The following is a 288358-nucleotide window of genomic DNA, read 5'->3' as shown; positions in this document are numbered from 1 at the left end:
GTGGCCAACAAAGCCAAAAACATTTACCATCTGGCTCTTTACAAAAAGCGTTTGTCTATCCCTGTTTTAGAAGATAAAATCCAAACTCTGCAGCAGGCATATGAGACCCTCCATGATCTGGTCCTGCTTCTGTTTCAGCCTCATCCCTCCTCCACTTTGAACACTGTTCTCATTCTTAGCTCCTGCCTTGTTTAAAGGCTCTTTTCACAGTCTTCTCCCTGCGTTTGGAGTGCCCCAGTTCTCACCTATTGCTTCTGATGAACACTTACAGGTTGCGGTGAGGATTAAGTATTGTGAGGATTAAGGGCTTAGAATAACATCTAACACACAAGGAAGCACTCAGTTAATGTACTTTATTACTGTTATTATTATTGTCTTATTTTTTGCAATATAATTTTTAAAAAGTCACCTGACTTCTACAATTTTTCATTTTGCCATCCATAAAAAAAATAAATAAATCTATTACTGTGTCCTACAGAAAGACTGGCACTCAAAAGTGTTAGCAAACTGTAAAGTGCAAAACATACAGGTTTGAATATTAAAAGATTTAGCTGTTCAGGATTTTCCCTCATTGTTTGTTCACACAACCCAAACACTGACTACCCATACAAAAAAAGGAAGATAAATCAAAAAGCTAAAACCAGAGTCTGAAGAGCTATTTAGGATTATTTTTGACACTGGTATTAACAGTCTCAAACAGAACATCAGTAAGCCCAGTAGTAGCTCAAAAGATGGTACCTGGAAACAGCAGAGCAACCTCCTTTACAAACTATTGCAGCATTTTCATTATTTATAGAATCTCTGGATTTATGAATGGTTTTTTTACCATCTTGTTTTACACTAATTCCAACTTTTCTCTCTATATTTGTGCAACTGGATACACTATTAGTCATCGAGTTTACTGATAGCAGGGAGAAAAGGACCACATGTTAAAAACACACACCACACACAACAAATGGATCTTTAATTTGAGGCTGCCATTCCTTTCACTGAGCTCTTCTCAGGGTTTCCTGCAGTGTGAATAATAACAGAGTGTCTGGCCTGCTTTTTTCTTACAGATGCATGAACTGGCACTGGAAGCATTCATCAGAAGGAAAAGGTTTTCTCAAAAGAGTTCACTGAGAAAAGGGCTATAGAAGTCTGCACAGGAAGCCATATCACACAAATGTTTATGCCAAACTGGTCTTAGGCACCAAGCACTTAATACTTAATTTTGTAGTTAATAACACTGAAACCTAAAAATGTATAGCACAACCAGAATCTAATTTTATGCTAAGCTCAACTGTCTAACTGCAAATCCATGTAGTGACCATGAGATTAACATTGTTATGGGCAGCAGTAGTGCCTAAAATTATTTTCTTTTTACAGATAACAATACAGAGATTCAGAGAAATTAGGTAATTTATTCAAATACAAAGTTGGCCAGTTTTTAAACCCAGGTCTTTTGTAAAAGAGATATGTTCTGGGATGTTAGCAGGGGCCCACTCAGAGGTATAAGACCGCCCAGCGAACCCAAAGCAGCCAACTCTTACCTTGCTTAACTTCAAAAATGTAACAGAAACTTGTCATTTATCACTTTAAAGTTTTTTTTTAATACTAACATGATTGATTTTTGACCAAATTAACATAAAGCCAATTAACATTAAAACCAAAAGAGGTTACATTCCACATCTAAAGGTCACACAGTCAAATCAGATTTTTCCAACTCAAAGCCCAGGATTCCAGTCAGAACACACACACCTATGTTACAGAGATTTCCTATTGTTTTTGACATTCAAAGACAGACTTAGGTAAATGTCTCATTTGTTTAACTGTCCTGGGTTCAACTTTTGTTTTGTTTTCCAGCTAGGTACTTTATAAATAAATCTCTCTCAAGATTTAGAGTCACTAAAATTATATAAATCTTACCAGTGAAAGTAGGGTCATCTTGCTGATTCATAATTATGAAGTTATGATCCTCCCCTCCTTTTTTTTATAATGTGACTTCTGATCTTTCAGAAAAGCCACAGCTTGAATCACATTTATAAAAAGTATCACTAAATTATACCATTTCGGCAAGAAAATCAGTTTAGTAACTTATGATCTCAGTCTCTCCAACTTTTCAGTACCCATTAATTCCATAATTTCATAATTTTTCCCTGCATTGGGAGAGATAAGGAAAGGAAAAGGAGAGAGAGAGAGAACACAAATCATACCACGATTTTCTGAGTAAACTGAACAAAATAATGTCACGAAACTGGGTTATATCCCATTAAAGAGACTATCCAGAGCAATAAAACAGTCTATGAAGAAGCTAAGAAGTTCCTCCATGGTGGTCAAAGGGGAAAGTAGGTTTGAACCTAATGGGATTTTATCTCTGAAGTGAATGCACAGTTACAAGCAGCCAAAGTGTTGGAACACTGTTAAGTGCCAAATCTGCAGTACAGGCAACATAAGAGCAGCCTTCAATTTCTGAATGGCAAACAGTATCCTTATAGCCCAGATATACATCTCTTGCCTCTTTCTCTCTCCCTCCCTCTCTCTTCCTCTCTCTCTCTCTCTCACACACACACATAAACACACACATACACAAATGGAATGCTGCATCACCAGCAACCAGAGTTATTTGGTGACTATTTTGTTGACTGCTTCATAATATTTTAAATTATGAAAAATTCATTTGGAATATCGTTTTTCTCATCCTTCATGAATAACTGAAAAGGGAATTTGGAAGGAAACAACACAACCCCTTTATCTTTTTGGTGCCCTAGGTTTCCCTCATCCCCCCCAGTCAATCTGCTTTAGTCAAGAATTGAAGTGACAATTTCTACTATCTGATCTTAAGTAGTAAAGAACACGATGAATTTTTACTGAACATCACCAGGCTACATCCTACTTCTCTACCTTAGGAAGGGGTACCAGGAGTAGGGGTGCGAAAGGGATAAGACAGAGGAGTTACGGGCCTCTCCCAATCAACAACTAAATGCGAGACATATATTGGGGTTTTTTTTCTCAGCGTGTAGCCCAGCAATGGTGCTTTTACAGCAGCACTAAGAAAGCTGCTGGCCATGGACTACCACCACTACCAATTCCCTCCACAATTTACTCACATGTGCTCTGATGTTCAGGCCACAGTTCTGAATTCTACGTCTATCAGCTATGGGTAACATCCCTTCACAGAGCTACTCTGCTTCCAGACACACACAGTTAACTAGACAAAATTCCATATGGTCCAATATTTAAAAATCACATATCATCCTATTCTGGAGAGACTGAACTTTGCATTTTCAGGAATAGTCTTAACATCTAATAAAATTGAAACAAGGGGTATTTGTATGGACTAAGTTTGGAAAAATAAGTCAAACACCAAATTAATTATTGCCTTCTTCTTAGTAGGGCCTGACTTGTTCTGTTTCAAATATAAACCCCAAGTTTCATGTTTATGGGTAGCTAGTAAGCATCAAAACTATTTCTTAACCCTCTTTGAATAAGGTCATCATTTAACTCTGGATATCCTGACAAAATTAACAAACTTTCCCTTATTTCTAACTTTCTTCCCAGAGTATACTCTAGAAAGAATTGAGCACAGGACTTTTACCTTTTTAAATTGTTTCTGAGGTTATTTCAGAGCTTGAACAAGGGGCATTATTTTAACCATGCCCAATATGGACAAATGCTAAGAAAAACACACAGATGTCTGTACTTGGATCCTTTTGGCCTCCCCCTTCAGTGCCCTTGTGGAATGAAATGCCCCATCCTTGAGGTAGAGGATCTGAAGGTAGCCTTTGGCACCTATGCCATGCCCCATTTTGTTATTATCTATCTAATAATTATCTATAAATTTTATTGGTTGATAAGGCTTCACAGCTCTCAGGAGTGTTTACATTTTAGTTTGAAGTAGAGGAATGTTGCCTCACTGAAGTAAACCACGTATGGTATGTTCTTACTGGAAAGATCTTAAGCAAAAATCCCCATGTGACAGCCATGGATTGAACAATCAACCTATCTTGTTCTATCAAGAGAAGGTCTTCCATCTTTTCCTTCTTTCTCTTTTTTCTCTCTTTTTTCCAACACGTTTATCATTCTTTTAGTGTCTACATCATGGTAGGCGTTGAAACAAAGTTGAAGAGGTCAACACTGGAGAATGTGCAGAACCATTCACTGGAGGATTGTTGTTTAAATGAGAAAGCTCCTCCTCAGGTGTCTGGTCATTCCAATATCCTTAAACCAATATTTAAAATAAATTCTTGAACTTTATCAACCAGCTTTTGAAAACAATGAACTAACAGCCACTGACTATAAAAATTGTTTACTTAGTTCTGAAAATAAACTTATTTGATACAGTTTTGGTTTTCCCCTGAAAACCAGTTTGCATGACAGGTGACAAATGTATCTTCCTAACAATCGATCAGCTTTACCAGCAGGTGTTTAATTTTCTTCATTTTTCTTAGTAAAAAAGGCAATCTGGATCATACTGTTCTTTGTGAATGAGTGACGTGGCAGCCAAGCAAAGCCTTTCAAATTTGACTCCAGCCACTGTCCCAGCCCCATCTTGCATCACTTCTTTCCCCCAGACCCACACCTTGCCACCACACTCTCAACCACGTGTTAAAGCCACTTAAGATTACCTGTGCAAACAGCTCAGGCGTTTTAATACCTTCATGATTTTGATCAAGTGAAACTTCTGCTTTAAAGGGCCTTTCCTCTCCCTTTCCTGTTTACTTTGAAAAAATCCAGCTTACTTTTTAAGTGTGATGTCAAATGTCACCTTCTCTATGAGACTTTCACTGATTCCCACACATCCTAGCAGAGTCTGTCACACAGTCAGGGTGAGGTACATGTTCTATACTGCATGGGGTCCAGCATCAGCCTAAACTAGCATCCAGAGGTATCTGAGTATTTCTGAACTTGTGGGTGAGATTGGCATGTGGGTTTTGAACTGGAGGGGTTTCTTTAATTGTTGTTGTCTGCTTTGTTGGGCTGTGCTTGTATATTTTGGTGTAGTGTTTTGTCTGAAGCTTACAACGGAAGCAAATTTGTACATACCCCTGAAAGGAGATGATGGGAAAAACAAATACAACTTGGCATCTGGGTAATTTCTCCAGTTTCATAAACAGAGCTCAAAAAAATTATTTCTGAGAGCCCATCAAAAGAGAAACTGCAGGCAAAATCCAAAGGGATAATATTAATGAGGGACACAGTGGTTAAGAGTGCTGGTTCTGGAAGTCAAGGTAATCACAGCTACCTAAATATGAATCCTACCACACATCCTCTAAGAAAACTACACATATCAACAAACACAAATAAATCCATATAATTATCACACTTTCAGCATATGTAAAAGATAAAAATCACTATAAATTTAAATTGTCTGTATTTAGAAAAATAAATACCAATTTCCAGCAAAGTTTTCTCTAAAACTCCCACCTATTCAGAAAACTGGGAGTTCGGGGGCAGCAGGAGAGAGAGAATAATATTGAGAAAAAGTATGCAGAGCACAGAAGAGCCAATTAAGCTAAAATCATCGTAAGTGATAAAATACTGATAAAGACTACTGGAAGATCACAGCCCTAACTACAGGGAAAGGACTTAAAATTGAATGCAGTGCGTAAGGAGACAATCTTGAAAAGAAACATTCTAGAAGAAAACAGAATAAAAGGGAAGGAAAGACATGCCCATTGGAGATTGACAGGGAAAAAAAAAAAATGAAGACGGTTACTTTAGGATCCTTCCAGACAATATATATATATATATATATATTTTTTTTTTTTTTTGGCGGTACACAGGCCTCTCACTGTTGTGGCCTCTCCCGTTGCGGAGCACAGGCTCCGGACGCGCAGGCTCAGTGGCCATGGCTCATGGGCCCAGCTGCTCCGCAGCATGTGGGATCTTCCCAGACCGGGGCACGAACCCGTGTCCCCTGCATCGGCAGGTGGACTCTCAACCACTGCGCCACCAGGGAAGCCCCCCAGATGATATATATATATATTTTTTTTTTTTTTTTGCGGTACGCGGGCCTCTCACTGTTGTGGCCTCTCCCGTTGCAGAGCAATATCTTAAAAGAAGAAATCTTACACACAACTCTTCACCCTTCAGCCCCTCCCAGCCATGCCCCCAAGCCACCTATTAAAGAAACTGCAATCTTCTACTCTGACAGAAGATGGCAAACTTGGACAAGAAATCTGGGAAAAAAACTAAATATAATCTGTCAAGTCAATCAAATATATAGATATGTGTGGTTTTCTTCTATACAAAGCTACTAGAAAAAGAAAACAGCAATTTAAATTTAAAATTTCAGCTGATAAAATTCTCCCAAATGATCATGAATTTGAAGAAAAGTGTAACATAACAAGCAAAACTGAATTATTTATCCTCAAACTATTGGATATACAAAAAGACACATAAAATTAAAAACCCAAAATCTAAGAACCAAAATGGAGACTAAAACAAGAAGAAATGAAGCAAGAGTTAGTTGATTTCAGGAAAGCAATAGAAAGTAACACCGTATCACGAAAGCAATAGAAGGTAATACCATATCATAAAGTAAGTTCAATTATATGGTGCCTATGTTATACTCAAAACGGATTTGAATGAAAATTTAATGAGAAGCATTAAAGAAAACTAAGAAAACAACAAAGAGAATTTGAAAGTTTTAAAAAAAAGAAGTAAAGGAGTCAGGGAGTAATTGGCTAAAGTTTAAAAATTGGCAATGAAAAGTCAACATAGGTATAAGTGGAGATCCTAAAGAAGGAAAACCATACAGTAAAACAGAACTATTACTTTTTACCATAATTCAAGAAAACCTTCCAAAAATAAAAGAAGACCTGAATTTACATATTATAAGAGCTAACTAAGTTCTGAGAAATTTGACCTAGAAAGATTAATTCTAAAATTGATCCTAGTAAAACTATTCAAATTTAGAAATTAAAAAATCCTCAGGGCCTCCAGAAAAAAATAATTTACAAGGGCAAGAGAATTTGACTAGCATCATATTTCTCAAAATCAATATGCAAAGCAAGAACAGAATAAAGTAACCTTTATAAGAAGATCAAGAAAAGAAAGTTTGAACCAATAATTTGTATTCAACTATGCTATCTTTTAAGTATCAAGACTACAGAATTAGAATTTACATTTGAAAGAACTCAGAAAATGCAATATCCATGAGCCTTTCTTACAGATGAGTTTCATCCAACCAAAAAATGCCTGAAGAAACCTAGTCCAAAGTCTCCAAATTTTTAAAGAATGAGAATAATGAATATTCTATATATATCAGACTCTGATTACATTTAAAGCAATGATCAGAGGGAAATTCATAGCCTAAAACACTTCTACAAATAAAACAATGTATATAAATTAATTACATTGGTAAAAAGACCATATAGATTTAATAGTAGATCTAATAATAAAGATCACAAGAGTGATAGAGTAATATAAATAATATATGTTCTGACAAAATAGAATTTTACAATTATTATTTTTATAAAGAGTTAAATGAAACAGGGAAAAAGGGATTTTTTAATATTTAAAAGAAGTACAAGTACAAAGATAACTAGAAATACGAAGTTTTCTAGATTTCAAATGAAACTAGAGTTAAATATCTGTTAAGTACATCTGGGAAATGTGTAGTTTAAGTCCAATGTTTCCTTATTGATTTTCTATCTGGATGATCTATCCATGGTTTAGAGTGGAGTTCTGAAGTCACCTATTATTATGTTGCTGTCCATTTCTCCCTTCAGGTCTGTTAACATTTGCTTTATATATTTAGATGCGCCTATGCTGGCTGCACAAATTTTTACAAATGTTGTCTTCTCTTGATGAATTGACCTCTTTACCATTATATAATGACCTTCTTCATTGCTTTGTACTGTCTTTGATAAAAGTCTGCTTTGTCTGACATAACTATAGCTACACCTGCTTTCTTTTGCCTTCCATTTGCCTGGTATATCTTTTTCCATCCCTGTACTTTCAGTCTATCCATTTCCTTAAAGCTGAAGCTAAAGTGAGTCTCTTGTATGCAGCATGCAGATGGGTCTTGTTTTTTGTTTTGTTTTGTTTTGTTTTTTATCCATTCAGCCACTTTGATCGCAGAATTTTGTACATTTACATTCAAAGTAATTATCGATAGATATGGACATACTATTCCCATTTTATTAACTGTTTTCTGGCAGATATGTAATTTATTTTTTCCTTTCTTCCTCTCTTGTTCTCTTTGTGATTTGATGATTTTCTGTAATGGCATGTGTAGATTTCTTTCTCTTTGTCTTTTATGTATCTACTATAGGTTTTTGCTTTGTAGTTACGATGCAGCTTATGTAAATCAACTTATATTTATAATAGTCTTATAATTTATAATAGTTAAGCTAATAACTTTAACTTTGAATGTATACAAAAGCTTTACATTTATATACTCCCATCCCTGCATATTATGTTTTTGATGTCACAATTTACATATTTTATTCACTATATCCATTAACAAATTATTGTGGTTATTTAAAATACATATATGTATATATGTCTTAGAAATAGCTTAAAATAGTCTGGTGAGATTGGTTAATATTCTAACTTTTACAGAATGATTATGAATTATGTTTTCATAACCTGGGAGAACTTTCAATGCTCACTAGTGATAGAGAAATCCACCTTGTATATGAACTACTGAAGCAGTTACAAACAGAATACTAAAACAGAATATCACCCCAAAAGGTCTGGAAGGAAAGAATAAACTAATAGTATTTTAAATCAAAACAATCCAAGTTTTCAGATAAATTTAAGCTACTTAGCCTAAATTCTACCCATAGTCCTAATGATATACAATTTACATAAAATAAATTCTCACAAATTCTCATATGAGTTCTTATAAATTTGTTGCAAGAAAACCTATGAATCTGGAATATATTTATCCACTGACAGACTATACATTGTCACATTATGATTATATCACATATTGTTGAAATTAATGTCATATACTATACATAGACATATGCTTGGAAAGTACAAGTTACATTTCAAAAAAAAAAGACCCCATTAGACATACACATACATGATATACTTCCAGGAGATTGAATGTATTGGAAAGACACAAATAAATGGCAGACTTAGCATCACTTAGGAAAGGACCATATTGAATATTTATAAACACAAATGTGGCTCTTGAATTCCAAGGTATACACCCTGGGTAAATGTGCTAAGGATCCTGCAACTGGAAATACAAGTATACTTAAGATCTAACACTTCAGCTTACTAAAAAGCCAATAGAAGTGAAAGGAGGTAGACATCTAACTCAAGAATTTGGAGATAATAAAGATGATATCAGCTGTACATTACTTCTTTCTAAGACTTTTGCAGCAAGATCCATAATAAGTCAATGGACTTACATCCAGTCTTACATTTTGTCTCTTTTTCTGACACATTGCCATGTTCTCTCCGTTGGGTTTGTTTGAGTTACTGGATTTTTAAAATGGCTAATCCTTTTTGCCCTTCTCTAGACAGACTTCCTTTCTGTCTTTTAAAACTCCTTAATTTGCCATTATCAAACAACTGAATGGATGACAATCTTTCCAACTGTTGAGTTTGCCATTTGACCCTAAGTCCCACTATTAGAATGAACCTTAATACATCAACATGCCTTAATTGGACCTGTCTCAATAATTAGCTGCTTCTATTTATTTGTCATAGAATCTCAAAGAAACTCAAAGAATGTCAGGGGTAGAAAGGGACATAGGACTAATAATACAAACTATGATCCAATTATTTTCTCATAAAATCTATATATTCAGAAACCATTACATTATGTTTATGTTTAATTATACCAAGGGTGAAACCAATTAAAATGTAATAGTGATTCCTAACCACCTCTCAGTCTGCTCAATGTGCACCCTTATGATTATTCTTCATGTGTGATCACAGAGCCTTCCCATTCTTACCCAAAGTGTGTCCTAGACTTTGACATGGTTATCCAGCCTTTTCAAGTATTCAAAATGAATTATTAAAAGTCTGATATAGTTACTCACCACAGGGATCCAAGATGCCAAATTTCATCAGTTTCTGTAAAGATTCCAACTCTACATTAAGATATATGATCTGCAATTAATCTCTCACTATGCCCCAAGTAACAAACAAAACAGTTCAAATTTTAGAGACCAAAAAAAAAAACCAACATAAATTCATGAGCTAGAATATTCCTAGACAATAAAATTGCCTTTAATTATGTAGTCATTAAGCAAAATGGAGTTTGGAAGGTAACTCATACCTGGGGAAGCACTTCAGGGAAAATGGGATAATCAGTTAGTCAACTGAGCTCTTTGGTTGACCAAACTAAACTATGAGGTTTATTCTCTTGGTTAGGTATATGGGAACTAAAGATCTGAATGCAGAGTGGATTTCAAATGTTACTTATGATCCTTGTTAATTGTGGTCTTCTTCCTGTCTTATATCTGGGTGCTTATATATTACTACACTGCCATTATCCTAAGCCAGGAGTAAAATTTCTGAGTCATAGGGCATATTTATGTTCAACATGTATGATACCAAAGACTCATCCAAAGTAATTTCACAATTTTATTTTACCTACAGTGATGAGCCTTCCAATTACTCTACATTCTTGTCAATATTTAGAAGTGACAGTCTTAAATTATAACCATTATAGTGGATAAATGATGGTATTGTGCCAGCTTTAATTCACATTTAATTCACGTTCTCATTTGTGGTTGAGCACAAAGGTTTGTTTAGTCTTTGGGTAGCCTCTTCGTAAAGTGTTGGTTCGTCTCTAAACATTTTTTTCTTCAATTACCTTTCCTTATGGATTTGTAGGAGTTTTCTATGTATTCTGATATAAACCTTTTGCACCTGTTCATATCATAAATCTCTTCTCCCAGTCTGTGACTTGCCTTTTCACTCCCTTAATGGTGTCTTTTGGTGAACAGAAGTTCTTAATTTTAATGTATCTTTCTCTTTAGTGATTTTGTTTCCTGTTTAAGAAAACTTTGTCTATCCCAAAGTAATAACAATAATCTCTTACTCTTTTTCTAAATTCGTTATTATTTTATATTTCACATTTAGATATGCCTTCCACATGGTATTAGATTTTGCCATGATGTCATGAAGGATAAAGTTTCATATTTTTTCCATGTGAATTTCAAATTGGCCTGGCACTACCCAATGGAAAGATCCTCCTCTACCCGTTCCTCTGAAGTGCCACTTTTATAGTAAATCAAGTGTCCATTACATATAGATCTCTCTTTATACCAATATACAATAATAATTACTCTAGCTTTGTAATAAGTTTTGCCATCTGTTAGAGGTGTTCTTCCAAAATTGTCATGGCTATCCATGGCCCTTTCATTTCCATAAATATTTTAGAACTAGCTTGTGAATTTCCACAAAGAAACACCTACTAGGGTTTAGACGGAACATACCTTCCAATTCACTAATCTTATCTTCTGCTGTTTCCAGTCTGTTGTTACACACATCAGACGAATTCTTAACTACAAATATTTTATTTTTCAGTTCTGGATTATTCAATTGATTCTCTTAATGGATTCCAATTCTCTATTGAAATTCTCCGTATTTTTATCTATTTTGTTCATCTTTTCCTCCATATTCTTAAACATATTACTCAGTTATTTTAACCATATCTGATACCTCCAATAACTTTATCACCCATATGTCTTTTCTGTTATCTGTTTTCCACCCCTTCCTTCCCACCTCCCCTGCCACCCGCTATTACTTTAACATGCCTTATAAATTTGTATTGGCTGTTTGACCTTGTGGATAAAATATTGTGCAGGATCTGGATGATGTTATATAATCTTCCAAAAAGGGTTAAAATTCTGCATTTATATGCTGGGTTTTTGTTCATTCACTTGTTTGCTGTTGTTTTGTTCTAGTTGGTTCTGTTTCATTTTGTTTTACAGGAAGGTAGCATAGGAGCAGATCGTTTGATCCTGCCAAACCTTTGATTTAGGTTATATTACCACTGGGCTACTTTAGTTTCCCCTTACTACTGGAGTGCAACACTCACTCCTAAAACATTCGCTTTGCTTTTGGAGTATGGCTATTACTTCTAGAGCCTCCTCTATTAAGCCCAGAAGATTTACCAAGATGTTTATCTTGAGGGACACAAGCTTGAATCTATTTTTTCCCAGTACCTAATTATTGCTCAAATCTCTACTCAGATCTTCTGACTCCTAGCTGCTATTTTCTGCTGGGTCTCTTTGAGACTCACATGTACAAGTGCACCTTAAAAGTTGGCTGACTACTTAAAGGGAAGTTGTAAACAGATTTAGGATCTCCTTTTCTATATTTCCCTCATCGCTGAGATTTTTCCCCCTCTAAGATATTGACCAGCTGTTTTGTGGGCCTGAACTCTTACCTCTGTGCCAGCAGAGCAAACTGCAACATTCTGATTCATTACCAAATAGAGGATTTGTAGATGTAATAAGTTACCATCCCCCAATCTTATAGTCTTAATGAACCAATCTATTCATAAGTAACACAACATCCCATGTATTTTTGTTCTTGAGTCACTTTGTTAACTGGAACACTGACCTAGAATCATGCAATGCTAAAACTAGAAAGGATTACATAGATTTTTTTCATCCAACACCTTCATTTCAAATATGAGAAAAATAAGCTACACCCAGAGATTAAATAATAGGTCCAAAATCTCTAATATTCTATTAAACAAATAAACTCCTACTTCCAAAGCTTTATATAGACTCTCTCATTGTGCTACATCTTATCATTTTCTTCTCTCCCTCTCATTCTTTATTATTTTTAATTTTTTTAAATTAATTAATTTATTTATTTTTGGCTGAATTGGGTCTTTGGTGCTGCACACGGGCGTTCTCTAGTTGTGGCGAGCAGGGGCTACTCTTCATTGCGGTGCGTGGGCTTCTCATTGTGGTGGCTTCTCGTTGGGGAGCACAGGCTCTCGGTGCACAGGCTCACTAGTTGTGGCTTGCGGGCTCTAGAGTGCAGGCTCACTAGTTGTGGCGCATGGGATTAGTTGCTCCAGGCATGTGGGATCTTCCTGGACCAGGGCTTGAACCCATGTCCCCTGCACTGGCAGAAGGATTCTTAACCCCTGCGCCACCAGGGAAGTCCCTCTCCCTCTCGTTAGAATAAAGCTTTTTAAATTGATCATGAATTTTTCTAGTTACTACCACAAAGTGACAATTCCACATCCTCACTGTTCAATATGGTTATTCTTGAAAAACTTATCTCCCTAAGTATGTTGGTTGCTTAAGCAAATTTTGATAATGTTATGCTCACTGCTCTCCCTATCCTTTAAGTGACAGTAATAAGGATTTCTTCTTCAGCTGAATCCAAGAAAATGTTTGCCTCATTAGCTCAGGAAACATTGTCACAAGCTAATTCATTCAGTAGCAGAGGCAAGAACAGATAGCATATGGTTTCACTCTGCAAATGTGCTCTCAATACATTAAAAAACAAAACAAAACAAAACAAAGCAACACATTTATCTATGTCTTTGCCACTGTGGAAATAATGTCCAACAAACAAAATCTATACACAGTGACTCCCACACAAAAGTAGCTTTCATTTCTTTCTGAAATAGACAACTTGGCCCACAAATTAATTCATGTTCTCATGAAAACTCAGCTACTGTTGGAATTAGAACCAGAGCCTTATGGAAGAATTGATACAGACATAGTCAGCTGGGTAAAGTTTCTATTTCTTCTGAGTGTACAGGGACAATACTTTTTTCCCCTGATATCCACAAGTAATATATCTAATAATAAAACTACCAACAGAAGTCACAGTAAAAACTGCTTTTCAGACTTCCCTGGTGGTGCAGTGGTTGAGAGTCCACCTGCCGATGCAGGGGACACGGGTTCGTGCCCCGGTCCGGGAAGATCCCACATGCTGTGGAGCAGCTGGGCCCGTGAACCATGGCCGCTGAGCCTGCGTGTCCGGACCCACAACAGGAGAAGCCACAACAGTGAGAGGCCCGCGTACCGCAAAACAAACAAACAAACAAACAAAAAAACTGTTTTTCCCTCCTGGCCAAAGAATTAGACAAAATTTACTAGTCTCCCCCTTATAATTAGATGTCATTGTGTTCTAGTCAATGGAATGTGGTCAGTTCCAGATCTGGCCCATGAAGACCTCCCACCTATGTTCTCACTCTCTCTCTTTCTCCATCTGTCAGGTTCATGCAGAGAAAGATGGGCCCTTTAAGGTGGTAGATCCTTATGATGAAAGATGCCTGAAACCCAGAGTAACTTGTAGAGAAGAGTTCCCCAAATGCTGTTACTGGCGATCTACACTGGACTATGCTATTTTTAGAATTTAAGGTACTATTTTATTTCTTTGCAATATAGAAAGTTTCCTTCCTAATCCCTACAACTTTTATTTCTTTTTCATGATTTATTTCACTAGCTATGTTCTGCGGTAAAATGTTGAATAGAGGTGGTGATATCTGGTATCTTCTTATGCTTCATATTCAAAGGAATGTTTTCAACAGCTTGCCATTATGATGTTTGCTCTAGGGCTTGTTAGGCACGCTTCATCAGATTAAAGCTTTCCCTTTATTCATACATTGCTAAGAGATTTATCATGAACAGGATTTAATTATACAGTTTTCTGCATCTATTTAATAAACTGCATGTTTTTTCTTTTATTTTATTAATACAGTGAGTTACATTGAGTTAATAATATTAAATGAACCTTGCATTCCTAGAATAAAACAAGCTTAGCTTAATGTACTATCATTTTTTATTTTATATAATATATTATCAGTTTTATATTTTTATATCATATTTGGTGTTCTCTGTGTTATTCAGGATATTTCCATCCATATTGGTGAAGTTTGCTAGTAGTTTTCCTTTCTTATAATGCCCTTACTCGGTTTTACTGATAAAGTTATGCTGGTTTCATTAAATGAGTTGGAGACTGCTTCTCTTTTTCTTTATTTCTGCTGGATTTTCTGTTAATATTTGACAGAATTCATGTTCAAAGCCATGAGTACCTAAAATATTCCTTGTAGAAACATTTTTAATTGTATATTCAATATCTTGAAGAGCTAGAAGACTTCAAATTTTCCACAGCTTCTTGTATATTTTATAAAGTTGAAATTCCCTAGGTATTTGCCCATGTGATTTAAATTTTTTAATTTACTGGCACAAATAATGTGTTATTGATCATATCTTCACATCATCATTACATCAAGATTTGTACTAACGTCCACTTTGTTATTTCTACTGTGTCCCTTCTCTCCTCTTTTTTTTAAACTCAGTCTCACCAGAAGTTTATCAATTTTATTAGTCCCATCAAACAACCAGCTTTTTGGCCTTGTTGATCATCTCTAGTGTGTATTACACATTTTAAATTTCTACTGTTACAATTTTATTTCCCTCCATCAACTTTTGTTGAGTTTATTTTCCTATATTTTCTAACTTTTTTTTAACATCTTTATTGGACTATAATTGTCTTACAATGTGTGTTAGTATCTGCTGTATAGACTTTAAATTCTTTTTTATCTGATACGAGAATTGCTACTCCAGCTTTCTTTTGATTACCTTTTGCATGGAATATCTTTTCCTTCCCCTCACTTTCAGTCTGTATGTGTCCCTAGGTCTGAGAAATGGGTCTCTTGGACACAGCATATATATGGGTCTTGTTTTTGTAACCATTCAGCCAATCTATGTCTTTTGGTTGGAGCATTTAATCCATTTACATTTAAGGTAGTTATCGATATGTATGTTCCTATTACCATTTTCTTAATTGTTTTGAGTTTGTTATTGTAGGTCTTTTCCTTCTCTTGTGTTTCCTGCCTAGAGAAGTTCCTTTAGCATTTGTTGCAAAGCTGGATTGGTGGTGCTGAATTCTCTTAGCTTTTCCTTGTCTGTAAAGGTTTTAATTTCTCTGTCAAATCTGAATGAGATCCTTACTGGGTAGAGTAATCTTGGTTGTAGGTTTTCCGCTTTCATCACTTTAAATATGTTCTGCCACTCCCTTCTGGCTTGCAGAGTTTCTGCTGAAAGATCAGCTGTTAATCTTATGGGGATTCCCTTGTTATTTTTCCCTTGCTGCTTTTAATATTTTTTCTTTGTATTTAATTTTTGATAGCTTGATTAATATGTGTCTTGGCCTGTTTCTCCTTGGATTTATCCTGTATGGGACTCTCTGTGCTTCCTGGACTTGATTAACTATTTCCTTTCCCATATTAGGGAAGTTTTCAACTATAATGTCTTCAAATATTTTCTCAGTCCCTTTCTTTTTCTCTTCTTCTTCTGGGGTCCCTATAATTCGAATGTTGGTGCATTTAATATTGTCCCAGATGTCTCTGAGACTGTCCTCAATTATTTTCATTCTTTTTCTTTATTCTGCTCTGTGGTAGTTATTTCCACTATTTTGTCTTCCAGGTCACTTATCCGTTCTTCTGCCACAGTTATTCTGCTATTGATTCCTTCTAGAGAATTTTTAATTTCACTTATTGTGTTGCTCATCATTGTTTGTTTAGTTCTTCTAGGTCCTTGTTAAATGTTTCTTGTATTTTCCCCATTCTATTTCCAAGATTTTGGATCATCTTATCATTACTCTGAATTCTTTTCCAGATAGACTACCTATTTCCTCTTCATTTGTTTGGTCTGGTGGGTTTTTACTTTGTTCCTTCATCTGCTGTGTATTTCTCTGTCTTTTCATTGTGCTTAAGTTACTGTGTCTGGGGTCTCCTTTTCGCAGACTGCTGGTTCATAGTTCTCATTGTTTTTGGTGTCTGCCCCCAGTGGGTAAGGTTGGTTCATTGGTTTGTGTAGGCTTCCTGGTGGAGGGGACTGGTGCCTGTGTTCTGATGGATGAGGCTGGATCTTGTCTTTCTGGTGGGTAAGACCATGTCCGGTGGTGTGTCTTGGGGTGTCTGTGAACTTATTATGATTTTAGGCAGCCCCTCTGCTAGTGGGTGTGGTTGTATTCCTGTCTTGCTAGTTGTTTGGCATGGGGTGTCCAGCACTGTAGTTTGCTGGTCTTTGAGTGGAGCTGGGTCTTAGCGTTGAGATGGAGATCCCTGGGAGAGCTCTCACTGAGTGATATTACATGGGGCCGGGAGGTCTCTGGTGGTCCAATGTCCTGAACTTGGGTCTCCCACATCAGACACTCAGGTCTAACACCCGGCCGGAGCACCAAGACCCTGTAGCCACATGGCTTACATATAAATGGGTTAAAATCTCCCAATCCAAAGGCAAAGATGGCCGGCCTTCTGCACTCTGCTCGGTCCTCCAGTTGCTCCTTGTCCTCCAGGCCTGGTTGATATGGAGAGCCTGCCTTGGATCCAGGTCCAGTTACATTCCCTAGCATGTAGAAGAAGCAGCCGTCGCCCCCCATCCTCCCCTATTCCCGCTGCAACTCGTTACGATCCTATTTCTAGCTTTTGAAAGAGATGCTTAGCTCTCTAATTTTAAGCCCTTTATTTTCTTAAAAAGTGTATTTATTCTTCATATATATATCTAAGAACTTCTTTAATTAGATCTCACATGTTTGATATGTAGGTTTTTAATAGTTGACTCTTCTAATGCAGGTATCTGTAAAATCACTGGGTCTGTTTCTATAGTCTATTGTGTCTGATGGATTACGTTGTCTTATCTCCTTGTATAGCTATTTATTTTTTATTGAGTGCTTGTCATTGTGATTTTAAATTTACCTGTAGAAATAACTCTGCCTTTGATAATTAGAAGGATACAAAGTTCCTCCCAAAGAAGTTTTTTATTTCCTCTTACCAGATTCCTATGGGTGTTAGCAGGCTGGGATCACCTTTATCACAATTTCAAAGATTGTGATTTTTCCTGGACCACCTATGTGACTCGAAGTTGGGTTGCAGCACATGCAAAAGCTGTTTGACCTCTGATTTTCTTTTAATCCAAGGGGCAGATCCATCAGGCTCCCACTCCAAACCATAGGGAGTTTGCCTGAATGCTCTTTGTAAGCCCTTAACTAAAAGTTACATTCTGTTAGCCCCATGAAGCTATAAAAAAGTGTTTCTCAGACTTTCAGTTAAATCTTCTGGATTAGCAAATATCCCAAGACTAAAAAGAGCCCAAAATACTAGATTCACTTCTCTTCATTTCTGTCTTCTACAAGATCTTACCTTGATATCTCTTTGGTAATCTTCCAGTGCCTTTTTAGAAGATTTTTTTTTACATATTACCTAACTTTTCTGATTGTTGTCATGAAAGCATTGTTCTGATTTACCTACTCTGCTCTAGCAAACATTGTTTACCTTCACTGATTTAAAAGAAAGTTAAAATTAAGAAGTTATTTACATATACATATATTTTAGATTGTTAAACAAGTTCTATTTTTTTCCCAGCTTAGCAATATATAAGTTGAATACTATGATCATTTGAATGAGATCTTCAAAATCAACATAAAGAAAGATTAGGCCTTGGGACTTCCCTGACCGTCCAGTGGCTAAGACTCCACACTTCCACCACAGGAGGCACGGGTTTGATCCCTGGTCAGGAAACTAAGATCCCATATGCCACGCTGCACAGCCAAAAAAAACAAGAAAAAAGAAAGGTTAGGCCTTTGGGGTTTCCCTTGTTCCTTAGGCTAGATCATAAAATTTGCCTAAGTAAGAAAAATTACACTCGGTGATCCTGCATTCCAATGTTGCATTTAAGTTAGGAGCATTTTATATGCTTGCTCTCTGTAGCATTTAAGCTGCATTATGGAGAACTTAAGATCTTGTATATCTTATTCTGTTTGAGTAATTAGAACACATGCTCTCTTACAGGCAACAAATAAGTTGATCTGACTACTCCCAGGAGTAGAGACAAAGGGGTGCTTAGCAGGTGGCTTTAATCTATACTCATAATATCTATCAACTCTTGGCTTGTTACCCTCAATCAAGAAGATCTTAGTACAAAAATGATGTGCTTCTTATGCAAATGGAACTTCAAAACAATCCCCTAGCCCTCAATTTCAACCATATTATTGTTCCAAACTCCTCCTAAAAATGAAATTCTAGAGCCATGACTATTACCAGTTCTATGGGGGAACATTTTTGTTGCCCAAATAAAGTATATGCACGTCATGAAATTTATACCTAACTCAAGCAGAGCTTTTGCATTAAAAAACAAAACTTTTATAGATCTTCTGGAATACCCAAACCTGGTTTGGATACAGTAAAGGGAATAGGGTAAGACTACAGTACTCTGACATCCTATCACCAACTTCTAGACCCCATGTTAAGAGATATTTTTGAATAAATTTCTTTTAAAAATGGGACCAGAATGATAAATGAATGTCACCTACAACCCTCAAGATAAAAATTCAGATAATGCCATCTTTGTCCAACTTGTTTGTGTCTTAGAAGAAATAAGAAACAAACACTTAATGCCAATAGCTGGAGGTGTCCGCACAGCCATTTCACACTAGGAACTCTGGTCTGAATTGCCAAGTGCAAGGTCTCTGCACACGGTACCCTATGAGCAAGTGAAGCTGGACTGAGCACACACCAAAAAAGGCAAGAGCAGGTCTCTGCAGCTTGCATCTTGTGTGGATAAAGCAAGTAGTCACCAACATGATATGGATTTAGAAGTGAATAAAGAAAAGAGAATAGAAAAAAGAAAAGAATTATTTACAATCTTTTGTTTAAAAGTGTGTGTGTGGGAGTCAAGATGGCAGAGTAGGAGGACGAGGAGTTCGCATCTCCTCACAGGCCGGGGGTCAGGCTTGAGTCCCTGTGGTGGGAACGCTGAGTCCAAGCCACTGGACTAACAGAGAACTTCAGCCCCCAAGGAATATTAATCAGTGTGAGCTCTCTGGGAGGTCTTAATCAGCTGGCACCAAGACCCGGCTCCACCCAGCCTCCTGCAAGCTCCAGTGCTAGACGCCTCAGGCCAAACAACTAATAGCTGATATTAGCACTGTACTAAACATCTTATATATGCTATTTCTAGTCTGGAAACAACCTTGCAAAGTAGCTATAATTATTCTCAGATAAGGAAACTGAAGTTCAAAAGTTCAAAGCAATGTCAAGACAGAATTCAAGCCAGTTCTCCAAGTTACTTCTCTGTGATGGAACTGCCTTCCTAAAGTCTCTGAGGTCAGAAAGTGCTCCTTCCAGGACACAACCTCCTATTTCTTCTCAACTCTATATTCCATTCATTAAAAATTACTTACTGATCATCTGCTATGGGTCTGGCATATTCTAAATGCTAGAAAAGCTGCAGAAAATGACATAGACAAGCTTCTTGTGCTCATAAACTTTACATTATAGTGTAGAAGAGAAACAATAAACAAGTTAGCAAATACAATTATTTTGATAGAGATAAATGTTATGAGGAAAATAAAATGGGAAGTGAAAGCTAGTTGAAATAAAGTAGTTAGGGAAGACATTTCTACAGGACGACTTTTAATCTGGCTCTAAAATGATGAAATAGGACCCAGCCAAGCAAAGACAAGGGGAAAGACTTCCCAGCAGGGGGAACAGGTACAAAGACCCTAAGGTAACACATCTTCTACCTCAGATGTTCACTTCCTTCCCGTTTTCTCCCTCTTTTAAAAACCTCAGGTGAAAGTAAGTAAAACGACCTGAAAATGTCACCCCTGTCAGAGACCCTGACAAATAAAATTAAAAGATTAAATATAAAGGGGGAAGAAACCTTCAAGATAGTGGAGGAGTAAGACACGGAGATCACTTTCCTCCCCAGAGATACATCAGAAATACATCTACAGGTGGAACAACTACTACAGAACACCTAATGAATACTGGAAGAAGACATCAGACTGCCCAAAAGATATATTTTGTTTTTGTCGTTCTCTTTTTGTAAGTGTGTATGTGAATGCTTCTTTGTCTCATTTTGTCTGTATAGCTTTGCTTTTACCATTTCTCCTAGGATTCTGTCTGTCCGATTTTTTTTTTTTTTAGTACAGTTTTTAGCACTTGTTGTCATTCGTGGATTTGTTTTGGGGTTTGGTTGCCCTCTTCATTCATTCTTTATTTCTTTTTTTAATTAATTTTTAATTTTTTTCCTGTTTAATTTTTTTTTTTTAATAACTTTTTTTTTTTGTTTTTTGCAGTACGCGGGCTTCTCACTGCTGTGGCCTCTCCTGTTGCGGAGCACAGTCTCCGGACACGCAGGCTCAGCGGCCATGGCTCACGGGCCCAGCCACTCTGTGGCATGTGGGATCCTCCCGGACCAGGGCACGAACCTGTGTCCCCTGCATTGGCAGGTGGACTCTCAACCACTGCACCACCAGGGAAGCCCTAATAACTTTTTAAAATTTATTTCTCTTCCCTTCCTCCCTCCCTCCCTCTCTCTTCTTTCTTTCTTTCTTTTTTTCCCCCTTTTCTTCTGAGCCGTTTGCCTGACAGGGTCTTGGTGCTCTGGCCAGGTGTCAGGCCTGTGCATCTGAGATGGGAAAGCCGAGTTCAGGACATTGGTCCACCTGACACCTCCCGGCTCCACGTAATATCAAATGGTGAAAGCTCTCCCAGATATCTCCATCTCAACACTAAGACCCAGCTCCACTCAATGACCGGCAAGCTACACTGCTGGACACCCTATGCCAAACAACTAGCAAGACAGGAACATCACCCCACCCATTAGCAGAGAGGCTGCTAAATCTTAATAAGGTCACAGACACCACAAAACACACCACCTGACACGGTCCTGCCCAAGAAAGACAAGATCCAGCCTCATCCACCAGAACACAGGCACTAGTCCCCTCCACCAGGAAGCCTACACAACCCACTGAACCAACCTTAGCCACTGGGGACAGACACCAAAAACAACGGGAACTACGAACCTGCAGCCTGCAAACAGGAGACCCCAAACACAGTAAGATAAGCAAAATGAGAAGACAGAGAAACACACAGCAGATGAAGGAGCAAGGTACAAACCCACTGGATGAAATAAATGAAGAGGAAATAGGCAGTCAACCTGAAAAAGAATTCAGAGACATCATAGTAAAGATGACCCAAAATCTTGGAAATAGAATGGAGAAAATACAAGAAACGTTTAACGAGGACCTAGAAGAACTAAAGAGCAAACAAACAATGATGAACAACACAATAAATGAAATTAACAATTCTCTAGAAGGAATCAATAGCAGAATAACTGATGCAGAAGAATGGATAAGTGACCTGGAAGATAAAATAGCGGAAATAACTACCGCAGAGAAGAATAAAGAAAAAAGAATGAAAAGAACTGAGGACAGTCTCAGAGACTTCTGGGACAACATTAAACACACCAATATTTGAATTATAGGGGTCCCAGAAGAAGAGAAAAAGAAAGGGACTGAGAAAATATTTGAAGAGATTATAGTTGAAAACTTCCCTAATATGGGAAAGGAAAACTCAGTCAGGTCCAGGAAGTGCAGAGAGTCTCACACAGGACAAATCCAAGGAGAAACAGGCCAAGACACATATTAATCAAGCTATCAAAAATTAAATACAAAGAAAAAATATTAAAAGCAGCAAGGGAAAAAGAACAAATAACAAACAAGGGAATCCCCCTAAGGTTAACAGCTGATCTTTCAGCAGAAACTCTGCAAGCCAGAAGGGAGTGGCAGGACATATTTAAAGTGATGAAAGCGGAAAACCTACAACCAAGATTACTCTACCCAGCAAGGATCTCATTCAGATTTGATGGAGAAATTAAAACCTTTACAGACAAGCAAAAGCTAAGAGGATTCAGCACCACCAAACCAGCTTTACAACAAATGCTAAAGGAACTTCTCTAGGTGGGAAACACAAAAGAAGGAAAAGACCTACAATAACAAACTCAAAACAATTAAGAAAATGGTAATAGGAACATACATATCGATAACTACCTTAAATGTAAATGGATTAAATGCTCCCACCAAAAGACATAGACTGGCTGAATGGATACAAAAACAAGACCATATATATGCTGTCTCCAAGAGACCCACTTCAGATCTAGGGACACATACAGACTGAAAGTGAGGGGAAGGAAAAAGATGTTCCATGCAAATGGAAATCAAAAGAAAGCTGGAGTAGCAATTCTCGTATCAGACAAAATAGACTTTAACATAAAGACTATTACAAGAGACAAAGAAGGACACTACATAATGATCAAGGGATCAACCCAAGAAGAAGATATAACAATTGTAAATATTTATGCACCAAACATAGGAGCACCTCAATACATACGGCAAATGCTAACACCCATAAAGGGGGAAATCGACAGTAACACAATCATACTAGGGGACTTTAACACCCCACTTTCACCAAGGGACAGATCATCCAAACTGAAAATAAACAAGGAGACACAAGCTTTAAATGACACATTAAACAAGACAGGCTTCATTGATATTTATCAGACATTTCATCCAAAAACAACAGATTACACTTTCATCTCAAGTGCTCATGGAACATTTTCCAGGACAGATCATATCTTGGGTCACAAATTAAGCCTTGGCAAATTTAAGAATACTGAAACCATATCAACTATCTTTTCTGACCACAATGCTAGGAGACTAGATATCAATTACATGAAAAAATCTGTAAAAATAAAAACATGTGGAGGCTAAACAATACACTACTAAATAACCAAAGATAAATGAAGAAGTCAAAGATGATATGAAAAAGTACCTAGAAACAAATGACAATGAAAACATGATGACCCAAAATCTATGGGATGCAGCAAAAACAGTTCTAAGAGGGAAGTTTATAGCAATACAATCCTACCTCAAGAAACAAGAAACATCTTAAATAAAAAAGCTAGGGGTTTGCCTGGTGGTTCAGTGGTTGAGAGTTAGCCTGCCAATGTAGGGGACGTGGGTTCATGCACTGGTCCAGGAAGATCCCACATGCCGTGGAGCGGCTGGGACCGTGAGCCATGGCCGCTGAGCCTGTGCGTCCGGAGCCTGTGCTCGACAACAGGAGAGGCCACAACAGTGAGAGGCCCGCGTACCGCAAAATAAAATAAAATAAAATAAAATACAACCTAACCTTACACCTAAAGCAATTAGAGGAAGAAGAACAAAAAAACCCAAACAGAGGAGAAGGAAAGAAATCATAAAGATAAGATCAGAAATAGATGAAAAAGAAATGAAGGAAACAATAGCAAAGATCAATAAAATTAAAAGCTGGTTCTTTGAGAGGATAAACAAAATTGATACACCATTAGCCGGACTCATTGAGGAAAAAAAGGGAAAAGACTCAAGTCAATAGAATTAGAAATGAAAAAGGAGAAATAACAACTGAAACTGCAGAAATACAACAGATCATGAGAGATTACTACAAGCAACTATATGCCAATAAAATGGACAACCTGGAAAAAATGGACACATTCTCAGAAAAGCGCAACCTTCCGAGACTGAACCAGGGAGAAATAGAAAATATAAACAGACCAATCACAAGCACTGAAGTTGAGACTGTGATTAAAAATCTTCCAACAAACAAAAGCCCAGGACCAGTTGGCTTCACAGGCAAATTCTATCAAACATCTAGAGAAGAGCTAACACCTATCTTTCTCAAACTCTTCCAAAATATAGCAGAGGGAGGAACACTCCCAAAATCATTCTACGAGGCCATCATCACCCTGATACCAAAACCAGACAAAGACATCACAAAGAAAGAAAACTACAGGCCAATATCACTGATAAACATAGACGCAAAACTCCTCAACAAAATACTAGCAAACAGAATCCAACAGCACATTAAAAGGATCATATACCATGATCAAGCGGGGTTTATCCCAGAAATGCAAGGATACTTCAGTATACGCAAATCAATCAATGTGATAAACCACATTAACAAATTGAAGGAGAAAAACCATATGATCATCTCAATAGATGCAGAAAAAGCTTTTGACAAAATTCAACACCCATTTAGTATGAAAACCCTCCAGAAAGTAGGCATAGAGGGAACTTACCTCAACATAATAGAGGCCATACGTGACAAACCCACAGGCAACTTCATTCTCAATGGTGAAAAACTGAAACCATTTCCTCTAAGATCAGGAACAAAACAAGGTTGTCCACTCTCACCACTCTTATTCAACACAGTTTCGGAAGTTTTAGCCACGCCAATCAGCGAAGAAAAAGAAGTTAAAGGAATCCAAATCAGAAAAGAAGAAGTAAAGCTGTCACTGTTTGCAGATGACATGATATTATACATGTCTAAAGATGCTACCAGAAAACTAAAGATCCTACCAGAAAACTACTAGAGCTAATCAATGAATTTGGTAAACTAGCAGGATACAAAATTAATGCACAGAAATCTCTTGCATTCCTATACACTAGTGATGAAAAATCTGAAAGAGAAATTAAGGAAACACTCCCATTTACCACTGCAACAAAAAGAATAAAATACCTAGGAATAAACCTACCTAAGGAGACAAAAGACCTGTATGCAGAAAAGTATAAGACACTGATGAAAGAAATTAAAGATGATACAAACAGATGGAGAGATATACCATATTCTTGGATTGCAAGAATCAATATTGCGAAAATGACTATACTACCCAAAGCAATCTAGAGATTCAATGCAATGCCTATCAAACTACCAATGGCATTTTTCACAGAACTAGAGCAAAAAATTTCACAATTTGTATGGAAACAAAAAAGACCCCAAATAGCCAAAGCAATCTTGAGAAAGCACAATGGAGCTGGAGGAATCAAACTCCCGGACTTCAGACTATATTACAAAGCTACAGTAACCAAGACAGTATGGTCCTGCACAAAAACAGAAACATCGATTAATGGAACAGGATAGAAAGCCCAGAGATAAACCCATGCACCTACGGTCAACTAATCTATGACAAAGGAGGCACGGATATACAATGGAGAAAAGACAGTCTCTTCAATAAGTGGTGCTGGGAAAACTCGAAAGCTACATGTAAAAGAATGAAAATAGAACAGTCCCTAACACCACACACAAAAATAAACTCAAAATGGATTAAAGACCTAGATGTGAGGCCTGACACTATAAAACTCTTAGAGGAAAACATATGCAGAACACTCTATAACATAAATCACAGCAAGATCCTTTTTGACCCACCTCCTCGAGAAATGGAAATAAACACAAAAATAAACAAATGGAACCTAATGAAACTTAAAAGCTTTAGCACAGCAAAGGAAACCATAAACAAGACCAAAAGACAACCCTCAGAAAGGGAGAAAATATTTGTAAATGAAGCAACTGACAAAGGATTAATCTCCAAAATTTACAAGCAGCTCATGCAGCTCAATATCAAAAAAACAAACAACCCAATCCATAGATGGGCAGACGACCTAAATAGACATGTCTCCAAAAAAGATACACAGATTGCCAATAAACACATGAAAGGATGCTCAACATCACTAATCATTAGAGAAATGCAAATCAAAACTACAATGAGGTATCACCTCACACTGGTCAGAATGGCCATCATCAAAAAGTCTGCAAACAATAAATGCTGGAGAGGGTGTGGAGAAAAGAGAACCCTCTTGCACTGTTGGTGGGAATGTAAATTGATACAGCCACTATGGAGAACAGTATGGAGGTTCCTTAAAAAACTAAAAATAGAACTACCATACGACCCAGCAATCCCACTACTGGGCATATACCCTGAGAAAACCATACTTCAAAAAGAGTCATGTACCACAATGTTCATTGCAGCTCTATTTACAATACCCAGGACATGGAAGCAACCTAAGTGTCCATCGACAGATGAATGGATAAAGAAGATGTGGCACATATACACAATGGAATCTTATTCAGCCATTAAAAGAAACGAAATTGAGTTATTTGTAGTGAGGTGGATGGACCTAGAGTCTGTCATACAGAGTGAAGGAAGTCAGAAGGAGAAAAACAAATACCGTATGCTAACACATGTACATGGAATCTAAAAAAAAAAAAAAAAAAAAAAAATGGTTCTGAAGACCCTTGGGGCAGGACAGGAGTAAAGACGCAGAGGTAGAGAATGGACTTGAGGACATGGGGAGGGGGAAGGGTAAGCTGGGACGAAGTGAGAGAGTGGCATGTACTTACATACACTATCAAATGTAGAACAGCTAGCTAGTGGGAAGCAGCCTCCTAGCACAGGGAGATCAGCTCGGTGCTTTGTGACCACCTAGAGAGGTGGGACATGGAGGGTGCAAAGGAGATGCAAGAGGGAGGAGATATGGGGATATATGCATATGTATAGCTGATTCACTGTGTTATACAGCAGAAACTAACACACCATTGTAAAGCAATTATACTCCAATAAAGATGTTAAAATATATATATATATTTATAATGTATAAAAAATATATTAATATATTAATATATATATATATTTATATATATATAATGGGGGAAACTCCAAGAGTGAAATTCCTCCAGGGGAAGGATTCAAGAATTAGTCAGCATCTCTCTGCCGCTAAGGAAAAAAATTCTGTCATAGGCTATTGCTCACCCAACTCTACCCATGCTTCCTCAAGATTCTCAGTGAAAGACTTATATTTTGGTGCCAATTTTTCATATCTGAAATAGGAACTGAAGAACTTCATAAGGCACAGTATCTCTTCCCAGCACAGGAAGTTACCAATGCACCAATCTGCCACATTCCAATGCTTTGTGAGTTGGATTTTGGAACTGAGACTACATTTCCCTGTAGTAACAATGATATTAATTGCAAATTAGACCCCTAAGCAAGTCTACAAAAGCCTGCCCAATTTAAAATGCTGCTGATACTCTGTAAACTAGCAATGGAAAACAGAATTCTGTCACACAACTAGGGAATAATTTTTTTTAAATGTTGAGTAAGAAGTAATTTATCTTGAATGGCACTGCATAAAGAAAGCAAGGTTTAAGAAGGATCATTAAGAAGGAAGATTTTGAAAAGGCTTTCTGGTAACTTTAAAAATTCTGATGGATGATAGAATAGGTAAATTAGCTTGTCTAATTTTAGTTCATAAATGTTGGCTCTTCTTATTCTTAGTACAGCTACAATACTGTTGTTGGTGGGGTTTTTTGTTTTTGTTTTGTTTTGTTTTGTATTTCCTGAGGCATAACCACCCATAGAGATGGTTGACTCGGGGCTCTTTTCAAGGTTGTGATGGTGTTGGGAACTCATACACGGTATAGAGAGAGTGTGGTGAGGGTGGTGAGTGAAAAAGAAAGAGGTCTAAATCAGAAGTTCTCAAAGTTTAGCATGCATCAGAATTCCTTGGTGGACTTGCCAAAACACAGATTTCTGCACCTCATGCCAGATCGTGTGATCAATAGGTCTGGGATTGGGCAGAGAATTTTCATTTCTAACAAGTTCCCAGGTAATGTTGATGCTGCCAATCCAGGAACAACACTTGGAAAAACAAAAAAGTCAAAACACAGAAGGTTCAAACCAGAAACAACACTAAAATCTTGCAGCAGGCACTGCTGTTGGCCGGGCTGGTTGTACATTATCATGATGCCTAAGGATGTCGTGTCACTGACCGACTGCTAATGATACGAGTGAATGGGTTGGGAAGGACCACTGTGTCAAGCCTTTTCCAGTGTTTTGAGATGTCTGAAAGCAGGTAAAAGGATTAATAGTTCTTCCCAGATTTTTACTATTCTTCTTACACTATAGGGAACAATTTCTGGGACTATCTGAGATAATTTTAGAAGCCGATTTAACCCTTTTAGACCACAAACACACTCTTTGAAAGGTGTCATTTTATAGCTTACTCAGCAAGTATGGATTAAGTGACTACTACTTGTAAGACGCTGTGATAAATAGGAGGTGTGGAGTGAGGGGTAGAAAATGATTTCATCTAAAGGCAGAGCAGTCACGTACATGAATAACTGAAGTCAAAGTATCCTAAACACATCCTAAGACTGACACAGGTAAAATGCAACAAGAATTTAAAGATGGGAAGGATGCTCTCTACCTGTAGAAACAAGTCAAGAAAAAAGCAACATTTGGGCATAAACTTCACTAAGAGATAAGGATATGGATTTAAGGAATTGGGAGTAAAAAGGGGAAATGACAGAAGAAAAATATGTGCCCAGGAAGAGATAATCATGTGAAAAAAGTTATACCAATGAGGGTAGGACATATATAGAAGAACAGCAAGAAGTTCCAGTTGGCTGGAGTTCAGGAAGACTAGAAAGGTAAGCTAGTGTTAGATCATGAGGCCCTTAAATAGCAGCAAACAAGTTTGGAATTGACTAGGTATAAGGAGAGCTCTGAAAGTTTTTGAGTATAGAAGGGATCATTTGGAATGATATTTTAGGATAATTTATTGGGCAGCATAAATTAGTTTGGAGGTGGTAAGAAACCAGAGTGGGGCAATAAGGAGAGAGCAGGTGAAAGCTGTAATGGATAATGTAAGGTAGAATCATCACTATCCAGATTTGAGGTCAAGAATGAGAGAGAGGAGAGGAGCCGGAGGAAGATGGCGGAAGAGTAAGACGCGGAGATCACCTTCCTCCCCACAGATACATCAGAAATTCATCTACACGTGGAACAACTCCAACAGAACACCTACTGAACGCTGACAGAAGACCTCAGACCCCCCAAAAGGCAAGAAACTCCCCACATACCTGGGTAGGTCAAAAGAAAAAAAGAATAAACAGAGACAATAGGATATGGACGGGACCTGCACCAGTGGGAGGGAGCCGTGAAGGAGGGAAGGTTTCTACACACTACAAGCCCCTTCGAGGGCGGAGACTGCAGGTGGCGGAGGGGGAAAGCTTCGGAGTAGCGGAGGAGAGCACAGCAACAGGGGTGTGGAGGGCAAAGCAGAGAGATTTTGGCACAGAGGATCGGTGCCCTCAGGCACACACCAGCCCGAGAGACTTGTCTGCTCGGCCGCCAGGGCGGGCGGGGCTGGGAGCTGAGGCTCGGGTATCGGCTTTCAGTCGGAGCGCAGGGAGAGGTCTGGGGCTGGCGGCAGGAAGAGACCCTGAAGGGGTTAGTGCTAGCCCGGAGGGAGTCCGGGGAAAGGGTCTGGAGCTACCGGAGAGGCAAGAGACTTTTTTCCCTTTTGTTGCCTGGTGCGCGAGGAGAGGGCATTCCCCTCCCTCCCCTCTGCCTGAGTGAGCCAGAGCCCCCGAATCAGCGGCTCCTTTAAACCCGTCCTGTCTGAGCGAAGAACGGACGCCCTCCGGCGACCTACGCGCAGAGGCGGGGCCAGGTCCAAGGCTGAGACCCGGGAGCTGTGAGAGCAGAGACAGGGAAATCTCTCTGTGCAGCCTCCGAGGCAGCGGATTAAAGCTCCACGGTCCATTTGATGTGCCCTGCGTCTGTGGAGTGCATGAATGGACAGCGAATCATCCCAAATTGAGGAAGTGGACCTTGAGGACAAGATTTAAGACTTTCCCCCCCCCTTTTTTTTTTCCTCTTTTTACAACGAATTATCTCAAATTAAGGAGGTGGACTTAGCAAGATTTCAGACTTTTCGCCCTTTTCCTCTTTTTACAACGAATTATCCCAAATCGAGGAGGTGGACTTGGAGAGCAAGATTTTTGATTTTTCCCCCTGCTCTCTTTTTGTGAATGTGTATGTGTAATCTTCTGTGTAAGATTCTCTCTGTATAGCTTTGCTTCCACCATATGTCCCAGGGTTCTTTCGGTCCGTGTTTTTTTTCAATAATTACTTTTTAATTTTAATAACGCTACTATATTTCATACTTTATTCTATTTTACTTTACCTGCTCTTTCTTTTTTTCCTCCCTTCCCTTCCTCCCTCCCTCCCTCCGCTCCTCCTTTCCTTCTTTCTTTTTCTTTCCTCCATCCCTCCCTCCCTCCCACCCTTCTTCTTTCCACTTTCTTTTTCTTTCCTTCCTCCCTCCCTCCCTCCTGTCTTTCTTTCTTTCTTTCCTTCCTCCCTCCCTCCCTCTCTTCTTCCATTCACTCTTCCTTTTGCTTTCATTCCTCCCTCCCTCCCTCCTTTCTTTCCTTTCTTTCCATCCTTCCTCCCTCCCTCCTTTCTTTCTTTCTTCCTTCCTTCCTTCCTTACTTCCCTTCTTCCTTTCTTTCAATCTCTCTTTCTTTCTTCTACTAATTATTTCTTTCTACTTTTTCTCACTGTTATTCTGAGCCGGGTGGATGAAAGGCTCTTGGTGCTGCAGCCAGGAGTTAGTGCTGTGCCTCTGAAGTGGGAGAGCTAACTTCAGGACACGGGTCCACAAGAGACCTCCCAGCTCCACATAATATCAAGCATCGAAAATCTCCCAGGGATCTCCATCTCAACACCAGCACCCAGCTTCAGTCAACGACCAGCAAGCTACAGTGCTGGTCACCCTATGCCAAGCAACTAGCAAGGCAGGAACACAACCCCACCCATTAGCAGAGAGGATACCTAAAAACATAATAAGGCCACAGGCACCCCAAAACACACCACCAGACGTGGACCTGTCCACCAGAAAGACAAGATCGAGCTTCAACCACCAGAACACAGGCATTAGTCCCCCCCACCAGGAAGCCTACACAACCTACTGAAACAACCTTAGCCACGGGGGACAGACACCAAAAACAACTACGGATGGGTGGTCTTTATTTACTTCTGCATCCCCAAGACCCTGAACAACAGATGTCACTATTCTTATTTTACTTAGGGAGATACCGAGGATGAGAAGGGTTACACAGTTTGGCTAAGTTCTCACAGCTGAACCAACAAAGCCAATGTTTGAATTCATATCTCTCTGATTCCAAAGCTATTCCTTTTTCTACTCTGTGGCCATTCCTCCGCACACCACAGTGTTTGCATCTTTGTATCTCCCGAGCCCCGTACGGGAACTACGAATCTGCAGCCTGCAAAAAGGAGACCCCAAACACAGTAACATAAGCAAAATGAGAAAGCAGAAAAACACACAGCAGGTGAAGGAGCAAGATAAAAACCTACCAGACCTAACAAATGAAGAGGTAATAGGCAGTCTACCTGAAAAAGAATTCAGAATAATGATAGTAAAGCTGATCCAAGATTCTATTTCCCAGATCCAAAATCTTGGAAATAGAATAGACAATATGCAAGAAACAGTTAACAAGGACCTAGAAGAACTAAAGATGAATCAAGCATCGATTAAAAACACAATAAATGAAATGAAAAATACTCTAGATGGGATCAATAGCAGAATAACTGAGGCAGAAGAACGGATAAGTGAGGTGGAAGATAAAATAGTGGAAATAACTGATGCAGAGAAAAATAAAGAAAAAAGAATGAAAAGAACAGAGGACAGTCTCAGAGACCTCTGGGACAACATTAAACGCACCAACATTCGAATTATAGGGGTTCCAGAAGAAGAAGAGAAAAAGAAAGGGACTGAGAAAATATTTGAAGAGATTATAGTTGAAAACTTCCCTAATATGGGAAAGGAAATAGTTAATCAAGTCCAGGAGGCACAGAGAGTCCCATACAGAATAAATCCAAGAAGAAATACGCCAAGACACATATTAATCAAACTGTCAAAAATTAAACACAAAGAAATCATATTAAAAGCAGCAAGGGAAAAACAACAAATAACACACAAGGGAATCCCCATCAGGTTAACAGCTGATCTCTCAGCAGAAACTCTACAAGCCAGAAGGGAGTGGCAGGACATAATTAAACTGATGAAGGAGAGAAACCTGCAACCAAGATTACTCTACCCAGCAAGGATCTCATTCAGATTTGATGGAGAAATTAAAACCTTTACAGACAAGCAAAAGCTGAGAGAGTTCAGCACCACCAAACCAGCTTTACAACAAATGCTAAAGGAACTTCTCTAGGCAAGAAACACAACAGAAGGACTATACCTACAATAACGAACCCAAAGCCATTAAGGAAATGGGAATAGGAACATACATATCAATAATTACCTTAAATGTAAATGGACTAAATGCTCCCACCAAAAGACACAGAGTGGCTGAATGGATACAAAAACAAGACCCATATATATGCTGTCTACAAGAGACCCACTTCAGACCTAGAGACACATACAGATTGAAAGTAAGGGGATGGAAAAAGATATTCCATGCAAATGGAAATCAAAAGAAAGCTGGAGTAGCAATTCTTATATCAGACAAAATAGACTTTAAAATAAAGACTATTAGAAGAGACAAAGAAGGACACTACATAACGATAAAGGGATCGATCCAAGAAGAAGATATAACAATTGTAAATATTTATGCACCCAACATAGGAGCACCTCAATACATAAGGCAAATACTAACAGCCATAAAAGGGGAAATCGACAGTAACACAATCATAGTAGGGGACTTTAACACCCCACTTTCACCAATGGACAGATCATCCAAAATGAAAATAAATAAGGAAACACAAGCTTTAAATGATACATTAAACAAGATGGACTTAATTGATATTTATAGGACATTCCACCCAAAAACAACAGAATACACATTTTTCTCAAGTGCTCATGGAACATTCTCCAGGATAGATCATATCTTGGGTCACAAATCAAGCCTTGGTAAATTTAAGAAAATTGAAATTGTATCAAGTATCTTTTCCGACCACAATGCTATGAGACTAGACATCAATTACAGGAAAAGATCTGTAAAAAATACAAACACATGGAGGCTAAACAATACACTACTCAATAACGAAGTGATCACTGAAGAAATCAAAGAGGAAATTAAGAAATACTTAGAAACAAATGACAATGGAGACACGACGACCCAAAACCTATGGGACGCAGCAAAAGCAGTTCTAAGGGGGAAGTTTATAGCAATACAATCCCACCTTAAGAAACAGGAAACATTTCGAGTAAACAACCTGACCCTGCACCTAAAGCAATTAGAGAAAGAAGAACAAAAAACCCCCAAAGTTAGCAGAAGGAAAGAAATCATAAAGATCAGATCAGAAATAAATGAAAAAGAAATGAAGGAAACAATAGCAAAGATCAACCAAACTAAAAGCTGGTTCTTTGAGAAGATAAACAAAATTGACAAACCATTAGCCAGACTCATCAAGAAAAGAAGGGAGAAGACTCAAATCAGTAGAATTAGAAATGAAAAAGGAGAAGTAACAACTGACACTGCAGAAATACAAAAGATCATGAGAGATTACTATAAGCAACTCTATGCCAATAAAATGGACAACCTGGAAGAAATGGACAAATTCTTAGAAATGCACAACCTACCAAGACTGACTCAGGAAGAAATAGAAAATATGAATAGACCAATCACAAGCACTGAAATTGAAACTGTGATTAAAAATCTTCCATCAAACAAAAGCCCAGGACCAGATGGCTTCACAGGCGAATTCTATCAAACATTTAGAGAAGAGCTAACACCCATCCTTCTCAAACTCTTCCAAACAATATCAGAGGAAGGAACACTCCCAAACTCATTCTACGAGGCCACCATCACCTTGATACCAAAACCAGGCAAGGATGTCACAAAGAAAGAAAACTACAGGCCAATATCACTGATGAACATAGATGCAAAAATCCTCAACAAAATACTAGCAAACAGAATCCAACAGCACATTAAAAGGATCATACACCATGATCAAGTGGGGTTTATTCCAGGAATGCAAGGATTCTTCAATATACGCAAATCAATCAATGTGATACACCATATTAACAAGTTGAAGGAGAAAAACCATATGATCATCTCAATAGATGCAGAGAAAGCTTTCGACAAAATTCAACACCCATTTATGATAAAAACCCTGCAGAAAGTAGGCATAGAGGGAACTTTCCTCAACATAATAAAGGCCATATATGACAAACCCACAGCCAACATTGTCCTCAATGGTGAAAAACTGAAACCATTTCCACTAAGATCAGGAACAAGACAAGGCTGCCCACTCTCACCACTCTTATTCAACATAGTTTTGGAAGTTTTAGCCACAGCAATCAGAGAAGAAAAGGAAATAAAAGGAATCCAAATTGGAAAAGAAGAAGTAAAGCTGTCACTGTTTGCAGATGACATGATACTATACATAGAGAATCCTAAAGATGCTACCGAAAAACTACTAGAGCTAATCAATGAATTTGGTAAAGTAGCAGGATACAAAATTATGCACAGAAATCTCTGGCATTCCTGTACACTAATGATGAAAAATCTGAAAATGAAATCAAGAAAACACTCCCATTTACCATTGCAACAAAAAGAATAAAATATCTAGGAATAAACCTACCTAAGGAGACAAAAGACCTGTATGCAGAAAATTATAAGACACTGATGAAAGAAATTAAAGATGATACAAATAGATGGAGAGATATACCATGCTCCTGGATTGGAAGAATCAATATTGTGAAAATGACTCTACTACCCAAAGCAATCTACAGATTCAATGCAATCCCTATCAAACTACCACTGGCATTTTTCACAGAAGTAGAACAAAAAATTTCAAAATTTGTTTGGAAAAACAAAAGACCCCGAATAGCCAAAGCAATCTTGAGAACGAAAAACGGAGCTGGAGGAATCAGGCTCCCTGACTTCAGACTATACTACAAAGCTACAGTAATTAAGACAGTGTGGTACTGGCATAAAAACAGAAAGATAGATCAGTGGATCAGGATAGAAAGCCCAGAGATAAACCCACGCACATATGGCCAACTTATCTTTGATAAAGGAGGCAGGAATGTACAGTGGAGAAAGGACAGCCTCTTCAATAAGTGGTGCTGGGAAAACTGGACAGGGACATGTAAAAGTATGAGATTAGATCATTCCCTAACACCATACACAAAAATAAGCTCAAAATGGATTAAAGACCTAAATGTAAGGCCAGAAACTATCAAACTCTTAGAGGAAAACATAGGTAGAACACTCTATGACATAAATCACAGAAAGATCCTTTTGGACCCACCTCCTAGAGAAATGGAAATAAAAACAAAGATAAACAAATGGGACCTAATGAAACTTCAAAGCTTTTGCACAGCAAAGGAAACCATAAACAAGACCAAAAGACAACCCTCAGAATGGGAGAAAATATTTGCAAATGAAGCAACGGACAAAGGATTAATCTCCAAAATTTATAAACAGCTCATGCAGCTCAATAGCAAAAAAACAAACAACCCAATCCAAAAATGGGCAGAAGACTTAAATAGGCATTTCTCCAAAGAAGATATACAGACTGCCAACAAACACATGAAAGAATGCTCAACATCATTAATCATTAGAGAAATGCAAATCAAAACTACAATGAGATATCATCTCACACCAGTCAGAATGGCCATCATCAAGAAATCTAGAAACAATAAATGCTGGAGAGGGTGTGGAGAAAAGGGAACACTCTTCCACTGCTGGTGGGAATGTGAATTGGTACAGCCACTATGGAGAACAGTATGGAGGTTCCTTAAAAAACTAAAAATAGAACTACCATATGACCCAGCAATCCCACTACTAGGCATATACCCTGAGAAAACCATAATTCAAAAAGAGACATGTACCAAAATGTTCATTGCAGCTCTATTCACAATAGCCCAGAGCTGGAAACAACCTAAGTGTCCATCATCGGATGAATGGATAAAGAAGATGTGGCACATATATACAATGGAATATTACTCAGCCATAAAAAGAAACGAAACTCAGCTATTTGTAATGAGGTGGATAGACCTAGAGTCTGTCATACAGAGTGAAGTAAGTCAGAAAGAGAAAGACAAATACCGTATGCTAACACATATATATGGAATTTAAAAAAAAAAAATGTCATGAAGAACCTAGGGGTAAAACGGGAATAAAGACACAGACCTACTTGAGAATGGACTTGAGGATATGGGGAAGGGGAAGGGTAAGCTGTGACAAAGGGAAAGAGAGGCATGGACATATATACACTACCAAACGTAAGGTAGATAGATAGTGGGAAGCAGCCGCAGAGCACAGGGAGATCAGCTCGGTGCTTTGTGACCGCCTGGAGGGGTGGGATGGGGAGGGTGGGAGGGAGGGAGATGCATGAGGGAGGGGATGTGGGAACAGATGTATATGTATGACTGATTCACTTTGTTATAAAGCAGAAACTAATAAAAATAAATAAATAAATAAATAAAATAAAATAAAATAAAGAGATTGGCAACTTGAAACAAACAAACAAAAAAAAAGAATGAGAGAGAGAGAGATGAGAAAAAAAGGACCCTAATGTTTTGAAACTTAGTGACTAGTCAAATGGTAGCATATTCAACAGGAATGTGGAAAGTTCTGAGAAATATTCCAATGCTAAGAAAATAGCTGTACTTTATGGGTATCACGGATTCTCACACCAAAAGTGAGATGAAAATTTTGTTATAAAATCCTAACCTTGCCTGGTTCCATTATTCAGCCCCACTTGCCTTGGACTACAACCCTGTAGTCAATGGCTATCAATTTTTTACCTCAATTCACATGTGAGAGTGTAAATACATAACTAAAGCAAAATGTCAAGAAGTACTTGTACTTAACCTTCGCACGTATAATGCACTCTGATATTTTCTATCCTGTTCCATTTCATTTTTTAAAAATAGTCCCTGTAATCACCAAATTGATTCCATGGTTCATTAATGGGTTGCATCCCAAAGTCTAAAAAACACTGTCATAAGCTGTAAGATTCAGCAATTATGTAGATGGTATTGAAAGGGAAGAGAAACTTCTACCATATATAAGGGGAAAACATACATAGATGGAATGCATTCTTCTTACTCTCCAGAATATTTTACATTACTTGCCCACAAGTGTAATATACCTATAACTATCAAGGTTTAAAATAATGGACAACTACCCCCCGTACAGAGGACTATATTCTGTGTCTAATTTAACAAGATGCTCAAAGTATTAGACACTGCTCATTTGTGTACCTTATGAAAACTTAGTACTGTATATGAAAACACATATTTATAACCTAAAAATATTGAGATGGGAGAAGCTGAGCATTACATTTCAAAGGCAACCTTCACTCTATGAAAGAATTATTTCAATAAGTTTAAATAGAAATAATTCTCCTAATGCACTTAAGTCGCTAATAAAATTAACTAACCACTTGACAGAGCCAGCTAAAGGGAAACTAGGTTAAATACCACTGTCAATTTCCTTTTAATCAGAGAAGAAAATAGAGCACTGAAACAGGAAAGATGTTCTAAGGAAAGATGTCTCCATTTATAAAACTGTTCTCTATACCCAACTTTTTAAGGCAGGGATGTTACAGCCAGTGGTGATAGAGTATGCCTTGCTCCTCAGCTAGGCCTGGTCAGAGGGTAAGAATTGTCCATGGATAAGCTGGGGGTATAGTTTGTTCACTCACTAGCTTTTATCAGCCATAATATTGGGTTGGCCAAAAAGTTCGGGTTTTTCCATAAGATGTTACGGGCAAACCCGAATGAACTTTTTGGCCAACCCAATACATCACTTTAGTGAAACAGATTCCACATATGCACTTCCCTGAAGGAAGACTGGGAAAAAAACAGACAAGTGGATTGTCTTGTCACAACCAGTTCTTACTCTATAAGGAACAGAATAAAAACTAACCCAAAGTGGGCCTTACCAATCATAGTACACACATGTTATTCTCTAAAAACACAAAGAGTTTAGTATGTTACACGCATTTTACAGGTAAACTGGAATTCCAAGAAGTTAAATACCTTGGCCAAAGCCAAATAGCTGGAAAGTGCAGAGCTGAGGTTTGAAGGTAAATTCCTTACTTTCTTACAGTCCCCAATACGAAATAAAAGGAAGCTGCACGAGAGCAAGTCAACTGATTTCTAGCGCAGTCCTTTACGGAGCTTTATTCAAAAAGATAATTGGCTTCAGAGTGGATGTTTGAATATACAGTATACGCAGTGGGATCTGCAATCAAGACCTTCAACAATAAATCTTCCCAGATGCTTGGCTGGTGAGATTGTTTTCCCTGTTTCTTCCACCCACTAATCTGTCTACTTCCCTCCACCTTTGAGTTTTCATTTCTTTCATCAGTAGCCATGGTAACACTCAAAGATAAAACACAGGCAGGAGAGTCTCACAAGCATCTTGAAAGGCGGAAGCTTGCCAGCATTTTTCATCAGGGTGATACTGTGTACCACACAAACAAAGCAGCACCCTTCACATTCTTCCCCATTCATTTCCCACCCACTTAGTGGCAGCCAAGGCCATTTGTGAAGCTTAGAAGATGACTGTCTGGTACATTTGTACTCATAAACCTGCAGATCAGTCTTTCAGTGTTTAAAAAAAATGCTTGAGCTGGAAATGGTTGGATTTGCCTCACCCTTCCCTATTAACCCTTTCCTAAGAACTAGGAATTAGCCAGAAATGAGCTTTTCTGTGAGATGGTCTGTTCATTGTTTACCTTAATCAGAGGTGATTTTAAATAGCACTCCTTCTGGCCTCCCATATAGACTGGGTATTCAATGACATTTTACCTCAAAGAGGCTCTTCTGAATTTTCTGCTAGATTGTGAATAGTGAAAGATAGGAGAGTGGAATCTGAAAACAGGCTTGGTTCAATGTGTTTTACTTAAAAACAGCCTTGATTAGACTCATGAATATCTGGTTCACCCAGACAGAATACCTAATTTTTTATTGCATTGCCATAAATCAGAGGAGATTACAAACTTATGATCCTCTGTCTGGAACACATTAATACATGGAGAGTTTGTAGGCGTGAATGCAGTGTGGATGGGCACACTGTATGTATGTTTGAGGATAGGTGTGAAAAAAATAGTCTTTTTTTTTTTAAGCTTTATTATATCTCCAGTTGCCTGATTTGGCACTGATGATTATTATTTAGAGTTCTTCATTATTTTTTATGGGCTTTCTCTACAAAATACTGATGACTTTCTAATGGACAAAATCCTTAAACAAACAGCTTATCTCTGTAGGATGCAAGACACACTGACCTCATGTTTCCTTGACCACCTCAATTCTAGCAATAGATGTTTTGTAAGAGCCTATTAAGTCACAGCCCCCATGCTTTATATACATACAATAGCTCATTCATTCTCCCCACAACCTTCTGTGGTATGGATTTTCCATCCCTGGGTCACACAGCAAAGTAGTAGCAAAGTGGGAGTGAGATGAAGACCCTGTGACTGCTGACACTCTCTTCTTCCAGCTTCAAATCAATTACCCAGAGCTGCAGCACTTCACTGGCATTTGAAGATATTCCCCTGACTGTGAGCCCTCCTTCTAACCACCATATTTCTTATCTTTACATGTCTTCCACTGAGTTCTTTGGCCCATTATCCCTTCTTCATCATAGTCCATCAACATCTTTAGCACAAAATCCTTCCTAGCTCGACCAGTTCAGCCTTTTGTTCAGCTGCACACTTGAGTCCTACAAATCTGTTTCCAATTCTTCAACTGTACTCACCTTGGCACTTATCCACCCTGAGTAAATCCTACACCTGGAGGTCACTGGCCAGCAATGGATAAAGGCAAGAACACAAGTGGACTGTTTTCACATAAAGCAATGCTAATCAACCCCAGTTTAGTTCTCATCATTCCTTGGTAAGCCTTTACTACATCTCAATTTGATCCCCAGTCACATTCCTCAAACTCTATTCCAAAACGTTCGCCCTCAAACTCCTAGCCACAGTCCCTCATATCTTTATCTTAACAATAGGTTCACATTCCATTTTACCAAAGTGATTGAAGCCCTTTAACACAAAATGCACAGCTTTCTCCTCTTCATCTCAATCATTTTTTTTTCTCTTTCTTCCACCTTAGGGGGAGAAAAATGATTCATCTCAGAATCTCAACCATCATGTATCGCCTTTCAACAAACTAAATGACACAAGAAGAAAATAATCAGTCAAATGCAGAATATGAGACACTCTACAATATAAATGGCTCCACATTTTTAAACGGCATGGGAGAAAAGGATTATGGGGGCAAGACTGTTAGAAATTGAAAGAGGCTTAAAAGAAATAATTACCAATGCAATGGATAGACCTTACATTTATGCCGATGCAAACAAGGTGTATATAAAAAGACACTTGGAGACAACTGATGACAATTAAATAGGGGCTGGGTATTAGATGACAGTGAGAAATTGATGTTAATTTTTAGGTCTGATAATAGCGTTATGGGTGTGAAAACAAAGGTCCATATTAGTTTAGAGACACATACAAAATTATTATGAATGAAATGATACATGTTACCTGGAATGTGTTTCAAAAGACTTTGGCAACTCTTTTTTTCCAGTGTGGGGAATAGATGAAACAAATTTTTGAAAATGTTGACAATTGTCAAAGCTGGGTGATGGGTACCTGGGGAATTATAGATTGACTCTACTCTTGTGTATGTTTGAGAATATATTGAAATATATATATATTGAAAATTTTGAAAAAAAACAAAGTGTAGGGGAGCAAAATTTGCCACCCCAAAATGTGTCTCTTTGGCATGAGTATTATTTTAGGCTGATTATTTTTAAGAAACAAACTACACAGAAAGTCTTTCTTTTCACAACCCCCTTAGCTGCCTAAAGAATTTAGATAAAGGGCCTGTTCCCTAAATACAGCTATCACCAGAGGTATCTGCAAAGAATATGGGCTCCGTGGGGTGGAGGAAACTCAGCAGGGCCTAAAGAGCAGAGTCCACTCTGTGTCCCATTGTCTTTGTGTGGCCCAGAAAACATTTTTTTTATCGAACATTTGCTTTTCCATCTCCATGTGAATTGCCTTCCTCCCCTCTAAAGTCCCAAACCACTACCCACAACGTCCTCTTTTGTCTTTAGCTGAAGAGGGTACTTAAGGTGAGGGCTTCAGCCATTTTGGCGAATTACTCAGTTCTCCTGGGTGTCTCCCATGTACCCACGTTATCAAACTTTTGTTTGACTTTCTCCTGTTAACCTGTCTCATGTCAATTTAATTCTTAGAATAGTCAGAAGAACCTAGAAAGGTGGAGGAAAATTTATTCCTCTCAAACAAAAGCAACTAAAAATCTTTTTTAAATCATTATTTAAAACTCATTCTTTTTTTCTAACATCTTAAATCTCCCTCTATTTGGTTGTTCACCCACCCTCCGCCTTCAAACAAGCTGGCCTCTTCTGTCCTAACCTTCTCTGAATAGTACTGTTTCCGGAAGCTATAACTATCTCCCTATCTTTCTTGAAACCCTGAAATTTTAAGAAAGGAGTCCAGATCACTTCTGCCTTTCCCGAAATTGAATTCACTCCTTATCCCCTCCATTTCCTCTCACCCCTGGCAATCTGATTTCTGCTCTCATCACCACTTTACCAATTCTAAAAATCTAAGGTGCTACAGGACTAACCTTTACACAAACAGAAGTCTGTCTCTCTGTCTCTTTCTGCAGCCAGCGTCTCTTCTCTTCTAGACCATTCTAAATGCTTTACTTACATTTATTAACTCACATAATCATCCTAACAATCCTATGAGGTAGGTACTATTATTATCCCCATTTTAGAAAAGGGAAAAATTGAGGCTGAGGAAGGTTGAATAACTTGTCCATGGTCACACAGCTAGTAACTGGTGGGGCTGACAGCCTGGGCATTCTGACCTTTTGCCCATGTGCTTGACTGTCATGCCAAATGCCTTTTATTGGAAGTTAGCATAGGACTCCTTCTTCTCCACAAGCCTGTGTGTGTGATGTACAATGAATGCCACAAGGAGATAAGTACATTCAGGACTGTAAAAAATTAATAAACAGAAACCTCAATTAAGTAGAGTCTGGAGACCAGAAGGGTGAGCTTTCATGCCCTGTGATGACAGCAGAACCCAACAGGAAGAAGAAAGGCTCCTCTTCTTTCCTGGCAAGGACTCAGCCAATGAAAAACCATGGACTCTGTTTTTTAAAACCCTCCCAACTTCCTTTGCCTCCCTATAAAAGTGTTCTCCGTCCCTTGCTGTGCAGGGACTTGCACATATCTCACCATGGCTGCAGACTCCAAACTGTAATTCTCTGCTGATCCCAAATAAACGCATACTTGCTAGAGAAATATCTGGCAGTCTATTTCAGGTCAACATTTTGGTGGCCCTTACAGGAACCAGAGAAGATCCCCGAAGGCTCCAGGGCTGGTGAGCAAACAAATGCTTTACCCACAAATTGAGTTCCTTGAGCTCACTGTTTTTCTCGCCAGCCTTGGAGGTTGAAGGTACCTCTTTCTCCTGAATCCAAGATCACACTCTCTTTGCATTTGACGCTCTCCAGGTTTTATTCCGGATCTGCTTAAAGGCTCTGTCCTTCTGAGTAAGGCCTGGTTCTGTATGTGAATACTCAATTGACACTTTGGTCTGATTTTGAGATTAGACTGTTTTAATCAAAGCTGGCTGAAAATGTCTTCAGCCCATTTTTTCAGAAACAGAGGTTGCATCTCTGAAGCTGCCAGTTTTTCAGCCTTCAGCCTATTCCTCTGGAAGGGATATTCTTGGGAAACTGGCTAAAAAAGACTTTGGTATGGCTCCTCCAGGACCAAGCTGTCTCCTTAGAACTGGCTGGGATTAGCCTACAAGCAGTTTGAATTGAGTTGCTTGAGCTATTTGTTTGAAAATTGTTCTTTTACTCCAGAGAAAAGCCTCTGAGAAATGGGACCCTGGTTATGTAAATCTTCACACACACACACACACATACAGCTAGCTGCTCTGGACAATTTTGTGTTTAAAAACCACAGTCCTTCCTCAGGCACATTTCTAACTAAATGAACAGACCTGACCAAAGGCAATTTAAAATATCAATGGCCATTATAGGGAACTTTTGAAATCCCAAATTTAATTTCCTTAAAACTGAATTAGACTACAATAGCTCAAAAATTTCCAAAATTGAGTGGAATGCTTATTACTTCAATTGGTATTTTGAGGTCTCCCTCCCAACATTATCAGCGGTATAAAATTGTGTCCCTGCCAAATAAGATTTTAAGATTAACTGAGGCAAACAAACAATTGAGGAAAGATAAAATGGCTCCCAGAGCCTCAGGCTCTTCTTCTTTGGCTACTTTGTCTTTGCGCCATCTTATCTCTCTCCTTTGGCTCCTGTGGACCAAACTCCACCTCCAGTGGCCTCTTCCTCCTTCCCTTCTGTGTTGCCTATACCTCCTCTATACCCTCAATTCCCCCACACAAACTTCCCCTTTTCACTGAAACTCTCCCCACTCTCTTTTCCTCTGAACTTGTCAGAACCTGTCCCTATAAAATGAAGCCTTCTGAGGATCCAGAGGCTAAACCCTTAATTTCTTATATTCCTTGGACTAAAGCTGAACTGCAAGCCATAGTCAAGGATTTTCCCCTAAGTAATTGAAGATTCTCACAGATTTGCTGAGGAATTCAACATAGCCATTCACACTTATCAACCTGGTTTCTCTGACATATACCAGCTAGTTTATATGCTTCTCAGTGAAGGCCAGGCCAGCACTGGGTGAAAACCACTACCTGGGAGAATCCTGAAAGATCTCTAGAATTACAGCTGAGAGACCAGCCCGCTAACTTATTGTGTGATCAGGCTCAGGCAACTGCTAGGCAACTTCATGGAGCAATTCCCAGGGCTTTTCCAAAGTCTGTTGACTGGAACCAAATTCAGCCTTGCACACAAAATTCTAATGAACCTGTTCATGACTATTACAATTGACTTCAGATTATTTTTAAAGAAAATCTTGGTCTTCCTTCAGATGTTGATTCTGCCAGGTAGTTTTTAACTCTACATTTATTAATGGACTGAACTGGGATCTTTCCCCTCTAGTACAAAGGACCAGGATGGAATTGGAAACTGTCCATTCCAGATTTAGTTAATCTGGCAAACCAGCTCTCTCACAATCTAGATAAGCCACCTAAAAGTAAGACTGCAAAGATTCTTAATCTTCACCTCCAAAAGATAAAGGCTCCTAAATGAAACCAAAATCCTCCTAGTTTCTGCTATTTTTGCAAAGATCCAGGACATTGGAAAAGAGATTGTTACAAATTTAAATACTTTTAGACCCCTTCAGTCCTCTAACCTGCCTTCCAACCGCTCCCAGTTCTCAGTGACAGGGCTCCAAGGAACTACAGGAGGTTTTCCCAATCCTCCCTCTTAATCAGCTTGGAGAAACATTTCTCCAGATTGGGGATGAATCTCTTCCAGTCCTAATGACACTGGAGCCACTCTCAGCGCTCAACCTCACTGATGTAAAACAGCCCCTCCCTCAGAGCACAAAAACTGTTCAAATAATGGGGATTTCCAATGAACCTCAAGAGGTTCCTATCTCTGAACCTGTTCCCTTTTGATTAGACCCTTTGAGAGATACACACCATTTTCTCCTTAGTCCCTCAGCTCCTACTCCTTTATTAAGCCAAGACTTCCTAGAGAAGTATCATGCCAGAATTTGTTTCTCCCAAAAAAAGGAAATAATTGTAGAATTTGACAGTAGTCATAGAAGTACCCAAGAAGGTGAATTAAATGACCCTCTGACATCTTTTATTTGTTCCATCTCTGATGGTACTAGAGCTGATTCTGGAAACACTGATCATTTGTCCTTATTGAATCAGCTACCACCTTTCTTATGGGTAAAATCACCAACTTATGTTGGCAAAATTCACAGCACACCTCTCATCAAGATTCAAATAGATCCCTCAAAACCTCTTCCCAGAGTTAACCAATACCCTATAAGTAAAGAAGCCCTTCAGGGCATAAAACCCATAACAGAGATTACAAGGCTCAAGGCCTCATTATCTCTCGTACTAGCCCCTGTAAGACTCCAATTTTACCCATAAGAAAATCTAAGGACCAAGGTTGGAGATTTGTCCTGGACCTCCCAGCAATACATGACATTGTAATCCCTCAACACCCTGCTTTTCATAACCTTCATACCTTACCAACATCCATTCCCACAGAGGTAAATTATTTACTGTAACTGATTTATGCAGTGCATTCTTTAGTATTCCAGCTAATGAAGCTAGCCAATACCTTCTTTGCCTTCACTCAGGAAGAAAAACAATTCACCTGGACAATAATGCCTCAGGGTTTTACTGAAAGTTCTTCTTATTTCTCACAAATCCTGACGGCCTATCTGGATAACATAAAGTCCCCTAGAGGTTCTATTTTGTTGCAATACGTGGATGATTTGCTTCTTTGCTCTCCTTCTCAAGCCTCCTCACAGGAAAGCAGCATCCACTTGCTAAAGCTTTTAGTCTTAAAGGAATGTAAGGTTGCCAAAGAAAACTTGCAGTTTGTCCAAACCCAGGTTCAATACTTAGGGCATCTGATATCACAGCAAGGGCTACCCCTACATCCAGATAAGACTTCATGGTGTCCTAAGTTTCCCCAAACCCAAAACTAAGTACCATTTGCAAGGTTTTCTCAGACTAGTTGGTTATTACCAAAACTGGATTCTAAATTTATCTCTTATGGCCAAACCTCTATATATGTTTTACTAAACAATAACAATCCTGACCCAATTTTATAGGAGGAACCAGAAGACACAGCCTTCAAGGCCTGAAAAGAGAGTTCGATAAATCCACCTGCCCTTCAGCATCTCAGCAGATTCCCTTTTTGCTTTTTGTATATGAAAAGGAAGGGAATGTCCTTGAGGTACTCAGCCAAAACCAAGGGCACCCCATCTACTCATGGAGTATTAGAACCAGCAACTGACCCAGTGGCACTGGGATACCCCCTTTGCCTTACAGCCATTATGGCCACTGCCTTTTTGGTTAATACCATTGAGAAAATCACTGTGGGGACCCCTATAGCCATTTTTATACCTCATGAAGTTGAGGTTCTCCTGAATTCTCCTGACACTCAACATTTCTTAGCCAGATGCCTCACCTCCTAGAAGGTCCTTTTGTTAACTGCTCCTCACATAACTCTTTTACACTGTAGGAACCTTAACCCTGCTGCTCCTCTCTCCTCCGTCACGGACAAAGTCCTTCACGACTGCTTAACAGTGATGACTGATGGACTACCTCCTAACTCCTCCTGATGATCTGCAAGAAGCTCCCTTGGGTAATGTTGACTTCTCAAGGTTCACTGATGGGTCTTATTTAAAAGGTAGCAGTGGCAAATATTGTGCTGGGTATGCTATTGCAACTCTGTTTTTTGTTTTGTTTTGTTTTGTTTGCAGTATGCGGGCCTCTCACTGTTGTGGCCTCTCCCGTTGCGGAGCACAGGCTCTGGATGCGCAGGCTCAGCAGCCATGGCTCACGGGCCCAGCTGCTCCGCGGCATGTGGGATCTTCCCGGACCAGGGCACGAACCTGTGTCCCCTGCATCGGCAGGCGGACTCTCAACCGCTGCGCCACCAGGGAAGCCCTGCAACTCTGTTTGATGTTGTTGAAGCAGCATCTTTACCTATGGCTACTTCAGCCTAACAGGCTGAATTATACACCCTTACATGGTCTTGTACTTTAGCCAAGGACAAAACTGGCAATATCTATACTAATAGTAGATATGCTTTTGAAGTAATTCATGACTTTGGAATATCGTGAAAGCAACTTGGATTCCTTAATTCCATTGGAAAAAAAATGTTAAATGGCCCCTATATTCAGAAATTATTGGATGCAATACTTTTGCCTGCTGCTTTACCTGTTATTAAGAGTCTGAGGCATTCTAAAACTTGACTCTCTGGAAACTAAAGGAAACCATCTTGTTGATATTTCCTCAAGGAATGATGGTCTTAACAGCAGCCAAACATCTGCCATGATCCAAAGAGATTTTTTCCCAAGTAATAACTTAGAAAAACTGGCTAGGGAAGCCCAACAATTGGCCTCAGAAAAGGAAAAACAAGATTGAAAATTCAACAATTTTTGGTTCAATAAAAATAGTTTGGTTTGGACCAAATAACAACCCGGTCCTACAGAAGACTCTAAAATTCCCACTCATCACCACTGTACATGCATTAAACCATTGGTCACTGACAAAATTACAACATTCATAAATCAGTACTGGTGCAGAAACATTAACAAGGCCATAAAAAGTGCCTACCTCACTTGTCCCACTTGTCCAAACTACAATCCAAGAAAGCCTGTTTGTTCTCCTCTCAGACATTTTAAACTACCTAATGGACCATTTGAGGTCTGACAAATGGATTTCATACAGTTTCCTCTATCTCATGGATATAAATATGTTTTAGTCATGGTCTGCATGTTTTCATAGTGAGCTGAAGCCTTCCCTTGAAGACAGGCTGCTGCCTGTTTTGTGGCTAAAGTCCTTTTGGAAAAGATTATGCCTACCTGGGGAACTCCTCATTTACTGGACAAGTACTTCAAAAAGTCTGTGCTGTTTGGCTGGTTTCACAACACTTTCACTGTGCTTATCACCCTCATCCTCTGATTTAATTGAACACATGACAGCATTATTAAGACTCAACTGGAAAAATTTGCAGAGGTCCTCCAAATACCTTGGTCAAAGCATTGTGATTGGTCCTTCCAAATCTCAGAGCCACCCCTTGTGAAACTCATAAACCCTCACCCTTTGAGATAGTCACAGGATGCTCAATGCACTTGGCTCCTGCTTCTTTTGACCGACTACCGATAAAAAGGAGTATTGCCAATATTGTTTTTATTAAAATAAAAATTGCCTTTAATAAAAGTAACCATGTTTTGGTAGAGCAATATTTTTACAGTGCATTCTCATGAAACAAAGGCCTTAAACATCACACCTTGCAACCTAGAGATTTTGTCTCCTGGAAAAGACATCTCCAAAAGAACTCTCGTTAATCTCACCAGAAAGCCCCCTATCAGGTACTTCTAACCAAGCTTTATGCCACCAAACTCCAAGGAATAGACTCTTGGATGCATATAACACACCTAAAGAAAGCATCAAACACTGACTGGACCCTCACATCATCTGATGACCTAAAAGTAAAGATTTCTCAGAATTGAAGCAAACAGCATCTGATGAGACATCTTTCCCAAGATATCTGGACCAGGCCTGTTGGAAGTTTGTTGCCAACCCTTGGTGATGACATAACACTTCAGATGATCGCCAATGTCTATGATCTTAATAACATATGGACTTTAGATAAAAAGTGCCTGAGAGTTCTTCCTCCTATTCCTGTGTTACTCACGTGTGATCTCAATAGGTCTGTAATCTGTACTTTACCTATGACATGAAACACTACACCTAGGAAAGGTCCTTCTTAACACTGAGGGACAAAAAGCCGCTGAAAACAGAAAATCTGACTCTTGATCAGTGATGGCTTTTAGAGAAAGATCTTGATCACAAGGGAGAAATGTAAAAAATAAATAAACTGAAACCTCAATTAAAGAGAGTCTGGGAACCAGAAAAGGGAACTCTAACACCCTGTGATGACAGCAGAGCCCAATAGGAAGAAAAAAGGCTTCTTTCCTGGCAAGCACTCAGCCAATGAAAGGCCATGGACTCTTTGGCTACTACAGTCCTCCCAACTTCCTTTTCCCCTTTATAAAAGTTTCTTTTTCCCTTGCTGTGTGGAAACTTGTACGTGGACCACCATGATGGAAAACCCCAAACTGCAATTCTCTGCTAACTCCAAATAAACCCATCTGTGCTGTAGAAATTATCTTTATTTCAGGTCAACAGCACTTGGAGATTCTTTCACAGTGTTCTGAAAAATCACACCTAGGATTTTAACCTGAAATCGGACACCTCATACATCAATCTATCTGCTCTACTGAGTTTTGACTTCTTGAAGGCATCAGTTATGACCTACTTGTCTTTGTTTCTCAATTCAGAGGAGATGTTCAACCACACAAAGATTCTGTCCACTGAATGAATAACTGTTTCACCTGAGCATATTTACTTGGCTCCAACTGGGAAACTGGGTATGAAATATGCTTGCTCTGGTTGTCTTATCTATCAAATCTTAAAAGGTCCAAATTTAATAAACTTCAACAATGTCATACCAAGATCCACCTGATGCAAATCTGTCCAAATATCAATTACAGTACCTCTTAATAATATGAAAAAAATTGTCTCATTTATTACATCCAGAAATTAACACAGAACTGCTACTTGCATTGTCAAGTTCATCTCATGCTGATTGATTCTGTTGCTCATGACAAAGGTTTCAAAAGTATTGAGTTGACCAAAAAGTTTGTTCGGGTTTTTCCGTAACATCTTGTGGAAAACCCCCGAACAAACTTTTTGGCCAGTCCAATATTACAACTCTGATTCATGATCAGAATCACAACATTTACAGTGATTATTATTTTAACTTCACTTCATTCATTATTAATGCCAGCTCATCTCAGGAATATCTGATTCTGTTTAGCCTAGTTGTTTTCAGTTGTTTGGATATTGCATATTCCAAATTGTTGGAACTTGCATACCATGCCTTTCTTCCCAGGCAATCTGCAGGGAAAGCATCGTATCAACACACCTAGAGGAAGGGTTGTGTCTTATGCCTCTTTCTCTTTCAGTATATACTATAGATCCTGTTATACACTAAGGACTCAGTATACATTTGTCAAATTGAATTGACTTACATTCTATCTTGAATGACTGATATTTGAATACTTGTCAGTATTACTTGGTCTTATTTGGAGGGGGAAGGGCTTATTTTAGGGAGCACAATCTTGTAGGGGCAGAAGATATTTTCCCGCTTTCCCTTCTCGTTTCTTTTGCTGGTCTAATAAGTAAATTGACATAAAAGAGATTAACAGAAGAAAAACACTTTAATTATGTGCGTACAGGATCCCCATAAAGACATGAGACTCAAATGCATTCAGGCAGTTGAGGCTTCTATGCCATCCTGAGTGAAGGAGAAGCGGGTAAGGGTCTGGGGCTTCAAAGGGGAAGAAGACAATTCACAGGAAGATCAGAAGAGCAAATATTTGGTAAACAAATGTTTGCCTTGCCATGCAGATAAGTCTTCCTGATATAAAAAGTTATCTCTGGTAATAGCTCTCTTCTTGGTACAGGCCCCCTATCTAAAAAACAAAAAAATTTTTAGGCAGTTAAGGGGAAGGTAAAAAGTTCTGCCTGCGTCTGCTCGGCCTTTATTGCCTTCAACTCAAAATAATCCACATGCCAAAGTGGCATATTTTGGGGTGGCATATTCTGCTCCCCCTCAATCTCTGGGTTATGACTTCCTGGTTTTTCTATTACATTTCTTCACATATATAAATTACATTAATAGAGTCTTAGCAAACCATAAGAACATTTCAGATTTTATCATCTAGTGCCACCAGTCTTGCTTTTGACAAAATTAGATACTTTTGATCACACATATTTGCAGAATATTAAGCTTTCAGAAAGTTGAAGATAATATTATTAAGTTTTATTAATCATTTGCAAACTGGTGTCCTAGGTATTCTGAAGAGATTGTTACTACTTCTTCCTTTGTTTATTAACTTTAAACCATAGAGTTTCTTTACTCACATCTGTTCTCTTTTTCATTTTAACATTCTGCCAGGTATTAAGTATCTTTTGTAAAGACTGGAAAAGGAGGGTGTTTACTTGTGTAGAATGATGGTGCATGCTTGAAAAATATGTTATAGGCACAAAAACATGGCACAAGTAATAAAAAATACTATATGAAAGTCCTCAACCAAGCCATAAGGATAGAAAGACAATTAATGCCAAGTGAACTAAGAAAAAGAGCCAATGCACAGCTTATTGCCTGTCTTACACAAGAAAAAGAAAACAAAACAAAAAATCCTGTTTCCAGCACTTTGTGAACCTGCTAAAGACTAAATGGAATCAGATATATAGGCATTTCTCTGATAGTTAAAAGAGGTTAGTACCCAAGTAGTTCGTAAAGACGTTAATTAAATCCAGTTTCAGTCTGTGCTAAGGCACTGTTCTCCTCAAGTTGTAAATATATTAGAACTGTTCTAAATAGATTAAGTACACTGCACTCCAAAGAAAAACAGGAGTTTCAGCATGTAGATAAATGCATTGTGAATTAGCTCTTTTAGGAAAAAGAAAAAGGAAAAATAGAAAAACAGAAGTGAGATATTATTAACATCACTGAAATTCACAGATCACAATGCTACCGTTGGTGGGCCTCTCATACATAAATACATATATACAAACATACAGTGCCCAAAGGCCTTCATAATCCAGTTGATTAAAAAACACATAAACATAGAAAAAAGCATTGTCATGATTGTCTACATAGAAAATCACAAGGGATATATCCCCAAAAAGCTCTAGAACTAATACATGGGGTTAGCAAGGTCACAGGATACAAGATCAACACACAAAAATCAATTACATTTCTATTCACTTATAACGACCATGCAGAAACCAAAATTTAAAAACACAATGTCAGGGGCTTCCCTGGTGGCGCAGTGGTTGAGAGTCCACCTGCCAATGCAGGGGACACAGGTTCATGCCCCGGTCCGGGAAGATTCCACATGCCGCGGAGCGTCTGGGCCCGTGAGCCATGGCCGCTGAGCCTGCACATCTGGAGCCTGTGCTCCGCAACGGGAGAGGCCACAACAGTGAGAGGCCCGCGTACAGCAAAAAAAAAAAAAAAAAACCACAATGTCATTTAAAATCTCTTCAAAGAAGATGAAATGCTTAGGTATAAACCTAACAAAACAAATACAGGATCTATATGGAGAAAATTACAAAATGCTGATGAAAGAAATCAAAGAAGGCCTACATAAAAGGAGAAATATTGTTCATGGATTGGAAGACTCAACATAGTAATGATGTCAACCCTCCCTAAATTGATCTATAGATTTAATGCAATTTCCATCTAAATCTCAGAAACATACTTTGTAGACATAGACAAGTATTCTAAAATTTATATGAAAAGACAGGCTAGAATAGCTGAAATAGTCTTGAAAAAGAGGAATAAAATAGGACGAATCATTTTATCCAATGTTAAGGCTTACTATATAGCTACAGTAATCAAGAGAGTGTGGTATTGACACAGAGATAATCACATAGATCAATGGAATAGAATAGAGAACTCAGAAATAGATCCACACAATTATGCTCAACTGATTTTTGACAAAGGTGCAAAAGCAGTTCAATGGAAAAAGTATAGTCTTTTCAACAAATGGTGCTGGAGTAATTGGATATCCATAGGCAAAAAATGAATATCAACCTAAACCTCAAACCTTATGCTAATATTAACTCAAAATCATCACAGACTTAAATGTGAAACAAAAACTATAAAATGTATTAGAAAATACATATGAGCAAATCTTTAGGACCTAGGGTTAAGCAAAGAGTTCTTACACTTGACACAACCAACAATATTCATAAAAGAAAAAATGAATTAACTAGACTTCATCAAAATTTTAAAATATTTGTTCTATGAAAGACCCTGTTAAAAGGATGAAAAGATGAGAAAATATTTGCAAACTGCATATCAGACAAAGGACTAGTACTTAAAATATATAAAGGACTCTCAAAACTTAACAACAACAAAACAAACAAGCAATCCAGTTAGAAAAAGGACAAAAGAGATAAAGCAATATTTTACTGAAGAGAGGATACAGATGGCTAGTAAGCACATGAAAAACATGTTCACTATCGCCAGCCATTAAAGAAATACAAATTAAGACCATGATGGGATATCACTACATACCCACCAGAACAGCTAAAATAGAAACTCATGATAACACCAAGTGCTGGCAAGGATGCAAAGAAAATCAATCTTTCATACATTGGTGACGGGAATATAAAATTGTACAGCCATTCTGGAATACAGTTGGGTAATTTCTTATAAACACTAAACATGCATGTAAACAACAGTGTCCTACTATATAGCACAGGGAACTATAATCAATATCTTGTAATAACCTATAATGGAAAAGAATCTGAAAAAGAATGTATATATACTGTGTTTAAATATACAGCATATACACAAATGAATATATATATCCAGATTTATGTATCTGAATCACTTTGCTGTATACCAGAAACTAACAGAACATTGTAAATCAACTATATTTCAATTTGAAAACAAAAACAAAAACACACACAAAAAAACTAAACATGCAGTGACCATATGACCCAGCAGTTGCATTCTTAGGCATCTATCCCAGAGAAATAAAAACTTCTGTTTACACAGAAACTTATTTAATAGCAGCTTAATTTATTATAGTCAAAAACTGGAGAAAACCCAAATGTCTTTCAAGAGGAGAATCATTAACCAAATTGTGAAAAAAGACAAAAGGTAAATATGTCAGATGACGGATGTGTTAACTCAATTGTGGGAATTTTCATAATGTATACGTATATCAAATCATTATATTGTACACTTTAAATATATTACAATTTTATTTATCAATTATATCTCAATAAAGCTGAAAAAAAAAACTATGGTACATCTGTACCATGGAATACTACTCAGCAGTAAGTAGGAACAAACTATTTATGTTCATAAAATCCTGAATGAATCTCAAGGGAAATTCATTGAGAGTGAAAAAAAAAGCCAAACTCAAAAGGTTACATACAGTATTCCATTTATATGTCATTCTTGAAATGAAAAAATTAGAGATGGAGAACAGATTAGTGGCTGTCAGGAGTTAGAGACAGGTAGAGGGGGAGATGAGGATGGCTGTAAGAGAGCAAGAGGAGAGATTCTTGAGGTGATGGAATTGTTCTGTAGCTTGACCATTGTGGTGATCATATGAATCTACAAATGCGGAAAAATGAATAGAATTAAATACACATACACACAGGAGGACAGGTACAACTGGTGAAATCTAAGGTGGATGGATTATATCAGTGTCAATTTCCCGGTTGTGCTATTATACTATAGTAATGCAAGATGTTATCATTGGAGGAAACTAGGTGAAGGTTACAAGGGATAAATCTGTATTATTTCTTACAACTGAACATAAATCTACAATTTTTTTCAAAATAAAAAAAAATATTTTTAAAAAAGGCATTGTCGCTTAATAATCTAGATAATACATACCATAGGAATTCATAGCAGTAGAGAAAAGTATGGTCTGGAGCTACAAGTCAAAGACAGGACTTTCCTAAGTGAGTTCATGAAGTATGGTAGGATCTGCTTAGTCATAAAGGAGAGAAGTGACAGCTTCATTCATAGAGTAAAAATAAGGAAGCAAAACTCCCCAGTTTCTGCTAGGAAGATGAGGTAAGCCAAATTTCAATAACATGGTAGGCAAGCAATGGAGTTCCTGTGCCCATTTTTTAATCAGGTTGTTTGTTTGTTTGTTTATATTGAGTTGTATGAGTCCTTTATATACTTTGTATATTAATGCCTTATCAGACATATAATTTGCAAATATCTTCTCCCATTCAGTGGGTTGCCTTTTCATTTTGTTGATAATTTCCTTCACTGTGCAGATGGTTTTATATTAATTGGACCAGAGGAAGCAAAATCAGCTCAGACTTCATTCCTTCTTCTCTTTTGAAAAAATGCATCTTTCATTTTAAAAGGGTAGAACAAACATGTTACAAAGGAACAGGGCCTAATATTCATCCATTCCTTCACTGATTCATCAAATAAAATACTAGGCTCATGCAATATGCTTGGTATTTTGCAAGAGGTACAAAAGTGACATAAACATGGTACAGAAATAAAAATGTGACAAGGGTCTAAAAGTGAGCAAAACCAGGTGGCATCTGTTTCCTCAAAAAGTTTACCAATTTAGTGTAGGAGACGTGTTAATTCAATTGTCACCCAAACAAATGTAAAATTATATTTCCAAAGTGTGATGAAGAAGAAGCTTACAGGGCCATGACAGCATATATTAGGAAGATTTGATTTAGAGGAACAAAGGATTGCATGAGGAAGTGGTTGGGAAAGGCCTCCTTAGGAACGGATGACTGAGCTGGGATCTGAAGATGCATGGGTGTTAAATTAGGAAAAAAGCATGGCAGAGAAGAGCCTGCCTGGCAGACGAATTATGAATGCAGGAGCCTCTTAATAGGGAAGCAAGGCGTGCCTGCTCAAGTGCTGTAAAGAAGAAGGCAGAGTGCAGTATAGCTGCAGAGGTAGGCAGGGCCCCCCGGACTTCACTTTCTACGCCATGGTCGAGATTTTATCCCAGAACAAAGGGCATTTGTTGATGGGATGGTATAATAAGATATATATCTCAAAAAGACCACCATGCTTATCAGGATTAGGCTCGTGGTACCCAATTAGGAAATACTGCATTAGCCCAGAGGAGAAACGATGTATTTTGAACTGGTGTGGGAGAAATGGAATTAACAAGAAGGGGAAAATGCGAAAAGTATTTTTAGAAGGTATAATTCAGTCTTCCCTGGTGGCGCAGTGGTTGAGAGTCCGTCTGCCGATGCAGGGGACACAGGTTCGTGTCCCGGTCCAGGAAGATCCCACATGCCGCAGGGCGGCTAGGCCCGTGAGCCAGGCCCGCATACCAAAAAAAAAAAAAAGAAGAAGAAGATATAATCCATTGAATTTTTTGATGGATTAGATATGGAATAAGAAGGTATCCATATGACTATTTTCTAGTGTCCCAGTTTGCAGAACTGACCAGATGGTGGTGCCCTTCAACAAGCTAAGAAACAGTGAAGACCCCAGATAGCTGGGGTCTAAGATAGTTTAAATTATGTTTGAGACATCCAAGTGGAGATACCAAATTGACATTTGGATATGTAATTCTGGCACCCAGAGGCAAGGTTTCAATCAGAGAAGAGATTCTAAGAAAGCCTTTTGCTGATTCAAAGATGTTAAATTCTCCCACATAGATATAGTTGTAGATCTAGAGATACAGAGAGATAGAGACATATATTCAGGTATTAAGAGAAATTATAGAAATAAACTTGTATTTATGGTTCCAAATACTTTAAGAATTATGCATTAAAGTATCAAATACCAAAAGAATGCAAATGGACAAATATTTTGAAGGGAGAAAGGCTGATTCCACAAACATAAACTGGTGAGTTCAAAGTTAAGCACAAAAGGATCCTAGAACAGATGAATAAGAGGATGATTTGAGAGCTCTTCAGAAAGAAAACCATAATCACTAGGTGCCAGAACAGGCCAAAGATTAGTCAAACTCATTCTAATCCTTTTGTTTAAAGAATTATCATTAAAATATGTCAGACTTAGGATCTGGATTTCAGCAAGGCATTTGACAAACACTCTTAAAATACACTTATAAACAAAGAACAAGCTAGATGATGACATTGATAGGTACTAGAGAGTTGGCTCCAAAGGTTGATTTGTGGTCCATCAAGAAGAGGGTAATGGTGATCTGCAGTGCTTTTACTATAGTGCTGTCCTTTTTCTAACATTATTACGACATTTACATTTTAACATTTGGCTGTGAGAATGATATTGATCAAATCGGCAGATGATAAGGTTAAAATTTAAAATAAACAAACCCTGAATCCTAATATTTCCAGAGAAGTCAGTAGTTTATCAACTGGTGCTGATTTTGCACCCCCTCCCAAAGATATCTGGTAATGTCTGGAGACATTTTTTGTTTTCATTACTAGGGGGAAGGGAGGAAAGGGGTGAAGTGGTGTTACTGACATCTAGTGGGTAGAGGCCAGAGATGCTGATAAACGTCTACAGGATGTAGAGGACAGCCCCACCCCTGCCCCCATCAACCAGGAAAGAATTATCCATTCCAAATATCAATAGTACCAATGTTGAGAAAACCTGATACAAATGAACAGATTAGAACAAGAATTCAAATGTAGCAAAATAAATAAAGATCCTTATAACATACTATATTTACTGCCTCCCAATATCAACTGTATAAATCATGGGCAAGGTATTAGAGTCCCTTCCTTCCACTACAGTAGGGGCTGGAACGAGTCTTCTTGCTCCAGCTATTCATTCAAAAAATATAAACCCATTTCTAGAGACTGATTTACTTTCTCAGGGCTTCTTTTTCTTTTTTTGTAGCAAAAGAGGTTGAACATGATGGTATTTATTGTAGGCTAGAAAATGCTCCCCCCCAAAGATATCCACATCCTAATCTCTGAAACCATATTTGGATAAAGGAGGTTATGTGTGAGATATGTGCATAAAGTAACAGGTTAGATAACAGGTCCCAGGGGTCCATTCAAATATGATTCTATAATTCTACTGCCATTAGGAGGAGTGGAGTAAGTCAAGTTTCTATCCTGCATTTGAAGATTTGTTCATTTAATGCTTAGCTTCTTTTCCAGACCAAAAATTGTGACTTCTTTTGCCCTTACTGATGGTATTATCATCCAACATTAAAGCACTCTTGACCTTCTCTGAATACTCCAAATTCTTTTGGACTTCACAGTTGTAGAATCTCTTATAGAAACCAGCCCTGAATCCAGGTGTGACCAATAATTATAAGCAGAACTAGATAACAGATGCCTATATTCTATTTTCCTGCTAAAGTACCTACCAACATAAACTCACATTTGCTTTTCTAAAATGGTGAACGGTTCAATCTCTCCATGTTTTCTGAGTATTTTTGAACTTCATTTTGTAAAGATCTTGCTGATCCTCCCCATACGAACAAGATAAACTTGGCAGGAATTGAACTTAGCTCTATTTGTTTCTAACCTCTAATTAAATGCTAATCCTATCTTTCAGAGGGCTGGTGTCCTCAGCCAACTTATAGTGTACTTTCTCTTCCCTTTCTCATGTTCTCCAACCAACTAGATAAATAAGAAAGGACCCAAGAGAGAACTCTGAACCCTCCTCTTTGGCTGTGCCTATAAAAGAGAAAAGCAATGTGGAAATCAAAGAGCCAGTTATTTAAGAAATATAATATCAAACTACTGTGTTTTTTTCTAACATTTTAACTGCTTCTAGACCAGCAGAGCAGTTATTATCTCCTCCCAAGCCGAAAGTGCTTCATCAATTACTATTTTCTGGGCATGACCTATTATGCCCATGACTCCAGCCTGTGATATAATGACCTAAGAGAAATCAAAACTTTGTCAGTGGTTTCTAAGTATTCCACAGAAGCCCACAGTTCTAATATGGGTTCCCCTTTTTAGAAAGAGATCCTTGAAAGGTACCATTAATATGCATTATCATTCACAATCTCCTCACTGTGATATTATAATTTATAATAAGAAATACACATTTGGCCTTCTTCCCCACTCCTGGCACAGAGCTCTAAAACTTTTGGAATTTCCTAAGTGATGAGAGCAATAAAGATGTTCTTCAGTTATGTTAATGAGATGAATTTGGAAAGCCCCTAGGTAACCTAAGGATGGGGGCTGGTTGTCAGAAGGACCAACCTTGTGATCAGAACTTTCAGTCCCACCCTCTCACACCAACCTCCAATGAAGGGAGAGGGGCTGGAAGTTGAATCAATCCCCAGTGGTCAACGATCTAATCAATCATGACTCTCTAAGGAAGCCTCCATAAAAACCAAGAAAGGACAGGGTTCAGAGAACTTCTGGGTTGGTGAATACATAGAGATTTGGGGAGAGGGGTGTACTCAGAGAGGTCATGGAAGTTCTGAGCCCTTTCCCCATTCTTGCCTTATGCATCTCTTCTATCTGGCTGTTCCTGAGCTATAACCTTTTAAAATAAACTTAATATGGTAAGTAAAATGTTTCTCTAAGTTCTGTGAGCCACGCTAGCAAATTAATGGAACCCAAGAAGCAAGCTATTGGAATCTCCAATCTATAGACAGTGGGTGATAACCTGGATTTTCAACTGGCCTCTGAAGTGGGGCGGGAATGGGGGAGTCTTACAGGACTGAGCTTTTAAACTGTGGGTTCTGAAGGTATCTCCAGGTAGATAGTGTCAGAATTGAGTTGAATTGTAGGACACCCAAGCTGGTGTCAGAGAACTGCTTGGTGTGTGTATGGGGGAAAACAACAACATACTGGAGATGGGTGCAGAATTGTACCCACCAAAAACACATAACAGTAGGTACTAAAGGGCACACTACAAAAAATTATATTCGCAGCTACTTCGACTTGTTTCCACTGAACATAAAAACCTTGTCTAACCTATTTTTGAATGCCATTTTGACTTCAATTGTCCTGTAACAAAATTCATGAAAACCAGTTTTAATCAATATGCCAATTTATTTCTGAAACGTTCAAACAAATCAGTAAAGTTTTATTTGAATCCACTGACAATAATATACAAGTGAATTCTAAAGTCAGGATCTTCAACTTAAATCTAAGCTTGCATCAAAAAATTGGAAAATGGAATGTTATATCCTAAGGTGGTTTCTGTTTTGTTTTATGGAGACAGAGCAGTTCACTCATCAACCAACACAAATTCACTGAAATCCCAAAAGGTACGTGATCATCGCTAATAAAAACGGCTGGGTTTGAGATGCATTTTATTCATATAAAAACGCCACGTAAATGCTGAATAATTATGTCATTGTTTCAAATCTGATTTGTTTGGCAAAGCCTGGTTCCTCTGCTCCTAATTACTCAGCAACCATGGAAACGACTACAAATGACTGATACCTTATTTACAAGAACGTTCATATTTTCAGGCTATAACATGTATGCTTATACTGACAGTTCTTATTTAGTCCACCTCATGGGGAGTCACAAAAGTTTAGACATGTACAGTGAATAGCAAAAATATTTTCTAGGAACTAAAACTTGGCTTCCACAAGCAATATAAATAGCATGCCTTCAAAAACATGATCAACTGGTATATTAAAGTGAGTTTACTAAGCCAATTAGCTATAAACTATTTATTAGCACAGAATGTATTAAACTCCATTCTCCCTAAAAGCTAAATGACTACATCTTTCCTTCATCCTATCAAGTATTATGGTAGTTTTCAAGCTGTGTTCAAAAGGGCCTGAGGCATCCTGCTCTAGGCCAGAATCCTAGCTGTGATCTTTCGGGCCCAACCATAGGCTTTGCCTGGCGGGCCTCATGTTGAGAAAGCTGCCATTCCCACCTTAGACTTGGTGCAGAGCCAGTGCCCTGCAGTCTCTACTGTGAGTTGCCTTCCACCCACCCCACCCATGCACTGGCCATGCTCATATTTGCATTCCTAGCCTAGGCACCTCCTTTCAGAAGCCTCTTTGTGTATGCTGCGGGGAGGGGGGGCAGTGTCTCCATTCTCCTAGGCCCCAGGTCCATAAGATGGCAAGAGCCTTTGATTTGGGGCTCCCTTAGCAATGAGACCACCCTCTCTCCTATCTGCACCAATCCATCTGATCTTTGTCCACTGCTAGACCATGGGGAAAATGGGACACTGGGGAAACAAGCACCCTTTCTTTTTGGCTTCTTGCTTACACCATCACAGTAGTGAACAAAGGCTTAATTGTTACGATCCATTTGACTTGTCCTGATTGAACACTACCATACCTGGAAGCTCCTTAATAAAAGAGTTCCATGGAGGGACCTTGAGGACGTCATGAGGGAGGTGAAGTCAGGTAACAACAGTCCTCCCAGCAACCCCCCTTCCCAAAACACACCTACTAGTTTCCACCAGAATAGCTCTGAGTCTACCTGTTTTATATGTTGAGGTTATGAGCAAGATTTCAACTGAGAAAAGAATTGTTCAAGGCTTACCATAGCGCTTGGTACATCAATAAATATTGATAAAAAAGAGATCAATAAATATTAGTTGTTATGATTACTGCGAATTTAGAAAACATTATATTAGTAGTTCTAGTTTCTAGATTCTAAATAGTCCTACCACTGTGGAAAGGAAAGAGCCCAGCGTAAGTATCAAGGTCAGCATTCATTATGGACATTCACCCTCAGACTAGGGAGGGCTCCACCATCACAGTAAAGAGGGATCTTGAGACCACAATGAAGTCGTAAAGAATATGACAAATGTTAGAGCTTATCATTACTGGAATCTTCCACTCAGAGAGAGGAAAGAGATAGAAACATGCTGTAATTGGGCTCACAGATGAACAGAGATGAGGATTCTCACCATCATCCTGGTTGTCATCATACCCTAACAGCTACTGTTCAGTGAATACTTATAAACACACACCAGACAGGAAACTTACATGTTGTCAAGACTAATCCTTTAACAAAACCCTGAAGTATAATCTCCATTTTACAGATTAAGAAACTGAAATTTGAAGGGATTGAATAACACTTCAAAGGTCACAAAGCAGATGAGGAACTCCAGCTATATTTTAACCAGTTTTATTACAAACCTCACGCTTTTATCCCCTACCAATAATGCCCCCTCCACCAACGTTCCAACTTGCATAGAGTGAAATAATATCTGTCCTATAACTTATCACTGTATTGGATGCCTTAATAACAAACAGCTAATTCTTCTAAACTACCAACAAAGAAACACTCCAAGATCATCAAAACAAACTACCCATCACTTGCTCAGACATATGCAGTTAAAGAAAAGCAAACAAACAAATTAAAAACAAAAATCTAAGAGCCTCACAAAATTTTCAACCAGTCATTGACCCAATCCATACTTGATCTCTTAACCTTTCCATGTAACCGTCTTCTCTCCTAGCGTGAATGGTGAACATGAATCTCATCAGCAAACTGCAGAGATATCTGATTGGACTTTTCCCCTAGCTCCTGAGATCACTTTCAGTTGCTCCACCCACACTCTCTCTCTTGTCCTATAATCCAAACTAGGTCTTCTGATTGTGACAATAAAATAGAAAGATGTTAAACTGGCCTGTGTGGGATGTGAACACTTTACACCATGGGTTTTATTTACCTATATTTTAATTAATTAATTCACAGTTCACAACCCCCCACTCACTCTTAGCCTACTATAAAGTACATATGTTCAAAGAGAGAATGTACATTTCAAAATGTACAACACCTTAAAATTAGCCCACTGCCCAGCTATTTCTCACTTGAATTAATTTGCATCCATGAATAATTAAGCCAACAGGGTGTATTTCTGTGTCCTCATGAATGCCCTGTCTCTCACTAGTCAGTATGACTTTATTGTTAACCACTTCCCAGAAAGGAAATTTCTCCCACAACTTCTCTATGACTTTTATGGTCCTTTAAAAGAGCCCTAACTAGCTGCTAATCGATTCACCCAAAATTCAATGAGGTGTCACTATAAGTGATATAAATGGAAAGTTTGCAATCTACTAGGACAGGTGTCACATGGTCTCCACACTCAACCAAAATATAGATGCTCAGTGCTAGTCAGGACACAGCTGACTCACTTGGTAAAGGATGCAGATGACTCACTGTGAAATCCAAAGATACCACCGATGAAAATGACTCTGTCTAGTGATGTCTTTCCAATCTGCCAACTTAGTTATAAGATTGGGAGGCTGTACTGCCCATTTCCTGTGTGGTTCTTTTTTCTGCCTGAAAATGATAAAAATATCCAAGTCACTTCTAGCCAGGCAGATCTGTGTCATTTTTTTTTTAAAAAAGACTATTGTCTGTGTTGGCCAATTATGTTCCTTTTTTATAATTTAAATTTAAATTTATTTATTTATTTATTTATTTTTGGCTGCGTTGGGTCTTTGTTGCTGCATGCGGGCTTTCTCTAGTTGCTGAGAATGGGGTCTACTCTGCCGCGGTGCCCATGCTTCTCATTGAGGTGGCTTCTCTTGTTGTGGAGCATGGGTTCTAGGCACGCAGGCTTCAGTAGATGTGGCACACAGGCTCAGTAGGGCTCTAGAGCACAGGCTAAGTAGTTGTGGCACATGGGCTTAGTTGCTCCACAGCATGTGGGATCTTCCCGGACCAGGGCTCAAGCCCGTGTCCCCTGCATTGGCAGGTGGATTCTTACCCACTGCACCACCAGGGAAGTCCTGACCTGTGTCTTTTTTTATGTTACTCCAAGACCATAAAGGGCAATGATTATAAGAAAGTGGCACTAGAACCACTAACACACTTGAAGCACAGTGACACTGTGCTCATTACTACCACCTGGTTGAGATGTGATACTGACAGAAACTGCAACTGTTTCTACGTTGTGTGCACTCATACAGAGAGGAGCTGAGGTCAGTGAGGCAAGGAATGGATTCTGGACAAGGAACGGACTCTGGACAAGGAACATTTGTATTTTAAAAGGAACCGACTAAGATGCCACTGATTCCAGGTTTCAACATGTTGGTACCTCTGTAAACCCTTCCACAAAATAATAATAGCAATGATTATTATTTGTGGAGCCCTTACTATGTGTTAGGCATTACACTAAATGTTTTAATCACATCATCTCATTTAATCCTTGCAGCCCCAGGAAGCAGGTAAGAATGACCCTCTATTCTTACCTGTGAGGCAGCTGAGCAAAGTGGTGATGGAATCTAGAGCCAATTGCTTAGGTTCATATCTGGCTCTGCCACCCATTAGCTGTATCATCTTGTTCCTACCCCATGGAGTGGTCTGGATGACTCAAGGAATTGACTTATGGAAAATACTCAATGTGAAGGCTAGCTATGATGATTTCCATACCACCAATGGTTAGCTGGAAGCCACAGAGCTGGGAAGGGCACGTGAGGTGTGATACAATAGCTCCCTGGAGATCCAGCTCAAAGCAGCACTGCTAGCGAGGATGGTTGACACTTAGGGGCAGCCCTCATCAGGGATTTTAACAAACATCTTCATCCTTCCATCTGCTGCTTGTTTATCCATCTACGTACCAGGAAAAGGCAAGAAGATGCTATTTCTGTTATCACTAAAATCAGATCCCTGTTTCTAGGAAAAGAATGCACCCACAGTTCTAGTCCTTAAGTACAAATTCTGACCCAGTGGCAGTTGTCTATTCAGGATGAATCTCCCTCAGACTAAAGTAAGTATAGTTCTTGTTTTAAGTGGGGTTCCCTAGAAGCAGAGCCTGAGACAGGGATTTAGTGAACGTGATTTATTGAGGGGGTGCTCCTCAGGAAAAATCTGAAAGGGAAAGAGAGAATCAGGATAGGGAAAGGAAAAGAATTAAGCAAGGATGTGGTCTCAGGTAAACTGTAGCCTTAGCCTGATCTATGGAGGACTCTAGAACACAAATCACACCAGAAAGTTATTCCCACCTTGAGGCAAGGAATCTGGCACCTTTTTTGTTTTTTTCTGTTGTTTTTTTGGTATCCTCCTATTAGTGAGTCATTGGCCATGAGATGCTTCCAGGGTGAAGCAGCTGCAATCAGCCAAGGGCAACTCCAGGAGAGGCAGAGGATGCAGGTGGTGAGCCCAGAGGAGCCAATCCCCACGTGACCTGGAGGATTGGGGCAGACCATCAACAGCATCTACTGCAGCCCCATCAGGCAGGAGGACTATAAAAACCAAGTTATGGCCCCTCACACCCTTTATACAGGCACATGACTCCATAAAGAGCTTAATCCAGTAGATTAAGTGACCAATTTGCCTTCTTACTTTAAAAAAAAATCAAAATAAAATCTCTGCATCCTAAAGATCTACCCAAGCCAGGCAGATTCTCCAAGACTCTTTGTTTTAGGAGGGGATGAAATAGGCTGGGGCTCCAACGAGAAGTTCCAGTTAACGGACCTCTTGCCCAGCCCCTGAATAAATCTGTTCCTCTGACTTAGTTTTGCCAAAATGGACCCAGGCAAATGGAAATCATTTCTGACGCTTATTGGCAGGCTACCATATTTCCTACCTCAGAGAAAGGGCAGGGGAGGGTGTTCCCAACCTCCTTTCTCTAAGGAAATTACAAGAGTGAGACAGTTCAGTTACAGGAGTGTGATTAATGTCATTAAACCACTGTTGGGGAATGATTATGCCTTAAATGTAGAGGTCACCTCCCTGTAGGGATTCACAAAGGAAAAATCCTCACCCTTACATTGTCTTACTCATCCTGACAGCACCTCCTGTGAGACAGGCAGACAATCTGCTTTGCTCTATGAGGCCTCTCTGGGCAAGAACACACATTTAATTTAGCATCCTCTGGTACTTCCCCTGGAGGTCTTGTCTTCCATATCCCTTCCTGGGATGTACGCAGGTCCAGTGCCCTGGACAGTGGCACAGGGCACCACGCTTAGAACGGCCCCATGTTTGGTTTAATATTCTGATGTCATTCTCTTAGAACTCTTAATAATTTCTGAAGGAAGGGCCACATATTTTCATTTTACACTGGGTCCCACAAATCACGTAGCCATCCCTGGATGTATGTTTTGAGCCGAACCTGGGATATGAGGAAATAGTGCAGCACCCTGTAACCTCTACAGGGACTGTGTATCCCATGGGTGTGCTAGTCATTAGTTACTGTCGACCAAATATTTTGGGTTCTCCTTCCAGACACAGGTAGGATTGAACCAAAACTTGTTGTTGATGAAATGTGAGGAGGAAATGATGATGTCACATCTGGGCAAAAGGTGCAGAGGCCAGTGCTCCATTCACCACATTGGCTTTCTCCTGCCTGGGTCATCAAGATGGAGCTTCCCTCAACCAGTCCCCAAGAAAGACAAAGAGCCCCCAGAAAACCTGTAGTAAACACATTGTTCTGTGAACAGAATAAACCTTTGTGGTTTTAAGCCACTGAGATTGTGGGATTATTTTCTCCCATAACTTAGCCTATCCTGATGGATGCAGAGGGTCATAAACAGATTCTCAAAGCATCCTTTGCAGTACTTAGAGACAGCCTGGGAGAAGAAGCAACGTGAATGGTGACAATGTCTGATAGTGGGGAAGAAGACTCCCACACAAAGATATGATGGGTTAGAGGAAACCCACAGAGTATTGTTTAGTACTGATTTAGTCCAATTATTCACCCCTGAACCTCAGAAAATATATACCATTAGCAGGGCTCACTTGTAATGGTCTCAACAGCAAATACATTTGAATCAGAGGAAAAAAGGTTTGATTAAATTTGTATGTCCTTCCATCGCCACCATTTTGCTCCTCAAATACTCAGCAAATGCAAATTGCTTCTTTCTTAGGATGAGGAAAATAAGGAAAGATAAAATGACCCTAAAAGACCCCAAAAGTTTCCTGGGGTTGACTAGTGAAGCTCAGCAAATAAACAGTATTTTAATAAAATGTTTGATGAGCTTGGGAGATGCAGCAGCTTAAAATAAAATCACCCTATTTGATATTTGTCTCTCTCGCAAGCAAGCAACCGAGGTCAATGTGAATTTACAGTAGCCCCTGGAACAGCTCTGTAAAGAAGGGTCTTGTCCTGCCTACAAGTTAGAACATATGCAGTGTTCTTTTATTCATGACCAAATGTTTCCAGAGTGATTAAACTGGCATTGTAAATGTGCAGTCTATATCAACTGAGTGACAAGGATTAAGTGAGATTCAGATTAAAATGCTAAGGGAGTTTGTACCAAGATCAAGCCAGATATATAGTTAACACTAAGAAAATACGTGCTGAAGAAGAAGTGTAAAAACAACCACCTAGAGAAAACTTCAGAATAACAAACTGCACCAGAGAAAGTGTCTTGAATGGCAAGTCAGTCAGTGGTGGCTGAAATTACCTTTTTGAAAGTACAACTGCTCAGCAGTATTTAGAAAAAAAATATGCAGCCAAATAAACAACAGGTATATATTCACAGTGGATTTGGTTCAAAAAGAAGGTACAATAATAAAGTCCATTTTATTGATACAATAAATGTTGATAAACAAATTTCAGAACAAAATATAAGTTGGAAACCAAAAATTAAGAACTGCTAGATTTATTACTTCAAAAGAATAAAAATGCTTTGAGTCTTACAGAGCTTTTCTCTCCCAGAATCCACAATTGAAAGCCAAAATGAATGGCAATTTATTATTTACTAAATATTATTGTAATAGATAGAATAAAAAAAGAAAACACCATTAGAAAAAATCTGTAACCACTATATGAACAATGTCTTAAATTTTTGTTGTGTAACGAATACAGAAATAAAATTACAAATCCCTTGCCAGTGACATTTAAAGGGACCTGAGACACTGATTAATTAACACACAGTCAGCCCTCCATATATGCAGGTTCTGCATCCTTGGATTCAACCAACTATAGATCAAAAATATATATTTTTTTAATTCTGAAAAGTTCCAAAAAGCAAAACTGGATATTGCTGTGCACCCGCAACTATTTAAATAGCATTTACATTGTATCTACATCTATTTATATAGCATTTACATGGTATTAGGTGTTATAAGTAATGAGATGATTTAAAGTATACAGAAGGATATATGTAGGTTACATGCACATACTCTGCCATTTTATATAAGGGACTTGAGCATGTGTATTTTTTGGTATCCACGGGGGTCCTCCCCCTCAGATATCCAGCGACGACTGTAAGTATGATGTTTGAACTGATCCCCCTCCAACCTCCCTGCCTATGGATTTCTAACCTTCTCTATATCAGCTCACATTCCATGGGATTTCTACCCCATTGATCTGCAGGCCTTTGCTACAACCTGAACTTTTGGATCTTCAAGAGAACAATACGGGCAGCAACAGACTGGCATCTGTATAAATTCCAGGCAGCAGACGGAGGGGAGCAAACTTTGGCACCCCAAAATGTGTCCCTCTGGCATATAGATTATTTTGAGCTAAAAACAATCAAGGCCCAAAAGACTCAGGAAGAAACCTTGACCTTCCCCCTAACTGCCTAAAAGTATTTTGATAGAGGGCCTGTTCCTGGAAGACAGCTATCACCAGAGCTTTCTGCAAACAATATGGGCCAAGTGTGGTGGGGGAAACGGCATAGCCCAGAGAGCAGAGTCCGCTCTGTGTCCCACTGTCTGTGCGTGGCCCAGGAAACATTTATTTACCAAACATTTGCTCTTCCATCTCCATGTGAATTGCCTTCCTCCTCCCCTGTGAAGTCCCAAACCACTACCCGCAACACGTTCTCTCTTGTTTTCAGCTGAAGATAGTATTTAAGGTGAGGGTTACTGCCATTTTGGTGAGTTACTCTTTTTTTGGGGGGGAGGGCAGGGGGGTATCTCTCCCATGTATACATGGTAATAAACTTTTGTTTAATTTTCTCCTGTTAATCTGTCTCATGGCAATTTAATTCTTAGACCAGCCAAAAGAACCTAGAAGGGGAGAGGAAAATTTCTTCTTCCCCAACATGGCCTTCTGCCTGAGAAATTTCCCAAGTTGGCTTCATGGAAACACTCCTTCCCAGACATACACCCTCCTGATCCTGAAGCACTGAATGGGAACAGTGGAATGGTGATTCCCTGTGCATCCTCAGTGCCCAATGAGAATGAGGAAGAGGCCAGGATAACCTAAGTTAGAGGCCAAAGCACAGCACACTGGTTAAGAACAGGGCCTCTCACAGGGAGATCAGCTTGGTGCTTTGTGACCGCCTGGAGGGGTGGGATAGGGAGGGTGGGAGGGAGGGAGACGCGGGAGGGAGGGGATGTGGGAGCAGGTGTGTGTGTGTAGCTGATTCACTTTGTTATAAAGCAGAAACTAATAAAGAAAAAAAAAAAAAGAACAGGGCCTCTGAGTCCATCCAGCCTACGTGCAGACAACATATCTGTTATTGCTCTAGTTTCCACATCTGTAGCATAGGGATGGTAATAGTACAAAACAGACCATAAACCAAATAATCTTTATACAGAACTTACAGGTTATCATGCACACACAAGTCAGCAATATATGGTTGTCATTATGATTATAGTGAATTCTCTCTCTTCTGGGAAAAATTTAGAGACACTCTGAGCCTCTTGGCTCCTTCCATCCTCTTAGAAGAATCACATATCTCTACTTGTGTGTTACAGATGCTGATTCTACCAAGGAGGTGAACAGATGTGGCTGTCCCAAAATTGGACAGAAAGATAAAATACAGACTGTTGAAGAAAGGTCAGGAGGAGGCAGCTGCACAGGAAGAGTAAGTCTAAAACAACATTCAAGGTCCAACCCCTGACGAGGTGTTAAATGACGGGTGGGAGCAGTCCCTGCTGTAATCCAGTTAACATTTAGCACCTAATTATCACTTCTCAGTGGAGTCCAGACTAGATTATTGTGAACTGCAACCTCCAAGCTACACAGGAAATGTTTGATGCTACTAAGCAACAGATTCAATCATTTAACAGGCACTGGCTATCCAGAAGCAAGTAGCAAGAGATGCAGAGTATTACTCTAGTTAATCAGTGAAACGTCATCCCTTTTCCGGATCAGCCTGCAGTTCAGCAGATTCTAGCCAAACAAGATGTGGATGATTTAATCCAAGATTTCCTTCTAAAATGCCTTTTATAACCAGCAATCATGAATATAGCAGAAAATACTGTCTGAGATTCCAAACCTAGATTTTCCTTCACATCGGGTACAAAGCAATGCTAGTGATTCACCATCTTTGCTTTTGGGGGGTGGGATGATAAATTTCCTTATCCTTTCAGTATTCAAAAAAACCATTTTCTCAGTATGTAAGTGGGATAACTTCTAGGGATAGAATGATGACTAAAACACAGGTCCTACCCTTGAGAAGCTCTGATACGAAAGTCTAATATGGAACACTGAGAGAGGGGGCAAAGGTTTTCAAAACAGTAATAAGTATAACAAAATCATTTGAAAAAAAAAAAAAGATGGTGGGAACCTACAAGACAGAGCACTTAATCTGCCTAGGAAAGGCTTGGAAGGCTTTCCACATAAGCAATGATATTTATGTTACATCCTGTATTAACAGTACAGGCATTGTTCTTACTGACAATTCCCTGGCCAGGATATTTGAGTACCTGCATTCCTCTGCTGGAACTGCCAAATTAGACCTCAAAGTCCATATACCCAAGCTGCTAGATACTATCACTTTTCCATGACACTCCACCAACCTGTGATCAAACAGTGCATATGCACCCTCCAAGAAACACACTAATTTTTATTCTATAAAACTGAGATCAATATTTCTGCTACTGAATTACACGAACCCTCAGGAAAGTTGAAGAAGGACTCACACACAATATATAACACACATACACACAAACACAAATTTATTTTGTAGGTATTTTAGAGAAAGACAGGACTTCAGTGCTTTTAAAATAAAGGCAAAAGATTTAACTCTACATTGTAAAATTTTTCAGGTCATATTAGGGTACCTGAAGAGAGAGGAGAAATTAGGGTAGTATATAAGGAGAAAGGATGAAAAAGAGGGGAATATAAAAACACCCTATTTCCTCATTCCTAAGACATTCCTTCACAGACCATTCTCTGAAATCAGAATGCATCATACAATTGATAAAGTTTTATGATCATGAGGTAAATGTAATGCCAAAGTTTTGTGAAAATCTTCCCGTGACAATTTCTGAAAAGATCAAAAAAGCAGCATCAGAGCACACTAGAATTGGTGAAATGTAACAAGAAATGAGGGAGACACTTGGGGCAGTTCCATAGGCTTCAGACAAGCACTTTTGTAGAAGATGAATTGCTCTTTTCACATTGTAGAGGTCCCTCGAATTTGAGGGACAGCAAACTATGCCTTGGTCATCCTGCTCAACATAGAAACGGTCTTTTGTACCCTAGAAAACACGTTCTATTTGTCAACCATTGCAATGTCAACCAAAAGCAACCATTGTGGTTTTTTTTTTCAGTAAGCACCTTTTGGGGGGAAACTTTACAGTTTTTCAAAGTATGAAGAAATGACTTAGAGTATTAAAATTGAAAAATGAAGGGTATTTAAGTGTTAAATTCTTGGTTTTACAGACTTAGAAAATTGAAAGACAAAAAAATTAAGTGATCTGTGCAAGATTGTATTTAAAGTATATTGAGAACTCAATATTCTAGATAGCATGTAGCTTTTTCTATTATGCCATGCTGCCTGTTCTTAGGTTTTAGTGAGTCCTTCGGAAAGACAAATGTAAATTTACTACCTATGCCAAAAAGCTGTTACATCATCTTATCCTAATCTTTAGGACTTATGGCTGCTTCAATTGGTAATACCTGAAAGTTACACTGAACCTTTCAAATCAAATCCAGACTTCTGATCTAACTGGATCTTAGTTTGTACAATATATACTGTGTTTTCATTGCAAAAAAAGTGCCGATTATTAGAACATTTGCCTCAGGGACACTGCATACGACGCTTGTTTAGTATATGACAAACTCAAATAAAAATGAAATAGAACTCCTTCTGATATAACTGTACAAGAAGTAATATCCATAGATCTTCAAATACTCTTACAAAGTATTAAGAAGTTCTTCTCTAATTACTGTGGCCAACAGCAATCCAGTGCTCAGCCGTAGAAATATCACTCTATCTTCTACTGCAGGGTCTCCTACCTAGGGTTCACTTCACCTCTTTCAGGCTCTCTCATCTCTTTCTTCCATTCTTGTTTCTGGTGTTATTTCTTGGGCTTAATTTATTAAGCTTTCAAGAATACCAATCAAACACATACTTTCCCAGTCCCATTCCCACTTTAAGCTTTTCAATTCCCTTCATTATAATAGGTTCTGAGAGTCTCTCTGGAAAATATTCCCAACTTATTCCTTGTTTTAGACTTAAGCACTGATGACCTATATTAATGCACATGTAAAATGGCAAGGGAAATTTATGAATTGTGCATTATCAGCCATTACTACTGGAGCTTTAATTTGTTTATCAGGTTGAGCTGCCAGTAACCTAACAGGGCACCAAGGGAGGGACATAGGAGGGATAAATTTTTTTTTTTTTTTTTAGGTACGCGGGCCTCTCACTGTTGTGGCCTCTCCCGTTGCGGAGCACAGGCTCTGGACGCGCAGGCTCAGCGGCCATGGCTCACGGGCCCAGCTGCTCCGCGGCATGTGGGATGTTCCCGGACCGGGGCATTAACCCGTGTCCCCTGCATCGGCAGGCGGACTCTCAACCACTGCGCCACCAGGGAAGCCCCCCAGAAGGATATTCTTAATGTGTGTAAAATATAATTTAGTTTATAAATATTAACTTTATACAGCTTCCCAGGCACATTTATTTCACTTAGCAAAGTGTACCAGAAGTCTAGTAATTGAGACAACACATTCCCCTTGCATTTCTAGATTTTAAAAACTGATCTCAAAACAAATCATTAGAAACATCATAAAACCTAATCACTCTATTATTTAATATTCAAATCAATGATGACTTACAAATGGTGAAGGAAACCAGACTGTACTATGTGCCTCTCACATGCTAGGTTCATTACATAAGTTTCACTAGGCAGCTTTAATCATAAGGGCCTCAAACACTACACTCTTGATAATTCCAGACCCTGGGATCACGTCAGTCATCCAAACTCCCAAAGGAACAATCAGTCTAACTACAGAGACTTCTCTCATCTGTAATTATAGTGACTTCAAATATTCTCTTATCATCAGACTATGTCTCCCAATTTTGAGTTTGAAAAATGTGTTCATGGTATCTTTAATTTAGAGCCAAGTTAAAGCATGGATTTTTCAGGAAGGAAGGAACGGAGGGAGGGAGGAAGGAAGGAAGAGGGAAAAAAAAGAGAGAAAGAAAGAGAGAAAGAGAAAAAGAAAGAAAGAAAGAGAGAAAGAGGGAGGAATGAAGGAAGGAAGGAAGGAAGGAACCTTTCCCTTCGCCCACACATGGACCACATTAGGCACACAGCACACTCATTTATCCAGGAGAATGACGTGATAGCTACAAGGGATTCATTTACAAGGGGAAACTACAACCCTCAAAGAGGCAAAACGTATGAGTACATCAGGCTTAGCAGTAAAGCCTCGTGCATTTGCAGGTCTATCTGTCCTACCATCCCCCACCCCAACCTCCCCGCACCTTTTTATGTATTTCATGGTCTTTTGTAGAACTAATCAACTGCTGGATGAGGTGTGAATTTGGGCTTCTTTGCTTGTCTTTGGCAAGACTGCTTCCCCTACCCTGACAAATTAATTACCTGTGAATACCTCCTAGCAGCCCCTTTCTCTCTTAGATGAAAGAACAGTGGGTACCCGTCCGTGCTCACCATTTCAAAACAAGAGCATAATAAATGAAGTGATCAAAACACAAGGCTCTGACCTGGAGCCAAGGACAGAGAGCCTGCTGAGGGTTCTTTTCGACATTGTTTTCCTCAGCATCAAGTACCACAGAGCACAAGTCCGAGGAATGCCAGCAGAATAGATTTAATATTGCCACGTGGGAGGAAGGAAAAGCCACAGGGGCAAAGGAGCTTTTAGAAGGAGAGAGGCCCCTAGTAACTGGGAGGCTCAGCCTGGAAAGTTCTCCCGGAGAGGGAGAGCTTTTAAAAGATGGAGGAGAAAGAGAAGGTGAAGCAGGAGAAGCTGCCTACCCTAATCGGATACAGAACAAGGGGAGGCCCCGCCTGCACAGGGTGTCAGGGCTGGTTCTGCGAACACCAGCTGCCTGTGTTACATTAGCACTTAGGGCTACATTTTCATTATATTTGCAGGAGCTTGCTTCCAAGTTACCTTGCAATTTCTCCTTAATTGTTCCACCTAGATCTGAGCCTCCAGCTGGTTTTAAATGTCTCAAGGGCAGGAACCAAGGTGGCCATTTCATTTATAACTTTCTACAGGGCTGGGCAGCAAAAGAACATTTGTATAATGCTTTCTAGCTTACAGATGGCTTCTTGTACATCAGCCCATTTGTTCTTCATCATAACCCTGAGAGGTGGGACCTATTATTATCCTTATTTTATGTGGTCAGTGCACACATGAATGCTGCTTTATGTATGAATGATTAGTCCATTTTGTTAAGAGGCTAATATATATATATATATATATATATATATATATATATACACACACACACACTTTATATACTGGGTATCTATAACATATATAGAGAGAAGAGGAAAACATGCACAATTTTGTGAAAGACGAACTATATACAAGTTAAAGGCTTGGAGAATTTTAAATATAGGCTTTAGTTTCGAATACCTCCCAGGAGTATAAAAGGATGTGACAAAAAAATTAGATTACATAAGATAGGCCTTGGTCTTCAAATACATCCAGCTAAGAGGCTTGCAGAATTCCCTGGAAGAGAAGTTCCTTATCTGTCAGCACAAGGGGTTCTCCAAACCTTGTGGACACCAAGCACCATCTACAGCTGAATAAGTAATATGTCTTATACATACATATCCATTTTATAAGTGATGCAATCATACTCAAGAATTATTTCACCCACAGTAGCCTTTTATCATATATGTATTCTCAAACAACAATTCCTAGAAGAATAACTGCTTTCACATGACAGCCATCATATGGGGTCTTCACACAGTAGATGGTCTTATTGCCCAAGAGCCGGTGTAATATCTTGGAATGGACCCTGGGTTCCTGAGCCCCAGATGACCCTCGGGATATGTATGAACAGGTAAGATGCCAGACTGGAGAACACACCATAAGCATCAGCTAGCTACTCCTGAATGATGCTTGACCTCCTTAATCAAAGGTCTCTTCAGATCTCATCTGTGCTTTGTTTTAAAGAGACTTCAATCAGGGAAAAAGGCTCATCTAAGGAGAGAAACAGTAAAGAGAGACGATGGCTCATCACCATCATGATCATCTTCACTTGTCCCAGCTGATCCTATCTGGAAATCCAGGAAACGCTCTGACAGAAATCAGAAATCCACCTTTGTCTTCCTCATTAACAGTATCATCATCATCATCACTTCCCCCAGGATAAAGCTATGCATTCAATATGATTTCAGTCAGAGCCCAGTCAATTTCTTCATGAAACATTCAAACTGATTCTCGAATTCATTTGGAAGAGCAAATGGGCAAGAAGAGCCAAGACAATTTTATAAAAGGGCAGAATTGGAACCAGCCCTCCCACATGTCAAGACATTAAACACTATAGCAATTATATAGTCTTGGTGTCTGAATAAATGGATTATTTGAAGAGAATCAAAAATAAAAGAGCTCTGTATATGTAGGAATTTATTTGATAAAGATGACACTGTAAATCTATGAAGAAAAAGATTAGTCAATAAGTGATGTTGGGAATAATGGCCTTTTTTTGAAACAAAAAATATTTGTTCATATGGAGATTCTATATGAATTAAAGACTTAAATATAAAAAATATACATATAGCTATAAAAGTGCTAAAAAATTAGGGAATATCTCTGTGACTTTGAGGATAGGGAAAGTTCTTAAACAAGATGCAAAAAAAGTGTAAAAATATCACAAAATCACAAAAAGAATGATAAATATAGGCACATCAAAATTTAAACTCCTATTTATCAAATGACATCATAGACTAATTGAAACATATGGAAAAATTGGAAGAAAATATTTGCAACATAGAGGACAAAGGATCAGTATCCCCTATGAATAGTAGAAAAATGGGCAACATATATTACCAGGCAGTTCACAGAAAAGGAAATATAAATGTTCAATAAAGATGTGAAAGGCTACTCAATCCCACCGGTCATTAGCACATTAAAACCACAAATGATATATCTCTTCTTTTTTTATCCATAAGATTAGCAAAACTGTTAAAAGTGTTGACAAGTTTGACAAGAGGATAGGGAAAAGAACTACTCTTGTGTGTTGTGGTTTGAAATTTAAACTGGTAGAGTCACTTTGCTGGTCACTGTGCAGAAGTGGTTGAAGCTAAAAATGTGTGCACCTTATGATCCTACATATCTAATTCCTGCTGGCTTCCCCTAGAGAAATACTTGCACAAGAGAGCTGGAAAGGTATTTATTGCAACATTGCTTTCGTAGTGAAACACTAGAATTTATCTAGATATCCATCAATAGGGAAATGGCTTTAAAACATATCATGCACACTTAATAAGGGACTCTGCAGTAGTTAAAAATAATAAGGTTATTTTACATCTATTAACTTGGATAGATTTTGAAAACATAGTGAGTAGAAAAAAAAGCTGTAGAATAATACTATTGATATGTACTTTCTCTGGGGCAAAAAAAGAAATTTTATATATTTCAATACACAGCAAAAGACCAGGAAAGATACACCAAAAAATGGCAAGAGTAATTACCTCTCAATAGAGGGGTAGAAGGCTAAGAATGAAATATTTTTAAATAATTTTTAATAGATTTATTTATTTTTATTTATTTCTTTTGGCTGTGTTGGGTCTTCATTGCTGCACACAGGCTTTCTCTAGTTGCGGTGAGCTGGGGCTACTCTTGGTTGTGATGGGCGGGCTTCTCATTGCGGTGGCTTTTCTTGTTGCGGAGCACGGGCTCTAGGTGTGCAGGCTTCAGTAGTTGTGGCACATGGGCTCAGTAGTTGTGGCTCATGGGCTCTAGAGCACAGGCTCTGTAGTTGTGGTGCACGGGCTTAGTTGCTCTGAGACATGTGGGATCTTCCCAGACCAGGGCTTAGAACCTGTGACCCCTGCATTGGCAGGCAGATTCTTAACCACTGCGCAACCAGGGAAGCCGAGAGTTACGTATTAAAACAGCTCTCTACATAGTACCCCTCCCTCCAAGGGACCTCCCATCCAAATCTATCCTGTACCAATTCACAAATCTTGATACAATTCCATTTGACTGATGTTGTCCCTGTCCTTCACTAACCCAGGAAATAAGGATAAAGTCCCTCAGTCTGGCACTCCAATCTCATTCTGCTGTTTCCCCCCTTTCTGGTCTTTGCCTTTATTCTCCCATAGAAACAGGATGTGGCTAAATCTCTGAGCTTCACAAATGTCTTCTTCTTTTTCTAATTGAGGTAACATTGGTTTATAACAATGTTTCAGGTGCACAATATTATATTTGACTTCTATATACACTACAGCATGCACACCATGAAGAGTTCAGTTCCATCCGTTGACCCTCTTTATCTATCCTGACCTCCCCTCATCCCCCTTCCCCTCTGGTAACCACTACTGTGTTCTCTGTATCTATGTGGAATACAAAATAAATACATAAGTAAATAAGCCAAACAAAATAAACACGAGTGTCTCTGTAAAGAGCCTATCCCCCAATTTCTGTCAGAGCATTTCCTGGATTTCCAAATAGGTTCTAAGCACCCCCTTACCTCTGCACAGAGGAGACCTGACTCGGGAAACTTAGACCCGGTTTGTCCTCACACCAACAACAAGGCAGACCTGTCCAAATCTAAAATCCCAGCTCATTCTCTAAAGATTTCAACTAAGCTTGACAGCAGATTCAATCACAAGCATGTGTGATAAAGAGGAAAACGCCACAACTTACAGCAACCATTTCTGCCAGCAATGGGAACAAAAAGATGTTTCTCCACAAAGTATGCTTTTTGAAGAGGCAGTCTGCCGCTAAAATGGCTCTCCAAAAGAACACAAAAACAAACCAAAACCACAACAACAAGTTTGTAGCATTTACCAATGTCTATGGTGTAAACACTCCTGCTCTGGCCAATTTCAAACTATCCGTGGGCCCTAAATTCTTGAATATTTAACGATCACCTCTTTCAAGCCAGCACTGGCAGACTCCATCACACAGAAGACTCTGATTGGATTCTTTTCATAGGTAAGGTAAGCCCAAAGGCAGAAAAACAAATAGCAACTGACTTATCTATCTGTTCACTGAAGCTGGCAGTTGACTCAAGCAACTAAAGCAGTAAAAGGAGGAGTTTGAGGAGGAGAGGAAGCCAATGAGAAACCTGTGATGATCTCCTCTGAGGACTTTTAAATCAGGCAGGTTATGTTCATTTGATTTAAGTGATTTGCAATGTTGTAATATAAATTCCTTCTGTAACTCTGAAGCTCTTGGTACGAACAGGCTCCCTCTCAACCCTGTGGAGATAGTATTCTTGGGAGCAAAAGCACACCAGAGGGTTTCTAGCATGGAATAATATTCATTAATTCAACAGGGTGCTGAAGCTGAGACAATCCCAATAAACTGGATGAATTCAGTAGAAGCAAGTAAATAGAGTTAATGAAGGAAAACAATCCATCTCATCCTGTTCATTCAAAAGCCCCCCAGAGAGGTTGGGAGCATCCCACTGCCAGAAGAATAAAGGTTCAAGTGAATTCCATTTGACTTTCAAAAGCCAGTGTGACCCCAGTGAACATCTGTATTACAGAGTGAAATTAAATTGCTTTCTTTCATGTTTTGCCTTTATGTATCATGTCTTAGACACCAAAAAATAAAATAAAATGAAATAAAAATAGGGCAGACTGGAAGAGTCAGTCCCAGTGTCAGCTGATGTGAGCCTAGCAGTTGGTTATGAGCAAAGTATGTGGCCAAGAAATCGTAAGTAGAACGACAGATCTGAACCGAAGTCCAGAGGCAAGCATGGGTGAGGGAGGAATAGGAGGGAAGGGTTTTCCAAACGGGCAAGTAAGGTTCTGTGTCTAGAAAGTCAATACAGTTGAGTAGGACAAACACTGAGTGAGCCAAAGACAAATGAGCAGCACCTCCAGGACCAGGGACTCAGCAGAAGCAGAAGGGAGAGGCCAGCATCCCAATAGATGGCTCAGAAGCTAAAGGGGCAGCTTTCCCCAGGTGGCTGGACACTGATCATCAGAACAGCAGCAGAGGGCTTCCCTGGTGGCGCAGTGGTTGAGAGTCCGCCTGCCGATGCAGGGGACACGGGTTCATGCCCCGGTCCGGGAAGATCCCATGTGCTGCAGAGCGGCTGGGCCTGTGAGCCATGGCCGCTGAGCCTGCGCGTCCGGAGCCTGTGCTCCGCGACGGGAGAGGCCACAGCAGTGAGAGGCCCACGTACCGCAAAAAAAAAAAAAAAAAAAAACAGCAGCAGATGCTCTGTGACCGGGCATGGGGTCCCCTCCTCCACGTGGGTGAGCCAGGTTGTGGCTGAGGTCTGCTAGAAAGAGGCGGGATCACAGCCTGAGGCTACCTACAGCTGACAGTCTCCTCTGGTGGTTTTAATGATCTCTCAGCTCTGCTCACAGGGCACGTGGCAACACTGTAGGCCACAACTTCTTTGATTCAACTACAGGCGGACGACCAGTCGTCATCTTTTGCCGTTTTCTTCCCTCTCTGTGCGAAGCCAATTCTTAAGGAGAGGCTCCTGCCAGTTGAAGTTTAGTTCATCCCTTGTAATGAGCCTGCTGACTCTAACTGGGCAACTATCTTTCACCTTTGGAAACCATAAAGGAAAACACAATATAACAGCTTTGGTGAGAGGAGGGGAATATTTTAATGGAAAACTTGACCATCAACAAAATAAAAACCAGGAAGCATTAGTGAACACCAAATACCCCAGGAGCCCCATAGCAGCTGGAATATAGACCAGGAATGTCACGTCTGGCTACGTGCAGTCCTTTTTGTCCCCCTTTGCACAGAGAACAATGAACTAAAGGAGCAACAGACCTATGAGAGGGCTGATTATTTTGAAACGTTTGCATTTTTTGTCCATAGGAATAAATTCTTTTGGTCTTTAGCCCCATGCAGCTCAGGAGAGAAGGAGTTTGGCAATTAGCATGCCACTTGCACACTCAGAAAATCTCACACAGTCAGATACACCCTGGAATTCATCTTGGTGATTTTATTAAGTCTCACTCAGCTCTAAATTACTGATTCTGAGCTCAGAAATGGCACCACAGGGGGCTGAAAGAGGTTATTTGGATTCCCAGCGTTTCCACGTCCTCCTGAGTCTTCTGGCCAACACACCATTGCTGAAGAAATTAGGCAAGAATCTAAGGATCTAACCATTTCTCAAAGCCCTCACTTCTCCCCAGCCCCCTGACACCCACCAGCTCTGACCCCTGTCCTTTCCTGGAGGTCTTCCCACATCCAATCTCACCCCTTCCCAACTTCCACGTAGCAACGCAGAGTGATCATTCTAAAGGACAAATCTGATTGTATGATTGCTCCGTTTAAAAGCAGGTTAAGGCCTGCTTAACATGATCTGGCCTCCACTTTCATCTGTAGCTTTATCCTTCACCACTGTCCTCACCACATGTCCCCATGCTCCAGAGACATTAAATTTCAGGTCCTGGAGCACCCTTCCTCTCTTCAGTCTCTGGACCTTCCTACTTGCTGTGCCCTTGGGCTGAAACAATGACCCTCTTGCATCTTTGCCTAATTAAGTCTGATTCACTCCTTCCAGGTTGGATGCAGTTTACTCTGGGAAGCGTGTCCTGATCCCAAGGCCTGAGTGAGGAGGGACTCAGCAGTGCTGGCCAGCATCTGCCGCAGCCCTTATCACACACTCCTTTGTAATACGCTCTGATCGCTTGTCTGGTCGTCACAGCCACACTGTCAGCCAGAATTCTGCAAAGCCACAGGATATGTACATTACTGCACAGAGTACATGTACAATCAATACCTACTGACTATATAAATGAAAACAAGAAGCACTGAGTAAGTATAATACACTGCATCCGCATTATCTCAAGTAAATTAAAGAAAGATAGTAACACTTGCATAAAACCTTAACATTTTTTTTTCTGATTTTGTGTGTGTGCAAATCTCTGAGCCCATCACAAGTGTTAGATTAGGGGGCTGACAGGCAAGTGTTAGTTTGCAACCTCAGGAATTACCCCAGGTGAAGTCTGGCTCCCGTGCAGAGAGGCAAGGAGAGACAGAAGAGACAGGCCATCCAGACTGGTAGGTGGTGGGTTTAATAAGCAAGGGGACTCACCTGCGAGGCTTATCTGGGTGGCTGCAAGACCAGGAGATCTCCGCACCCCGCTCCCCACCAGAATCTTAAAAGCTTACATAGAGCCCTTAACTGGGTTCAGTCACATATTCAGTCCAGATGTTGATTCAGTCAACAGCACACTCTCTCTAGGCTGTGTCCTTGAAAACAGCTCCCACTGTGGGAACAGTGGGCAGAGTGTATATTCCAAGGATGGAGGAGGGGGCGTGATTGCCTGGCTCCAGCTCAAGGGTCAACTGGCAGGCACATCCTCTCGATGGCCTCCTCCAACAACAAGCCATGAAAGTTGGGAGATTTGCACCTTGCCTAAAGTCCTCGTGAAAGGCAAGGTCTTCCTAAAACCTGCACTAGATGCCCTCCACTGCACAGGCAACCCATTACTGCACATGGGGGAAAAAAATCTGACTTCTGGCAAAGAGAAGAGCCTCAATGGGTTCTTGCATGCAACATTTAGAGAGCAAAAGAAGTCACCATGCAATCTATGATTATCTTCAGAGAATTTTTAGGTTGTCAACTGTTTTCCATTTTCTTCAAATTCTTGGAAGAAAAATAATCACATTGCAGACAATTTCATTTGTCCATTTCATTTTTAATGGTAATATATTAAGGTGAGAGGAGAAAAAAATCTAAGAATCAAAGAAAGAACCATCTTCATGACACTATCTAGCATCAATCAAAGGGCAAATGCAGGGAGGAGGCCAGCTGAGGTAGGAGACGGAAGATGGCCAATAAGAGAGCCCAGTTCGTCTGTTTCTCTGCTCTCTTGAACTTGTTATTGCTGAACAGACCTTGACTGGAGAAAGTGCCACCCACACCCAGCAGCTGCTAAGAAGCCCTGACTAATTACCTAACTGTCAGAGAGACAGAATGAGAGAGAGAGAGAGAGAGAGAGAGAGAGAGAGAGAGAGAACCACAGCCAGTCGTTCCTAACTGCCTCCAAGGGAACAGCGCAGTTGTAAGGGTTTGAAAGCATTTGGTGGTAACAGCCCCTCCTCATCTGTCCTCCTTACAAAACAGTCTACAAAAGTTTCTTAGCAGCAAGAAATCAACAGCAAGACATTAAGCACCCACTATGTTCCTGGCCTTGTGTTTGGTGTAGTCCAGTATTTAAGGAAAGTATAATAGGCAGAGAGCCTCTGCCCTCACAGAATTTCAAATCTCACTGGAGAGCAAACGCACATGGAAAAGAGAAAGGTACACCATGGACAGAGAGCTTTGTTGAAAACAAAAACACTGAAGTCCAACTTGCCAAACCACAATGAAATACCATTTCACGACCACTAGAAGGACTAAAATCAAAAAGGCTCAGAACACCCAGTTGGTACTCTCTTACACTGCTGGTGGGACTGTAAAATGGTGCAACCACTTTGGAAATCTGTTTGGTGGTTTCTGATAAAACTAAACATATACTTAACCCAAAGATCCCACTGTGGTACACAAAACACATGAAAATACATGTCCACCAAAAGGCTTGTACGAGAATGTTTATAGTGTTCTTACTCATAAGCAGTCAAAGCTGGAAACAACCTCAAATGCCCACTAACAGGAGAATGGATAAATCGTGGTATATCTTTACAATGGAATGCAACCCAGTGATTAAAAATAGTTATCTACTGACATATGAATGAATCTCAAAATATTATGTTGAATGAAAGAAACCAAACACAAATGAGTATATACTGTATGATTCCATTTATATGAAACCCAAATACAGGAAAAATGAATACATTGTGAGAGAAATCAGAAAGCTGTGGAGAGTACAAGTTACCAAAAAGATGCAGAGAACTTTCTGAGGGGGATGGAAATTTTACATATCTTATTTTGGGTGGTAACTATATAAGTGTATGTAACTGTCAATATTCATCAAATTTGTCTTAAATCCATGTTTTATTTTATGTTAATTATTTCTCAATTGAAAAAAGCCTAATTTGCCAATTTGGCAAAAGGAGCCCTATTCAGAGTTGACAGATCTTCCTGGTCTGTGTAACTTTACTACCAAGTCCTTCCTTCTTAAACCTTTTATATCCCCCAAACCTCCCAGAAGAGGGACTTGTCAACATCTCCAGGTTTTGAGAATAGATACGGTCTTTGGGGAAGGCAGATATTATTATTCCATTTTACAATAGGAAACAGAAGCTCAGAGAAGTTAAGCAACTCTCCCAGTGTCACCCAGCTGGTGAATGACAGAACCAACATTCAATATCAGACTACCTGTCTTTAAAGTTGATGTCCTTTTCAATACCCCTATGACACCATTCTATAGGGTAGATACTTCCCAAAAATTCAGTACCAAGATTCTGCAACTGGTGTTCCAAAAGAAGGAGGAAATTTTATGACCCATGGAGTTTCTCAGGGAAGGTGAGATTAATACCCATTAACAAGGAATAAGAGGAGATTTACTCAAGAACAAGGAAAAGCAAACCCTTGCAATGTATCTAACAAACAAATCTTAACCTCCAAAAGACATAAAGACCTCCTACAACTCAGTGAAGAAAAGCTATTGAAGAATGGCTGAAAGATCTGAAATAGCAATTTACAGAAGAAATAAAAAAGCCAAAAAACATGCTCAATCTTTTTAACAATTAAAGAACCACAAGGTAAATAATGAAATATGAATTTTGTCCATAAGTTTGTCAAATGTTTTTAATCATTGGTAACATCCTATGTTGGCAAGAATTTGGAATATTCACATATGTAGTGTAATAGAGTTAAATTGGTACAGCCTTCTGGGAAGACAACTTGGCAGTATCTATCAAAATATAAAACATAAATTCTCCCCAACTCACAATCCCACTTTCATTATACAGAAATACTAACACAGATCCACAAAGACATATGTCCAAGGATTTTCATTAAAGCATTGTTTGCAATGAGAATAATTAGAAGCAATATAAATGCCCATGAAGAAGGAACTGATTCAATATATGACACTAAACCATGGTAAAATACTATTCAACTGTTAAAAAGAATCAAGTGGTCTTAAAGTAGCAAAGAAAGGGTTATACTTGTAAAGTTGTCTATGATAAATAACTAAGTGGAAAAAGCAAGCTGCACAGAATGTTAAGTAAAATGTTGCCATTTTTATTTTAGAGCAAAGTAGGCAGGAGCTAAACTATGCCCTGAGCAATGATTCCTCATTCACTAGACTTTCAGGTATTGAATACAATTATGTATTTGAGCATAGTAGGAACTCAAATACGATTTGAAATTTAATTTCAAGAATGCTAATTTAAGTAACCAGCACAGAGGACAGATGCTGATTCTTGGCAGGAATCCTAGGAGTTGAGGCAAGGTCCCATCTTGATAATCCACTAAAATACAAATGACAGCAGTGTTTTTTGTTTCTTCAGTACATCAGAGTTTATGAAGTGCTTTCACGTGTATTCTCTCATTTAATTTAATACTCTCATCAATTTCTTGAGGTTGGCATTGTCATCCTCATGCTGTGACAAGGAAATCTTCCAGTAGGTTAAATGAATAACACATGTCAACTCTAGAAAGCCAGAGATCAAATCTGATCAATTCCCCCACAGGATCCCAGGCTCCTATCACAGTACATCACAAAAAGGGTAAAGGGGCACTCAAAAATGTATCTGATGAATGTGTGAATGAGTGAGTGAAAGTGAGCAAATTTGCCCCCAGGTCTTCGGTTGTTGATTGAACCTCTTTCTGTTACCGACTCAGGTCCTTGGACTCTTTAACCAATAGAAATTGAGCAGAGGCCAGAAGAGGAATTCAGGCAAGGCTTTACTGGGTCTCATGCTGCAGCACAAGGGAGCGAAAACAAGTAACAGGTGCCCTTGCTCGCTCCCCGAAGAGCGCGACCTAGTCCCTTTAATGGGGTGAGGGTGGGGGCAGATCGCTGGGTTGGGCAGGTGGGATGGGGTGGCTTAGGTGCTCTACTGACCCCTTTGGTGGTGCTGTGTGTGGGGATCACGTGCAGTACCCTGCTTTTGCTCCCAGCACCTCAGACGTGGCTGTTGGGTTTTGGCCTTTTTGTATCTTATTGTTCATAATGTGCATGCAATTATTTTTAGTCCCTTGTAGTTTTTTTGTATTCTGTTGCTCGAGGGAACGCTTGTCTAGGTGTAAGTGCTCCAGTAAAGGGCCCAGGTCCCGGACTGTCTCATTTCCACTTGATGCCATCAAGGCCAGGAGGTAGGCAGGCAGGAGGTGATCATTATGAGACAAGAAGGTGTCAAGAACAGAAACCAAAATGTCCAGCAGCCTCATCCCCATCTACTATAGCAGAGAGAGCCAAACTCTCTAGGGCAGAAGCAATGGCACCTAGTTCTGAGCGCCTCTGCGGCACAGACTTGGCAATGCCAACAGATGCCAGCAGGGCAGTCTCTGGGGCTCTCCCGTTACTGTGAGTTCCAGCTCCCACAAACTCCCTGATGTCTCTTGCATCAAAACAAGGTGGAGTGCGGCAGAGACGTGACTTCACATCTCTCCTCTACCCCTCACTACCTTCATGGACTGAGGCAAATCATGTAACTTCTCTGAGCCTGTTTGTTCATCTGCAAAAGAGAGATGCTAACAGTTGTTACCCAGCAGGTATATGAAGGATTAATGGGATCATGAACAGCATCTGATACCTGGCAAACACTCAATAGTTTGCTATTCGTTTCTAATTATGACATGGTAGGAAAAACATCAAAAGTATGGCCACAGAAAATCTGCAGAGAGCACAGGAAGCCAAGATGTATGTGTACAAATGTGTGTGTGCATGTGTATACATTCGTGTGTGTATGTGTGTGTTTAAGGAGAGTGGGGAGTCTGGGTCCTGAGCAGAGGCGGTTTAGTGTTTTGATAACAGAGAAAGGGCTATTTCGAATAAGCTCTCTGAAAAGTGAGGTTCTCAAACTGTGTTAATGCCCTTTTGGAAAACCATTAAGACAGTTCTCAGGCCCAGACTAAAGGTTGGAGTCACCCCAGGCATCTCTCCCCTGCCTGTGTGGCCTCTCTAACATCCTTTCACACACACGGGTACCATCGGGGCTCCTGGAGAAAGAAGGCATTCTAATTGGAAGCTTGCTGTTCCATCATTCAGCCCCCCAAGTAGTAACGTTTCGTTACCTGATTATTGTAAAGAATGGAAGTGATGCCACAATTTGCTGAGCTTTTGTGATCCAATCGCATTTGTTAATCAAGAGTCTCTATTCCAACATGGTACCAAAGTGTTAGTCCTTCAAATTGAAGATGCCTCCATTAGCAATTTTTTTCAGAGTCTATAAACACTCGGGAAATGAAAAGAAAGAGCTTTCCTGTTATCACTCCCATCTCCCACCAGAGATTCTTCATACTCCCGTTATTAATAGAGCAGTGCCCATCACAGGGACTCAGCCGTGTTTTTCCCACTGGCAATGTTGCCACGATACTCTGAGCAGGCTCCACCAGAGGGGCAGAGCCCGGGCTAGGCTGTCTCTCTCACTAAAACCCTCTAATACAAGATCTTAAGAAATGTCATGGAGTGGCACAGGCAGCAAAGAGGAAGGGAAGACTTTTCAGAACAATCATGCAGCTCCCCACACCACACCAGCCCGTGCTCAAAAACTGAGCATCTCCCCAGCAAAACTGCCTCTGCTTTCTGTTTCTATCCAAAAAAGAAAAAAAGAGCAGCTGTGGTATACTCCTCACCAGCCTGCGAGAATTCTAATGAGCTCACATGGGGATAGCCTACAAGGATTGGTGGAGGCCGCCCATGGCACTTAGATACATAGTAATGCAGAAAGCCATAGGGTTGCAGGGGGCAGTGAGGAGGGAGGGAGAGCTGGCTGAGTATTGCTAAGGTAAAAGGAAACCGGGTGGCCCCTTCCAGTAGTCTCTACATGAGCTGTCTGCTAGAATCTCCAAGTAATATCCCTAAAAAGGCCAACACAGAAGTTTCTGTTTTGGGACACCAACACGTGTAGATCATTGTCCTAATGCTGAGTATATAAAAATGAGCATAGCACAGGTCTGGCCCTTGAGGAACTCGCAAGCTAATATTAAAAGGTCCTTGGAATTCCCTGGCAGTCCAGTGGTTAGGACTCCACGCTTCCACCACAGGGGGCATGGGTTTGATCCCTGCTGGTGGTCGGGGAACTAAGATCCCGAATGCCATGTGGCACAGCCAAGAAAAAAAAAAAAAAGGTCCACCTGCTTACCTGTTGCTCAGATTTTAAAAAAACAATGACAGAATATGATACTGTTACAGCTTGAACTGTGTTCCAGAAAAAGATATGTTCTAAGCCCCCAGTACCTGTGAATGTGACCTTGTGTGAAAATAAGGTCACTGCAGATGTAATCAAGTTGAGATCAGATCAATTAAGGTGGGCTCCAGTCATTATAAGTGTCTTTATAAGAAGAAGAAAATACCAGCGAAGACACAGACACACAGGGACAATGTTATATGATGAGAGAGGCAGAGATCAGACTGATATAGCTGCAAGCCAAGGACTGCCAGCCATCACCAGAAACTGGAAAGAGCCAAGGAAGGATTCTATCCAGAGTCACAGAGGGAGCATGGCCCTGCTGACACCTTGATTTTGGATTTACAGCCTACAAAACTGTAGAAGAATAAATTTCTATTGCTTTATGCTATCCAGTTTATGGTACTTTGTTACAGCAGCCCTAGGAAACTAATAAACTCACCATATACTGTTAAATGAAAAAAAAAAGTAGAAAACACAAAACTTTTATTCTCTAACTAGTGAGTTAGTAGTTTTCACTATATGTTTACTGGCCCTCTTAGTTTCTTATGTGACTTATCTGTTCACACACTTCCAGGAAAAGTAATTCTTTTTTTAAATTTTATTTATTTATTTATTTATTTGTTTATTTATTTATGGCTGTGTTGGGTCTTCGTTTCTGTGCGAGGGCTTTCTCTAGTTGCAGCAAGTGAGGGCCACTCTTCATCGTGGTGCGCGGGCCTCTCACTATCACAGCCTCTATTGTTGCGGAGCACAGGCTCCAGATGCGCAGGCTCAGTAATTGTGGCTCACGGGCCTAGTTGCTCCGCGGCATGTGGGATCTTCCCAGACCAGGGCTCGAACCCATGTTCACTGCATTGGCAGGCAGATTCTCAACCACTGCGCCACCAGGGAAGCCCCAGGAAAGGTAATTCTTGAGGCTGAGAATTAGTCAGCTCTGGGTGCTCCAGGACTGACCCCTTGGCCAGTCCCCTTGAATCTCCTTTGCTCTACTCAGAGCAGGAACTCAATGCTCTGAGGGTTAAAAATCTCCCCTCCATTGCCCCTTAGTTCCCTTCCAACAGTTGGTCTGGCCACTGACCTGAGCTTCTTCTTTGGCACAGAACAGATTTAATGCAAAATTATTTAGCTTCAATTACTCCCAGTGTTTCAAACACATTTCCTGTTCCAGGACTACAGAATTAGTACAAGTACAATAGCTTAGCAACATTAAACATTGCATAAATTGCCTGATCGGACTCTTATTGTTGTCAAGCTTTTGGCTGACCTTCCTTGGAATTTAAGATGGGTCCAACTGGGCAAGATGCATATTCCCTCCTGTCCCTTTCCTTCCTCACCCCAGCCCTCCACTCTCAAAACCCAACACTGTGAGGTGGGAATTCACAGGCATGAGAATCTGCAGACTTGCCCTCCTCCCTCCATGCCTCCCCCCATCTACAGCAAGCCTCAGACTCTCTCCCTCTCCAGAGGAGGCTGGCCACAGGGCAAGGCTGTTGATAGGGGGGCAGGGCATGATCATTTTACAGGACACACTTTATGGCGTCAGTTGCTTACTGAGTAGCTTCAAACTATTCATCTTGCTAATATGTAGAGATTTCTAAATATAATCTGCAGTCATTACTGTATAATTTTTCAAAAGTAACCTATTATCTTTTTTAATCCTAAAATAATGAGTCTCAAATTGGGACTACTCAAAGTAGCTATCGAGTATAAACCCTGATTCTCTTATAGCCTTTATGTGTGGTTTTATGTACACGCATGGTTTTATGTACATGTATGGGTTTCCATACCAGACTATGAGCTCTTAAGTTCAGGGTCATGATTTATTTAATTGTGTATCTTCCTAGCTTGTACCTTGTATGATACATGCTCAATATAGTCAATGTTTTTTTTTGTTTTTGTTTTTGAAAGATTGTCAAAAGCTTAATCTGAACGTCTTCAGCCCCAAATTGGCACAGGATGGAGGGACATGTAGAGAGAGGTACAGAAATAATCAGGATACCCTTATGGAGTAGTAGTTGGAGCAGTTTAGACAAGGTCTCTCGTATGAAGTGACCTTTTAATTGAGCCTTGAAAGGTGACTATAATTTCATCAAATGGGAAGGGGAAATGATTCAGGAACCAGCACAAGATGGTGCACAAGCAAGTGTTTGGAAAACTGTAATTAGCCTGGTATGGCTGGAGCATAAGATGGAGAGAGGACCCAATGGAAACTTGCAAAAAGTTGCAAAGCATTTTTCCAAATTAGCCCTTCACCAATAATGAGCACAATCATTGTACTGTGGTTTCTTCCTTACTTTCAATCCAACCAGTCTTTCTCTCATTCAGCAAACACACTGAGTATCTACAGAATTCGGGGCACTTTGTTAAGATTCAGTATCTGCATTAATCCCACCCCTACAGTAGATCATCCATTGCTTCAGAAATGTTATATGGATGTTTAATGTAGTTTGCCTTAGCTCTGATCTTATAGGATAAGCTAGAGATTGCATCTTTAATTCCTTAATATCTTTCCACACAATCTGCATAAATGATTTATAGACACTGTTGTTTAATAAATGCTTTCAAATTGAGTTAAGCTAACCTTGAGTGGAAGGATAGTAGGAGGGTTAATAGGCAGAAAGAATCAATGTGAAAAGGAAGACCTAGAAAGGAAAATATTAGTGCAAGGAAAGAAAATTAGAACTGAGAATAAAGGAGAATTAATTAAAAGATGTTAAAGAGCACAGAATCTTAGGTCTAGAAGGGATGAATCTGAGGTTTAGATGGATTTCTAGAAGCCACCACTTAAGGATACCTAAATTTTGTAGAAGGATAAACAGGCCTCTAACATTCACTCTAATGTCAAGGTTCTAGGCAGCATACAGCAATATTACTTTGACTCATACCTGACTAGGCAACTGTAAGACTATTTAAATACCCCTCCCAAAGATGTGGCCCTTAAGCCCACATTCTGAGCCATCTGGCAAAAGGTGGAACGGTAGTTACAGCAGCTGAAATAACTCCTCAGTACTGGGAAAATTAGGCTGATAGAATTTCAAAGCGTTTTTTAAAAATCACTTCTTTCTTCGTTATTTCAAAACTAGAGTGTTCAAGTTCTCAGCCTGTGAAATCAGAGGACCCTGTCTGGATTGCATTATGTATCCACATGCATTATTTCTGACAGGCCAAGTTAACAACACTGTTTCTAACTTGTGCGAATCACACTGCTCTTCAAATTTGCTGCTTCCTGATAGAAGAAACATTCCTCCAAAGTCCTATCTCTCCATTATGGTCTTCGTGGGCATATGGGCATCATAATAGTGACACATAACTCTCCTGTACTGTTGTTATTACATCAGGTTCAAGGGGACCTTGGGCAAAAGATGACTAATGACACCCCCTCCTCCTTCAGTGTGGCATAAATGAATCAGACACCACACCAGGAAGCAGTGGAAATAGAAGAAGACTATGAATCAGGAGGCGTGGGTCTTAGTTAAAGTTTTGTCTCTAGCTAGTGATGAACTCTTACAAAAGTCCCTCTTGGCATCATTGATGACCTCCTCTTTAAAATGTGTCCCCATTAAACTTTTTTTTTTGGTGGTATGCAGGCCTCTCACTGATGTGGCCTCTCCCGTTGCGGAGCACAGGCTCCAGACGCGCAAGTCTAGCGGCCATGGCTCATGGGCCTATCCGCTCCGCGGCATGTGGGATCTTCCCGGACTGGGACACAAACCCGTGTCCCCTGCATCGGCAGGCGGATTCTCAACCACTGTGCCACCAGGGAAGCCCCCCATTAAACTTTAATATTATTGACTCTTGACTAGTCCCCTCAATCTAACTGAATTGCTATTTATTGTGAAATAGGTTTTATATTTTCATTGTCTGAATATTTTGGAGAACGAAGTACTCTACCCAGGTACTTGGATACCTGCTGAGAAAAACCCAGCTTATGCTTCTTTGTCTCCATGACAGCAATTTAAAACAGAGAAAGGCTTTGGCACTAATTCCTCTGGAACTTATAGAGAAGCTACTTCATACGAGGTCTGCCATTTAGTTAGATGCAATTTTTTAGGGCTTGTGCATGCAACCAGCAAAGCTGGAGCCAAGGTAAGCTAGGAGAAAGAAGCTATTGCACACACTTAGTCATTTTACATTATAAAATCATGCTTCCATTTCTTCAAGAATTCAAAGCATTCATTAGACTACCAGGTTATACTATTAGACAGAACCCAGAATGGAAGAAATCCGTTGTCACTTACTCCACAAGAGGCAGGGACATCATCAAGTTCTTTGATCTACTCCATTCATCTTACAAAATAGTATAAATACACTAGTATTGTTACTGATGTTATTTATATTTTCCATGACAACAAAGAGGGAAGTCATCCAGCTTTAACCTGGAGAACATAAAACTTCAGAAGGCAGCTATCATGATTGCCAAGCATTTATTGAGCATGTGCTAGGAACAGGAATTATAAAAATTTGAGAAGCTTCAAATCAAATTGGAAGAGGTAGGACATACGCAGAAAAAGAAAAAAAAAAAAGAACCCAGAAGTAAAAACACTTAGATTTCTAGAGCTATGAGCCTCCACAGTGGGCATCTTACCAGTCTCATCTCTGAATTTCCTCCCTATAGTCACGAGTTTAAAAATCTCACTTATGTTTCAAGATCCAGGTCATTCACAGACGTAGAGAATGGACTTGAGGACACGGGGACGGGGAAGGGTAAGCTGGGATGAAGTGAGAGAGTGGCATGGACATATATACACTATCAAATGTAAAACAGCTAGTGGGAAGCAGCCGCATAGCACAGGGAGATCAGCTCGGTGCTTTGTGACCACCTAGAGGGGTGGGATAGGGAGGGTGGGAGGGAGACGCAAGAGGGAGGAGATATGGGGATATATGTATATGTATAGCAGATTCACTTTGTTATAAAGCAGAAACTATCACACCATTGTAAAGCAATTATACTCCATGTTAAAAAAAAAAAAAAAAGATCCAGGTCATTGACCATTGGCCATACTTTTCTCAAAGGCTTCCCAGATCTATCCCATTTATCCACATATCAGAAGTAATTTCTCAGCTCTTTTAACTCCAATAGCAGCTTATCTCTTTCTCTCCTAGGGTGCCTTCTACCTTGCATCATAATTATTTATGTACATGTCTTATTTCCAGGGCCTGATTAGATTAGAAACCTCTGGGAGACAGAATCTTACGTATCTGTGAACCTCAACATAACCTAGTACGGAGCACTGGCCGTAATAGGTAATATATATTTGAGGAGTGAATCATCCATTGTAACCTGCTCATTTGACAGTTTAAAGAAGTAAGAACTAGAGAAACTATTAAATATCTTGTCCAGGGTCACACTATCAGGGCTGATGTTCAACTGGAAAGCTCCAGTACGACCTTACAGGATGCCAGAATATTGAAACACATCTGTGTCAGTTCGTAAGTAGCTACTGATCCCAAGTGGCCTCCTGCTGTTCCAGCTGTTCCAGAATATCCCTTGGAATCTCTTGGGTCCCTCATCCAGCATCTACAAAAGCGATCACCAGCAGAGCAGGGGACTTCCAAGACACTGCTAGTTCTGCCACTGACATCCATCTGGATTGTTCCATGCTCCTGCTGAACCAGTTATTAATGTTTTGAATATCACCACGAGCATAAAATAGTGACTTACAGGGCTCTGACAAGAAACAAATGCCTTACTGCTCTCCCCAATACATTGATGCTAATTTAGCATATGATAAAGTGAGTTCTACAGAACAGAATTCACAGCAATGAGTTCTCAGTGACTGGACTTTTTAAAAGAAGTTGAACCAGACCTCAATGTTGAAAAAATAAGAAGTAGCTGAATAAGCAGAGTTTGGGGAGGTCACTCTGAGCATGAAAATGAAATCACAGAATGGCTTAGGAGCAGATCTTTGGTATGTTCTGTGTTGGCTACATAATTTGCAGAACCTGGTATAAAATAAAAGTGAAGAGCCTCTGGTCCAAAAAGCAGGAAAAAGTCTTCTTCCTTTCTTGTGGGATTTCTCTCCCAACCTGTCATGTGTTCTTTATTTGCTATTTAATGTTGTGCTCCCTTGAGCACAAGACAATCACAGAGCAAGTACATACCCTTGTAGGAGTCCAAGGCCCCAGTTATATACATATGACCTCAATTCTCCCAGTGTCCCCACCAAGCCCAGGCCAGAGAGAGCTGCATGAGTGGCTGGGAATCTGTCCTGGGAAGGTGGGTGGGGAAGCAGCAGGAGGTGGCACCACATGTAAACCAAGGCTCCAAACCCCCAGCACTTGCTCCATTTTCCCCTGAGACTTCACTTACAAAACACAAATCAAGATATAAAATTATTAAGAAGTTCAAGATGGCAACCACAGAGCAGCTTTCAAGCACAGAGCCCTGTGTAATTGCACTGGCTGCATGCCCATGAAAGTGGAGCTGGATGTGTCCAGAAGGCAGCGAACAACAGAGTTAGGTGGGAGTGTGGGGCCAGTGTAGGGGAGGAGTAGGACGAGGTGCGGCAGGGGAGGTGTAATCTGTAGGGAAGGCCCACAAGTCACGCATTGCAACACACAGCTTTATTTCTATGTCCCACAAATCAGTTACTTTGGGGACCCAAATAAAAGTAAGCAATAACAAAGGTTCTGGCTACCCATTTAAGATCCTCCCCTTGACTTGCTTCTCCAAAACACTAAAAAAAAACGTAGTCTCGAAGGAGAGAGAGGAGAGGAAGGAGGGGGCAGAAAGCACACCTGAAGAATAGTTGAGAACCTCCCAAATCTGGGGACAGATTTGGATATCCAAATTCATGAAGCTCAAAGCTCACCAAATAAAATCAACTTACAGAGATCCTCTCCAAGACACATTATAATAGAACTATCAAAAATCAAAGACAAAGAGAGAATCTTAAAAGCAGCAAGAGAAATAAAGCTTACAGGGGAACCCCCATAAGGCTATCAGGAAATTTTTCAGCAGAAATCTTACAGGACAAGAGAGATGGGATAATATAGTCAAAGTGTTGAAAGAAATTGCCAACCAAGAATACCTTACCTGGTAAAGCTGTCCTTCAGAAACATTAAAGCGATTAACGAGATTAAAAACATTCCCAGACAAACAAAACCTGGAAAAATTTGTCACCCGCAGACCTACTTTACAAGAAATGCTGAAGGAGCTCTTCAAGCTGAAATGGAAGGACACTAATTGATAACATGAAAATATAAAACACACTGGTAAAGGTAAGTATATAGTCGGAAAACTATAATAATATAGTATGGTGGAGTGTTAACCACTTAACTCTAGTACAAAGGTTAACAGATAAAAGTGTTACAAATAACTATAGCTATACTAAGTTGTTAATGAATACACAATACAAAAAAAGAGGTAAATTGTGACATGAAATAAGAGGGGAAATAGGACATACAAGGAGAGGAGGCAAAGGATAGATTTCGTGTGTAATCAGAATTAAGTTATCAGCATGTAATAGACTATTATATCTATAAAATGTTTTATGTAAGCCTCATGACAACCACAAAGCAAAAATGTATAGTAGATTCACAAAAATAAAGAGAAGGGAATCAAAGCACACCACTCTGGAAAATTATCAATTCACAAAGGAATGCAGCATGAAAGCAAGAAGTAAATGAGGGAATATAAAACAGCCAGAAAATAATAAGATGGCATTAGTTAGTCCTTACTTTCCAATAATTACTCTAAATGTAAACAGACTGAACTGTCTCTCAAAGGACAGCAAGTGGCTGGATGCATTCAAAAACAAGATCCAACTCTATGATGCCTGCAAGAGACTCACTTCAGCTTTAAGGACACACATAGGCTCAAAGTGAAGGGATGGTAAAAGATATTCCATACAAGTAGAAACCAAAAGAAAGCAGGAGTAGCTATACTTTTATTAGACTAAATAGCTGTTAAGTCAAGAACTGTAACAAGAGACAAAGAAGGTCATTATACGTTGACAAGGGATCAATTCATAAAAAGATACAAGAACCTTAAGTATACACGCACCCAACATCAGAGCACCTAAATATTTTAAGCAAATGGTAACAGATCTGAAAGGAGTATAAACAACAATACAATAATAGTAGGGGACTTCAATATCCCACTTTCATCAATGGATAGATCATCCAGAGCAAAAGCAATAAGGAAACAATAGACTTAAACTATACTTTAGACCAGATAAACCTAACAGACATGTACAGAACATTCTACCAAACAACAGCAGACTACACATTCTTTTCAAGCACACATGGAACATTCTCCAGGATAGATCATATGTTAGACCACAAAAAAAGTCCTGGAAATTTAGGAAGACTTAAATCATACCAAGTATCTTTTCTGACTGAAATGGTATAAAACTAGAAATAATAATTTAATATTATTATTAAATTATTAATAATAATATGAAACTAGAAATCAAGAGAAAAGCTTGAAAATGCACAAGTATATGGAAATTAAGTATCACACTTCTGAAAATACGAGTCAAAGAAGAAAACAAAAAGGAAAATAAAAAAATACCTTGAAACAAACAAAACTGGAAACAACATAAGAACTGTGGAATGCAGCAAAAGCAGTTCTAAAAACGAATGTTATAGTGATAAATGCTTACATTAAGAAAAAAGAAAGATCTCATATAAACAACTTAATTATCTCAAAGAATAGAAAAAGAATGACAAAATAAGACCGAAGTTAGCAGAAGGAAGGAAATAAAGATCATAGCAGAATAAATAAAATAGGAACAACAACAACAAAAAAAACCCAGAAAAGATCAACAAAACTAAGAGGTGGTTTTTGAAAAGATAAACAAAATTGACAAAACTTTACCTAGAATAATCAAGAAAAAAAAAAGAGAAGACTCAAATAAATAAGATCAAAAGTTAAAGAGGAGGGCTTCCCTGGTGGTGCAGTGGTTGAGAGTCCGCCTGCCGATGCAGGGGACACGGGTTCGTGCCCCAGTCTGGGAAGATCCCACATGCCGCAGAGCGGCTAGGCCCGTGAGCCATGGTCGCTGAGCCTGCGCGTCCGGAGCCTGTGCTCCGCAATGGGAGAGGTCACAGCAGTGACAGGCCCGCATACCACAAAAAAAAAAAAAAAGTTAAAGAGGAGACATTACAACTAATACAGCAGAAATACAAAGGATCTTAAGAGACTACTGTGAACAATTATAAGCCAACAAATTGGACAACCCGGAATAAATGGATAAATTCCTAGAAACATAAAACTTACCAAGACTGGGGCTTCCCTGGTGGCGCAGTGGTTGAGAATCTGCCTGCACAATGCAGGGGACACGGGTTCGAGCCCTGGTCTGGGAAGATCCCACATGCCGTGGAGCAACTGGGCCCATGAGCCACAATTACTGAGCCTGCGCGTCTGGAGCCTGTGCTCCGCAACAAGAGAGGCCACGATAGTGAGACCGTGCACCGCGATGAAGAGTGACCCCCGCTTGCCACAACTAGAGAAAGCCCTCGCACAGAAACAAAGACCCAACACAGCCATAAATAAATTAATTAATTTTAAAAAAAAAACTTACCAAGACTGAATCATGAAGAAATAGAAAACCTGAACAGACCAATATGAGTAAGATTGAATTAGTGTTCAAAAACTTCCCAACAAAGAAAAGTCCATGACCAGATGGTTCCACTGGTGAATTATACCAAACTTTTAAAGAATTAACACCAATCCTTCTCAAACAGTTCAAAAAATTGAAGAGAACACTCCCAAACTCATTCTATGAGGCCAGCATTACCCTGATTCCAAAGCACAGACCAATATCTCTGATGCATAGAGATGCAAAAATTCTCAATAAAATATTACCAAACTAAATTCAACAGCACATTAAAAGGATCATGCAAATTGATCAAGTGGGATTGTTAGCACTGGGACTCAAGAATGGTTCAACAAATGCAAATCAATAAATGTGATGTACAACATCAACAGAATAAAAGAAAAAATCATATGATCATCTCAATAGATGCAGAAAAAGCTTTTGACAAAATTCAACATCATTTCATGATAAAAATTTCAACAAATTAGATACAGAAGGAATGTACCTCAGCATGATAAAGGCCATACATGACAAGCCCAAAGCTAACATCATACTCAATGGTGAAAGGTTGAAAGCTTTTCTTCTAAGATCAGGAATAAGACAAGGGTGCCCACTCACCACTTCTAATCTACATAGTACTGGAAGTCTTAGCCAAAATAATCAGGGAAGGAAGGGAGGGAGGGAGGGAGGGAGGGAGGGAGGGAGGGAGAAAGGGTATCCAGAGTGGAAAGGAAGAAGTAAAGTTCACTTCTTCCTTTCCAATCTGGATACCCTTTCTCCGTCTTTGTTTCTGAATGATATGATCTTATATAAAGTCCTAAATACTCCATCAAAAAAAGAAAAGGTAGAACTAATCAGTAAATTCAGTAAAGTTTTAGGAGACAAAATTAACACACACAAGTTAGTTGTGTTTGTATACAGGTATACCTCTCATTTTGTTGTACTTTGCTTTATTGCGCTTCACAGACATTACATTTTTTACAAACTGAAGGTCTGTGGCCACCCTGCATCAAGCAAGTCTATCAGCACCATTTTCAAACAACATTTGCTCACTTGGTGTCTCTGTGTCACATTTTGGTAATTCTTGCAATATTTCAAACTTTTTCATTATTATTATATGTGTTATGGTGATCTGTTGTCAGTGATCTCTGATGTTACTATTACAAAAAGCTTATAACTTGCTGAAGGCTCAAATGATGGCTAGAATTTTTCAGAAATAAAGCATTTTTAAATTAAGGTATTTTAGATATAATGATATTGCACACTTAATACATTACAGTATAAGGTATTTAATAAATTACAGTAACTTTTATATGCACAGAGAAATCAAAGAATTCATATGATTCCCACTATTGCAATATTCGCTTTGTTGTGGCACGCTGGAACCAAATCCACAGTATCTCCAGTGTGGCTGTGTGCTAACAGTGTAATATCTGAAGGAGAAAAAAGGACTCCCTCCAGTCGCCTGCTCCACCCGACCAAGGCTAAGTGCCGCTGCCACTCCTGCCCACAGCACCCTCTGTCCACACTAATCTGCAAAGCAAAGATTTCCTGCAAAGAGGGAGGCTGGGCCTCAGAACTGACCAAACAGAGTTTCTCAGCCCAGGATTTCAGAAAATGTGAAATTGGATCTTGATCATTGGGAACCTGCCACCATCATGAAGCAGAAAAAAGCAGACAGACATCTGTTCTGTCCAGGAACACAGAGCTCATACTAATCACAAGCTACTGCCTGGTACAGAACACTGTGGCCTTGGCATGGCAAGCTCACAGCCAGGCAGGCAGAGGCTGACCAGGCTGCAGCAATCCCAGGAGCCGTCGAGGCCACCACCAAAGTGTCCAGTGCCTGAAGGCTCTGCCTCTCAACAGTGAGTAAATGAACAACATGGAGTCCCTTCTCCATCCTCCTCTTAGGGACCCTAAATTCCAGGAACAAACCTGAGAACTGAGCCTGCAAGCTGAATCTTGTGCTTTTTTATTCCCTAAGCCTGTCATAATACTCTCTTCTCTCTTCCTTTTATCCAAAACTTATCCACCGGTCTCTCCAGATCCCATCATCCATTTACTAATTTATTCATTTACCATAAATGAGCACTTAATTATTACAAAGTGATGTACTAGTCATTGTATAGATTACACAGTGAATTGTAGGTAAATCCTTCCTTCACCATGTTTACAAGCCTAACAAGGGAGAGTAAAGAGATATATAAATAATGCCAATACAAGGCAAAAATAAAAGTGGCAGTACAAGACACGTAAGGATAGATATATTCATATATATGTATATGTACATATATATATTCACAATAAAGAACAATGAATCATATTCAAGCATATCCAAGAAGGCTTTATGGAAAAGATACTCGCCATGCTAGGACCAAACGGCCAGCACTCGGAGACACAGATATGAGGGAAGAAGCATAGAGAACCACTGAAGTAAATAAAGGGAAGGAAGAAAGTACAAGCTGTGTTTGAAAAACACAGAATATGTTCAGTGCGATGAGAAATGAACTTGGAAGGGGAACAGCATCCCTCTGGAAAACAACTCAGGAATTGGCAATCCCTCCTGACCTCTCTTCTCTGTGACTTTCCAAAATGCTTCTGTTTGTATCTCACCCTTTGTGCTCTAAATGGCAGACTCTAAATAAATGTGTTGAATAATGAATTAATAAGACATTTGCTGGTAAATATTTCTATGTAATATAACTCAGGGAAAATGTGCAGTGTGTTTGAAGTGAAAACTTAACTGCTTCAAAGTGATCTTCTCTGTTCCCTAATGTTTGCGAAACTCATAAATAAAAACTATGGTTTGTAAAATGAAAGATAATAGTGATAACTCACATTTTAAGGGCATCTTGGGGTGTGTAACTGATATCTTACTTTATCTCACTAATTCATGTTACTTCACATAGAAAGAAAACCAAAGGCAGATGCACTAGTGAATTTGGAAGACCCGTATTGCCCCCAGGTTCGTGGATAGGTATGTCCATCCCTGTGTTACTTCATCAGAAACTTACAGAAAGGCCAGAGATGCCACAGGTTGGAAACAGATCTGGTAAAAGGAGATGAAGCAAGTGGATAGTGCCTAGGAAACTTAGAAGGCTTGAGACTCCAAGCTGAAAATATTCATAGGCTCCCAAAGGGTTTAACTAAATCATCAACATCATCATCATCACATCATCATCATCATCATCACCACAGCTATCATTTATTAATTTCTAAGAACCAAGCATTGTGATAAATGCTTTATAAATATAATTTTATTTAATTCTCATAACTACCATATGAAGTAGATATTACTATAACCATTTTTTAGATGGAGAAAATGGGGTCTACAGTGGTGAAGCAACTTGACCAGGTTAAACAGTAGGAGGCTGTAGAAGCCAGGATTAAACCCACGTCTGTCTGATTCTAAGCCCTATTTAGACTAACTCTCTGGATTAATGGATGATAGATTCTTCGTGCATTGTCAAAAGAGACCATCACACTTAGCAGAAACCAACAAGAAGTCAGCCACGCCCTTCCCAAAGACTAACCTCTGACAGATGTACAACTCTGAGCCCCTGAATATTTCCACATGTGCTGATTCTTTTGGGTTTTCAAGGATAGGAAAACACAGTAGCCATGTCACAATCTAAGAATAAATAAATCTTCACCAGATCCACACACTGAATATGGAAAAAAAGCAAGCTAACAAGCCACATGTCAAAACTCCTGAAAGATGCACTTTCATGAAGACTGGGAAGGGAGTAAGAAATAAGTGGCACCTACAGGCTTAAGTGGTGTTGAAACTGGGACATGAGTTGCGAACCAGAGGAACATGGAAGACACAGCCATCTTTTGGTTCTCCTTGAAGCATCTGCTCGACATTTGCTTTGATATATCCACTGTTTAATAAAAATAGAGTTGTTTCTTAGTTTTTTTAAGCAAAGTATCACTTATACCCTAAATCCTCTCCAGGAGATAACCTTGTAGATTCCAGTGCCCCTCCACCATTTAGCAGCTGTGTGACCCATGACGAGCAATTGTGAGGCTGTATCACCATGGGGGCAGGTCACTTCTCTCTATGCCTCAGCCCCCTCATTTGTAAAATTGGAATAATAAAGAATAACCCCCACACATAGGGCTGATGTGAGGACTTAATGATTTAATATGCATATAATGAATATATATATGTACAATACTGAAAGCAACGCCTGGGACACAGTAAACACCACGTAAATATTGGATGCTATTATGTGTAGAATGGCTGTGCAAATATTAATTATTTTAGTAATCATTTTCAGCATTATGCCACTTACCAGGGGTCTGCAGAAAGTCTCCTGAAGCAGGGGTCGTTGTATTTATATGCTAACCTGCCCACACCTACACACACTTTTCTGAGGTGTTCACAGGTAATTTTCTAGTATGTTCTTGCCTTCGTGCATTTGTGTGTTTTCTTGAATATCATCATTTAATTCATTTTCTCCATCATTCTTCCATCTCACCCATGTAAGTCTTAATGACCTTGGGATCGGGGATGAGGGGAGACACTGAAAGTGCCCAACGCTGACAGAAGTGAAAAGGTTCTTTCAGTTGGGCACCGCTCTGCCAGGAAAGTTCCTCACCTCGGGTCTCGTCAAGGACAAAAAACAGGGTCCGGATAAGCCTTTACAAATGGGGGGCTGGACCGGGGTGGGGGGTGTGGAAGAAACACACAGCAGGTCCGTCTGCCTTCTCCATCCATCTAAAAAATACGTGTATGGAGCCTGCTACGGCCAGATACTGTGCTGGGCAGAAGAAGAAAACTGGACACGGCAGAAGGCAGAGAAGATGCCCGTCCCCGTGGAGCTTCCGCAAAGTAACCAGCCTCCCAGAAGGCCAGCCACCCTCCTATACGGACGACCAGTCTCCGGGCGCCGGAAGCGGGGCTGGCCAATCCGGGCCCCGCCCACTCGCCTCACGTCCGCGCAGCGCCGACCCGGCCCCTTCGGCGGCGGCTGCGCGGGCCTCGGATGCGCGGGCACGCGGGACGCCCAGCTGTCAATCACGCGCAGGTTGAGCTCGCCTAGGCTGGAGCGGCGGCGGCGGCGGCGGCGGCGGCGGCGGCGGCGGCGGCGGCGGCGGCGGCGGCGGCGGCGGCGGCGGCGGCGGTGGTGGCGGCGATGGGACCCCAGCGAGAGATCTGCGGCTAGCTGGCTGCATTTGCTCCACGGGTCAGGGGATCGCAGGGGGCAGGTAAAGCCTTGCGGAGCCCAGGGGTGAGGTTTTCTAGGTTCGATGTGCCCTTCTCCCGCTCCTCCTTTTTCTTTCCTTCCTCTCTCCACACGCACAAATATTCATATTTTCTCTCTCTCTCAGTCACACACACACACACACACACACACACACACACCACACCCCTAACTCGTTCACGTTTATTATATGGACACAAATCTCTACAAAACCCATGCGTATTAAAATCCACGAACACGTACAAATTAGGAGTAGCCAACTCCATGCTTTGGCGGTTTGTGGTTTGTGTTATGTAAGAATTTGGGAGGTATACAGGGAAAACTCAGGAGTTTCTTTCCTGTGAGACGAGAAAAGTTGGAATATTAGATAAGAGTAAAAATGTATGTATTTGGAGTTTGCAAAACTGATTTGATTTCTTTTCCAGGCTGAATTTACCCCCTCCTTGTCTTCTCCACTCCTCTGCCGTGTATCTAAAGACGTTTGAGTTTTTGATATGATCTCAGCACCTACTTCTTTGTGTTGTTAGAAAGGGGGCTTGGGTGGGGGTCCTACCAAAGCTCATGACCTCAAAGAAAACAGAGCTGGAGGTGACCAGCTTATGTTTACTTAATTGGTTCCTGGCTCTGTAGCAGAAATGTTTTCAGCACCTTGAAGAGTTCCTTTGGCTCCAGACCAAGCCAGCCTTTGGTGAAGGGCCATGTGTGGAGTCAATTCCCTCAAAGGAAAGGGGGAAGGCGACAGATAAAAAGAAGGGACATTTAATGAGAGAGACAGGCACAGATGAGAGACAGACAGACAGACTTGTTTTCTTTTACTTATCCAGACCCAGAATCCTAATATAATTTGCTTCTTTGCCCAAATCTGCTCACATACCACCCAAAAAATAAAATTTCAGGACAAAAAAAAATGAGTCTTGAAGAAGGTTGGCTTGGCCATGGTACATACAGACTGAACCTGGAAAATACTGAAAACAGTTTTTCAGGGCTCAACTAGGCTTACACACCTCAAGTCTTCGAGATTCTCCTGCATATGGATGGGGGACTGTTCATCAGAAAGAATTCTTAATGCCTCTTGAAAAATATAGCCCCAGTTATTTTATTTCACATGACTACAGTAATGTAGGAAACCAATAGCTCTATAGCTGGCAATGGCTTTTTAATTAAATCTTGCATGGGCACCTGCTTTTCTTAGGCAGATGGAAAGTAAAATGATCGTGATAGGAAGAAAATGGATATAGGAGTAAAAATCAACCTAATGAGTAAATCATCCAAAGAGCCTTAGTAAGTCTAAAATGCATGTAAATGGATCAGAAAATACAATAGCTATAAGATTAATTTATTTTACACTATAATGGGACAGGCACCAAAGAGATCAAGTCTGGAGTACCTGGGAAGCAAGTCATCTTTTTCTTTACAATTTGTAAAACACAAATTGGTCAGTCTAGTTGGTATTATTGACTACATGGAATAGAATTATATCAAAATGAGAATATATTTGTATAATGTGTTATAGTTTACATAGCCCTTTTCATTTATATTGTCTTATTGACTCTATAAACTCTCATGAGAGCCCATTAAAAAGTTATAAAATATGTTATACTTTTGTAAAAAAGAAAAAACTATCTTTGCTCTTGAACAGGAAGTCCTTTGTCAATGTTTTTGTCGATATTAAATTATTCTTTACAAGTTATAAAAATGACTTATGAAGTTTAGACTTTTATCTGGATCACATTCTGCAGAGATTTTTGTTCTTAAATAGGTTTGAAGAATGAGCCATTAAAAGGAAAGGTCAAAGAGTAAACAACAAGAAGAGGAAGAGGAGGATTTCAAAGGTAAGACTCAAACCTTGTCACATGTAAATTCATAAGCACCTTCTGGTCTGCACATCGATAAAGAAGAGGTTTAAAGAGAATATGGGTTCTTTTTCTCTTCTCATTGCGGTTTTGGACTTTATTTTACCTTACTTAAAAGTACATCTCAAAGGGGCAAAGTAATAAGATAACTGCGTATCATTACCCCCTTTTTTAAAAATTATAAAAGTGGCTGCATAGCCACTGACTTAGAGGAAATAAAAACTCACAGTGCAGAGCCACAATCTCTACCACTATTCCAGGACAATAAAATATCTCTGAAATGGTTCACTGGCAGAAATACATTTTCAGGTTTTAAGGTTATGCTTATATAATTCCAGAATGCCTGATTTAAATATGAAAAAGCTGTTAGCAGGCTTTCATGCCTTCCTGCATCCACTCTTGAGTCTAACTGATTCTTTTAAGCGAATTGACCTTTTGGTGTAGTGTTGGATAAATGGTCTAAATCAGCTATGCGCCTATACCTTGCAGCACTGGCCCTGTGGAAAAGTGTCTCTAATGGGAACTTCACTCTCATTATCTCAGAATGATTTTATGGGAGAGAAAAGCAGTATGAAAACTTGAGTGATCTTTCAAAGAGAATAAATAGAACAGGGCCTGTGCCTGGCTTCACAACTGACTCACACACAGAGCCATGGGAAAACACTCATCCTTTTTGTGCCTCAGTTTTCTGCCTCTCTTCTCTCAAGGAGACCATGAAGACAAATACTGTAAAATCTCTGGTATTCTTAAGGTTTCATGAGGCATAAAGCCTAATTTCTATTTCCATGGCTATGAACATTTTTCAAGTAAAATAAAGAGTAACTGCTTCTATTAGACTGAAATTCAAATTTCCAACAAACTGATACTGTAGTGTAGTAGCACACATACAGATCATGGTAACACACACATGGGTTTGTTTGCTGAATAGAGTAATCATTCAAGGGATTCTCAGCATTTATACTTCTTCCTGCTGCAAATACCTCATTTTGGTGCCCATTTTGTTGCACTTACTGCTTCAGAAGTGCTTCTTCTTCTAACCCAAGAGTCAACTGAGAGCAAAATGTGTGCCCCACTCATCTTTGTAAGCACCGTGTCACGTAATCTGGCATATAACCAGTGGTTTAAAAACACCGAAGGAAGGGAGGAATGAAAAATCAAGGACCACTCAGGCCATCATCCACACCAACCCATCTGGAACTCTGTGCCAAGAAATTTCAAAGTGGTAAACAGGACAGAGAATGTCCCTGCCCTGGTGAAGTTTACAGTTTATCGTGTACAAGGTCTATCAGACCATCAAATAAACCACATAACAGAGGATCAGGTAATAACAAGTTCTATGAAGGGTAACAAATCTAGACAAGGGGATAGAGAGTGATAGAGGGCTGATATTTATTATGCTCATTGTAGAAAGCCTCTCAGAAGAGTTTGGGGGTTTGAATATCCATTTAATGTATAACTGTGCATGCGGTTGAAATAGATACCATAAACAAATAATAAAAAGAAGAAACCATGGATGGATCCTCACTTATCAGCACCCATAAGGTCCTTCAGGAAAAATGAAAACAATTCCCCCTTCATAGATGACCAAGTAACCAGACACTTATGCTGCTTGTGCTCCATCACCATGGCCATGCTGGCAGTGAAGATGCAACAGGCTCCACCAGAATGTTTATAAAATGAAAACTCACAAGGACTCATTTAAATACAATACTGGAGAATATTTTCACTCACCTCCCCCCCCATGCATGTACTTCCTAGGATGTTAAGTCTTTCTCTCAAGAAAGGAGCCCCTTCAGGATCCATCACTAACAGCAGCCATAGATTTAACATTACTATTTTTGCTGCCACTACTACACCTATTGAAACACAAACGCCACAATTCTCAAGAAACCTTACTCATTAAATAAATGCTGAGGCAAGCTGAAACGCCTTTGCACATACCTCCCCTTTCTTCTCAACCCTAGTTTATCGTATACTCATTGCTCAGCTTTTAAAGTGACTTTATGAAATGACCTCATGTATCCTCTTTATGATACTGGAGGTGTCAATCAACCAAGTAGATTCCAAATAACTGTAACGTTTTCTATATTGGGACAAAAAGTTACCTATGAGGAATGTAACTCTCTGTTGAGATTTCGCAAGTGCAAAATTTCTACTCTAAAATGTTATATTTTAAAATACATGTTCTACCACGTGATCCGTCTCCTCTAACAGTGAATTCCAACAAATTATATGTTTGGAAAGATGTATGAAACCTCTAAGACCCCCCCATGGACTACTATTTTCGGCAATGTACACTACACTAAAATAACTTATTGAACAAATAAACAATACACAACCATTCAGTCTACTGAATACCAAGTAACTAACCTAACTAGTAGCTTATATACTCTTTTAAACTAAAGCTTCATGCACACTATAATAAAGCAATCTGACAATCAATCATTGAGACCATGGGAGGAGATGGGAAATCCCTAAGCCCAGTTGTTTATCAGACAAAAATAATAGACTCATTCTGTAAATTCATGGCCAAAGACTCTTGAAAAATCTATGTCTAGAAAGAATTAGAGGTTATCTGGTCCAGCCATCTTATTTTAAGGATGATGCAACCATAGCCCAGAGAGGTTACTGAGCTTACCTGAGATGTCAAAACCAGTAAGTTGTAGATCAAGAACTAGCATTAGAGCCCATTCTCTGCTCTGTGTGGTTATCACAGCGCAGGCCGTGTTCTTGTACTTTGTATGCCTGGAGGAGAGAGTAAGATGTGTTGGGATTTCTCTTCTGGAATGTGTCTAACATCACTAAAAATCCATTCTGACTTAGAGTAGAGCCATCTATCACTCAGGCTCAAAAGCATTTGTTTTATGACATTTTCTATCTCTTTTATGATTTTACCTATATTGTGTTTAACCAAGTTGGACTACTGAGTCTCATCCTATAAAGCAGAAACATTTAACCTAGTGTGCTGGAAACAAGCAGTGCAGGGAATGACTACAATATGTCACAAGGTCCTGCTCTGCACTAAAGCTAAATCCTGAGGAAGAATGATTTTAGCATCTAAGGAAGATAACTCTTACTGTTGCTATGAGGGATTGTTTTTATTCCTATCATATCTATTTTTGTCCTTTTTTCATGTTAAAGTCTCCAATGCTTTATTGAAAACCTGAACATATATATTTGTATGAGTTGGTTCTGATTATGCAAATATATGATTCAATCTATACTCCTGTTTACTGTATTGTCATCTTTCATCTGCTCCTGGACTCATGATATAACCTTTAGCAGATGATTTTTCTTTGCCTCAGTTTCTTCAGTGACAAAGCAGACTTAGTAATACTAATCCCATTTCCCCTTGACTGAAAGTTTATTAGAATGTCTTAAAAGAAAGTGCCTTTAAAATTATTCTACTTGGATATCACTAGTAATGGGCCCTTATTAATCATCTTCTTTGTGTAAGCATTAAATAAAAGGTACTGAAGAGATCATCCTAGCATTTAAAATATGAAAACTAGGTTAACAAAAGAATTTGGTCCATCAGACACTGCAGCTCTAATCAGGCAAAGTCCCTTCTGAAATCTTGATTTTTTTAATGAAATAATATCCTTCTGAAATGTTAAAAAGCAAAAAAACAAAAAAAAAATTCCTTCCCTGATCTCTCCTCGTGGGTGATTTCTTTAGATGGTAGCTGGACCTGAGACAGGAAGAAGTCACTAGGAGGTAGGCACTAAATGTAACACTGACCAACACTTTAAAAGATGAGGTTATCAGTCACCATCAGTTATACCAGTTTGCATCATTTTTCTAAGGTCAGGGCCCTATTTTCCTGAATTTGACCACATGTTCTAACCAAAACCCACTTGTGGCTGAGGGCACACATTTACAAGATATTCTTAAGGGTTCACTTTGTGGCCATGGGACAGTGAGTCCCTGGGTTCAACTTTGACTTTAGCCCCATGATTCTATACAACCAAACTAAGTGGCCACACAGGAACATCTGCTAGAATTTTAGGTTAAGTTTTTCTTGTAGGTAAACATTACTACTTGATTTCTTGGCAAGTAATTGGAAACATTTAATATGTCTTCTTATTGCCTGGATTATAGCACAGGTCCTGAGAACCTGGGTCAGTGGGAAAATTATTCTCCTTCTATATTGTTCCTTGCTTTGTCATGTTGAGACAGGGAAAACTGTCTAGAGTCTAAAACTATGTCCACACAGGGAAAACCATCTAGAGGATAATTGAACAATCTAAAAAAGTATTTCACATTTCTAGCTACCTATTTATCTGCTTATATGGAGATCAGAAAACCAAAGAACAAACAGAATAACTGAGAATTCTCTTACTCACCAAAATTTCTGTCCTTCAGTAATTCCTTTTTTTTTTTTACCATGAATTATTAACCACATGCCTCTAAGGTCAAATTAGATCAGATCAAGTTGAAATTTCCATCTGAAGAAGGCAGAGTCCCAAACAACCCACCCAGAGCTTAGTTTCGTTAAACAATTCTCTGCATTTTTATTTATAGTAGACACTTAATGGGAAATAGTAAAAGGTAGGTCTACCCTCTACATTATGCTCTAGCATCCCACGTGGACAGATGTATCCATAAATAATGCCTGAAATATCTGGAGTTAGAGTCAGTGTCAGTGAGGTATCAATTATTGGCCAAGCCATTTGTGATAAAGCATGAAGCGTAAGTTGCTCAGCAACTTTTTAATAAAGCTTCTGTACAACTTGACAATTGTTACAGCAAGATACATGAGATCCGAAGGCAAAATTTCAAATAGCTACGTAACACCATGTAGTTTCCACAAGGGAACATGGTTAAGCATTTAAGAGGACAGTCCAGGACAAATTCCATCTGTACCAAGTGAGAGTGCCTTCCTAATCCTTTAACATGGAAGTGTAAAGACTACTGGATTCTAAGAGATTAAAGATTTCTTGTCAAGACACTGAAAATCTCAGCTGGTTTGTTGCCATTTCTCATGTGCTTCCTGCTTAAATTTTTGCATCATCTAAGTGAGCTGTGTCTCGTTTCATTTATGGAAAACCAGTTCTAGTTATTGAGTGTTTGGGATAATTTTGCATTCAGTAGAGAAGAGCAGCTTGGGTCAGAAAGGCAGGTCTTTAAACGTGTCTTTTCTTGACAGAAAAGAGCATTGTTCAAACAGGCTGACATTATTCAGCCTGGTTCTTACCTTTAATTTGCCTTTTGATACTGAGGCCAGAACTCATGTGGTTGATGCCTGTGGGTGCTGTCATTCCAGCTGGGAAGGATGAGTTCTTGCAGCAACGTCTGTGGGTCCAAGCAGGCACAGGCTGCTACCGAGGGCGGGTGCCAGCGCTATGGAGTCCGGTCGTACCTGCACCAGTTTTATGAGGACTGTACCACCTCCATCTGGGAGTATGAGGATGATTTCCAGATCCAGAGATCACCTAACAGGTGGAGCTCAGTATTCTGGAAGGTAAGTAAAGAGCATGTGTTTAACTCAGGAAGTGGAGAAGTCATTTGATACGGGAAATAATTCAGCAATAGAGAACTGAGAAGTCTGGGACTCTGTGTGTGCATCCCTCTCAGTGACAGTAAGTGCAGTTTTCTTCCTTAGGAAAGGAGACTATAACCCTTGGGCTGAAGAAAGCCTCTACACACAGCACAATTGTTGATTTGCAGGTTAAACATAAATAGATATAATTGCCATCGTTAATTATTACTTTTGCTATTGTTATTAATGTGCCACTAAATTCACCAACTATGACAGCCATCCAAAGGCAAAACATGCTTTCAGCCTCCCTTAAGGTTTGGTTAAGTATCAGTTGACAAATTACAATAATTATTAGAAAAAACAGTTGGATACTAGAAAGAGTTAATACTGAGACATAATACAGTGGTCAGTCTGCCAGCTTGCCTCTCCTGGATATGTGGTCATGAGGCTTTATGAGCTTCAGCTTCCTCAGGTGGAAGGAGCCTCACCGGACAATAAGTTCAGTCATTCAGCATATAATTAGTGAGCACCTACTCTGTGCCAAGTTGCAAAGTACCAGAAATTAAAGTGGTAAATGGGAGAAGAAAAAGTCCCTGCCCTCAAGGAACTTACAATCTATCGTGGGAAACAGACCATAAACGAATAAACCACACAACAGAAGGGTAGTGGCAAGTGCTATGAAGAGAAATAAATCAGAATAAGAGGATAGGGAAGGATGGAGAACTGGTGTTTAGTTATGCTGATCACAGCCTTTCAGAGGAGATGACCTTTGAGCAAATACCAGGGAGGAAACCATAAAATTACCTGGCTGAAGGTCATTGCAGGCTGGGAAAATAGCAAGTCCAAAAGCTCTGAAATGGGAACACTGGTGTGTTTGAAAAATAGCAAGAGATCCAACCTGGTTGGAGAGGAATGAGAGAGGGGAAAGAACAGGTGATGGATTCAGAAAAATAACAGGACACAGATGATTTGTGTGGAGCCTTGTAGGTGACAGTGAGGACTTTGGCTTTTACCTTGAGATCCATGGGAAGCCACCTGAACATTTCAAGCAGATGAGTGACATGACCCGACCAGTATTTTAACAAGATCATTCTGGCTACAGTACGGAAAATAAATTATAGGAAGGCAAGGATAGAAGCAGCTAGATTACTTAAGAGGCTGTTAAAGTATCCAGGCAAGAATAATGGTGGCTTAGATTACGGTGGTGTTAATGGAGATGGCGAGAAGTAGTCAGATTTAGCATAAAGCTTGAAGGCCAAGCTGTCAGGACATGTTGGCAAATTAGAAACGAAAGAAAGAAGAGTCAAGTATGACTTAGAGACTTGCAGCCTGAGCTCTTTAGTGGATGATGTTATAATTCACTGGGATGGAGAACACCAGGAGAGCAGTGGGATGGGTGGGGAGTCAAGAGTTTGACTTTGGCATGGCTACATTGGAGGTGCCTATTAAACATGCAAGTGGAGATCTCTAGTAGCAATTTAAATATACTTCAGCTCATGAATTGGGAGTCGCTGATATATACAGTGTATATAAGGTACCAGACTAGACAAGATCACCTAGGAAGAGAGTGTAGACATAAGAGAGAAGAGGGCATTGAATGTTCCAACATTTAGAAATCAAGAAAAGGACAAGGATGTAGGAAGGGCTACTGAGAAGGCACAGCTTTAGATGACGCCTTGAATTCCCTCCAGGTCTAATATTCTGTGTTTTGGAGGTTTCTGATCATCCCCAAAAGATCCCAGAAACTTTGACGTTGATACTGACATAAATTTACAATGTACTGGCAATAGAGTTTAACAAGAGGCAACGTAACATAGTGATGGTTACAAGCACAGACTCTGTCCTCAGATTACATGGGTTCAAATCTCAGCTCTGTAACTTTGGGTAATTTAATTGACCTTAAATGAGCCTCTAACGGTGATACTTATAGTACCTGCCACATAAGTTGTGAGAATTAAATAAGATAACAGATGCAAAGAGCTTAGAACAATGTCCGGGAGGCACTTGATAAGTGCTTAATATATTAGCTCCTAGCACCAGACGTTGTATGGAACACTGAGTTCTGAAACAGAAATAAAACTGGAAATCTAGTTAATATATAAAATATTGGTAATATGGTTGCTACTATGATTACCCAAGACCTGTGTTGATTCAAAATCTTACTAGTGTCAGGCACTCTGTATTAGAATTGGTCAAGCCAGCCTTCTTATTCTGTACAAGTGTCACCTCTGATGACTCCGTACTGGCCTGGACCAATGAAATACATAGCCAAGCTTGGCACATCTTGTATTTACCCAGGTAGGTGGGTGGTTGCTTCTCTATATGTCAAAAAAACAAATATTTGCCTCACAGGTCTATTGTGCCAAGAGCCTAAAATGCCACTGACATACAGAATATTGCAAAGGCTAGTGGTTCCAAAGCACTAGTAGTGATATGAGTTGTGAAGCTATAAATCCATCAAATAATACATGGGTAAGGATTTACAATAAAGAACTCTCAGTAAATTACCAAGCCTAGAATTCAGATTTCAGTATTTTCTCTCTTCTGTTTTATGCAAACAAGATCCAGAAGTATTTGTTCCCTGTTGTGCTGGACCTACTTCAGAGAATAAAACTGGGCAAAAGTCCACGGCCTCATAGAGATTATATTCCAGCAAAATCCAAATCTTAGACTTACATCCTGACCATAAAACACTAGACTGGGCACTCAGAAGCCTACAGTCAACCTGAAAAACCAAAGAATTCACTGTCTTAGAGACCTCACCTCTACCAAGGGAATAAACCAACCATTCTTGGGTTTCCTCCTAGGGAATATAAGGGAACTCATGCCAGTGAGCGTATGAAGTGCTTTGAATCAACCCAGAGAAAAGCACTGATTATGCACGTGTTTCTATTATGATACTTTTTTATGTTTTTTCTTTCATTTCAATCTGCATCTTGTAAGTGGTTCAAGACGTGGGCTCCCCCTTCCCTCTCTTCCACTATAGCATTGCTGAGGCCACGTGGGTCTCTCACTGGGGGCCACGCTCACAGAGCCTCAGGAGGACTCTGCTGCTGAGCCAGCTCCTTAGCAGTGGGCAGCAAGGAGGGGCTTAATGAGAACAGGGATTGGAATCAAATGGGCCTGAGCTAGAAACTTTGCTCTACCACATGGACCAATGTAACCTCGCTCTCACAATGCTGTTCTTTCTACACGTTTATATGTCCACCGTGCACAAGCCTCTGTGGTGGGCTCCAGGATTCAGCTGTGAACACAACACTGTTCTTCACCTGACGGAGTTCACAGTCAAATAAGGAAGGTATATGTGTACAGAGGTTGTTACAAGCCACTGTGCCAGTTGTTGCAGTACTTACTGGACAGACCTGATGCAGCCTGGGGAGGAAGTGACTCCACAGAAGAGTTCACAGGAACAGAAAAGCACTACAGAAAGAAGAGCGTCACAGAAGCTGCGTCATGAGAGAAGATGGCATGCTCAGGAGATGCCAAGAGTTCACTGTGGCTGGGGTAAGAGTTAGGCGTGGAGGACAAAGGCCGAGAGATGAACACGGTAATGTATACAAGAGCCAGATCACAGAGACTCAGCAGGCTGTGAAGTAGAAATTTCTCCAGAACCTTCCTGCTTGATTGAGTACAGTGAGAAGGTAAGATAATAAAGCTAGGCTTTCTTGGGAAGGTTGTCTCACAATCAGGTGTAAACAGCCCCTACACACACACACACACAAACACACACACACACACAGTATTATACACATTCTCTGTGCCTCACAGCTTCTGGATTACTGCATGGTGGCCTCCGCCACTGCTAATTTACCTGCAACTGCTGACATCTGCAAAAATCTATGTGACACGGTCCCACCTACCCCCTGCCACCCACTACCTCTGCCCAAGGGCCTAACAGGCTGTGGTGGAGTTTTTCTTTCTCACCCTTGCACTTGACCTTGACTAAGACAGTTGCTACTTGATGGTGCAGCAGATAGCTGAAGTACTGCAGGTATGAGCTAACGGGAGCAGTCTTCTTAGCCCAGTCGTTCTTTCCTCACCTCAGGGTTATCCTCCTCCTTACCTTTCCCTCAACCAATATTAGAAATCTCCCAAAGGGTGTTAAATAGCAATGGGCAGGTACAAGGCAAGACCTCTTCCTCCACAGACTTACTAAAAGTGAAAATGATGCTGGTACCTCTCTTTTCTCTCAAGACCCTCCTCCTACCTGTCCCAGTCTCTCCAGTTTCCCCCTTAAGCTAAGTCAAGAGTTTAAACTTACATCTTGGATTTCTCTTCAAAGTCTTGCTAGATATTAAGGAGATGGTTTTATTCTAGAAATGAATAAGGAAGTCCCTTAAGAGAAGAAACCATGTGGTTATTATCTAAAAAAAGAAAAATTCTCAGATGACACTTGAAAAATGGACAAAGGATGAGACTAGCCATGGAGACCATCAGAATGCTGTTGCAATGATCTGGGCAAGAGTTAATAATGCTCTGTTACCATTAGAGTAGCTGTAGTGATGGAGAGACAAGAGTCAAGAGAATTCTGTGAGACAGAATCCATAAGATTTAATTATCCATTGACTACGAATGTGAGGAAGGACTCAGTGAATGGGCAGGCGGCAGGAATGCAGAAAAACTGGGAAGGAAAGAAGAGAGGAACACCATTTTGAATATTTGGGTTTTGCAGAGCCTTTGGGACATTTCTGTCATAAATGTGGGGCTACAGCCCAGGAGAGAAATCGAGGCTGGAGTTGGACATTTGGAAGTCACTGGTATATAGGTGGGAGTTGAAACTGCGGCCACAAATTAAACCATAGAGAGAACATATTGAGTTAGAGGTGTGAGTCAGGGCTGGAACCCTGGGGGACACCAATAATTTAAGAGCGTCTGGCAAAGCAAGTTAAGAGTGAGTTGTTAAAGACAGAAGCGGAAGAGAGTTGTGTCAGGGGTAACCATTGGTGAGGGTTTTAAGAAAGCCTAAGTACTTAAAATCAATGACTGCAGAATATTCAAATGAAGAAAAGAAAAATTGGATTTGACAATTAGGAGGTCATCAGTGACCTCAGAGAGAGGGGTTTCAGTGAAATGGTGGAAGACTAGGCTTGGCTACCAAGGGTAGGAATAAGTTCAAGCAGTAGCTAGTGGAGGACACAGGGCTCTAGAATAGGTTTTGAAGATGGAAGCGATTGAATGTGCTGACAGGCTGGAGGAACAAAGCCTCTGTAAGGCAGCGGAGCCAATGCAGGATCCTGCTACCCAGGTGAAGGAGGGCTGTAGAGACTGTACCAGGTGACGCATATGTGGAAGGACCTGATCCCAGCCCGGCACTGGTCATTGCTTTGCAAAGCTCAGTGTCCCTACAAGCAGGTCAGGCAAGAGGGTCAGGACAGACGAGTTAGAATCCGCCATCACTCCGGCAGGTGACAGCACTCCAAGCCCAGGTCCTGCTAAGGAGCGGTGGGCAGCAGCCCTCGGGGCTGATGGAGAAGAAGAAAAGCCAGTCTTCACTCTTGCTGCGCTGCTTCTGAATTTCACTTCTAACCCAGAAGGCTTCTTTCCCATTTAGCTCCATCCAGCCATCTCCCCCCACACGCCGCTCTTCCCTGCCATGCTGGTTCCTGCTTCCACCACTCATTACCGCCTCCCCTCTGCCAGAACAGCTGCGTTGCTCCTGCTGCCAGCTCTACTTACTGGAGTGAACTGCATTTTCAGATCTCATCAGCTCACAGACAGACCACAAAGGGGATGCTGGTCAAAACAACAGCAGCTTCTGGCTTGTGGCCCCCAGCTGCAGAATTTCTGGAATCCAAACTCTCCCCGCCATCCAATCCTCCTTTGCAACAGCAGGGACTGGGTTTTCACCCATCCTTTGCACAGTCAAGAGAGTCATCAGAAGTCACAGCACAAAAACTGCTCTTGCTGCTGTCTTTAAAGTTTGCTTTTCATCACCTGGAGAGGCCCTTCTCTCTCCCTGTTGGTGTGGATCTAACATCCCACACTACCAGGCTACTCTGGGAAGCCCCTCACCCAGCAGCATTGCAACTCTTTGCATGGCTCCAAACAGAGCTGGTTTGCTCTCTTAGAACCTTTAAAAAAAAACCTGTGTTGCATTTCTTAAACTCTATTTAATAGAGCCCCTTTTCTCTTAGACCTGGGACCACTTCAACTTAGAGCTGTGTCCAGAGACAAAGTTTATGATACCATATGGCATCACTCCCCAAACTTTTATTCCATTCAGTACTCCAAGATGGTACCAGGATTAAGCGGATATATCCCAGCATCCCTCCTCACCACTACTACACTCAGGGAAGTATTCCCAGCATTTTCCCTTCATGCCTACCATCCCACGCTCTCCCTGACATGTCTGAACAGGTTTGGAGTCCCTCTCTGGGCACATCTTTTGGAGATCCTCATTAGACTTGCACTGATGGCACCCCCAGAATCCTGGGTATTACATACTATTCATTACATCATGCTCCCCTCCACAGATGGCGGGCCTCTCTCTGATCCTCTGATTTAACAGGGAAAAGGGAGAAGGCTTGGGGAGGCCAGCCACTTTCCAGTTCTTGAAATGAGCAGGAGTTCTGCCATCTGCAAGGCAGGGTTTGCCTTTTAGCTTCTGAGTGATATTCCAAGAGTGGATTTTAATCTATAAAGCACTGTTCAACTGAGGAACAGACTGCTCTGAGAATCAATCACCTGGCTCCGGATTCAGCAGTCTGGTGGTTTAAGTTAATCAGTCAGGAATATATATTGGACACAGGCTGGACTGACTGCTGCGGACAGAAAGACAGAAATAGAAGATGGAGCATCCTGGCCTCCCTTGCTCTTAGGAACCTTAGAAACGAAGATGGATACATTTTTGCTGCCCTCAATTTTTGAGAATCTGTACCAGTTCTTGAGGAGGGAGGTAATTTAGTGACATATGAAGCATGTCACCATGGATATTTAATTTAGTTTGTGCATTCAGAATATTCCAACATGAGTCATCTTTTAAATATTATAACGGTTAGTCTTTGAAGGTGAATTTGACACCGTTCTTCAAAAAATGTAGAAAGCCATCCAAAGTGTGATATTTTACAACCCAATTTTTTCTGCAGTACTTATATCTTATGTACAATAGTTTTTCTTTTTTTTTTTCCAGAAGACATTATACTGACTCTTTTTGTTGGTTTTTCAGTTTCTTTACACTATTACATAATGGAAATTCATTCATATATGGTGACTAAAACTTTATTGTAATTTTTTAAAAATTATAGAGGTAATGTACAAAATAGTAATCGGTGAAGTATCATGGGAGAATGAAAGTGGGGAGTGGGGCTTAGAAGTCATGCAGACCTGGGTTAGAGACCACGTGCTTAAAGAGTGGACTTTGAACTATGTTTCTTCAATCTAATAAACCTCAGTTTCTTATAGGTGAAATGGGGATAAAAATATCTACATCTCATAAGATGCTGGTGAGGATTAAGAGAAAAGCACAGTGCCTAGGTCATAATCGATGCTCAGTAATACGAGCTCTCTTCCCCCCTTTGTTAGAGTGATGGATTTGCAAATGTTTTCTATTATCCAAACCTTCTACTAAAGAAGTATCTAATAAAGTGTATTACCCTGAAACATAGTAAATAAATAGATAAATATATTTTAGATGTTCAAGATTAAATGGTGTTACACATTTGGTTATTTTTCCAACCTTGTTATTTTAACTAAAAGCAATTAGGAACAGGAGGAAATGAAAAATGTGTTTAAAAAATAAGCTGTATTAACTGTTCTTTATTCCAAGTCCTGAGTGACTGTTGCAGTGCTCTTGCCAATGCAGCATAATTTTACAAGAGGCACATTTCCAAATAATAATAATAATATCTACTTATTACAACATATGACTTAGGCAGGCACAGGGCTGAGTGCTCTCAGGCATGGTCTCGTTTTGTCCTCACAGCTTTATGAGGTAGGTACTATTATCATTTATCATTTTATAAATGGGAAAATTAATGAGAGTATTTAAGTAACTTTCCTTCTATGATTCAAGTACTAGTTGGCACTGCTAGAATCTAAGCCTGAGTCTGTTAATTCCAAACCTCTGAGCTTCAACCGCCAAATGGTATATTACTTTCCATTTTCAGTGGGTTACATTTTATTAGAACTTGAGCTAATGCAGTTTCATCTCCATCTGCTGCTCTTAACATTTCTCAACATCTGCACAAGTAAAGCGCAAACAGCCACATGTTAGAAGAGAAAGAGCACTGGCCTGGAGGTCAGATCTGTGGCTTCTAGCCCATCCTCTGCTACTTGCCAGTTGTCTATCTTTGGGGCAGTGACCTACCCTCCACAAGGCTACATTTCCTTGCCTATAAACTGGTAATGATGGTTCCTTCTTCACCTGCTTGGGGAAGGGGTGAGTAGTTACACAGACTGTCAATGGCCACCTGCCTAAATCACATCTATGTTGAACAAGTTGAGTATATTACTCATCACAGTGAGACAGAATGACACCACAGGGGCTCCTGGGCATTTCTGTAAGAGAATGTAAGAAAGGATGTATTATAGGATGTGGGCTTTAGTTGGGTGACTTGGGGTTGCAGGGGTTTGGGAAGTCTACAGGAGCCAGAGTTCACTCTGGATTATCAGGAATAATCCTATGATTGGGTATCTTAATAAATCTTATCTATACAGGGGGTGGACTAGAGTGAGACTAAGACTGTAACTGTAAAGAAGCAGCAGTCATTCATATTGGGTGGGGTGGGAGGTGCGCAGAATCTTGTGGTTTGCACAATGACCTTGTTTTTGTCTGCACTTAGACAAAATTATGAAGTGGCCTTGGTTTGTCACACTTCATCATGGGTGCAGAATGAGCCTGTCTGATGTTGAGGGTCTGCAAGATTGATTGTGCCCACAAAACAACATGGTATCAATGGGGGCCCCAGGCCAGCTTCTAAGAACACCAAAGCCTAGTGGATAGAGTAACACCAGCTCCTGGGTATCCAGGCTGCTTTTCTCTTGCTCAAGACCAAACAAGACAACATAAGCCAAAGGGGGCGCTGTTGATTGCAAAGCACTGGACAAACAGGAAGCTCAAAGGAAAAATCAAGGCAGTGCTGCAGTTCCTGGTTGGCATCAAAATCAGAAAAGTCCTCCTTCACCTTCTTTTTTAACTACAAAATTATGCAGGCTTCTCATACAAATTAGAGGTGACTGGGGACAGTCTCTTGTCTCAGAAAACAAGGCCAGTCCTACCCTGGAGACCTGAAGTACCAGGTTTACTCTATCTTATTTCATTGTGTCTTTCGCTAGGTTGGACTCATCTTGGGCACAGTCTTCGTGATTCTCGGATTGACTGTCCTGGCAGTGGGCTTTCTTGTGCCCCCCAAAATCGAAGCCTTTGGTGAGGCCAATTTCGTGATGGTGGACACACATGCTGTCCAGTTTAATGGAGCCCTTGACATGTGCAAGCTGGCGGGCGCCGTGCTCTTCTGCATCGGGGGCACGTCCATGGCAGGGTGCCTGCTGATGTCGGTGTTCGCAAAAAGCTACTCCAAAGAAGAGAAATTCCTTCAGCAAAAGTTTAAAGAGCGAATCGCAGACATCAAGGCCCACACCCAGCCCATTACAAGAGCTCCAGGCCCGGGAGAAACAAAGATACCAGTCACTTTGTCCAGGGTTCAAAATGTCCAGCCCATAGCGGCAACCTGAAACATTTTCCAGCCCGGTCTTCCCCTCTGTAATTTATGCCCAGTGTTACAAGGGAGCAGGCCAGTTTGGGAAATGATAAGGATTTGGTGTTGACCTGCCCCAGGGCTGTGCTGGGCTGTGGGCAGTGTGGTGTGTGAGCTCACACTCATTCCATTCAGTGGCCCTGGGGACCATTGATGCCATGGGTCAACCTGGGCACATGCACCGGCTGCTTAAAGAGGTGCTGCTGGGTGCCCACCAGGAGCTCTCTGGAACTCCCCTCTCATATAGTGTGACTTTGTGTCATTTTCCATGTTCTTGGAAAGCGCTGAACAGTTTAGACCAGCCTACCAATGGCTGATGTGGTCCTTTTTACTTTCTAGTATTGGTTTTTCTAATCTTTCCTGTGTGGTGCTGCTTTCCATTCCTTGTCTCACTACTTGTAGGATATTGTCGTGTGTTCACAGAAAAATCAAGTTCCCTGATTTTGACCCAAACTTTGGTCTTTTAACTCTAACTTAACATGAGGTTCTTGAAATCAGACACAAATGTATCAGAATTCTCCATAAGTCTTTTTTTTGTTTGTTTTCTCTAGTTTTTTCCCACTTAGAGAGCTCAAATTGCCAACTTTAGAATCTTGGGAAAGAAATTAATATTAGGAGAATCTATTTATGCAGTGTACAAAAGCACTGAATTAGAAGCCAAGAAATTTGAGTTCCTATTACTAACTAGCTGTGTGATCTTGGGGAAAGCACTTAACCTCCCAGGCCTCAGTCTCCCCACCTGTAGAACGGGCATCCTGGTCTGTGATGTCTGAGATTCCGTTTTTGCCGTGCATCATTGTGTGTCCACGACCAAGGATGTTTACAGTGTTCTTGTGGCTCTCACCACAGTGGGATTCTTCCAGACCTGGACTCCCAGAAAGTCACCAAATCAGCAGCCTCGATGCCACCTACTTCTAAATATCCAACTCCAGCAGTTTATACAATGCAGTCATATTTTTATAAAAACAAAAGTAAGCCATCCTCCAATAAGAAACCCCTGAGTAGATATTAACCTTAAAGAGGGTTTTCTTTCTCAAAGAAGACATTTTCTTCTCCAGTAAAATGTTCATCTCATCCCTTTACACTTTTATTTAATCTGTGGATTTAAACTAGCCTGAGGGAAATGGAACACATGACCTTGGTATCCTCTCAGAATCTGTGCCACCTTCAAAGTCTGTTTTTTTTTTTTTCCATTCCTTCACTGGATAAATAAAATATGTAAACAAGCAGAACTCAAATTGCATTGTCATTCTTTTTGTGTGGCTATTTTCTCTCCAACATGTAATTTTCCATTCTGAGGCTGACTGAGCTCTGCTGGTCCCCTGGCAAAATGGAAGAATAAATGAAGCAATTAGTGCTTTTGTGCACATGGTTTGTTTTGCATCGTCCAGCATAAAACACGGCACAAATCAGCATCCTTAACAAGGATCATTAGCTAGGTTCGGGAGAAATCGTTCTAGTTTCCTCAGGTTCTTACCTTCCTGTGGCAATGCCGTTTTACTTTTGTTCTTTGAAGCCTTATTCAAGTCCCCAGGCACCTGTTCAAGGCAACATCGTGAGGCTTTCCATGTTGGCTTGTGTTGTGTACCAAGAAATCTTTGAGGATGAGATGACTTTCAAAAGCCTCCAGAATGAAAAATAATGACTGTAGGGCTTGGGAATTTTTAGGTGCAGGCATGCAGGCAGCCATAAAAAAATCAGCTCTGAGCCTCAGACAAAGGCCTCAAAGGAACAGAGATGGTGGAAGTAAGAGCTGAGTCTGAAAGAGGGATTCGGCATGCCCTGTCTTTCCTGTCCTGCCTAAGCTTTGTGGAGACAGGTACTTGTAAGGACCCTCCCAGTCTGTGGAGCAGGGATTGAGGGATATTGAAGGAAAGCAGAGGAAGGAGGCTGAATGGTATTAGGAAATACAGCTTGATCTTTGCAAAGAGTACAGGCCTGTGTAATCAGAGGGTGGGGAGCAGCCAACTAAAGACTTCACAAAGCCATTTTCAGGCCTGTTTGGGCAGATGTCAGGGGTATGACAAACTGCAACAGTCCTAGAGCCTTGGTCTCAGCTTGCTTGCTGGCACTGAACCAATCCATCCCTTCAGTGCTGAAACTTCTAAAGCAAAGTAAAACCACACCCCTACAGTTGGGGAAAGAGGTGGGCAGAAGATGCTGGGACTGCAACAGAAGAAACTCAGAAATGAGTTCTGGCCTAAAGACCACATCACGTAAGCTGAGGCACGTGCAGTCAGTAAAACCTCGAATGAGGTAGGACCAACCCAAGGCAGAAAACCCCATGCCCACCTCACATCAGCTCTGATCTAGCAACCTCCATTTGCTCAGGCACTTCCAGTGACTGAAGCCCTCCTTCCTCACAGGACAAGCCACTACATCTTCCGATGGCTCTAGATGGTTGGAAAGCTTATCTTCACATCTTCCCAAAATCTGTTTTCTAACCCTCCCACGTCTTGGGCCAAATTCTCTAATTCAAGGTTACCTACAAGCCTAACCCCTCTTACCAAGGACCACCTAACCTCCAGTCCATCACCACCACCCCAGGCTACGAACGCTTCCATTCAATTATTTTCAATCCTGTCACCTCTTTGATTATCTTCTTCAGGGAGACATTTCTATAAAATCTCAATGCTCCCCGTTTGTCCATGTGAAACTGAGCAGGACCCTGTGGGGCTCCTGGACACAAGAGCCTCCCTGTGTCCCCTTCCCTGAGTTCCAAAGGACAGTTTCAAACAGTTATAATCAGGGAAAGGAGGAAATGCAGAGATAAGGGAGGAACAGTCAAAAAACAATAGCATAGCCTTGGGGGCAGGGTCCTGGTTCCCCCTCAAGGGATACACATCACAACATCTTAGAGCTGTTTTGCAGATACTGAAGCCCCCACCAGGTGGGAGAAGTTAACGGTATGCCACCCACTAGCAGGTAGACCCCAGACCAGTTGGAGCCAGAAGGTTGATGATGCTGACTCCCACTTACCTCATCACCAACCAGTCAGAAGAATATCCATGAGCGGATCACACCCTCTTTGAACCCTTGCCATAAAACTTCTCGCTACCCCTTCCAAGTTGGGACACACAGTTTTGAGAGCATTAGCCCATTGTGGCCCCCTTTGCCTGGCAAGGCAATAAAGCTATTCATTTCCACCTCACCCAAAACTGAGATTTAATTCAGTCTTGGGGTACAGAGGCCGGATTCAGCTTCACATGCCACCAGCAACTTCCCTAGAAGTTTTCAATTTGACATAGGTTGTAGATTCCCTGACTTCATTAATTGCCTTGCTTACTATGTACACAGTACCTCAAGCCAGGAAACTGATTGTGTAAGCAGCAACTCCGTGTGCTTCCAAGGCCTCCTGTCATCTGGTCCAGCTCCTTTCTAGCTTTATTCTGACACATTCCCCAGAACCCTGCATCCTGCTTGTACTCAACCACTCTCCTCTCTAAATGTGCCTGCACTTTCATGCCACCACGCCTTCACTCACCATGCTTATTTTACCAGCAATAACCATCTGCCCATTCTCTGCCTGTTGAACTCTTCATGCAAGGCCACATCAAGATACGATAGCAATAAAGGGAAGAACTAGTATGTACTGAATGGGAAGCACCACTGAAGCATTTTGTGTACAGTAATTCATTCAACCCTCATGTTAGGGGAAACACTGACTGAAACGGCCTGCCCTGGCCAGGCAAAGACAGTAACAATTTGCATGAGTTATTTTATGACAGGAGATCCTGGTAAAGAACATGGAAATAACAAGCCACCATCAAGCGGAAGAATACAGGAAAGGTCAAAAGGAGAGAGGAGACACCAGTCCACATGTCCTACCAACCTCCCAGAATCCTCCTTGCTGGAATCCATCTTGGCTGAGCGGTTCCGCTCACCACCTGAAAGGACCCCGAGTCAGAATGACTGGCCAGAGACAACCCGGAAACTAATCCCATCACCATAAAACCCGAGACTGCGAGCCACGTGGCAGAGCAGTCCTCCTGGGTTCCCTTACCCTCCTGCTATCCACCCGGGTGCCCCTTCCCAATAAAGTCTCTTGCTTTTCAGCACGTGTGTCTCCTCAGACAATTCATTTCCAAGCGTTAGACAAGAGCCCACTCTCGGGCCCTGGAAGGGGTTCCCCTTCCTGCAACACTCACAAAAACCCTATGAGGTTGGAGCTATTATCATTTGCCCATGATACAGGGGAGAAAACAGGCAAAGAGAGGATAACTTGTCCAAGGAGAACTGGTAAGTGACAGAAGCAGGATTCAAATCTAGGCAGCCTGGCTCCAGAGGCTGCAGGCTACACTTTCATCCAATATTCTCTTCTGCCTCTAGAAAGTCACCTTCTGTCTGCAGCTCTCTCGCGCTCTCTCTCTCTCTCTCTCTCTCTCTCTCTGGCTCTCATTCTCTCTCTCTCTCTCTTACTCTCCCCATGGTTCAGACTTAATGTCTCTTCCTCAAGTGCCAGCCTGCCGTACAAACATATTCTATTGCACTTATTATAGTGATTTGTTTCCATATCTGTTTCTTCCATTAGAAGCTAGACTATTAGCTGCTTGGGTACAGGGAGTGTATCTTAATGAGTGGTGAACCCTCAGAAATGAATATATAAAAAGCTATGTGTTATTATATGGTCATTTAAAACAATTATTGCGTTTTTTCTTAGAGCCAGGCATTGTGCTGGCACTACAGAAAACGAAGAGATGATTAACAGGAGCACTAAAGTTTTTTCATATCTAACGTGTGTGTGTGTGTGTGTATGGGTAAAAAAATGGATTTTTGGAGAGGACTAAAGACTGAGAGTATAGATTTGGGTACCCGTGAGCAAAGCTCTCCTCAATCTAACATTTGGGGTGGAGGGAGCCTGGTCTAATGGCTAGCTGGCCATTACTATATGAAAAAGCAAAATTCTCCAGCCAACCAGCCCTGCTCTGGGGAGCAAAGCTACCAGCTGTACTTCCCAGTCCTGGAAGAAACTGATGGAAGAGATAGACCTGCCTAGTCATGAGCAAAGGAAGTTGTCTCCAGCAGTCCTAAATAAACAACCAGATCTTCATCCTTAAATATGAAAGTAAAATCAGAATCATCAGACATCTGAGGGAAAACCAGCACCTTGAAAGAGTATATACGTATAATAGACTTCATAGGAAACATAAGTATTTCAGAAATCACAGGAGAATTCTAAAAAAAAAATCCAATTAGTCTTCAGGAAGACATTGCATCTGTAAGATACAAATAGAATACTATGAAAAGGAACATCATATAGTTTTAAAATAACAAATGAATAAAAGAATAAGTTGAAGACGTTTTTCAGAACTTAAAATCTCCCTCACCCATTTAAAATTTTTTTTAAATGAGACAAAAGATAAAAGACATAGAAACTTAATCAAAGAGAAAAATATAGGAAAAAAGGTTAGAAGTTTTAAATGAATTAACAGAAGAAAATTTCTCAAGGCTATAGAATACAAAAATCTTCAGACTGGAAGTAACTGCTGAAGATTCAGCAGTGTGAATGGTTAAAAAAGGTCCCATGTTTTTGTGAAATTTTAGGACAGAAAAGATAAAAAGGATCCAAGAAGCTTCCAGAGAAAACAACCAACGTCTATAAAAAAGTAAATATCAGACTGGGAAGAGAGGAGGGCTGTGATTTCACGCAACAGATGGTAAGGTAACTTTTAGTCTACGGAAAATACATTTATTCTTATCAACAAGGGGGAAAAAAAACAATAGAAACTCCAAAAGGAAAATTTAGAAATTTACAAAGCCAAAATAATGCAAACTGTTTACTTGTTTTCAACTTTCAGAATCAAACATAGACAAATCTAAATTATGATTATGAAACTGACGGCATATGTGATAAATCTGATGATGTTAGAATAAAGGTAAAGCTAGCAAAAATCTGTAAGCAGAAGGGAAAAGATAATAGGAGATAATGGTAGGAATACTAATGTCCTCACCTAATCTAGTGAGAAGTCAAGAGTAACTGTTGAATGTTTATGGAAAGAAATAATGGCCTAAGTTTATAATTTGCAATTATAAAGATAACCCAACTAAAGAACTAAAAATGAAACATAAACATTGGAAAGGAGAGATGAAATAACATGAGATGTAGAGACAGTAAATTAATCCCTCATCTTTCATTACAGGAAATCAATCATTACTGTGTCAGTTAATAAATCAAGATATTATAAATAAGTACATTATTTAGGGTCATGGAAGAAGTCACTAGAAGAATTTCAAACAGGAAACATTAAAAGAGGTTGCCCTGAGAAAGGCTGGGGGAGGCCAGGGGTAAGGTCAGACTGTATTTATTCACACAATGAAGACAAGACAGATGCAGTTCCTGCCCCTGTGGTCTTTATATAGACTGTAAGCAAATCACTGTTGTATTAGAAGCTACAAAAAGGAGTATCAAGGGATCTTGCTTAAACAAAGGGATTTTTCCTAGATTAAGGTTCTGGGAAGGACTCTCTGAAGTAATAATGTTAATCTGTGTCTTGAAATATGAGTAGAAGTTAACCAGAGTGATCCTGGCCTAAGGAGAAATTTGTTCTTCTGGTGTTGGGGGGCAGGGGCAGTGGACTATGGGAAGAGAGGTGAGCTTTTAAGGCAGAGGTAACGGCACCTACAAACTCACAGAGCCAAGAGTGAGCATGGCACCGTGAAGGAACTGTATTTAGTACCTTCTAGATGAAGCGACCACACGCCCTGGGAAGAGCGTCTGGGATGCCAAGGCATCTGGGATGAGCGTCTGGGATGCCAAGGCCACCCAGCCGCACGACCCCAACCTCCAACATGAACAATACCCCCTAGAGTTGTGCAACAGGCTGTATGGACGATGAAGTTGAGCAATAGTGCACGGTAAGGTTTTCTACAGAAGACAAAGATTAGGCCAGAGGAGACAAGAGAAGGTTGAGGATAGCAGAGGACCGCTGAGAGCAGCCACTGTGGGGACAGCAGCTGGGAGTCAATCAGATGTGAATACAGAGCTGATGGAGGGGAGGAGAGGAGATGCCCGGTGCCCCAGTGCTTGAGTGCTCTGGCTTCCTCTCCAGGTCCCCGTCTCCAGCACATCCCCAACCTCAGAGTCTAGTCCAGAGGACTCACTCCCTGTCACTTCCTTTGCCTTCTGAGAAATGAAAAATGCCAGCAAGAAACTCTGAGCTTCTCACTCCCATATCTTGCCCCTGGATAAATTTACTATCTGCTCTAGGGGGTAAAAACAGAAGAAAGAATCTATCATCTTTGCTAGACAGCCTCTTCCAGAGTACTGCACGATGCCGTGGAACTCAGAAATGAAACAATGCCCAGAAAATAATGAAAACAGCTTATGCTTATCGAGAGCTTTCTCTGTTGCATGCGATGTGACAAAATTCTTATGCATTTTTGCATTTTATTTAATCTATTATTGAAAGAATCCTAAGGCTGACGACTACTAATTCTTCCATTTTACAGATGAGAAAGTCCAGGCTGAGAAAGATGAAGCATTGATAATTCACCCAAGAACATGCAGCCAGAAAGTGATCAAACCAGCATTTACTCTCAGGTAGCACCTCAATGATCTCCCTCCCTATGAACAGATTCTTCTGGAAAGGATGAGAAAGTAGGTGCATCTCGTCTCGGTTCAAAATGTCCCAGATTAAACATGTCCTTTATCACAGAGCTCTGCACTTCTATGGAGCATTAAAAAATGGGCAGGAAATATTACATACGTATGTTACCAGTACATGGGAATTCAGTCTAAACCAGTGCAAGGCAAGACTGCCTCTGAACTCAAGTGCGCAGTTTACAAAAAAATCAGTCCAGATTGCTATTTCAGTTTTCCCAGAAATTTGGTAAAGGGAAAATCTGCTAATCTGTGAGCTCCTTGAGGTCAACACCTTGTCTTACTTGTATTTCTCCCCAACACCTAGCACAGTATCTGGTTCCCAGTAGAAACTCAATAAATGTTTGCTGAAGTTACGTGTTTTAGTTCAAAAAAACTGCAAAAATTGTTCTCTCCAACCCAACCTCCTGGTGACCTCCACCACTCCAGACGGCACTGGTAAGAATCATGTTTCCCCTGCAGCACCCAAGTGCCTCGCATTGTTTGATCTGTCCTAAAATGTGTTTGCTGGAACTCCCAGAAGGTATAAGTGCCTCAAAACTCACAGGAGGCTTGTGCGTTTTTAACTATGTGAGCGCAGCCCAACCCCTAACTGAGGGAGGCAGCAGAGCATACAGGTTCTGAAGGTTCTGGACACAGGCTCTGGAGTCAGACCTTGTCAAATCTTGGCCCTGTCACTTTGTAGACTACAGAACTCTGGCAAATCACTACAAATCTCTGTGCCTCAGTTTCCTCCACTATCAAGAATGATAACAGCATGCATCCACAAGGGTTGTTGTTGAGGATTAAATGAGTTAATGCAGCTAAAGCAATTCGGAGCAGTGACTTACACAGAGCTGGCACTTAATAAAAGCTAGTTGTTATTTACAGGGTGTGGCTCATTTAAAAGGCACCGCTTAAGGCTACAACAGAAGGCAGGTGTCTCCTGCACACACGTGCAGACACCCCTACAGTCACCCCTACTGTCGGTCTGAAGTGATTTGGAACACGCCAGACAGGGCACCGACCTTTTCAACATCAAGTTAATTAAGGTTGTTGAGGAGCTAACCTGAAATGTTTCATGTCTTTCCATGTAGTTCAGTGAGAAAGATTTATTAACTCATTAAAATGTCTTGTTAGTTATTTTCAGCTGCTCAAAATGACTGCTCTTTGCAGCCAGCGACTTCTCCCAGGAAAGACCAAGAATAGATTCCGACCATGTTGACTTCCTAGGCTGGCATTTGCGTCACCAGACCATGTTTCTCCAACATGAGTATCAAAAGCTTAAACAAGTGTGGTGCTTGATTAAAACTCGCCTGCCTCTGGTAACATGCAGAAGGCTGTGGATGTGTCATGGTGAGGCCACGTCAGGCTAGAACCTTCTCCTGCTTCTCCTTGCTATGGAGTGTTGCACTGGCCAGAGGAACCTGGTTCCAGGGAGCCGGGTCTCTGTGATGTGTTGACCTTGCTTCCTGAAGACCAACTATCTGAGCCCATCAAACTCAAGCTAATTCACCCCACTCTCCATTTAGCCCATCAGACTGTGTCCATTTCTACAATAAAACCACCCCAGCTGTTGCCCCAGCTGCCTCACCCTACCTCTTCTGTCAAGTTGCAGATGTCTCCTGTTTTTTTTTTTTTTGAAGAGAGCAGAAATTCTCTTCAATACACAACTCCCGAAATTTCTTTCTCACCTCCATCCCACAAAATGTGCTTAACTCAAGTGGACAGTAATAAATCCCCGCTTACATTGTTCGTGGATATATGCTTCCTCTCTCTGCTCTTTCTAGTGTTTTCTGGTTAGATTAGAAGCAGTAAAACATAGTGGTTAATAATGTGAGCTGAGAAGGGAGGAATCCAGACACTTCTTTTTACTAGTTGTGTGACTTTGAGCAAATTATTTAATTCATGTCTCACACACTTTGTCAACAGCATGAAAGTCATAATAGTACCTTCCTCATACGGCTGTTGTATTAAATTTTTTAAAAACCAAATAAGATGCTCAGAAGAGTGTTTATCGACAGTTATGTATCAAATTAATACTATCATTTTTGTTGTTGCAGTTTTGTTACTGTTGTTATTATTGTTACAAGCTGCTAGTGGGCAGGGGTCGGATCACCCAGTCATAGTGCCAAGCAGAGATAGATATTTAATAAATTTCTTTTGATAATGGTTATTGATGAGAATAAGAATGAGGGGAGAAAATGCCAAATAAGGTCTGGGTTTTTAATAAAGTAGGCAAAAATGATTTCCCTAGCAACCAAATTTCTGAATGCGTTTCCACCCTCTTCTCAAGCTTCCTATTTATTATGACAATTTCCTGCTTTCAAATATTGAACACTAAACAGGAAATTAGTTTGAGGATGATGGTCTCCAGCCAAGGAGAGTAAAGCAATTTCCGTGGCAAAAGTAACCCGACACTCTTCCTAGGACATTTTCTTCAGAAAATGGATATAATGAACATGGACCTTGAAATAATCTCAGTGGACTTAAAAGTTTCACTCCTAGAAATGAAGGGCAAAGTTCCACTTCATCTGAATAGCCCAAATTGTCATCACAATTATGGTTAATTTTCTAACTGGAGACTGCCTTCATAAACGCAAAGAAGGGTCTGATGCTGCAAGTTGGAAAGTGGGTGGCCCCCCGGCGACACCCTCACCGTGTCAGGGTCACTTACATGTACAGGAGCAGAGAGGCCAGGATGCAGAGCCTGGAGGCACGGTGCTAAAAGTGCAGGTGTTACCAACGTAGGGGCCTTGGACACTTTAATCAAGAGAAATTGGTAAGAAGCCAGACGAATTCAGGAAAGGGTTTACTGGGACTCAGGCTGCAGCATGAGGGAGTGGAAACAAGTAACAGGTGCACTTGCTCACTCCCCAAGGAGGGCGAGCTGGTCCCTCAAATGGGGTGAGGGTGGGGGCAGATAGGCGGGTGGGGCTGCAGGGGTTGCACAGGCGGTCTGCCATCCCCTTGGTGGTACTGTGTGCAGGGAGCATGCACAGGATCCTGTTTTTCGCTCCCCACACCTCAGAAGTGGCAGTTGGTTTTTGGCCTTTTTGTATCCTATTGTTCATAATCTGCCCCAATGGTGCATGTGCACGCCTGTGTTATTTTTGTCCCTTATAGTTACTTTGTATTCCACTGCTCAATAAACATTTCATTTAAATATTAACCTTGTGATTAATCCTTACACCATTAAAACAAAACTCCTTGAGCAACATCATAATTTATATCTATATCTGTATCTGTATTTGCATATAGTAAACACATTGAAAAGGATAAATAAATAAAAATAAACATTTCATTAATGATGAAGATGATACTTTTTAAAACTTCATACTAACGTGATGTCCAAACCAGTTTCTGGTTACCTACTAGTATTTCATAGAAAGTCTACCACTTTGGTCATTTCACATTCACATAATAGAAACTTTCCAATATGCATCCAGATTATCTGTGGCTTTTCACTTGGGCTGCGTGGGTCGGGATTAACAGTAATTAAGGCTCTAAGGTAAATACAAAGAAGAAATCCCTGAATTTTACATGTAAGCAGCTTGCGTGATCAATGTAAAACTTACCAAAACTAATACCAAGATGACAAAACGTCAAGCAGTATGTGTTTGATCCACCCCACTCTCATCCATACACATACTCACACACCAGCATTCACCATCAACACCATCTCCCCCTTAAGATTAATCAGCAACTTTAGTAACAGACAAAAGTTGTGAACATAGCTGGTCCAAGCTAATATAGGTACAGCAAGACCGAAAGTATGAGCTTTGGAGAATATTTTTGTCAATAATGGAAAAGCACCAATAAAGAATCAATTCTAGCTCAAAGGTGGACAGTAAAGAGGCGGTAAGAAGCCAGGGAAAGTTGGCAGGAGTCTCAAAAGAAGATGCCAAAAACCAAGTCAGAAAGCTAATAATCCTAATACCTAACAGCTGCTCTGTGCTGACTACCGTACATGCGTTCTCTCTTTATGGCCTCTCAGGTCAACAAGGTAGCTACTATTATCTTCTCTTTTGCATAAATAAGCAAACTGAGGCTCAGAGAGGTTGAAAAAGTTGCCTAAGTCACACAGTAAGTGTTGAAAGACAAAACTCAAACCAGGTCTGCCTGGTGCTGAAGCCTGGGTATTTAAGCACGAGTCATCCAGCACCTCCACGGATGAGGGATTACGGCTCAGGACAGCATGTAAAAAGCCAAGCTCACACTTGTCTGCTCATGGCATCTGTGTCTCATACGAAGTAAAGAATCCACAGATAGTCCTACACCAAGTCTTGGGGTCCCAGTTCTTCCCCACTGAGGACCTGACATTGCCACAGGGGACTTGCCTAGGCTGAGAATTCAGCCTTCTTTGAGTTCTTCGACCTAGGTTTGGCCTTCAGTTCTATCTGCCTTTGAATGTAAGAAAAAATAATTCTTTTAAATGCTGCCAACGAGGCCCTCTGTATTTCACACTCAGCTTTAAATTCTTGATTAATAGATCCAAACCTGTCATTTTCTTTCTTCAATGTTTAAAGGATACTTAGCAAGAGCAACCTAATTCCATAGCCCTCCTGAGGGTAACTATTTCCCCACATACCTCTCAAATCCCAGAGACACTGCATTTATTGCATCCCCTTCCATTTACATACTGTCCCAATTTACCACAAGTGACATAATATGCCAGAGACCATCAAAACTCCACCTACCCCAGTGATGGGGTATTGCTATCTGGCTGATGAGTTATCCACCTCCAGAATTCCATCCTAAAAATCTATTTCCAAAACCTATGCTATTATAGTACCCCTGTCTTGGGTTATGTCCCCTAGATGCAGGACTTGAGATGGGGATTTTTATGTGATTTATTGAGGGAGGGTTCTTAGAATAAGAGGAATGGGGAAAACAGGGGAGGGCAGTGGGGAAAGGAGAGCAAGGATATACCTCAGCTAAAAAGTAGGCTGATCCCACAGGAAGTCCTGGAGCACAAACTGCACCACGGAGTTAGCCCTACCTTGAAAAAGAAGGTGGACATTGTTTCCTCCCATGTCAGTGAGTCATTCACTGTAAGCTACCAGCGTGAGAATGTAACCTCCTGGGAAATGCAGCTTCTGTTTGGCTGAGGGGAATTCTCTGAAGGAAGTCAGCACTCATAGCATTTGGTGGAAGGGTGCCCTGGCCAAATAGAAGGGGATCTGGATGGGGCACCAACAGCATCACCCATTTACCCAAGAGTCAATGAAGAAACAGAGAAAATTACAAGCCAAATGACAAAAAGAAACAATATGTCTCAAAACTTGTGGTTACAGCTAATGTGATACATACTGGTAAATTTATAGCCTCAAACGCATATGTTAGAAATGAATAAATCCAAAATATATTAGCAAGGCATTCAACTTAAGGAGTTACAGAAAACACACAGAAAAGAGAAGGAAAGAAATATCAGTGATAATAAGAGAGAGCAATAATGAAATAGAAAAATTATGCAGAGGATCAAAGAAATTGAGTATTTTTTAAATATTAATAAAAACAAATATCTGGCAATATTGAACAAAAAAGAAAAACACATATAAACCATGTTAGAAATGAAAAAAGAGAGACTATGACTAGATTTAGACAAGAGTTTTTTAAAGTTCTAAAAGAATACTATAAACAATTTTGGCAAATAAATTTGAAAACATGAAAGAAATGAACAACTTTCTAGATAAATATAAGTTGCCAATTTGATTCGATAAACAGAAAACCTGAATAGACATATAACCTTAAAAGAAATCGAATCTTTTAAAACACTACTTCAAACATACAAACACAACACCAGGCTGAGGCAATTTTAAAAGATTCTTCCTTCTAAGGAACGGCACTCACTAGCAGAAGATAAAAACTTAATGTTATCTTGAGTATAAAATAAACAGACTTTGTTTTAAAAAAAACACTTCTAAACTAATATCTTCTCATGTATATTCACTGACAAAAAAAAAAAAAATCCCATTACATAATTTAGGACTCGGCAAAGAGAAGGAATTTATATTAGTCCACTCAGCCGCCATAACAAAATACCACAGACTGAGTGGCTTCAACAACAGGCAATTATTTTTCTCACAGTTCTGGAGCTAGAAGCCCATAATCAAGGTGCTGGCAGATTTCGTTTCTGGTGAGGCCTCTATTCTTGGCTTATAGATGCCTACCTTCTTGCTGTGTCTTCCCAGGGCCTTTCCTTTGCGCCTGTCCAGAGAGAGCGAGCTCCTCCGGTGTCTCTTCCTCTTCTTATAAGGACATCCTTATAAGCATATTCTTATAGAATAGAACCCCACCCTCGTGACGACATTTAACCTGAACTGCCTCCATAAAGGCCCTGTCTCCAAATACAGTCACACTGTGGGTTGCGAGCTTCAACCTACAAATTTGGAGGAATGTGATTCAGTCCATAATAAGATTGTCCTCCAATCTTGGGCCAAGAATTTCCCTAAAACACATGAGAATTTGGTATAGTTCCCACCACAAATTAATGGGGAATGACTGCAGGTTCAATAAACAGTGCTAGTGTAATGGCGGGCGGGGCGGGCGCGCGCGCAGCTTTTAGCGCTCGAGCTTCAGCAGGAGACCTGGATACCGCGAGACTGTCGGCGCGAGACCGAGAGCAAGGCGGGGCGAGGTCCCGCTCCGCCAGTGGTAAGCGGAGCCGGGGTCCTCCACGTGAGAGGCGGAGTGCGGCCCTCTCCCCGGAGCCCTCCAGGCCTTCTGGCCTCGGGCCGGCGGGTGAGCTGGGGGTCCCAGGGACAGACTGGGAGCTGTGTTCCTGCAGAGCTCCAGAGCCCTCGCCACGGTCACCCTCTGGCCAGGGCCCAGGCCTTGAGGCGGCGGCGAACCTATCCCCCCATCCCCGCCTCCACGACCTGATGGTGGCTATGGTCTCCATGGGTCGAAGTTCGCGGGACCCGGCGGCCTGAGGAACAAATACAGTGAAACCAAGGCGAGTAGCTCATTGAATTTTAAACTCGGTATTTTTTGCAATTTAAAATCATTTTTGTTATTACTAAACCCATAATAAACGAAAAGAGAACTGCGGGACATCCTTGCATCATTGTCTCTTTAATGGAAGATGGAGTTTGTGAGGGCATTTGAGAGACCTGTATGATGATTTAATAGATTAAGGTCACATTCCGGGGAGAAAAAAAACACTTAGAAACCTGCAGAAAAGCTGTATGTTTAGTCTCATAAATAAGAGTTTGATAACCAATGCATGCTAGCCATTTTACAGCATGTTGTAGAAATTACAGTCCTTGTTGGTTACGGGAAGTTTCTAATGTCAGTTAGCCACGTGGTCTAAAGAGATTTGACTCTGGCAATCTAGATGCCTCCTCAGTTGCCCAGGTTTGCTTATGGAATAACAAAGATACAGGGGTCAACTGCACAAGAGATGCATTAATGAGTTCTCAGTAACGGCACCTGAATCACACACATTTTGTTATTACATATTAAGAAGGCAAAATGCTTTTGCTTAACTGTTTTTGCTTCTCAAACATGAAAGGAAAACACAAAACTATTTTAATTCAACAGAATGAAGGCAGTGAATATCTTACAAACTGAAGCAGAATTTTAACCAATCTCTGTAAAACTGTGAATTTATTCCTATAGCTATATCTACACTAAATGTGCATAATTTGTTCTGTTTTTACCTTTATCATAACAAAAATTCTGAACCTGTGTTTCTCTAATACCATTTCATAAAAGAAAAAACTGTAAGTTTTTTAAAAAATATCCCTCAAATTTTTATCAACTAAACAACATGTATATGAAGCTGTAAAAAAAAATTTCTCTACATAATGAAGTTTAATATCAATGCCGAATAGAAACAGAAATACCTTTTAATGTGCTGAATTTCCACATGGTTTAAATCAAAAGTATCTATTATGCTTGTGAAAAAATGTCATAAAAACAATACATGAAATATTAGCAACACAACATCATAAACAATAAACTATCCAAACACATTTTAATTATATAAAACACAGATATGCTAAAAAAAATACAGCAAACTTACAGAGTGAGCACTGATACAGAAGTAAAAACCTAAAAGCTCGTAATTTGATCAAAACAAATAATTGTCCTTACAAAGAAGAGTTCTAAACATAAATCATTCAAAAATGATGAGCTCAACTTAATCTTTACCTACAACTTCAATAATCACCCATTATCATTGTACATATTAAAGACTTAAGACACAAGAAAAACACTGAAGCAAAAAAAACAGGTTTTCTTCAATCTTCTTCTGAAATTGACTACTGTCATTCCTTCTTCCCATATGCCATTACATTTGTGACAGTAACTCAACCCCTCAATTAAACTATGTGGTTTAAGTGGATTAAGCAACAGAGAACACATTTGGTTCCATTCATAGATTAAAGCTAAGTCGTTGTTGGCTTAAGTCAGCGGAACTCCATTAGTTACCTCCTGATTTTATAAATGCTTTATTGTTATCCAGACACTTTTTAATTCCCCATCTCCTACAGTACGCTATGCCTCTTCAAAAATAATATTTTTCTTCCTCATCAACATGTAGGGGCACACATTCATTCTCCATCCAAGTCACTTAGACTTCATGGTAGGAAATATACAAATTTCATGTGGTAAGAACAAAAATCAGACCCATCTAAATACCAGGATAGTTTCTGAAAAGCAAAAATCGTACACTGTTTACAAAAATGATATTTAATAATGAAGAACTGTATGTGCTCATCACCTTAGAAAAACAGACTAACCTTAAAAAAAAATATCCTTCCATTCCAGGTTATTACACTCATACAAGGAAGCTAAAAAGCTTCTGCACTGAACTTGAACATTAGATAAACTAATAGACTAATAAGTCATACTTTTATTCTGTTTGTGGTGAACTTGGCTACTTGGTACCGAAAAGAGTCCTCTCTACATGTTCATGGAAATCACACACACATTCACAAGCAGTAATGACCTTTTGACAGAGCCTGTGTTTGGTTGCTACAAAATATTCTGCGCCTAAAGTATATGGTACTTAAGACTGATGACAAAGGACTAAAGAACTGTATTCTGTAGTTACTTCAGAAAAAAACGATTTTATATATTAATATATATCTCACCCCTACCTAGAATAAATTTTCCATTAAAATGCTGGTAGCTTTTTTATTTTGAGAAGAATTTTAAACATCTTAAAGTCTTCGGGAACCATGTTTTAAAGCACCATTGATATACATCATTTCTTAGCATTTCCTTACCAACAGTTTTTGTCCATTGCTTCTCTCAAAAGAGCCTTATTCCATTAATAACGCTGTGCCTGAGGAAGGCTTTTCAACATTTTAAAGTGTGTGAGTGCATCTGTGTGTTTGTTAGGTGTCTGTGTATATCTACATAGTCTATTTCTGTTCAGATTGGCAACAGTTCAGATGTGATGCTTTCTGCTTAGCAATTAATCTACTTTATAAACTTTTGCCTTGGTTCCTTGTTGAGCAAAAGATGAAAGGATAGAGCTAATTCTTTAGGAGAGTCAGTTAACAAGATAAAGAAGCCTTCCTGTTGTTCTGTGGCCACAATTTTAACTAGGTGAATTAGCTTTATCCTTTTCGTAGAAGGTAAGTTATTTAGTGAAATTTTCGAGGATGTCGGTTTTTGAGCTATAACTGTAAGAGTTAACATGAATAAGCTCACATTAATATGGCTTCACGATCGTGAGCCTACAGAGAGATCTGACTGACTCTGAGCCACATATATATAGGATGGGTCTGTGCTTACAAACGACAGCAGGAATCAACACTCTCATCATAAAACGGGAGGCACGAGAGGGTATCATACCCTTCCTATGAGTCTGGCTTTCCAATATTCCCCCCCCCCAAGTGTCTTAATAAACAAAAAGTCATCCTATGTCCATAGAGATATATAATGAGTAAAAAGTTATCTTATGGCCAGAGTATCTTGTTTTATAATTAGAAATCCATGGATGCTCAAATGCAATTTTAACAGAAGCTAAACCAGGTAATATGTCCTTTGCATGAAAATGACTTTAGTTAAAAATCTTCTTTATTTGTGCTGCAAAACTCCTAATGTTCCATTTCAACTAACAAACCAGTTGCTGACAAATGTGTTAAAACCCAATTAAGTTTAAGAAAAGCATTTTATTAAAACTATGAAAATCTATCACAAAGAACAGATGAAAGCATTCTGTGATTGGTTACCACATAAAAGCTCCATGAGTTTTTCTTATTAACACCCTCTATAAAACAATACCTGCAGCCTAACCAAGATCTCTTCTGCTCACTCACATAAATGTTTTCCAAATCTGTCAGTGAGTCTCACTTAATTTGTGGAGCTACTCTGCCACGGAGGCCACCATTCCCACAAGGAAAATGTCCTCATTTGGAAGGTGAATTAACTTTCATCATGTGTGTTAAAGTCATCTCCAAAATGACATTTACAATTTTAATCATCTGTCAGTGATTTCTTCCTTGGTTGGACGACATAGTTCTTTTTTATTTTTTTTTAGTAACATATGCTTGCAAAGTGTTTTTAAGCTATTAGTGACTGTTCATCCCTCAAGTCACAATTATATCCTACAGACAGGTGGTGAAATATGCACATAAAAGATAAGTATTATGTCCCAATTTTTAAATTTTTTTGCTACAGGCATTGTGGCCTATCACCTTCTTGAAGTATACTTAAAATACCAAACTTTGTTTTTCATTTAAAGTAACATTGTGCTTCACTAAGATGACTCTTAAAAAGTTCCTGAAAACCTAAATATTAAGTATGATGAAGCAAAGAACAGGGGAAAAAAAAAAGAGACAGAATATCTTTATTGAAGAAGGAAAAGAGAGAGAGAGAGATAAAATCCTCATTAAAGAAAGAAAAAAGAATCACCTTGATAATCAGTTATAATTTCTTATATGTAATCCCATATTTTTTTTTTTTTTTTTTTTTTTTTTTTTTTTTTTTTTTTTTTTTTTTTTTGTGGTATGTGGGCCTCTCACTGTTGTGGCCTTTCCCGTTGCGGAGCACAGGCTCCGGACGCGCAGGCTCAGCGGCCATAGCTCACGGGCCCAGCCGCTCCGCGGCACGTGGGATCCTCCCAGACCGGGGCACGAACCCGCGTCCCCTGCATCGGCAGGCGGACTCTCAACCTCTGCACCACCAGGGAAGCCCTGTAATCCCATATTTTTATAAACGATTTGAAATCATTAACCCCAGGCCCAGTAATAGTGTGGGAATTTAACATTAAAAGACCAGGTAGTCTATTTCCCTAGCAACAAGAATTATTAAGATTGTTGCTTATAGTCTGCAATGCTTTATATTGTCCCATTTGAAAAAATAAGCCTATTAGTAGAAAGCACAATCTAGAGCTTATATTAGAAATATAGGACCCCATTTATAATCATCCTCCCAGATTAATATACCCTTATATCAGTATCTCTTTCCAGTACTGTTACATTATAGTCTCTGCATATACTTCCTATTTGTGGAAAATATTGAAATAGCTTCTAGGAAAAATAAATCAGTTTTCTATAGTATTATTAAGTGCTTTATGTAACTACTTTGATTCCAAGTGATTGGTTATGAAACCTGGAGGGGAAAAAAATCTTTTAAACTTATCATTAATAATGAATTCTATGAAAGCACAAGAAGTTAAAATTTCAAATTTATAACTTATACATAATTAACAAAAATATTCTTTAATATGAGAAAAACATATTTCTATATTTAAGGAAGAACTGCATCATCTCTTAAGAATTCAAAAAACTAATACAATTATTTTTTTTTCCATGTATACCTAACAAGGCAATTTGAGTTAATTTAATTAACCCCTAAAACTGTAATCAGGAACTGGTTTCATTATGACAATTTTTAAACTTTTTTCGACAATTTCTATCCTATAGCTTCTAATTATATAGAAAGGGATCTGCTTGAAAGTCTAAATATAACTGACTATGAAAATAAATATTTGCTGATACCCCTAGGGGAAAAAATATGACAAGGTGGTCCTAATAGAAATAAGGCAAAAAGCAAGAGAAATTGAGGAGTAACAAACTCTTCATATAGCCTACTTTTTTTCTACTATGCTATCTTGTCCTTTTTGTTAAAAAACTGTTCGGAGAAAATTCAATCTTTGGAATAGCCAATATTGAGTTTTCTAATATTGAATAATAATGCAAAGGAGAAGAGAGGAGTATTATTGGTAATGGTAGCCTAGATCAACAAAAATCCATAGGATAGCAGAATTTGCAAAACACCCAGCCAGGCTCAGTGATATAATTGGGTGTTCCTTTATAATTCCTTCCTGAGTATGTGTCATTAAAGCCATAAGGATTAAAACCTGCAGCAGTTAAGGGAGGGGCATGACAATATTTGTCAGGAATACACTGAATGAATACTTCCTCCTTCCAAAACCAATACCTTGCATTTTCCTTTTTGTTCTCTTAAGGTGGATTTTGGATAAGAAGGAAGAAAGAAAGGAGTGTCAACAAGACACAGAAACATTTCAATCTATTGCCATCTTCAAATTATCTCTGAAACTAAATTGCAATTTGTTTATTCAAGAGTTTATTGCTTTAAAAAAATAGTACATGCTTTCCTATTATCATTTTTTTTTAATTCTGTGCCTTCTTAGATAAGTGCTTTAGCATAAGCTGCCATCTAATATTCTCACTTACCAAGAACAGGAATTATCTTGTTCTTTTTCATCTTTACAAAGACAAGTGGCCAATTGTCTTCCAGTGCAAATTCCCCTCTATTACTCTTGTTTAATTTTTCTAAATGACTTTTTAAAACATATCTCATAAAAAGTCACTCTGCTTTAGTAGCTATTTAAAGTTATCTAGTCTTTCCCATTAGTTTGGCCTCTAATTTTAAATTTCAGTAGGTAGTAGTCAACCATATTGTCACATTATGTTTAGCAATAACTATATGCTTATTATTTGAGTATTGTAACCCTTAATTTTTCTTATACCCAATATACTCTCTTTTTAAAAATCGTCCACGCTATGACAGATTATCCTTGTTTTGTTCATTGTTATCATTTTCTTGTGAGCTGGTGATTTTTACTTCTGGCTTTGGTGGTCTTTGAGGGTCCAAGTCAGCCTGGAGGAAAACAGATGAAAACAAAGATATTTAGCTCTTTAGTTACAGAGGCAATAAAATTTACAAAGGATTGCCTTTAATCTTTATTGCCTTTAATCTTATAAATATTCAACTAAAAATAGTTCCTTGGGTTCCCTATGTTGTTTAGTCTATCATCACCCAGTGGACATGACAATCTCAAACTTTACTTGTTCAGAAGGCCTTTCTGGGACCATAATCCATCATGTGCTTAAAAGGCACAGACTCACCTCTTGAGCTTCAGGTGTTATTTTTCTCAATTTGTTTCTTTATTTCCTTTTGAGCTTTTCTTTTCAACAACATACCTATACTTTTCATTTTAGCATTTCCAGGGAAAAGGGAAGAGTAAAATGCAGCAGTTCTCCTCTTGTGTCACATTAATAATCCAGCCCCATACCAGATGTCTTTTATTAGTTTTCTACTAGAATTCACAAATTCTTTGTGACTATAGTACCAAGCACCATCAAGTAGATAAGAGCAGGACAGAAAATGAAAACATAAAGGCAGCTTCTGGAACAGCATCCCTGCCCCTTGGATTTCTCATACGTTAATGATATCTCATTACAGTTTGTCTTTTACCCACTGGACTGAAAACTAAGGGGGTAAGATTAGAATTAGCTGGTTTTCAAACTCTGCTCCATGGAATCCTGGAAGTGCCATAGCTTTCAAGCCCTAAATGCTTGAATAATTCCCTAAGTGTGAGCACAGATGCACACTCATGCACACACACAGACACACACACTTCATGCATGCACACAAGTGAGCAAAAGCAATAGAAATACCTCTTCACATCCACTGCCAGCTCCTTGAGACTTTATTTCCTCATCCACTGCTTCTTGAATCTCATTATTAACCTGGTCCAGTTCCTCGCCATTTTCTTCATTGGTGCCTCTGTTCACACCAGCAGGACCTGCCTTCTCCTCTCTGTGATCCAGGATCTCCTCTGCTTGCTCTGGAGCTTCCGTAGCGTCCCTGCCTCCTTCCTCTTCAACTCCACCATTCATTCCTGAGAAGTCTTCCTTCTGTCCCACTTCCTTATTTTCTTTCTCTCTATCTTCCTCATCTACTATTTCTGCTGGCCTCTGATGGAGCAAAAGGAATAATGGATAAAAATAGGAAGTATAACAGAGATTTTCCATCGCACATTATAATAATGTAATAATTATAATATTACTGTCAAGTAAAACTTCCTTACATACGCATATATACAGTATATCTTGTGTTAACCTTTACAAATATACCACTCTTCACAAATATTTTCTCATTTAATTCTCACAATCATCCTGTGAGGTTGGTATTATTCCCATTTTACAGGTGAGAAAACTAAGGTCTAGGGAGACCAAGATTCCACTGTTTGTAAGTGGAACAGCCAGAATGAAAATGAAGCATGTGACTCCAGAATCAATGTTCTTAATCCCCATGGCAAAGAGAAAACTAAACTGCAGGATACTTGGCCAATGTCTAGTGGCCCACAGGAGGAGGTAAAAAAAAAATTCTTTGTGGAGAGATTATCATCCCCACCACTAGTGTCTGGTACGTATTTAAATCTCTAAGTATGAAAAAGGGCAATGGTGATGGCCAGGATGTGAACCCTGGTTTTCTAAAAATAAACATGGACAGCTTTCCACACAATACCTAAGAGAGTTGACTGTATATCTCTAAATACAAAAGGTGATTGCCAAGGCCTTCCCTGGTGGCGCAGTGGTTGAGAGTCCACCTGCTGATGCATGCAGCGGACGCGGGTTCGTGCCCAAGTCCGGGAAGATCCCACATGCCGCGGAGCGGCTAGGCCCGTGAGCCATGGCCGCTGAGCCTGCGCGTCCGGAGACTGTGCTCCGCAACGGGAGAAGCCACAGCAGTGAGAGGCCCGCATACCGCAAAAAAAAAAAAAAAAAAAAAAGTGATTGTCGTGCAGATCCAAGGCCAAGAAACTATATATTCTTTCTATTAAAATAATAAATGCTCAAGTATTTTATAAACTAGGCATTTTTACTGTTATTTGGATACATGTAAGTCTGTTTTAAAAGAGAACAGGAGGCCAAGCTCCAGAACCAAGACTTTGGAGAGAGAAAGACCCAGGTTCAAGTCCTGGCCAGGCACTTACTGGCTGTTACCTGACTTCTTTGAACTTCATATTCCCCACTTGTAAAATGAGAATATAATAAAACTTCCATGGAGATTAAATAAGTTACATACAGTGCCTAGCAAAGCACCTGGCACATCATGATCCTAAAAAAAAAAAAAAAATTAAAATATCTTCCCATTTGTTATAATACATTCTTTCCTGGACCTACCATATTTCTTCATTGGCCTTAATAAAATATGAGTTTTTTAAAGGATAGGGTAGAAACAGAATTTGTTTTATGTTAGGACCCCACTCCTGCCTCTTTCTAGTCATCTGACACTGGACAGGTCAGTTAATCCCCTGGTATCTGTAAAACAAAGGTTTGAGATGCAATTAACTCTGACCTCCCTTCCAACTCTGGAAGTCCATTCTCCTCTAACTACCCAAATTCTTATTATGGGACTATTAATGGTCTTCTTATAAAAGTTATCATAATGCTCTCAGTTTAGGAAGTAAAGAAGGAAGGAAATGGACCAGAGTAGACTAAAAAAACTCAGGATAAAATTCAACACAACATTATTTCGGAGAGGAAAGAGGCAGAACCATGAATTCGTATACTCTGCCCAAAATAAAGTCTCAGATTTGATTACATGATATCAAAGATGCCCTTGAAAAAAATGAAGGTTAAAAAAATGAATTCTTAAAATATTCCAAGAACCATCGTCTTTGTCATCATACAAATTAAATAATAGTACAGCGCTTCTGCATCTTTCAAATTTCCATTCAGTTGCTTAATGTCAAACTGCATAGAGCCCTAGTGATCCCTAAGCATGCTGCCCAGGGGGAGGCCCTTAGGAAGGCCAAATCCTGGACAGAAACTAAAGGTGGGAGGGGGTGGATCTGCCAGATGATGTGGAAAGAAAAGGCAAGAGATTTATAAAATGAAACCCACTTCACTTGGTAAGGATTTCTGGGTTTTATGCATAAGACCTAAATGAATGAAGGTGAGAAAATTTTTCAGTTTCCAAAGGAGAAAACACTACATTCCCATCTCCACACGCTTGTCCCACCCTCTCTCAATGCAGAGAACAAACACGGCAGAGCATTGACACAGACGCACTAGAAGTGATGACAGGAGAGTGTGGCGAGGGACAGGGTGGGCACTGTCATTGTGAAAACAGAGCAGAGGGAATGTCTGGGGCCAAAGATGACATTTATGTCACAGAGGAGAAAGGGCTTCTGAGGGACGCAGGGAAGGCAGCACCAGGAGGTCCAGAGGCTTCCTCAGTAAGACACTGGGACAGAGAGGGGACTCTGGGGGTGGGAGAGAGTTAGAATAAAGAGCCAGATGTAAAATAGATAGCTAGTAGGAAGGAGCCACATAGCACAGGGAGATCAGCTCGCTGCTTTGTGACCACCTAGAGGGGTGGGATAGGGAGGGTGGGAGGGAGACGCAAGAGGGAGGGGATATGGGGATACATGTATATGTATAGCTGATTCACTTCGTTATAAGGCAGAAACTAACACACCACTGTAAAGCAATTATACTCCAATAAAGATGTTAAAAAAATTTACAGAGGAAAAAAAAGAAAAAAGAGCCAACTCAGAGAAACACGGCAGGTGGCTCCCCACTAACCTATCAGAAGAGGCCATGAAAAGGCTCAGGGGTCTTGGACCAAGAGACAATAAGTTCCCTTGCTGGTGACTCTGAGGGATTTTTTAGGGGATACTCACAGGGGGACTCTAAGAGACACTGGAGGGCTCTCAGGCACCGTGACTCGAGCTAATGGGCCTGGAGCAGCTGTTTGTGCTGGGCTAGATGCCAGGCGTTCAGAGACAAATACGACTGTGACATCAAAGCGCCCATGTTAGAACCCCACTGTCCTAACATAACCAGACTGGTGCAGTAGCACATCACGTGATCGTGGGGCAGGAGGAAAGAGCGGTAGCTCAGGGTGGGGTGTGGCAGCCTGGGGTCACATCCCACACAGTCTGGGCACTGAGGTTTCTACAGCACTGCGTGAATGGCGTTCACAGGTTGAGAGCAAAGGACAGGCAGCAAACACACCAAGCGCCCGTCACCCGTATGTGTCGAACGTCACTCTGAGCATTCACACATTCATCGTTTCCTAAAACCCTCACAAGAACCCTACGAAACAGGCTTCTGATGCCCATTATACGAACGAGGAAAATGAGAAATCCCTCAACACTGCCTGCATCATACCGCAGGTAAACAAACAGGGTTAAGATGGAACCCAAGGTGGTCTTGTCCCAAAGTCCTATATTTTTTCTCAAAGTAATAACACAAGCAGTTGCTAATGCACCTAGCACTGCTGCAAGCACACTCAAGTATACTTTCAATGGCCAGAAAATATGACGTCTGCAGTAGGCAACATTACTTTTATTGTTTAAAGAATTACTGACCTGAAAACAAAACATTTCTGGATTTCTATGAAAGACTGGTAGATCTAGGGAAGGAACATTATAAACATTGTTAGGCAGAGTACTCGAAGCAGGACATAACGAAAATCCAGAAATGCTACAGCGCTAACGGCCAATGAGAGCAAAAAGATTTCTGTGCAAGTTACCTCTGAAAACTGGATAATCGTGTATCACACTCCTAGAAATTGTACTCCGTACTGTGCCTAAAGTTGCCTTATTCAAAGCAACTTTGGGTTTTGGTTTTAAAGAGAAGTTATATAGCATTTTTAATACAAAATCTTTAATAATGATACCAGAAAACTCAAATTTTAGTGTAACCATTCAGGAATCTAGATATGTCCCTTGCCTCTGAGAATCTATTACAAGAGCTTGCTAAAGTCTGCTAAGGTGACTACGGCTGTCTAAATGGGAAAAAGTCTGTTTTCCTTTACTGATATCTGGATTTATACCTAAAAGTTACAGAATGATAGAGTGTTGGTTTCTAGTTTTTAGTTTTAAGTCTCTCATCCTACCCCTTTCTTTGCTCCCAATCCCCAAACGCATTTACATTTTTTTTCCCCTTTAATGAAAAGAGCTGGGCTGGGATATACCCTAATCTCTTTTTAAGGATGGAGACACCTAGCCCTAAATTCAGCTCTGTTCTCTTCGCTGTTATTAGCACCACTACTAACAAGCATTATTATGCTTTCATCCCATTATTTCTATTAGACTTTCCCAGCACAGCTATTTTAGTAGTCATCAAACGAAGCCATATCTGGTTGGCTCAGCTTTAAGAAATGCTGGATTATGGGGCTGAAATACCAATTTGATCAATTTAAATAAGATGGTAACATTAGTTAAAAGGCTTATAATCCTTTAAAATATCCTGAGTGTAGTACGAAATTTATTATTACTACAACACAATTCAGGACAAAAAAAAAAAAAGAAAAAAAATGCTTCTATGACAGGTCTGTAATGAATAAATGAAAAGCAATGTGCTTTTTGGTGTAATCTCCTTTGAAGCAAGCATTAAATTATTAAAGATGTTTCTAGTGTATACATCAATCAAATCATCCCCAGAAGGAACACTGAGTTTTACACCCATACACACGCACACAGATAAAATCTATACCATGGTAAGGGCCTACAAAGAAGTAAAAAAAAAAAAAAAAAAACAAGCACTCCTTCTATAAGAGAGTGGGTGTCCATTATAAGATAGCCACACTATATTTGAATAATGTGTTCCCACTCCACCCCACTAAAAAACAAAACAAAACAAAACTTTGCAACTATTTAATTTCTTCAAAATTCCCAAGTAGTTCTCAGCCTCTGCCCGTTGAGCTGGCCCTGCCTGATTGCCCAGCTAAGCAGGGACAGTCACAGCCAGCCAGACGCCAGTGTTAGCGCAGTGAGCCAGGGGTGACATGTACACAGAACCCACGTTCCGCCCGCACCTCAAAGAACCTTACAAGATTCCGATGATGTTTGCAATTTTGACAGAGAAAAGTGGACACAGGAGGCAAAAGGGAGAGGGTGGAGGGTGTGGGGAGAAAGGGACAGGGACATGGAGGGGAAAGGTAAGAGTTAGACATTGCGGGCTTCCCTGGTGGCGCAGTGGTTGAGAATCTGCCTGCCAAGGCAGGGGACACGGGTTCGAGCCCTGGTCTGGGAAGATCCCACATGCCGCGGAGCAACTGGGCCCATGAGCCACAACTACTGAGCCTGCGCGTCTGGAGCCTATGCTCCGCAACAAGAGAGGCTGCGATAGTGAGAGGCCCGCGCACCGCGATGAAGCCTGGCCCCCGCTTGCCACAACTACAGAAAGCCCTCGCACAGAAACGAAGACCCAACACAGCAATAATTAATTAATTAATAAACTCCTACCCCCCAACATCTTCTTTCAAAAAAAAAAAAAAAAAGAGTTAGACATCGCAAGCTCAACTTGAGAGAGAGAGGAAGGAGGAGGAGAAGCAGGAAGGGAAGAACCCTCTTTCCCAGGTCCAGTCACACTGTCCCTCTCACACTGAAGCAGAGCTCCCACAGGTGACGCTGCCTCTCCTTCCTGCAGAAGCCAGTTCTCATGTGATTCCAAGAGACTGTGTTCATAGCTGAAGACGCTCGCCAGGCAGGGGTGGGGGTTCCTGGACAAAATTTCTGCCTGCCGATGTTTTCTACGATGGTGATGTCAGCTGCGCGAAACGAAGCAGCCGTGGTCTGTTGGGAAGGCAGGGGTCACTCTGCAGCTTCAGGCTAGTGAACCCACCTCACCCTTTGGAAACTGAGGATAATAACGACCTCACAGAAGTGCTGTAAGGACCAAACGAGATCGTGCACATGAAAGACCACTATAAACTGAAAAAGCTACAAATATATATATACATATATGTGTGTGTGTATATGTTTATTATTGTTACCACTCCATTTTTCTTGCCCTTGGATAGAAAGAGTGGAGAGGTTGTCTGATGAAATAGTATAATACAGGATTTGCACTACAGTAATGAAATCGTATTCTAGTGGGCCACTTAGAGCAGTCTCCCTTCTAAATCTCATTCACATGAAAGCAAACAAACAAAATATATCAAGACACTTAGCAATTATCGTGCCCTTTTTAGTTAGTACAGTTAATATGCAGGCTGATGTTCAACTTCTGGTCCAATCAGATGGACCAATTAGTTACTTACGTTTATTCTTTGCTTCTGAGTTCCCTGGTATGCACTTCTCACAAGAAATTTACCATCCAATAACTTTTATTTTTTCTGAACTCTATTCACTCTTAAAAGTAATACAAATGTGTCAGCAGTAAATACCAAAAAAGCATGACCTCCATAAATTAGTATATGCATTTAGGTAATGCATGACTTTGTCTTCAGTTGTAATGACAGGTTGGCAGTAGCCAGTTATTCATCCTGTTCCTCCTACCTTTACCCGGAAGGCTCTTCCTTCCCTTCGTTATACCCACCTTCTCTCGAAGCCTTCCTGGGCCCCTCAGGCAGTTGTCACTCCTGATTTGCGCCCTCAGAACACCTGTCAAACTCTAATCACAGTGTGCCATTATCCCCTACTTATGTTTGATATGAAAATAGTGAACGTGGGGCACTTCCCTGGCAGTCCAGTGGTTAAGGCTTTGCCTTCCAATGCAGGGGGTGCGGGTTTGATCCCTGGTCAGGGAGCTAATACCCCACATCCCATCGGCCAAAAAACCAAAACATAAAACAGAAGCAATATTGGAACAAATTCAATAAAGACTTTAAAAATGGTTCACGTCAAAAAAATCTTTAAAAAAAAAAAAGGAAAATTGTGAACCTGAATTGCTATCGAGTACGTAGATGCCTCAAACGATGTTTGGAATGACTGTGGAATAATGGGGAAATAACCTCGGTCCTAGGGAGGCCTTCTGGAAGTTTCTAGAAGCAAGGGCTCTTTCTTCTCCATCTTTTTTTTTTTTTTTTTTTTTGCAGTACGCGGGCCTCTCACTGTTGTGGCCTCTCCCGTTGCAGAGCACAGGCTCTGGACACGCAGGCTCAGCGGCCTTGGCTCATGGGCCCAGCCGCTCCGTGGCATGTGGGATCTTCCCGGACCGGGGCACAAACCCATGTCCCCTGCATCGGCAGGCAGACTCTCAACCACTGCGCCACCAGGGAAGCCCTCTTCTTCATCTTTGTGTCCATCACCACATTTCCCACAGGATTGTAATTCATTGTCTTGAATTAAACCCAAATGTTCCTCCCACAGATAAAAGCCAACAGAGTATGTGCCTTCAGGAAAGGACAGATGATGGTGACAAGGCTCACGTCTGTTGGGCACTCTCTAGGGACCTGTTCCTATGTTCCATGCACCTCATATGCCTAATCGTATTTAAACTAACCTCACCATCATTTGAGGAAAATACTATTCTCATCCCAACTTGCAGATAAACAAACTGAAGCATAAAGATTTAGGTAAACTTGTCCAAAAGCCCACCAATAGTGACAGAGGGATATGAATGCTTTTTTGACCACAGGACTGTACTACTTCCCCAAGATAATGTACAGAGCAACATCCCAAACTCAACACAATGTTAAATAGTTACTCCCAGCCTCGTGTCTTCGAAGCCAATGCCTCTCCATCACCGGGCATCTTGTTAAATGCAGATTCTGAGTCAGCAGTTCTGAGCCTCTTCATTTGCAGCAGCTCAGGTGCTACTGATGCTGCTGGTCCCCAGGTGACACTTGGTGAGGCTCTAAACCACATGTCACACAGGTATGGTCATAAATACACCACCACCCCTAAAAGACATCTTCGGTTAAAATTTCTAATTGTAATTATGCCTCGTTAGATGAAGGTCATATTTTAACTTAAAAAATATGAATTTTATTGAAAACTGGGAGAAAATAGTACTGACTGTTGACAGAATGATATTTAGCCATAAAGACAGTTCTACAAGATTTATTCTAATTACATCACCCTGCCACTCTTTCTTAGGAATCACTTTATAAAAAAGAAACACATCGGGTTTCCCTGGTGGTGCAGTGGTTGAGAGTCCGCCTGCCGATGCAGGGGACACGGGTTCGTGCCCCGGTCCAGGAGTATCCCACATGCCGCGGAGTGGCTGGGCCCGTAAGCCATGGCCGCTGAGCCTGCACGTCCGGAGCCTGTGCTCCGCAACGGGAGAGGCCACAGCGGTGAGAGGCCCGCATACCGCAAAAAAAAAAAAAAAAAAGAAACACATCATTGCCAAGGCGATAAACCAGGAAGATATTTTTACCTGTACTTAAAGGTCTTCTCCCCTGCTGTTTATGTCGAATTTAGTCAGTTTGTGACTAAAATTTTAAGAGAACCAGTTTTCAGGTAGATACTGTTTCTCCATCCTGAACTTTCAGGACTAGCTCATTCCTGTGAGTAATTGTGAAATACTATATTCTGTATAAAGCACAATTCTTACATTTCACTGAAGTCAGGAAAGGGTATTCATTATACTCTCCCCTATATGCTCACTAAACTGATGTATATAATGATTGCACAAATCGTTTAGATGGTTCCAGTCTCAAAGCCTCACTGACATCAGGAACATCCGGAGTGCAGCTAGACTAACAGACATATTACACATATATGTACAATTACAGATAATACGCACCCTTAAACATAGAAGTTTTTATAAGAAAGGTGAGACTTTTACCTTTTAAAAAGCACTTTATTTATCATAAGCAATTGCTCTTGATATTGTTACTAGAAAAGTGACACCAGATCTTCTCCTTAACACAACACCAGCATTGATATTCCAAGCATTGATATTTTTGCCTGCATTTGCCTACATGCATATCTTACTATTTATTTTGTAAGGGATATCCTGGGAAAATGGTTGATTTGTATGGCAAGACAGAAAAGGTCTGGTAGTTATTACTGCTGTCTGCATCCTAGCAGGGACTGCTCAGGGGAAACCGTAAGTATTCAGGTTTTCTAGAGAATATGCATGCACTTACAAAGGTTAACTCAGGATTCCTGAGTGGTAAGAGGAAAGAAGATGGAATATGGAAATCATATGGAAATGAGCCACAAAATATCAGAAACATCAATTACTTGGAAGGTATTTTCACAGACAGATGAGGCTGCTCAAGTGACTTACACTTTAAACTCACATCACACCTTTGACAGTTAACAGCGGCACCAAAATTTAGAAATGGGAAAAGGCATCTAAACAGACACTACAGCTGATGTCCCACCCACTTTAGAAGTAAATGTTGGGACTTTCCTGGTGGTGCAGTGGTTAAGAATACACCTGCCAATGCAGGGGACATGGGCTCTGAGCCCTGGCCAGGGAAGATCCCACATGCCGCAGAGCAACTATGCCCACGCGCCACAACCACTGAAGCTCACGCGCCTAGAGCCCGTTCTCCACAACAAGAGAAACCACCGCAATGAGTAGCCCCTGCTCGCAGTAACTAGAGAAAGCCCACATGCAGCAACAAAGACCCAATGCAGCCAAAAATAAATAAATAAAATATTAAAAAATAAATTTAAGAAAAAGTAAATGTTGCTTTTTCTTAAATTTATATCAGAATTCCCTGAGGAGTATATTTGAATGTTTAAAACCCTCGCTATCTGAGATAACAGCACACGCTACAACTTTCTAGGCAAGAGAGCCTACCTAACCACCCAACTGTCCTCCTCATTCTTACCTGTCAGGTCTCCCTCCCTGAAATACCCTAGACCTAGAAACTGGATCTCAGAACACCCCCCCCACACACACAAATGAAAATACTACCTTAAATGTCCATTTCTCCATGAAGCATTTGCTACCTTTGAAATTTGGGAGTAGGACTTGTTACAGGCTTTGGATAGAAGGTGTTTCTGTGGATTTGATGGCAGAATTCAGGCAGAGATGTTGAAAGTAAAGAAGTTACTACACTTGTTTTTATTTCTGTTCCCATAGAGACTAAAATCATCTCCTACCCAAGCTGAATGAGGTGTTTGGAAATAATCAGTTTCAATTTTTCATGACAGCAAAGTACCGCTTCCCGTTTTCAGCTTTCAGAGGCTTACTTTCACTGAAGGGAAAAAATGGTTTCAATGTGGTTTGAAGTACAATGGCCTACAAAAAAAGCCTGGTTCTATTTACAGACGTGACCCTCTAAGGACACAGGGAGAGGGAAGCTTTGACCAGCCACCTGCTGAGAGCTGGCTCACCCAGGCCCGCGTAACTCCACAAGTTCCCACAACACTCATAGGATAAGATATAATACCTTGAAAACTTATATTTATATAGCTATTTAGTCATCTTAGAAAAAAACCTTCTTCATTAAGTTTTCTCACTTTAGAAGTAAATGTTGATTTTCTTTCGCTTACATCAGAAATCGCTGAAGGCTATGTTTTCATGTTTAGCACCATTTCCATCAATTAAACACAAATCAACAAAGGTGATGTCACAGAAGGCCTTGTTGATGATGCACAGGGAAGTTAAGAAGCCAGAGCATCCTCATCTTAACTCTTCCCACTGTGTGTGATGCTTATAGCACCAACCATGAATATAATTCTCTAAGAGGAGGTGACCCAAAGGTAGAGAATGGTGAAAATACTGTTTGCACGCAATTCCTCTCATTTCAGGGAAGGCAGTGAAGGCCGAGCAGCCCTCCACACAGATGGAATCTGTTTCTGTTTGTGAGATAATTAGAAGCCCCTAATCTCCCCACTTCCCCTCCTTGAAGTGTTGACACAGAGCACCAAACTGGAAGCCAGGAGACCTGGGCGCCTGTGTGGACTCCCCAACCCCCAGCAGGCTGTGTGTTTGTGGGAAAATGGTTTTCCCCACTACAGTATGGGGCTTTGTTTCTTCAATGGCAAAGCAAGGAGTTTATTCCAGCCTCCTTTCTGGTTCTGAACATTTCCTAATTCTTCTTTTAATAAATACATTTCACTGAAATAGATTTAGGGGTCTGGTCAAAAGAAGCAGCCTCCTTTATCTTTCTGTGTATTTTACACATGAACATGAACAAGTAATACAAACAAGCTCTCCATTGAGCTTACCCTTCATAAGAGAAGCTGTCAGTGACTGTTGATTCTCCAGAAGGGACAAAATATGTCAGTGGGCATATTTGGACTTCAAACCTCCTGTTTCTGGTTATAGCCTCTAGACTGCAGATTCTTTAAAATGGCATTGTGTTCTATATGTGTAGATCAATCATCACAAACTTAAATGCCCCCAGGGGCTGGGCAAATAACATAAATGTGTAATTCAGGACAGGTGTGAGGTAATAGGGAGTGCTGAGGTCTTTAGTAAACTGAAGAGTACACGCCCACTAAAGAGATTCCATATTGTAAGCTCTGGGCCAGCCAAAAAGATTCTCTCATAGGAGATTTGGTCACAGTCTGCCAGTTTGTCATCCCTACCACAGATTCTATGAAGACAGTTTATTTTCACAGTGATGAATTAGTGTGAAAGAGATTTCTGGTTAAACACAGCAGACTGAACAAATGTGTGTGTGTATGGTTTTTTGTAGCTTCCTTCCAATTCCCCTCTAAATTTTAGGTAAGGGCAACTTTAAAAGGGATGAAGCTATAGAGACACAGAAGACTGGAATTTGGGAAAGAGCCAGAGAATTTGGGGAGCTGTAAAGCCATTGGACATGGGGCCGATAACAGCAGAACCGAGTAAGCTAAAATTTGAGTCTGTAGGGAGGGGAAGCCAAGAAGAAAACTTTGCACGTTGAAAAAACCTATAGAAGGCTTGGGGATTGGAGGCACCACCTGTCTCTGGAAGAATGGGCATAGATATTGATATAACTAAAAACAGGTGGATTGGCTTAGAGTCTTTAAATGAAGAAGGTAGATTCCCAAGATCCCCTTGCTGACCTTGGAGAAATAAATGAGGTTTATTCTTTAAAGATACTGAACTATAAGGAAGCTGGACTCAAGCACAGTGAGAACAAGGGCACCGTACTGAAATTCAGAAGGATACATCTCTCTACTTAAAGTCTTTTACTTAAGGTCCCCAAGCCACCTTCCCACAGTCAGATCCCAAAGTGCTCACATCCAGGCTTACACCATTAAGGCAAGAGGTTGAAAGACTCCACTCAAAAGAAATAGACCAACCCAAAGGAACAACACAGATACTGAAAATTGGAGGTACACCAATGAAATGGCACAACGAATCACTCTACAGTGAAACATCCCCAGCCTGATGAGCTCTGCCTGTGCACACAGAGTTTCCTTAATGCTTCCCTCTAAAATCTAACCAGACACACACCTTAAATTTATACAATGTTACATGTCAAATATATTGCAATTAAAAAAAATCTAACCAGACAACCAAGGAGAGCCTCTAACATGGAGACAGAGATCATGGAGATAGAAAGATAGAAAGAAAAAAGAAACAGAAGAAACAAACATAATTCTGGAAAAGAAAGTTTAAAATAATAGGTTAATCCTTGGAGAGATAAGGGAAGAGACCACATACATAAAATAAGAATAGGATGCTATAAAAAGGAACATTCAGAGAATATGAAAGAGCTCTTAAAAATTAAAACCACGATGGCTAGAAAAAAATCAATAGATGGAAAATAAACCCTGAAGCTTGTTGATATTTTTTTTAAGTTGAGAAAATAGAAAAAAATCCATAGAGGTGGAAAGTAGGAGAGATAAGTAGAGGATCAGTCTAGGACGTCCTATATCTGAATACTTGGAGTTCCAGAAGGAAAGTAAAGAAATAGAAGAAAATTATCTAAGACGTAATTCAACAATTTTTTCCAGAACTGAAAAACAAACATTTTCAGAGTAAAAAAGCCCATTGAGGGACTTCCCTGGTAGTCCAGTGGTAAAGAATCTGCCTTACAATGCAGGGGACATGGGTTCGATTCCTCGTCAGGGAACTAAGATCCCACATGCTGCAGGGCAACTAAGCCCACGAGCCACAACTACTGAGCTTGCGCCTCAACTAGAGAGGCCACGTGCCACAAACTACAGAGCCCATGTGCCCTGGAGCCTGCGCACCACAACTAGAGAAGAGAAAACCCGCACACCACAACTAGAGAGAAGCCCACGTGCTGAACGAAAGATCCCACATGCCTCAACGAAGATCCCATGTGCTGCAACTAAGACCTGATGCAGCCAAAAATAAATTAAATAAATAAATAAATCTTAAAAAAAACACAAAAAGCCCATTGAGTACCCAGTCGAATAAGTAAAAAGACCTGCACCAAGGCACATAACTGGAAATTTTCAGAACACCAGGAACAAAGGAAAAAGCCTAACAGCTTCCAGAGAGAGAAAAAGGATTATTTACAAAGGATCAGGAAACAGAATGACATCAAACTTCCCAACTGCAAATCTGGAAGGGAAGGCCAACTGAGCAACACATTCAGAATTCTGAGAGAAATTATATCTAACCTAGAATTTTATATCTAATCATGCTTACAGTCAAGTTTGGTAGAGAAAAAAAAAAAAAGACATTTTCAGACATGCAGAGTCTCAAAAAATAAAAGTTCCTCCCATGAAGCTTTTCCGAGGCAGCTGGTAGAGGTGAGCTCCACAAAAACAATGAAGGTATATCCAAGAAAGAGGAAGATGTAGAACCCAGGAAATAGGGAATCCATCCACGGGAGAAGCAAAAGAAATTCCCAAAATAATGGTGAAGAAAAATACCAGGATGACTCTGAAAAGTAAATCCAAAGAACAACTAACCAGCCTGAGGCAGATGATCAAAAGGCTTGAGAAAAAGATGAAATTGGGATTTATTATCACTGTGTACATCTGAGTACATCAAGAGGAGATCAACAGTTCTGGCAGAGTGTGGAGATGGCTTGGTAATGACTACAGAGAATAGAAAACTCATCAAATGAAAACTTAGAAAACTAAGCAAATAAAAAAACATAGGCAATTACTAAAATAGGGAGGAGGAAACAATATTACACAAGAATATTTCTCTATTCCATGAGAAACAGCTAGTAGCTCAAATTGGTTAGGTCTATAGAGCAGGAAGAATCCAGGTGGGGAAAGCTGGGGCAAGTGGTTGCTATTTTTGTCATGATTTTTGTTGGATTGGTTGACTTTTAAAAAGAGTACATGTGTAGCTTTGTTATTAAGGATTTATTAAGTTTTAAATCAATCAACAAATAAGAAAATAATATATATCACAACCTCCAATTTAAAAAAAAAAGAAACCTTTCACTGCTCCTGTGTTCAGGATGCTGGTTTAAATGCTATTTAATGAAACTACTTAGCATAAAAACATCTTGCAATTCTCATTTTATTACTACTCAAAATCAACTACAAATGGATGGAAAAAGCTATAAAACAATCCAAAACCACGCTGAAGTTACAGTCCACATCTTCTGTTCTCTTCTCTCAAATGGGACAAAATCCAAAATATAACTGCTTCTTTGCCTATTTTATAGGTATGTATAGGTATGTATTTGCCTGTGTCTTTGAGATGGTGGCTTCTCCTGCCTGATCTTCACTTACTAGAGGCAGTTTACTTAACTATAATGGAACAGTCTCATTTCTTGGAAAAGCATCAGTTTATAAATGGAACATAATGACACATAAGTCATTGGTGCCAGGTATAGCCACAGATATTGGTTAATCAGGCACTTGCTTCACTGCTTATGGGAAACCAGATTGATTTAGAATGTGCATGCAAAAAAATTAATTTTTAAAAGAGTACTTTATTCTTATGAGACCTAAACTCTCCCCTGAGAAAAGGTATTTGTTCTGGCCTCCCCAAACCTGTAAAAGAATGTGACACTCTTCAGTTTCCCATGGGTTTGGAAGTAGTATTAGATCCAGGATCATTAATTTGTCTCTAAAAAATTAAGAGTCTAGACCTTGGGACAGAGCTCAAATATGTTTTTAGCTGAAATTAGTCCACAGTGCCCCATTACACACACTTAAACACATAAACACAATGCCAGATGGGATCAGTCAAGGCTATGAAAGACTATGGAAGATCTGAAATGTTTCCATACTTAACAAGCTAACACATTAGCCTGCCATCTCTTCATGGATGCTGGCAGAAGACAAGAGACTACTGGGTCAGAGACAAAGGACTTTATTGCTCACAGCAATAGCAATAGCCAGGGGATCAGCATTTGTACCCACTCCCTGAGGCCCCATTTCCACAGGGGGTGATACACATGGTGGCTTACATTACAGGGGAAGGACCCCATGCTTAGAGAACCGAAATCTTTTTTCTCCAAATATTTTCATTGTGATAAACATAGCAAAAAATTTTACCATTTTAACCAGTTTTAAGTATACAGTTCAATGGCACATCTTTTATAATGGATAGTAAACGTGCCTGACCTTTGCACTATAGGGAGACATTATCTTTATTATACTGGGCCATCAACAAACCTAGCCTTTGCTCCACACCAGGATTTCTCAGTCTCAGCACTATTGACGTCTTGCACTGGATAATTTTTCTGTGAGGACAGTCGTGTGATTACAAGATATTTAGCAGATTCCCTGGCCACTACTCACTAGATGTCAGTAGCACTCCCTCACTTATAACGATCAAAAATGTCTCCAGAAATTGGCAAATATCCCCTTGGAGGCAAATCATCTCCAGCTGAGAATGACTGCTCCAGAGGAAGTCACTATCTCTGTCTTTTGAGGCTGTTCACTACACAAACATCATGGAAAAAACAGTCCAGAACAAAGGCAATCTGTGCCTCTACTCACAAAACATGCAAAACACAAGAGATCCATGGAGAACTGCCTCTCAACAGAGGCCTTAATATTTACTTCTGAAACTTGATCTGCTTTTCAGGCATAGATAAAGTACTTGGCCAATTTGCACATGATATTACACGCACACACACCCTTCTTCCTGGTACTTTGACTAAAGTTACAACATGAACCATTTAGATGATGGGAAACAAGTTCAAAGGAGTTAAGTAGGTGTGGCCCGAAAGGAAATGTATGTATCATTTACAGCTGAGCCAAGTAGTATATAATAGACAGTTATTTTCTTATGCAGGAATTTTTCCCCTCCTTGGGTTAATAATTGGCTTTTGTGGCGGAGGAGGGCATTTAATACTCTTCCCCAGATGACCCCTGTGCTTTGAAGTTAGACAGACCTGCATTCAAATCCCAATTCCTCTACTTAACAGTACAAACCTGGACATGTAATTCCACCTATAGGAGCTTACTTTATTTCCATACATAAAGTGAAGGTGATAAGACCTATCTTACAGGGTTGTCATAACAATTATATGAGATAAAAGTGCCTAGTACAGTGCCTGGCACTCAGTAGGTACTGAATAAAGAGTAGCTATTGCTACTACTACAGGTCCTCAGAGTGGTTCTTACTATAATGGAGCTTTACACTAATTTCTCCACACTCTCACTTGGTTTTTCACAATATTTATAATATAGCTGCTTAGGATATGGAGCAAAAGACCACCAGGCCACAGAGAGAATGACTCTAAGACCTGACCTCATAAGCTTCTCATGCCAACCCCATGAGCTAAATAATCCTAACTGTATTACTAACGGGGTCAAAGAAGAAAGCAATTCTGACCTTTTGTTACCTGGTTTTCTTTTCCTCAAACTGACCTCAACTTGTTGATATTGCCCAGCTTTTACCAATCTGTTTGTTTGTTTTTTTTCTTTTTTGCGGTACGCGGGCCTCTCACTGTTGTGGCCTCTCGTGTTGTGGAGCACAGGCTCCGGACGCGCAGGCTCAGCGGCCATGGCTCACGGGGCCAGCCACTCCGCGGCATGTGGGATCTTCCCGGACCAGGGCACAAACCCGCGTCCCCTGCATCGGCAGGCAGACCCTCAACCACTGCGCCACCAGGGAAGCCCTACCAATCTGTTTAATCTGTCTCTCCTGCATGCTTGTATTTTAATAAGCTAGCACTCTTGTGTCAAATAAGAAATCAAGCTCTGCAGACACTCTGCATGGCTGTTCAAGTATTATCAGAGATCAATTCCTCTCATGCCCTCCCCTTCCTGGTGATCATGAAACTCACAAGTAAAGAAATACCTATCACAGATTTCAAAACTAAGTGATTAACAAAGAGATCTCCTTTTTGGTAATAATGCTATGACTTTCTCTTGATATTTGGCATTTTTGACTTTGGAATATAAATTAGTCTTGGTTTCTGCTGCTATTAGGTGTTGTACATATGTGATGATTTCTCTTCTTTGTCTTAAAATATATTTAATTATAGCTTCACCGAAGACTTATAATTCCAATTTCCCTCAGGGAAAAAAAATACCTATAACAGGAGCTTATGATAAATTGTTAGTTGCAGCTAATCCTGGATAATAACTTGGATTTTTGAAATCTGTGTGATTTTTAACACATTAAGCTTTTCATCAGGAAGGTGATGCTTACAGAAAATTCCTGTGGAATTATCAGGCAGCAATTTCACTGCTGCAGTGTTAAGACAAATACAGCTGAGAACATCATCTATGGAATTTGCTGGATTGTGAGATTTGCTCTTTGAAAAGGAAATATCACATAATAGTCAGGAAACAAGTGGCAATTCCTGGTGACTTTGTATTCCCTTGAGCCTAGGATTATGAATTCCCCCTCCTCACCTAAATTCCAATCCTCCACTTAGAATTGTAAGAAACTTGATTGAATTCTATTAAAAAGCCTAAACAACTTTTATTTCTTGTATCATTTAGCCAGAACGAACACTACTTTGTTCCTTCTATAAGCACATGTGTGTACACACACACACTCCTAAAAGTACAGTGTCCCATTGGCCTAAAAAGAAAATCAATACACACTTAGCAAATATTTGAGCTGCATTTATATAAGCAATTCCTTTACAAAAAACAAATTCCAATCATCGCCATTTCAAAGACCCTAAAGGAGAGAAAATAACGGCACTTTTAAACTGCTTTTCTAAATGGATGACTTTTTTCTAGATTAAAAACTCCCAAGCCAATACTCTTTTTTGTATCAAACTTTCACCCTCTGTTTCTCCTACCTAACTCCAACCCACCTCATTCTTCAATGCTGTTTATTAAAGATATACCATTGTCTGTAACAATAAAGACTCTGTCCAAATGGCTCCTCTTTGTGGGAAAATGAGGAAGAACTGAAGGTGTTTTGTTTTATTTTTAAGGCCGTTCAGCCACATAGCTAGCACCTGAGAGCGTTTAACTCACATCTGCATAAGAACAGCACAGGGCAGGTAACACAAAACTTGAAAGAAAAATAGTATTTGGTTTACACATATTTTTAAGGCATGGAGACTACCTGGTCAACTGGAATCTCAACTTGAGTATCTTCATCTTCTTGGACTTCTGCAGCCCCCCGCGTTTCTGATCTTTCCTCTCCAGCTTTGAAAACGCCTTCATCTATTATTTGAGACAAATACACAGTGAGAATCAAAATCCAATTGTGACATCGTGTGGCTGAATGTTGAAATTACAGTCAAATACCTAATGAAGATTATTTTTCATAGGTATTCTGGTTCCCCTTGTATTGACAAGATTCTTGTAGCCCCCAATTCTTCTATATTTTCATTGGGAAAAGGTTCAGTGACCAAAACAAGGCTGACCCAGAAGAGCAGGGCTATTTCCCAGCCTCTCCTCACCCCCTGGCTACTGATTTAATAACACAGCCCATGGGAAAACTGGACAGCTACATGTAAAAGAATGAAATTAGAACACTCCCTAACACCACATGTAAAAGAATGAAATTAGAACACTCCCTAACACCATGCACAAAAATAAACTCAAAATGGATTAAAGACCTAAATGTAAGGCCAGACACCATCAAACTCTTAGAGGAAAACATAGGCAGAACACTCTATGACATAAATCACAGCAAGATCCTTTTTGACCCACCCCCTAGAGAAATGGAAATAAAAACAAAAATAAACAAATGGGACCTAATGAAACTTAAAAGCTTTTGCACAGCAAAGGAAACCATAAACAAGACCAAAAGACAACCCTCAGAATGGGAGAAAATATTTGCAAATGAAGCAACTGACAAAGGATTAATCTCCAAAACATACAAGCAACTCATGCAGCTCAATATCAAGAAAACAAACAACCCAGCCCAAAAATGGGCAGAAGATCTAAACAGACATTTCTCCAAAGAAGATATACAGATTGCCAATAAACACACGAAAGAATGCTCAACATCATTAATCATTAGAGAAATGCAAATCAAAACTACAATGAGATATCATCTCACACTGGTCAGAACTGCCATCATCAAAAAATCTACAAACAATAAATGCTGGAGAGGGTGTGGAGAAAAGGGAACCCTCTTGCACTGCTGGTGGGAATGTAAATTGATACAGCCACTATGGAGAACAGTATGGAGGTTCCTTAAAAAACTAAAAAAAGAACTACCATACGACCCCGCAATCCCACTACTGGGCATATACACTGGGAAAACCATAATTCAAAGAGTCATGTACCACATTGTTCATTGCAGCTCTATTTACAATAGCCAGGACATGGAAGCAACCTAAGTGTCCATCAACAGATAAATGGATAAAGAAGATGTGGCACATATATACAATGGAATATTACTCAGCCATAAAAAGGAACGAAACTGAGTTATTTGTAGTGAGGTGGATGGACCTAGAGTCTGTCATACAGAGTGAAGTAAGTCAGAAAGAGAAAAACAAATACCGTATGCTAACACATATATATGGAATCTAAAAGAAAAAAAAAAGAAAGAAAATGGTCAGAAGAACCTAGGGGCAAGATGGGAATAAAGATGCAGACCTACTAGAGAATGGACTTGAGGATACGGGGAGGGGGAAGGGTAAGCTGGGACAAAGTGAGAGAGTGGCATGGACATATATACACTACCAAACGTAAAATAGATAGCTAGTGGGAAGCAGCCGCATAGCACAGGGAGATCAGCTCCGTGCTTTGTGACCACCTAGAGGGGTGGGATAGGGAGGGTGGGAGGGAGGGAGATGCAAGAGGGAAGAGATATGGGGACATATATATATGTATAACTGATTCACTTTGTTATAAAGCAGAAACTGACACACCACTGTAAAGCAATTATACTCTAATAAAGATGTTAAAAAAATTTTTTAAATTTTTAATTAAATAAATAAATAAAAGAGAATTGGATTGAAAAAAAATAAGCCAGTGTTGGGAAAAAATGAAAATAAAAAATAACACAGCCTTGTACAACTACTTAGATGGGAAGGATTTCCTACTTATTATCTCTGCTCTCTCCTCCTAGCCCTGAAACAGTGATGATGCTTGGTGCTTGAAAATACTCGTTTTAGAAGTTTGCCTTTCCCCAAAGAATGTTATATGCTGAAATAATGTATTGGAATAATTCTCTCTATTCAGAGTAACATAAAAAAATATTTTTTACTGTAACAGGATCATAGAGCTGACTCCACATCTCACACAAATCAATCTTTTACTTTGAAGGTGTCCACAGTATTTTCACAACCTATGTCTTAAAACCCTTAACTATAAAATGTAACCCAAATTTTCTAAGACTTTAGGTTAAGCTCCTTCGACTTGTTCTCCCACGGGAAGCAATAAGAGCTGTTTTCCATATTTGAAGTCGTTTTAATGTCTTCCCTCCGTCTTCTCTTCTCCAGGCCAAGTAATCAAAGAATCACAGGACCATTTGTCATTCTGTCCATCCATTTGCCTCAAGACAGGTCTAACGCTTCAGTCATTCGCATGGATGTTTTCTCGGCCCAATCATTTAAAATCCCTGGGGATGGAGATTTCACCTCCTTCTCTGATCATCTATTCCAGTATTTGATTACCTTTACAGTCTAGAAAATGTTTTTATCTTTTGTCTTAAAACCCCTTCTATTTCTCAAATGGAAGCTTGTTTCCCAGAGCACGAATAGTTAACACATTTCACATGATAATACTTCATATTGTTAAAGTTATGAAGTCACTCTTAATTAAGCATAAAATATATCTTTACCTTCAGTGAGGATCAATTATATGTAAGGCACAATATGAGCCGATGTGACCACCTAGGATATAAATGAGATGTAGATTTTTTCCAGTTGCTTACAGACCAATGAGTAGACAGAAATACATACACACCACTAATAAGGTGCCCAGAGGTAAGAGGCATAGGGCTATGGCAGAGCCCTAGTGGAAGCTTAGAAGGTACAGCCAAGTGAAAAAGGAAGGAAGGAAGAGAGAGAGGAAATATAACCAAACTCAAGCCCTTTTTGTTTCTCCTAGAGAAACAATTTTCCTTTTTAATTACTTTTTAATTACTTCTCTACTATCCTTTTTAAAAACCAGGAACAACAGAGCTATCCCCAAAGCTGATTAGACATGTTAGATTAATTTACATGGATTAATTCCATTTTTTATTGAAGTATAATTTACAATGTTGTGTTAGTTTCAAGTGTACAGCAAAGTGATTCGGTTATACATATATACTATTTTTCATTTTCTTTTCTATTATAGGTTATTACAAGATATTGAATATAGTTCCCTGTGCTATACAGTAGGTCCTTCTTGTTTAACTATTTTATATATAGTAGCATGTATATGTTAATCCCAAACTCCTAATTTATCTCCCTGCCCCCTCCTGCCACTACCCCCTTTGGTAACCATAAGTTTGTTTTCTATGTGTGTGAGTCTTTGTTTCGTAAATAAGTTCATTTGTGTCATATTTTAGATTCCACATATAAATGATATCATATGATATTTGTCTTTCTCTAACTTACTTCACTTAATATGATAATCTCTAGGTCCATCCATGTTGCTGCAACTGGCATTATTTTTTTTATGGCTAACATTCCATTGTGTATATATACCACATCTTCTTTATCCATTCATCTGTCATTTTGAGGATTACCTGTAGCAATAATTTAATCCCAGACTGGTTTTTCCTCTCAGCCAACAACCTTGTCACCTGATAATCCTTTCCTTCCACCAGCTCATGTGTGCATAAGCAATCCAAGGTAGTTTTTCATTCACTAGAGTTTTCTCAGTTAAATCATCCTGTGTATATATTAATTGAAAAAAAAATATATATATATATACAGGAATCACTACACAGTCATCACCAAAATGATGATTTCTGCATAGGCAGCTATTTTGGGTTATCTCTGCAACCCATCTCCCCAAGGACACAGCTCACCTAGCAGGTCTAATGATTCTGTCCTAACTCCATAGCATCTTATAACTCAGAGCATGGATCCAAACGAAACTGCAGTTCAGCAATATCAGAAAAAAGAATATAGAAAACAAAACAGAATATGTGTTGATGTTCTCATGTATTTGGCCTGGAGTAAATGCAAAGTTACGGTCACAAGCTCAACAAAGCAATCCTTGAGCTAAGAAAAGTACAGGGAAGGACACTTCAAAGGGCAAGGAAAATAGCTTATAATTATTCTGTCCTAAAAGAAGTGAAAGGGAGTAATCCAAGTCTATAAAATTGGAGTCAAAAAGGATAGGGCAAGCTGATGTTTGTCTCTCCATCAAATTCTGGAACACAGAACTCAAGGAAATAATAAACATTACATTGATGGTAGAAACCATTAATTAAATGATAGAAAAATAAATTCCACTTTATTCATATGTGGAGTCCATAATTCTGAGAATGTATAGAGGCAGAATAAACTAATTTCAAATAGGGTTGCACATTTTATCAAATGTTATCTCCAAAATGGTTTAAAAAGGAAAGTTAAGGTGTGTTTGACAGTCATTTCTACCTTCTGAAATACCTTAGACGACAACAATCATACTCATCCACAAAATGTCCCTGGAGTCAACCTTTAGAGATAGATGCTGGTCTCAGTAGACTATGACCTATGTCCATGACTTTTTTGGACAACATTTTTTCATCCAAGTATGGCACCTGCTTTCAAGGGAACCACAAAGAGAAACCTACAGATACCAAAGAAATATATTGTTAATGTTCACATTCAATGAAATGTTTAACTGTATCCAAGCAGAGCTCTGAATGGCTTGCAGATGTGTTTTAGTATAAACATTTCACAAGAAAAGAAGAATGAGATCAATAATAACAAATAAAATGGAAAGGGCACTGAGATGGAAAATGGCAACCATAATGATATAAACAGCAAGGAGACAAATCAACAAAGCTCAACATTGAGTATAGTGACAAAAAGAGAAAATACAAAAATAAAAGTGTTTGGTTGAGGCATGGTGTAGGATTTGTTCACCACTGAATGGAGATGTGTAAGCCACCTCCTTCAGCAGCACAGAGCAAGAAAGTAAGGTTGGAAAGGAATTCACAGAAATAAACAGTGATGGAAAAAAGAAAAGCAAGAAATTTACTTTGTGATATGAAAAAGGACTTGAATTTTTATTAAAAATGTTATATAAAATTTAAAATAGGGGAATATGAATTTCCAGGGGAAATATTTTTAAATAGCATTTTCTGATTATAGATTATTTAATACACATGCATGCATTTTAGAAAACTTGGAAGATGAAGAAAATAAACATCCTAATCTCCTGATCCAGAGTTTCTCTCTCTCTCTCTCACACTCATAAAACTGAGATCCTAATGTATATATAATTTCAAGAGATTTTTTAACTTTGAAATCATATCATGAGCATTTTCCACATCATTAAATGTTATCTGAACACATAATAAATTGGTGGTACCATGCTGTAATTAATGGACAATGAACCTGGATCCTTGCATCTTCCCATACTTAGAAAAGCACTAAAACCATTAACTAAGATGTCTGTTCCTCGCAACTAGCAATAACCTTCTGTCAAGATGAGTGCTTGAATTGGGCGATTGAGATTGACATGTATACACTGATGTGTATAAAATTGATGACTAATAAGAGCCTATTGTATAAAAAAGTAAATAAAATTTTTAAAAAAAGATGAGCACTTGATTGCATGTACCCTTTTGTCAAAATCATATATGTACTGGCCTCCCCCCTTTACCTCTTCGAACAGTTCTCAGAGCTCTCGGAGACTCTTCCAGGTTATAATCCACAGATTGGCTTGAATAAAATTCTCCATTTCTTCCTTAGATTGACTATTGACTTATTTTTTCCACTGAAAACACTATCTTTTTTCCTATACAAACATACTACGATAAAGTTTAATTTCTAAATTAGGCACAGTAAGAGAATATCCGAATTGCCAGCATCACTACTCTTGCACTTTGGGGCCATTATTAAGTAAAAGAAGGGTTACTTCAAACACAAGCACTGCGATACCTCTACAGTCAATCTAATAACCAAGACGGTGACTAAAGTGTCTAAAGAGCGGGCTACACCAGACAAAGGGATGATTCACCTCCCAGGCGGGAAGAGGTGGGAGAGCACAAGATTTCACGGCGCGTCTCAGAACAGCCTGAAATTTAAAACTTATGTCAACATAATAAAGGCCATGTATGACAAACCCACAGCCAACATCGTTCTCAATGGTGAAAAACTGAAACCACTTCCTCTAATATCAGGAAAAAGAGAAGGGTGCCCACTCTCACCACTAGTATTCAACATAGTTTTGGAAGTTTTAGCCATGGTAATCAGAGAAGAAAAAGAAATAAAAGGAATCCAAATCAGAAATGAAGAAGTAAAGCTGTCACTGTTTGCAGATGACATGATACTTTACATAGAGAATCCTGAAGATGGTACCAGAAAACTACTAGAGCTAATCAATAAATTTGGTAAAGTAGCAGGATACAAAATTAATGCACAGAAATCTCTTGCATTCCTACACATTAATGATGAAAAATCTGAAAGAGAAATTAAGGAAACACTCTCATTTACCATTGCAACAAAAAGAATAAAATACCTAGGAATAAACCTACCTAAGGAGACAAAAGACCTGTATGCAGAAAACTATAAGACACTGATGAAAGAAATTAAAGATGATACAAACAAATGGAGAGATATAGCATGTTCTTGGATTAGAAGAATCAACATTGTGAAAATGACTATACTACCCAAAGCAATCTACAGATTCAATGAAATCCCTATTAAACTACAAATGGCATTTTTCACATAACTAGAACAAAAAATTTCACAATTTGTATGGAAACACAAAAGACCCCAAATAGCCAAAGCAATCTTGAGAAAGAAATACAGAACTGGAGGAACCAGGCTCCCTGACTTCAAACTATACTACAAAGCTACAGCAATCAAGACAGTATGACTGGCACAAAAACAGAAAGATAGATCAATGGAACAGGATAGAAAGCCCAGAGATAAACCCACACACATATAGTCACCTTATTTTTGATAAAGGAGGCAAGAATATACAGTGGAGAAAAGACAGCCTCTTCAATAAGTGGTGCTGGGAAAACTGGACAGCTACACGTAAAAGAATGAAATTAGAACACTCCCTAACACCATATACAAAAATAAACTCAAAATGGACTAAAGACCTAAATATAAGCCCAGACACTATCAAACTCTTAGAGGAAAACATAGGCAGAACACTCTATGACATAAATCACAGCAAGATTCTTTTTGACCCACCTCCCAGAGAAAGGGAAATAAAAACAAAAATAAACAAATGGGACCTAATGAAACTTAAAAGCTTTTGCACCTCAAAGGAAACCATAAACAAGACGAAAAGACATCTCTCAGAATGGGAGAAAATATTTGCAAACAAAGCAACTGACAAAGGATTAATCTCCAAAATTTACAAGCAGCTCATGCAGCTCAATATGAAAAAAACAAACAACCCAATCCAAAAATGGGCAGAAGACCTAAATAGACATTTCTCCAAAGAAGATATACAAATTGCCAACAAACACATGAAAGAATGCTCAACATCACTAATCATTAGAGAAATGCAAATCAAAACTACAGTGAGGTATCACCTCACGCCGGTCAGAATGGCCATCATCAAAAAGTCTATAAACAATAAATGCTGGAGAGGGTGTGGAGAAAAGGGGACCCTCTTGCACCCTCTAACACACCATTGTGTAGCAATTATACTCCAATAAAGATGTAAAAAAAAAAAAAAAAACTAAAAATGTATAAATTGAAGAAGTGAAATAAAATAAAACTTATGAACTGTTGTTTCTGGAATTTTCCATTTACTATTTTCAAACCATGGTTGACTGCAGAAAGCAAAACCACAGGTAAGGGGGAACTACTGTACTTCATCCAGGGCCAAGATCAGTGAGTCAATGTGAATGTTCAAAAATATGATGAACATTCATGATGAGTGTTCAAAGTTATGTGAATGCTCAAGGTGAAAGTTCAAAAGCAGGCCTGAAAACCAGAAAATTAAAATTAACACCAAAGGATTGCCAGCAAGGCCAAAATACAATGGTAAAGAATTTGAATGATATAATATGTTCCCCTTCTGTCAGTGCCACAGTAAAAAGCAACTAAAACGGGGAGGAGGCGGATAAATTGGGAGATTGGGATTGACATATACACACTACTAAATATAAAATAGGTAACGAATAAGAAACTGCTGTATAGCACAGGGAACTCTTCAATACTCTGTAATGCCCTATATGGGAAAAGAGTGGGTATATGTATATGTATAACTGATTCACTTTGTTGTACACCTGAAGCTAATACAACATTGTAAATCAACTATACTCCACTAAAAATTAATTTAAAAAAAGAAAATCACAACACAAAAAAGCAACTAAAGACACACTCCATGGAAGAAGGTAAAGATGAAACATTAAAAACTTAAAACACCTTCTTGCAAGGATAGATTACACAAGAAATTTAAGTTTTTACAAAAATATTCAGTTTGCCATCAAGGGCAATATTATGCAAGCACTTCAAAACCTTACACTTTCCCTTTATTATGACTGCTCATTTAAACTTGCACAGTAAATTTAGATCATAACAGCAATCATTATGTGCAATGGTTGTATAGTTATTGCTATAAATAGCTCAGAGTTCCTAACCACAACTCACTAAGGGTAGATGCCACCTAGGGTAGGGGGTTTAGCCTCTAATGGGACACATGATTAGTTTTAGCGTCCCTCAGGATTTTCGTAAAAACAGAAGTTTAGTCTTACTCGATCCCATTGTCAACAGGTAAGTGCCCCTTTTTGCCGTATACCGCCCATCTGTGAAATTTTGGTGTGCCAATAATCGTCTGGCACACATTCAAGATTTCTTCTAATCCCCTTATAATAAGCTTTAACCTAATTTTCAACTGCTCATGAAATTATTTCTTGTTTGAGTCTTAGCAATTTTGCTTCCTCTAAATTTAATTGTACATTGTAAATGTAATAATAGAATGCCTGTACATCGTATAAAAATAAACTTTTCTTCTATAGGTAGGAAAAAGTAGGGTTTTGGAAAAAAGTGATAATGCAATGATTTCTCATCTCAAAATGCCCCACCCTAGCTGAGCACCTCATGGTAAGCTGTCTAAAATCACTGCCTCCATCCCTTACCCACATACTTAGCCCCACACCTAGTCCAACCTCTGTAGCAGCATCTCATAAAGACTGTTCTTGTCAAAATCAGTGACCATAATGGTCACCTTCATGTTCTCATCTTACTTGATCTCTTAGCAGCTTTTAATACAGGCGATCTCTCTCTCTCTTTCTGTCTACCTATCTATTTATCTGTCTGTCTATTTCTCCATTTCACTCTGGTTTCAGCAGAATCAACAGATGCTTCTCTTCAGTCTTCTTGGTCAACCTATCCTTCTCTTTTCAGCTTCTAAGTGTTGCAGTACCCCCAGAGCTACATCGTGAGTCTACTTCTCTATTTACACACACTTCTTAGATAATCTCATCCTGATCATGGCTTGAATACCATTAATATGTCAATGACTCTCTAATCTATTCAATATACCAGCCTCTTCGTAGGTCCCCAAGCTCATATATCCTATTGCCTAACTTGACAACTTGCCTTGGATGTCTACTGGGCATCTCAAACTTAACATGGTCATAAGAAAGCTCCAGGTCCCCACCGTAAACTGTTCGTCCTCTATATTCCTCATCCCATGACATGGCCCCTCCGCTCAACCCCCAAATCTGGAAATTATCTTTATTTCCATCTTGTTCTCACTCCCTAAATCCATTCCATTCTTGGCCTGTCAATTCAATCTCCTTTTAAATATATCCCGAATATGTGAATATTATTTCCAGCTCCACTATTAGCTTGGTTTAATCACCACTATCTGTTGGATGAGCTATTACAACAGTTTACAAATTAGTGTTCCTCTTCTTCTACTCTTGCTTTCCTCTGAATCATTCACCACACAAAAGCCAAGTAATATTAATAGGTTATAAAAATTACTTGGAAACTCTAACACTTTCCAACATACATAGAATCCAAGTTCCTTACCATGGCTTACAGAAATGTGTTCTGGTCCTGAACTCCCTCTTAGACCACATTTCATACCAATTTCCCTTTGCCATTAAACTCCAGGTACATTTTGTTTCTCCAACAGAAAACTCATTGCTACCTTACGGCTTTGTCCTTTTTACACCTTCTACCTGGAATGTTCTTTCCTCCCTTTTCCCAAGGTAAGCTGTTCTTTCTCATTCAGATCTCAGGAAACCCTCCTCCAGTTCAAGTAGTCACCCAGTCATTCACATTGCTCTGTTTTAATTCTCTCTCACTAGCACTTATTACTAGCTGATATTTTTCTTGTTTATTTGGTGTTTTAGTGTTTGTCAGTCTCCACCAAAGTGTAGGCTCCAAGAGAGCAGGTACCACACCCATACTGTTCACTGCTCTGTAGCTAGCATGTAATAGAGCTCAGCACACAGGTGTTCAAAAGGTGTTTGTTGGACGAATAAACAGCAGGCACTCAAAAATATTTGCTGCATTGAGATAGAATGTAAGGAGAGTACAATTTAAAAGCCGCTAGCCCAGTCCATTAATTCTCTGTGTTGCCCCAATCTGGCCACACTTGGCAGTACAGCATTTTGATGAGGAGGAGGAGGATAAAGAGGGGTGAAGAGAAAGAAGACTGGAGTACACTTACACAGGGGTCAATAAATTAGGCTATGTGTGGTAAGTGAGATAATACCCGCCCCCCCAAGATGTCTCCATCCTAATCCTCAGAAACTGATTATATTACATCGCATGGCAGAGGTGAATTAAGGTTGCAGATGGAATTGCTCATCAGCTGACCTTCAGATGGGGAGATTATCCTGGATTATGCAGGTGGACCCAATGCAACCACAAAGGTCCTTGTAAGTGAAAGAGAGGGGCGGGGGAATCAGTGTCAGGGTGATGTGGTGTGAGAAGGACTTGACTGGCCATTGCTGGCTTTGAAGATGGAAGGGGGCCATAAACGAGGGAATTGCAGACAACCTCTAAAAACTGGGAAAAGGTAAGAATAGAAACTTTCCTCTTAGAGATTCTAGAAGGAATAAAGCCTCACCAACACTGTGATTACAGCCCAGTGAGGACCATTTTGGAATTCTGACCTCCAGGACACTAAGGTAATAAGCATGTGCTGTTTTAAGGCACCATGTTTGTGGTAATTTGTTACAGCAGCAATAGGCAACTAATACACCATGTGTCCAAAAACTATGGTCTAGAAAGAATACTGGGGCAGTAGCCCCTGCAAATCCCCTTTCTGACTCCTCCAGGTACTTGCTGGGTGAGGGCAGGCAGCTGAGACACCCCTGTTCCTCCTGCTATGAAGGCAGTGGTCCAAAAACCTCCTGCAAGTCCTCTGCCTTCTGTTTTCCATCTCTAAATGTTATTACCTCTCTCTCTCTCTCCCTCCCCTACAATGTACAAAAAACACCACTTCAGATACCCACATCTGCCAGAAAGAAGAAAAGGGATTCGATTTTTTTAAGTCCTCCCCTACCCTAAAACCTTCGTAATAAAAGCCATTTGCTAACAAACTAAAGAGCGAGGATAAATTTGATACACAATACTGCTCTCATTCAATTACTACACTGAGGATCAAATTCAATGCTTGGATGCACACTACACTGCAATTCAGCTCTAATCTTTTTTCTTTGAATCATGAATAGACATTTTAGTGTATATTACACAGCAAAGCAATAACAAACACTCTAGTAAAAATAAAAATGCTCCTCAATTATTTTTCACTTATCCCTTATGAATTTTATTGCCTAAAAAATGAAAGCAGAGCTGCTGAGGTAGGGCAGTCATGTCATTAGTGTGTAGCTCGTAATAAATAAGAATCTGTTTCCCTTACAGAAATGGCAAACTAGTGCTTGTGCATTTTTAGCCTTTCTGCAACTAGAACGGCTGAAATGAAAGCATTTCCTAGTTTCAGTACATCAGTGTGTTAGTTTAGTAACATTAAAAAATTTTAATATTTTAAATATGTTAAAATTTTAATGTTAAGTAAGAAAAGTTACCAAATATTAATGAATGATACATTCATGTAATTGCTGATAATCAGTATTTAAGCCCAACGATCTTGTTTAAAGGATACTTTCTCACCAGAATTATTAAAAATTCTTTTAAAATAATACTATAAACCATATTTGAATGTGTTCAGTGTTTGAAACTGATTGGAACTTATCAGGATAAATAAAAAGAAAAATAACAGAGTTAACGCCCAGTTTTAAATACTTTATGGAAATATTAGATATCTATTAAGTGGAAGCTCTTTTTGTAAGCAGGAAAGTTTAGCGTGACTATAAACATTTTACTATGATTTACTACTGAGACCTTCTCATAAAAATGTTAAATTAAAAACAAAATATTAATTTTAAAAAGCAGCTCATTAAATCCAGTAGATTACTGAGAAAAAAATGTGAGCAACAAGGAGCTCATGGCTTTCAGTATATAAGATAATATTCTAAGAAGAAAAAAGTACATAGATCTGTTTAAAAGGAAGATTATGCTGTCTTTATCTGTGTCACATCAGTGACCAGAGGCAGAATTCGAAGTAAAATTGGTAAGAAAGTGACATACAAATTATTTTCATTAGCTAATGCTAATGTGAACTATATTCATATGTGAACTATATTGAATTTCCAATAAAACCCTTCTTAGATACAGATTGTTGTCATCACAACATCTTAATGAAATTGAAAGAAAGCACTTCCAGAAAGGTAACTCTATGTGAAGTTAGCAACTAGGGAGGAGGAGAGGAAGAGGGATTCCCATGTGATAACACTTCCTGATGAAAGGATGCTGGCCAGCCCTCCTCTGATCCTTATAACAACTTGCACAGTATCTTCCTCACACCACTCACCTGAACTAAAGAATATTATCATTAGGCAGAATGAAAAACTAATCAAATAACAGCTAATATTCTGAGTGTATCTAACTTAGTACAGCCATATTACCCGAATGTTTTTTAATCACTAATTGTCTCCATATGTTTCATTCTGACCCATAAACTCAAATGGAAACTCTTTACAGGAACAAGAATATCACAAGTGATATTTTTCTTTGGCAATTTAGAATATTACATGAAAATAACTTTATCCATCCACTTAGATAGGCTGAGTTTACTTAACTGCAGTTTGAAGTGTATCTGGCTTCTTTCTATTTCCTGACTCCCACTCCAGGTATTAAATATCATCTGTTATGCAATTGATGCTTAAATTTGACTATTAACTCTTTGCATAGACTTGATCTTAACCACCATGGTTAGTTCACCTTGACTTTAAATGGGTGTAACAAAATTTTCTAAGTGTAGACAGAAGGTAAAAGTAGGATTATTATCATTGATTTCCCCAGATCAAAGGTAATTTTGTTCTTATCCCTTCATTTCTAGTTTATTCTTTTCAGATACAGATGTTTTAGATTTTCATCAAAATCAGAAATATTCAAAGTACAAAGACTATCATGAAGAACCTAGGGGTAAGACAGGAATAAAGACACAGACCTACTAGAGAATGGACTTGAGGACATGAGGAGGGGGAAGGGTAAGCTGGGACAAAGTGAGAGAGTAGCATGGACATACATACACTACCAAACGTAAAATAGATAGCTAGTGGGAAGCAGCCGCATAGCACAGGGAGATCAGCTCGGTGCTTTGTGACCACCTGGAGGGGTGGGATAGGGAGGGTGGGAGGGAGGGAGACGCAAGAGGGAAGAGATATGGGGACATATGTATATGTATAACTGATTCACTTTGTTATACAGCAGAAACTAACACACCATTGTAAAGCAATTATACTCCAATAAAGATGTAAAAAAAAGTACAAAGACTAAAACACACATATATATAATATGTAGAATTCATGACAAAATTATTTTATAATCTATATAAATTTTGATATACTTTATAAAGTCCATAACAGATACATGGATCTGAGAAAAATAAAATACTTCTGAGTTGGTTTACCTAAGCCAACAAGTATATATAGCTTTATTTTTTTTTTTGCATTTCTAATTTTGTAACCTTATAAAAATTACACTGCAAATTAGTTTTAGTTTATCAGAATAATTGAACTGTTCCTCATTGGACCCCAGTGACTTGAAGTTACCTAATAACTGGCCGAAAAATCAGGATTCCTATTCTTAATTCTGGCTGGTCCAACTACCTCCAAATGACCTTGCGTATTTCAGTCTGTAAAAGAGCTAGCCATACTCAAATTACTTCTCTACCCTAGAAAATGTATCAAGGTAACAAATGGCATACTTGCATATAACAGAAATACACAGTACTCTTAAATCCCTCAATTTTTTGTTCATTCATTCATTCATTCACTGTGCCAATATTTACCAAACCTCCTCATGCCCAGGCATGTGCTGGATACCAGCCACAGAAGAGATGAACAAGGCACTGATCTCAAGATGCTTACTGTCTACTAGGAAATTTAAATGGAAAAATCAGTAGAACAGAATGATAAATGCAACTAGTGCTACACAGGCTGTTAAGAGTTCAGAGAGGTAGGCAAGGGTGACAGGTGGGCGTGGTGGTCAGTCAAAGAAGGCTTCTGAGAGACAGAAGCTACAAATCAAAAGACAAGTAGAATTAGTTATTGAGGAGCAGAGGAAGGGCATTCTAGACAACAAGATCAGCATATGCAAAGACTCAAAGGCACTGGAACGCATGGTCTGTTCCAGGGACTGCGGTCAGATGAGCATGGCTGCAGCAAGGAGGCAGGGATGATTCAGAAAACCTTGACTGATAAAACCAAGAATTTGAACTTGAGCCTGAAGATGATGAAGAGCAACTGAAGGACTTGATGCAGGGAGCATCAGGCTGGGGGAGTGCCCTGGAAAGAGGGCTGCCTAGCAGGAAGGGAGTGCGGATTCATGGCAGGGTGGGTGTGGAGGGGAAGATAAGGAAGGAAGGTATTACTCAAGGGTCTCTAGGACGATATTGCTGATGTGGAGATAACGGGTCAGAGTGAGAAGATTAGCCAGGATTGTAGAAAGGAAAGCCTGTAATATGGGTCAGACTGAAGTGACAGGAGGCTGGTGTCCTGGAGAGTTCGAAGAAATGGAATGGGAAATAAAGTATGGAATGATGGGTCATGAGGTTCTGAAGCACAGAACCCACAGCCCCCATTGGGGTAGTGGGACAGGCACTGCTCTGTGCGGCTGTGGAGACACACTAGACATTGCAGGTCCTGAATGAAGGCATTGGCAGCGGGATGGACAGGAGGGCACATGAGAGACACATAAAGGTACTGACAGGACTCCATGACTGCCTGGATGTGTGAGGTGAGAGAGACGGAAGAGTCAAAGGGGGACTCTAAGGTTTATGGGTGTCTCAGTGGTTAGGAGAGCTATTTATCAAGACAAGGGACAGAAAAGGAAGGGGGTGGGCATAGTTAAGATGGGAGAGTATGAGTTGTGATTTTCATATGCTGCTTTGAGTCCCCTGTTAGGCATCTTGAAAGACATGTCAATTAAGTGGTTGGAAATATAAATCTGTTAACTAGGATGAAGTTCTAGGTTAAGGATACAGATTTGGAAACTGTTAGAGCACAGTTGGTAAATAAAGCCAAGGGTCTGGGAGAGAACTTGGAATGAGAATAGAAAATGGCTGGGGGCAGAATTCTAGAAAAAAAAAATTGAAGGGATGGTAAGAAGAGGAACTCACGAAGATTGAAAAGAAATAAGGAAAGAACAAGAAAAAGTAAGAGTGAGATGTTAACGGAAGCTATGGGACAAGCAAAAGTCAAGTGCAAAGGAATAATCAGTATTAAAAAGTGTCCTCCGGCTATAGCACCCTAATGATCTGGTCAACTAGGTGAGAGTTATTTTAGCAGAGCATAAAATATCAGATTATATTGGGGTGCAGTATAAAAGGGTGGTGCCTATCACAGAACACAGGCAATATGGACCACTCTTTCAAGATGATTGGCTGTGAAGTGGAGAAGAGAGACCATAGTCCTGTAAAACCCAACTCAGAGGCCTGATGCCTTGGAGGTAGTAAGGGCTGAACAGGGTTAAATCCCACCTCTTCTGACTCCTGCCTTCCAAAGAATTTGTCACAGATGTCAGCACCATAAAGCTGTTGCTAAATTTATATCCCTAACGCACAAGCATGTCTAATGAAATCCAAGCACTCTTGCAAACTCAAACAATCCCCATTCACGCATGGCCAAGTTAAACCAAAACGGATTATCTTCATCTTGATAATATAAATGCAGCTGGAATTGTATTTCATGAAAATATTATCCTTACTACACAGACATTTATTGGAGTTTGAACCTTAGCCAAAAATCCTAAATGGATTACAACATGGTAGTGTGGCTGCAGGGTGTAGGGGGATATGGGAAGATAGAGCAAGAAGGAGAGAAGCCTATGGGCAGCACCCATCCCAGGAAACAAGGCACCTTCAACTTGCACACCTGAGTTAAAGCATTCTATTAGCATGGTCATTCACAATCATTTCAGACAAAGAAATAAAAGACGCCTTGGCTTCAGAAGACTACTAAGAATTCATGCAAGGAACCTAAAAACCAAAAGCTAAAAGAGAAACCAGGATTGTAAATTTTCAAAATCTATCTGCAGTTGATCAACTTGAGATGGAAGGCTGAGATACTTCTCTAAAAATTGTTTCCAAATTATATACACAGCATATACTTAAAGGATTAAATACCTAGCTCAAATATGAAAATAAAAATGAACTTAACATGCATTTTTAAAAAGTTGGTTATTAATCCCAATTATTACTAAATTACTCTTTCATCATCTAAGGCTCCAACATTCTTTCAACTTACTAGAATAATATGCTTTAAAATAATATGTTTAACAATGCCAATCCTACTAGAAGTATAAAACAAGTATCACCACTTTCAAAGCTAGCCTAATCCTGAGATAGGTGCTGGTGATTCTGTGAACTGTGGTCCTCACTCAGGGTAAAGTGACAGGTAGTGCAAATGTGCAAATCAGTACAAATCAGTCATCCGGAATAAAGGAACTGGATAATTTTTCATCATACCTAATTGGCACAGGTTATAGACCTGAATTATTCTTTAAATCTGAGTGAGGGTGTTTTCAATTTAACTCAGCATTTTACAGATTTGTATGCTTCTATTTGCTTTAGACAGTCAAAGTGATATCTCTTTAAATGCTTAGCATTTCAGGTGTTTTAATCTGCTCCACAGCAATTTTTGAAGAGGATGCTAAATTGCTATCAGAGCTGATGCCTTGCTAAAGACATAACTTAGCTTTGATTGGTAGTTAATCTTCCATCTTAACATAAAATGGGAAGTTAAAATATAATCAATTTAGCATATCTTTGAAGACACATAAAGTCTACAATTCAAGAAATTGCTGTCAATAAATAGTAGATAAAAACAAATTTTTTCATAAGATATTTTGCTCTGCAGTATCTGCTATGTCCCAAATTTTATTTAAAATAGCCTGAAATAGGGCTTCCCTGGTGGCGCAGTGGTTGAGAGTCCGCCTGCCGATGCAGGGGACGCAGGTTCGTGCCCCGGTACAGGAAGATCCCACATGCCGCGGAGCAGCTGGGCCCGTGAGCCATGGCCGCTGAGCCTGCGCGTCCGGAGCCTGTGCTCTGTAACGGGAGAGGCCACAACAGTGAAAGGACCGCGTACCTCAAAAAAAAAAAAAATAGCTTGAAATAAATCCATTTAAATGAGTCTATTGAACTCCATGTTAAGATGATGATTATCTAATCATAAATATGCCCATATATTTATGTCCATGTATCAGCAACTGACAATCAGTGACTGTCACTTTATGCAGATATAAACTTAGTACAAATTTGAGAGAATCAAGTAAACATAAAATGTCCAGGCATCAATGGGAAGAGATCTCAACAGCTTCAGATGATAATGGGAAATATGCAAATTAGTTACAAAATAGTACTATTTATTATGAAACTATCAAGGAGTCAAAACAGATCAAAGCAAATCAGTCAGCATTTTGCTCACTTTGATTTAATGTTGTTCCAACAACAGGTATTGACGGGATATCCACCAGATTCTGCACTCTTTTCGTTTAATGTTATGACTTAGGGATTTAGTTTGGGTCTATAACAAAAATTGATGTTTGTTGTATGTTTGCAAAGATAGAAAACATTCTCCTCTAGCATTTTAACCTATGATTGAAGTTCATCATCTAAGAATTTCATTACAAAAGGAATAAGTCTGGTTCCTTAAGCTTAGGAATGGTATCTTTCAGATATTCTTGCTTCTTCTTTTACCTGATAATTGACAAATACCAGTAATCTATCTGTTTTAATCTTGGAGAGGAGGAACAGAAATAAAGCAACCTCTCATTGAATTTTTCATTAAACTGTAATTTTTAAGTATTTTCATTGCATTAAGGGTGGCAAGAATTAACTTTCATTTGAATATTATAATATTTCCCATACTTGCAGTCAAGATAAAACACAAGTATTGGTAAACCTATTTACCAATATCTATTTTCGAATAAGTGGAGATGCTTACTGTTCAGTAAAGAAACACTTTTTTCTTCAGCATTTACCTAGAGCAAGATGTAAATTAATAATAATGGTAACAATATTAACGATGACAACCATCTAATACTTATTGGATGCTTATTGTATGACATACATCATTCTAAGCATATTACATGTATTAACTCATTTAATACCATAACAGCTTTATGAAGTAATTAATAATATTTCCTGCATTTTATATATGAAAAACGGAGGTCCCCTAAAGGTCGTAAGCAGCGAGTGGTGAAGCAGGATTCAGACCTAGCAATCTGACACTAGAGTCTACGTTTTTAATGGTGGGTTTCCTAATCTGCCAGTTATGACCCATTAGTGGATTGTGACATCAACTTAATGAGTAGCAACTATGTTTTTTTTTTTTTTAATAAGACAGAAGAAAACAAAATATTGATTGTTACGCCAGGGTCAGCTTCATGGGCACGTGACCTATACAGTCTCATAGGGCCCCATTCTATGAAAAGCCCCCAACTTGGCTTAATGATCTGCTGCCACCATCTTGAAGTTCTTAATAATTTTATCTTTGAACCTGTGTTTCGTAAGTGAAGTCCAATGAGACAATGGAGCACATTCATGAGGGGAGGATATATGTGTGCCCATGGTTCCTTGCCTTAGGGTTTGTGATGGCTGGTGAGTACAGAACTCAGGTGGACTCATCAATGGGTGGACCCATCAATCACATGGGCGACTGTCAAGACTCAAATGAGTATAGGATAATCATGTTACCTCTGCATCTGAGAAAGGCGTGGTGGGGCCACACTTTCCAATAAAACCAGAACTTGCTTCCAATAAAGCCAGAACTTGCATTGTAAGAAATAAGAAAGACCAAGGATAACCTTAGCCTACTCTTTCTTACTCATGCTACTTCTCTGTAGCAGTCCATCACTTCTGATGAAAATGATGAAAGGGCTTCCCTGGTGGCGCAGTGGTTAAGAGTCTGCCTGCCGATGCAGGGGACACGGGTTCGGGTCCCGGTCTGGGAAGATCCCACATGCCACGGAGCGGCTGGGCCCGTGAGCCATGGCCGCTGAGCCTGCGCGTCCGGAGCCTTTGCTCCGCAAGGGGAGAGGCCACAACAGTGAGAGGCCCGCGTACCGCAAAAAAAAAAAAAAAAAAAAAAAAAAAGCATTAGGGGCTTTCCTGGTGGCGCAGTGGTTGAGAATCCGCCTGCCGATGCAGGGGACATGGGTTCGTGCCCCAGTCTGGGAAGATCCCACATGCCGCGGAGCCGCTGGGCCTGTGAGCCATGGCCGCTGAGCCTGCGCGTCCGGAGCCTGTGCTCCGCAACGGGAGAGGCCACAACAGTGAGAGGCCCGTGTACCACAAAAAAAAAAAAAAAAAAAAAAAAGAAAATGATGACATAGAAGGAAAGGGAAACATAAGGCAACCCATGGTCCCTTTTCTTTTCAGTCCTTCCTTACTCATCAGTACACCTAAGGTAGAGAGTGTTGATAGAATGTGCATATTAAAAGTGAAATGAATAGCTGAGCTAGTTTTATATACAGTATTTCCACTATTCTGATAAGGACAAAATACATATGCAAATGTGAGCTAAGAAATACAAATTGTGCAATTTTGGTGATTCCATACATGAGTTAAGTGGTCTTATACTATAACATTATGGCATTGTATGTTATAAAGACAAATGGTATGATTCATCTTAGTAATTTTTTTTTTGGTGGAAAGTTAAGTTTGCTTTCTTTTTTTTAAAATAGATCTTTATTGGAGTATAATTGCTTCACAATACTGTGTTAGTTTCTGTTATATACCAAAGAGAATCAGCCATAGGCATACATATGTCCCCATATCCCCTCCCTCTTGAGCCTCCCTCCCACCTTCCCTATCCCACCCCTCTAGGTGGTCACGAAGCACCGAGCTGATCTCCCTGTGCTATGCGGCTGCTTCCCACTAGCTGACTATTTTACATTTGGTAGTGTATATATACGTCGATGTTACTCTCACTTTGCCCCAGCTTCCTCCTGCCACCCCGTTTCCTCAAGTCCATTCTCTATGTCTACATCTTTATTCCTGCCCTGCAACTAGGTTCATCAGTACCATTTTTTTTTTAGATTCCATATATATGCGTTAGCATACAGTACTTGTTTTTCTCTTTCTGACTTACTTCACTCTGTTGTTTGTAGTAGTCTCTTATAATCCTTTGCATTTCTTCAGTGTCAGTTGTGATTTCTCCTTTTTCATTTCTAAATCTTAATAATTTAAACTTCCAATTTAAATTTTCTTTACTTAGAATGACAATAAAAGCAAAATAAAAGACACCATGACAAGCTGAGAAAGAAAGAGACCACAGAAGAAAGGAAAAAGTATATATTTAAGTACCTTTAACAGCACTTTTTACCTGCATTTTGAACAAAAGGTCCCACATCTCCATTTTGCACAAGACCCTGCAAATTACATAGTCAGCCCTGTGCAGTACACATAACCAGGGTAACTACCGTTTCACAAAACTTTTATTTCATGAAACAAATATACATAAGCATATGCAGGTGTCCTGTATCATGATGTAAATATTTTTGTATGATGAGTCACAGAGAGTTTAAAAATCACTTCACTACATTGGAGAAAATAAAAGGCATAAAACCCCTCTCTTCTTGCCACCCTGGAAGATAATCCACTTAACGAGGGCAATGCAATTACTTGAACTCCAGCTCCCTGTTATGTTCTATTTCAAGTCTAAAGTCCTCTGTTCAATTCCTAAAGGCTATCATACTATGGACTGACTTTCCAACATGCCCCACAGCTCTGCAGCTAGACCCCTCACCCCCAGGGGAATGTGATGGTTCTCTCTTCCCTGTCCTCCTCACCTCCTGGCCTCTCCTCAAGCAATCTCCTCCCGGCCACAGCACTTGTCCATCCTTCCCTTCAGGACACAACTCAAGGGCCCCTTCCCCCAATGTCTTTCAAGTCTCTGAAATTTTTATACTTACTCTCTGTACCATAATGGTACCACATTATAGGCAATTTAGATATTGCCAGAGAAAGGATATTGAGATTGTCTCATACTCATTTCTCCCAAAGCCCATGACATGCAACCTGGCTGGGCTACACGTAGCACTCAATATGGAGCCAGGAGAGGGAGAAGGGACCTAGTTTTTTTGAACGCCTACTATGTATGCTAAGCACATTCCTCACGATTACCCTGTGAAGCAGGTGTTTTTATCCTCCTTCATAAAGGATCTGAGGATTAAATAACTTGTCTAGGGCTGCACAGAGCCAGGACCAAGGCCTCAGCTACTCCCAAGCTTCTGCCTTTTAAATGATACCTTGGAAGAAGCATCACCAACACTAAGGTAATGAACTACATGCTAATTAGACCAAACCTGAGCCAGTGCTGTAAGAGTCACAGGGGAGAGCTATTTTACTTTTGAACATTCAGGCTGCCTTCCAAGTTATGGATGAGAAGAAGCAAATTCAAAAATTGAAAATGGAAATAGCAGGTCTGAGTGGAGGGACGTGTGAGGAAGGGTGAGTAGTTTTGAGATGAGATTATTCTGGGAAAACAAATGAGATAAGGGGAGATAATACCCTTTAAAATAAGTAAAAATTTTAGGACAGTGTGAGAAATTAAACTCTGTAGGAATAATGGAGAACTGTCAATTTTTAAAAATCGGTGGCTCGCGCATAGAGCTCAAGGCATGAGCTTGAGTCTGGCATGTGCTTTGGACAGAGCGGGAGGAAGAAAAAAGTTTCCTGTGTGTGTTGTGTAATGAATGGAAAGTGGAGGACTCTCTCTGTGAGCTTTTCTTTAAAAATGTTAACCTCCAATTGAATCTTCAAACATCTTTTAGGACAACTCTTCTTCCAGATGAGGTAAAAACAATATTTTTTCCTAACTTAGGGTTTAGCTGTTAGAATCCTTCCATAAAAGGCATAATTGCCAAAATAACCACAGGTTTAATACCTGATTATATCAGAAATCCCAGTGGAAATAAAAATGATAATGTGGAATATGAGTGGAACAGGCATTAATATGCAGTCTGAGGACATCCATAACAATTTTATTCTTAGCTCAAGAGTGAAAAGCAAGAGATTTAATTTCAGGGTTAAAGAAATTCTGAAAAGCCATCTGTTTTCTTTAGATTTTCCTAAAGCTTACGTATATTTTTTTTCATTGAAAGAAGAGCTAAAAATAAGGAGAGAATAATGCGTTGAGCTACAGGTATAACAACAGTACATCCATAAGGCAGTGGAACAAACTAGAATGCAAAATAAAAATAATCAAAAAATTGAATAACTGTTTAAACAGTGAAGTCACTAAGTTTCATCATAATCAAAATTATTTTTATTTCCAATCACATTTGCTTATTTGAACATATTTTCTTCTGCGGAGGGCAAAAGCTGAACTTTCATGAAAAAAAGGACTGACTAAAATGTATATTTTCATATGGGGATGTGTGGATAAAAAAAATTGTTATGTTCCTTTTCAAAAAGTCCGTGGCCAAATGAATTGAGCACAGATTAATGAATTCCACCCCTGGGTATAAATGTAATCTGGCAATCCTTTATCAGAAAACTTTTGGAAAAAGCTTTTAAGCAAAGAGGGAGCTCATAATATCATTGCAACTGTGTCTAAGTGAATTGACTTCTTTATGAATGCTATTCTAAGAATATTCACACAGTCTAATTTTACATTTAAATGTGTTACACGTTGTTCTTAAATATATTTTAAGCTGCACATTTTTAAACCAGATGATAAAACCATATGCAATGGTCTTGAGTGGTCACAAAGGAAGCAGAGACAAGGTTGATATTTCTGTACATATCAACCTTGTGTGAGTTGGGCTAACTCTACCCCAACACAGACAGTTCTTCACTGCTCCTGTTAACTCAGCAACCGCAAAACTACCTTTTGTGTATCAAGCATCCCCTCTCACTTTCTCAATTCATCTGTTTTGCAAAATTCATGCCGTTTGCAACAATTTTACCTTAACTTTGGAAAGGCCTTTGAATTGTTAGAGATGGTACACACTAGCAAATTAACAACTAAAGAAATAAATGCATAAAGAAAGACATGTTTACATTAAATAAACAATCCCTGTAAATGTGTTGCACACCTGACATACTTCCTTGAATTGATTAGCTTGCAAAAAGAAGCTGTAAGTTGCATTGCATAGGAATCATGACAACCAGGCTTATTATAAATTATCCTGTGTCTGGGGATTTGCAGCCAATAGTTGCCATCCTTGCCTATGTAGCCACCAAACTGGCACTTACAAAGAAATGGAAAACTGACAGAGAAAATGGTTAAGACTACTATTCATTTGAAAGAGGTTAAGAGTAGAGACTGTTCTTAAATGTCACTGTACTGAGCTTTCCCACCAGTGGGAAAGAAAGGTAAAAAGTTGCTTTTCCTAATGCATTAATGAGCTTGACCTCACCCTTGACCTCCCCTTTAACACAGAGGATTGAGACAATCTGGACCATCTGCAGATGCCCCCCAGGCACCCAGATTCCCACCAGCCCTCTCAGGAAAGAGAAAAAGAAAGAGTTCGGGAAGGTCTCTCCCTGACAGGCAGAGGCAGCAGGGAACTGGCATCACCAGAGTCCACTGGGAATGGGCTCTGGGTCCAGCTTTATAGTGTATTGGCCCTTCCATTTGTTTGTCCCATTCATTTGTTCATCGTCTGAGCGCCAACTCTGTACCAACCACAGCAGCTGCTCTTTAGGTGCTGAGGATACAAAGAATAAGACAGCCCTTGCCCTTGAGGGAAATGGCAATGACTGCAAATCAGCACAGCAGTTGTCTTAGAGGTCTGATGGGCAACAGCTTGGGGTACAGTGGTGCACAGAGGAGAGAGTCGTTGAATATCCAGGGAGAAGAATACCCAAGGAAATCATGCCTAAGCTGGTGTGAAAGAAGGAACAGCATGAGCAAGGCCATGCAAATTACAGGGCCCACTTGGCCAGTACATATGAGGAACTGCCTAGAGCCACTGGAAGTGAGGGGTCAGGGTGGTGAGAGGTAAGATCTGCAGGGTGGGCTGAGGCCAGCTGGTGGAAAGAGCTTTGTAAGCCAAGTAAAGGGGTTTGGTCCTGCATAGGGGAGCCTCTGCAGTGGAAGAACATGCTGAGATTTGAGTTTCACACAGACCACTTGGGAAGTGGTTAGATTTGAGCTGTTGTAGGGGCAAGTGGGAGGCAGGAGAGCCCTGGGGGTGGACCAGTGTGTTAGCCTGGGATGTCGGGACAAACCCTGAGACCTTAATATTTAAGGGGAGGCAGAATAAATAAGAGAGGTCAATGAAGAAGGCTGAAGGACACAGAGAGGTGGGGGGACAACCAAAGAGTGCTGTCAAAGTTACCAGCGTAGAGATTGTCTTTTAGAGACTCATCAGGAGAGTTAAATAACAGTAGCATTTAACTATGCTTGCTTTATACCAGGCACTTTGCATATATCAACTCAATCAATACTCATAGGGTTGTGATAATAATAATCATATTATTATCTCATTTTATAATTGAGGAAATCGAGGCAGAGATCATTTAATGAACTTGTCCAAGATGACACAGTGCTAAGTGACAGGGTCACCCACATGGGGCAAAGAGGCCAAGTAAAAGGAAGCTGTAAAAAGGTCATTGGATTTAACCTTCCAGAAGTCAAGGACAACCTTGGCCAGTGTGCTTTCATTAGAAGGTTGAGAACTGAAAAATGATTCCAATAGGCTGAAGCATGAATTGTAGGTGAACAGTCAGAGATATCAAGGGTGAAATATTCTTTTACATAAGCCAATGAGATCTGAGTTTTGACTAATATGATCTGCTCAGTTCTTATTAGCCAGAGCATTCGGTAAGTGTATGTGTGTGTGTGTGTGTGTGTAAGCACATGTACACATGTGTACACACACGTGTGTTGTATACTGGTGCTTGAAAATGAGGAGGTGATAGAAACCAGAAGGTGAAAGAGCTTATGAGACCCTCTCAGGAGTGTCGTCCTGAGGATGACAGGGGGCTGCTGACAATGACCTGACCCGCATCCTTCCCGAAGACTTCCACCTCCATGAAGCTCGCCCTGGCCTCTCAGTCCGGTTTTGGCTGTCCTCTTCTGTGATCCCCCAGTACCCTGGCCCTGCCCCTGTCATGGGTGGCACCCACCTCCACTCTTGGACTGTGAAGAAGAACTCATCTGACTGTGAATGCCTCGAGGGAGGGGCCCATGTCTTGTTCATCTTTGTATCCTTAGCCTCTAACAGAGTTATGACATCGATCAATAAAAAAAGAAATGTGTGGATAAGTGTTTCTGCCAGATTACGTGCTTTGAAATATTCCTCTTGGAGCCATGTAGATGACGGCATAGAGAACATGAACGTGAAAGGTTAAGGCCAGTATGAGCGAGGATTATAAAGTCTTCCCTGGGGGAAGCTGTACCACTTCCTCTGGACTTTCAGAGAATGTAGGCTATGCAAAAAATATATGGTGGGGCAGGACACACCAGTCAAGAATTAAAAATAAGAAGAGAGCATTGGAGGAGCAGGGATCATCAAGGGACCTAATTAAAGAGACCAGTCCTCCTAGATTCATGATGAGGGGTGGTGGGAGATGAGCGGTACCACTCGAGCGGGCTATCGTGGAGAGCCTTGAGGGGCAAGCAAAGACGCTGGACCATCCTAGGTTAAGCCATACATCTGTCTTCAGTCCTGTCTGCCAGGAACTCCCTGCTCTGTACTAGTAACTGACCACAACAGCCCCGAATGATTCTTGGCAACTCTTTCCACACTAGCTTCTGCCCTGATAACTGGCTGGGCAAGAAAACAGAATGACAGAAACAGCCTGCTGCTTTTGCTCACAGGCTGCAAATGACCCCTCCTGCCCATTTTTCAGCTGACCCTTCCTGCCCAGTGTTCACAGCTGACTGTCCCTTGATTCATCTGGTAAACAGAAGGGGGCATTTCAAAGATGTCCAGTGGCTCACCCCTCGGAAATTCTCATTAACCTGACTATCAGGGTGGGAAAGAGAGATAAACGGCCTGCACTTTCTCATTGCTTAAAAACTGCTCAAAGGTGGTGATTTTCACACCTGCTGATTTGGTCTTTAAAGAGCCTTGTGAGACGAGAAAGATCACTGTTCATTTTTTCTTCCAGACTCTTCCTTCTCTTCTGTGGTTTGTGCAAAAACACCCTTATTTTAATTCCTAGGTGGAATGTTGGCAAGCTTCTATAATCTTCTTTCACAATTTCTACTAAACACACATAGCAGCAGATTATATGTGAATTATCAGTATCTTAAATAACTGAACCCGATGAACAGAAAGGGGTTTCACTCTTAAGTAATTAGGTGAAAATCAGGTCTGGCTTCTCTTTGGAATCTGGAAGCCTCTTTCTACTGCAGACAGGAGCAAAAGGTTACAGTAAATTTGAAGAAATGTCTGCACCCAGCTTGGGGAAATTTACACATTGGCTTTTTAAATGAAGGTACTTTTTATAGCATTAATTGGAGATTTTAAGCAGCGGGTGGTGGTATTTCATTTTATTTTGTAAGGAAAAGTCTAACAGTGAATTATTTTGAGTTTTTTCTCAAGCTCTCTGAAATGAAGCTTTTACTGCCTGCCGCGTAATGGCCTTCTTTTGCCATGTAAACATGAGATCAATATAGTTTTAAACAGAAGGGTTTTTCTAATGCATTTTTGGTATTTTTCAAGCTGTGATACAGCTGATAGGAGTTCTTGTAAAATGTGAATTACAGGAAATTCATATTTATAAGCTTCTGCAAGTAATTTTAGAGAGCTGACTTTTAAACATCTGCTAATGAAGAATTCCAAGAGTAGCACTGTGCACTAACTTTTAATATTTCCCCATATACATCTCTTTCCCTAACCCAGGCCATGGTGGAGGGATCATGGCTTGAGGCCTTGCCAGTGTGGGTCTCTTTTTGTGAGCTTCTGGTCACTGTCCTGAAGTGAGGGTGTGACTCCAGTCCCCTGAGGGAGGTTCACAGTGGCCACTGCCAGGTTTGGCCATCACAGTCTCCTAAAGTGCTTTGTGGTTCTGTCTCTATCCTTTAATTTTCCCTGGAAGAATACTGAAAATACCACAGCATTGGGAAGGAGGCATGTGGCAAAAGCACAAAGACAGGTTTCCCCTTACTCTTTCTGTATTGGTTTCCAATTGCAGCTGTAACAAATTACCACAAACTTGATGGCTTAAAACTACACAAGTTTGTTATCCTACAGCTCTGGAGGTCAGAGTCTTAAATGTGTCTCACCAGGCTAAAAAATCAAGGTGTTAGCAGGGCTGTGTTCTTTTCTGCAGGCTCTAGGGGAGAATCCATCTTTTTGCCATTTCCAGCTTCCTGGAGCCACCTGCATTCCTTGGCTCGTGGCCTCCTTCCATCTTCAAAGCCAGCAATGGCCCATCATTGAGTCTTTCTTACGATGTCATCTCTCTGGTTCTGACTCTTCTGCCTCCCTCTTCCACATTTAAAGGACCCTTTGGAGTCCATTGGACCCACCAAGGTAAGTGAGGACCATCTCCCTGTTTTCAGGTCAGCTCATTAGCAACCTGAACTCCCCTGTTGCCCTGTAACATAACGTATTCACAGATGCTGGGGATTAGGACATAGATTTTGGAGGGCCATTATTCTGCTTATCACATTCTCACTAAATCTTTCAGGAAAGGAGCACAAAAGGTTTTCAAGACACTTTTAAAGAAAGTCAGCTGGTCAAGTAGAAAGGTTGGTTTAGTCTGTGGGAGCAGTCTCTTCAGAACACATTCTAATATGATATAAAAAAAAAAGGGCCTCCCTGGTGGCGCAGTGGTTGGGAGTCCGCCTGCCGATGCAGGGGATACGGGTTCGTGCCCCGGTCTGGGAGGATCCCATATGCCGCGGAGCGGCTGGGCCCGTGAGCCATGGCTGCTGAGCCTGCGCATCCGGAGCCTGTGCTCCGCAACGGGAGAGGCCACAACAGTGAGAGGCCCGCGTACCACAAAAAAAAAAAAAAAAAAAAAAAAAAAAAAACCCGAACGCTTATGACCATGTCTTCATACAACTTGTTAAATGAAGGTAAATTGTTAATGTGTCTCAGTTCCACTATTTTACACTCATGTCCTTCAGAACCAAACTACAGAGGGATGAGTCCCTCTGTCCACACTTAGACCTGACTACTCTCAGGAGGGGAGAAGTCAGAGGGTCACGAGCCCAGCGAATGGCCAGCTCCCTCTCCTGCCATTTTCCCTTTGAGATGCCTGGGGTTGGGCTGCTGGCGTCCCTGCCCCCCTACCTCCACCCATACCCCCCACCCTGCTTGGATAATGAGCCCTCTCCTACCTGAGCCAGGACAGGGTTAGCTCTTGCTTCCAACCCCTAAGTCCCCAAAACAAACAAACAGCCCTTGTGAGATTTTCCTGAGGGATTTTACAGGTTGCTGTTGTTGTTGTCGTGTTTTGGGTTTTTTACTCTTTCGTCTCTTTGAGGAAGAGGTGTAGCGGAGTGCAGGTCTGCCTGCACCTGCCCCGCCTCATCGCATGTCTTTGAAAGATACCGGAAAGACACGCGTGGAACCAGAGGTGGCAATTCAGCGAATTACAGCAGCAACATAAAATCTTTGGAGAAAGTGTGTGATGATTTGATCAGAGGCGTGAAGGGAAAGAATCTCAAAGTGAAAGGACCAGTTCGGATGCCTACCAAGACTCTGAGAATTGCTACCCAAAAAAAATCCTTGTAGTGAAGGTTCTAAGCCTTGGGGTCATTTTCAGAGGAGGACCCACCAGTGACTCCCTGACACACATGGTCCTTCCGAGATTGTTAGGGTGATTTCTATCAGCATTGAGCCCCGGTGGAGGCTGAAGTCACCATTGCAGATGCTTAAATCAAACTTTTGAAAGTTGATTACAAGTTGTTAAAAAAAAAAACTTTTGTAATTCAACAATATTTATTGAGCACCTACTATGTGCCAGGCCTTGTTCTAAGAACTAGGAATTCACATAAGCAGAAATCTAATGGCCTTGTGGAGGCTGGGAGCAGAAGAGACACTGGAGATTCAATAGACACAATAATCATGAATATTACATCATATAAGTGCTATGGAGTGCTAGAGAGAGGGAGCAATGTTCGAGCAGTAAGGGCAGGCCTCATTTTAAAAATAGCATGTAAACAAAGACTTAAAAAGCATGAGGAATGGATATCTGAGGGGGAATGCTCCAGGGAAAGGGAATGGCTGGGTCAAAGGTCCTGAGGAGGGAAAGAACACAGAAGTTACCAAGTATTAGGGGAGTATAGATTTTTCACAACAAAAGCTAAAGCTCATTTGAATGCAAAAAGACTAGATCTGATTTTTCAAAAAATTCTCCTCTACAACTGTCTTCAATTTTTTTATCTGAAGACTTTCTATTCTTTTGGCCACCAAATATTTTGCCATTTTCCATTCAATAATGGCAGGGCCCAACCAAGGACCTAAGAGAAACTGGAAGAAGTCATCACTGAGGGGCAAAAATGATACAGAAAAGGGGGGTTTGTGGAAGACACACTTGCCTGACCTGTGACTTGCTCTCCAGATGCAGAAATGGAGCCGTGAGGAGGTGTGCGCTCAGGGCACCTCCACCCCCATGACCTTGACAGCATCCCTACTCTCTGACCTGTTTTACTTCTCTGTTTCCTGGTTCATCGTCTCTCTCCCTCATGAGAAGGTGAGAATATTCGCTGCCCAAGAGCAGGGATGGTGCCTGACACCCCTGATCACCAAGGGAACTCTGGCCCAGTCTAGCCCTCAGTAGCAGGATATGCGGGCTGTCCATTCTGAGACCAGGCCAGGAGGCCTGGTTATGGAAGCAGGCCCATGTGAAAGGAAAAGATACCAGGCCGGAAGCTGAATCTTTCTCTGGAAAAATACTGCAATTCCTACATGCAAGACAAGTTTAGTTTGAAAAGAACAAGCTCCTGTTTCCTGGTACACTCCTTTCCAGCCAGCTCAGACCTGGGTTGTGTTGAGGCAGAGAAACAACTCTTCTCACCCCCACCACTCCCACCAAGTGTCAGTACTTGGGGAAACCTTTATCTGAGAAGAGAGACATTCTCCTCACTCAGATGGAAAGCGACTGAGGCGGGGAAGCAAGTAATGGCAGGATGTATTAAAAAAATGAGAACTGTAATTATTTACGTGATGAAAAGGTTGTGCTGTACAGAGACACCATGCGATGGATATATTCCCATCACATTAATAATAATAATAATAAAAAGGCCTTCACCTCCCATGACAAGAAGCTGCAAATCTAAATAATTTTATCTTCTCCTCTGAATATTTCCCAGGGTACAACAGTAGCTCTCAGGCAGAAAGAAATTATTCACTGAGAACATAAAAATACTCCCTTTCAGAAATGACTTCAAGATAATATTTGCTATGTGACTTTGGTAATATTATACACACACGTATAAGTTTCTTTTACTAAAATGCTCAATTTTGTTGATGGAGCAGTTTAAACTTTATACAGCAATTTCATCCACTGTAACAGATATAAAAAGATCTATGTCTCTGCCACGTCTGAAACGTCAGTAATATCCATAAAGTCAAGCAGTGCATTTAAAAATTTGTTCATATAAAATGCCATAAAATCAAAGCACCACACCTCAATTAACCAGGCACGGAAATATTTTAACTATTCTCATATAGCATAATAAATATTAACTCATTAAGTTTTCAAATACCTAAGCAATGGAAGCTTATACCTGCCCTGCGAACAGAAGGATGTTTTCCCGTTTAAATGAACACACCATTGCCGTTTTATTTCAGAACTTTGTCTTCTGTGCAAGTTCACAAAGTTAACTCAATCAGCATGTTCAGGTACTAAACACACTCACAAATACTAAAGTGTAAGCCAGAAGACCATCAAAATTAATTAGATCATTATATTTTAGAGCCCCAAAGGACTCAAGAAAGCAAATGGTTCAACCCTTTCATTTTCCAATTGAGAACAGAATTGTTGGATAATTTGCCCAAGGCATGACTAGACCTATATTTCTCACTTAACACAGGCAATGCTCTTTAATTTACAAGAGGCTATATCTGGTTGCTAGACAAAATATTATTGCAGGGGAGAGGGGTGTTAAACATGGGAAATCAATTCATGGTGTTGCTTTAGCAACCATGGAATTCTCTCTATAGCTTAACACAGTGCCTTTTGGAGAGTCAGTAAATAGTTGCTAAATGTGAATGAATGGATGGAGTTCTTGGAAAAAGTATATTTGCTTCAAAGTATACTTCCTTCTGGCCACGGGAAAACCTGGCAAACTTTCCTTTCTGCATTTGCCTAGGAGCAGCCTGGGAAACAGCTTTCCCCAGTCTGAAGACATCAGAGCATGACTATCCCAAGTAGCACTTGATGGTTTTCCCTATGTTTAATTCATTTTTTTTCCTGTTTCTAATGTTTTTCAAGTGGATGTAAGCTCAGTAGGCAAGAGGTTCTTATCTGATTACAGTGGTATCAGACCTCATAAGAAAGTTCTGATAAAACAGCCCCTATTCCAAACACTACACAATTTTTCAATTTAGGTGTACTAATGTGCTCATTTCTAGAATAACCCTAGTAGCCTCACAATTCGCTCAACATAAAATCTCAGGAGGTCCTGTTTCCTGGACCTTCACCTGATTCCCTTCCTAAATAATTTATATTTTTTGTAAATTAAGCCTCTGCCCATTCAAATGTGGTGCAGCTGGTTGTTTGCTTTCTGTTTGTTTAAATCGCCACTGTTTCCAAAAATGCCCAACACTTATCATCGGTGCCATTCTTTTTGATACTGGACTACTTGCTGATTTCACTGTTACCTATTTCATGTGTAGGTCTCCTTCTGCCAATGAAATTATAAACTGCTTAGTGTCGAGAGGCACATTTACAATATCACAGGGAATAGTCAATAAATTTGTGTTATTTCCCCTCCAGGTTAATTGTTTGAAGCTACTGGAAAGAAAGAACCATGTAACAAGTGATCTCCGATCAGGCAGTTTAATTAGAAATCTACTCCTTCCAGAACTGTTTGTGTGCATTTAGGAAAGGAGGCAATACTGGAAAGAAGTCCAAAACGAGTTCCCTTAGCATGTCATTAATGAGGAAGTTTCCTTAGTTCTTTTTCACAGGGCTGCTAGTTTGATAGATGAAGAAAGCATCAAACATAGAAGATTTGTATTTCAACATAACAGTTAATGGACTCACTAATCCACATATCTTTGTGTATATGATGGTAAAATTTGGGTTGGGAAATAACATGAATATGTGGATATAAGTGGGTTGATTCATCCATTATTTTACTTAACAAATATTTACTAAGTATCTACTAAAGACCAGATGAAATGCAAATTATGGTCACCCTTCCTTCAGTATCCACAGGGGAATACCTCCAAGACCCCTGTAAATACCAAAATCTGTGGATGCTCAGGTCCCTTGTATAAAATGACATAGTATTTGCATATAGCTTACCCTAGATTACTTACAGTACCTAATACAATGTAAATGCTATGTAAATAGTTGCCAGTGTGCACAAATTCAAATTTTGCTTTATGGAACTTTCTGGAAATTTTTTTTCACATATTTTCGATCTGCAGTTGGTTGAATACGCGGATGAAGAACTCACGAAGGAGCACACCTAAGCTGAATCTTAAAAACAAGTAAGTTTTGACAAAAAAAAAGTTTGGGTGGCAGTATGAACACGGAGAATTTCAGACAAAGAAGCCAGTAAGGGCTTCCCTGGTGGCGCAGTGGTTGGGAGTCCACCTGCTGATGCAGGGGGCACGGGTTCGTGCCCCGGTCCGGGAAGATCCCACATGCCGCCGAGTGGCTGGGCCTGTGAGCAATGGCCGCTGGGCCTGCGCGTCCGGAGCCTGCGCTCTGCAATGGGAGAGGCCACGGCAGTGAGAGGCCCGCATACTGCAAAAAAAAAAAAAAAAAAAAAAAAAAAAAAAGAAGAAGCCAGTAAAAACCAAGAGGGAGTATAGGGCATGGAGGAAATCCCAAGCCATTTAATGTTGTAAGAGCATCAAGCCCAGTTTAGGGGGTATAGGAATATGATGCGAAACAGTCATGAACTTGAAGACCTTCAGCTTTGTCTGTGGGTGACAGGGAGCAACTGGAGGGTTTTAAGCATGTGAACCATACATAGTCAAATTTTGGTCCAGACAGGTAACATTGGAAATGAGGGCAGAACAAAACTCAGGGGGAAAGACCAGAAGAAAAGGACACCTGTTAGGAAGTTACTGTTGCCTGTTGCGAGCAAAGGCGAGCCTAAACAAGGGCTGTGGTAGAGAGATGAAAACTGGGAAACTGTCCTAATATTTAGCAAGTAAAGTCAGCAGGATGTGGTGAACAGTTGGGAATATGAGGTAAGGAGAAGAAAGAAGTCAAGATTGTACATAAATTTTAGGCACAGATAAATAGTGCTGACATTGATCGAGATAGAAAGTGTTGCGGTGGGAGATGGTTAGTGTAATTTTAGGAATGTTGGGTACAAAGTCTTTGCACCACAAAAAATGCTCATCAGCATCCAGGTGTCAATTTGAAGAAGAGTCTCTCTCATGGACCCTATTTGCTTCAAAAAACGTATAAAAATAGTTGGATACCATGTAGAGAGCACATTGCCAAATATCTAGATTATGGTAAGATGGAAAAGATAACAAGTTACAAAATCAAGACCCAAAACTAGGTGCACAGGCTGAAATACAGACCAACAAGATTAAATTTAATAGGAAAACATGAAAAATCCTGCATTATAGGATGGGAGGATGTAACTTGACGGCTCTCCATATGAGTGTAAATGGAAATTTTAGTAGCACTTAAACGTAATATAACCTATATTGAGTCTGAAAACTTGGACTCCATTCACAGAAATATGTAATACATTTTAATCATACATTTTTCAGTTGAGGTGGGTCACAAAATCCTGAGTTCCATAAAAATGTTTCAGTGGCCACCACAGTACATGAGGAGGAAAATCATGAGCAGGTGGGCCTCCCAAACTATCCAGAAAACTCCCTGCAGCCAGAAAAGATCTTCGCTTATGTATTACACAAAGGGGACTTTTTGTAAAATTTCCTCTAACGAAAGGGTTCCACTTCCCAAACCACTGACTGTGACCCTAGGGTGTAATCAACCCATAGTAAATTCTGCACAAGTCAAACCACATCTCGGATGTTTGTGTTCGGTTCCAGGCATCTCATATTAAGGTGGCCACTGAAACACTCCGAAGTTTGCAGGTAGAATGTAACTGGGATAGGAAGATGAAGCAATCCTTCTCACTGAGGAGTGGCTGAAAGAATTCGGGACGTTTTAGCTGGAGAAAGACTGAAATGAACATCAGCACCTGTCTCCAAATTTCTAAAGGGCTACCAACTGGAAGAGTCATATTCTCCACGCCGTCCTTCTGATGGCTTCGCAGGGAGCAGACTGGAGATTACAAGCAAGTAGATTATGGGCCAGCACAGCAAAGGCTTTACATTTAGAGTAAGAGAAACGGTTGCCCTGTGAGGACAAGAGCTCCCTGAATATATGCAGGCAATTCTATCAGCTGGAGGAACCACTATTAGCTTTAACAGCTATTGTCTTGCAATTCTAGAATAAAAGACATGTGTAATCCAGCTATATTTTCATTCGATGCCTCAACTCTGCAGTAGACTGCTATACTTCCCATATTCATTCATTCTGCCAGTACCAAGCATTCACTGGAAACATGAATATTTTCAAACATGAATTAGATGTGATCCCGGCCCACAAGTAGCTCACAGTCCAGTGCAAGAGGCGGATTTGTCAAGAAATGATTGCATGTGCACGTGGTAAGTACAGCTGCGGTAAAGAAAATCTACGAAACCCGCCTGGAGGAGGAGTAACATGAATGGCATTCCCTTCACGTCAAACGAAAGGACAGGATACTAGCCTCCTGCTAGACTCAAGTCCCTTTTAGAAACACATTCCTCCCCAGCACCACTATCTTATTTTCAATCACAGGTGGACCACCTCATGCAAAGTCTTTTCTCACTTTATTTGGTAAGTCTGCTTCACCCAAGTATTGTAGGCACCATTTGGGATGACAGCCTGGTTCACAGGCAACACTTTTTCCTTCTTGTAACAGCACTACTCCTCCAAACACTGAGGTGGTCATGTGACCCAGCGCATCATAAATCATTATTCCCTATCCCTGAGAGGCCCAAGGGGTGGACACATGCTTGTAAGCTGGGCCAATCAGAATCCTTCCCTGTGATTTTTCTTTTTTTTCCCCAAACTGAAGTTGAAAATTCTCTTTACTCTCATGTTCCTGGGCTAAAAGGATATAATCCAGGAGCTGTCTACAGCCACATTCCCCTCACAGGAGGAAAGTCTGAGTGCAGGAAGGGAGAATGAAGCCAAGGGGCTAGAAGAATCAGAGTTGAAAGATACAGAGAGAATATTGTGGATTTTTGTGTCCCTGGTTCCAGGTTCTGAGGTCCCTGGCTTTGCCCTGACTTTAAAATTCTTTTTTCAATTCTTCAAATTATCTATTTCAGTATTCAAAGTCACTTTCAACAAAAAAATACATGTAATGAGATTATTCTATTAAAAAAAAACTTAGGAAATAACACACCAACCCAAACGGGTGTGAGATGCACAAAAATAGAAACAATATGTATTTCCATTTTTCAGCTAAGAACATTTCTGAGCACTAACAATGTGGCAGGTGATGTGTAGGTGCTGGAGACAGAGAAAACAGATATGTAAACCAGTCGGTACAGGTATGGACAATGTAAGTGCATATAGATTTGGGTGTAGCTGTAATGTAATAGTTAAAATATGCATAAAGATCATACATGGCAAAATTTGCAGGTTAAAAAGCCAAAATATTTGAGAACCAATGAACAGCGGCACTGACCAGTTAGAAATCATAAACTATTGTGGCTATTGGCCATAGTAACAAGTACAAGCTGAAAATCAGCTCTTATTATCGTCAGGTTACTTCTTTTAATTCACCCTAAAAATTAATTATCCTCCATAACTCCTCAGTGGCTTTAAGGGGATACATCAGAAAGTAGGAAGAGGTTAGAGGTAGTAACTGAACATTGAGTTCATGCCAGTTTTTCTGATTACAGGCATCATGCAATTTATCTCCTGCTAATTGAACTGTAAAGTTTTTTCCATGGGGGTTTTGGGCTACATTTGAAATGGGTGGACTTTTATAAACTCCTTTGGTCAACAAGATAAGAAAAGGCCTGTTCAGTTGTATCACTTTTCAGGCTCTTTCCATGAGCTAATTTACACTGTGGGCCTCAGGGGTGGAAAATCATTAATGTTATTATTTTTGATTACTAGGTATTTTGGAATAAATGACTTAAAGACTAGAGGACTAGTCAATTTCAACGTCAAAGTAATCCAAAGAAGCTAATCAGCACTCTGCCATCACATATGGGCTGGAATGATACAACATGGTTTTTGGGGGTTTTTTTTGGCGGTACGCGGGCCTCTCACTGTTGTGGCCTCTCCCGTTGCGGAGCACAGGCTCCAGACGCGCAGGCTCAGCAGCCATGGCTCACGGGCCCAGCCACTCCACAGCATGTGGGATCTTCCTGGACCGGGGCACGAACCCGCGTCCCCTGCATCGGCAGGTGGACTCTTAACCACTGCGCCACCAGGGAAGCCCAATAGAACATGTTTAATAGCATCATGCTGGGGGCAGAAACAAGAGATAGCCCACACAGGGAAGTACCCGATAAAGATGGGAAGACAAAGAACCAATCCCTTAGCAGCTGAGAGTTTAGGATATTCATAAAGCTTCCACTACCCAAAAGCAGCAGGGGCAACTTCATTTCCATTAAGAGAATGGGAAGGAAATTGAATATTATAGCAAGATAATGGGCTCCTGCTTGTGCACAGCTACTTGTATAAAGTCAGAATGTCTGCTGACAAAGTGCTTGTTACTGGTATCTAGACAACCCGGAACAATGAACGTCATTTGTACATGCTTCCTCAGGTGAAATTCTTTTTCCCTAGTTGTGGGATGCAAGTACTTTTCAATCTCAATAACAGAATACAGGCTGAAGTTTCACCATCAGTTTAGAAGACCTGTGACCTTCAGCCAGCTGGGGTTGGAAAGGAAGCAGTTTGATGATCCATGATAGCTATGCATAGGGAACATAAATATTTAAAGGGGAAAAAAAATTGTTCTTGTATTTTACTTTGTAGTTCTCCTACAGGAGGCCTTTCCAAGACTATGATCAAAAAGGACAGAGAGAACTATGAGTCTTAAGCTTGTACAATGCTAGCATTTTCTACATGGAGCTTCCAGGATGGCAGGACATTTTACTTAAAATAGATTTCATGTCATTTTACACTAAAGCTTGACTATATCTCAAATCACGTCTCAGGTCACAATAAAAGGTACAATCACCAGCTTTCTTCATATTTTGATGGCAAGGTCTCAATGAAGAAGTGAAAATTAAAAGATCTGCAGAAAAAGTATGCAGTGAATCATATTTTTAAAATACCATATGTCCTCTGGAATTTTAAAATAATTTCTAAAATATTCCCTAACTACAAGAACTCTACGGCAAAAACAAAAAAGCCCACTACTTTTCCATATTCATGAAAAGTTCACTAGGGAGAATATTTAAATATCTTTTGGCAGTGTTTTTAAAGACTTACAAAGCACTCAGAGAATAATCTCAAGAGAGCATATTTAAATAGTCCACCCTCTCCAAAGTTCTTCCAACCTGTGACTATTTAATGTATGTCTTTCTATATTTTAATTTCTATAGTTTTCTATAGCCCGAAACCCTGGGCTTATGAATTCCTCTTCTAGAAAAAAGAATTAGTGCGGGAAACTCCACACCTGCAGGGTAACCAAGTCTTATCCCACTTGCAATAGGAACCAAAGCTAGGCCTGGTGGGAGGCTACCCACCTCTGCAGACTCAGACAGACTACATTTAATCCAGACTCTTCCACCTGCTAGCTGTGTTATTCTGGGTAAGTTACCAAACCTACCTGTACCTCACTTTTCTTATTTGTAAGATGAGGCTAACAAGAGTCCTACCTCATGGGGCTGTTAGGACTAAATAAGTTAATGTATTTAAAGTGCTCAGAACAATACCTGGCACTTTACAAGTATTGAATATTATTAGTACTACTATTATTTTTATTATTATCATTATCGTTGTTAAGAGAATGACAAATTCCACTTGCCTATTGCTACAGCTTATGTGGGGCTGAGGACTAGTTTGGAAAGGAGGCGCAGGCATGGCCTGCGGCCAGAAGCTGGACCAAGTTGTCACTGGATCCATGATTGATTCTGCCATGAGTTGGAACTCTTACGGGGCAGGAACCCTAGACTCCTGAAAGCAGATGGAGGCATCCCAAAAAACTGAGGAATGGGAGTGGGAGTAGAGTGGGAGTGAAGAGAGGTCAGGAGGGAGACAGAGCGGAGAGACAGACAAAGGTCTAGAGATAAAACTCAATATGTCCTCACCACCTGTTTCACAATTTGAGTTAATATTTACTTCCTATCTCAATGCCTGTTCTTCATTTCAGAACTCACACCTATAAGAACCACTAATAAGGCTTACAATGCAGCTTCCTGCTAAGGAGGACTCATCTTCTCATCAACATATATAAGTATCATCCAAAAGACCCCTGAACAGACAACCAAAGTTTCTGCTTTAGAAACAAATAGTTGCCATAAACAGAGCATTTTCAATCTAGAAAGTAAAATCCAGAAGACTTCAAAAGGGATCATGTTGCTGCTAACAATGAAAATTTAATTCTGTTCCTAAAATCTCTAAAGGAAAATCCAGAAATGGGGACCATCTGTGTTTGCTTCTAACAGTCCAGATAAAAATACAAATAAGTGCAAAATGATTTGGAACCAAGAAGCCTAATCAAAAGATTTTCCTTAGGGCTTCCCTGGTGGCACAGTGGTTGAGAATCTGCCTGCTAATGCAGGGGACATGGGTTCGAGCCCTGGTCTGGGAAGATCCCACATGCCGCGGGGCAACTAGGCCCATGAGCCACAACTACTGAGCCTGCGCGTCTGAAGCCTGTGCTCTGCAACAAGAGAGGCCGCGATAGTGAGAGGCCCGCGCACCGTGATGAAGAGTGGCCCCTGCTTGCCACAACTGGAGAGAGCCCTTGCGCAGAAACGAAGACCCAACACAGCCATAAATAAATAAATAAATAAATAAATAAATATTTTCCTTAAAAATAAGTATGTGAGGGCTTCCCTGGTGGCGCAGTGGTTGAGAGTCCGCCTGCCGATGCAGGGGTCATGGGTTCGTGCCCTGGTCCAGGAAGATTCCCACATGCCGCGGAGCGGCTGGGCCCCTGAGCCATGGACGCCGAGCCTGCGTGTCCGGATCCTGTGCTCTGCAACAGGAGAGGCCACAACAGTGAGAGGCCCGCGTACCGCAAAAAATAATAATAATAATAAGTATGTGAGATGGGCTTAAGAGTAAATCAAGGGTGGTGGGGAAAAGATAGAAAACTTACCCACTGTAAAGTTACATGAGATGAGTTGTAATCACCCTGACCTTTCCTCACATGGATGCCTCTGACACCTTAGACTCTCCTTCGTTTGATCTGGCCAAGTAAATGTCGCAAGTTCAATGAGAGCAACAAATTCTTTATCTTAAGGGCAGAATCACCCTTAGGCAGAGTATGAAGCTGGTCTCCCCACCTGCCCGTCTCCCGTTCTGTGTCCTTGCCTACACTTCCTGTCTAGTCTCTTTACCTGGAGACCGATGCTCCGTGTCCTCCTCTGGCTCCTGTTAGTGCCCTCAGGGGGCTCAAAGCCCGACCTTTCTTGGCAACGTTCAGTGTCCCAAATCATTCTTTCCTCCCCCTGCAAACCCCAGCAAAACCCCTCAAGGCAAACTCGTGTACCAGAAACTTAAAGCAACATGATGGACTGAGGTGACCCAGGTTCTCTCCTGCTACAAATACACAAAATGACAGATAAAATGTGAACACAAAAGTTTCATTCATTGCCGAGCTCTAAAGAAAGGGCAGTCCCCAGCTACTGTACATATTGAAGGGTGCCTCAGGGGTTCAAGGGGAGATGGACAGGGATTTAGGCTCTAGGGTCTGGGACCTAGGATTTTTTTTTTTTAACATCTTTATTGGAGTATAATTGCTTTACAGTGGTGTGTTAGTTTCTGCTTTATAACAATGTGAATCAGCTATACATATACATATATCCCCATATCTCCTCCCTCTTGCGTTTCCCTCCCACCCTCCCTATCCCACCCCTCTAGGTGGTCACAAAGCACTTGAGCTGATCTCCCTGTGCTATGTGCGGCTGCTCCCCACCAGCTATCGGTTTTATATTTGGTAGTGTCCACACAGTGGAGGGCTGGAACCAAGACCGCAGCATAAACCTGGAACCATTTCAGGGGTTCCAAATCTCTGACAAGTGGACTTTAAAACCAGGCACAAGACTAGAAAGCAGCAAGAAACCTTGGCATCTCCCTGGGGGTCCTTGAGAAATCAAAATTCCAACCACATACTATGCAAAAGGCCGTAAGATCTAAAGCTGTACTATCCAAGTACCGAAGAAACCTCCAGCCAAGAAACTAACCATAAAACTGGTCCAAAATCAGGAAAATTCCCATGGTCTTAGCAGAAGCAAATGCACTCTGAAGGGATGCTGCCTCAATCCTAGGCACACAGGACTGTCTTAACAAAACAAACAAGCTTCCTGTGGAAGATTAGCTCACTGTCAAAATTTGCAGATGAAGTGCAGAAACTAACCACCATGAGGGAGAGTCAGTCAACACAACAAAGAGAATTAGCACTCCCAAGGGCAGGAGATAATAGAACAATTTTAAAAGTGATCACTGAAAAGTGCATTCAAATGATTAGAGAAATAAAAGAGAATAGAAACAACACTGAAGGAAAGGAACAGTACAAATAAAAACTAGCAGGTTTGGAAAAGGGTCAAATAAAACTTCTAGAAATGAAAAACATTGTCATTAAAGTTAAAAACTCAATGGACAAGATTAAATACCAAATAGATTAAACAGATTATTCCAGTTGCAGAGAGTATTTGTGATCTGGCAGATAGAGCTAAGGAAATCACCACAATGCAACACAAAGAGTAAAAATCGTGAGAGATCAAATTCCATCTAACCAAATTCTAACAAAGCAAGTTGAATATTTTTCCATAAAATGGTTATAAATCATGAAAATATGTAATGTTTACTCTCAAAGGATTATTTATATTTCTTTTAAAAATTTATTGTTCCAAGTGACTAGATTATTAGCAGTAAAAATTTAGAGAATATTAATTCCCTAACTGATTTAATTATGTGCCATCTTACAGGTATTTACTTGATGAACCTTAGTGTAAGATCTGTCTTAGTTAATGATGAAAAGTCTCAAGTTGGTAAATGGAAGAGAGCCAGTTTTTGGTTTTTTGGTTGGTTGGTTGGTTTTTAAGTAACTCTTGTCTTTCTTATATACATATATATGCTTCCTGTTGCTTTGCTTCATAGAGCACATATAATGAAGAGAAATTGTTGTGAAATGAGTCCCACTTTCTCACTAATTTTCATTATAAAATCAGAAGGGTATATCTGTAGGAAAAGGTAACCCCGAAAGAGATGAAAACATCCTGTAAAACAGCTTACTGAGGATCAGGTTAGTCTTAATACACATAAAGGGAGTCAACTACAGTCATGTTTTGAAGAATCCCAAGAACAATCTTTTCCAGCCAGTGCCTACTACCTGGGATTCCACTAAAATAATCTCAGCAAATGCCAAACAATAAGATTATTATTTTTTTTAACTTGGTGCAACTGAGCTTCTTGTCGTCTTTTCAACAGGTAATTTTATTGGGAAGGGGGAGAAACAAGAGATGGTTGGAGGGCTCTAGTCATCTAAAGAGGAGGTACTCTAAACTAAAGATGGATGTGCTAAAGAAGGGAAACAGATACTGAAAGAGAGGAAGGAGAACGCTCCAAACTTTCCAAATAAAGCTCCATTCAGTCTCTCTAAATACATGCTGGGCTCTCTTTAATTCAAGTAAGGACTGGTTATGGATCATTATCACACACAAAAGGAAAGTGGTTTAAAGGAGTGCTGTTTGGAACTTAGGTACAGCAATAAGCTCTGAAGCCAGAGTGACCTCTTTTGACACTCAGCTATGTCCCTTAATAGCTCTGTGATCGGGCTTCCCTGGTGGCGCAGTGGTTGAGAGTCCGCCTGCCGATGCAGGGGACACGGGTTCGGGAAGATCCCACATGCCACGGAGCAGCTGGGCCCGTGAGCCATGGCCGCTAAGCCTGCGCGTCCAGAGCCTGTGCTCCGCAACGGGAGAGGCCACAACAGTGAGAGGCCTACGTACCGCAAAAAAAATAAATAAATAAATAGCTCTGTGATCTTCAGTCTGTTCTTCAACCTTTCTTCAGCTCAGTTTCTGCACTGGCAAGTTGGAAATGAAATGCCTTCACAGTTGTTGTGGGTATTCAATGAAAATGTGTTGAAAAGCACTTAGTAGAACACCAGCACTAAGTAGCTGCTCAAAAAATTTAGCCATCCTTGTTACTGCAAGACATGGCATGATGTAGTTCTAGGGAGCCAGGCTTTGGATGCAAACCTGGACCCCTTCACTTACCAGATCCAGGACTTCACACACAAGTTACATGGTTTGAACCTCTTCAAGTCTCGGGTTCCTTATCCATAAAACTGAGATAGTAGCTGCCTTGTGGCACTGTTATGAAAATTAAATTATACCGCATGCATAGAGAATTTAGCATAGTGCCTGGCACATAGAAGTCCTTAATCAGCGGTAGGCACAATTTGCTAAAACCAGTTTAAGTGGCAGGGAATGTGTGATTAAGCAAAGGTCACTATATGACCTTTGGAATATTAAGACACTAAGAGGCAAATTTTAATCTGTAATTCCCTTGAGGGCAGAAACATCTGTCTACTATATGCCTGATCCTCCACATATTGATGGCTAGCCCATACAAAAAGATGTGCTGGGGCTTCCCTGGTGGCGCAGTGGTTGAGAGTCCGCCTGCTGATGCAGGGGACACGGGTTCGTGCCCCGGTCCGGGAGGATCCCACATGCCGCGGAGCGGCTGGGCCCATGAGCCATGGCCGCTAAGCCTGCGTATCCGGAGCCTGTGCTCCGCAACAGGAGAGGCCACAACAGTGAGAGGCCCGCGTACCGCAAAAAAAAAAAAAAAAAAAAAAGATGTGCTGATCCACCTCACATAAAAAACACAACAAATTAAAATGACTATAAACATTTTCAAAATAGGAACCTCTGCATAGGTGTTAAATTAAAATGGAAGCTCAATAGGGAATAGCTAGTAAGATGTTTGAAAGTATAAAGCATCTGTCTTCACATTATGCCAATTAACCTAATGCCCTTACTCCATTAAAACTGTAACTGCCAATGACCAATGTGCCATCCAGTGAAAAGCATTCGTTTCTTTTTTGCGTTTAATCATTTTAGGTATTTGTTTTCAGAAATTAAATAGAAAGGTGTAAAATGAGGTGACCGTAATCTCGAAGCTTCCTTCTACTTTGATTTCTGTTATTCTCATTCAATATATTAAAACTCAATCCTACAATAGACCATTCATTCTGAAGTGACTCACTTAAGAATACTGGGTGATTCCCTAAACAAAGGAATTAGCAGAGTGAAAGGCTCTGCTTTATGATTCTATTTAAAAGAAGGTTAATGTGAGCTGATTGCTTTCAATGCCTCCGTAATTAAAAATATACTACAATCATAGCTTCTTGGAGATGGGTTAGAAACCTATTTAACTACTATAAATTACTAAAATTCTATTTAGGGATCTTACGGTTTGAGTTCCGTGGAGGAAGACAATTCTCTATTCACTACGGTACCTTTTAAAAAATTTATTCCATTAAGAAGTTCAATACAGCTTCTCTTCTAAAATTTTCAAAGAGTAAAGCTCTAACTTTGCTCACAGCTGTGCTGCTATGATATACAGTAATAGAGCCTTTCCTGAATGAATAAGTTCAGAAGTTTCAAGATAAGCAGTGGATGTGTGAGTTGCAAAATGCCTGTATTTTAAATATTATCTCCATTACCCTGTGTGTATTTTATCCAAACCTAAATAAACCCAACCAAAAGTGTTCAATTAAAAAACAAAAATGGGGGCTTCCCTGGTGGCACAGTGGCTGAGGGCCCACCTGCCGATGCAGGGGACGTGGGTTCGTGCCCCGGTCCGGGAAGATCCCACATGCAGCGGAGCGGCTGGACCAGTGAGCCATGGCCGTTAAGCCTGCGGTCCGGAGCCTGCGCTCCACAACAGGAGAGGCCACAACAGTGAGAGGCCCGCATACTGCAAAAACAAACAAACAAACAAAGAACCTCCAGGCAAGTTGGAATCCACTGAGCTAGAGGTGAGTGTAAACAGGTAACCAAGAGGAAAGAGGCCAATATCAGATTGTCAAGTCCAGGTTACAGGGCCAAAGGAAAAGAGAACAAGGCCAAAGGTCAACAGAAGGTGGACTGAATCACAGGCCCTTGTCTGCTGCCAGTATTGATGGCTGACTAAGGTATAAGTGGCCCCACTGTGCTTAAAAGACAAGGACCAAATGAACCCCACAGAGGTAACAGGTTTGCAAATATTATACACTCCCTCCTTATGGCAGTAAAAAATATGTTCTGAATATACATATATTCTATGCATTAAATTTTTAAAGGCATGTTGTGCCTTCTAGTGCTACAAGGCAAAAGTTATTGGTGGTACAATTATAACACACACAATATGCAGACACAGATATATATAAAATATGTGAACAATTCTTTAAAAAGACTGCTTTAGAATGGAAATAATACAAATTATTCTGCAAAATGTCATTTTCCAACTTACATTCCAATCCTTACACCTATCCTATTAATTCAGCACTAAAAAAAAAAAAAAAACAGAAAGTATAAATCATACCCCTAAAGCCCTACTATACCAGACATCAAAATTACATAGCATGATGATGCATAATTATGGCACTTTCAAACAGCATTTGAGAGTGTGTCACAAGTGATGAAAAATGTAATTTATTTCTACTGACAGATATTAATTGCTGTGTTAGAAAATGTTTGAACCATTACTGATAAGCAAAAATGGTAACATAAATGCCTCAAAAACAATGGCAAGGGAAGAGGTACAGTTCTAATCATAAAAACTCCCATAGCATACGGAAAGGCAATTTCTCAAAGAGGACATCTATTATTAAAATTTGTAAGTCATTGCCATGACACAGTAGGAAGAGGCTCAAATGTGAAGTCGCTTCCAGCAGGTCTAAAGTGTTATTAATCTCTTATATAGCACTGGCTAACTGGGGTTTAGGATTTTGCCCTGTTTCCTCAGCAAATTGTCTTTGTTAAGGCGAAACTGGAGGGTTGCAGGGGAACTTTCAGAACGAACAGGAGCGTATGTACAGAACAGATTATTCCTTTAAAATTGAAACCAAAATGGTCACAAATGAATTTCACTTGTGGTTTAGCAGGGCCGTGCTTTTCCCCTGTTACTACTAGGGCTACTATTACTGTTCATTGGTTTCAGTCTGTTACTTTAGAGATTATGGAATTGAGGCAGCAATGTTAGGTGATGCTGGCTTCCATAGCTTGTGTGGCAAACAGAAGTCATCAGAAATCTCATGAAACTCTGCTATCTTCAAGAGAATTCTAGGTGAGCTCCTTCGGTCTGCCAACTCCATTGCCGCCCAAAACCTATGTCAACACTCACACCCTTTTCATTATTAGAGTCTGTCTAATCTAATCCACACCTGTACAGCATTGCTTCCAACTCTCTGACCTTGGGCACCATTCTGACACCTTGTGTCTAAATTCTGCCCCACATCCTTACATCTCTATTTCTGTCAATAGCACCGCTAGTGTCTTAAAAAGCTAGGCTGGATTTGTTGAATTATCATTGAATCCACCTTAACCCATCCTCTAAGACTCCTGATTAATCTGTTACCACCTTGCTATGCACATTATCATCTCAAATCGCATAATATTTTCCAGGGCCTTTCCAGACTCCTTCCAATCCCATCCTGTACACAGACATCAGATCATTCTCCCTAAAACACTACTTTCACCACATCAGAACACTGTGTGCATACTCGTACTCTCCAATGCTTTGCCTCTGTAGCTGCAGAATAATTTCTAAATGCATTAGCTTGACATGTAAGGCCCTTTATGATCTGACCTCAGCCTACCTCTATGGACCAGGCCACCATCACTTTGCTAACTAATATTGTTCCCTCTGGCTAGTGTGATCTGTGAAATACAAACACAGAGTAGTTAAGCTTTCTTGCCTCTGGATTTTCACTCAGGCAAATTCCCTGTGAACTCATATCCTTGTTTCCCATTTTTTATATTTCAGATCAAATTCCAGGTTCTCTGCAAAACCATCCCAGCCCATAATGACTGTCTTCTTCTCCCTACTGCACTCATGCAGTTTGTATTATATCCTTCCTTGTACTGTCCAGTCTCTGTAAGTGGGGCGTCCTGATTCCAACCAGATCACAAGCCCCCAAGGGCATTGACTATGTCAAATGTTTCCAGAATCCCATAACCTATGCTCAATGAATGCCTACTGACAGAGCTGTCTGATCAACTTCTTTAACAAGTAGAATCCAAAGGAAAGGGAGAATGCCATGCTCGCCTACAGAGCAAAGCCACAGAACCAAAGGGATAAGGGACAATGACTGGAACCAGAATTTTAAGTGGAGGATAAGACAGAGCTGAATGAAACCATGTGGAAACATATACAAATTCAAACACAGCTAGACCAAAAGAGGAAGCCATGGTAAAAGCAAACAGAGCAAGAGGATTTAATGGGCAAGAAAGGTGACCATTTTGCAGTGTATACAAGCACCGAATCATTATATTGTACACCTGAAACTGATACAATATTAGCTGTCAATTATATCTCAGTAAAAAAAATTTAATGAGCAAGAAAATAGAGAGCAGATGGTAAGGGTAGGATGAACCTGGAGCCATTCCAAAGCCAAAGTACAAAATTAAGAAACGTCACCTACCTGACAAATACAGGACATGGCTCTCAGCAGTGACAGCACAGAAACATTTTTCAAGGACCTCGGGAATTGTTACCAAGTTTGGCCCTATGCTGAGTCACTAAGCAAGTCTCAACTATTTAAAGAGATTGAAATTATTTACGTATGTTCTTTGACCACAGTGGAATTAAGCTAGAAATCAAAAAAGATACTAGAAAATCCAAACATTTACTGTTTTGAAATTAAGTAATACCATTTAAAAAACCCTGGGTCAAAGACAAAATGACCATGGAAATTTTTTAATATTTTCTATAAATAATGAAAATGAGACAAACTAAAACATGTTGGATACAGCTAAAGCTCTGCTTAGAGGGAAATTTATGATTTTACATGTATATATTAGAAAAAGGACTGAAAATCAATGTTCTAAATAGCCATCTCAAGAACTTAGTAAAAGAATAAGTTAAACTCAAAGAAAGGTGAAGAAAGGAAATAACAAATATGAGGGCAGAAATTATATGAAAAATAAACAATATATAATAGAGAAAAATCAACAGAGTCAAAATTAGTTATTTTAAAAGAATAGTAAACTTGAAGGACCATTAGCAAGATTGATTATGAACAAAATTTACCAGTATGGGGGAGTGATAAATAGTACATTAGTATAGATCCTATAGACGTTTTTAAAGACGATATAAGAAATAACTTTATACCAATAAATTTTAAAATTTAAGTGAAATTAACTTTTAAAACGTAAGTTACCAAAACTAACACTAGAAAAGATTAAGAAGCATAAATATTCCTACAGCTATTAAAGAATTTTAAAATTCACATAAAGAAAATTCCAGGCCTAAGTAATTACAGCAACAAGATACAAAAAGGACAAAATATCATAGACAATTTGTTTATTCCAAAAATACAGTTAGTTTGATATCTAAAAGTCAATATAATTCACCACATTAGAAGAATAAAGTGGGAAAAAGCAAAAATATCATTTCAACAGTTACAGAAAAGCTTTTTACAGGATTTGAAACCCATTCCAATTTTTTAAAAATCTCAGCAAACAAAAAAGGAAACTTCTCTAATAAATAGAACCTCCTAAATCTGATAAAATGTATGAAAAATTAGACTAAACCTCATTCTAATGGTGAAATGCTGAAGGCTTTCCCCTTGGGATTAAGAACAGAATAAAGTTGTCTGCTCTCACTAATTCTATTCTATTTTGTACCAGAAGTATAAAAAAGTAAGGAAAAGGGCTATAAGAGTGAAAAGAAAGAAATAAAACTGTCATTATTTGCAAGCAAAATGACACTGTATTTAGAAAATCCAAAAGAAATCACAAAAACTATTTTAAGTGTTAGGGGAACCACTGACCAAAACCACTCACCCTGGCCAGGCAAAGACAGTAACAATTTGCATGAGTTATTTTATGACAGGAGATCCTGGTAAAGAACACGGAAATAACAAGTCACCGTCAAGTAGAAGAATACGGGAAAGGTCAAAAGGAGAGAGGAGACACCAGTCCACATGTCCTACCAACCTCCCAGAATCCACCTTGCTGGAATCCATCTTGGCTGAGCGGTTCCACTCGCCACCAGAAAGGACCCTGAGTCAGAATGACTGGCCAGAGACAACCCGGAAACTAATCCCATCACCATAAAACCCGAGACTGCGAGCCACGTGGCAGAGCAGTCCTCCTGGGTTCCCTTACCCTCCTGCTCTCCACCCGGGTGCCCCTTCCCAATAAAGTCTCTTGCTTTTCAGCACGTGTGTCTCCTCAGACAATTCATTTCCAAGCGTTAGACAAGAGCCCACTCTCGGGCCCTGGAAGGGGTCCCCCTTCCTGCAACATAAGTAACAGTTAAATTTAATACTGTTACAGAAAACAATGTCAAATATATAAAAATCAATTGTATTTCTAATAAATCAGCAACAAATAATTATAAAATTTAATTTAAAACAACAGTATTTATAACATCACCAAAAAAGCATAGAATACTTATGAATAAATCTAATAAGAGATATGCAAAACATAATATATATAAAACATAAGTGAGAAAAATTAAGAAAGACAAATAAATAGAGGGACATACCATGCTTATGAACTGACTCAATATTTTAAAGATTGGTCTATAGATTCAATTCCATCCCAATTAAAATCCCAGCAGGTGCTTTTGTGGAAATTGGGAAGTGGATTCTAAAATGTACAGACAGTCTTAAAGAAGAACAAAATAAGCTGAAAGCTTTATCTTAACTGATGTCAAGATTTATGATAAAACTAAAATAAAGACAGTGTTTCACAAGGATAATAGACCAATGGAACAGAATAGAGCAGGCATAACTGGATTCACACATAGATAAACATCAAATTTAAGACAGAGGAAAATGATGAAATTTTCAAGAAATGGTACAGAATCAACTAGATATCCACATGGAGAAAAATTAATCTTGACTCCTACCTCATACCATACACAAAAATCAATTACAGACGGATTGTAGCTTTAATAGCAGAAAATAAAACAATGAAGCTTCCAAAAGAATACATGAGTCCTCGGGATAGACAAAGATATTTTTTAAACAGGATACGGAAAACACTAACGCTAAAGAAAAAAGTTAATAAATTGGACTTGAAGATTACAGACTTCTATAATTCAAAAGAAATCTTTAAGAGAGTGACAAGCCACAAAATAAGAGAAGATATTCTGATATTCAACAAATGAGTCATTTATAAAGAACTACAAATCCATATGAAAAAAAGGCAGACAATCCAACAGAAAAATGGACACAAGACTTGCATAGGAACTTTACTAAAAAAATATCAAAATGGCTAAAAGACATATGAAAAGGCACTTAACTTCATCAGTCATCAGGAAAATGCAAATTAAAATTGCATTGAAATACCATTACTCACCTACTAGAATGGCTAAAATTCTTTAAACTGACAAGAATGCATGTTGGGGAGGCTTGTAGCAACTGGAATTTTCATACATCATTGGTGAGAATGTGAAGTGGCACAACCATTTTGGAACATTATTTGGCAATATCTATTAAAGATGAAATACGTATCTCATGTGACCCAACAATTCAACGGAAGTACTTGCATATGTTCACCAACAGATACATAGCAAAATGTTTATAGCAGCACTACTCACTAAAGCCCCAAACTGGGAACAACACAAAAGTCCACCAACCGTGGAATGCATAAATAATGCTAGAGTAACACAATGGAATACTATACTGCAGTGAGAAAAACAAACTACTGTTACGTGCAACAGAATGAATGAATCCCACGAACATAACTTTCAATGAAAGCCAAACATAAATAGGTTGCGATATAGTGTATAATTCTATTTTTAAAAGTTCATAACTAAGAAAAACTAATCTATGATGATAGAAGTCAGGATAATGGTTTTCTTCAGGAGGTGATGTCTGGAAGGGTAGAGGGGGCAGGTCTTCTGGGTTGCTGGTTGTGGTGTAATCTACACTAGGTCTTTGTCCCCAGGTCCTAGGTTCCTGACACAGAGCTCCTAAAACCCTTGGAATTTCCTGAGTGACGAGGGTGACAGGAGGGTCTTTTGTTCTAATGAGGTGACTCTTGGCAGGCACCTGGATACCTCCAACCTGAAGGAGCTGGGTGACAGAAAAACCAAACCTCGATTAAAAATTTGGAACTTTAAGCTCCCCTCCCTCCAGCCTCCAGGGAGTGGAGAGGGGCTTAAAGTTGAGTTAATCATGAATGGCCAGTGATTTCATCAATCATACCTACGTAACGCAACCCTAAATGACCAGGTATGGAGAGCCTCGGGGATGGTGGACACATCATGATGCTGGGAGGGTGGCGCACTTGGAGAAGGCATGGAGGCTCCTCCCCCTCTACCTTGCCCTGTGCGTCTCTTCCACCTGGTTGTTCTTGAGTTGTATCCTTTATAACAAACCAGTAATAGTAAGTAAAAGCACTTTCCTGAGTTCTGGAAGGGGGTGTAGGGGTGTGGTGTAGAAACCCCCGACTTTGTAGCAAGGTCAGACAGAAGTGAGGGTAACCTGGGGACCTGATACTTGCAGTTGTCACCTGAAATAAGATCTGCCTTGCGGGACTTATCCCTTAAACCTATGGAGTCTGATGCTAACTGCGGGCAGTCAGAGTCAGAATTGAATTGAACTGTAGGGCACCTAGTCGGTGTTGGTGAATTGGAGAGATGGTGTGGAAGAGACACCACGTATTTGGTGTCAGGGAAAAAAAAACACAAAACAAAAAACCTCGCACAGATAATGTTCTATTTCTTGATCTGGCTGCTGGTCACGTGGGTCTACTCAATTTGTAAGATTCATCAAGATGTCAACTTATGATTTGAGCACTCTTCTATATATATGCTATGTGTCCATAAAAAGTTTTTTTTTAATGTGCCCATTGTATACCAGTGTGTGTGTCTGTGTAGTCACTCACTCTTCTGGGAGACACTGGGATGCTCAAGGGAAGAAAAGGATTTCCAAAGATTCAGACATTTCTGCTGCTTGGAGCTTAAGAGAATAGAGTGAGTAGCCTGGGTCTGTGTATGAACAAGAGAGGCATTCGTCAGGAGGCTGACTGAGCCTTTGTAAAATATCATTTGGTGGGAGGGTAAGGGGGTACTCAACTGACAGTTATGCCCCACCATTTAACGTGAGAAATTAGAAATGTAAATAATCTCTAATCCAAAGTGGCTTTTACATCCTCTATTAATGGAAAATCCAATATCACGCAGACAGCACTACACAAAGAATAATTTCGCATTATAAACTGAGTAAAATTCATCAACCCAGTTTGGTTTTAAGAGCCTCCATTTTTTAGTGGTATCTTCGTAAGGCTGTTATCTTAGCAGCACAGTGCACCAATTCAGGGGCCATCCGACCACGCTGATTTTTTTTAATTAAATTGTAACAAGATTAATTTTTCAGTTTTCCCCACATAGAGCCATATATTGCACCTCGGCTTTAATACTGATTTCTTAAGTCAAGTAAGCAGTCTTTTCCCTAACCTATTACCTCTCCTTGAATTTAAACAAAATGTCTCCATTTACATGGATGTATATCTCCTTTGCCTGGGCACTGCAGCAGGCAGAGACCTTGTTCATCTCTATGCCACTGGGAGATGTTTGGTTAGAAAATCTGTTTTAATCAAGCTAACGTTGATTAAGAAATAGCATCATAAATAATTACAATGCCTAAATTCAAATAAAAGCACAGCAAAAAAAAAAAAAAAAAGTCACACAGTGTTTGGAAAAATTCCGTCATTCTCTCATCACACTTAACAGGGAGCTAACTGCATGTAAGAAACTGAGCCAGATGCTGGAGTCACGAAGATGAATGAGGCAATGATAAGGAGGAGTCCTGGCTCGCTAATTGTTCAGGGACCAGTGGAGAAGGGCGACGTAACACGCACTATGGCAAAGTCACGTACTGCTATCGCAGCCCGAGAGAGGGAAGGCTCAACGCTGAGAGTGTCAGGACCAATTTGACAGAAGGGATGATGCCACTGTGAGTCTTAAAGAGGATAAAGTTGATGGGAACCGGGAGGGTATTCTAGGCACATACAAATGACGTGGCAACAGCTCATGCCATCAAGAAAAGTTCTGTACGCCTGACGTGCATGCAGGAGGCTGGTGGAAGATGAAGTTGGAAAGAAAGGCCATGAAAGTGAGAAGCTCCTGAAGGAATTTCATTAGAAACAGTTTTGTGGTTTTAGGACATTGCTGGCAGAGTTATGAAGGGTAGACTGGGAGGGCGCTCAGGAGACCTCATCCAGAAGGCTGCAGGGGTCTGCGTGAAACACACGGAGCTTAAATCAGGAATGACCAGGCGAGGAGGACCAGATTCAAGAGACTCTAAGAAGGTCAAATCTGTGCAAATTAGCCCTGATTGAGTGTGGAGAAGGAGGGACATGGAAAAGTCTAGGCTGACTCTAACGGTAACAGGATTAAAATGATGGGAGACGTAATGTGGAGGGGATTAGAAAGGAACGGGGCAGGGACGGGTCGTGTCCCGAACTTCCACGCCAGCTGGCAGAAGCCACAGACTCCTCCACTGACGCCCACCCACCAACACGCATCACGCCTGGGTTTCTGGCTCCATGGGACACTGAGACAAAGAATGAGTGAGGAAAACTAAGTATACAGAGGCAATTCAGAGTTTGGGGAATTTTTTTTAACATGTGCATGTAGGGTGCCTGTGAGAAATCAAGGTAGAAATTGCAAGTAGTCAGAAATAGGACCCTGAGTCTAAGAAAAGTGGTTGAACCTGGAAACAAATTCCAATGTCCTGTCCGTAAGGATGCGTTAAGGGCGTTTCCTAGCGAGGGATACATAATAATGAAAAATGAAAGTCTTTTGGTCACTTTAAGGAAAAGTCGCAATTTTTGTTGTTTTTATGGGCAATGGCCTTTAGTGTAAACTGTGATGTTCACTGTCACCATTATGATTTTTTTTTTTTTTTTTTTTTTTTTTTTGCGGTACGCGGGCCCCTCACTGCCGTGGCCTCTCCCGCCGCGGAGCACAGGCTGCGGACGCACAGGCTCAGCGGCCATGGCTCACGGGCCCAGCCGCCCAGCGGCATGTGGGATCCTCCCGGACCGGGGCACGAACCCGTGTCCCCTGCATCGGCAGGCGGACTCCCAACCACTGCGCCACCAGGGAAGCCCACCATTACGATTTTTAAGAAGAGTACACAGGAACTTCTGAGTTAATCTGAGAAAGGATATAAAAATAACACTGTAAGATTAAACCATCAAGGAAAAGCCTGCTCCTCCACCAAACAAACAAAAAACTACAGCAATTCTCCACTGTCCAATATACAAGTTTGTGAAATCCCTGTCCTTTCCTGCTCATGTTAAATAAATTACTATTCTAATTTGGAGGATTAATTAACATTTAACTACTCTGGGTTTAAAACGCATCAGGGATTTAAATGCTGAGCTCAGTCCTGGTTTCCCTTCCGCCCCACTCCCCCCCAACACACAACAATTCTATACCCAGAACTTTCTCTCTCAAATAAATATCAATTCCCAATCTCAGCAGTCAGACTTAACCTCCCTCCCCTGCTCTCAAAGCCTTTTCCATGAACTCTATTCTGCTACTTGCCATATCCGACCTTGACCTAGAGGTGCTTTTGAGCCTCCAACTCAATTTTAATCTTCATGAGAAGAAAACCATGTTTTTTTCCCCATGTTTATGCCTCTCCTCCAAGGAGAGGACTCACCATGCAGACAATAAAGTGCAATGGAGCAAGGTAGAGTAAGGAGATGAACCTAGAAACTAACTGGAGTGAAACAGAATGATGGTGTGAGGTTATTTTTAGTTTTTTAAAATGTTTTTAGAAGGAATGATTGTGTCCACCCAGCTGACCTTTTTCTTCTTCTCTTTCCTTCTACTCTTTCCTTCTACTGACTTTCTTTAACTTTTCTGTCATTCTGCAAAGACTTTGTCAGCTTTGAGCTTCAGCCTAGGGTGGCAACTGAGTCTTGGAAGGGAGAAGGGCCGCAGTAAGGAGGCAGCTACCTGGGGCAACACCCTTCCAAATGCAAACTGGTGCAGCCACTATGGAAAACATATGGAGGCTCCTCAAAAAACTAAAAATAGAGTTGCCATATGATCCAGCAATCCCACGCCTGGGCATATATCCAGACCAAACTATAATCGAAAAGATACATGTACCCCTAGGTTCATAGCAGCGCTATTCACAATAGCGAAGGCGTGGAAACAACGTAAATGTCCATTGACAGATGAATGGATAAAGAAGATGTGGTATTATGTATACACAATGGAATATTACTCAGCCGTGAAAAGGAATGAAATAATGCCATGTGCAGCAACATGGATGGACCTAGAGATTATCATACTAAGCAAAGTAAGTCAGAAAGAGAAAGACAAATACCATATGATATCACTTATATGTGGAATCTAAAGTAGGATGCAAATGAACATATCTACAAAACAGATACAAACTCACAGATATAGAGAACAGACTTGTGGTTGCCAAGGGGGAGGGGTGTGGAGGAGGGAAGGATTGGGAGTTTGGGATTAGCAGATACAAACTACTATATTCAATATATGGGATGGATAAACAACAAGATCCTACTGTATAGCACAGGGAACTATAGTCAATATCCTGTGATAAACCAAGATGGAAAAGAATATGAAAAAGAATATATATATTTGTATAACTGAATCGCTTTGCTGTACAGGAGAAATTAACACAACATTGTAAATCAACTATACTTCAATAAAATTTTAAAATTTTAAAAATAATGGGTACCCTCCTCACTTCCCCATCTCCAGGCTCCCTAATTCCAGGTACTAAATAAATTTCCTCATTTCTGACTTGGAGGTCGTCTCAGACTAATTCCTATCTCCTTACATAGATATTGCTATTAACCACTAGCCTCTTCAGGCACTTTGTACTTTATAAAAGTGTTTTCACATTCATTTTCATTAATGTTCCATTATGATGAAAATGCTAAATAACCATAATCGTGCTTTTAAATTATAACCTAAGGGTGAACCTGGGAATAAAGTCTAAAGAGAATTTGATGATTCTCTCAACTAATTTCTAAAAATTAAACAGCCAACCTGCCTCACAAATGAAAAATTGCCTTATATCCATCTACCTACTACAGAAACTTTTTATTCCTTTTTCCCTTCTGTCTGAGGCTTGCTCAGAAAATAAAAACTCCTGAGGGGTGAACTCATCCATCTAAATGCTATCGAGTGCTGTCGTAATTAGATCTGGAACTCTGTTTAAGTTAGCAAACGTTACCAGATTGAAAATGTAATAAATCTCAAACATGCAAGGATGGAAAGCACCAGAGAAAACATGGAGACCATTTGTTAGTAATGGTGCTTATTGGTTCCTTTTAAGTTTTTGTCCTGGGTGGCTAATCTTCTTGTCTCCTAGAATAATGACAGCCCACCTCAGTCATTCCCAAATTAGATGAAATCATTGAGAACTTTGGTGCCAGTGAGGGGTAAAAGATGGTATTCTTTTATTTAATTAAGAAAAACAGTCATTGTTCCCTTTTGCTCCTAATACATTCCTGGGCTAGTCTGACATGGGAACTGTCTATGCATTCAATTGGATCTTTTTGGTAGTTTTACAGTTACAGAGGAATAGTCATTCATTTTCAGACTGCAAAATTTTCACCTCATATGAAAAACAATGTTAGAATTCTGAACTATCATTTCCTTCGAATCCCTCACCAAGTACAGTTTAAATCAATTTTCTTGCTATGATTTTTTGGTGTTCAATTTCTCTACAGAATGACTCTGACTCTGGTTTTGATCTGAGATGTTAATGCATTTTTACCTTTCCTGCTGCTGTGCACACAAGGTTTATAACACTGCGCTAGGGACAATGTCTGGAGGAAGATCATTGCGCTGATGTGAGTTCAGTGCCTTGCATTTGGCCTTAGCTTTTTGTTGTTGTTGGTGGTGGTGGCTTTTTTTATCTTATAAATGAATTTATTTCTTAAATTTATATAACATTGTGGCCCTGTAGGTAGCTTTTTTTTATTAGTTATCTATTTTATACATATTAGTGTATATATGTCAATCCCAATCTCCCAGTTCATCCCACCACCACCACCACCACCACCTCCCCTGCTTTCCCCCCGTGGTGTCCATATGTTTGTTCTCTACATCTGTGTCTCTATTTCTGCCTTACAAACTGGTTCATCTGTATCATTTTTCTAGATTCCACATATATGTGTTAATATGGCCTTAGCTTTATATAAAATAGACACAGAATCACTCCAACACATTTAGGCTGTAGGCAACTGTAAAGTCTGATTAGGGAAAACTATAATCATGGGGAAAACTCTAAACTTGGGGGCAAAGGACCTTGTTCACAGGCTGTGATACCTTGGAAAGAAATCGCTGTCATTTATTAAATGCCTTCTGGCTTGCTGAAGACTGCAAGACACTAAACCTTTCTGTACTTTGGTCTTTGGCTCTGTAAAATGGAAATTATGATTTCCATTTATGAATACTATGATTTCCACTTAGGAATAATACCTACTCCTCAGCGTTTGTTCCACGAAACAAGTGAGGCAATTAGAGGTACAGGTGCTAACCAAAGGTTTTTCATTTCTACTTCTTCATGTCCTCTTCCTGTACTTGCTCCTTAAGAGTCAGGTTTGGCCCTTCTCTTCTCAATCTGTGGGTCCTTCCTGGTCATCTTCTCCTTTACCTTGGGTTCAGCTCTCACCTATTGGCTGATGACCCCCAGATCTCCATCTGCAAGGGGAGTCCTTCCCTTTCCAGCTGATCCATGCACACCTCCACCAAATGCCAGGTAGGTCCCTCTAACTCACCGGGTACAGCCTTTCTCTCCTCCTGAGCATATTCCCTGAGAGTTACTGGCACCAACCATCCCCCTTGTTACCCAGGCCACATACTCAGTGTCCCCTTGGATCCCACTGACTCTCTCCCACCTTCCCAGATGGTCTCAGGTCCTATGTACTTCTCAAATTTGTCCTCTCCTCTCTATCCCACTGCCAAAGGCTAACAAGTCCACCATCATTTCTCTCCTTGTCTATAGCAGGCCTTCTAGATTCCCCTACTTCCAAGAAATCCTCCTCTGATGTCCTGCCCATAACCTTGTAGCCCAACCCAGAGGTCTAGGGGAGCTTCGCTGGACAGTTCCCACACACTCCCAGGCCTTCCTGCCTCAAGTTCCTGAGTCTCTGCCCTAGGCCTTTCTCTGGCCACAGAAGCTTGTTCAGCCTGAGTGTGGGACAGGCCAGAGTACTCAGTGAAAAGTGGTTTTTATTATGGCATTTTAAAGGGAATGAAACCTTGCCCAACTTCACAGAAACAATTTGGTATTATCATCTACTTGTATAAATTAAGAATAAATGGATAGCTTTAAACCAACAAAGCTCAAAAGTACTCTATACATATTTTCTCTTTCTCTTTATCCCCATTGTGATAGCATGCTGCATGGTGATTTGCAAGAAAGATTATATCTTCTTCCCACAACAACTAGGATAACTGAGAAGAATAAAAGTAGAGTTCATATAAAAAAATAGCCACAGTGTACAAAGGAGTCACAGCATATTATATGAGTGGAGAAATATCTCTCCCCTGTCTGGTAGTACCAAGTAGTATTAGTAATTCTTCCAGACACCGTATTAAACACATTTAAGCAGAAATGGCCTTGTTCTGGGGTACTGTGCTGCTACTTTCTGAACCAGCAAAATTGACATGGAGCCCTAGGAGATGACTTAGTACCAAGGAGGAACAAATTGTCAATGCTCACAACGTAAACACATTTGGCATTTATGCGCAGTAAATAGAGTTTGATCATGGAAATGGAGAAGGAAATTTTTCTACTTCCTTGAGGAAAGTGTCTTGATAAAGATATAATTACAATTACCCGAAGAAAATGTGTAAGTGCTAAGCTATTAGTATACAAGAGAGAAAATGGAGTTGCCCCACCGATTAGCGAAGTGTGGTACATAGTAAGTGCTCAGTAAATGTTTATTGAAGAAATGAAAGTGGTGTTCTAGAAAAGGGGGTGGGTTCATAAGTCTAAGGATTCATGAAACTTGGGAAAGGAAATTCAGTGACGGGCTTGGGATGCAAGAGCTTAAGTCCTAGGATATTCAAATAACTATGAAAAAATGGGATTTGGCCATTTGATAAATAAGCTAAAGGTCAACCTCAAAAATATCCACCTTCTTCAAGGTTCCCAAACCCTGAAAAAAGTAGGTTTGGTTGCTGAAGACTCATCCCAGCCTGGTATATACTGAAGACTCATTATTATACCACCTTGCGGAAGAGGAAAATCTCCTTGCTAGTAATAAGAACTCCTACCACCTACAAAACAAAAAGAGCTCAAATCAACCATTCTCATTTACAAAGAGAATATGAAATCCTGAAAAATGGAAGAGGGAAAAACGGAACTCCTCAAAATCTCTCAGATAAGCTTCAGCATTGACTGTGATATGTCAACACTCTTCACTAAAGGAAGACAGGTCGAAGCACTTACACATGAAAGCCTCCCTCCTCCTGGACTCCTGGCATCAGTGCCCTACAATCGCATGAGGGTGTCACCTCTTAGCCAGTGTAGGTCAGCACGGCAATTTCTAGAAATCATTAGCCATTGATATACCCTTTGACTCTGGGAAAACTGGTTTCTCCTCTTTTTCCCCCTTTTGTAAAACTAGGGAAATGCTGTTTACCTAATTCTGAGGATTTGTAGATGAAGCTTACAAAATACCAGATTAAAATCCATTGTTGAGATGTTCTAAAGCATGGGTATCAGAATCGTACCATTATGCAGTGTTTGGAATTTGTCACCCTTAATTTCAATTGTCACCACAAATGTAGGCATAATGGACCTACACACACACACACACACACACACACACTCAACACTGAGTGCTACTCTGAGCAGGATACTCTGCTGGGTGCTTGTCTGTGAATAATGGCCGAGAAGCTGCTGATAGTCTAATGGACCAAGTCCCCATCCTGGTTTTATTTCACCACAGGGCTGGCAAGAGGAAGACGAAGTTGGGGAGGGGGGAAGGGTAATAAATTCCACGGCTACTTCTTCCTGTTACACTGTCACCTCCCATGATCAGCATCTCACAGACATTCCTGATATCAGACCCCTCTTGAACCAAGTCTAGGTCTGGGCCCTACTTCAGAACCCATGATGAAACACCCGGCCGGGGTAACCCAATTTTAGTTTCTTCCTGAAAAGTAGAAGGATTACACTTCAGAAACTCACCATTGGTATGGATCCACATTTCTCTGTGATAAGGTATAGAGAAGTTCAGAGCTAACTTCAGAGGCAGCGGAATCAAGGGAATGCTGTGAAATTTGTCTGGGTCCTTGATGGGCACGGAAGGAGAGAGGACCTACTTAGAAGTAATAGGTAGCATCTATGAAAAGGGAGTTTGGCAAGCCAAAGCCTGAAGCCAGGGAAAAAAATCAAGATGAGACAGTCCATACATCATTCTCTTTCAGAGGATCAACTGCTACAAGAACCTCAGTCTGGACCTCAGTGTCCCCACTCCTATAATTCCAGGTCCAGCCCCTCAACCTCTGCCTTTCTCCTCAGACCCAAACCCCATGGGATCCCCAACCTCAAGGCTCTGGCCGACACCAAGAATTTGACCTGGGGCAGCTCTGCATCCCTGGGCACCAGGGTAACGCAAGTTCCTGGCATTCAATATGGAACTTCTAGTTCATTTCCCACCAGAAACATTACAGTACGCTGCAGCTACCTCCATGGCACCACGAGTACAATGTGAGAATTAAGACGCATTATGGGTTATATAGAACTGTACGGGCTACTTGTACGGGAAATGTGATGCAATTACCAAAATAACTACTTAAAACAAATTTCTGCAGTAAAAATCTTCCAAAGGTTTGGAAATATCTACACAATTCAACAGCTCACAAACTTCTCCTTTTGAAAACAAAGAGTATCTTCACATCCCAACCCTCAGCTACATGAAGAATAGCCCCCAAAAGAAGTTTACTGCCTCAACCTGACATCAGCTGGAAAAGAATGCCTTTCTCACAATGCTGCTCCATCCAATGTACAAAGTGTGTTAAGAGGGCAGGATATGAAAAGAATCTTTTCTAAAAAGGGCTAGGATCTTACTCCTCTCAAACTGAGATAAACATCTTACTGGTATTCAGCCAGCCTCTAATTTTTCAATATCTCAGCTGAAAGTGAGAGTATATACAGGCATACCTCATTTTATTGTGCTTTGCAGATATTGCACTTTTTACAAATTGAAGGTTAGGGGCAACCCTGCATTGTCAGACGATGGTTAGCATTTTTTTGACAATAATGTATTTTTTAATTAAGGCATATACATTGGATTTTTTAGACAGAATGGTATTGCACCCTTAGTAGACCACAGTATAATGTAAACATAACTTTTATATGCACTGAGAAATCAAAACATTTGTGTGACTTGCTTTATTGTGTTATTTGCTTCATTGTGGAGCAAAACCCACAATTGCTCCAAAGTATGCCTGTATTCCTAAACTAATTTTTATTACTAGAATTTGAATAGCACAATAAAACTTCAAGGGATTACTAAGACCCCTTGCTGTACTAGATTTTGTTGTATAATGTGTCATTCTAAAAAGCGTTATTGAGGTATGGGAAAGTGCTTATTTTGCAAATTTTTATCATACTGATACTCGTCATAGTCAAATTGGACCCATATCCCACAATACACATAGCCACTGAGATGGGAAGTTAAGATCAAGGAAGGAATAGAAAACCTGTATTTCCCCGTTTTGTGGTGAGTATGGCAGAAACAGACACCAAGGAATCATAAATCTTTCCTCAGCTTATCAAAAAAACCCAGTGCCCTGCTTTGTGAAGTCATCTTGGTGCCTTCTTATACACTTTCCTCCGGTACATGACATCCTTAGTGGGTGAGACTTGGGAGAGCACATTTGGAAAACATGCTTCCTGTTTTTATCTTGAGTCTCTTGTGACCGCGAACCATGCAAGTGCCTGAGCTGGCTCATCAGCTGAACCAAAGAAGCTCAAGTGTCCATGTCCCCTGATCTGACTCTGAGGATGGACCGCAGTAATGCTTCGTGCTTGGGGCGACGCAGCAAACCATGTGCCGTTTGTAGCTATTAGAAAAATTCAAGAGCGTGACTGCCCAAGGGCAGTCACCCAGCAAGGTCATAATATTCAGACACCCTTTCCCGGCACTGCATCTGCTCCCTATCATTCATCAGGAGTCTACACATCACACGTTCCTTGGAAACAATCAGTGAACGATACTGGGAGCAAGCTAGGAACTGCATCAAGGGTACTAATCCGTGTGTGCACACGTGCACGGCCACACATGGAAACAGAAAGAGAATCACATCCTTCAAAATAAAACAAGTCTTGGGAATTCACTGGCGGTCCAGTGGTTAGGACTCTGCCCTTTCACTGCAGGGGGCACAGGTTTGAAGAGAAAACAGGTCTTGTTTTTGCTTACATTTTAATACTCTGCTTTTAAAAAGTATTTATAATTATCAATACCACATAAACCATAGCGATAACAGACTGGGATATTTTCTCTACAGTTTTCCCAATATTCTAAGGAGCCCTAAACCCACTATACTTCCTGTGTTCCAAGGGGTCTAAAAAACACTAATTTTTCTTCGTGTAAAAAATTATTAAAAATATCAACGAATACAATCAATCCCAAAACACTATACAATATTTCAAAGCAATCATCATTACAACTTTGCTCAGAGGGGAGAGAATAGCTAGGTAACAGCCTCTAAAACCTATCTCAAGGCACCGCTCAGGTGGAAAGTGCAAGGAAAACATACGCTGGTCAGTGAAGCTGGCATTTAAATGCAGCACTAAAAATGCATTTCACGCCCAGCTTCATCAATCACCAACCAATCTTACTTTGCATCTTGGCTACCAAAAGAAAATGGGATTTGTTTCCCTGAAGAAATATGTCACTGCTCTGCTTGAATTATTAAGCTTTATTATTAGAGAGAGAAACTGAGTCGGAAAAAAAGAAGAAACAAGAAAAAGAAATAAAATTAGACCCAGGTTGCCATCTACAGACTGTTATCAGCACTGCTCACTCATGAAGCATTAGATATCAGAGTATCAGTAAATATCAGCAGTAAAATAAAAGGATAAATGTATGACTACAATCGTAATGATAAAAATCAAGATAGCCTACAAAGTCTCCTTTTTTCTAATTAACGTGAGAACACTAAAGAACACTGGTCAAAAATTTGCACAATTTAACATATGCTAGAAAGGAATCATCGATATGCATCCTAACTCTTAAAATTTAACACTTGGAAATAAAATTGAATAGATTACTTAATTCCAAATTTAAAATATTTTTAAGCAGCAAAAACTGTTTCATCTCTATAATCAAATTCTTGCATTTTTATGCCATATTTGTATATATTGAGAAATGATCACCACAGTAACTCTAGTCAACATCTGTCCCCACACATGGTTACAAAAAGCTTTTGCTTGTAATAACTTTTAAGCTCTACCCTCAGCAACTTTCAAATGTGCAATACAGTATTAAATTCTTGCACTTTTGACTCACTGACTCACCATACACCTTCCTTTTCATTCTGCTTCAAGTCCTTATTGCTTTTCCCTTTCTAAGGAATAAGAGCCCTCTGGAGGCATGAATGTCCAAAATCGCGCACTTGGTTCTAATTACTAAAACAGACGTCATTAAAGCAAAAAGCAACTGCAATAATAAATGAATATGGAGGCTAAAGGAGTAATAAAAAAGAGAGAGAGATAAAGACAGATACTTTTGATAACATAACATAGAAAATTTCTATAGCCAAAGACATCTGGAGGGAGATCTGATAAGGAGAAATAGCTCAATTTTCAAAAGTAGGGATTTAAACTAATAAACTTATCAAGTGATGATTTAATCTCATAAACTACACAAAACCTTTTTTTCATTTTCCCTGGGAAAATTGTTTTTGGAAGCCAAGATTCATTTTCCAGGTCATATGTTCTCTCCATCAAGATGAAAAGATACAAAATGCTTCGTCTAAACTCTTATATATGCTTCTAGATCCGTGGTATAAGCCTCTTACTGGGGGAAAAAAAAAAAATTCCCCAAACCTTCATGTGAAAGACAGCAGCCGTAGTTCTATGTTAACATTGAGATACAGCAGTGAAAAACCTATCATCTGCATATTATAAAACCAGATTGCAAAACGTACGCTTAACATGGACAATTAAAACAACCGCAGGATTCTCTAAAGTCACGGTAAGAACAGCTGAGGGCTTCTACCTTTTCTTAGCACTTTAAAAATGTGACTTGTTTCCGTGGTCAACACGTTTTTGTTACTTTGACCCCCACAGATACAACTATTGTTGAAAACTATTTGTGAATTTCTATAAAAACAAAAACACTGATGGGGGGGTGGTGGTGGGATGAATTGGGAGATTGGGATTGACATACGTACACTATTATGTATAAAATAGATAACCAATAAGAACCTGCTGTATAAAAAGTAAAATAAGGGCTTCCCTGGTGGTGCAGTGGTTGAGAGTCCGCCTGCTGATGCAGGGGACGTGGGTTCATGCCCCGGTCCGGGAAGATCCCACATGCCGTGGAGCGGCTGGGCCCATGAGCCATGGCCACTGAGCCTGCGCGTCCGGAGCCTGTGCTCCGCTAAGGGAGAGGCCACAACAGTAAGAGGCCCGTGTATCGCAAAAAAAAAAAAAATCAAAAAAAAAAAAAGAGAGGAAAAAAGTAAGTAAAAAGAGTGGATATATGTATATGTATAACTGATAAACTTTGCTGTACAGCAGAAACTAATGCAACATTGTAAATCAACTATACTCTAATAAAAATTTTTTTAAAAACACTGATAATTCAACTTTTTAATAAAGTTTACTTTCCTGTGAAACACGGAAATGCTGATTCAGCCTCTTGTGTTCGCAAGTTTCCATGAATGAAATAACCTGAAGACATGATGGTCCCCTTTCTTTTGAGGGACAACTACTGAATCTAAAGACTTTCAAAAAACATACTGGAAGTAGGAGTTGGTATTTTCATAAGCTAATAAGAGCCTCACAGAAAATAAAAAAGTAGCACTTTATAAGAGCCTTTAATCAAAAATAATTCATGAAGAGTTTAACATGAGTCCTGTTTCTTAGTGGGTTTTAAAGTATTACAGAGACTTATCTATTTTGTAACTTCCATCCTTCATCCATCAATATTTATTAAGCGTCTCATCTGTCAGACCTGTGCTAATTGTTGAGGGCTAAAAACAAAAAAACCAGTAAGACATAGCTCACGGCCTTGGGAGTTTCACAATCTAGTATATACTGATTAAAATAAACCCTCTATTATTTTTTTTAATATTTATTTATTTATTTGGCTGCACTGGGTCTTCGTTGTGGCATGCGGGACCCAGTTCCCTGACCAGGGATCGAACCCAGGTCTCCTGCATTGGGAACGCTGAGTCTTAACCACTGGACCACCAGGTTAGTCCCAACCCTCTATTATTTTTAATGCTCATGGCATGGCATGCTTTTCCAGGCTAGCTTTTTCCTTTGGTGCCTACCATACAACAAGCATTCAATAAACATCCTTTGACTGCATTTTACTGGCCTCCCTGTTTCAGAGTCACGGAAAGGATTGCACAAACTTAAAGATAAAAGCAAAACTTTGAAGATAAATCTTAATATGAGCCCACATGTTGAAGAATGCTAATGGGGCTAAAAGAAGTTAAGTGACTTGCCGGAAGTCAAGAGCAAAACTGGGACAAGAATCTAGGACTCTCAACTTCCAGCTAATCTCCACCATTTAAATCTCTGAAGATTTTAAAACCCCTCCACTTTCTTCTCTATGGAATTGGCTCCTTTCATTTCACCTGCTCTTTTAACTTAGTCTCACACATCTTTCTTCTGAAACTTTAATCATCTGAGCAGCGTCTTCTAAACACTCACACAAGTTCATGCTGTCTCCTCAGCTGTGAAGCCCACTTGAGCTGTAATTCTAATGTGACACTTCATATGGACTTTGAAGTGAGCTGGAGCTCCCAGTTGGAAGCCAAGCTCTGGCCATGAATCTGAAACTTGATCCCATTCATCCTGTTCCAGGGCAGCCTGGCATGTCTTCCAGTGGGGGTAAGTGGATCCCAGGGGGAGGGAGAAGCTGTCACTCCTCCAGCCTTGTCCCAGCCAGACCCCCGCCCACAGCATCACTCCACCCTCGTGCACTCGCTCCACTGAGACCGTGCTCCGAGTGAAGCCAAAAAGAGCTTGTCTTCACAAAAAACTAACATGAAAAATTCACAGTTCTGACGGCACTCATCCTTAGTTTATCACACTTTTATCTTGAAATCTTGTACTAATGCAAAATGTTTTAAATTATTTTATACCGTCTCTCGCCTGGTCATGCAAGACACATAACTAATTTGGTACATATTGTTTATTGGTAAAGTGTGTGTGTGTGTTCTCTTGGATATCAGTAAAATCGGTGAAACATCTTTTTGGAAAAAGTGATCTGTGACTAAAAGTAATTCGTAATGAATGTGAACAAGGGTTGTAGACACACAAATAAGAGAGATCAACAGCAGCTGGCAAAAATGTTAATCGAGCCCTTTTAGCTGGAACACAGGATGGTAAAAGTTACCTTTTCCAATACGACCACTCAAGACATATTTTACCTCAAAACACATGTCCTTGGGACTTCCCTGGTGGTGCAGTGGTTAAGAATCCGCCTGTCAATGCAGGGGACACGGGTTCGATCCCTAATCCAGGAATATCCCACATGCTGCGGAGCAACTAAACCCATGCGCCACAACTACTGAGCCTGTGTTCTAGAGCCCACAAGCCACAACTACTGAGCCCGTGTGCCACAACTACTGAAGCCTGCGTGCCTAGAGCTTGCGCTCTACAACAAGAGAAACCACTGCAATGAGAAGCCCACGCACCGCAACGAAGAGTAGCCCCCGCTCGCCACAACTAGAGAAAGTCCATGCACAGCAACAAAGACCCAAAGCTGCCAAAAAAATTTTTTTTGATAAAAAATTTAAAAAAACGTGTCCGTGTAGCAGAATCTCTAATTACAAATAGAAATTAAGCATGAAAAACAGCAGCATCTCTCATACGCAGAAAGTCTTCTTTGAAAATTCTCATATAGGACAATAAGGAGTCTTTGCTATAGGCCCAGGAAAACAAATGGATCTATTTACAAATTAAAATTGTATCACAGCCTTAAGATAATGATAATCAATAATAACAATATAATAACAACAAACTTACCACTGTTTGGAATTGTTTGCGGCGAACTCTTTAACTTTACATTCTGTTTCCCTTTCGTGGGTTTTTCTGAATTCACATCTTCTTTTTTCCCTTTCCTCTTTGGGGGCTGAGGAGATGAGCTGTCGCTGGATCCGACTGTTGACTTAGATTGGCGATCATTTCCCTACGTGGCAAAAGATGAGACCCTTACTATCGGCTGATGAACTCCCTAAGCAATTACTATTCAGTACAAGTCACTTATTAGTGGTAAAAAGGGCAGGGGCGGGAGATGGGGGTATTGTACTGACTCTGCTGCTGTCCACTACCTACATTAACTCTTCTTGGTGACAAAGGAAGGGTCTACCAGAGGAAGGAGAATAAAAATAATAGCACTTGACAATTGTTGAGTACTTAATTGTACCAGGTGTTCTATGAAATTGTCTCACTCAGTCCTCATAACCTGAGAGACAGGTACTGTTATCACCCCATTATATAGACAAGCAAATGAGGCTTAGTGGTTAAGCCTGCCCAAGGTCAGCCAGCCAGCAAGGAGCAGAGAGGGTCCGCTGTCTTAACCTTCCTCTCCCTCCTGCACCTTTCAGAAGGATCAGCAGGCAGCTATTGGATGAGGAATAATGACAAACCCGTTTGATCAGTTAATCTAGAAATACTTTCTTAACTGGTCGTCACTGTGAGTGTATCGGTATCATCATACAAGCGCTGTGCTTGTAGAAATCCTCTGATATTGACTCATCTGTTGGTGACTGCCATGGCCTCTATGAATCACAAACCCAGAGCAACACAGACACAAGCAGCTCAAGACCACATGTCCTTCATTCCTGCAAGGCGGCCCCCAACGATCACATGTTTGGTGGTTGCCTCTGATTCCCATGTGCCTCCCGAAACGAAGACCTTGCATCTGCAAAGTGAGCCTCTCAGCATGAAGGTGAGGTTGAGTTCAGTGGCTCCTGTCACTGGCCCACATACAGCTCCTGGGGAGCCACATAAGAATCACTACAGTGGTGGTTATTGTACCCAAGGCGCAGCTGTGCTGATACTCAGCCACTGCTTGGCCATTGCGAGAAACACCCTCCTAACAAGACAGCCTTGGCCTTCAGACGCTCAGGTGCTACACTTACCTGAATGCGTAAGGTGTGAGGCTGCAGGTAGTAGAAAGAATGCACGTTTTAGAGACCCAAAATACCCGTCTCAGAGCCACTGCACTGCCACTAACCACCTATGGGACCTTGGGGTAACTAACTCCTACCTTCTTTGGGACTGGATCCTTATCAATTGAATGGGGTTGATGTGCCTGCTGTTAGGTCTATCATTAGGATGAAATGGTAACGTTTATAAAGTAATGAGTACAGTGCCTGGCATGTAGTTTTGTTCAAAGACTATCAGAGTGTCTCCTTCAAGAGCAGAGAGTTAACATCTTTTTCTTAAAAATCACACCAAACTCACACAATATTGGGTGCAATCTTTATGCAACATCTGTAGTATGCTAGTATCTGAAAAGAAGTGTAGCAATATTAAACAAACAAATCTGCCTAGAAACCTACTATAACTGCCCATTTTAAACATTTATATATTCAGTCATCCAGAAGCATTTAAATAGTTTTAGCTATCACCCAATTAAGAATAGAAAAATTCACAGCCTTACAAATGAAGTTATTTATGCTATTTTGTCATAGCCTACAAGAAAATGAATTATGCATAAATTTATTAACATTATGAAAACTTGTCCAAACCTATAACACTTTTTTTGCATAATTTAATTTCCTATTCCAACTGCAATTTAAACATACAGTTTCCATTTAATTATTGCATTAACTGCAACCAGAGTTGGGGTTTTTTTCTTTCCTTTTCTTTAACGATTCTTCCTCACAAGGCCATAAACTGCCAGGCAGGAAAAATGCTAATGTGATTATAGTAGAGATTCCAAAACCATCATGTGAGAAGAAACCAACAGCCAGGTCTCACATTCTAGTCTATGTGCAAACAAGTCTATTCGTCCCAAGATTCTAAAACTTTAAAAGCCTTGAATGAGAGGAGTAACCCTTCTAGCAAGCCTACTAGAATGTTCAGAGATGCTGTTGAACTTTCAAGGCCTGAAATGAAACTTAAAAAATGAGAAACTCTGGATCTCAGCATAATAGTTTTTTACCGTTCTCTGGGAAAACTCTTATTCACAAAGGGGTAAAACAAGGGAGAAGCAGATGCCCCATCCTGGAGTGTCTGGGGATTCATATAATTCAAAAAATCAACTCTGCTGTTGAATATACAGGAAGTTCTGATTTACTACGCCTCTATTAGGGACACTCAAAAGGGCGATTTGGGACCATCAAGAAAGACTAGTTGATTCCAATAACTATATGAGGCATGGCTTTGGTAATTGACACTCATGCATTCAAATACCGATTAATGTCTAACTGCCAGGCACTTGGTGAGTAAGAACGAAGTGAAACTGAGAAAAAAGGAAGAACTGTTTTGTAATTAGAAGACGGGAAAGAATTTAAATGCTTTTCTTTTTAAAAAAGAAAACATGTTGTATAGCACAGGGAACTCTACTCAATATTCTGTAATAACCTAAATGGGAAAAGAATCTGAAAAAGAATAGACATATGTATATGTATAACTGAGTCACTTTGCTGTATACCTGAAACTAATACAACATTATAAATCAACTATACTGCAATATAAAATAAAAATTAGAAAAAGAAAATATTGATTCATCTAAAAAATGAAATAGATATATAATAAACACAAAGATATAAATAAATTATATAATATAAATTATATATACTCATGTATTTATATAGTTAATTATATAAATTATAGATCATATGTAAATAAATTATAGAGAAAGGGAAGGGCAAAGGAATGGAAAGATGGATTTTCCTTTCTTTTCTGAGACTTCTGCATGTGACTCGTAACTTGGATACATGGACAGTCATTGCTATTTGTGGGGCATAGGGAATAGGGGAGTTTTGCCATCTCATAAGAGCTATGCTAGTTGATAAAACAATATTACTAAGTATCTCTTTTGTGCTAAATACTCATAACCACAAATATTTACCGAATGTATAGATAGGTATTATTATCACTATTTTACAGATAAAGGAATTAACTTTCTCAAGGTTACCCAGGTCTGATTTTTCTGCTACACTGAACCTTCCTAATACCCAAGACACTAGAAACAGCTATTATATAGAATGGTTCCCTAAAAAAGCCACCTGGAAGTAATAGATGATGACTTTTTCCCAAAGTGGAAGAAATCAAGAAGCAGCCAAATTTTACAGCGTGTCCCATGCAAAAACTAGACCCCATGTGACACTTCTACCACTGTCTTGCCTTTGCCTCACACACATACCAAAATATCTGATAGGAATAGAAAACTTCTGGCCCAAACAAACAAAAAACTAAAAAGAGCCCTTCGATCACCCCTCACTCTACTGAAACTGGGATATTTTCAGTAATTCCCTAGGCTCTTTCCAAGAAGATCCAATCAACTCAGGTTTCTTTCATTACCAAGGTAGACTCATTTTCAGCCCCCATGAACATGTGTCAAAGACATACGGGCCATAAAGCATCAAGTTTAAAATAATTTTGTGAGGGATTTGCCGCACGCAGCAGCCTTCACAGTGTGTGTATTTCAGCGATGCACCCAGGAGACCTTCTGAGCAGGGGACCAAACCCAGACTTAGGCTGGCATTTCTCTCACTGTGCATCTAGTGATGGGAAGTGTGAGAAACCCTTTTATCCAAATTGGACTCCGTTTCCCAAAAGGCAAAATGGAATTTGGGAAGCATTTGGAATTGACCTTGCTTCACCGTGACTTTGATCATGCCGTTTTCTTACCAAAACCTTAGCAATTACAATATTTGAACCTGTAAATTGCTGATCACAAGATACATCAGCCACATGGTAATAAGGACAACTAAAGACAATTTAACGTCGCCTTTGGCTCTTTCACATACGTCCCTGATTTTACATCTCTTCCACTAGAGGGCGCTTGGATTCCGTGTGGTGAGGCCTCGCAGCTAGAGAACAGCCTCCCGCCGGTGGGTTAATTTTTCAAACTTAATAGGACTTCAGAGGATTCACTTATATCTTCCTTTTGTTTTCAAGGCTAGAATCACAAGGTAAAATTATTCTCAATGTGCTCATTTCTGTGACTCCCCAGTCTGAACAGGGGTAACTTCTGGCATTCCCTGGCTGTTTTTGTTGTTGTTTTGTTTTGTTTTGTTGTTTTGTTTTTTTTGCGGTACGCGGGCCTCTCACTGTTGTGGCCTCCTCCGGAAGCGCAGGCTCAGCGGCCATAGCTCACGGGCCTAGCTGCTCTGCAGCATGTGGGATCTTCCTGGACCGGGGCACGAACCCGTGTCCCCTGCATCAGCAGGCGGACTCTCAACCACTGTGCCACCAGGGAAGCCCCGCCCCCCGGCTGTTTTGAAAGGGTCTGGTGGACCCCAGGAACCCCCCAGCCCTGTTACCCACACTCCCTACCACAAGGGTGGGGCCTCGCGGACACGTCACCCCTGCACAGCAGGGTCCTCTATGCAGACTATGGCAGCTTTCTCTCTCTCTCTCTTTTTTTTTTTTGAAATTCTATCAGGCCCGCATTCACACTCTCCTTCCTGCTGCAATACAGCCATTCCTAGAAGGCGGTGTGGAGAAATGATTTCCTAAAAATCCAGTTCTGTGTCCCCTTTGATTTGCATCACGAGTTCGGGGATGCCTTCCCTTTGATTGGACGGTAGTTCCGAAAGTCTTAAGCCTGCTTGCCCATAGTCCCATTCACTCACAGCCCCACTCAGTGCCAAGCGGTTAACGATCTTAAAAACACATACATACAAAAAAAAAAACAAAAACACACATACATTCTCCAGGGAACCAATTAATTAAAGGAAAGGAGCAAACTGATCCTTCTCTTAAAAACCAAGTTTGTGCTTTTGGAACGCCTGACATAGAATATTCTCTCTGTGCGGCTCACAGCACTCACTCACACATCCACTAGACGGGTTTCCTGAGAACCTACTGTGTGCCCGGCGGGTTACTCCCCTCGGCTGAATATAACCTCCTAAAGGAGGCCCACCCTGGCCACCCAAAGGATACTGCACCCTCTCTCACTTTCTCTTTCCATATCCTCACGCATTTCTCTTTAAGCTTATCCCTGATTAATATCACACGTGTATTTGTTTGCCTTTTTCCTCCTCCAGAATGGAAGCTTCATACATTTACAGTTTTCTCTGGAATCTCTGCCTCCCCTTCCCCACAAGCGCTAAAACAGTGCTCGGGACATAATATGAACTCAATAAACGGCTATTAGATGAACGGGTCAATCAGTGACAGCAGTTACAATACGCTCCAAGAAGAAATAGGATAGATGTCCCTCTGCCCTGCTGCCTCCTGTCCAAGTCACCTGCATCACTCTCCTGGACGCCAGCCGTCCCACTGCCTCCTGCTTCTGTTCTTGCCCCGCCCCCCTTCTCTGTAGACAACACAGCCAGAATGATCCCTTAAAACTGCAAATCAGGGCTTCCCTGGTGGCGCAGTGGTTGAGAGTCCGCCTGCTGATACAGGGGACCCGGGTTCGTGCCCCGGTCCAGGAGGATCCCACATGCTGCGGAGCGGCTGGGCCCGTGAGCCATGGCCGCTGAGCCTGCGCGTCCGGAGCCTGTGCTCTGCAACGGGAGAGGCCCCAACAGTGAGAGGCCCGCGTACCGCAAAAAAAAAACAAAAACCTGCAAATCCAATGATACCACTCTCTACTTGTATCCCTCAAACGGTGTCCTGGTAAGGAATAAAATCCAAACTCCATGCACGGCCTACACGATCAGGCCCTGCCCCGCCCCCCAATTTAATCGCAGACCACTCCAGCCTTCTTTCTGTCCCACTCCTTTATGTCAAGCTCTTTACCAAGGGCCCTTGTGACTGTTTCTCCTGCACCCACCTTGTGTGACTGGCTCCTTTACATCATTAAGGTCCCAATCTCAGAGAATCTTATATCAATTAGTGTCCTAATTAGTGCCCACATTTTATTGTCCTCATAGCACTTATCACCATCTGAAATTGTTTATATATTTGTTTATTATTTATTTATTTGATTTATTTTGGGCTGTGTCAGGTCTTAGTTGCAGCTCACAGGATCTTCGTTGAGGCACGCGGGATCTTTTGTTGCGGCGCGTGGGCTCTTTGTTGTGGCCTGCAGGCTTCTCTCTAGTTGTGGCATGCAGGTTTTCTCTTCTCTAGTTGTGGCGCCCAGGCCCCAGGGCACGTGGGCTCTGTAGTTTGCGGCACATGGACTCTAGTTGAGGCGCGCGAGCTCAGTAGTTGTGGCGCGCTGGCTTGGTTGCCCCGTGGCATGCAGGATTCTAGCTCCCTGATCAGGGATCGAACCCGCGTCCCCTGAATTAGAAGGCGAATTCTTTACCACTGGACCACCAGGGAAGTCCCTATATTTGTTTAGAGATTGATAGTCTGTCTACCCCATTCTTCCACCCTCCCTACTCCCGCACAGATACAGGCACTAGAACAAAAGTTCCTTGAGGTCTGAAACCTTGTCTGTCTGTTCATTAATCTATGCCAGTTGCTTGGAGCAATTCCTGGCACTCAGTAAGTGCTCACTAAACACACGTTGGATGGATGGCTGGATGAGCAGATGAATGGATGGATGAATCTATAGAATGCTTAGGGAGCGTTGTGGAAAGAGAGGTAGACTCTGCTATCAAAGTATTTTTCTAAGTCATAGCATGGTAATATAATTTTGAGTCTTTGCTGTGTATGAGTTGGAAATTCATCTCAAAGTATAACTTGGAGTCTTCAAAGGCCACTTCCTCAAAGAGGTCTTTTCCTGACACACATATCTAAGTTCTCTTTTTATCTTCTTGCATATTGTTCTATACTTTTCCTTCATTTTAGTCACACTTTGTAATTACATATTGCTTTGTGGTATCGCCTACGTAACCCTTGTCTCCCTGAGTAGGCCAGGGTTAAGAGAGAGTGTTGTGTCTTTTTGCTCAATACCATCTCCCTGGTGCTTAGTTCCATGCCAGACACACAGAAGACTTCACCAATCATCATTAGATGACCCAGTATTCACAGCACAGATCTTCCAAACAAGTGAGCAAGAAGAGGCATGTATGTGCCTCCTGTGTATGAATTTTAAAACGGGAAACACATTACACATTTTTAATAAAAAATCAGACATTCTAAATTTCAGAAGAGTAAGCACCTAATCCCGAAGTTCAGTAATTGTGAATGTAAAGAGCTGAGTCCTGATCTTGGTTCTGCCATGAACTTTCCCTATGACCTAGGTCAGTTATTCAACTACACTTGGTCTCTGTTTAACCATCACCTTTCCAGCTGTACTGTGAGAGTTAATGAGCTCATATGTGCATGGTATGTGGAAGAGATTCCACTCCAAAGTCCTGAAGAAGAGCAAGAGGACAAAATTTCCAAACCCTAAATTCCTGGGTTTTATTTAGCTTTATAGTGGCTAAAATATATTTTTCAGTTACTAGAATTCTCTCTCGCCCCTTGCTCTTCACGCACATGAAGTTTTGGGTCCTCTGTGGTTCTCACTGCTGTCTCTCTGTCTGTCTGTCTGTCTGTCTGTCTCTCTCTCTCTCTCGGCTCCCACTCCCCCATCCTCTCACTCAACAGCATAAAGAACCCTGCTCCCTGCCAGGCTGTGCTGGGTGCGAGGAAAGAACACCACCATGACACGTCTCTGCTCTTCGACTATGACCATCATGTGGATGAACTTGCAAATCAACATCTGATGTCCTCAGCCTCTGCCACTTACAACTACTAGCTGATCATTTTTCAACTAGATTCCGTGATGACACAACTCAATGCATTGGAAAGTAAGCAGGTCACTCTTTCCTCTAGTTGCCCTTTTCTTAGCCATAGTACCACCATTTTCTCCGGCATCCAAGCTCAGAAACTTGCAGTTATCTTTGGCTACAACTGCTCCATTAATCCCCAATATCCAATCACCTAGCAAGTCCTTTGTTTCTTCATGAGCAATAATCACCTACTAGGGCTTCCCTGGTGGCACAGTGGTTGAGAGTCTGCCTGCTGATGCAGGGGACGCGGGTTCGTGCCCCGGTCCGGGAAGATCCCACATGCCGCGGAGCGGCTGGGCCCGTGAGCCACGGCCGCTGAGCCTGCGCATCTGGAGCCTGTGCTCCGCAGCGGGAGAGGCCACAACAGTGAGAGGCCCGTGTACCGCAAAAAAATAAAAAAATAAAAAAAATAATAATCACCTACTGCTGCTCCCTCACCACCTACCTGGTCTAGGCTCTTACCACTTTACGACAAGGTTATGGAAGTTGCTTTGTAATTGACACCTCATCTATGGCCTCTCCCCATGTTAAGGTTTTCTCCACATAAAAGATCTGGCCTTTCTAGACTGGACTTGGATCAACATTCTCACTTCTCTGAAGCCTTCATGAGCTTCCCTTAACTCAAGGCTAAAGACTAAACTCTACATTCTGACATTCGAGGTCATCTAAAACTGCCACCACCTACCAAGTGAGGCATGTCAGCCTCCACACCAGGAAGGGCCCTCTGTTCCAGTTGGCCTGAGGGACTCATTGTCCCCCTGGGGTCAGAAATATTAGCTCCCTCCAAGCGGGCCATCTAGACTCAATCCTTCCCCTCCATTTACTCAATGGAGCCTTTGGAGATGCTACTTCTACTATCTGTGTTTCCTTTTCTCATTTTTAAATGCAATAACAACAGGACCTGCCTCATGGGGTTGGGGTTAAATAAATCACATCTGTAAAGACCTTGGCATGGTGTTGAACCCTCGAGTGTTCACTAAATATCAGCCAAAATCATTGTTTCTCCGTGTGCTCATCTCTGCTCCTTTCTTCACACTGTCCTTTCTACCTCCCTTTCCTCTCACTAACCTTCACCTGAATCTTAAACAGTCCTCAAAGGCACAGCTCAAATTCAACTTCCTCCACGTACTTTGGCCAATGCACATTGATTCCTTTTGTCTCATTCCTTCTGTATAGCTATCTCAGCACATTTTTTATATTTAGCTTTAGCTTGTTAGTTACCTTTTCAAACTATTTTCTCTATTTCAATTAGACTGTAAGTTTCCTGAGGGCAAGAGCTTTGTCATAAATAGTACAATAGTTACAGCGAGTGAGTGGGTATGTCTGTTGTTTGTTATACTGAGATCAGCACTATTTCTTCACACAAAATTATTTTTCTTTTTCAAGAATTTCACATGATATTACAGAAAGGGGGGAGGGGAAGAAATATCTAAATCATCATTAGGAGACAGTATCATTGCCCAGCAGCCACTTATTTTACAAAACACCAGTATAAGCGTTTTGCTTATTTAATTCAGAAGGGGGAAATGTCAGATCAATTCTGACCACTACAGGTCAGGAAGTTCAACCAAAAGAGTAGAAAGAGAAGTTTCAGCCAAGAAGACCTGTCAAAGCAATACTCCAGCATGACATGAAACTCACCTCCATGAGGGGGTACAGACAAAAAATACAAATAGGTTAAGAAGTTACCTACTAAATACTTGTCACAGTTCCCACATAATGGGTATTTAGTAGACATTTGCTGAATTAACAAATAAATGAATGAATGATGGATGGAAAAGATTCTGATAAGGAGCTAAATATTTGGAATGGTTCTCAATCTTTTAAAGGAACATAACTTGAGGATTACTATTCTGTTACAAAAACTTTCTTTTCAGTCTTGGTCAGTGACAGAAAACAAGACTGGGCAGACCACTGGTGTGACCTAATACAGCATTTCTTCTCATCTGTGTATCACTGCCTAGATGTCAACCATGGTATAAATTTTATCAGATCTGTATATTAGGAAAAAGATATTTTGAAATCCATATTTTAAAAATGTTAGCTCTCCTTTAGAAACTTAGTTGTAACATTAATGTTCTAGTGTTGTTTCACATAATTGCTTATATACCACAAGGTGGCTAAGTTTCATTTCTTTGAATTTAATTGAAACCCAAAGGACAGTCTCTCTGAATCATACAGAAATATAGAACATTAATGAGTAAAGCATCTGATACTTACACTCCCTTTAGACTTTCTGGATCCTACAATAGGAGGTAGTGAAGAGGCTTTCTGACTGCAGAAACAAATTGCAATTTAGAAATCTGAGCATTATTCACAAATAATAAGGCAAGATAATCGTCATCTCAATTTGTCATCCTGACATGGAGCTCAACTACTTACTGACATCAGTATTTCACAAAAAGTCCCATAGACTTTCCCAATTTCACAAAGACCACCATAACATTTCCAAATTCCATTCCAAAAGACCTTTAATGTTTTCTTGTATAGTATTTTTTATATAAATTTATTTATTTTTGGCTGTGTTGGGTCTTCGTTGCTGCGCACAGGCTCTCTCTAGTTGCAGTGAGCAGGGGCTACTCTTCGTTGCGGTGCACGGGCCTCTCATTGTGGTGGCTTCTCTTGTTGCGGAGCACCGGCTCTAAGCACGCAGGCTTCAGTAGTTGTGGCACGTGGGCTCAGTAATTGTGGCTCGCGGGCTCTAGAGTGCAGACTCAGTAGTTGTGGTACACGGGCTTAGTTGCTCCAAGGCATGTGGGATCTTCCCGGAACAGGTCTCAAACCTGTGTCCCCTGTCTTGGCAGGCAGATTCTTAACCACTGCACCACCAGGGAAGTCCCTCTTGCATAGTATTTTAATTGATGCTTACAAATAAATTTAGTACTGTCTTAAGTTTTTTCATAGCATTTTAAATCAGATCTCTAAATTTTCTATTTGCATTTCAAAAAATCATTTCCCAAGCCAAGTGATGATTTTGCCAGATGGCATTTAAAACTATAAATTTCCATCGTTTTTATCACGTCTATAATGCCTGCCTCTGATAGAAGCATAGAATAGTAAAACACTGGCATGTCTATTCAGGGAGTTTCTAAACCAGTCATTCTCACCAAAAAGTAAAAAATTCTTTTCAGCTCTAAGAGTAAGTTATTTCCCAGATGTTTCTATTATAGGAAAAGATCCATCTTGAAACCTAACCCTCTCTGAAAATAAGGAGGCCACAGAGATAAAGGTAAATCTTACTAATCTGCCTGAGAAAGGCCACCATGAGCTAGTTTTCTCACTGCCATCAAGTACAAGCTCTTACTGCAGTGTGTACTGCAACGCCCAGCAGCCTAACCCAGTATTGTTTAGCAAATGTTGTGAAGGATTTGATTTCATGGATGGGTAAGGATGGTGAGCAGTAAGTCTGCTTGCATACTTCAAACACCACCCCTGAAATTCCATTTCATCTATTACTTATGAAACCCTTGGCTAGCCTCTCCATCAAGCTACACAGATTGCAAATTAATGGAGAACAAATTGGTGACATTCTCAGAGCTCTATCTCTGCCACAAATCACCCACCCTAGCAGAGGACAACTACAAAAAGTCAGTTTTCTAGCAAAGTGGACACAGAAAAGCAGCAGAGATGGATTGCAGTGCACCATGAGCAAGCCAAACGGTCCCTGCATCCAGGGCTGGGGCTCTTCATGAAAATGCATGCCTCGGCGTCCATCCACTGGGCTGAAATAAGGCATTCTTCACAAATATATGACATCTCATAGAAGAAAATGGTCCACTGTGCACTGTGTGTAGTTAATAGTGTAATCTTTAAAATTCTGCATGTAATAATTACACACCCAGCCATTCTACTTATTTGTACAAAAGGAACTATATCATTTTTACATTTTACTGTTTTTATTTTTTAAAGTAGAAAATATTCATTTTTAATCACCTTTAGAAGTTTCTCTACACACCAACTGAAAAGTTATTCGGTCTAGCTAACCAGTTAAGATGCTATTAAAACTTCTAATAACGTATGCTGTTTAGAAGCTCACTGCCCTGTATCTTTTTCACAAAAATAAGTCTTTATTATAAATTTGTTAAGTGAATGGTAAAAAAAATACTATATAGTCTATCATGGATTCCTCACAATTATATTTTCATGCAATAGTTCTCAATCCCCAATCACAGCAAAATAAACACTGATCAATTTATTTCATACATGCTTTCCATTTTAACTGATAAACAAGATTCTATAAAATAGACCAGTGGTCAGCATAAGACTCAATGCTATTTCAAGTGATAATTAAAATGTGAGAAGTGAATGAGGATGCAAACTTACCCATAAGACCTTCTCATTGTTGACTTGTCAAAAAGTAATTCACTGTAAGGCAATTTCTTAAACTTATCTCTGCCGACAGCCACGTAAAACTGCCCATTCTCCAACTCTGCCCCACTCTCAATCAGTTTTCCTTCTAAAGTATAAAGTCTGCCAAAATATGAATGCCAGCGATTAAAATTTTAACAAGCATTGCAAGAACTGCTTAAAATCACAGAGTCAATTAAAAACTCTTCTTAAGTTGGCTCATTCGTTACTATGCTAATAATTATAAATGCTTCAAAGTCATTAGACTCAGCTAAATGCCATTGCTATAATGCACATGCAGTTACTCTCTAGCTGTACAGTGTTTCATCCCAAGAAACCTGACAATCTAACATAATGATCCCCTATTGCTGCCCTATTTAGATTTTAGAGGGAAAGAATTAACTTGTAGAGAACGTCGTGCTTTAAATGAAGCTCAGCTTTCACCGAAGTTCGATTCTTCTACTTATATTCTGTGAGCACCTTTAAAATTCATTTTCTTAATGCATTGGTCAGGTTGACAAGCCACTTACTGCATTCCATGCAAGAGCAGCCCTCAGCCAAAATTTTACATCCAAGCACACAGAACTGGGTCAGAAAACAAGAGGTGAGAGGGCAGGAGGTAAAAGAACCCGTTGCTAGTATTAATGATGCAGAACTGCATAGCGTTCATGCTTCCTTTCTTTTTTCTTTTGCCTTCCCTCATCTTCCCAGAATCAAGGGATTTCACAAGAACTTCCCTTTACTGTAAAACTGCTGCTGCAAACTACAATATGTTACTTATTAAAAGAACAGTGATAACTTTGCTAGACGATTTAAAGTGTCCACAGAACTTGTTTAAAGAACAAGAAAAAACAGACTATTAGAAAACTGCACCACAAAGACAAGGCATATTTTTGAAGGTGATAAACAAAAGAGTTAGTAACTGGAAGGGTTTTAAGATAATAACTTTTAAGATTCTCAGACTTCTTATATTATATCATTAAGGGCAGTGATAGTTGCCATTGACCTGTCTACTTGTTTACTGATTATGTAAATGGTCATATCATACAGAGTCAAGAAGTAAAACAAAAACAGCCACCAAACCCCCTAACATGTGTTAGTACTGAGTTAGTATAAAGATGCTAAAGTCTTTCTTTATAATGTAATGCTATCCCTCAAAGTCTAAATACCAACACTTAATCCAGATATCTGGATTTCCTGCCTTGACCTACACCAGGGTTGATGAACATTATTGACATTTTGGACCTGATAATTGTAGGAGAGGTGGGGAGGCTGTCCTGGGAATTGTAAGATGTCAACAGCACCTTTGGCTTCTACCTACTAGATGGTAGATGGTAGCTGCCTCTATTCCCTATGACTCCGGACACTGCAAGCATTCCCTAGAGGCAAAATTGCCCTGGTTGAGAACCACTGGCCTAGATCCAGATATTCTTCTTCTTTCATTTTCCTTCAAAATAGGAAGATCTGAATCAGTAGTTAACTTTTATAGCTAGAAATTAAAAGGCAGCAAAGCTGTGACTCTGGAAACAGCCAAAATTTGACTGGTTTCCTCAACAGGTCGGTAAAAGATACTGAATAAATTCTAGCCTGTGATTTTAGCCTTCTTTTTTTTTTTTTTTTTTTTGTGGTATGCAGGCCTCTCACTGTTGTGGCCTCTCCCGTTGTGGAGCACAGGCTCCAGACACGCAGGCTCAGTGGCCATGGCTCACGGGCCTAGCCGCCCCGCGGCATGTGGGATCTTCCCGGAACGGGACACGAACCCGTGTCCCCTGCATCGGCAGGCGGACTCTCAACCGCTGCGCCACCAGGGAAGCCCTAGCCTTCTTTTATATGACTCTTGTTGACCTGCTTTCTTACTTTGCTACAAAACACAAGAATCATAAACAAAGAGTTGAACCAATTTGTGTGGGATGCTTTTGATATATATACTGATGCACAGGGAGGGTCCAACCCTCCCTGTTCTGTTCTGTTAAGGGAGGGTAGGCATGTCCCAAGTGAGCAGCAACCAAACCTCACTCATGTCTGGCATTACGGTAAGACTTAAGCCTCTCCAAGTATTCAGGTGTTCAGGGGACATATAACTATATTCTCATTTCTGTATTTGTTCTGGAATATATTTTATTTCTATGTATCAATTTGTTCATATCAATATATGTATAAATAGGTGTATCTGGTCATGCAATTGTGTGTATGTATCTTTGTGTGCTTCATATTATTTATTGAGTAGGTTTACATCTATGTATGTGTCAAAAGACAAAACTATATATCTTTTAAAAAAAAATCAGTGTATAACTGTTGAGATCTGCCTTTACTCCTGATGCCAAAATGAAATCCAAAAGGATCAAAGGTTTAAATGAAATTTAAAAGTTGAAAGAGGAAAACATGGGAGAATATTTTTATAATCTCAGAGTGAAGAAGACCTAAGCTAATCATAGAACCTAATGATCATAATGAAAGATTGAAAATTTGACTGCATCAAAATTCATCATATCTGTGTGCAAAAAGAAACATAAAGAGTTTCTTAACATAACATAAACAAACTGGAAACATATTTAAACATATTTAAATATGGAAACATATTTAAAACTCATATATGAGAAAGGGCTAATTTCTGTAATATATAAAGAGTCCCTATAAATCAATAAAATAAATGTGCAAAGGCCATGAGAGATATATATTCATATTCATATGTAATGAATATGTTCATTCATATATAATGGGAGATAAATGTATGGCATTTATTTACAGACTAGCTTGGTAGTTAACAGCTCAGGCTCTGGAGCAGACTGCCTACTAGGTTTGAATTCCAGCCCTTCTGCTCATTACCTGAATAATCCTGGGCAAGTAAATTTCCCCCACTATGTCTCATGTTTCATGTCTATTAAAAGAGAATAATAGAACTAGTCACCTCATAGGGTTGCTGAGTTAATTAAGTTAAAAATGTAAAACACTTGGAATAATGACTCACACACAAGAAATGATCAGTGATGTTGTTGTTGTAGTATATTAAATAAATAAAATTCAAGAAACAATGAAATACTACTTTTACCAAGACAAAATGTTTGTTAGTTTTATAGTATAGATGAGAGCATGAAAAACAGGCCCTCTCATGCACTTTTGGTAAATTAGTACAGACTCTTTGGAAGACAGTTGGCAGTATCTATCAAAATTTAATAGCATTCACCACTTGATACAGCAATTCGACTTCTACACTCTCATCTCTTAATAAACTCTGCTTAGATACAAAAATATGTACTGTAATAGCAAAAGGTTGAAAATGACCGAAATTTCCATCAAGAGGAGACTGTTAGATAGATTAAGGTACACCCATAAAATGGAATATTTTGTAATCGTTAAACATAATAACATAGACCTATTTGTGCTGATAAGAAAACTGTCCAAGATTTTTTGTTACAGGGAAAAAAGCAAGGTGTATTTACATATTTATTCATGTGTGTGTGTGTTCCCATTTGTGTTTCTATGAATTCCAGTTTCCATCCTGCAATGATGCAGAAAAGTACTGGAAAGAAAGACTGGGGAACCTGAGGTGGGAGAAATAGTTTTTATTTATATTTTTGTCCTATTTGAATTTTTTACCACATGTGAAGTATTATACTTTCAATTAAAACAATTATATTTAAAATCACAATGGTTGTGAAACTATATATACTAATATATGTAAATATGCATACATTAATCTGTACCCACATTTAACTGAAAAACATACAACCATCTGAGAGCTTATTTTACCCTATATGTCTATAGTGTTCTCTACCAGTGGAGTATGTTAGAGAGACTGGGTGAGGATAATATTCAAGAATAACTACCAGAAAACTCTTCATTGGATTTCAAATATTTGTGTGTCACATATTATATATAATCTCTGTACATGTCTATATTATTATTATATATATTAGAACTTGAGAAAAATGTTTTTGATTTCTCAAGTTTAGGCAACCCCACTTAATTATCCTCTCTAACTTGCCTCCTTCCTAAACCCACTAATACCTCCTGATGTCTTATTTTTTTACCTGAGGCAAATGATTTGGACCATCAGATAATTATAAATATCTCCTAAAGAAGAGGACAGTTAATTAAGAGTCAAGAAGCTGGCTCACTCAAAAAAAAAAAGTCCTTCTCAAATAAAACAATGCTGATGCTTGCCTATTTGCTGTAAATCAAAAGAAAAAAATAGTTAATATTTGTTGATGTGCTCTATGTGCCAAAGAATATAAACAGTTAATATTTGTTGAGAAGTTACTATGTGCCAAGTACTGTTCTAAGCTCTTTATACGGATTAACTCCTTCCTAAAACAACTCTACAAGGTATGAACAATTATATACCCATTTTACAGATAGAGAAACTGAGGCATATAGAGCCTAACTGGTGAGCTAAAATTCAAATCTAGGGACCAGTGACTCCAGAGCCTCTTGGGAATATCCTCAGCAATTCTGAAATCCATCCACTTGCAAGATTACTTTGACATACCTGTGGACAGCCCCACTCCTCAGAGTTATTTTTTCCGTAACCATTTGTAGTACATGATCCCACTGATTCAAGGTTTTTCTAGGGATGAGGAGTCGAGAAGCTGGGTTTATAAGGTCTCCATTTGCAATCAAGCTGGAAAAAAAGCAAAGCCAGTGAGCCAAACTGTTTGACAAAGTTATGCCTTTAAAACTACAAAATAAATCCCAACCCAAAAGGAAACCACCACAACAATTTTAACTCAAAATGTAAAGGGCTCTAACTTACAAGATAGCGCAGGGTTCCAGGAGCGGTTTTCTAAAGCGAGCTGACACATTGATCCTGCTGTGGATTACTGGTTTTACCTTCAAAAGCAAAGAAATACAAATCACGGAGCTTATGAAATACAAAGCACCGAGTGCTTTTTTTTTCCCCCATGAGGAAAAATTACAGGTTTCCAGGGAACTGGCTGAGACCTGTGTTGCCTTTGTTAAAACCTTGCTTTTTTTTCCACTTACATAAACATTTTGGGCTCACCCTCTATCGATGGCATGTTGCCTTAACAGAGAGCTCAAGAAAAATTTCACTTAAGCCCTGGGCATACTACTCATGATCTGTGCCAACAACAGAAACTGTTGAGCTATTATGAGAAATTTAAGGCAACTTTTTTAAGCAATTACTTTCTGTAAAACAAAAATAAAATAATAAAATAAAATAATTCTATAAAATCTTGAACTCCCAAGTGTCCTGCCCCTCCAGCCACAACATAGTGTTTGGTCATCTCTCCTCACCCGCCTGCTGCCTAGACTTTCTGGGTCCCCACCAGGCACTTGACCCCATCCTATTTTCTTGAGACTGACTTCATCAACTTTTCTCGACTTCACTTCTTCCTCTATCCACCAGCCAGACTCTGACCACCACCCTCCATTCCCGAACCCCTTGCATCTGGGTAGGTCTGGTCATCTTTCCAGCTCCTTTTGCTTCCAGGGTCCAGGCTGTTGTACCGAGAACCACATGGTCCCTTGGGCACCTTGGCCTGAGACAAGGTTTTGGCATCGGCCAACCCTGTCCTCCTCCCAAATCAACTACTTCTTACATTTCCCACAGTGAACTGTCCAAATCCCTACCTTTCATCCTAAATCCTAAAATCACACTCCAGGCACACTCACTCTCAGCACATCATTTCCCTCCAAACCGCAAGAAAATAAAGGCCAACAGGCATGAAGGCTTTCAACCTCCCTTCCCTCCATAACCCACTTCATCTACATCTTCACCACTTTTCTCCTTTGCTGCCTGTCTCAGGAGAAGGATCCTTATCCCTTTACAAAGCTAAGCCCCCATCTTGATTTTACCCCCTGCTGCCTCTACTTGTTCCATTAAATAGCTAGGACCCTTCACCCCCATCTGGTGTCTTCAATTTCTCCCTTGACCCTTTGGCCCTTTCTCTCCTCTTCATCATTCCTCTTCCTAATTCCTCCCACCCTATCCTCTCCTCAGTCTTCTGCTATCTGGTTTCCACTGAAAGATATATCCCAACTCTTAAGCTTGGCCTTCAAGGACCCCCATGACCAACCACTGCTTCCTTGGTTCCCTCATCTCCCACCAACGCTCCTTCCTCCCCAGCCCCTAGTTGTGACTTTAGGTCAAACCAGCCTACCTTCCTCCATTAATCATCAAAACTATGCCCTGAATAAGTACTTACTATTTAACCCCATTTTACAGATGAAGAAACTGGAGCTTAATTAATTAATTTGCCTAAAATCACACATTCTAAGGGGCAGGGTTGTCCATACAAGTGAACCACTATTTGATTTGCACTTTGGTAGTTATTTTAGAGATAAATATTAACCCTAAATAATTTATGGGACTCTCTCTTCAATCAAATTATGCCATTTTGAGAAGAACAAGGGGTAGAATTCTTCTTGACTCTCCAGTGCCTAAAACAACACTTGGCAATGCCTGCTAGTTGAACAATAAATGTTTATTGAAATTTAATTAAAAGAGACTCTAATTTAGAGTAAAAAAATTTTAATCAATCACAATAATTTTTTTTTTTGCATTTTAAACCCAGAGATTCTTGGCCCTAAGCTAATATTTGCAGTGATGTTGACTTTTTTTTAAAAAAAAGTTTAACAGATAATGTATGCACCTGACCAAAATTCAAGTGGTAAAATGGGGCATACAGTGAAAAGGAAGAATCTTTCCCATTCCTGTCCCCCAACCACAAAGTTGCAACCAGAATTAGCAATATTCATTCAAAGGCAGCCTATACCTACATATACATATTGTCTTATGTGAACATTTTATACATGTAATTTTTAAACATAGGGATAACTTGCTGTGCCCATTCTTCTGCACCTTGCTTTTTTCATTTAACAATTACCATGGCAGTTGTTCCATACTGGTAGTTACAGTAAGGGTTGCTTCATTCTTTGTAATAGCTGTGTATATTCCACACCATGGATGTGCCATAATTTATTTAACCTGTCCCTCAGTGACAATCCTGTTGGTTGTTTCTAAATTTTGCTGTTGCAAATAATGCCATGATAGATTTCCTCGTAAATATTTATTTGCATAAATATGTAAGCTTTCTGTAGAATAAATTATTAGAATTGAGAATTTGCTGAAATAAAGAAGAGGCAGTTTTTTCAGTTTAATGGAATGTATTGCAAGCTTACTCTTGATTGATCCCAAGGGTCCCTTGATTTATTTAGTTCATACTATAGCATAAGAAAATAGATTCAATTTCCAAGGAATAAAGTTTTGTGGCCAGGGTTGTAGTTTACAGCACCTTGGATGACTACAAATCCCTCTCCCAGCAGATTTGCTTCTTCTTAAGGCTTAGCTTGTTTAACTGCAAATGAGTCTTTGCCTGTGTGAAGGACAGGCCTTTCTGATTCCGCATCTATGCTGATAGGATCTGCTTTGTGAAATCCTCCCCACCTCTTAATACTGACTCCCTGGCCACTGAACTTAAAGCTTCTGCCACATCCCTGGTTCTCTATTGCCCTTCCCTGCCTTTTTGCTTTTTTAAATAGTACTTACCATCATCTAACATATTGTACATTTTACTTATCTGGTTTTTAATTTATTGTCCCTACTGTTACTTTGTAGTTACCCTCAGTATTAACTAGTAATGTACTGAGCACATACATCATACCAATTGTTATTTTTTCAAATGTCTTTCCTTCCAACCTTGATTGCTTAATACCCTGTTAGACTGTTGAATTAAAGATGAAGGTGAATACATTAGATAAACAAATAACTTGGAAACTCCTGTTGAGCTGCCTGATATATGCTATTTTTCTTTAGCCCATACATGTCTATAGTTATTATATACAGAAACTCACAAATAGATGATTTTTTAAATAATTATATAACTTTATTCTGAGTCTGTAAGTTGTTGCTTGAATTAAATTAAACCATCTGTCTTGAATAAGTTGTTTTCCTCATTCAGTATGACAAAAATACTCTCCAAATGTTCATGATTAACCAGCTGAATTGAAGATTAATCCTAAATATATATTTCTTTGAGTCATTTTAGTTAAAATAACTAAATCAGTCTGTTTCCAGATATACTAATAAAAGAATTTGAAAAAATAATCCAAGTAATATGTTTGAATTGAAAAAAAAATGTAAGACCATTGTATAAAACAATTAGGACTTTTGAAGGGAAAAAATACCATTTTTCATTAAAAATGCATTTTTCTAAATGGCATTTTTTAAAATAAATTTATTTATTTTTGACTGCATTGGGTCTTCGTTGCTGTGCACAGGCTTTCTCTAGTTGGCAGCGAGCGGGGGGCTGCTCTTTGTTGTGGTGCACGGGCTTCTCATTGCGGTGGCTTCTCTTGTTGTGGAGCACAGGCTCTAGATGCGCGGGCTTCAGTAGTTGTGGAACATGGGCTCAGTAGTTGTGGCTCGTGGGCTCTAGAGCGCAGGCTCAGTAGTTGTGGCACACGGGCTTAGTTGCTCCGCGGCATGTGGGATCTTCCCGAACCAGGGCTCGAACCCGTGTCCCCTGCATTGGCAGGCAGATTCTCAACCACTGCACCACCAGGGAAGCCCTCCTGATATATTTTTAAAATTCAATTTTAAATTGCTCTTTTTTAAAAAAATCACATGGGCTTCCCTGGTGGCGCAGCAGTTAAGAATCTGCCTGCCGATGCAGGGGACATGGGTTTGAGCCCTGGTCTGGGAAGATCCCACATGCCGTGGAGCAACTAAGCCCATGCGTCACAACTGCTGAGCCCGTGAGCCACAACTACTGAAGCCCGGGCGCCTAGAGCCCGTGCTCCACAACAAGAGAAGCCACTGCAATGAGAAACCCGCACACCGCAGCGAAGAGTAGCCCCCTGCTCACCACAACTAGAGAAAGCCCGCGCACTGCAAAGAAGACCCAATGCAGCCAAAAATAAATAAATTAAATAATTTTTTAAAAAAAATCACGTTTTTGTAACTGTCCATATATGATAGACTTAGGCATTTAGGAAAAAACATACTGAAGCTACTTATTTGCAAAATATAGCCCAACCTACACAAAGAGCCTTCAACTCTATTTTCCTTCAGTGCCTTCAGATGAAGTCCACGTGTCCTGGACTTGGGTATTTGAGATCACATCTGAGCTGGCCCCATCTTTTCACACTCTAACCTCATTTCTCACTATTCTATCACCTACCCTTCACTCATCTGGATATAATTCTCCTCAGAAATTCTATATCATTTTGTCTGAATCTCCATACAACATTTTTCATAGGTAAAACATATTCCCCTTATGTTATCAATATTTTCATGGACTGCATCTCTCTTTTATTTTTTTTAGTAACGAGCCTCATCTATAACTCAAAGATCCATTCATGGCACTTTGGCACTTTGGACATAGAATTCACTCAGTAGATACATTTTTTTAATTGAAGTATAGTTAATTTACAATGCTGTTAGTTTCAAGTGTACAGCAAAGTGATTCATAGATAGATAGATAGATACTTTTTCAGATTCCTTTCTATTACAGGTTATTATAAAATATTGAGTATAGTTCCTTGTGCTATACAGTAGGTCCTTGTTGTTTATCTATTTGATATATAGTAGTGTGTGTGTATGTTAATTCCAAACTCCTAATTTGTTTACCCTCCTCTCCTCTATGGTAACCATAAGTTTGTTTTCTATGTCTGTGAGTCTATTTCTGTTTTGTAAATATGTTCATTTGTATCATTACTTTTTTAGATTTCACATATAAGTGATATCATATGATATTCATCTTTCTGACTTAATATGATAACCATTTAATATGATAATCCCTAGGTCCATCCATGTTGCTGCAAATGGCATTATTTCAGTCTTTTATATGGCTGAGTAATATTCCATTGTGTGTGTATATGTGTGTGTGTGTATAATCTTCAGTAAATACTTTAATTAAGCAAAATTGGGACCAATTTTTTTGAGCATATACCATGCCCAGAATTGTTTCAAACACTTTCCACATGTTACCTTGACTTTTTGTAATATCTTTATGTTAGTTATTTTCAAATAAGTTTACAATTGTAAAACACAACAGAATTTATAAAATGCTTTCATACTTATAGTGATGTTTATTCCTCAAAATAATATTATAAGGTTAGTATTATTCCAGTTGTATAGAAAGGAAAAGATGAGCCTCTCCACCCCTCAAGGTCACACAGTAAGCAAAGAAGCAGTCATATGAGTCCACTTCTGATTCCCAGTGCAGGGTTCATTCCTACTGCTAATGTTGCCCAAGACAGAAATTGGCCACTAGCAGAAACAGTAGACACGTATTTGTACCCATTTAAATAAGAGCTTTCTTGAATTATATACAACTGAATATCTGTAAACATTTATATATATTGGCATATCTAGACCACCCTTATTCAGTGGTTCCAGTATCTTCTCAAGACCACCCAAGTTTCTCTCCCCTTCACTGCTACCTGCCAACTATTCTTTACATGATCATACCAGTATAATTTATGGAACTCCAATGGAATGAAAATTGAAATCTGTTAACCCCCTGAAATTTTAGAAATTCCAAAAAGGCATGGTGGCAAAATCAGCCCAGCCACTGAAATATTTTCATCAGCATTGTTATATAATAATAAAAAATTCCAACCACTCTAACTTCAGCGACAACCTAGTTATAGGAGATGTCTCTAATTATAATGAACCAGCTGTTTAGAACATTCCCAGAAGGGTCCAATTAGTTTCTATGAGCTGATGCAACCACTCATCTCTACCTGGGTCCTCTACAGCTCCCTGTGCTGTTGTATCCAGTCCAGGGGCTGATACCCAAAGGAAGGGTTAGGATTCATCTCTCAGGTGTGAATTATCATCTCTTATTCAGAGGGTCATTTTTCTGACAATAATGGGATATCTTAGCATCAGTTTGCATATTTGGCTTTTGAACTGTTCTCTAAATGAATGTCTCCCCCTTCATTGAAGCAGGAAATCAAGTCAAAACAAATTCACAAAATGACACGGCTATTCAAAACAGCAAGGTAAAAGATTTCTTTTTAGCTTAAAAGTGACTCAAAAGTTACATGTCATTATACATTTGTCTAAACCCATAGAATATATAACACCACAAGTGAACCCTAATGTAAACTATGGACTGTGGGTGATTAGGATGTGTCAGTGTAGGTTCATTAACTGTAACAAAGTTACTGCTCTTGTGAGACTATGCATGTCTGGGGGCAAGGGCTATACGGGAGATCTCTGTACCTTCCCCTCAATTTTGCTGTGAACCTAAAACAGCACGTCTAAAAATATATATATATATTTTTTTGCGGTACGCAGGCCTCTCACTGTTGTGGCCTCTCCCGTTGCGGAGCACAGGCTCTGGACGCGCAGGCTCAGTGGCCATGGCTCACGAGCCCAGCCGCTCCACGGCACGTGGGATCCTCCCGGACCGGGGCACGAACCCGTGTCCCCTGCATCGGCAGGCGGACTCTCGACCACTGCGCCACCAGGGAAGCCCTAAAAAAATATTTTTTAACTTTTATAAAAGTAACCCAAAAGATAATATACCCATCATTAGTAATACCTTCCTTGAAAAATTCTTAAGTGTAAGCCTATATTTAAATGTGTCCATACTGCTAAATCTTTTTGTCTTAAAAATCAAAATGCCCACTAATTTTCATCAAATTTTGAACCATCAAATCAATTTCCCAGCATACCACAAATTTTTAAACTATTGGCTTTCTGGGTTAATTTTCTCTCTCTTGCACTTTGTGGAATATTTTAAAAGATCAGATAATCCCAAGCATTCTGAATATATAATGTTAAACCTCACATTTATTAACTTTATTCTAAAATAATGATTTGCAATGGACACTCTATCTTATAGCAAAACTAAACAGGACTTGAGTCATTTTTAAGGCATTCATAAGTCTGCATGGGTTTCCCTAATGCTGTGCTGAAGAGAATAACATGACCCTCATAAAGTTAAAAAATAACCAATTAACCCAAGAGAACTCTTAGGAGTAATTACAGAAACCACTACTAACAAAGCATTGAAAAGAAAAAAGTTTTTTGGATTGTTTGTCTTTTCTTTAATATTCTTCTTCACTTACTACAACTTGCTTTCTTTTTCACCACTGTCATTTTTGTTTGGTTTGTCTTCCCAAATGGGATTCTGGTTACCAAACCAATCTAGGCAGTGGAATGTAAAATTTCCACTAAGAATGCAGAGCAGCTGGAAGTGTGTACATAACAATGCAAGATGAAAGGTTACCAATGCCGAGCATGCGGGGGCAGAGTACAGCCTCCACCTGCATTTAAATAAGTCATTTAGTCCCCAGGATTCCCACTGAAGAATGTGCCAACTGTACAGGATCTAAATGCTGTCTTTCATAAATACTAAGAAAGCTATTAACAAGTCAACGGATGGCAAGAGAAAGTACACTAACATATTTAGCAACTATTAGTGGTTCACGCACAATGCACTCAGTGCTCTGTGTGGAGGATTCAGAACTGTGCACAAAGGGCAGAGAGGGCCTCCATTCTCAGTGACTGAGCTTCTGCATAGGGTGGGATGCAGGAGTGAGAACCATGGGTGATTAGAAGGCTGGAACTTTCAGTCTTACTTCCCAGACCAATAGGAAGGGAAAAAGAACTGTAGGTTGAATCAGTCACCAATGGCCAATGATATAACCAACCATGGCTATGTAATAAAAAAAACCAAAGGACAGGGTTCTGAGAGCTTCTGGGTTGGTGAACACATGGAGATTCCGGGAGAGTGGCCAGCTCAGAGGCATGGAAACTCGGTGCCCTTCTCTAGGCATCTTGACTTATGCATCTCTTCCATCTGGTTATCCTTTTATAACAAACCAGTAATCTAGTAGGTAAAATGTTTCTCTGAGTTCTGAAACCCACTCTAGCAAACAAAAAGAGGGGGTCACTGGAACCTCTGATCTATAGCTGGGTCTTCAGAAGCACAGGTAACAACCTGGACTTGAGATTAGCAAATGGGGGCAGGGGGACGGTCTACCTATCTCCAGGTAGATAGTGTCAGAATTGAGTTGAATTGTAGGACACCCAGCTGGTGTCAGAGAACTGCTTGGTGTGTGTGTGGGGGAAATACCACACATTGTAACTGGAATCAGATCGTTAGGAATATTTTTTGTAATTATAAAATATTAGAAACAATCTAAATGCCCACACATAGGAGAATGGTTGAGAAAAGTATGGTACATCCATACAATGAAGAGCTCTGAAGTTGCAATTAAGAATGAGAATCACCCATACGTAGATTCCCAGGATATATTGTTAAGTGAAAAACAGCAAAGTGCCAAAGGATATCTATAGCGTGGACCCTTCATACAGAAAAGAAAGGAATATAGATATAGAGATAGAGACAGAGGTAGAGATACATATCTGCTCATTTGTGGAAAAGGATAGGACAAAGACAGGATAAATAAACCAGAAACCAAGGAGAATGGTTTCTTATGGGGAATGGACAAGAACCAGGTATAAAGAATGCAGGACTAGGAACTAAGCAGTAGTGGGGCAGGGGTGAGAGACACTTCTCTCAGTATATCTTTTTGTACAGCTTATGACTTTCAGGACACGGCAAATAATTAAAATCAACCACAATGTTGTGTACCCAAAATAGAACATAAACAGTAACAAATGAACCTAACTGTATTATAATAAATAACACAACCACACTGAAAGTTAAAAGAGGGCAGTCATCAGTTAGTTCCCTTAAACTATAACTTTCTTAATAAATAATATCCTGTAACCTGCCTTCACTAACCAAGCTTGCTATAATTGTTCTTGCAAACTGCATACCTTCCAAGTTTTGCGTAGCTTAGACATACATCACAAGACTTCTTTGACCTCCCCCTATAGATAATACCTCTGACATATAATAACTGTTGCTTAAAATGTTTTTCAGGAACATGGAGCAAGTCTTGCCCAGCTCAAACCTGTCAAGACCACCGACCATTCCATGGGGCCTGTACAAGTGTCCGATGGATGACCTTTTGACATCAGAGGGCCAAAAACTCCACCCTCAGATCATGTTAACACTGCCATTTTCTGAACATACATCCCATGAAAAAGCATGTTCGGCCTCCGCAGAACACCGATTATTTCACCCTTTTCTTTCCTCCAATCATCTTTCCCCACACCTCAGACCACCCTGCTCCCTTATCCCATCAATATCCCAAGCCCCTTGCCTTCAGGGAAGTGGATTTGAGATTTGTTCTTGGATCTCCCCCCTTGGCTGCCTTGTGAGTAAAACTTTTCTCGGCTGCAGACCTCAGTGTCTCAGTGTTTGGCTTGCTGTGCATCAGGCAAACGAACCTGGTTCCATAACAAAAGGGATGAGGAAGAAAAAAACTAACCTAAGTAACTTGGGACAATAGTGCCCTTACTGTATACTGGAAAGCTAAAGACAAAAAGAACTACACAAATACTGACTCTCGTCAATTAAATGTTTCTCATAGGAGTATGAGTTAGCAATTTTAAAACTATTTTGTAGGTACATTAAAACTGAACAAATACATGAATATATTGTGGATAATGAGAGTGGGGTTTCCCAGTTTAGAGACGTAAGTTTCATATAAGGAATGGGAAAGGACAGAGCGAACCCTGTGCTGCTGCTGTGGAATCGGAGGCATCAGGATGAACTCAGGTTTTTTGTTTTTTTTTTTTCGGTACGCAGGCCTCTCACTGCTGCGGCCTCTTCCGTTGCAGAGCACAGGCTCCGGATGCGCAGGCTCAGCGGCCATGTCTCACGGGCCCAGCCGCTCCGCGACATGTGGGATCTTCCCAGACCGGGGCACGAACCCGCGTCCCCTGCATCGGCAGGCGGACTCTCAACCACTGCGCCACCAGGGAAGCCCTGAACTCAGTTTTTAAAATATATATCTGCATATATACACTGATGGATAGATATAGAAATAAATGCAGATGTATGTATTTGCATATATATACATATATTTTCTAGCTCTGTCTATTGAGAGGCCCTAAAAGCCATGAGAGCTCAGTAGCAAGGAGCGCCCCTAATGTCCAGATATTGGTTTCTAAATACCATTCTCCACTAAAATGAACTAGGTTTCTTTGGAGAAGCAGTTGATTCTAAGGGCCAGAGAAGGAAAAATACAAAATGAGCCTGGAACATCTTGTGGTGCTAGAAAGTAATGAAGTGCTCAAAAGAATGTTAGGACCATGTCAAAACGACACAGAAGCCATCTGGAAAGAGTCCCCAATGGGCAAAGCAGGAATAATTTAAGTAACAAAATGAATAATGATGGTACTGGATTTTAATCCAGAGAATAAAATAAATATCCATGAGTCCATACTGATATAAAGAAATAACTGAATGAATGAATGAACAAATAAATAAATGTGAGAGAAAGGACAACTCTCCCATACAGTAGAATTCCAACTAATAAATGTAGAAGGCACAATGGAAACAGGAAACTATCATTAGGTAGACACCACTGTAATAACTGTTGCAGGCAAGAACTATCCATGGATAATAAAATTTGTGAGTGATATCCTGAATGATGAGAAAAAGTATATTTGCATAGGTTCAAAGTATCTCCTTTCAAGATACTTGTTAATTACAAAGGAAACACAGTAACTTTACAGTGGAGAAAGCTGTTAGATTCCACCTTAACCAAGAGATCGAAGCTAGTATCACCAGTAAGAAGACATATCAGCATTATTAACTCCAAGGACAAATACAAATTGAAAGAGGATTAATTCTCCCTGATGAAATCAAGAGATTTCCCTTTCCAACTTTTTCTCAGAGCATTTACTTTAGAAAATTTGCAACTGTAAGCACTTTCTCCTCTCTTTGAAAGGTATGTATAATCTCTTTGAAGATTAAGATAGGCCTTTGTGAACTTTATCACCTGGTAATGTCTTTCTCAAAGACCTAGGATGCAAACATCAAGGGAGATAGCACCCCTATTTCCCACTTTCTGTTGGAGGACAGAAGCCTAATTTCAATGGACACCTTGCTCCAAGTGGCACAACTACCTCCTTTCATAAAGATATGAATACTATAGTTTGTTTTTCTTCTGGACAAAGCCAGCTAGCTAACACAGATGGTCACCCCAATTACCAGGTGAACTGATGATGAACTGTGTGTGACAAATGGTACTCTCAAGTCCTCACACTTCAGGGCTAGTTATTGTTTATCTTGAAAACATGTATGTATGTTGTGGGTGGCACCTGCTTGACTGTATAAAAGAGTAAAATTTCTTTCTGTCATTGCAATTTCTTAGTAGATTGCCTGTGATTCACATCATATTCTGTTTTAATGCATATTCAGTAATAAAAGTGCTTTCTTTCTCTACTACCTTTGAGGAGAGGATTTCGGGATTGAGAGATTTTGTTTTAAATTTCTGGATTGAGGGATTTTGTTTTTAATTATATTTCCCCAAGAGTACCTTCTGACATGATGCATTGAACAGGGCACAAGATCATCTCCTGGTATTCTTGCCAAAAAATAAATAACCTCAAACCCAATCACAAGAAAACATCAGGCAAACCCAAACGAAAGGACATCCTACAAAATAACTGACCTTCAGAGTTGTGAAAGTCATGAGAAACTGAGGAGCTGTAACAGGTTAGTGGAAACTAAGGTAACATGATAAACTAAATGCAGTGTGGGACTCTGGATTGAATCCGGGACCTGAAAAAAACACATTAGCATGAAAACTGGCAAAATTTGTATAAGATTTATAAATTGAGTCATTGTATCAGTTTTAATTTCTGGCTTTCAGGAATGACACTAATGTTATGTAAGATGTTAAAAGAGGAAGCTGGGTGAAGTAAGGTGTACATAAATTCTCTGTACTCTTTGACAACTTTTGTCTGAAATTATTTCAAAATAAAAAGCTAAACAAATATAATCTTTAACACCTCTTACCATAACTAAAGATCTGATACATAGGAGGCCTCCCTCGCCCTGCCTTCACCTCCTTCACCCTATCTTCTCTCAATAATCATGCACAACTCTGCACTAAAATGTAAAAAAAAAAAACTTCCTGAGATAACCAACAATAGTTTCCACTTGTAACTAGAATAAACTTAGGCACTTCTGTCATGTGATTACATTTGGGTTTTGGTGTAGTTTCAAAGAAACTTGACCTTCTATTACTTTGTTACGCTAAGAGACAACTTGGAAAGAACAAAAAAATAGTCATCCTAAATTCGACACTAAATTAATAATTTCTTGCACCGCTAAAACAGAGGAGAAAGCACAGTTATCTCCCAAAGATCAGTCTTGAGTTTTGTCATGAATACACAGAAAGTGGTGGGGGAGATTTTTTTCACATACCAGGCCTACTAGCTCAGAACAATAAGAAACAATGATTTGTTGTTAACCAGTGAACCTAGCTTAATTAGGAAAATATCTGCAATCCCTTAGGGGAGAACTAGGTCAAAAGAACCTCACCTCCACATCAAAACTGCACCATCCAGGAGGTCAAAGCACATGATGTAGATAAAAAAGAATGTTCAAGGTTCAGTGAGGTTTTATTTCTCAAAAAGCAACAGTTCAAGCCTATCTATGGCCCAGCACCCTCCCTTCTGTAAGTAGCTCTCCCTCCTGTGAGTTTATCTCCAGCCCTTCCCACCCCACCCCCTCCAAGCCCCGCAAACAAATACCTTCACCTGAGAACCAAAGACGAATGACAGCACAACTCTTTTAAGTAAAACACACAAAGAAGTAAAATCTGTATTTGGCCCAGGCCCTGCATTAGGACCTAAGACCTTCAAAAAAACCAACAGTTTATGATTACTTTGTGTCTCGCTTGTAAATCATTGTTAGCAAGAAAATCAAAGTCTATTCCCTCTTTGTCCCATTTTTTCATACTTCATTTCCTTCTCTATCTGGATTGCTTGGATGAGGGTCACCCATTCAAGAGCAATGGCATTTGGGTCACTTTGGTATCTAAACTATTTGGGCTGCAACACAAGAGATAGGAGAAAGGGCTTCACATCAAGGCAATTAAGTAAGGCCAAGTTCATTCTACTCCCAATCTGACTAGTGCAGGGAAAGCCTTGGAATCAGGAGGTCCTCGAAGTGAACTGAATTGGAATAATCCCAAACCAGAATCTTCAGAGAACCCACCTGGTTCAAACTCAAACACTCCATTTAGAGTAAGGGAACAAGACATCCACTTCCTCATATACTACCTCTTTCCTTCTCAGATAAAGGCACTCACTCACAGGCCACCATCGTTAATTATTCCATGAACAGTTTTTTGAATTACTGTAAATAAGAAACCATAGGGCTTCCCTGGTAGGGCAGTGGTTGAGAGTCCTCCTGCTGATGCAGGGGACACGGGTTCGTGACCCGGTCCGGGAGGATCCCACATGCCACAGAGCGGCTGGGCCCGTGAGCCATGGCCGCTGAGCCTGCGCTCCGCAACGGAAGAGGCCACAACAGTGAGAGCCCTGCGTACCGCAAAAATAAATAAATAAATAAAATAAAAAACAAACAAGAATGTATGAAGAACTTTCACTTACATTCTTCTTTAACCCATCCTGTATTCTGGTTACAGGATTTGTTGCCTGCTGTCTCCTCAGATAGATGGTTCACTCTGTGAGCCCAGGGACTCTGTTTTTTTCATATTTCTAATTACTCCAGCACAGCCCAGGGCCTGGCACAACAGCAAACATCTGTGGAGCCCTCCACGTGACCATGAACCAGCCAGTCAGGGTTCCTAGACTATCAGGGCTTACCATTAACGGGACAGTATGTGTTTGTTGAGTTGAGTTGAATTGAATTACAAAGAAACCTAGGTTCCAACAGTTACTGTTGTCATCACCAACTCACAGCTGAGGAAACTGAGGCCATAAAGCAACCGAGCCAGGACTTTCAACTCTAACTCCTGAGATCTCTCTGCTTTACATAACAAGCATTTTGTTTTCCTTTCTATTGACACTTTCTTTGTGAACCCTACTTACTTAAAACTAATCTCTTCTAATATCTTCAGTGTCTTTTAGCATGTGATGTGTGAATTTCACACATATCATTAGTTTTCATTGCAGTGATCCACTTTTAATCAATCTCTTAACATTATAAACTTATAATGAAGACATGAGATGTTACAAGCAAACAAAATGAATATTCTTTAAACAACAAAGTTTTATAGTCCAGTGAAGGTACTAATATGTCTTTCCCCTTGCATTTCTTTGTCTCTGCTTAATATATATTGAGCTTGATTTACACTTTAAGGCCCCACATTTGTTACTCTCCAACAGATGGCTAAGACGGCAAGCACAAGGAAATGAGGTCTAAATTAACGTCCTTCCACTTTCAAGGAAGAAAATATAGACTGCCTTCTGAGTGTAGTATAAATTCCCTGACAATGAACAAGAAGAGTTAGCACGTCAGAAGATGTCAATAAATAGTATTTGTTTAGGAAGCAAAGAGGAATACTTTCTCCAAGGGCATGTATCTCCTCCACATACACAGAAACTCGATAAGCTCTCCCGCTCAGTCACATAGTAATTCCAAATCCCCTGCCTATTGGCACTGAGTTGTTGACAGCTGAGGATTTTAAAGTGGATTCCCCTGTGTAGACTTACCTTTACAGTTATTAGATCTCAAGGTAATAAAGAGTTTAGATTCCTGTAACGTTCACTACCAGGGATATTAAACTAGCTGTGCTTTGGACATCTGAATATGCGATGCTTATGAATTCAACTAATTGAGGCCACAACTTGTGTATCTGAATTATCTTCAGGCAGAGGGGTAACTTGTATAGCTAGAATAACCCAAGAGTTGAGAATCACTGCTCTGGGGACTTGATATAGCTGAAGCACATTTCTGTCAAGTGTGAGGCCCATGGCCTACCATACCCCAGAGGTCATTGCTCAAACTATTGGCCAACACAGCTACGAAATTTTATGCATCCATGAGCAAGGAGCTCATGGCCTGCTTACCTCACCCTCAGTATGTCTACTGAACTACTGATTTTTCAAGACCCAGCTTCTCTCTGAAGTGTCCTTTCTCTGACCCCACTTGCCACGCAATATTAATTGCATTCCCCTTGGTACGTTCATCCACATCAGGCTTACACACTGTGTGCATTTATCACACTTTACTACTGTTATCTGCGTGCACATCTATCATTCCTGTGAGACAAGCTCTTCCCTGGAAAATAGGGGTCACATTTTCTCATTTTTCACCCCAATCATCTGGTTCAGCATCTGACACATGGTAGATATTCACTTAATATTTCTTTTTTTAGTATAAATTTATTTATTTTATTTATTTATTTTTGGCTGCATTGGGTCTTCATTGCTGCGCACAGGCTTTCTCTAGTTGAGGCGAGCAGGGGCTACTCTTTGTTGCAGTGTGCCAGCCTCTCATTGAGGTGGCTTGGCTTCTCTTGCTGTGGAGCATGGGCTTTAGGCACGTGGGTTTCAGTAGTTGTGGCATGCGGGCTGCAGTAGTTGTGGCTCGCGGGCTCTAGAGCGCAGGCTCAGTAGATGTGGCACACGGGCTTAGTTGCTCTGCAGCATGTGGGATCTTCCCGGACCAGGGTTCGAACCCGTGTCCCCTGCATTGGCAGGCAGATTCTTAACTACTGCTGCACCAGGGAAGTGCACACTTAATATTTCTTGATAACTACAACTTCAAGACAGAGATAACTTTTTCCAGTTCCCAATGAGAAAACAGTACTTTAGGTACCAGGATCAGGGTTGAAACTCAGGCCTATTTAGTTCCAAAATCCATGCTGTTTCCACTAAGCCCTGCCCTCTCTCAATGATAAACGATGCTAAACTGAAGCAGTCAGATAAAAATGGATGGGCACTCACCTACTGACAGAAGCGTATAAATTAAAGTTTGGAGAGAGAATTCAGGCTCAATAAGCTTGGTTACCCAAAATGCATGTAGATGTGTAGTGAGCAGGGGGACATGTACAAAATAATAAATATCACAACTGAAGGAAAGTGTTTACCCTCATTCCCTTCCCATGTAAGATAGACTTCTTGGAAAGCCTTTATCATGTTTGTTTGTTTCTTTGTTTTCCTGAGCATAAACTGTCACATTAAGAAGAAAAACAAGTTCAATGAAATCTTTTATCAACTCAGGTTTGTTGAAAGATTAGTTTGAAAAAAAACACTGCATTTTTGCTTCACTTCAACTCCTCATTTCTACCCTGCAATCCCAAAATTATAAAGGTAAGGTAAGGGAGAATGGTGATAGCTTGGAATTAAGGATACACTGGAGACAGACAAGCAACATCAGCCACCTCATGTCCCAAACAGAATGGGGAATCGGAGAGGGATTCCTTCTATCATCCCAGAATTGGAACCAATCTATTTCTGTGATTAATCTAGGTTTTACAAGAAGAGGCCTAGCTTACTTTGTGCCTAATTACATTCAATACAAACAACTCAAGAAATCCAAGAGATGACACAAAATCATTTCCACATGAAACATTGAGTCTTCCCTGGGCTATCTGCTATTCCGCCTGCGTTTATATTTATAGTGTCAAAATGAAGACACGAATGAATAAAATGGTCAGGGGGTGTTCAAATTTCCACGCTTTTCCATTTTGTTGTAGTGTTTATATCATGTGAAATACTGAAGGGAAAAAAGAGCACATTTATTTAAGAAAGCAAATCTCTTACACTTGCTTGGATATGGAGGAAAAGACAGCTATTTTAACCTGCAAATGAGAAAGAATGTGACTTCATCCAGTAAGTCTTCAGTGAACACATTACCAGGAACTGTGGAATTTTTCTTTTTTTTTAAAATTCCACTAAACATGCTTCAGAATTACTGTACCCCAATTAGCAATAACCATAAACTAGAAGCCAGTTTTGTTTGCAAGGGCTGTCTAGTCCATTCCTGGCGGTGTTACTTTCATTATGTGCACTCAGAAGAATAACTGTGTTTGAATGGCTTGTTGTTGCAATTAGGTTTCCAGGTTACCAGTTACCAAACAACCCTGGACTAAATGTAACTTCTAGACACACTGTTCCAGAGATTCTGAAACCTGCCATATGCATTCAAAGCTAAATTGCAATCTTCACACTCGTGGGGAGTAGAATAATAAATCAAAGTAAAGGGTCACCCTGTATAAACAGTATTGGTTGGGCAACCTTGCAGTAAAGTCATTCTGCCTAGCTTCAAAAGAGGAGGAATTTAGTCTCCCAAACTATCTGAGAACTTGGCCTTTTAAAACGGACCACCACAAAGAACACTTAGGAATTTTTATCTTGTAAATTTGCTTTGTGGGCGTGTAAGGCAGGCTGCCTTCTTGATTCAACATTGGTCCATCTCTTCCTAGATTGCTGGGGGCAGGTAGGATCGCACAACTCAAGAAGGACAGAGAGAGCCACAGCCACTGAGGGGCAGGAAAACAGGATCCCAGAGGAATGATGTTTCAAACGGACACTATTCGTCTGAATAAGAGGGGGTTAGGCTGTGGTTTAATCATATTTTTCAACTTTGTGATGAATCTTTCCCTAACACAGGGGTGTCTGTCTGTGCTCCCAAAAGGCTTGAATTGCAATTTTAAAAACTTGAGTATTTTCATCATTAAAATGAATTAGAATGAAAAGCAGCTGGAGCATTTTCTCTACTCTAAAAACACAACATTGGGGGAGAAAAGGAATACTGAAATAAAAGGAAGGCAAAAATTGAATGCCTTTTCCTTGTCCTTGCCGGCATGATAAGGACACATACTGTTATGCATCAGCTTGCCGTCTTGTACTCCCAGGTCTTCCAGATGTCTCCCTTCTTTCACTCAAACAGCTACTGAAACCTCACCCGTTCTATAAGATCTCTCCTATCTAACTGGAGATGGGCAGAGAATTCTCCCTGGGGACATAGACTTCCCCCAGCTCTCCTTCACTCACAGTCCTATAATATGCCTTGAGCCATTGCTTATACACAATGTTAATAAATCAATCTAAGTCCTAGTTCAATGTTTCTTAAGTTATCCTATACCTTTGTCAGCACTGTCTTGTATTACAAGCTCCTCAATGACTGCCACACTCTTTTTTGATAAGCTACCTGGCTCGGTAGCTTGATGACTTGGAAACATCAAAAGAAAGCAGCAGATTCACCCGCATGCAGTGAAAATAGTTTGATATGAACCGCTTTATTTTGTAATTCTATGTGAAGTCTTTTTAAATTTCTTTAAATAGCAAATAAATCACAAAGTTGACAGGTATTTGCTTCTGAAAAAGAAAATGTACCTCAGATCAATTAAGGAAAAAAAAACCCTTATGTGGTTTAAAGAACAAACAAAACTGACACATGCTTGTTGGCAGTTACACTTCTACTAAATACGTGAGGCCCTTTAATTTTGATTAACTTCTAAATCATATACATCATTTATCCTCTCTGAGAGAAACAGGTATTACTTTTGCCAAATTACTAGTAAATTCTCTATGACTTCGGGTTAGACAGGAAAGATTCCGTATCATCTTAACCTGACTTCAAACATTTTTATCAAAACAGTCTTCAAAACTTTGCAACAGAAAACTCTATTTCCTCTAATGAGAATGGATGATACATTATATATAAAATGGTAATATTTTAAACCCGATCATTTATTTGACAACAGTCACTAAAATTATCTAAACATGGTGCAGACTCAGTGACATTCAGATGACAGCTCAGACTGGTATTGTAAGGAGTTACCTCGTCACTCATTCACTCATTTCTTAAGCAGCTCTTTCATTTATTAAATTTTGCTAATCATAATTTGTTTTTATCTTACCTATAGCTTTGACTCCCTGGTATTTCAATCCCTCTCCTATGCTAATCATTAAGCCAAGTCAACTGCAAATACCAATTGCAGAAATGATCTGGAGTATTTTTCACCAAAATTAACATGTTAATAAAAATGTTATCAAGAAATAAAAGTGGGGACTGCCCTGGTGGCACAGTGGTTAAGAATCCGCCTGCCAGTGCAGGGGACACGGGTTCGAGCCCTGGTCCTGGAATATCCCACACACCACGGAGCAACTAAGCCTGTGTGCCACAACTACTGAGCCTGTGCTCTAGAGCCTGCGAGCCACAACTACTGAAGCCCGCCATGCCTAGAGCCCATGCTCCGCAACAAGAGAAGCCACCGCAATTAGAAGTCCGCACACCACAACGAAGAGTAGCCCCTGTTCGCCACAACTAGAGAAAGCCCGTGCGCAGCAAGGAAGACCCAAAACAGCCAAAAATAAATATTTTTAAAAAGAAATAAAAGTCAATTGGTGTGGGGAGAGGAGGTGGTAGCCAACAATGCATGCACTTGATCAAAAATATCTTCACTTAATCAAAAATATCTTCACTTAATCAAGACATCACAGCATATATACTTTTTAACTTTGAAAATAAGACATGAACACACTGGAAAGAGATGAACTGAGAAGCTGGCAGCTGAAGTTTTCTTTTTTAATCATGTTTAATAAGCACAGTAAAGGCTAGAAGCTGAACGTGGGAAGAGTTTAAAGAATAGTGAATAAAGTAAGAAGATAAAGAAATGAAAAAAATTAAGAGAGTAAGGATGAGGATATCCAAAATGCTAAATATAAGTCACTTAGAAAGAAGAGAAAAAAAATATTTGGAAAAAACATAAATGTGACCTAATTTTTAAAAATTAAGCACAGAAGTTATTAAATAATTATATTTAGAATTAACTTCTCTCTATTACTTATATCTAAGTATATATATTTGATTACAATAAAAATATTTGATATAGTTAGAAATATCTAAATTCTTTCAAATATTTCATCATAATTACATGAAGTCACTTTTTTAGATTATCTGCATGTGAATGTTCAAATTTATCAGATTAAATTCTACATGTTAGTAGAATGTTTCTACTCAGTTCTACTGACAAATTATATCTCAGAAGATCAAATTAAATGGTTCCTTCATGTTCTGTTATATGCGTTGTCAATACTCCACAGGAAAAATTTCCCAGAACAAAGTGGTGCTTCCTGAGCAACCAGAAAACTAAGGAGAAGTTGTTTATATTGGGATAAATCATATATATACAGTGTAGTTAATTCTATAAGCAATTAAGTGAAAAATCAGTTTGTTTCTGGATACTCAAAAATAATAGATATGAAAAGGAGAGGCTTTGTACTAATTCACAAAGTAATCATCAAAATATTGACATCTGAAGGTATGCAACGACAGTATCTAAATGCTATAACAGAAACAAGCAGCCGCATAGCACAGGGAGATCGGCTCGGTGCTTTGTGACCGCCTGGAGGGGTGGGATGGGGAGGGTGGGAGGGAGGGAGACGCAGGAGGGAAGGGATATGGGAACAGATGTATATGTATGACTGATTCACTTTGTTCTAAAGCAGAAACTAAAAAAAAAAAAAAAAAACAGAAACAAATTCCCAGTGTGGCAGAGGGTGTGTTCCAAAAATGGCCACAGCGATATTTCTGGCCCACTTCCTTTTCCAGAATCTTGCCCCTCCCCACTAAGAGGTGAAGTCTGTTTCCACTCCCCCCAAACCTGGACAGGACTTTGGACTGCCTGGAAGAATAGAATGTAAGGGAAGTGATGTTGCATGACTTCTGAGTCTGTCTATCTGCCTGTCTGTCAGATTCTCTTTCAACACTTGCCCTGAGAACCCCACCATTCTGTGAAGAAGCTCAATCTAGCCCACAAGGAGATACCACGTGGAAACGGGCAGGTGAAGAGGAAGTAAGGTCCAGCTGACAGCCAACATTCGCCACCATTCATGTGAGTGAACAGCCTTCCCATGATTCCAGCAGTCAGCCTGCAAGTATTCAGCTAGGGCTCCAGACTTCATGGAGCAGAGAAAAACCATCTCTGCTGTGCATCCCTGAATGCCTGACACAGGACCCATAGGCAAAATAAATCATTGTCTTATGCTTCTAAATTGTGGGGTAATTTATGTCACAGCCTTAAAAACTGGAACACTTCATTTTCAAAAAAAATCTAAAATTTTTTAAATATGAAGGAAATAGTAGTATTTAAAGCAAAAACTGATTACAGCCATTTTCATATACCGGGAAAGTAGCATCACTATTCATTCAAAAAAAAAAATTCTGTGGGCCAGCTACTGTGTTTAATGCTGGGGTGGTACAAAGATGAGTGTAAACAGATGTAATGACTGACCTCTTGAAGTTTATAATCTAGGGGGAGAAAGGACTTCAATCAACTATTCAGCTACACAAAGGTAAATGCAACTGTAACAAGGAGAAAGGCCCAGTATGCATTAATAGTGGGGGAATTTGATCTAGTTAGGAAGGTCAGAGAGGGCTTCCCTGAAAAAATGACACTTGAGTTGGGGTAAGTATGAGCAAAAGAGGCAAAGAGAGGAACACGGGAGAATGTTCCAGACTCAGAGAACAGCGATGTGCAAAGGTCCTGAGACAAGAGGTAGCGTGGGTACACCATGGACTGAAGGAAGGCCAGTAGTCATGCAACATCACTTCTGTTGCATCTTATTCTCCCAGGCAAGCCAAAGTCCCATCCAGGTTCATAGGAAGAAAAATTAGACTCTACCTCTTGATGGAGAGTGGCAAGGTAAGGAGAAAAGAGCAAAAGAAAGTGTTGGAAGAGTGGATCTGGAAGTATGTGAAGGTACAAGAACACGTAAGACAATATCCTTCAGACTTTTATTGACCACCACTCAAAGAAAGGAATACATCTTACACTGCAACTTAATTCACATGCACACACACTCAATCTAAATCAGTTTCACACAACAGGAGTTACCTTCACTACTTATCATGCAATCTATTATCGTCTATTCTATCTTTGTATGTATTTGTCACAACTAAATTGATTTTCAATGTACTAAAGGGTCACAACCTGAAGTTTGAAAAGCACTGGCATAAGGCCTAAGAGGGTAAGTTAAGGAATTTATCTCTAGGCTTGGAGTAATGGGAAGTCACCGAAGAGTTTTAAACCCCATGGTAACATAATCAAATCTGTGTTTCCACACTCTGGTTGAAATAAAAGAGAAAACAGAATGCAGAAGAAACAGAACGAGTATAAGACGAGGTGGAAGGCTACCAAGGAAAACTGGGCAAGATATGATAGTAGCTTGAATTATGATGATAGTGGGGGTAGAGGTGGAGAGAAATGGATGAATTTCAGATACTTGAGAGTTAAAACTGATGGAAGTGATTAACTACATACTGAGGATGAGTGAGGTTTTTGACTCTCAAAACAAGATGGGTAAGTAGTACCATTCTCTGAAGAAACAAAGGAAGAAACCAAGTATAGAGCAGGGAAGACAGCTCTTGCAAACAAAACTGACTTCTAGTTTATGGTGATTGCTCATTGGGGTACAGTAATTTTGAAGCACATTTAGTGAAAAAAAATATTTTAATAACTTCACAGTCCCAGATAATGTATTCATTGAAGAATAGTTGAGACTAACACTGGATGAGGTATCACCTTTTATCACCATGGGCGTACTTGCCAAAGACTGGACACAATATACTATCTTGAGCAGCTAGAAATAGCCCTGAATTTTTGCTTAGCTAGTTTATTAAAACTGGGACTTAGGGCTTCCCTGGTGGCGCAGTGGTTGAGAGTCCACCTGCCGATGCAGGGGACACGGGTTCGTGCCCCGGTCCGGGAAGATCCCACATGCTGCGGAGTGACTGGGCCCGTGAGCCATGGCCGCTGAGCCTGTGCGTCCGGAGCCTGTGCTCCGCAACGGGAAAGGCCACAACAATGAGAGGCCTGCGTACCGTAAAAAAAAAAAACAAAACTGGGACTTAGTGGTGGTCCTCAATAAAGAAGTTAAGATGCCAAATTTTCTTCCATATAATTCAGAGCCGAGGTCGGCAAATTATTGCCCATGGGCCACATTCTGCTTGTTCTCTGGAGCACAGCCACCACTCACGAGCTGCCAGGAGCAGCTTTCATTCTACAACAGCAGAGTTGAGTACTTACAGCAACGACTATATGACCCAAAAGCCTAAGATATTTACTGCCTTCCCTTTACAGAAATTAGTTAAGTGACTCCAAGGAAGGGAGCAGCCAAAGACTTCAGGAGACAGAAATCTTGGAGTAGAATTTCATGAGCGCTTCAGCCACTAATCTCCTACCTATGTGGCTCAAAGAAGGATCCCAAACACCCTCCCTTCAAGAAGGCCTTGAGAAACCCATGGGTGAGGAACATTGCTCCAGCCACTCTAAAAGTGCACTGGTGCTTGTTCTCTCTAGACCACGCATGCATGGAAGATGCTGCATTTTATTTTATTTTATTTATTTATTATTATTATTATTATTTTTTGCGGTACTCGTGTCTCTCACTGTTGTGGCCTCTCCCGTTGCAGAGCACAGGCTCCGGATGCGCAGGCTCAGCGGCCATGGCTCACGGGCCCAGCCGCTCCGCCGCATGTGGGATCCTCCCGGACCGGGACACGAACCTGTGTCCCCTGCATCGGCAGGCGGACTCTCAACCACTGCGCCACCAGGGAAGCCCTGATGCTGCATTTTAAATGGGCTCTCTGGTTCCAGCGGGGTATCAGGATTGTGGGGTGGCAGAAGGAAAAAGCAGCACTTCATCTCCAGAGACAAAGCAGGCAGAGAAACCATAAGAGGCAGCAGAGTCAATGTCGTATCCACAATAAACTGACCTGTAAGGCCCTCTGATGCTGCCTGAATGATCTTGGGGCTTCTAAGATTAAAAGAGTTGTGTGACTCACTACTTGATTTCTATAACAAAAATCTCCAAATCTTGTAAACAGAAGCCTGACTCAAACTTCCAGTTGTCATAGCCCACAGTCAATTATCAGACCTCACAGCCCCTGAAGGTATCCTGATACCTGAGGCCTGGCCCTTGCCAAACGATCCTATATCCTAATATCACAAATAAAAACTTTTGAGTCTTCCTCAAAGTCCTTTCAATGAGACCTGAAACCATTCACCAGAGAAGTATGCCCTGGGGGGGAGTAAAATACTCAGCCCATTGAGGAATGAACAGACATTGGCTCTTGGACACAAACTCTCAATATATCTCTTAGGGAGAAACTCTTGTTTATGAACTGAGATATGCCCAAAATATTTTCAATAGTAATACAAAAAAGACAGAAGGAGGAACGATTAGAAATAATCCAAATGTTATCCATTGGAGAATGAATAAATAGTATTATATTTATAAAATGGAATACAGTGCTGCAAGGTGAATGAAAGAGATATAACTCCCCACAACATGGATGAATACCACAAATAATGTTGAGCAAATAAGCAGGTTGCAAAAGAACGCATAGAGTATGATTCCATTTACATAAGTTCCAAACTTAACTACATATTGTTTAGGATTACATATATATGTAGCACAACTATTAAGGAAAACAAAAGGCAATGAGATGATAAATATAAAATTCAAGACAGTGTTTACATTTTGGGAAGAAGCAAGAAATGGGACTGAGGAGAGACATGAGGAGCTTTAATTATAGTTGTTCTGCTGTTTCTTAAGCTGAATGTAGTACACAGATGTTAATTTTATTGTTCTACAAACTGTAGCTATGGTTTCTCTTTTTTATGTTATATATAATTCATAGTTTCTTAAAAACAATGATGTTAATGGAAAACATCAGCAATCCCGTATTGACAACACTACCGACAACTCAGATGCCTCCAGAGCAAACATGTGAGCCACCCAACCAATTAAGAATCCTAAGCAGATGAAGTATGGGCTGGTCAAAAAAGTTTGTTCGGGTTTTTCTATAAGATGTTACAGAAAATCCCAAATGAACTTTTGGGCCAACCCAATGTTCATTAAGGGTAGGAAGGAGGGTAGAAAAGGAAATCATGAATACGATCTCTAGTCTCATGATTCTCTGAAGAAATACCCTATTTCCTTTCTTGTGATGTCTTGTATATCTTGGATATTGTCTATAACTAATATCCTCCCCCCCATCTCATTGACTTATATGAGGTAATAATAGTTACATTTATATCAAACTATTGAGTTGGGATAGCAGCAGAACTAGAAAAAGAATAGACATCACCCAGAGATCCTGACTTGGAACAAGATACGATGACTAAGGTGACAACAGGTAACCTCCTTCTGAGGAAGAGGATGAGTATGTCTTCAGAGGTATCAGAAATGTTAGCATTGATTTTGGCAGAAAGATGTGTAATAAATATTTGTCAGATTTTGGCCTTCCGGCATCTGAATGCATCTTCCATAAGAATAGAGTTCCCATCACATGAAGCTTGGGGAGAAGCAGATCCTACCACTAGTCACAGAAGGTTTAAAAGGCCGATTTCCACTTTATCAGCCCTGCTGTAAGCTAAACCATCAGAACATGACCTTTGCTTGGCCCAGTAGTCCCACCCAGGGCTTTAACACCAGTTCCAGTGACACAACAAAGCAGAGAAGGCAAAAGTGGTACCATCAGTGGCAATGAAGCCCAGTTTCTAGGGGTAGTGTTTACCACATCTACTGTGAAAAGTTTGGGGCAGTGGCCTGAGAAGATGAATGTCTCCATTGATCATTGGTGGTGGCAGTACCATCCTTAATGGCCTGGTCCTGTGGCATAATGTGGTCTGGATTCTAGCTGCTTCAATTCCCTTGTAACTGCTCATTCTCTGAGCTCAGTTCTGCAGCTCTATCAGAGGTTTTAAAGGATATGCAATATATTTTTTAAAATTCCTTTTCCTTTTTAAATTCCTTTTTTTTAATTCCTAAAATAAGACACAGACATTTTCTTTTCCTTCCTGACAATATCCTGACTAAGTCAAGTGTATATTTTTCACTCTCTATGTATCTCAGTCTTTGTGAAATTATGTCAACCCTCAATATTTGAAGAACAACTCCAAGATTCAGTCTCACGCCCAAGTTTACTGTATGCTACTTTATTTACTAATGTATTTCCTCTTTCATGTATTTATATAATAATAATCTCAACCATTTATTAAACATCTAATCTATGGTCATCCCAGTCAGAAGGAGTGATAAGTATCACCTAGCATCCATAGAGGGTTTTGTACTCCATCGAGCATTTACATTTACATTTTCTCCTTTTGGACATAGCCAGTAAATGCAGCCAATACAATGTCAGTGATCCATCTCTTATTTCACTGACCACAGGGCTCTTGTTAACATCAGCAGCAATGTGGCATAATTTCCATTAATTGAGCTCTAACTATCAGCACAGCGCTGGAAGTTTAGTGTGTGTCATTCCGTTAAGCTCCAAACCCTCCCACATGCAAGAAGGTCTAAAATAATAACAGAAACACAGAGCACCCCATTGCCAGACTCCCCTTCTCCACACACCCCAACAAAGCCTTCTTCTATAATCATTTAGGATCACTTAGATGGAGTACTGGAAGACTGCCATTATGATTCTATAATTCTGTCTATATATTCAGAATAATCCCATGGTGTCTGGGACACAAGCTAAACTGACATTGCTACAGATTAAAATGCAGATATCTAACCAAGATTGTCTTTCTAGGATAATTTCATTTATAATAAGCATTGGACAGGTTCTCCTGGCACCAAATCTGACACACACAACTCCACTAACTTGACACCATAAGCTAGAGCAAAGGGAATTCATAAACAGAGAATTACAATTTGAATATGGTTCTATATAAGCAAGTGAATTAGGGAAGTGGAAGAGAGGAAGAGAGTTTAGGAATAAATAAGAGTCACTAAGTAAAAATGCTGAAAAATCCCAATGACAAACCACATTGCCTATGCCTATACTTCATTATATACATATCCATGTATACATGTTTAGTTAATAGGTAAGAAGAGTCAGACAAAGTTAATCAATATTATTGATAAAATAATTGAAACAGGAATAACACAAGGGAATAGCAACCTGATTAGAAGAAGTGCCAGCTAGAGGAAAGTTAATTCAATCCAACTTCCATATACTATTTGACTAATTTAAATATTAGCCAATTGAGAGTTCATGAGAAACAGCTACATTGCAAAAGCCATACTAAAAGAATCTCTATGCTATAGTAAATATATATATTTGTAATTTTTAAATTGATATTTCAAATCTTTTGTTGTTGTTTTTGCTTTGGGGGTTTTTTGGTTTTATTGTTGTTTTGGCCACGCCTCGCAGCATATGGGATCTGAGTTCCCGGACCAGGGGTCAAACCCATGCCCCTGCAGTGGAAGCGTGGAGTCCTAACCACTGGACCACCAGGGAAGTCCTCAAATCACTTTTTTAATCCAGCATTTTTTTTTTTTTTGGCTGCATTGGGTCTTCATTGCTGCTTGTGGGCTTTCTCTAGTTGCAGTGAACGGGGGCTACTCCTTGTTGTGGTGCACGGGCTTCTCATTGCAGTAGCTTCTCTTGTTGCAGAGCACAGGCTCTAGGCACGCGAGCTTCAGTAATTGTGGCACGTGGGCTCAGTAGTTGCGGCTCGCAGGCTCTAGAGCACAGGCTCAGCAGCTGTGGCGCATGGGCTCAGTTGCTCTGCGGCATGTGGGATCCTCCCAGACCAGGGCTCAAACCCGTGTCCCCTGCATTGGCAGGTGGATTCTTAACCACTGCACCACCAGGGAAGTCCCTTTAATCCAGCTTTTAAAAACCAGCTGTGGGAGATCCCACAGTACACAAGCTAATGCAAAACTCATAGTACTGGAAATTGAGTTATCTGTTCACTTCTAGAAAAACAAGCTGTGACTATGGAGTTTTATCAATCATCATATAAGTTACAAAATGGAACTTGGGTAATATTAGATGACTTTTTTTTTTTTTTTTTTTTTTTTTGTGGTACGCGGGCCTCTCACTGTTGTGGCCTCTCCCGTTGCGGAGCACAGGCTCCGGACGCGCAGGCTCAGCGGCCATGGCTCACGGGCCCAGCCGCTCCGCGGCATGTGGGATCTTCCCGGACTGGGGCACGAACCCGTGTCCCCTGCATCGGCAGGCAGACTCTCAACCACTGTGCCACCAGGGAAGCCCCCTAGATGACTTCTTTTATAAATATTGCCAGAAGTTGGCAGCCCAGTTACATTAGGTTGTATAATTTGAAATAGCAAGATGGCCATGGAGGTTCATAAATCTTTGAAACTCAAAAATACTGCCAGAAGGTGAGGAAAAAAAACACAAAGCAGCATGGACTGACTGCCACTAGAAATTTCCTAGAGAGAAATGTCCCAGGTTAAACATTAGACATTGCAAATATACCAAGTCCATTTAGTTTTCACTCTCCCACAGTCCCTTACCACTTAGTTTTGTCCCCAGCTAACAGGTGGGCTGAAATAAACCTTATTTCAACAAACCAAACATCCAAACTATGTAATCATGGGATGACGTCTGAGCTTGATCTGGCTGGCTGCTTAAAAAGGAGTCTTTCACAATAATAAATGGGAATTTTCATTGTTGACCAAGCTAGATACTAAAGCACTCCACCTTTATACTTCAGGCTGAAATAAACCAAATGTAAATAAATCGCCCTACCTTTAAAAAACGCCTCTACGCATCCATTTTGAAGTACACAGAAATATGTTTTATTTTGTACACAAAGATGAGATTATTAGCCTACTACCTGTGGGACACAGACCTTTTTAGTTGTTCTCCAATATGGTGATAGATGTAAGCTGAATTTCACATACATTCTCACCTATGCCTTAAACAATGCCACACTTGAGAGGACAGCTAGATGTTTGGGGGACAGTCTGGGGCCAGGGACCTAGTAGAACTGAGAGTCCCATGGGGTCCCAGTCCAAGTCCCTGCCTTCATTAGCATGGTGTTCTCACCATGCTGTTCCATGAGGAACAGTCTAAGGATTTATTGCTGCTCTGTGCTACTCTGGATCTCCGAAACAAAGTTTCCACAAATTAGGCATTTAAGATTACCCCACAGACACACACACAAATCTATTCTTAATTAAAGAGAAATATAATTTAAACTGTTTCTATATCCTAATAAAAAGTGAATGCATCATCATAGATGAACTTATATGCTTGTTTATTATTACTGATTCCTTTGAGTTTCACTTCCCTTATTCCTTTAACACCTCACTCTCTTGGGTTTTCATTTCTGAATGTACAATGTGTGGGGAAAAAAAACCTGAAACATCTCTTTAGATGGTTGCTGTATCTGTCAAGGGGCTACGCTACAGTTCCAAATACAAAAACCACATTCCAAAACAGGAATATTCTCCAAACCCTTTACTTTCACGGTGTGCCTTCAAATTTTGTTGCTTTTTAAAAATTCTGACTGGAAGTACCAGCAAATCACAGCACCACCTGCTTATTTACACAGAAGAACTCTCTGCAACTTGAGAAATCACAGCAGAAGGTACCAGCATGGATTGCTGCCAGTCACCTGGGCAGTTTCCTCCCACACACTGCTCCCTCCATAAGGGACTGTGATGACAACCTGGGCAGTGGTCCTTCTGGGCTTTCCAGGAAGACTCTGACAGCAACCTAACCCACAAAACTTTAGGTTAGAGGGAAACCTCAATTCACCTCTGCCATTTTGGTATGCAACTGAAATATGCAAGTCAAAGGAATGGATTTATATTTTAAAACAGATGAAAAGAAGATAGGACACTTTCTTTCAATAAATGCTTAGTAGTCTTAACCAAGTTTTTTAAAGCTTTCTTTCAATCTGACTGAAATTCTTCAAACTTCACACCACAGCTTAATTTTTTTTCCCCTTTTCGGTACCCAGCTATGATGGAGAAGACCTAGTCACCATATTCTGTATAAGCATTGAAGCCAATTATTAATTAGGTCTAAATAAAAAATTCTCTCCCCTTGGATTAACAATCTCTGGTATTATTTTTCCCATCTTTTACACTTTTTCACAATAGCGTTTCTTTGAAAACTCTTTTCAGCATCCTCTGACAACATTACCTTGTTGTAATTTCTGATTGGCACATACTCAGTGTCTTTTTCTATCTGTGTGGCTAGAATCTAGCTCACTGCCTGGCATTCAGCAGGCTCTGGATAAATTCTCAAGAAACTGTGAAATCGTACATGAGCAGCATTCAATAAATGGTTGAGCATAATTTGTCTTCCTTGACTATACTTTGCTATTTGGTCACATTTTCCTATTATTCCTACCATGTGGAAATAATCATACTTCCATCATGAATTGTCCCTTTGACTCTCAAGAAAATGCAATAAGCTCGTTCTAAAAGTTATCCTAAAATGTGAACCTAAGTATTGATTTTCTAGTAGATGCACAGTATCCATCAATGAAAAGTTTGGTATACCTTGGCAGAACTTCAAATCATACTAAATATGCCTAAAATTTCATCTTCTGTGTTTCCAAATCTCATGCACTGTAAGAACAAGAAGTTCTGTTGGTGTTGCCAAAAGGGCTTTATTTTAGTGGGGCCAATGAAATGTCTTACTGAGAATAGTTCAATACTTAGATTAAGTGATATTTTTAAACACACACAATTAGCTAGCAATTTATTTTATTAGATACTTTTTCTGTTTTTTCTTAAAAGGTTGATTTGTTTTTTTTGTTTTTTTTTTTTTGCGGTACGCGGGCCTCTCACTGTTGTAGCCTCTCCCATTGTGGAGCACAGGCTCCGGACGCGCAGACTCAGCGGCCATGGCTCATAGGCCCAGCCGCTCCGCCACATGTGGGATCTTCCAAGACCGGGGCACAAACCCGCGTCCCCTGCATCAGCAGGCGGACTCTCAACCACTGCGCCGCCAGGGAAGCCCCGATAATTATTTTGTAACTGTTTATTAAATGTCTATCTTTGCTTAGAACAGCTTATTACTATAAATAAAAAAGATATACATACTCTAATTTGCACATCTTCCAATTTCACAGACATTCTAAAATCATGTCTAAATGCCAAATAGAAAATGCAAGATATTTGGAACAAATGCCACGGCACATGTTAATGGACAAACTAAAATCACCAGTCTTTTAGCTTTTGATCAGAGCTGAACAGGGCTATTAATGGATATTTTTCATTAGACCAACATTTTCCAGGTTGACATAAACACTTCTCTCTTTCTTCCTCTTGTTCACACACACACACACACACACACACACACACACACACACACAGTTCAATACTGAGAAAAGCAAAAAGACAAGAAAGTGTGAAAGAAAAATGAGGGACTTCCCCGGTGGTCCAGTGGTTAATAATCCGCCTTCCAATGCAAGGGACGTGAGTTCAATCCCTGGTCAGGGAACTAAGATCCCACATGTCGCGGGGCAACTAAGCCCACGTGCCGCAACTACAGAGCCCTTGCACCACAGCGGAGGATCCTGCATGCCACAATGAAGATTCCATGTGCCGCGACTAAGACTCGACACAGCCAAAAATAAAATAAATAAATATTTTTTAAAAAGAAGAAAGAAAAATGAAATATGGCCAGTTTTGTTCTTCAACAGAAAACTCTGTCTTCCTAGAGCCTTGTCAAGGTCATAGACACCTTGGAATCACCATGACCACTGATGTGAACTGGCTGTCCTTAAAAGAATGCTTCTCACTTAGCAGATACATTAGAGAGATGGGGGAAAGGTGTAAAATAAAAGATTGGAAAGGGGCTTCAATTATTGTTGGAAGAACTCACAAAAGTGGGTTTCATTTTCTTTGATTCTTCGATAAATTAGTAAACTTGACTAACATAATCTGGAAATCTTTCCCCAAGTTAAAGAAAGAAATATTTAGGAGTTTAACTATTTTGTAGTTCCCCCTTTGAACTCAGAATTCCCAGGCTAAAGATTAGTTAGTGAAACCACAGAGCCCCATGCCTTCCTGCAGTAAGGTTAATAATTACACCCAATTTAATGTCTAGAATTCCATTCCCAACCCAAAGCCTTTACGTAGGAAATCTCATAGTATGTTTCACTGGAGATGAGGCCTAATGATTAAACTGAAATGTGAAGTTTTGATAATGATATTCAAAATCTTAAAGACATTCACTGGAGTGACTGACCAGAAGTACAACCCATGTTCCCACAACCTTTTCAGACCAGGCCAAGTTCTGAGGTTTCAAAAACTCACTTTCTTTCTTTCCTCCTCTCCAAGGTACTCCTACAATACTCTACCCCATTAAGAAGAAACAATGGCTATCCAAATTCTCCATAAATGAAAATCTAAACTGACAGAGGTGTATTGAAGAGGATCCAACATGATGTTTATCCAACAAGGAAGCTTCCACTCCTTGGGAAGACATTCATTGGTGTCTTTGGATTTTAATTTGAAGATTTCTTTTTAAGACAGCAGCTCGGAACTTCCTTGGTGGCACAGTGGTTAAGAATCCACCTGCCAATGCAGGGGACATGGGTTCAATCCCTGGTCAGGGAAGATCCCACATGCCATGGAGCAACTAAGCCCGTGCACCACAACTACTGAGCCTGAGCTCTAGAGTCCACGAGCCACAACTACTGAGCCTGCGTGCCACAACTACTGAAGCCCGTGTGCCTACAGCCTGTGCTCCACAACAAGAGAAGCCACTGCAAAGAGAAGCCCGCGCACCGTAACAAAGAGTAGCCCCCGCTCACCACAACTAGAGAAAGCCTGCGTGCAGCAGTGAAGACCCAATGCAGCCAAAAATAAATAAATAAATAAATAAATTTATGAAAAAGAAAAGAAACTGGAGTGGGAGTAGAACAGAGAAGAGAATGGCAGAGGGGAAAAAAAGAAAGAGGAGGTCAAGAAGCAAGGTAAAAGACTAGAACCTGAACTGGCATCTAAGACCAAGCTATTTTTAAGAATGAGGAAGTCTGATACTAAGTTTTGAGTTGTTGGCACTTCTAAATTACCTATAAAACCCACTCCATTTCTACAAACCATTGGTAAATTTCACCACACACAAACTTGTGGGAACGGGGTATTTGTGTGTACATCAATGAGAGGATTTCTCCTCTAAGTTGGTGGGGCCTTAAACAAATACAACCTGTAGAGGAACAAGACAGTCCATGAACTCAGCTAATACTTTGGAAGCAGAAGCTCAGGCAAAGAGGTGAGCATGAGGTAATAATCCCTGCAGGAATTCACAGAAGTCTTGGGAAGAATGTAGGACATTCCAAAGGCTAAGTAATGGAGGTTCAAGCCAATTTTATCTCGATCATAGGAGATGGACAACTCCAGCCATTATTCAGGTTACAACTAGCAGCTAAGGTGTTTATAACTCCAGGAAAATGGAACAAATTTTCCAGAAATTAGGAGTTTATTGCTCCTCAAAAATTAGTCCCATTATTTCCTGACCCATTATTGATAAAGTTCAAAAACTGTTTAGCCCTTAAAATGTGGGCTTTTGAGCCAAATAAATCTACAAGTTCTACAACAAAGATCAATGTTGGTAGAGTTAAGAGCAAGGCATGGCAGGCAAGGAAGGCTAAAGAGTAGTCAACTCCATGAGGACAGGGGCCATGTGATTTGGTTCTCAGGTGACAAGCACAATGCCTGGCACATAGCAGTCACACAATAAATCCATGTTAAATGAATAACATTCATTTAATATAGCTCCAAATTATAGTAGAGACAATAAATGAATCACACAAAGGTTTAACTAAACTAATTTTATCCCTGAAACAAAAGCTAGATAGGGGCTTCCCTGGTGGCGCAGTGGTTGAGAGTCCGCCTGCCAATGCAGGGGACACAGGTTCGTGTCCCGGTCCGGGAGGATCCCACATGCCGCGGAGCGGCTGGGCCCGTGAGCCATGGCCGCTGAGCCTGCGCGTCCGGAGCCTGTGCTCTGCAACAGGAGAGGCCACAGCAGTGAGAGGCCCGCGTACCACCAAAAAAAAAAAAAAAAGCTAGATAGATAGTGGCCATGAAGACTTAAATTATTTGAGACATCCCACCCATATGTGAAATGCAGAATCACCAGGCACGCTTGAGGCAAACAGATGTCTCCCTTAACTATGATAAGGCACATTCAACACTATAGAGAATTAAAACGACTACCAGCCTATTAATGCTAGGTACTATACAGAATTAGCAGACCTCCTAGGGACGTACAATCTAACAGGCAGCTCTGACACATGTGTTAAAGCCTAATCAGTTGATGACTACCAGCAACAGGAACAAATTTGTAGTCAGACAAAATCAGATTTATTGATTTGGTGCAGCGAGGGATGGCACTCAGAGAAAGCACAAAATGATGCTGAGAAAGACCGAGAAGGGAATCATCTTTTGTAAGGTTTGGGTTCTCGTTGAAGGATTCCAAGGAGGGTCTAAGGGAAGCCGATTCAGTTCTGGAGTGACTGCAGTTTTGAGGTGAAATTAGATGTGGGGATTAACTAGGGGTTGTTATGAGGTGAGGGTGATTTAGCAACTAAAGATGTCCAGTAGGGAATTCCCTGGTGGTCCAGTGGTTAGGATTCCACGCTTTCACTGCTGTGGCCCAGGTTCAATCCCTGGTCGGGGAACTAAGATCCCGCAAGCTGTGCGGCCCGGCCAAAAAATAAAAATAAAAAATAAAGATGACCAATAAAATATGAGAACAGCAAAGCAGGTCTGGAGTGTCAGCCGCAAGTAAGCATTAATCACTGAAAGGGAGGCCCTTGTGGCATCTTACAGCTGCTGCATAACTGGGAGAAGCAGTGTTCTATGATAACTTTGCAGCTGGCCTGCTATGTGTCTGTCCTCCAAGCCTGACTAGTGGCAAGGCTGCCTTTGTTGCTTCTCCATCCAGCTGATTTTCACTCTGTCAGACAGGCTTTGATCTTTACACAGATACAAGTATTAAATAATCCTCCTTAATCAAGGAGTAGAAAGGGACATTCTCAAAACCTTAATCTAAGAGAAATGGGCCAAAAAGAAAAGATTGTTATATTTAAAATCTTTTCAAAACTGACTGACCCATAAACCTAATCCCATCTACCTTTCTTCAGTCCTCCAAGCATCCTTCTAGCCAAGCACATGTGTCCTGGATAATAATAGTTGGTTTACTTCCCTGTCTTCTCCCCTGGACTCCTAAAAGAGAGGGGAAGTACTCATTTTATACCTGATGACTCACAGCTCCCAACACATCCTAAGTGCTATGTAGCCAAACTGTCTGCTTGTCTCCTCTGTCCAGAATGGCCCGATCCAAGGCCTCTTACCCAGTGAAACAGATTTTGCTCTCTAAATAAGTGTTAAAGAATGTCATAATCTAAAGGATTCACTACATGGATGAGACAGGGAAGAGCTGATCAGCCGATCAGCAACATCTACAACTCTAGGTCAAAGAAGAAGGAAGCTTCCCTTTGAAGAGTTCACCGATGGCTTTGTTGCCACCTGATAAAGTCAAAAGCATTTGAAATAAACAGCTCAGCACACATGGAGTTGAACCCCTACCAAACTGAATCGCTTATTATGCAGTAACTGGAGATTTTCATATATCTGTCTTTCCAGCAAGACGGCAAATTCCTGGAGGTGAGAGGTTATACACGTCTGGTTCATTTTTCTCCCCTGCTCTCTGCCTACCGTGCTGCACAGTACAGGGGTTCAATCATGTGAAAGCAAAGTGGATAAAGCAGGAAACTAAGAAGACCCTCCTTCAGTTAAAGGGAAAGGGTAGAAGCACGATGCGAGCTGGTAAGCAAGAGGAAAGGTATCCCACATGCGGATGAGAGGCTCCCAGTGCATGAGGACGGAGGGCTCCATAGACGGCTTCCCTGAGAGAGGAAAGGAAGAAGTTGGTGAGTGGACTTGGAACATGGAAACATAGAACGAGATCTGAAACTGGGCAGAGAGGAGGGGAGGAAAGGAAGCAGAGAGAGGACTGGGAAGACAAAAATAAGGAGATGAACTACCAAGGTCAGAAGATGAGAACACTGTCTTTATTAAAACCACCACCGATGCAGGGAAAGCGGGAAGAAAGATGAAAATATAGCTCAAAACAATGACTGGGGAATAGAGGCAGGAGTCCAAGGGGGGCCTAGAAGGTCTCTGTATCTGGATGTTATTAAAAGCAAGGCCCGGTGTCGAGAGGTAAGGAAGGGCTCAGAGCCCACAGCGCAGCCCAACTTTGGAGCAGGTGCAAACCACAGTCACCGTTTTGCTTTTCTTTCTCCCATCTCCTTTTTCTTCTCTGTCTTTCCTCCGCTTCCCCTCCCCCTTCCTCCTGCTGCAAAAAGTGTTGGCCACATAAGACCACGTACTTCTTTCAGGTTAGTGGAACAGGTGCATTAGAGTTCTGCCTTTGTCTGTCCTGATGACATGGCTACAAAGAAGAGGAGGAATAGGACTAGCTGTCCTTTCAGTGTCTCTTCAAAGATGACTTTCATGGCACAGAAGGGCAATGACAGAAACCACAGCAGAACTTGGAACGTCAAGATGACATGCCCATTCTCATTATGTGACCTGCAGTCAGCAAGTGGATACCACTGTGTCTAAACTATTAACTGTCTAAAGAACAAGCAAACTGTATTATGGACTTGGGGGGGCGGTGCTCCGGGAGGAGGAAAGGAATGCTGCTGACCCCCAGCACCCACTGGCTGGGTTTCCTACCACATGTGAAAATCTAGCCACAGCTGTGGGACCCAACGCCACACGTCCTACAAAACCCCAACAGACGGCAAAAGTCCTTCTGTTATAATGTGCACTGTGAATAATCAGAATTAATATGCTTCAAGCAATTAGAAAAATTGAATCATCTACCTCAGTGTGGTGGCTTTTATTAGGTAACCCCAACACTGAAAACTTAAACAATATGCCATACATCAGATTTGAGGGAAATGTCCCCAGTTTTGATGAATAGGTAATTTTACTAACTCTTCATATTGAAGCATCTTTGAATAGACATTATTTGTGCTACTACTGCATTGAAACTTCTTCTCTGAAACAAACTCTTCTCTAAACTCTCCAATTCTGTGTATTCATGTTCCCACTTCAAAATTATTTCTGTGAATCCCTCCCTGTGATTGGGAGAAAGATGTGTTATCTTCCTCCAAAGAATAGCAGTCATCAACAGTATTTTACCAGGTGTGCACTCTTTTCTCAGTAGACACAAATGTTGAAAGGAAATCACCACCTTAGATCAAGAAAATAGAATCTATAATATTGTGAAAGGCCAGTGTCTGTCAAGTTTGTTCTCAAATTTTGAACATAGATTGTCCTCTAACTTATAAACTTGTGGAATTCTAAAAGTCTGATGGTTAATCACTTGTGAAAAAGAGAGAGGTATTTCTGCCCAGTAAGAACTACACACACAAAAGTGAGGTTCTCAGCTCAGCCTACAAAAGCCTTTCTGACTTGTGCTCCACCTAAAACAGCATCAATAAGACTGCAGAACCAACAGTAAAAGTGATATCTCTATGGGAAAATGCATTCAGAATTCCTATTTTGGATGCCCGGAACCCAAAACTCTCCCTTGCTGGCAATGAAAACAGGGGTCCCCTTGCTCAAAGCAGGCTTTGCGTGTGGTCATGGTGTGGGCTTTGGGGAGGAGGGTGTCTGTGTTGAAGATCAAGACTGGAAATGCAAGGGACTTCCCTGGTCCAGTGGTTAGGACTCCTCACTTCCACTGCAAGGGGCACGGGTTTGATGCCTGGTTGGGGTACCAAGATTCTGCATGCCGCGCGGAGCGGCGGAAAAAGACTGGAAATGCAAAGTGAGGGAAGTAAATACACTGCTGTCTAGACTGGGGGGGAAGGTTGAGGGGGACAAAGGTCGGAGAGTGGGGCTTGGGTGGGTGAGGCAAAGTGCTGAAGGTCACGGACAAACAGAACAGTTTCTCACCACCTCTTCCCACCTGCTCTGCATCCCCAAAATGACCCCCTTTGGAAGACTGCGAGGGGAAGGGCTGAGAAGAAATGAAAGGCTACAGCAGGATCCATGCAGTTAGAGCAAATGAGAAGAGGCAGGAATCACCAGTAAGAAGTAAAGTGGGAGAGATACAGTGTTCTAGAAGAGGGAGAGATGCTGTCTTCTAGTTGGAGATAAGGGGTGGATTTGTCACATGTAAGACGTGCATTCATAAATCAGAACCTTGTCTGTGTGGCCCGCGCACAGGCCCCAAGTAAAGAGAAATCAATAGTTCCTGCTTCAAAGTGGAAGAACAATTAGCAAATTAAATTCACTGGAGTCCTTGTGAATGCCTCTTTTGTTAAGGATAATCTTTTTTTTTAAGTATATTCCAAAAATTTTTTGCACACCTCTTGCAATTTGCCAGACCCAATGTCTTCATCAAAGACACTGGAATCCAGAGTAAATATATACTCATAATTTTTCTGGAATTCACACATTTCAAATCCTACTGCAGAAATTCGGCTTCAGTCACTAACTTCAAGCAAGGTGTTGATAGCTTACTTGAAGCCATTGTGTGTCCTTCAAACAATATTATATCCAGAACGAATACACTAATGTCTTTTCTTACTACTTGCTATAGATATTAACTAGCAGTCATTCTTTACCTGTAACATAAGGACCACCTGAAAAATTTATATTTTTGTCTACGTTAAGCTATAAATCTTATCACTTTCATAAATTATCAACTTTTCATACATTGAAAATCAAAAATACAAACAATATTATTTTAAATAATGTCTGGGATTACCACGTTTTCCCACAAATTATTTGAATGATGAATTTAACCTCACGTTATTAAAAATACTGCACAATTAAAATTTTTTCCTACGTAGTTTTTTTTTTTTTCCTAGAGAGACCAGTTTGGTCCTGTTGGGCATAAACCCAGCATGGGAGGAAATGGCCAGAGCTGAGGGGTCTCCCTGGGGCTCTGCACTACAAATAAGGAAAAACTCCTTTCCTGTTAGTCATTTCTTCACTGGCAGGACACACCCACTGGGAGCACTTGACCCTGTGGGGTCCAAATGGGAGGAGGACAAGTCTGGCTGCTGAACAGAATCCCAATCTGGGCTTAACTATCATTTTCCCTGTCTCACTGGGACATTTAAGGCTGTTGCCTTAATTTTGTTTTTAATCTATTTTTTCATCCATAAACTAAGGAATACATCCTATAGAATACCCACTAGACATGATTCCACTAGGGATCCAGATGCTGTGTGGAACATAGTGGAATGAATATCTATGTCACAAGACTCATTGCCAGTCTTCATGCAAGCTTCTGGTGACCACGCTCAAATGAACTTTAACGCAAGTTAACATGGAGGTGTTTTCCTGATATCACAGGAAGTCTTAACAGGCTCCTTTGAAAGTCTCAGGGCCAGTCAGAGTGATCCTGGCCATTTCAGACATTGGACTGTCAGAAGCAAGTCAGGACAGGGGATGTAGTTTTGGCAAAGGTTGGTATCACGGTGCTTAGAATCTCTTCTTACTTGACAGGGAAAATCCCTATGGGTTTCAACCAGAGAACACGCAGCTAGAAAATGGGAGAATAAGAGCATGTTGTGTCTAGTCCTACACATCTGAGGACACCTACTCGGTCTGTTTCTGATAATGATCCACAGAAAGGGTTATCTTTGCCTTAAAACATCTAATGTCCTGTTCATATACATTAGACAATTTATCTCGATTAGAATGTCATCCAAATCTCTAAGACATACCATAAGAAACACAAAGCAGCACTGTTACTATTATTTGCATTACCTCTGTATTCACAACTTCCATCGGTCTTTTCTTGATTTCTCCTATGTCCAAGTAACTGGGGGAAAAAAAAACAATAAGGGCTTCTTTTATTACTTTTGAATCAGCTATGTAAATTGCCTTTTTAAAAATTATTAAAAAGTAAAGCTAGCCATAGGAAATACTTAAGCCTAAAGCAAAAATCAATAGCTACTAATTAAAAGCCATTATAATAACAGGAACTGCTTTCAAGGCTGACACATGTCCATGCTAAACTTCAATGAAATTGAAGTCTTAGAAATACATACTTCCACTGGGGAACATTTTTCCCCACAATGGTCAGCTACTTACTATATATATGGTATTTCTTATTTTTATATCAATTTTGATATAAAGAGTGGTTTGTGTGTAAAGCTGCTTAACAGTTAGTTCTATTAATCACAGACTTTAGGCCAAAGAAAGTAGTACTGATCCCATGCATTAGAGTAACAACTGTGAAAAGCTGGGAAATCTTTTTTCCTGGGAGAGCACTTTAATGATCCAGAAACGCTCAGCCGTGTGGGATGGATGGTTTAGGCACTGGTTCGGCTAAAATACAGATGGGTAAACTAGTTAACCTCTGGAGACCCCTATTATTCCATTACTGTTTGCTACATATATTAACTAGTGATCATTCTTTAGCTATAGCATAAGCACAACCTAAAAACTTTATACCTTTGTCCACTTCAAGCTATCTGTCCATCACTGTGATCTTGTTCCACTGTGCTTCATACATAGAAGGTGCTAAATAAATGTTTTAATATTAAAAATAAATACAAATCTAGGATTTAATTTATAACCATAGATAGAAAGATAGATACATTCTCTACCTCAACTACCATAATTGCCGAGTTGCCAAAAAAGTTCATATTAGAATTAATTTTGGCTATGTTTTATTTTGTTGGTTTTTGGATAGAACGCTTTACTTAATCCATACTTCTGCAAATTATCATGCATTTCTCTTCCATAAACAGTATTATACAAGACAGTGAAAATTCTCCCTCTGCTTAACAATAAAATGGGTCTTTCGGAAATCTTCAGGGACTGATATCTGACATAAAAATAAAACATTCTAACTGTCATGTGCAGGAAAGTGATTTCAGATCCACATGTAGTAGAGTCAACGTCCCCAAATGCATAAGGAAAACTCTGGGGAAAATAACAATCTCTAGAATTCTCTGCAATAAAATAAAAGTTTAATAGCTACCTGAAGTTTAATCACCATTTCAAAAATATTAGAAGAAACATGAGTAAAAGATATGCAAGAACAAAGTTGATCATTTTCATTTGAAAATTATTTTTCCACCATTGTTATCTTCTACAACATCAGTTAGGGTCTAAGTGGCATGAATTATCCTCAATATCTTTTGGGCTTTCTTTTGTTCTACCAGTTGCTTCATTTGTTATGTAAACTTAAAACTGCAAAGCTTCAAATATATTCAGCATTTAAATCTTCTTGGCTTCTATCATTATAACCATAGATACCACCACTTTAACACAAATAAATATCCATCTGTCAGCATGGAAAATTAACCATGGACACTGTTATAACAAACTCAGGGTTTTTGTGTGTGAGTTAAAAGCAAAAATAACCATGCAAATCTCTTTTATATACATACATACATACATATATATATATATATATATATATATAAAGAGTGATTTGAAGTGCACTTTCTATTTGGTTTGGAACTGTACCTGTTTTTATCTTTTGAGTTGGTAACACTAAATAAACAAAAGAGAATACGAATTATTAAAGTGAGTCTGGAATTGCAGATTTACATTCCCATGAAATTGCTTCATATGAAAATTATTTAATTTAAAAAATTAACGAAGTATATGATGAAAGGAACTGGACACAGAGATGCTTTGCATTTATAACACTTCGTTGTTTACAAAACACATTCACATCCATACCATTTACTTTCTACAAGACTGTGAGGTAGGAATAGTTATATTCCTTTTCTGCGTTAGGAAACTAACTAGCTGTGTCAAGTGAATTGCACAAGGATGCAGAGCTAATAAACAGCTCAAACACAAGTCTCCTGACTCTCAGCTTTAAGTTCTAAGTTATTTTGAAGTACAGTTTCATTTGGCTCTTTTCTAAGGAAGTTAGACAAAGCATACTAAAGGAGGTTTCAGGGAAGGGAAACTAAATCCAAATGTATCCCTCACCTCCCATAAAAAGAACATCTGGCATAACAAAAAAGCAGAACACCTAGAACTCAATTTAAACAAACTTACACAAGCTAGGATGATATTAGATAACTTCAGCGATATTTGGGAAAATAGTTCTACACAATCAAAAGTCACAAGCATAGATTTTATGGTAAAGGTTCTTTTTTCCCATCCTGAGGCCCAAGTTAAATTTTAATTAAAATATTATATTAAAAACTATGGGGGGAAAAAACCTATGGAATATAGACTTACCATACAATCCAGCAATTCCACTCCTAGGTATATACCCAAAGAGAAATGAAAACTTATACATACCCAAATAATGAAAACTTGTATATACCCAAAGAGAAATGAAAATGTTCATAGCAGCATTATTCATATTAGCCAAAAGTGAAGCAATCCAAATATCCATCAACTGATTAACAGATAAACACAATGTGGTATAGCCATATCATGGAATATTATTCAACAATAAAAAGAATGAAGTACTGATACATACTATAACATGATAAGCCTTGAAAACATTATGCTAAGTGAAAGAAGACAGAAACACAAAAGGTCATATATTGTATGGTTCCTTTTACAGGCATACCTCATTTTATTGCACTTAACAGATATTACATTTTTTTACAAATTGAATCAGGTTTGTGGCCACCCTGCATGGAGCAAATCTATCAGCGCCATTTTTTGCAACAGCATTTGCTCACTTCATGTCTCTGTGTCACATTTTGGTAATTCTTGCAATATTTCACACTTGTTCATTATATTATATTTGTTATGGTAATCTGTGATCAGTGATCTTTGATGTTACTACCATGACTTGCTAAGAGCTCAAATGATGATTAGCATTTTTTAGCAATAAAGTATTTTTTAAATAAGGCATGTACTTTTTTAGACATAATGTTATTATTGCACACATAATAGACTACAGCATAGTGTAAACATAACTTTCATATACACTGGGAAACCAAAAAACTCCTGTGACTTGCTTTATTGCAATATTCATTTTATTGCAGTGGTCTGGATCAGAACTTGCAATATCTCTGAGGTATGCCTGTATATAAAATGTCCAGAATAGGCAAATCCATAGAGACAGAGAAATTAACTACTACTGATTAGTGGTTACTAGAGCATGGGGAGAAGGGGAAACTGGGAAGGTACAGGGTTTCTTTTTGGAGTGATGGAAATGTTCTAATATTAGTTTGTGGTGATGGCGGCAAAACTCTATGAATATACTAAAAACCACTGTGGTTTGTGTTATGTGAAATATATCTCAGTAAAGCTATAAAAAAAAACCCTATGGAATATTAAATTCTACCTGTCCTACAGTACCCACTCCCACGAGGAATAATTTCTCTCAACTCCCATATAACTCTAACTATCTTTCTAATTGCACTCATTCTTTTGTACTTTGCATTAAAATTACTGGTGTGCATGTAGTCTGTCTCCTGTTAGATTGTGAACTCCAAAAGACAAGGAATCCTGTCTTATCTTTGCTCCCTTCAGAGACCTAAGCACAGTTTGCAGATTCACTGAACGCCCACAATAAGTGAGCGCCCTGCCAGGAACTGGGGATAAGCACCACTAACGACCTCTGTCCTTGAAGGTTTAACCATCAAGTACCTGGTGACAGACATGTAGACAAATACAGTAAGCCAGTAAACTTTTCCAAGCATTAAGGAAATAACATAAACGTGCAGGAGGTGGGAGGAGGGTCACAAAGTGGGGTGTGGTCAGTTCTACTTGGAATTGAAAGGTTGAAAGCACTTTTCTTTATGGGTGACAATACTTCCAAGTGATTTTTAAGAAGTCTTTATTTAAACTCATATGATAGGTTCCAACATTGTAAATCAACTATACTCCAACAAAAATTAAAATGAAATAAAATGATAGGTTCCAAGCAAAAGTGTTAAGAGAAAAAGCAGAACAGAAAATGCCAAATATCTAACATGACGTTTGTGCTACTCTTTCCAAATAGCTAGTCACGGAATACTTTTTTTTTTTTTTTTGATTCCCACTCCTTATACACACATTTAAAGTCTGTTCCTACTGCTCTGTACGTGAACTTTCTTTTCCAATCACACTTTCAACCTCTGACCCCAGCCGCAGCGGGAGCCTTGAGTGGCATCAACCCGCACAGTCACAGCCCCTGAGCGCACCGAGGCGTGGGGTGAGGCGGGGGTTATTCCATTCCACCTTAGAACCCTCTGAAATGACGGGCGGTGGGGATAGAAGGACTCACTTGAGTTTCTTGAAGGCTTCCTGGCCCCCGGCCACGTAGTTGCCCCCGGTCTGGATCTGGTCTAGCTTCCGGATGCGGTGCCCGGTCCGCGGGGTGTAGATGTTCCTGACGGCCCCAAAGGGCGCCTGAACGCCGCCCGTCACCTCCTTGAGGAAGACGTCGAAGCTGGACACCTTCTTCTCGTGGAAGACGAAGCGGCGCCCCGCGAAGAAGGGGTCCCCGTTGCGGTACACCAGCACGCTCTTCACGACCGGCTGAGACAGGTGGCTGGACCTGGCGCTGGTGCCGCTCATCTTCCCCACGGGACGCCGCTCCGGCGCGCTTCTCAGCGGGGAAGGCACGTCCGCTGCCCCAGCGGCCTCACGGCACACGCGGCGCGGGGTCGCGTCCTGAAACGACAGGGCAGCAGACAAGCTCACGGGTAAAGGCGAAGCAACTGCGTATGCCGAGCGTTCACCCCGCGAAGACCCTGCAGCTGCAGGACACATTTAAGTATTTCACCAGAGTCTGCACAGCCAATCAGCAATCGCGGTGCGCGCAAGACACCTGTAGACACCTGTTTCACTCGTTACCGGCAGAATCGAGGTGTAACCACCTATGCACAGGAGCCGCGCGGGGGGCTTGAAACAGGCAAACTTCGTGCGCCCGGGAGGGAGGTGGGAACACACACACACACACACACACACGAATTATAAAAAAATTATAAATGTGATGAAACTTCTTTCCTCGCCTGGCTCTCTCCCCTCTCAATCTTCTGTTTGTTCCCAAAGTAATTAGGGTTCCGGCTGGAATTGCCCATTTTTTTCTTTGCCGAGAAATAAATGCCTAAAGTGCATTGAGAGAGTTTCCCAGACCCCTCCCCCCTCCCCAGATGACCTGCACCGCGCCGCGGCGAAGCTCCCATGGGCATCGTTTGAACACATAGGGCAGAGGCAGGCAATCGAGTCCCAAGGCGGGGGGTAGTGGGTGGGATCCCGGGAGGCGCCCGCGGCCGGAGTACCTACCGACACCCGAGGCCCAGTGCGGGGAGGGGCGGCTCGGGCCGGGCCGGGCCGGGCCGGGCCGGGCCGGGCCGGGCGGGGCGGGGGTGGGGCAGGGGCGCCGCGCTGAAGTCGGCGGCGGCCGCGCGTCGCTCCCGCTGTTCCTCCAGCTGCCGTTGCCTCTGCGGGCCTCCCTCACCCGGGGCGCGCGGGGGGAACGGAGTTGTTATTTCTCGCCGTTTCCATAGCAACTGCAGCCGCGCGCAGGGAGCGGAATCAGTTAACTAGGCCTGGCGCGCTCCTGGATCCGTCGGGCTTTGCCCGCAGCCTCCGGCAGAGACTCGAGAAGTGAGTGAGTGGGGGGGAAGAAGGGGAAGCCTGGGAGTCATTACCATGCAGTCACTCTATAAATGGACGCCTACTGGGTGCCAGGCGCTGTGTTAGAAGTTGG

General features: G+C 40.1%; 2 protein-coding genes and 1 pseudogene across 3 annotated transcripts; 2 read left to right on the top strand and 1 right to left on the bottom strand.

The window, feature by feature from the left end:
* Nucleotides 1–108937: 108937 nt before the first annotated feature.
* NRSN1 (neurensin 1) lies at nt 108938–118816 on the top strand (the record flags this gene model as incomplete). Its single annotated transcript, XM_079712888.1, has 2 exons — nt 108938–109126; nt 118418–118816. 2 exons carry the CDS (start codon nt 108938–108940, stop codon nt 118814–118816), a joined length of 588 nt encoding a protein of 195 aa, XP_079569014.1.
* A 20589-nt stretch (nt 118817–139405) lies between these two features.
* DCDC2 (doublecortin domain containing 2) lies at nt 139406–287315 on the bottom strand (the record flags this gene model as incomplete). Its single annotated transcript, XM_079712829.1, has 10 exons — nt 286928–287315; nt 282493–282547; nt 242878–242954; nt 242614–242745; nt 238101–238247; nt 235998–236052; nt 225946–226108; nt 158698–158798; nt 140305–140604; nt 139406–139504 (listed from the first exon to the last, which is right to left on the bottom strand). The coding sequence occupies exons 1-10, from the start codon at nt 287218–287220 to the stop codon at nt 139406–139408; spliced, it is 1422 nt and encodes a 473-aa protein (XP_079568955.1). The 5' UTR covers nt 287221–287315.
* On the top strand, nt 187683–188026 carry LOC307059107 (small ribosomal subunit protein uS10-like; annotated as a pseudogene). Its single transcript has one exon. The product of its transcript is annotated as a small ribosomal subunit protein uS10-like (transcript).
* Nucleotides 287316–288358: the final 1043 nt, after the last annotated feature.

The sequence above is a fragment of the Hyperoodon ampullatus genome (assembly GCF_949752795.1).
Source record: "Hyperoodon ampullatus genome assembly, chromosome: 10".
In the NCBI taxonomy this organism is placed as follows: domain Eukaryota; kingdom Metazoa; phylum Chordata; class Mammalia; order Artiodactyla; family Ziphiidae; genus Hyperoodon; species Hyperoodon ampullatus.
This window is presented reverse-complemented; position numbering and strand designations above follow the sequence as displayed.